The 225,045-nt window shown below is 41.0% G+C and overlaps 6 protein-coding genes, 1 long non-coding RNA gene and 2 pseudogenes across 12 annotated transcripts; 5 read left to right on the top strand and 4 right to left on the bottom strand.

Annotated features, from left to right (window-relative positions):
- The first annotated feature begins 14,605 nt into the window (after positions 1–14,605).
- On the top strand, positions 14,606–29,820 carry COL9A2 (collagen type IX alpha 2 chain). Its single transcript, XM_037500717.2, has 32 exons — positions 14,606–14,674; positions 16,249–16,323; positions 17,805–17,840; positions 17,925–17,987; positions 19,252–19,305; positions 19,428–19,463; positions 19,554–19,577; positions 19,909–19,962; positions 20,279–20,332; positions 20,440–20,487; positions 20,739–20,795; positions 20,877–20,930; positions 21,225–21,278; positions 21,625–21,678; positions 21,766–21,819; positions 21,941–21,994; positions 23,094–23,147; positions 23,504–23,557; positions 23,775–23,828; positions 24,722–24,766; positions 25,151–25,204; positions 25,738–25,791; positions 26,054–26,107; positions 26,189–26,260; positions 26,489–26,524; positions 26,613–26,657; positions 26,746–26,778; positions 26,961–27,107; positions 27,357–27,411; positions 27,728–27,916; positions 28,644–28,721; positions 29,108–29,820. Exons 1-32 carry the CDS (start codon positions 14,606–14,608, stop codon positions 29,305–29,307), a joined length of 2,064 nt encoding a protein of 687 aa, XP_037356614.2. The 3' UTR covers positions 29,308–29,820.
- A 4,776-nt stretch (positions 29,821–34,596) lies between these two features.
- ZMPSTE24 (zinc metallopeptidase STE24) lies at positions 34,597–59,624 on the bottom strand. The gene is made up of 10 exons (XM_037499737.1): positions 59,213–59,624; positions 57,324–57,470; positions 55,092–55,178; positions 52,159–52,275; positions 51,615–51,767; positions 49,003–49,144; positions 44,471–44,655; positions 40,871–40,975; positions 38,435–38,578; positions 34,597–35,108 (listed from the first exon to the last, which is right to left on the bottom strand). The coding sequence occupies exons 1-10, from the start codon at positions 59,333–59,335 to the stop codon at positions 34,884–34,886; spliced, it is 1,428 nt and encodes a 475-aa protein (XP_037355634.1). The 5' UTR covers positions 59,336–59,624; the 3' UTR covers positions 34,597–34,883.
- Positions 59,625–65,956: 6,332 nt separating this feature from the next.
- TMCO2 (transmembrane and coiled-coil domains 2) lies at positions 65,957–67,868 on the bottom strand. Its single transcript, XM_037499557.2, has 2 exons — positions 67,516–67,868; positions 65,957–66,363 (listed from the first exon to the last, which is right to left on the bottom strand). The coding sequence occupies exons 1-2, from the start codon at positions 67,756–67,758 to the stop codon at positions 66,046–66,048; spliced, it is 561 nt and encodes a 186-aa protein (XP_037355454.1). The 5' UTR covers positions 67,759–67,868; the 3' UTR covers positions 65,957–66,045.
- A 2,926-nt stretch (positions 67,869–70,794) lies between these two features.
- On the bottom strand, positions 70,795–137,414 carry RLF (RLF zinc finger). 2 transcript variants are annotated; one of them, XM_037501193.2, is made up of 8 exons: positions 137,159–137,414; positions 107,780–107,934; positions 106,238–106,319; positions 103,413–103,545; positions 97,625–97,827; positions 88,656–88,792; positions 82,384–82,525; positions 70,795–79,111 (listed from the first exon to the last, which is right to left on the bottom strand). In XM_037501193.2, the coding sequence occupies exons 1-8, from the start codon at positions 137,387–137,389 to the stop codon at positions 74,465–74,467; spliced, it is 5,730 nt and encodes a 1,909-aa protein (XP_037357090.1). In that variant the 5' UTR covers positions 137,390–137,414; the 3' UTR covers positions 70,795–74,464. The 2 variants fall into 2 exon arrangements, with proteins under 2 accessions (XP_037357090.1, XP_037357091.1); XM_037501194.2 differs by lacking the exons at positions 103,413–103,545; positions 106,238–106,319; positions 107,780–107,934; positions 137,159–137,414 and adding an exon at positions 98,502–98,632.
- LOC119235813 (U1 small nuclear ribonucleoprotein C-like) lies at positions 119,765–120,210 on the top strand (annotated as a pseudogene).
- Positions 137,415–147,587: 10,173 nt separating the features above from the next.
- LOC119236734 (ATP synthase F(0) complex subunit C2, mitochondrial-like) lies at positions 147,588–147,980 on the top strand (annotated as a pseudogene).
- A 13,704-nt stretch (positions 147,981–161,684) lies between these two features.
- PPT1 (palmitoyl-protein thioesterase 1) lies at positions 161,685–182,142 on the top strand. The gene is made up of 9 exons (XM_037501113.2): positions 161,685–161,813; positions 166,009–166,118; positions 167,082–167,209; positions 167,520–167,590; positions 169,121–169,223; positions 176,781–176,871; positions 177,585–177,683; positions 179,016–179,087; positions 180,653–182,142. Exons 1-9 carry the CDS (start codon positions 161,690–161,692, stop codon positions 180,773–180,775), a joined length of 921 nt encoding a protein of 306 aa, XP_037357010.1. The 5' UTR covers positions 161,685–161,689; the 3' UTR covers positions 180,776–182,142.
- Positions 182,143–182,189: 47 nt separating this feature from the next.
- CAP1 (cyclase associated actin cytoskeleton regulatory protein 1) lies at positions 182,190–206,091 on the bottom strand. Of its 5 annotated transcripts, none has more exons than XM_037501112.2 (13): positions 205,932–206,091; positions 192,699–192,823; positions 192,009–192,112; positions 190,423–190,500; positions 188,846–188,989; positions 188,661–188,746; positions 187,721–187,826; positions 186,373–186,550; positions 184,873–185,057; positions 184,567–184,690; positions 184,345–184,427; positions 183,869–184,012; positions 182,190–183,361 (listed from the first exon to the last, which is right to left on the bottom strand). In XM_037501112.2, exons 2-13 carry the CDS (start codon positions 192,808–192,810, stop codon positions 183,278–183,280), a joined length of 1,428 nt encoding a protein of 475 aa, XP_037357009.1. In that variant the 5' UTR covers positions 192,811–192,823; positions 205,932–206,091; the 3' UTR covers positions 182,190–183,277. The 5 variants fall into 5 exon arrangements, with proteins under 5 accessions (XP_037357009.1, XP_037357006.1, XP_037357008.1 ...); XM_037501109.2 differs by having other exon boundaries at positions 192,699–192,820; XM_037501111.2 differs by lacking the exon at positions 205,932–206,091 and adding an exon at positions 205,516–205,628 and having other exon boundaries at positions 192,699–192,820.
- Positions 205,725–220,604, top strand: LOC119237112 (uncharacterized). Its single transcript, XR_005123194.2, has 4 exons — positions 205,725–205,876; positions 214,561–214,631; positions 216,011–216,138; positions 220,168–220,604. It is a non-coding gene; the product is annotated as an uncharacterized LOC119237112 (long non-coding RNA).
- The last annotated feature ends 4,441 nt before the right edge of the window (positions 220,605–225,045 follow it).

Here is a 225,045-nt window from a genome sequence, read left to right as displayed (position 1 = left end):
TTTAAAGAAACAATAAAACAGAGGCTCAAGATTATATAATTAATTGTGACAATTGTGCCTTAATTTGAAGTCCTCTTCACCTCCATCTCTTCACTATGCAGATAGCCTTCCTGCCTTAGTCCAACCCTAGTTAAAGGGATTCTCCACATCACTTTTTAGAGAACTGCCTAAGTGGCAAATCTGAGTGAGTCACACCTCCTGCTTAAAAATCCTTTAGTGGCTCTCCATCAGCAATGCTTCTCATATTTTCCCATCTAGTGAGAGATTACAGTCTGGTGATTAAGCACACAGACTATGGGGCCAAAATGACTGGGTTTAAGCCCACAGTTTCACAATTTACTATCTGTGTAGTTTTGAGCAGGTTAGTTAACCTGTGCCTCAGTTATTTCATCTATAAAACAGAAATGATTATATTAATACTACCTATTTCATGGGATTGTGGTGAGGCTAAACAGACATAATACCTGTATATATTTACAGTAGGTCTTGGTGCATATTGAGTGATAGAAAACTAATGTTCTTCACTAAACATTTTTTTATATTCTGCCTCCTTGGCAAAATCTCTTGAGATTTTATTTCCTGATCCTCTTATTGTTGGGTGTGCCCAATGAGTTTGAGCAGAAAAGGTATTTCACTTCATAACTTAAACATTTATTTGCTGCTTTGAGTTTCTTCTGATTCTCTTTCCCTCTGACCATCAATGTTGAAGACACTAATTGCCTTAGTTCAGAATATCATGGAATGTATGACTCATAAACAACAGAAATTTATTTCTTGGGCCTCCCTGGTGGTGCAGCAGGTTGAGTGCAGTGCTGTGAAGCTGTCTGCAGCCTCTGCAGCATGGGTTTGGTTCCTGGCTGGCCAAGGAGATACCCACATGGCACGGCAGACCTCTCCTGGCTCACCTGCTGCTCCCCTCAGCTGTATTTCTGGTCCATCTGCCTGTTCCACTCCCCACTCTGTCTCTGGTGAATCCTCTCACCCTCCTGCGCTTCTGGCCTGTACCCCAGTTCTTGTATAAATAAATAAATCTTTAAAAAAAAGAAATTTATTTCTCACAGTTCTAGAGACTGAGAATTCCAAGGTCAAGGTGCTGAGAGATCCCATGCCTGTTGTGAGAACCATTCCTCATTCACAGATGGAGCCTTCATGCTACATCCTCACAAGGCAGAAGAGGTGAGAGAAAGTTCTCTGGAGTCCCTTTTCTTAGGACACTAACCCCATTCAAGAAGGCTCGACCCTCATGACCTAATCACCTCCCCAAAGGCCTACTTCCCAAAGGCCTGCAAATTGGGGAGCAGGCTCTATTTAATATATGAATTTTGAGAGCATGTAAACATTCAGTCCATAATAGTGGTTGCCCTATTAACCTGAGTTCCTGAGAACTTGATAAGCGAGAACCCTGTGTGTGATAATACATAAAAAATGCATAGCACACGCAAGAGAGAAACATTTTTCTTATTTACTCACTGAATTCTGTTTACTGTAGTATAACCTACTCTATCCCGATATTATTATCATATTAGTAGCATATTAAAGTGAATGCATATCCTAAGGTCTGAAAATATGCTCAAAGCTAACTTCTTCCCTTCCCAAGTACAATTTTTTTAAAATATTAAATTTTGTCTTGACAATTCTTTTTTTTTCCCTAGGTTTACTTTTTTTTTCTATTCACCACATGGTTTACTGAATATTTTAAGCCCACTGTTGAGACCTACTGCTCAGAAAAAGAGTTCCTTTCAAAGTACACTGCTTATTGACAAACTCTCACCTGAGAGTTCTTATGAAGACATACAAAGAGATGGATGATGCTTTTCTCCCTTCTGCAGCTCATGGATCATGCCTTGTTATTCAAGAAATACATTTCCTACAGCTATAACTGCCAGAGATAGTGATTCCTCCGATGGATCTGGGCAGAGTCATTGGAAACCTCCTGGAAACGATTCACCAATCTAGGTGCCACAGAGAACATACAGGATTCATGGGCTGAGGTTCCAATGTCAGCACTGAAGGGAGTTTGGCGGAAGTGGACACCACCCCTCATGATGAGTTTGACGGGCTCAAGATGTCAGAGGAAGAAGTCACTGCATATGTGGGAGAAACAGCAAGAAACCCAGGATTAGAGGTGGAGCCTGAAGATGTAAAGCTTGAACAGATGAAGAGATGCCCTTGTGGATGATCAAGGAAAGTTGTTTCTTGAGACAGAATCCACTCCTGATGAAAATGCTGTGAACACTTAGTTGCTTTCTAATTGGTATCTCTTGAATAATTTTCTTGCCCAATGTCTGCTACAAAGCATTGTATGATTTACTGCTGAGAAATGTTTTCTGAGATGCTGAGTAACATTGGTGGACTGAACTTGTAGGTTTTTATAAACAGTGTGATGCAGTTGCCCATTTTATGCTTCTTGGTGCTTTGACTATCTTGTCTCTGTCAGCTTCCAGCACCCTTCCAAATTTCAATCTCCTCACCGTACAGAGGATCTTCATCACATCCTCCTCCTCCCATACTCACTCCACGCAGAGGGTAAGGGACCAAGGAAGGCAGCCTTGATCTCAGCCTCTGCGCAAGGCTTCTCACCATGGTGATAGACCAGAGATGCCTGCCGGCCCTCAGCATGGGGTCAAGACTAAGGTTGTGTGATCCCGGCGGCATCCAGGAGGCACTGTTGTCCTGAAGGCAGTGCGCTCACAGGAGACACTGCACCTCAACGAGGTAAGCTCAAGCAAGATGCCACCCCCGACACAGTGAGGTCACGTGAGACGCTGCCAGCAAGGCCTGAGGTGGCCTAGAACAGTGGTGAGCTCAAGACAGAAGCCAGCCCTCAGGCAGTGAGCTCACAGGAGACCCTGCCACCCAGTGCTGGGAGCTCACAGGACACCCTGCCACCCAGTGCTGGGAGCTCATAAGCCTTCCCTTGCGCAGTCAGCTGATACAATATGCTGTGTTGACAGTTCTCACAGAAATGTTCCCTGTGTTCCTTAATATGACTGTGTTATCAAAAAACTGTTTCACACCAGAGAGAAGAGTTTCCTGTTTCAGTGGCTACTGGACAATTTGGTAGCATTTAATCTATGAATACAATTCTGAAATAGGAATGCATTGAAGAGACTTACACATCATGCTTGACCTCAATGATTTCTTTTCTTGGTTTTTATGTTAGTGTATTTTGAAACCCCAACTCACAGATATAAGAGAACAAAGTATAATAGAAACCGGTGTTTAAATTGTTAGAATAACTGATGTGATAGAATACTTATAATGCTACCTAAAAGGTAGTGTGGTGAATATCTTTGTATGATTGCTATTGGAAATGTTCATTTGTTGAACTAAAAACTTTCTAAACCACAAATCAGTCACTGTGCCTATTTAGGATAGCACTCATAAAATAAATTTCATTAACAAAGCTAGATAATAGGGGCCTTCCTGGTGATGCAAGGGGTTAAAACACAGCACTGTGAAGCTATCCACAGCCTCTGCAGCACGAGCTCGATCCCTGGCTAGGGAGGTGACCCACATGGGTCACAAACCTCTCCTGTCTCACCTGCTGCTCCCCTCAGCCATGTATTTCAGTCAATCTGCCTGTTCTGTTCCTCACTCTGTCTTTGGTGAATCCTCACACACACACACACACACACACACACACACACACACACACACCCCCTCTGGCCTGCACCCCAGTTCTTGTATGCAGAAATACATAAATATTTTTTTTAAAAGCTAGATAATATTGTTGCCATTTTATGGCTAGGTCTGTATGTGGACTCCTAGTCCATTTAATCAACTTTCTTCAGCTAACTTTCAAAATTTTTTTTTCATGTAGAAAACTTGACATGATTTAAAAGTCTTCACGGCCTCACAGAGTGAGAGTTCTGCCCTTGAAAACATAAATATATATGCTCTACAAGCCAGTTCTTTGAGCTCTGGGGTTGAACTACATGCCCCTCCTCTCCTCTTCTACTCCACTTCCCCTGTGTGCCGTTCCACAGCCTGACATGTTTAGAAGAGCCTCGGTTCCATTGCTGATAGAGCTCGCTGAGAAAACCCGTGTGTGATCATGGTGCTCGGGCTGTCACTGCAGAGATTCCAGGCTCTGCCAGCAGAGATAGAGCGCAGGAAATAAACAACTTCTCTCCACTCCTGCCTTCTGATTTCCTACTTGTTCTTCCCACTGGCTGACTCCAACCGGAAACCACTATTTCCTTTTTTTTTTTTTTTCTAATAAATTGAAGCAACACTGGTTTATCACATTATAAAGGTTTCAGGAATACAGCATTATAAATTGGTATCTGTATATACTACACTGTTTGCCATCAAAAGTCAAGTTTCCGCCTGTGTGACCATGCAATTGACCTTTTACCCATTCATCTCTTACCTGCTCGCCTTCTGATAATCACTATGCTATTCTTAAAATCTAAGAATTCATTATGTTTTGTTTGTTCATTTGTTTTATTTCTTTACCTTCTACATATAAGTGAAATTACATGGCTCACTGCCGGGTACCTGAGTGGCCTGATGGAGAAAGATTTCCTGCTACACCACCTACTGTTTTCACCACCCACTCTTTTCCTCTAAACAAACTGTGCCCCTCACATCTATCAAATAGCTCTCTCTTCCTTCTCTCCCCCAGATAATTTTACATAAAACATCCAGATTATAGATTCTGAGAGAGGAGGTAGATTGACTTTTCTATTAGCATCTGACTCCTAGCCCAGATCTTGCTACATTGTCCACAGATGCATCAGTGACCAGAGATCATACAGAAGCAGTTGCATCACAACTATGTAATGAGACTGGAGAGTAGGCATCTCTACCCATGTTGCCTGTACTTCATGGCCTAGGAGGGACTAAGCAAGCATAGCTGGTTTGGGCCTACCCAGGGAGCCCAATCAGATAATGATATAAAATCACTTCTCATCAAAAAGTAGACCACTAAGTTTCTAGAAGTGGAAACTTATTCACATAAAAAAAATTCAGCTATTCAGCTGGTGGCACAAGGGGCTAAGTCTTAGCACTATCAAGCTATCACCAGCTACTGCAGCACGAGTTCAATCCCTGGGCAGGGAGATACCCACATGGTGCAGCAGACCTCTCCTGACTCTCCCACTGCTCCCCTCAGCAGTGTATTTCAGTAGATCTACTGTTCTGCTCCCCACTCTGTCTCTGGTGAATCCTCTCACCCCCCCATACCTCTGGCCTACCCAGTTAGTGTATGCATAATTTTTAACATAAATTTTTTAATTTATTTTTTATTATTTTTTAAATTTTATATATTTTTACATCATTTTTCATTTTTGCACAATTGTGTGCATTTTCATCTTGGTTATAGTCCCCACACAATTCCCACTCCCCCTTGTTTTGATCCTGCTCCCTCCGAATAGTGTGTTACAATAGCTAAGCTATGGAAACAACCCAAATGACTGGATCAAGAAGATGTGGTACATATATACCATGGAATATTACTCAACAATCAAAAAAGATAAACTTATGCAATTTGCAGCAACATGGATGGAGCTGGAAGGGATCATGCTCAGCGAAATAAGCCAGAAAGAAAAAGAAAAATACCAGATGGTCTCACTCATAGCAGGAATTTAGAAAACCTAAATAAGGGGCCAGGAAAAAGACTAATTATAATAAAGTAAAAATCAAAACGTATGCATAAATTTAAAAGAAAAAGGAGGGGTTAGGAAAGAGAACGGCACAAATTTCTCAACAGCTATCTGGAAGCCAGGAATCAGTGGAACACTGCCTCCAAAATTCTGAAGAAAAGGAGTGGCCAGCTCAGAATTCTTTGTCTACTAAATTAGCATTCTAGAAGCAGCACTGACTGAAGATGATTTTAGATATACTCAATATCAAAATTTTACCTCTTCTAGAAGCTGTTCTCCGCGGCCCTCCACATCCATTCCCTCACCGTCCCCCTTCCTCTGTTCCGTGCCCCTCTCTGCACAGCCTTAACCCCACTCTCCTGCACACTGGGTCCCGCTGGATTCAGCCAATGGGAGGCACAAGTGGGAAGAGGACAGGTGTGGAGAGAAGGTGTTTGGTTTGTTTCCTCTGCACTGTCCCTGCTGCAGAGCCACCCTAGCCTTCCAGTGATGGACAGGGTGCCTCTAAGCAGGCCTCCCCTCTAGCTGTGGCTCCCACCACAGGGAGGAGCTCTTGCCCCTTCAGGCCTTGGGGGTAGTACCTTCCTGCTGTTATCTGGCAATATCACTCCCCTCGGGGTAGTTTTTTTAATCTGCCCACTTTGTAAACTCCCCTCAGCTGTTTCTCTCACAGTTCCTGCTGGAACACTACCCAGTTCCCTTCCTATGCATATTTTGTCTAAAAGACAGAGTAAATCAAGAAAAAGGAAAATATCAAATTCAGAAAACAGAGCATTCTGCACAGGAAAAAGAAAGGTTTTTCCCATGTGATGGCGGAAGGGAAATTCCAGGGTGACAGCTCTGCAACCCAGACTTCCTCCGCACTGGAGCAGCGACAGAAACTAGGGTGGACAGAGCCAAGAAAAATGCAATGCCTAGATTAACCGATGTGTTGGAATGAAGAGGAAATTCTCTTCTGTCTGAGGCTCACAGAGTGAATTAATCCTAGATTCATAGAAAATGAAGCAATTATTGACTGCAGGGACAAAAATATTTAACCAGAAAAAAACGGAAATCAAGAATGCAAGGCTCAGCTGTCAATTAACATCTAATCGTAATGTTGTAGACATTGAGTATTAATTGAACAAATGATTGTTATTTAATTATGTTGGGGGAAGTATGAGGGAGGAACAGAGTAGGGGAGGATATGTAAAAAGAAATCTAAATTCTTACCTTCCATTGTAGGAAGTGAATAATTAAAGCTGGAAAGGTAAATTACGGTAGTTTAAGATGCAAGTGAATTTGCAAATTCCAGAAGGAACAACTACAAGAGTTGAAAATGGTTGTTATTATAAACCTTGTATAATTACTTGACCTGTTAAACGATGTAACATAAAAATATTTTTTAAATTCCTAGTATCAACCCCCCGCCCCCCCCCCCATAATCTTACAATACAAACATCCTAGATGCTAAGAGATGGCTAAAAACATTTCCTGGTGAGGCAGTTTTACTCCTTGCGAAGTTAGCCTCAGATAAGCATCCCTCTGGAGACACTTTCTGCCCCTCCTGCAGAGTCCAGCTCTCTAAGTTCTGATTGCTTAAACTTACAAGTTTTAGGCATCAGATTCCTTTTGAATATGGGTCGAAAAAAGCCCAACTAACTGTAACTTAAACAAATAGTAGCTTATTTTCTCATAGAGCAAGGAGTCTAGAGGTTAGCAGTTATTTATATTGACTCAACTACCGGGCAAGACCATCAGCAACCAGACTCTCATTCAGCTTTACTATCACCAACCTATTGAATTTTCATCTTCATGTTCAGTGATTCTTAAAGTGTAGTCTCCAGACAAATAGCATCTGTTTTACTTGGAAATTTGTTAGAAATGTACATTCCCAGGCCAAACTAGCCCTGGGGCTCAGAATCTTAGGGGGTAGGGCACAGTAGTCTGTGTTTTAAGACATCTTTTGGGTGATCCTGATGCACATTCAAGTTTGAGAAACACTACTCGTGCTAATCACCTCATGGTCACAAAATGATCACCACAGCTCCGACCACCACATTCTCTTTGGAGGCAGGAAGAGGGAAAAAGGAATGTCCCCAATCTGGCTGTTTCTTTTAACAGGAAAGCAAAGGTTTTCCGAGAAGCTCCCAGCAGTCTTTCCCTTAAGACTCCTTGGCCAGAACCAGGTGACATGCCTCAAGCCTAACTACTAAAAAAGCCAGGAAAACGTGTATCTGGCTTTGCAGCCTTTAGAATGGGAGGCAGCAGTGGGGAAAGAGGCTGGGAATGGCTGTGAGCAGTCAAATGGTGTCTGCCACAGGGTCCATGGTGGGCAGGGCCACAGATCACATCATTTTTTACTCTATCCTAGGAAAGATTTTGACACTCATCAGCAAATGAGTGTCAATTTTAGAATTTCTGAATTCTTTAGATGGAAGAATCCATATGATGTAGAAACCACATTCTTATTATCTGCCTGCCATGGAATAGTGGTTCTGACCATCATTTACTAAGCTACAAGAATTCTCCCTTTCCACCAGAAATGGGCAGGGAACGGAACAAGGAGGGGGCAGGGGTAGGAGAAGACAGTGTCCTCTACACTGGCCTAAAGAAGTATCACTTTATATTTGGACATGGAGATTTGACATTATGGCTGCTTTTATACTGTTGCCCAAAGAGTCCCATTTTAGTACACATCACATGTACAATTAAAAAAATTTAAGTAAATGTATGAAAAAAATCTATTAGAAATAAAAATTCAGAGAATAAGAAAATCTGTTTCACTTACATGTTGGCAAAGATTTAAAAATTGTGACACTCTCTTGCCCTTATCTAACCTTATACGGCTGATATCCTTTTAAGAAGAGAAAAGACAGAAAGGGACAACCAAGTGGAGAGGAAGCAGCAATTGGATCTATGCTACCACCATCCACAGAAAAGCTGGTCGGCCATAAGCTGATGGAAAGGATCCTTCCCCAGAGATTTCAGAGGAAGTAAGGCCCTGCTCACACCTTGGTTTTGTATTCACCTCCCAACTGTGAGAGAATAAATTTCTGCCATCTAAGTTACCCAGTTTGTGGTACTTGGTTATGGAAGCTCTAGGAAACCACCGTGACCCAGGAATACTATGTGGAGTAAGAAGAGGACAGGACAGGGTCTTTAGGGTGTGCAGAGAAAACAAACCCACAAAGAAGCCAAAGAAAGCAGTGTTAGGAGGTGGGAGGAAAACCAAGAGATATAACTCCTGGAAGCCAGCACCGTGGCTTATTAGTGTTGACCAGGACTGGAAAAGAATCAGATGAAGCAATAAGGGGTCGATGGAACCAGGGATGGGATTGGGCAGCTCAAAGGAATTCGGAGGAGCTCTGCTCCAGCCAAGAAGGAAAGTAGTTGGCATATTCTGCCCATCTGAGGGCAGCCAAAGCCCAAGTGAGCAAATCTGCCTAGGCCTGGAGGTCAGCCTGGAGTGGGCAGCTGGTCCTAGAAGTGGTTCCAATGCCTCTCACTGTGTTGTGGTTAACAGACAGGTACAGTCCAGCAGGAGACCAACCCTTTTTCGAGCAAGGAAGAGGCAACTTGTTACCTACCCTGGTTCTGAATATTGCTTACAAAGTTCCTTTGACCTAAAATACATCTCCAAAGCTTGCTAAGTGCCAAAGTGCTAAGCACTTCATGGATATCAAGAGGTACTCAAGTTCCCCCTCTTTTACACATGGGGCCACTGAGACGCAAAGAGTGATGGTTCATAGTTACACAACTAGAATGTGGTAGAATCAGGATCCAATTCTAACTGAATACAAACTGTAAGTTCTAATTGTCCTAGAAGCCATGATATCTCCTTATTTAGAGTTGTATCTTCTCTCTTGGTATCAGCTCCCCAAGTTCAAGAAACTAGGAACAGGGCCTCCCTGGGTGGCGCAGGCAGTTGGGCACGGCGCGGTGAAGCTGTCCCAAGCCTCTGCAGTGCCGGTTTGATCCTCACTACCCGCGGTGCAGCCCACATGGCACAGCAGACCTCTCCTGTCTCACCTGCTGCTCCCCTCAGCAGTGTATTTCAGGCATCCTGCCTGTTCTGCTCCCCACTCTGTCTCTGGTGAATCCTCTCACCCTCCCGCTCATCTGGCCTTTACCCCGCTTCTTGTATAAATAATAATAATAATAATAATAATAATAATAATAATAATAATAAAAGAAACTAGGAATAAGAAAAAGACTTTTTTGTTCAACTTGTCAGCATGGTGTGCTTCAGCATAATACCACTAGGTGGCGCCAGAGCACCAGACCCTGGTTTCCTGTGGCTCAGAAGTTGGGACTTTACCAGAAAGTCAGTTATGTTATAATACCTATATGGATCTGACTGGATAAAACTGGTTCAGACCAGTTCCAAACTGGAAAAAAACGGTTCAAACATTTACTGGGTGGTCTGACAGGTTTAAACCGGTTCTGACCAGCTCTAACCAAAACTGGGTAGGTGGCATTTCAAACTGGTTAAAACCAGTTCTGACCACATAAAATCAGTTCAGCATGGTTCCAAACCAGTTCTGAATGGTTAAAACCAGTTCAAACCTTTTCTGACTGGTCTGAACATTTCTGGTTGGTTCAGAGTGGTCCAAACCAGATCTGATTGGATAAAACCAGTTTGAATATGCCCTGACCAGCTCAAACGAGTTGTAATAGGCTAAAACCCACTCGCAGCTGCTAAAAAGGTTCACACCAGTTCTGATTGGAGGAAACTGGTTCAGACCGGCTCTAGCTGGATAAAACCGGTTCTGACTGGCTAACGCTGGTTCTGACTGGATGAAACTGGTTCTGACCCGGGATTCTGACCCTGCTGAGGGGAGCAGCAGGTGAGACAGGAGAGGTCTGCTGTGCCCTGTGGGCTGCACCGCGGGTAGTGGGGATCGAACCGGCACTGCAGAGGCTTCGGACAGCTTCACCGCGCTGTGCCCAACTGCCTGCGCCACCAGGGAGGCCCTGTTCCTAGTTTCTTGAACTTGGGGAGCTGATACCGAGAGAGAAGATACAACTCTAAATAAGGAGATAAAGCTGGTTAAATCTGTTCTGACTGGAAAAAAAGGTTTCAGTTCAAGCCAGTTTTGGTCAGTTCTAACCCAAATTGAATCTAACCAGAAATGATTCACACTGGTGAATCGTTCTGACTGCATAAAAACCAGTTCAAGCCAGTTCCAGACCATTTCTGAATGGTTAAAACTGTTTCAAGCCTTTTCTGGCTGGTCTGACTGGTTCTGGTCAGTTTAAAGTGGCCCACTTTCAAAAAAGATCTGATAGGATAAAACCAGTTCTAATATGTCCTGACTGGCTCAAACCAGTTCTGATAAGCTCAACCCCATTCTCAGCAATTGTAAAGGTTCAGTTCTGACCAGAGAAATCTAGAGAAAAGTGCTTCAAATTGTCCTGTGGTTCAAACCGGTTCTGACCAGATTAAACCAAGTCAAACCAGTTCTGACCAGTTCAAACCAGTCCAGACCAAATTAAACCAACTCTGACCAGATCAAACCGGTTCTGACTGGCTTGAACTGGACAGGACCAGAACAGACCCGACCTGGACAGGACCAGAACAGACCCGACCATTCATTAAACTCGTTCAAACAGGTTCTGACTAGATGAAACCAGTTCTGACTGGATAAAACCAGTTCAAGTTCAAGGAAGTTTTGATCAGTTCTAACCAAAGAAGAAACTAACTGAAAATTATTCCAACTGGTTAAAACCAGTTATTTAGAGCTGTATCTTCTCTCTTGGTATCAGCTCCCCAAGTTCAAGAAACTAGGAACAGGGCCTCCATGGGTGGCGCAGGCAGTTGGGCACGATGTGGTGAAGCTGTCCCAAGCCTCTGCAGGGCCGGTTTGATCCCCACTACCCGCGGTGCAGCCCACATGGCACAGTAGACCTCTCCTGTCTGGGGAAGATATCCACAGGGCAGCTGATTCAGGAAGAACTTTGGTTTGTTTTAATGTCAAAGAGGCCTGATTGTTTGATTCTGACTGCATAAGGTCAATTCAAGCTGGTTCCAAACTAGTTCTGAATGGACGAAACTGGTTCAAACATTTTCTGGCTGGTCTGACTGGTTCTGGACAGATCAGAGTTCTCCAAAAATGTTCAAATGAGAGCTGGTTGGATAAAACCAGTCAAATATGTTCTGACCAGCTCAAGCCAGTTCTGATAGGCTCAAACCAGTTCTCAAAGGTTATCAAACCAGTTCTGGATAAAACAGGCTCAAACCAGTTCTGTGAAATTTAAACCAACTGACACTGGTTCTGACTGGCTGAAATTGGCTGAAACCAGTTCCAGCCTGTTCAAACCAACTGAAACTGAAACTAGCAAACTAGCTGAAACTGAAACCAACTGACACTGGCTCGGACTAGCTCAAACCTGCTGGTTGGTTCAAACTTTTGAAACCAGTTCCAACTAGCTGAAGCCAGTTCCAACCAGTTCAAACTGGCTGAAACTGATTCTGACCTGTTGAAGCTGGCAAAAACCAACTAACTTAAAACAGCTGACATTGACTGTGAAAACAACTGACATTGAAACTGGTTGCAACTGGCTCAAAATGGCTGAAATCGGGTCTGACTTGTTCAAAACAACTGAAACTGAAACCACCTGACACTGGCTCCAAATGGCTCCAACATGGTGAAACCAGTTCGGACAAATTCAAACCAGGTAATACTGGTTCTGACTGGCTCAAAATGGCTGAAACCAATTTTAACTTGTTCAAAACAACTGAACCTGAAACCAGTTCTGACCTGATAAAACTGGTTCTAGCTGGATCTGACTGGATAAAACCAGTTCTGACTTATGAAACTGGTGCAAACTGGTTCTGACCAGTTCTAATTGGATAGAACTAGTTCTGACCAAATAAAGCCAATTCTGACCTGTTATGACTGGATAAAAAATGGTTCCGCTGGGGAAAAACACTGATCAAACCAGTTCTGATGGGTTCTACCAGTGGAAATAAGGTTTCAAACTGACTCTGAACAGATAAACCTGGTTCTGAACAGATAAAACCTGTTCTAACTAGATCAATCTGGTTCTGATTCTGACAAGTGAAAAAAAAAGTTCAAACTGATACTGACCAGATTAGCCTGGATCTAACCAGATAAAACCAGTTCTGCCTGGATAAACCCGTTTCTGGATAAAGCAAGTTATGACTGGTTCTGACCAGATAATACCAGTTCTGAGTAGATAAAACTGGTTCAAACCAGTTCTCACTGGATGAAACTGGTTCTGACTGACCAGGTAGAATGAGTTCTTCCAGAAAAACTGATCAAACCAGTTGCTACCAGTTCTGACCAGATAAATTTGGTTAAAACCAGTTCTGACTGGATAAAACTGGTTCTGACTGGATAAAATCAGTTTTGACCGGTTAAAACCAGGTCTGACTGGCTCTTACCTATAAAGAATTAGTTCTGGAGGGCCTCCCTGGTGTCATAAGGGGTTAAGCACCGCACTATGAGGCAGTTCTCAGCCTCTGCAGCACGAGTTTGATCCCTGGCCAGCCAGGGAGCATCTCACATGGTGCAGCAGACCTCTCCTGTCTTGCCCACTGCTCCCCTCAGCAGTGTATTACAGTCAGTCTTCCTGTTCTGTTCCTCACTCTGTCTCTGGTGAATCCTCTCACCTCCCCCACCTATGGCCTGTACCCCAGCTCTTGTGTACATAAATAAATAAATCTTAAAAAAAAAAGCATTAGTTCTGGATGAAAGTGGTTCTAACTGGATAAGGTCAGTACTGATTGGATAAAACCAGTTCTGACCAGATAAATGGGTTCTGACCAATTCTGAATGTTTCTGCATGGTTCAAGCTGGTCAACCAATTTTCACTAGTTCTGACTGGTTCAAATTGGTTTTGCCCGTCCCTGAAAGATAGGGACTATTATTATCCGTCTTACAGGTGAGGAAACTGACACTTTGTATTGTTTTACGAGCCTGTCTGTAATAGTGATAGAGTCAGATTTCAAAGCACTTAAATGAATAAAAGGATAGGTAAGGGACTGGAGAGAAGCTATGTAGCACTGATAGGTCTGAGAAACTCTGGTTATATAGGTGACACTTGCTTCCATGAACATGGAGGCGATCATGGGAGTGAGAAGCCCATCCTAGAGACACCAGTGCTTAAAGGAGCTGCAGAGAAAAGGCAATAAAAGAAGGGGAGCTGGATGGTGGAAGCCTGGCAAGGAAGACTTCAAGAACAGAAACACCAAGGGCAGGTCCAGGTACCAAAAACCTTCAGTTCTGTGAGCTACAGAGGGTTTGGGCCTCAGTGGTGACTTCCAGGAGCCTGATATCCCTAATTGGGCAGAGAGAGATGACAGGAAGGTGAAGAAGTTTAAAGGCACTAAAGAGTTAGCAGTGACTAAAGAGTTAGCAGTGACACCAGAGTGAAGAGATCTACCCCATTCACTGTGGGGCTGGGGGAGATAACCACAGGGCAGCTGATTCAGGAAGAACTTTGGTTTGTTTTAACGTCAAAGAGGCCTGATTGTTTGCTTGTGAAAAGGAATGAGGTGGGTGAGGCTGGGCAGAGCCTGCTACAAGGTCTGCAGAACGTGAGGCGGGCTGGACCTGCTTCTGGAGGAAAGAAGGGCCCCAGCCTTGACTAGGTCGTCATGGTTGAGAACTTGGGCCAGGCGCTGGGGGCTGCGGGTCAGAAATAAGCTGCAGCACCCTAGAGGTGAGACAGAAGGGGCCCACAGACGGACCTTTGACTCCTTCCAGAAAAATGGGAGCAGGGTCCAGGTCCTCTGATTACAAGTCAGGCCTCCGGGAAGCTGTGAGGGAGCGTGGAGGATGGAGGGTGGGCGCTGGCGACTGGACGGAGGGGGGCGGAGCGGAGCGGAGGGCGCCTGCCTCCTTCCTCGGTCCTCTCAGGTGACAGACCCCGGGGACCCCGCCCCGCCCCGCCGCGTATTGAGAGAGTAGCCGGCCCCGCCCGTCCCTGGCTCCTGCCGTCGGTGCCGCGCGGACCCGCTGCAGTCCAGCTCCCGCCCGCCGCCCGCCATGGCCTCCGCGGCCGCCCGCAGCCTGCTCGTCCTCCTCCAGGTGCTGGGGCTCGCCCTGGCGCAGATCGTAAGTCCCGCGCTGGGGTCCGGGTGTGGGGTCTGGGGTCCAGGAGTGTCCAGGAGTTCTACCTGACGGTGGCCGCCCTCTTCGGACACTGCCTAGTGGAGGGGCAGCTTCCGACGGGCCACCGCTTCAGTCCCGCGGGCAGGTGAGAGGATGTGGATGAGCCGGGACTCAGGGGGACCTTGTCCCGCAGAGCTCGGCCTTGCCGGGACGGGCAGCGTGGACTGGATTTGCCGTCCAGTCCTGGCAGCCCCGCGAGCCCAGGTGGCGCGGGAGACAATGTGCCCATTCAGGGGGCTGGGGTGCCTCCGCCCCCCGCCGCCTCCCAGGGGGCGCAGGCTCCGGCCAGACGCCGTTCTCGCCCGGAGGCTCCTCTCGGGGCGGCTCGCGAGGCCGCGGCCCCTTCCCAGGGCCGCTGGGGACTGGGGACCGCCTGGGACTCGGGCGCGCGCGGGCCAGGGCCCGGGCGCCGATTTGCAAAGTGGGGCGCCAGACTAGTACATCTTGGTCTGGGGAAAGTGCAAGGCCCTGACGAGCACCGGACCCTTGCTTGGGGTTGGGGTTTGCCCCCAGAGGAGAACCCCCCCCCACCCCCGACAGAGGACGAAAAGAACAGGAGTCCCCACATACCACCACCGCCATGTCCTCCTCTCTATGCGCCCCTTCTCTTGGGTTTTAGCCACACCAGGAGTAGAGGGAGAGATTCCCACTCACGACCTTCCCCATTTGTTCGTATAACAACAACAACAACAATAATAATAACAACAATATCAGCAACCACCCACTGAGGACCTACCGACTGCCCGGCGCACCTTGCCACTACGGTCTGCGGGGTGTCTGAGCCATCAGCATCTCCATCTGCATCACGTACAGTGATATTAAATAAATACATTTATATAAGTGTTCTTTAAAAAAAGAAAAAGGTGCGCACGGCTTAAGGATAGATACAAAGAAGTAGAGCTAAACATGAAGATTAAGGGACTAATTATCTGGCAATTCAGAATAGTGGTTGTCTCCGGAGGCGTGAGAACAAGGTCTGATCAAAGTGGGTTCATTGTCAGGGGTTTCTACGGTGGAAGTGTTATAGGACACCCCACCCTCAGGTCCCAGCCACCTTCCCTTTGGTGGTGATGGGATTTGGAGTTCCCAGTGTCTTTGGCTTTGGCCTGGGGTGGGGGTGGAGTCCACAAAGCTGGTATGGAATTAGCTTTAGGACAGCCTTTCCCCCTAACAGAAGTTGTCGGGCAGACGTTAGTGCGGAGTCCTGGCGCCACCGCTTCTTCTCTGGGTCGTTCTTAATCTTTCTGAGCTTTTCCCCTCAACTGGGCCTCCTAGGAATATCCCCCTGAAAGCTCTGAGCTGTCAGTAAGGTGACGTTCTCTTTCTCTGCGCGTGGGTATAGCTGTAGGTGAACATTTTTAAAGATAATACATGTGATGGCACACAGTAGGTTTTCAATAAACTGGAGTTCGTGGCTCCCTGAAAAGCTCCCTTGGGGAGTGAGAGAAGAAATGCACCCCCGAGATGCCCCACTCCCTGCACTGAGGGCTGCCCCCTCCCCCTGCGTGTATTTGCAGAGAGGCCCCCCAGGAGAGCCGGGCCCCCCGGGGCCGCCGGGGCCGCCAGGAGTGCCTGGATCCGATGGCATCGACGTGAGTCTCTAACCTGGGCGGAAGGGGGAGGGCAGCTGCGGACAAAGGGAACTTTGTGAGCTTTTCGGGGTGGGAGGGATGGTGGGGGTGGTGCTGGAGCTGCAGTGCCCCCCTGTTATCCATAGGCGGCGCCTGCCAGCGCCACAGGAGCCCGTTTGTGGTGCCAAAACCTCAAACCAGCCCTGCGATGCAGAGCCTGTCACAGCCACTCTGTGACAAGGAGCCGCTGTTCGGCCGCCTGCCGCAGCTCACAGCGATTCCTTATCCCCTGCGTCTCTTCTCCCTGTTTCTGGGGTGGGAGATAGCTTAGCTCTTGGCCCTGCCCCCTGGCACGTCTGGATGCTTCTTTAGAGGACCTTGAGAGCCTTGGCATGAGGGCTGGAGCCAGGCTGTCTCTTCCCTTTGCCTGTTTCTCCCTGATTTAGAAACATCTGGGTTGGTTCCCTGCTTTCCCTAGCATGGTGAGGGTTAAATACCGCATTCAGGAGTCTCCCCCAGGAGCTCAGCTCCATGTTTACCCATCTGGACAGACTTCTATTCAACCTGGTGCCCCCATCCTCCAAACTCGAGGCTGGGCCCCTGCCAGACTCCCGCTGCTGCAGGCTCTGAAATGCCTGGAGGCCTCTGTGGAGCTCTGTGTGGCTCCACAGGCTCTGCCTGTCCTCCACCAAGGGTCCTTTGTCAAGGCGGAGAGAGGTTCTTCTCCGCTGGAGGACAGATGGTAGCTGGCCCTTCCACAGGCGCCTGCGTTCCTTGCCCCCCCTCCAATGTCTTGCTTCCTGACCCAGTCCAGAAGAGAGCCTCTGCCTGCCTGGTTTGCTTCCCCTTTGTGTTTTCCTAAAAGCCCCCAGTTTCTTCCTACACACTTGGCCAAATCCAGCTCTCTGAGCTAATTTGGAATCCACAATCCCATTTGTAGTTCTCATAACTAGCATCTTGCCAACATCTGCATGTCTAAAATCCCCTTGAATGTTGCTGTCACCCTGGGGTAGTCTCAATCTACTTAGGAGTTTTTGGAGGGAAAGAGATCTGTTAAAAATAAAATAAAATAGGGCCTCCCCGGTGGCCCAGCGGTTGAGCGCTGGGCTGCGAAGCTGCCCGCAGCCTCTGCAGCGCCGGTTCGATCCCCGGCCACCGGAGGAGGGTCCCACATGGCACGCAGACCTCTCCTGCTGCCCGCTGCTCCCCTCAGCAGTGTACTTCGTCACTCTGCCTGTTCTACTCTCCACTCTGGTGAATTCTCTCACCTTCCCGTGCCGCTGACCTCTGACCGTACCCAATGCTTGTATAAATAAATAAATCTTAAAAAAAAAAAAAAAAGAAGTTTAAAAAATAAATAAATAAATAAAATAAAATAAAATAAAGGGCAAGTTTGGGGGGACCCGGGGTAGAAGAGAAGAGCATGAGGAGAGGAGCACATGGGACCCACCAGCCACTCAGGGCCCTTGTGTACCGTGTTCTCACCAACTTGTGTCTTGCAGGGCGACAAGGGCCCCCCTGGGAAGGCTGGCTTTCCAGTGAGTACTTTTTCCTCTTCGATCTTTGACCCGGCTAGTTCTTGCCCTTCTCTGTCTAATATTCGCCCCACCTCTGTTTTCAAGGGACCTAAGGGAGAGCCTGGCAAAGCAGGGCCAGATGGGCCGGACGGGAAGCCAGGGATTGATGTGAGTATCTGAGCGTGGGGAAAGCGGCTACAGCCTGACTTCCAGAGCTGGTCCTGGCATCTTCCCTACCCACTTCCATTCAGGGAATGGAAGTTGTGAGTCCCTCACCTTCATACGACTTGAGACCTCACTGGACCCTCACACCCACCTTGGGAGCTTTGGATCAAGGGCAGATAGAGATCCAGAAAGGGGTTCTGTTTGTCTATAGCAGCCAGGATTTAGTCTCACATTTCTAGTCTCAAGTGTTGATGGAATACTCTGGAAGGAGTTTCCTTGTGGACCCTGCCTTCCCTCCCTCTGCCATTCTCCACTCCACCCGGGGCTCATCTCAAGAGAACATCATTTGGCTGATTGCACAGAGTTCCTAAAGGCCCCAAGGTCACAGGCTCCTGGACACAGCCAGGGCTAAGGGACAAGCCTCCGACTGTGGATATACTTGAGTCAGTCCCTGAAAGATGGGGAGAAGAAGCCCCCAAGAGTTGCCTTTGCCCTGCTGGCTCATGCAATGCTATGAGGGCTGTGCCTAGACACCAGGGTCCTTCCAAACTTGTTCACACCCTGCAAAGATTAGCAAGCACACAGCCTGTCACATCAGTGCCCACATCCATCCAGAGAGGTAACTGGTTATTAATCTGTTTTTCAGATAAGACCATTAAGACTCAGATAAAGTTGCTGAAAGCAGATATAAAGAAAATGGTCAGGGCCTCCCCTGTGGTGCAGTGGCTTGTCCACAGCCTCTGCAGCGCCGGTTCAATTTCCGGCCGGCCAGGGAGAGTCCCACATGGCGCGGCAGACCTCTCCTGTCTCGCCTGCTGCTCCCCTCAGCAGTGTATTTCGGTCATCTGCCTGTTCTGCTCCCCACTCTGTCTCTGGTGAATCCTCTCACCCTCCCGTGCCTCTGGCCTGTACCCCAGCTCTTGTATAAATAAAAAAATAAAATAAATAAATCTTTTTTAAAAAAATGGTCACTGCTAGCATACATCTTGGTCTCCTACACCTCTGCACTTGCAGGCGTGAACCCTGAGCTGACAAATAGTTGGGCCTTAGTTTCTCATCTCTTGAAAGAGAATAATCATTCTGCCTGGCTGAGCCCAGGATTATTGGAGGAGCTGAGGGGAGGGAAAGCTAGGTTCTGTGGTCCTGGCCTTCTTAGAATGTGGGAAAAGGCAGCCTGGGCCCACCCAGAAGAGATTTCTGGACCTGCCCTGCCGGGGGTCAGGGAGCAGGATGACCTTCACCGGTTTAACTTTTATCTTTCCTCCAGGGTCTGACTGGAGCCAAGGGCGAGCCTGGTCCCATGGGAACCCCTGGAGTCAAGGTAAGTGGCCTGCTGGGGACCAGCAAGGGCAATCTAGGACCAAGGTTTGGGAGGGGCTGCAGTAGAGAGGAGCAGGGACCCAGGAGACCCCAGCCTCTGAGCCTGTCCCACTGATTTTGCAGGGCCAGCCTGGGCTCCCAGGTCCCCCTGGTCTGCCGGTGAGTATAACCTGCAAGGGCTTTGAGCTCTTTGTGGGTTGGGGGGACTTGTGGAAGGAGCCATGAACCCCATCTTTCTTTCTGTTCCAGGGCCCTGGCTTCGCTGGACCTCCTGTAAGTCCTCAATGAGGGGCAGGGCCCTCAGAGCCTCCGGGGAAAGAGAAGAAAAGGAGGTTTCAGGGGACTGGCTATCTCAGGGAGGGGCCGGCATGTGGTGACAATGCCAGGAACCCGCAGACTTGCCGGAGAATTCCGGGTCAGGCCACTCCGGGCCTGTCCACTCATTCTGGGATTCTCCGGTCCTTAAAGCCCGAATCTGTCAATCTTTCTAGGGCTGGCTGTGAAGAAAAAGTGGGGAAGGGACTCTGGGTGCCTGTCCCTACCTTTGTGCCTGGGGTGGGCTGACCCTCTAAGGCATGCTGACCAGTGAAGTCTCTGTTCCTAGGGACCCCCTGGACCAGTTGGCCTCCCTGGTGAGATTGGAATCACAGGCCCCAAGGTGAGTCCTGTCATCCCTCCACTCTCTCTGCCTCTGAGTTGGCAAGCTGGGGTGTCCCCTGCAGTTCCTGGACCTGCTTCTGGCCACCAGTGAATTTCTCCAGATTTGGGGCAGAAATCCCTCATGCTGGGTCCACTCTGTGGCTGGTCATGCAGGGAGACCAAGGGCTGGGGCCATGCTCTACCTATTAGATCTCCATGTCCCCAAGATCCCTGGCAGGCAGGGGGACAGGACAGTATCAGGAAATGGAGGAGGGGGTAGGGATGACCCACGCAGGACTGGACAAGGGTACAATTTAGGCCTCTCTTCCTCCCAGGGAGATCCTGGACCAGAGGGACCAGAGGGGCCTCCAGGGCCCCCCGGAAAACCGGTAAGTGACCTACCACATGGCTGTGTGCAGCTGGAAAAGGGTCTTTGGTACCAGCCTGGGGAGCAAAAGATTAAGGTCAAGCTGCATCTTCATACATATCCTCTCAGGGCCGACCGGGAACCATTCAGGGCTTGGAAGGCAGCGCGGATTTCCTGGTGAGAGGGAACCCTGGGGTGGGGCTAAAACAGGGAAGGGGCAGGCAGCTGAAAAAGTGGTCACGAAGATAGGTTTGGTCATGAACCTGGGGTCAGTGGGAGGTGTGGAGGGGCTGGAACAGAGAGGCCAACGGGAGGTGGATGGGGTGGGGTGGGAGGCGGGTTCAGGAGTTGGTCAGATGGGGAAGCACCGCCCAGCTGGCCTGCGACAGGCCAGTAACCACAGAACCTGGTGGGATCTTTTTTTCTAGTGTCCAACCAACTGTCCAGCAGGTGTGAAAGGCCCCCCGGGACTGCAGGGTGTGAAGGTGAGCACTCCAGGCCCAGCCTTGGCAGCGGGAAGCAGGTGGCAGTGAGGACCTCACACCCAGCCCTTTCCTTCCCTGCAGGGCCATCCTGGCAAACGAGGGGTCCTGGGGGATTCTGGCCGCCAGGGGAAGCCGGTGAGTGTGAGGGCTGAGAATCAAGGTAGTGGTACGTGGAGAGGGCCCCTTAGGGCTCCCCTCTGTCACCCCTCCCCCTTCCCCTGGGGGTCTCTGAGTTTGAGCTGGGAGGCAGGGGGCCTGTTCTGGGTCAGCCAGGCTTGCAGAGCCTCCCTGTCCACCTGTCACCTGGGACTGGGTGGTCTCTCAGGGTCCTCTCTGTCTGCTTTGGCTGGGAAGGTGATGGTAACTTTGGTTGTCTGTATATTTGTCTCTCCATCTACCTGCTGTCTGACTGCTCTTTCCTGCCCTTAGGGCCCCAAGGGAGATGTGGGTGCCTCTGGAGAACAAGGCATCCCTGGACCACCGGTAAGCACACTCAGCCTGGGAGACTGAGAGAGTCATTCCCCGGCCAAGGCCTCTAGCTTGTTGGAGACATCCATGCCCAGCTGGCATGTCTCTGGGTGGGGAGAGGGAGACTTAGGAGCCTTGGCAGAAGTTGAGGGACAAGAACCAATGCTGTCAGCTGACTCAGCTGAGGCCCAGTTCTGCCCCTGTGACTTTGAGTGACTCTGGTGAGTCCCCCCTCATCTCAGGGCTTTGGTGATGCCTCAGTGAGACAAGGACTCTGTGGCCTGCCTCAGAGGAGTGTTGTGAAGGCTGGGATGATGAAGTGGGCCTTGCAGATGACGTTGTTATTTTCCTGTCTGGACAGGGTCCCCAGGGCATCAGGGGCTACCCAGGCATGGAGGGGCCCAAAGGAGAAACGGTGAGTGAGCCTGGGGGTGTCCTGCATGACCAGCCCTCTGGCCTTGGGTCCAGCCAGGACTGACCTGCAAACCTTTCTTCTCCCCAGGGTCCTCGTGGATACAAAGGCATGGTTGGCTCCGTTGGCGCTGCCGGGTCTCCAGTAAGGCTGCTCCTGCTCACTTCCCCCACAACCTCCTTCCCAGCTGGAGGTCCAGGGGCTACAAAGGGGGTGTGACTTCCTCTGAGCCTGTGTAACCTGGATCCCTGTTTGTCCTTGTTAGGGTGAAGAAGGTCCTCGGGGACCACCAGGCCGAGCTGGGGAGAAGGGTGACTTGGTGAGTCCTCAGGCACCCCTTTTCCAGTCAGGCCCTCTGGGGAGCACGGGGCAGGATTCAGCTCCACCCCAGGCTAATGTGGTGCATGACTGTGTGTTATGGGGTGTGTGTGTGTGTGTGTTACTCTATGTGCTGGTGGGTGGCTGGCAAGGGTGGGATGGCGTTGCACCCAGAGCCCAGAACACCAGCCAGACCCATTCCTCGAAGTTCAGCCTGCTGCTGAGCCAGTTCAGAGGCCACAGGATCCAGCTCCACTGCCACCAGGGCCAGGCCAGGAGATTCCAGCAAATCCGCCATGGGGCTAATGGGATTTGGGCTAGACCCAGCTCTCCAAGTCTCGCTCTCTCTCTTTAATTAACAGACTTTGTTTCTCTTGATTCATTTTGAGTTTACAGGAAAATTGAACAGAAAGTCATCATTTTAGGTTTTTAGTCTGCAAGTTTTAAGACATACACAAAAGTAGGGAGAACGATGCAGCCCCACAGAGCTGTCTCCCAAGAGGGACGTTTTGCTATATTCACGTTAGCCTTCCTCTTTCCCCGGCCTTCCTTCACTTGGCACTGATATTTGCGAGCAAACACTTAACATCATGTCATTTCCCTCTAAACACTTCCCTCTGACTCTTAAAATTAAGAACATTTTCTCACCTAATCACAGTATCATCATACGACACAATATTGTCAATTACTCCTTAACGTCATCGAATAACCAGCCATGTTCAGTTTCCCCCGTTATCTCGAAAATGTCTTCTCAAGACAAGACCCACACAAAGCTCACCCGCTGCCTTTGGCTGCTGTGCGTCTCCCTGTCCACCGAGCCCAGAGCCTTGGTCAGGTGCCTTGGTCGGGTGCTCCGAGTGCCCCTCGGAAATCCTGCCAGCCCAGTCCCGTGTGCTGGGCGCTGACCTCTGCTCCTTCTGCCAGGGCCCAAGGCACGCACGGCCCTCGGCCCCTCACCTACAGCCCATGCACAGCGTGGCCTGTGCCAGAGGGACGCCCGGACCCAGGGGTCGCGGCTCTCAGCCGCTCCCCTCTCTGAACAGCCAGCCTGGCATCCTGCTGCTGTGTCCCGGAGGTGACCTCTTCTACCTACTTTGCAGGGCAGCCAAGGTGTTCGAGGACCCCAGGGAGTAACAGGCCCGAAGGGAGTGACGGTAAGTGACGCAGGCCCACTGGACAGAGGGCAGGGCCTAGTCAGCTTTCCAAGCCCCCAGAGAATGAGGAGCCTGGGATTCTAGGCCGCAGTCTGTGGCAGCTGGCTCTGTAACCTCTGGTGATATGGGAGGTCATGGCAGCGTGTGGCAATCTGGGACACTCTCATCCACACAGGAAAAAGGCTGGGGTCCATCCCCAAAGCCCTCTTTCCGCTTCTGCTCCTCTCCCCCAGCTGGTTGGTGGAGCTTCTAGAGATGAGCAGATGTACCCCCAATTTGCACCCCACAGCTATGACAAGGACAGGATGGGTGGCTCCCAGGCACCTCCCCTTAGTCCCTCATTTCCTCCTGAGCAGGGTCCCCCAGGCATTGACGGCAAGGACGGAACCCCAGGCATACCTGGCATAAAGGTAGGCGTGGGACTGCTGTAGGATTGGGGCAAGGGTCGGGGCCCTCCCAGCTCTGCCCTGAGTCCCATCACACTGAGCTGGGAGGTCTAGGAGTCAGGCGTGCCACTGAAACATCCCTTCTTGACCCCTTGCCTCAGTTTCTCTGCCTGCACTCTGGCAGGAGCCATGACCCTCTGGCTGGAGCTCTAAATTGTGCCTCTGGTTCTCTCTCTCCCAGGGCAACGCGGGACAGGCTGGGCGACCAGGAAACCCAGGCCACCAGGGCCTAGCGGTGAGTATCGGGTGGAGCCACAGGGCTGCTCCCCAGAAGTTGCTTCTGCTCCTCTGCCTCAAAGAAACCAGACACCCCGCTGCCACTTCCCCGTGGTGCAGAGAGTGGCTGCAGTAAAAAAAGCACACCTGGTCTTGCTATAGTCCTTGTTCCCACCCAGTCCGGCCCTCATCACCACCTCTGTGGCCTCTGGCCTGGCGTAGTCGTCATCATTTGAACGACCATCCCATCCGCCCATGTTGACTAAGTGGAATCTGGCTGTTTCCCTGCTAAAGCACCTGCCATTGCCTCTGGGAAAGTAATTTTGCCAAGTCATTCGAAAGCTACTGAGAACCCAGCCAACTGGCAGGGAAACAGTTATGAACGGGACAGCTGCAGTCCTTGTCCTCCCAGCTCATCTTGTCAGTCAAGAACTGGCATCCTCTGGCCACCCTACCCCTCCTGCCTCTCCAGCCACTGCCCCCTCATCCTTCCTCCTTAGCTCTACCTGGGCATTTCTGCCCCTGCAGACCTCTGCTGGTCCCTCTGCTTGGAATGCACATCCCCACCTCTCTGTGCCTTCTCGCCCACCTCTCTTCCACACGTTCTGGAAGAGTCCATTCCAATGGACTGGGCTCCCTACCTCCCTCCCTGCATGGGATACCTTGGTCAAAGCCTGTGCAGACTGGTCCTGTGTGTGCTCCTCTTCTGCCCGTGGACCCCAAGTCCGTCTGTACATCTTTTCTGTCCCACCAGGGCTCAGGAACTGGGCATAGTCAGTCGTGATGCTACTGCCAGGCCTTCTGATCAGCTACCACAGAGGGCGAGAATGGATTGGGGATGGGAAGCAAAGCAGCAGGTGCCTGGGGCTCCCCCGTGCCAGGGAAGTAACTGATGTCGACTTCTTTCTATAGGGTGTGCCAGGCCAGCCTGGGACAAAAGGAGGCCCTGGGGACAAGGTGAGGTGTCTAAGATGAGTTGGCTTCATCCTAGAAAGGGATCTTGGGGGCGGTGCCCAGGGGCATGTTAACTACAAGGACCAGCCCTGACCCCAGGATCAGTGTCTTGGCCTGGACACAAGTCACTCAGCTAATCACCTCCCCTTCTGGTGCTACTCCCGGTGGTCTCCCTCCCTGTCTCATCCTGGCTCAGTGGAAACAGGATGGTATGAAACAAACACAGGAAAATTCATACATTGGAGCTGAGACAATCTGGCAAAGAACACCCTCTCCTTCTGTCTTCTCCCCAACTCACTTAGTTCCAGAACTGGGTTAGGGTTTACTGGGCTCCCCAAGACCTGAATGGGCCCCCCAGACTGACCTTAGCACTGGGTTTTCCTGCAGGGTGAGCCAGGCCACCAGGGCCTCCCTGGATTCTCTGGTCCTCCCGGGAAGGAGGTAAGTACCCCTTCCTTCCCTTTGCTTGGGCCCTCCCAGGCCTCCCTGCACTCGGCTCATGGGGACTGGGTGAAACGCTAGCACGGAGCCCTGCCCTGGGACCCGCGGACGCAGGCAAGCTCCCTCCTCTGGACGCTCTTTTCCTACGTCCAATGCAGCCAGGGTGGGCCTGGTTCTGTCCTGGGATCTGACCTCTGCAGACGGTTAAGCTGACCTGGGCTGAGAACCCAGCTGGCAGCAATTCATTCATTTATTCATTTCATAAACCCTCGCCCAGTACCTGCCATGTGCTAGATGCTGAGCTAGTTTCCTGGTCATATGGAACTTACAGTTTAGCGAAGAGACAAACATTAAATAAAGGCTCACATGAGGACTAATTACAACTGTCTGGGTCCTTCGAAGGAAAAGCACAGGGCCCAGGAGAAACAAGGGGGAGGGAGACTCCCCAGATAAAGCCAATCTCTGCGACCTAAGGGTGGGTAGGGAGGGATCCACCAAGGCTACTACTCACCTCCAGTTTCACTGACCCCCAGGGAGAACCGGGGCCTAGAGGAGAAATCGGTCCACGGGGCATCATGGGGGAGAAGGTAAGTGCTAGACCAGCGGCCCCTCGGGGAGCCTTTGCAGCACTGGGCACTGCTAAACCCCCCTCACAGGCCAGGGCCCCTGCCGCCACAGCCCCTGCTGCCCCCGCCAGCCCCTCAGCTTGCTGGTCTCCAGGGGAAGAAAGGCCTCGGTGCTGGTGACAGCAGGAATGGAGGGCGTCCTGACCCCCATGGGGCTGGGGTCTGGCCGGGGGAGGTGACCTCTGCTGGAGGGTCTGAGTGTGGCCCTCTCTTTCCATTTCAGGGAGACCAGGGTGAAAGGGGGCCAGTGGGGCAGCCGGGCCCGCTAGGCCGCCAGGTGAGTGTAGGCCAGCTGAGACGGGAGGTGGCGCACGTCCGGGCTCTTTACTTGATTTACTCTGGTTTCTTTGGTCCTCAGGGTCCCAAGGGGGAGCAGGGCCCCCCGGGAATTCCAGGGCCACAAGGCTTGCCAGGCGTCAAGGGAGACAAGGTACCAAATGGGACTGGAAAACACATAAGAGGCCGCAAGACCCCGGGCCGCGGGTGGAAGGGGAACTCGGACCCTCCTCAGCGCTCCAATTCCTCGCGGAAAATTCCCTTTCTGCGGGCCCCAGGGGATCCGAGGGGGCGAGGCAGGGCCACAGCGGGGTGCAGCGGGAAGGGAGCGGGGAACCGCGGCGCCCCCGGAGCGGGAGCTCATCAGCTCGGCTTCCTCCAGGGCTCCCCAGGGAAGACCGGGCCCCGCGGCGGAGTGGTGAGTACCCGCGGGTCCCGCGTGGGGCTGGAGTCGCCGCCTCGGCGCGCGCATCTGACTCGCGTCTGACTCGTGGTTCAACCCGCAGGGCGACCCGGGGGTGGCCGGCCTCCCTGGAGAGAAAGGCGAGAAGGTGAGCGGCCGGCGTGGGGGCTGGGGGCGGCCGGGCGGCGCGGGCGGCCCGAGCACCTCCGTGTGACCGCGCTTTCTGGGGCCCGCAGGGGGAGTCTGGCGAGCCAGGGCCCAAGGGACAGGTGAGTCCAGCCCGGCGACGCCGCCTTCCCCGGCTCCCGCGACCCCGCCCCCCCCACCTCGCCCCGGCCCCGGCCCCGGCCCCCCCCACCGCCGCCTTACCTGGTGCCCGACCCGCCGCCCCATTTCTCCTCCATGCATCCTCTTCCTCTCACTCCGGCTCTGCACCCACTCGCCCCCGCAGCAAGGAGTCCGCGGAGAGCCGGGTTACCCCGGCCCCAGCGGGGATGCGGGCGCCCCAGGGGTGCAGGGCTACCCTGGGCCACCAGGCCCACGAGGGCTGGCTGGAGACCGAGGCCTGCCGGGACAGCCTGGGAGACAGGGCGTGGCGGTGAGTTGGTCCCAGGGACGGAGGGTCTCCTAGGTTTCTTTTTTGGGGTGCTGCTTATTCCCTCCAGACTGGGCATTCCCAAGCCCACTGGCTCCCCTGATCAGAAGGATGGGGGTGAGCACAGCAGGATGGATTTCAGTCAGGGACTGAACATATTTATAGTGAGACGATACTAGCAGGAGGGGATGAGAGAGCAGGCGGGGGTCCTGGCAGCCAGGGCTTCCTCCAGAAAGGCCTTTTGGCTTTCAGGGCCGGGATGCCAGTGACCAGCACATCGAGGATGTAGTGCTGAAGATGATGCAAGGTGAGGGAGAGCCAGCAACCCCACCTCACAGTCTCTCTGGGCATCACCGCTCTTTCAGACCTCTCCTTATTGTCTTGGCGGGGGAGTCTGGGGTCCTGGGTGCTCATTCCAGCTCAGCCTCTGAGGCCAGGGGAGCATTAGATCATCCTAGTCAAAGCTGACCTTTGACTTCTGCAAAATGGCCTGAGGGAAGTGAAGGTTGAACTTTTCTATCTGCATTCCTTGAAGCCAGGGACCTTCAGGATGCCTCTGCCTCCCCCAGGTTTACTGTGAGCTGACGTTCATTCCATACACCTGTCTCCTTACCTCCCTCCAGAGCAACTGGCGGAGGTGGCTGTGAGTGCCAAGAGGGAAGCCCTGGGTGCCACTGGGATGATGGGCCTCCCAGGACCCCCTGGGCCGCCTGGGTACCCAGGCAAGCAAGGACCCCATGGGCACCCTGGCCCTCGGGGCATCCCTGGCATCGTGGGAGCTGTGGGTCAGATTGGCAACACAGGGCCCAAGGGTGAGTGCTGCTCTATCTTGGGTGGGGCTGGGCCACTGTGGGTTGAGCAAAGGCTGCCCGAGAGTCTCAGGTTGGCAATCTGGTTGCCCAGCTCCCTGTTTTATCTTTCATCATCCCCCTGCCCAGGACAAGGTGCCGACATTGCCCCCATTCCCTCAGTCAAATTTTCTGGAAGATACTACTGAGCTTGCTTTCTAGGTCGTGACTTGATGGAAATGACTGTTATATTTTGTTACTTGGATGGGGGGTGGGTATTTTTGCTTTAAATTTACTTAGTGGTACCCCATAAAAGTCTCTGTAGTGGGGAGACAGATTATCAGTCATAAAGCAGCAGGCACTCTGCCGCTTTCTCCTATGGATCTTGGACAAGTCATCTGTTAATGCCCTGGGTCTTGGTTTATCATCTATATAATGGGGGTATTAGTAGCAACAACCTCATAACATTGTACTGAAGACCGCTTGGTACCCAGTACTGCTGTAACAAGAGCTATTGTTAGTCAGCTGCTTCCTACAATGAGCTTAATTGGTTGGTTGTATAGTCTTCCACCCTTTTTCTTGACCTTCCTTTATTTAACCAGTTGTGCAAACATTTCCAGGTTTTCCCGGTTATAAACTAGCACAAAACAGAAATAAAATAAAAAATAAAATTTAAGTAGCAAAGTAGGAAAGAAACATTTTCCAAATTTTTGGAAATAATGTCTGAAAACCAAATGTTTCTTCTTTGCAGGAAAACGTGGAGAGAAGGGTGATCGGGGAGACATAGGACGTGGACATCCGGGGATGCCTGGACCCCCAGGGATCCCAGGTAAGACCTTGGCCCTGCCCAGCAGCCATTCTGACCCTCTGCTCTGGAGTTAATGACACACAGACAACTGGTCTCCTTCATGGAGGCTTCACACTCAGCCTACTCAGGCCCACACATCTGCCTTCCTCGGAGCATCAGGGTGGGGGTCTTGCTGGAAACCGGGATGTCAGCTGGGACTTTTGAGAACTTCCTGGCTTGGGCCAAAATCTGCTCCCAAGACTCTGCGATTGGGAATTGGGAGCAATGGACAATATACCTCTTAGAACTGTGTCTAAGGTAGACTCCCTCTTCCTTCACCTCTTTTTCCCCACCTGAAAATGGGACTTAGAAATTCCAGGACTGAGACCAGAAGAGGTGCTCATGACTACATGTTCTCCCTTTCACAGGACTCCCTGGTCGGCCTGGCCAGGCAATCAATGGCAAAGATGGAGATCGAGGGTCCCCAGGGGCCCCAGGAGAGGCAGGCCGACCTGGCCTGCCAGGCCCTGTGGGACTACCAGGCTTCTGTGAGCCTGCAGCCTGCCTTGGGGCCTCAGCCTATGCCTCTGCACGCCTCACAGAGCCTGGATCCATCAAGGGACCATGAGCATCAGGCTTGGACAGCGGCTAGCAGGCATCCTGGGAGGAAAGGATGAAGTCCCTCTGGGTGGACAAGTACCCCGTCCCTCAGGCCAGGACTTTCTGTCCAGGACCCAGGAGTACTGAGGAAAAGGAAATTCAAAACATGGGGGAAGGGCAGAGAGGGCAAGTGTTGGCAGAGTCCAAGCTCCTAATAGAATGGGGTGGCTTTCCTTCCCAGAGCACCCTAAGATGTCACCAAAACAAATATCTGCACCATCCTCCACTGGTCATTGTGTCCTTGGGCAAGTGAACGAGGCTTCTCCGCCAGCTCCTGATCCCATTTCACCCGCTGGGCTCACTGGGTGAATGCTGATGGGGCCTACCCTGAGGTGGTCAGCCTTAAGCCAGCCCCACTGCTTCCTGCCTGCCTCTCTCCCACCTGAGTATTTAAATGCCCCCTTCTTCTTTCTGACATTACCTTTTCTGTCCTGCCCTCTAGATCCATGCAGTCATTTCTGTAAATAAAAGCCCCCACCTTGGGTACAAATCAAGATGTGAGTTGTTGGGCTTAACCTGAGTGGGAGGTTGTTGCTGGACCTCCACTGCATGGGTAGTGGTCAGTGGTCAGCAGGCACAGAGAATCCCCTCACGAGCCCACCCATCCCCCTCCTGCCCCTCTCCCAACACATGCAGACACACGCTCCTCACGGTGCCATCTCAGACATTACCCCAGTCCAGGGACAGCTAGGAAGGACGAGATGGGCTAACCCAGCAGGCCACAAAGGTGGCTTTGCCTTCAGTGCTTTGGCAAATCCTGAATCACAGCATCCCAGTTCCCCCAGGAGGCCCCATCTGCTGTTGTGGCTGCTGGGAGCCCTGGAATATAGAGACTCTAAGCGGATGAGAGCTGCAGGAGGCAGGGAAGCCCGGGCCTGGGCAGCTCTCAGGCATTCACACCTGGCCGGCAGGTGCTTTACTTTCCCAGGTTAGGGAGTGTTACTTGCCTCGGTACCTGGGGCCTCAGGCGTGGAGAGCTTGTTTGCTCCTTGAGGTTTCTCATGCGCAGAACCTGGCCCCGACTCTGTGAGACTCTGTCCACTAGAAGATGATTCACAGACCTCATGCAGAGTTACCACTCATTCCTCTTGACTCAGATATTTGAAGGGGCCGAAAAAGGACTGATTCTTAGGGTACTGTGGCTAGCAGCCTTTCTAAAACTTCCTGGTGGGTGAATTTCACTCAGGAAAAATCCACATTCTTACTGTGAGCTGCAAGTGTCCCATCAGTTTGTCTGACCTGTATCTATGCCCAGACCCTAATAGATTCCACTCCAGCCTCTCTGGCCCATGCGCTGCCACTCACACATGTTGTCATACACATGCTTTGCCCTCTGCTTGGAATGCTCTTCCCCCAAACAGCGTCATGGCCAGTGACCTCATTGCAGGTGTTTACTCAAAAGTGACCTTCTTATCTCTACCCTGATGGTCCACATACCCCTCCGTAGCACTTACTGCTCTTCAACATACAGCATGTCACATGTAACACAAGCTCCACCAGCGCAGACATTTGGGCCTCATTTGCTGCTCTGGTCCTCGGCACATAATACCCAGCAAGGACCTAATGTGGAGCATGATGACTGTGGTTATTCACTCTATATCTGAAATTTGCTAAGAGGTAGGATTTAAATGTTCTCACTAAAATAAAAGTAATAATAAATCAGAAAAAAAAAATCACTTGAAAAGAAAAACAAAACCAAACCAAACCACAGTGCCTGGCATTAGCAGGTGATCAGTCAGCAGTTGTCAAGTGAGTATGTTCAGAGAAGACCCTGTGCTCACCAAGCTAGGAAGGGATTTTATTTTTAAAGATTTGTTTATGCTTACAAGAACTGGGGTACAGGCCAGAGGTGCGGGGGGTGAGAGGATTCACCAGAGACAGAGTGGGGAACAGAACAGGCAGACTGACTGAAATACACTGCTGAGGGGAGCAGCGGGCGAGTCAGGAAAGATCTGCTGTGCCATGTCGGTAGCTCCCTGGACGGGGATCGAATTCATGCTGCAGTGGCTGTGGATTGTGTCATAGTGCGGTGCTTAATCCCTTCTGCCACCAGGGAGAGCCAGGGATTTGATCTCAGTTTGTATGTGGCTGAGGTGTGTTCCAAGGCAGCCTGGAACATCTGGAGTATGTCCACCGTCAAGAATGGGGAGCAGCCCCTTGACAGCTGAACCTCAGGAGACAAAAAAAATCTAATACTACAAAATAAAATAGGAACTCTTCTGTTTACAGTGTGGAAAGGGGATTTGGGAAGCCTGGCAGAGCTCTGGCTGAAAGCCCCTTTCCCTGCTGGTTTTGAGTGCTCAGCCTCTTTTGGAGGTTCAGCAGCTTCTGCTCTAGGAAGCACCTATGAGGACTCAAAGTCCTAAACCTGCCCCCTGGTGGAGCTGCAGGCATCTGGATGGGATTGTGTTTCTAGCAACTTCCCAAACCACTAACCTTCCAGTCCAGATGGCCAGTGTCCAACCCATACCGCTCAAAAGCCAACAGCGAAACGGACTTTCAGCCAGTTCTAGTGTCGTACTAAAAAGGTAGTTGTTGGCTCTAGTTGGCTGGTGGCTATCTTGGCATTCTCTGAAGCGGCGCTGATATGGTGGCACTGGGTGGCTTAGAAGCTGGTAAAGTCTGACAAGGGAGCACTGCACAAGAGCAGTGGGGCAGCAGTCAAGAGGCTGCTCAAAGGATGCTTGTTGGAAAGAATAGTCCCAAGATAACTGGCAGGATACTTTCTGGCAGGACAAGGCTTCTACTGGCGAAAGGACCTGGAGCCAGGTGCTGGGTCACTTGCTGGGTCTCTGTCATGCTGTTCATGAGATCATAGTCAACTCAAGGGAATTTCACTGTAGGTGGATGAAGAGAAATGTGTCCTGTACCCACTTCACATTCCCCATCTGGTAAGCACCTCAAACCCAACCTGTCCAAAACAGGTCATTGCTGGGCCTCCCCTGGTGGCGCAGTGGTTGAGCGCCGGGCTGCGAAGCTGCCCGCAGCCTCCGCAGCGCCGGTTCGATCCCCGGCCACGGGGTGAGGGTCCCACATGGCGCGCAGACCTCTCCTGCCGCCCGCTGCTCCGCTCAGCAGTGTTTCATCGGTCTGCCTGTTCTGCTCCCCACTCTGGCTCTGGTGAATTCTCTCACCCTCCCGTGCTTCTAACTGTACCCAGTGCTTGTATAAATAAATAAATCAATCTTTAAAAAAACCCAAAAAACAGGTCATTGCCCCTGAACCCTGCTTCTTCAGGTTACGCTATCTCAGTAACTAGTTCTACCATCTACCCAGTGCCCAGGCCTGAACCCTACATCATCCTTAACTTCTGTCTTTGCCTCCTATACCTCATCTCCAATCTTGCTGACCTCTCTTCACTCATTTGTTAAGCAAATATACATTCATTCCATATCGTCATCTCCCCATCTAGAATGCACACTATAAAGATGAGAGTTTTGTCTGGTCTGTTCACTGCTGTATTCTCCTACCCTACGATCAAGTATTGTATTTAACAGGAACTTATTAGCTAAATGAATGACCATATTATTCAGGATAATAGCCATAAGCTTTGTAAAGGCACATAAAACCCTTAGACCCTGTCCACTTCCCCTCCAGCTTTATTTCTCACTCCTAACTCTTCCCAATTCCTAACATGTCCCATGTTCTCATGTTTCTGTTGGTGCTGTTCCCTGTTCCCATGTCCATCTTTGTCTCGCTAACACTCCTCTTTCACCTTAATCCTCTGTGACTGTGTCCTCCGGCAAACCTCTCCACCCCAAATGCCACTTGATCAGGCACTTTGGGTTTTGTATTTATTTATACAACAGTAATTATGGTGAATTGTTTAATATCATCATCATTAGCCATTATTATTATTGCTACTAATCGGTTACTGAGTTTATTATTATCAGGTACTATGCTAAGCATCCTGTAAACGTGCCATTCTACTCTTAACCAGCCCCGTGAAGCTGTTTCTTCACACTACTCTTCAAGTACTAGCACTCAGTTCCTCTAGGGTGATACACATACATCTAGGTAACAACGCACAAATTTTATTAAATTAAGACAAAGAACATCAATGTGCATTGGCAATTTTTAATGTTTCAATTGTGCAGAACCAAAATTTGTATTTAAAGGCACAGAAGGAAGGAAAGGCAGTTATCAGAGCATGAATTCACAGATAAAGGACGCTGGATAAAACCATAGGACTGCTCCTCTTTAGCCTTATGAAAATAAATAATGCATTACTAAACTAGATCTTTATTTTTAGTGTATTCCATGAAAAGACATCACATCACCCAAATATCAGCTGAGCAATATACTTACTGGTAGATATCAGGGATGTACAGTTGATCCCACTTTGGAATAAATGCCCAGTAGGTAAACATTACCAGTGGGTGGAAGCCCTAGGCACAAAGTAAGTTCTCATTCAGAAAGTGGTCAGAGATGTGAAGCAGTTGAACACACAGCTTCAAAACTGGAAAAGAAATCTTTAATGACACATGCTTGGAAAATAAAAATTATTTGCGTATCAAGAAATATAATTTTCAAAAATGGAATCAGGTCTGATTAAACAGTTGTTATGATTTACTAATGAAAATTACAAAAATAAAAACAAACTCTTCTGTCCTTGAAGTGATAGAAAACTATATTTTTCCTGTAATATCATTAAAGAGTCATCAGTATTTCACCCTTATGTCTCTTAAAATGCCATTTTTTCTTCTATCCACATTACACCACTTTTAAAATACCAAAATCTATTCAAGATGGCAATTTCTGCTAAGAGATGCACTATTTATTGGATAAAAGATGAATCATAAAAAGTTGAATGTTTTGAAAAATACTAGTTTACCCGTAGTGGGACCAATACCCAACAGGTGGAAAGATAAAGACTGAGATTGTCTTAAAAAGTAAAAACAAAACCGAAAGATTTAAAACATTCTATACATAATTTCTAATTTCAGAGGACTACTGAAAACCCTTGATCAGTGTAGCAAGATAGCATGGAGAAGCATCGGTGAGCATAGAGCATATGTGAACGATCGTTGAAATAATATCAGTCTTACCAATTATTACCTTTCTTCCTTATTTAGAACACTGATTGGCCAGGTAAAATCCTAACAGCATAAAAATAAAAACAAGTCACAACTTACGTGTGGGCACTATGATTCAAGACCACTGTTCCTGCCTTCCGGAGAGGACTATGAAGGTGGTGCTCCCTCTTTTAAACATATGCCCCCAAACACTTTATATGCACATTCTATATAAGCCATGTAATAAAACAGTTTCTATATTTCCTCAGACAACTTTACAAGTTGATGGTAAATTGCAGGTTAAAGATAAAACTATGCCTTTAAAAACATTAAGCCTCAAAATTTCATCTAGTGTTTACTTTAAGAAATGGAAAATTAAAATCATTTTTGAAATGAGATATTAAACATATTTAAATCTGGACCTTTTTGTACTTAATAATATTTCTTAAAAAAAAAAAATTAAAACCATCAAAAGAGATGGAACATGCTGCCAGGACAGAAATAATCAAAAATGTTTTTCTTGGGCAACTCAGTCTTGTTTTGAATTCTTCAAAGCTTGAAGTCTCTCTAGCAGCGGAGGATGAGAATAATGCCACATTGAAAACAGCCAGTCAGAAACAGGGAATCCCAAGTTGTCTTTGTTTAGTTTGATTAAAGCAGAATATAAGTCTTTAGCCTTCCCAAGTTTCTTGGCAAATGCATCAGCTTGAAACTCAAACCTGCGGCTTAGAACTGTTAGGCAAAAAGAAAGAACCTGAAAAAGTAAATAAAAAAGTTTTAATTATTGCCAATCTTTTTACTGTCACTGAAGGTTTCATCAGTTAAGACTGTAAAGGAAGTTCAGTACAAAATAAGAAAGTAGGTCAAAACAAAGATCCTCAGTATTAAGAGTATCAAAGGTGTAGGAATTATTATAAATTGATTATTTTCCCACAAACAGGTTAGAAATGGATATATATCCAAATGAATGTTAATGTTACTAAAAAATAGAAATTTTTGAGAATGTGTCAGGATGAATGAGGCATATATTCTCCAACACTCCTACAAGGTAATTCCTCTTACTCCTATTTTTTGATGAGGAAGGTGAAGTTCAGAAATGCTAGCTAACTTTAATTTGGAAGGTCATACAATTTGACTCTGGTGGCGCCGAAATTCTTAGTGACTCTAGGGCCTATGTACCACCTTCCTCAGAGCCTGAGTTAAGACATGGTAATTTATAGGCAGACTTTTTTTTTTTTCATATTCTTGATCACCTAGCCACTTTTTAAAGGACAGTCTTTACTAGAATATTCTAAAAAAAAATATGCAACAGTTGGGCTTCCCTGGTCACACAAGGGGTTAAGTCTCAGCACTATGATGCTATCGGCAGCTACTGCAGCTACAGCTTGAGTCTGATCCCCAGCCAGGGAGCTAACCCACATGGCATAGCAGACCTCTCCAGTCTCGCCCACTGCTCCCCTTGGCAGTGTATTTCAGTCAATCTGCCTGTTCTGCTCCCCACTCTGTCTCTGGTGAATCCTCTTACCCCCGGCCCACCCCTGCCCCCCGCCCCACACTTCTGGCCTACACCCCAGCTTTTGTATGCATAAATAAATAAAAATAAATCTTTTAAAAAATATATGCAACAGCTTCTAATGACAATCTCAAAATTGAATTTCCTAAAGTAGTTTGAGATATGGCAGCATCACCGCAATAAATACCCAGTCTTCAATGATAATCACTATGAAGGGGACAAATTTCATTTGAAAACAAATTTCTAAGGGAAAAGTAATTTCTTAGCATACCCAAGTGTTTGCAAGTTGACTGGCATGATGGCAACATTAAAACAGAATATTAAGTCTCTAGCAAACTCAGCTTCAAATTAAGTTTGGGAGTTCCTGATACCTACTTAGATAGGTTCAAAATTAATGTCTTGTTTTCTCCCATCCAAGTACTAACCAGGCCCGACCCTGCTTAGCTTCCGAGATCAGACGAGATCGGGCGCGTTCAGGGTGGTATGGCCGTAGACTAATGTCTTGTTTTCTACCTGAAATTTCTTTCCAAATGTTGAATATACTTTTTGGACTAGAATCATTAATTGAGATCTCTCTTATGATTTTAAGTACCCCAGGCGAGCAGTTCTTTGAATTTCACTGCAACCCATAAATAAACAGATACTAACCTGTACCTCTGAGTGCTGCAGATTTCCAAACTCTTCTTACTATAAGGGCAGAGTTCCCACTTTCCTTAAGAAAACATCTTTCCTGCCACGACCTCTTAAATACTGACATTACACAAGGTATTTCTATTTAAATATCTAGTCTTCTTGAAACATACCTCCTGGGCTCTCCAAGATTTTTAAAATAGTTGCTAATATCTCCAAGATTTTTAAAATAGTTGCTAATATCTCTATAAACTAGTATTTCAAACTTACATTTCAAACTACACTAATACCCTACACATTTATTTAGACATTTTTTAAAGTGAACTTGACCATTCAATATAAAGAAACAAACAAGCACACCAAAAAAACCCTCTGAACAGTCAACTTAGATACCCCAAAGTATAAATACTAACACTTTTCATGCCTTTACTTATAATATGACCTTTCCACTCAGGTCTAATAATTCTTACTTAATGAGTTACCTGATTTCCCAGTCTATGTTTACTTAGTAAATTAGAATGAGATAATGACTGTAATAGAAAAGTCACATTGATATAGCAAGGATGATCAGTATGACAGTGAAGGAAGACACAATTAAAGTAGTTAAATAAATAGCACCACCACTTCAAAAGCAGAGCAGTCTGGGCATAGCTCAGTGTCCTCAAGGTATTTTTGAATTGTGATAGAAGACAGAAATGACAACATCATTATAAGGTGTTCTGTAACCCCTTTAAGCATATCATAATAGCATATAGCTATAGTATATATAGCATAATAACAAAACTATATAAGAGACTTAATAAATATTTTCAATAAAAAATTAAAACAGCCTCCCTTGGAGTGCAAGGGGTTAAGCACCACACTATGAAGCAATCAGCAGCCACTGCAGTATGAGTTTGATCCCTGGCCAGCCAGGGAGCAACCCGAATGGCACAGCAGACCTCTCATGTCTCGCCCGCTGCTCCCCTCAGCAGTGTATTTCGTGAGTTTGCCTGTTCTGTTCTCCACTCTGTCTCTGGTGAATCCTCTCACCCCCTGCATCTCTGGCATGTACGCCGGTTCTTGTATAAAATAAATAAATCTTTTAAAAAAAAACATTCAGAGTTTAAATACAATAAAAATCAGTTTTCTGAAAAATCTGTGTAGTGTACGTGCACAATGATATACAAATATGATCTATTCCTCTCCATTTTTTTCCTGGTGACTAGATCCCCTTTTCCCTCTTTTTATGAAGAATTAGAATTGATTTAACGTATCATAAAATTTTAATTCTACAAACCTGTTCCAAGAAAGGTATCTGAATAGAGATATCTCAAGATACCCAATATTATTACTTGACTTAATTTGCAAGACTTACTAAATGTCATAGCTTGCCATTATCAAATTTGTTAATAGTTTCATTAATCCATGTCTTATCACTTGTACAAAGTACCCCCCTGAGCAACCACAGAGCAGAGGTTCAACTTCACTTACCAAAACATACCCAGTTCAGACTTAGTGTCTGTAGCAAGTGGTCAGAGAACATTAGAGGAACACGATCATACAACCTCCCTTATCTGGTCACACATACACTCAATTAGTATTTCCTTTGTCACCTCACACACAGAAGTACTGGTAAAAATGTGATCTAGAACATAGCATTCCACTAGCTAATCTCCATCTATCACATCTCTAAGGTATGTGTTCTTCACAGTTTTCAACAGTATAATCTAACCCTTCACTTTCCCTCTAATGGTATACAAACATTTGTTTATTTGGGATTGGGTTTTCTGCTGCTTTCTTATACTGGCAAGTTAACCAAAGGACTAAAAGATTTTGTTTCATCTACTTGTTAAAACTATACAGTTTTACTTCTTTTTTAATTACCCAATAGGCTCGAAATTTGAAGCAGGCGGGGTATATATGAGATTATTATTACACTAAAGACTATACATTACCTCATTGTAAGGTGAAAAAATAAACTGGAAGATGATCAATAGTCCAATTAAGGTGGGCTGGCTGTTATAAAAACCAAATGCAGCAAAGAGCTCCTTTCGGCCAATTAATACAGCAAACAGGAAAAAACACAGGAAAGAATTCATCTAGAAAAATAGGCAAAAAAAATTCTAAGTCATTACCAAGGTGATTTCACCATGGGATCAGAAGTACCAAGAAAGTAGAACAGGACACCATGGTGTAATTTAAGAATAGAGCTTGTGTGATCATGGAAGCGCTACTTAGGTGCTTTAATAGTTTACTTTTATTGGAAAAGAACATCAAATTTCCCAGAATATAGAAATTGTACAGTTTTCTATAAGGACAGGCTTAAATGGCGTGTCCTATGATTGAGGATTTAAAGTGGTCAATAGTGGGCCTCCCTGGTGGTGCAAGGGGTTAAAATGCAACCTATAAAGCTATCCACAGCTACTACAGCACGAGTTCAATCCCCGGCCAGGGAGCTACCCACATGGCGCAGCAGACCTCTCCTGTCTCGCCCACTGTTCCCCTCAACAGTGTATTTCAGTCAATCTGCCTGTTCTGTTCCCCATTCTGTCTCTAGTGAATCCTCTCACCCCCCACACCTCTGGCTGTGCCCCAGCTCTTGTATGCATAAATAAATAATTCTTTTTATAATTCTTTTAAAGACTTTTTTTTTTTAAGATTTATTTATTTATACAAGCACTGGGTACAGTCAGAAGCGTTGGAGGGTGAGAGAATTCCCCAGAGCCAGAGCAGGGATCAGAGCAGGCAGAAGGACCGAAGCACACTGCTGAGGGGAGTAGCGGGCGGCAGGAGAGGTCTGCGTGCCATGTGGGACCCGCCTCCGGTGGCCGGGGAACAGCCGGGGATCGAACTAGCGCTGCAGAGGCTGCGGGCAGCTTCACAACCCAGTGTTCAACCGCTGCGCCACCGAGGAGGCCCAATTCTTTTAAAAAATAAAGTGGTCAATAGAAATGAGATGATATTCTTTCTATAAGTAAGGGCCAAATGGATGCTGGTTTTGTTTGCACTAGACCATGAGCAAGCAAAAGGTCTTCTACCTAACCTTGATGTGGAAGTGCCAAAGAAATAAGCCTCCTTTGAATTCTTTTTAGGAATTACACTGAACTGTACTAAAGAGTTAAAAAGGTCCAAGGAAAATGCAGCTTTTTCTTTAACAATAAATGAGAAGGGGGTGAAGGGGAGAATCAAAATTCTGAACAAAATAAAACCCTGGAGTAAATTTGGAGAACAAATACCATTCTTTTTTCCTTTACCCTCTAGGGTCTTAGAGGCCACATACACCGTATTTAACAGTGCTGTTCCAAACTATTTATCAGATGACTCAAAAAGCTGCCAGTTTAGAATAGGGCTTAAAATGCATGAGTGCACTGAACCCCCTCCTTCATTAAAGGGGAGTGATTTTCCTTATTAGACTGAATATTTACACTGAACTTGGATTTGAATTTATTAATGTCTTACTGCTACATCATCAAACAACCTAGCTTCAAGCCAAGGAATTAATTTAAAACCCACTTAAGACTTAATTACAGGGCCTCCCCGGTGGCGCAGCGGTTGAGTGCTGGGTTGCGAAGCTGCCCGCAGCCTCTGCAGCGCCAGTTCAATCCCTGGCCGCAGGGCGAGGGTCCCAAATGGTGCACAGACCTCTCCTGCCGCCCGCTGCTCCCCTCAGCAGTGTACTTCAGTCCTTCTGCCTGTTCTGCTCCCTGCTCTGGCTCTGGTGAATTCTTTCACCCTCCCGCGCTTCTGACTGTACCCAGTGCTTGTATAAATAAATAAATAAATCTTAAAAAAAAAAAAAAGACTTAATTACAGTCACATATATGCAGAAACAGTCAAAAAGATACAGTACTATTTCACTTGAAGCCTGAAAACTGGTCACTGTTGGTTTAAAGGCATGATTACTGTTGTGGAAGAATGTTATAGAAACTGTCACTTGCCTCTTTGTTATTGATTATATTTCCCAATTGCTTTTCAAAGGATGTATAAAGATTTTCAAATCAGAAAAAGACTTTTTAAAAGATCATTTTAATGTCCAACTTATCGAGGGTTACTTCTTTTGATCTTCATGGTTGCTGTGAAGATTATGGATGATGATGATGATGATAACAATAAATATTTATGTAGTTATGTATGACATTGCAGGTACTACTCCAAACTCTTACAATGTATTAATTCATTTAATTTTTATATCAGTTCCATGATGAATTATCATTTAATAAGGGATTTCAATAAGGAGCAAACAGGTTCACGAACTTGGCTAAGGTCACACAGGTAGTAATTTCAGGAGCAATGTTGGGAAGGCAGGTAGCTTGGCTATAAACTGTGTCCTCTCTCTCATATCTGCCATTCTTCAAAAAAAAGAGAATTGACACTCCAAACTCCAAACTTACCTGGCTAATAATGATATTTTTGACTGTGTGTCCCAACTTCCAATGCCCCAGTTCATGACCTAATACAGCAAGCACCTCCTCATTCTTACATCCTTGTTTCTTATTCTGAATCAAAGAACAAATTGAAAACAAATTAATATAGCGATGTGAACCAATGTTGCCGCAATAAAATTTTTTTTAAATCTTCAAAAAGTTTACATATTTTACCCTAGTAAGAGCCCTTCTTAGAGTCTAACTTAAGAAGAAAATCAGATTTTTATGAAAACCTGTTCATTCACTTACCGAACATTCTCTGAAATCACTTCAGGGACAAAAGACAACAGAATAAGCAGACTAAAGAAAGATGAATCTTAAGCCAGTAGTGGATCAAAATCCAGCCTGATTTATACCCCAGAGTCTTCAAAGGGCTTGGGAACTAATAGCGCTAAATACTTTAGGAACTGAGGGAAATGAGGATGGTGGCTAAAACAAGAACTGGGCAGGCTTCCCTGGTGGTACAGGGGTTAAAATCTCAGCACTATCAAGTTATTGCCAGCCACTGCAGCATGAGTTCAATCCCAGGGAGCTGACCCACATGGCACAGCAGACCTCTCCTGTCTCACCTGCTGCTCCCCCCACTGTTTTGCCCCCACTGTCTGTGGTGAATCCTCTCACCTACTGCACCTCTAGCCTACACCCCAGTTCTTGTATGCATAAATAAATAAATCATTAAAGATTTATCCCAAGAGGGCCTCCCTGGTGGCGCAAGGGGTTAAGAACAGCATTGTGAAGCCATCCGCAGCCTCTGCAGCATGAGTTCAATCCCTGGACGGCCAGGGAGCTACCCACATGGTGCAGCAGACCTCTGTTGCCTCGCCTGCTGCTCCCCTCAATAGTGTATTTCAGTCAGTCTGCCTGTTCTATTCCCCACTCTGTCTCTGGTGATTCTTCTCACCAACTCTGCACCTCTGGCCTGTACCCCAGTTCTTGTATGCATAAATAAATCTTAAAAAAAATATATTTAGGGCCTCTCCTGGTGGCACAGCAGTTGAGCGCTGGGCTGCAAAGTTGCCCACAGCCTCTGCAGCGCCGGTTCGATTCCTGGCCACCGGCGAGGGCCCCACATGGCGCGCAGACATCTCCTGTTGAGCTCGCTGCTCCCCTCAGCAGTGTATTTCGTCAGTCTGCCTGTTCTGCTCTCCACTCTAGCTCTGGTGAATTCTCTCACCCGCCCGCGCTTCTGACTGTACCAAGTGCTTGTATAAATAAATAAAAAATGTTTTTAAAAATATATATATTTAAAAAAATACATAAAGATTTATCCCAACAGACAAAATGACAGAAAATACATAAGTGTTTAGCACTAAAGGGATACAGAATGAGAAGGTAAAGTATCTAACTGGAAATTCAGAAAGAGAGAGTAGAGAGAATTGAAAAGAAGCAATATCCAAAGACAAAATGGTCAAGAATTTTCAAAATTCCACAAGGGACACCATTAACCAAAAGAAAGTTGGTGTAACTATATTAATATCATACAAAATTGACTTACAGGCAAAAAAGCATAAATAAAAAAGGTCACAATAGAGTGAAAATGGGTTCGATTTACCAGGATATTTTAATTCTAAATTTGCATGTAACTAATACCACTCAGAATAATAATAATAACTAATACCTCAGAATATATTAATTCAAAACTGAGCTATTTAAATTAAAAAAATCTTTGAAATCTGTCATAGTAGAGGGTGTTAACTTTCAATAAATATATAAAGATTTGAACAAAATAGTAAGCTTGATCTACTGACACATAAAGTATCCTGCAACAAATAATTAGATATATCCTAGAAAGTAAAGGCTGCAAGTTTTGAAATAAACTCAATTACTTAAAAGGGTGAAGTACAAAAAAAGAGGTGAATTTGAAACTGACTTTTTTTTCACCACTTAAAGAGAGGCTGGATAGATGTATGAACAAGATATATTAAAACAATTTGCTAGATGCTATTTACATTTTTATTATCTCTTTTCCTTTTAAATATTGAAATTTAGGTCAGAGTACATTTGGTAGAGAAAGAAAAGAATGAGATAACTAACCTAGTTCCTTAAATGGCTAAGAGATACACAAGTACATTTACCTTCAGGACACGGCTATTAAAAAGGAGTAAAAAATTAAAGCACTAATTAATAGACATTTAATCCTAAGGAAAAATTAAGAAGTGCAAATAATGAATTACATACAAGGATATTCACTGTGAAAACAGCTTTAATGGCAAAAAAAAAAAAAAAAAAAAAAAAAGGAAATATAATCCCTATCCAATAAGAAGAGAATGATGAAGAAAATGATAATTTAGAAAGATTAGAAAAACAGACTGGTTAGCTGGATTACTGATTTGTTACTGATGTTTATTAACATTTCTATTACTTTAGAAATAAGCAAAAACATGGCTGTTGTGTTTAATAATAATTAGAATAGCCTCTACTACTTAATGGTCAACATACCAAACATTTTATATATATATATATATATATATATATATATATATATATATATACACACACACACTAGGTATTTTACATACAGTTCATTAATCTCCACTATTTTAAGGCAGGTATCATTAGCCTCATTCTATATAACATAACAGTCCTTTAGGCTATTATGTTTATTCTGCTTCCCAGTTTAAACCATGGATTCTCCTGTAAAACTTTAGTTTGCTTCTTTAAATTTGTTACAAATTTAAAAATTCAACTTCTTTACATCATCCAGACTTAAAACTACTTTTGCACCCACCACTGTGTTGTACAAAGGTGATTAACAGCAGCTGGATAAATCAGTTTCCTAAACTTCCACCACACGCATACACTATTTATTCTCATCTACTGCTTGATAATTAGCAGTTGCTAACCTCATTTAGGAAAGGACTCAGAAAAGTTTTCTCAGACTCTGTTAGATTTAAGAAATATCTTCTCTTGTGCCTCACTGTATCCAGTATATATAGATAGCTTCACTGTAGCAATTATATTGTACTCTGATTATATGATGTTCTCTTCTTCAGACTACAAGATTTGCTCCTGTATTTTTTTTATTCTTAATGCCAAAGAAAGTATCTCAGCAGAGTATAACATTTTATAAACATTTTTTAAACAAATTACATAATGTACCAAAGGCCACACAACCACTAAATGACAGAACTAGGACTCAAAGCCACGCCTCTCCATTGTCAGAGTCTATAATTACTACAATTCAATGAAGTTAAAAATTATATGTTTCTCTCTTCTTTATCCTGCTTCTGGGACTTTGATCAGAAACTTAACAAGGTGTGTGTGTGTGTGTGTGTGTGTGTGTGTGTTATATATAAGGTCCCTATTTTAAAGATCACTTATAACCCAAAATTTATGCTCCGAGTCTTATTGTGTACATTTTGGAAAATCTTACAAGGTTGTTAGGTAGTAGGTAATAACAGTGATAATCTACCAAATGCCAGAATCATAAAAGGGCCATGGTGTTTGAGTTTCCTTATGTTCAGTCTTCCTGATTTCAATACTCACTATGTAGAAATTGATACTGAGTTGCTGAAGGAACTATTCATAAAAACTAAGCCAGAATCTCTTAGGGAAAAAAGAACTCACTTTAACTTTAGCTTTTATTTCTTCACTGTCCCCTTCGCCATCATTGTGGGGTTCCATGCCAGAATCCTCCTGGGTATCTTTGTTTAGTAAAGAATACTCTTCCAGTAGAGTGTCAAACAAAACTATTCTCTTGTTCTTGAAGAAGCCATAAAAGTAAGCATTGCTGTGGGAAGAGCGTTTAGATCCTAAGAAAAAGACAGTTCAAAGCATGGAAAATAATTAAAAAGTTTGGGGTCCTTTGGAGAGACTCCTAGAAAGTGAATTACTGAAGAACATTTACATGTTCAAGTTGTTTAATACTTGACGAAAATTATATCAACAAAAATCACCACTAATAATGGAGTGTCTAGTATTCTGCAGTCTTGCCAACAAATATTCATGCTTATTGCAATTTTATAACAATAAATAAACAAGTAAAACCTACATATGCAACAGCAGTGGAAGGATTAAATTATAGTAACACTATAATAATTATACTTTCAAAAAATTTTAACAGGAAAATGTTGACAAATATATGAGGATATAACACTTCATATACTTAACATTCCATTACTGTCATGTAAATAGTAAAGCATAAACAAGCCTATTAAGAAATATGTCAGAATATTGAAGTGTTTATTACTGGGTTCTAGAACTACGTACTTTTGTTTCCTCTTTTATATTTTTCTTTTTCCCAAAGCTTTTAAAATAAGTTTATTTCTATATCAGAAAAAGAATTAAAGTTCTTTTTAAAAAGACTGGGAAAAATACTTAACTTTTAAATAGTAGTTAGCAGAAACTGAACTATGGTTGATTTTTATTTTCTTCCTTGTATTTTTCTGAATACTCCACAATTTATTGGTTAAGAGCAGACTTTGGGTTCAAATCTTAGCTCTGCCATGTATTAGTTGTGTAAATATATCAGTAAGAAACTTGATGTTCCTGTTTAGTAAAAGCCAATATCCAAATCAATGAATTGGATTAAAGGCTATATAAGAAATCTAATTTGTGGCCTTCCTGGTGGCTCAAGGGGTTAAGATGAGACCTATAAAGCAATACGCAGCCACTGCAGCACGAGTTTGATCCCGGGCCAGGGAAATACCCACATGGTGCAGCAGACCTCTCCTGTCTTACCAGCTGCTCCCCTCAGCAGTGTATTTCAGTCAATCTGCCTGTTCTGCTCCCCACTCTGTCTCTGGTGAATCCTCTCACCCCCTGTACCTCTGGCCTGTACCCCAAGTTCTTGTATGCATAAATAAAATCTTTGGGAAAAAAATATCTAATTTGTAATACTGCTTGATCTATCTAAACTATTATTACTAATATACTTTTTAAAAAAGACATTTATTTCTCTTGAGAATTTGAGCTCTCTCATGGAAAATAGGAGTTTTGTACCTACAGATATTTCTTTTTTTAAAAAATTAATTAATTAATTAATTAATTAATACAAGCACTGGGTACAGTCAGAAGTGCAGGAGGGTGAGAGAACTCACCAGAGCCAGAGGGGGGAACAGAACAGGCAGACTGATAAAATACACTGCTGAGGGGAGCAGTGGGCGAGGCAGGAAAGGTCTGCGCGCCATGAGGGACCCTTCTGGCAGCTGGTCCAACCAGTGCTGCAGAGGCTGAAGGCTCTGCAGGCAGTTTCGCAGCCCAGTGCTCCACAGCTGCGCCACCAGGGAGGCCCCCTACTGATATTTCTAATGAAAAACATATTTAGCAGTATGTTTAGAATCTAAAAGCCTTTAGAAAAGCCTAAAGGCCTTGATAAATAGCATTTACTTAATTACTTATCTAGTTACTTACCTTTTGGTTTTTTTGCCAGGAAGAGTCAAATAAGTGGTGCTATATATCATTCTGAGATCTTATACTTCTATCTCATTTCCATCTTTAATTCTAATTTTTAAACTAATTAAAAGATATCTCAAAAGTTGCCTGAAGTTATTCATGGAAGTATGCAGATTATATGCATATAAATAAAAAGGAATTAATATCTTAATATCTCCCACTGATTCAAGAGTACTCAAAGAGTAGCCCAAGGAACACCTATAATAAAATCACCTATGGGCATTTATTAGAAGTAAATACTAGAAGCATTTACTAAGTCAGAATCTTTGGGACTAGAGTCAAATTTTGATTTTTCATAAAGTTGCAGCTCATGTTATAATCTTCCATGTAGCTTTCCCCATTTCATCTAGACTCATATAGCATCAATGGTTTACATCATACATCTTATCAATTACCTCTCTTGTCATATCATTAGCTGTTGTTTATGTTATCTGATTATAACTTAAGTAATCAGCAACTTAGTTTGCCCCTTGGGCGAAAGTCCCTCAGAGATTGTTCTATTGTGCATAGTGTGCTTCTAGTTTAAAATTACCTAAGAGAGTAGTAATCTCAGAGGCTTAATGAAGTAAGTATGAATTGGCTTCTTTTTCTACCATTTCCCCACAATATGCTCAAACTGTACTTTCAGTCAGGCTGTACAGCCTTAGTTACTATATGTCTGAGATTTTCTATACTCTTCTAGTTGCAGTTAATTCATCCTCTCCAGCTGTGATCATCTCTGTTCTCCCCTGACCAAGCCATTACTCTCAGTTTCTACTCCTTCATCTTATACAGCTGGTTTTCTCTGGTAATTTTTTAGTTGAGAGGACAAATGGGCAAACTATGGCTGAAAAGTCAAATCCAACCTGTTGCTTATTTTTAGACTTTTATTAGAATGCAGCCATATTCATTTGTTTATATAGCTATGGCAGCTTTTCACTAAAACGATAACAGTTGAATAGTTTTGACGGAGACCATATGACCTGCAAAGCCTACAATGTTTACCATATAGTACTTTACAGAAAACACTTGCCAAACCATGGTTTAGAGGAGGCAAAAATAAAACTTAGAGGGGCCTCCCTGGTGGCGCAAGGGGTTAAGCACCGCACTATGAAGCAATCCACAGCCTCTGCAGCTTGAGTTAGATCCCTGGCTGATCCCAGCAGGCCAGAGAGCAACCCACATGGCGAAACAGACCTCTCCTATGTCGCCCACTGCTCCCTTCAGCAGTGTATTTCAGTCGGTCTGCCTGTTCTGTTCCCCACTCTCTCTCTGGTGAATCCTCTCACCTCCCACTATCTCTGGTCTGTACCCCAGCTCTTGTATGCATAAATAAATAAATCTTTAAAAAAAAAAAACCAAAAAACTAAAACTTAGAGGGGTAAAGGTGATCTGTCAAAGATCCCACAGCTGGTAGGCGGTCTCATTCATTTACATGGATTTTAATAGAGATCTCAAGTCATAGTGCCACACTACAGTTTTCCTCCACATCTTTATAGGCTTCCTTGATACTTTAGTAGTTTTATGAAAGCTAATAGAAAGCTTAACTTTTAAAAACAATCATTGAAAAAAAAAACAAAACCGAGTCTAATGAATGTGATGTACCCAGTGGTACAATAGTTTTTGGTAATCTGCTGGTAAAGTCAGTGCCCTTTAGAACACTGGAGTTTTTGTGGCAAAAGACAATTACAAGGGGCCTCCCCGGTGGCGCAGCGGTTGAGCGCTGGGTTGCGAAGCTGCCCGCAGCCTCTGCAGCGCCGGTTCGATCCCTGGCTGCTCTCTGGCCACTGGAGGAGGGTCCCACATGGCGTGCAGACCTCTCCTGCCACCCACTGCTCCCCTTAGCAGTGTACTTCGGTCCTTCTGCCTGCTCTGCTCCCCGCTCTGGCTCTGGTGAATTCTCTCGCCCTCCCACACTTCTGACTGTACCCAGTGCTTGTATAAATAAATAAAATAAATCTTTAAAAAAAAAAAAGACAATTACAATAACATTGGTTTTCTTTATTAGTCCCCAAAACGGTGCTAAACAGAATCTATACGAGTCCAACTCAATTACCTAAAGGAGCCAGATAGGTAACAGAAGTAAATAAACAAGTCCAATAGACATAACAGTAATAAAGGTCTAGGCCAAAAATTAAAAACAGTATGTAAAGCTGACCAAACCCAGCTGCAAGCAAGAGCAGGATTTGGCATCAGGCCACCAACTTCTGTCTCTGGCTTATGTCATCAATTCCTATAAATAATAAAAAGCCAAAATGTAAACCCCTAACCTTTAAATAATTAATTTTTAAAAACCTGATAATCGGGCCTCCCCGGTGGCGCAGCAGTTGAGCGCTGGGTTGCGAAGCTGCCCGCGGCCTCTGCGGCGCCGGTTCGATCCCCGGCTGCTCCCCGGCCACCGGAGGAGGGTCCCACATGGCGTGCAGACCTCTCCTGCCGCCCGCTGCTCCCCTCAGCAGTGTACCTCGGTCCTTCTGCCTGCTCTGCTCCCCGCTCTGGCTCTGGTGAATTCTCTCACCCTCCCGTGCTTCTGACTGTACCCAGTGCTTGTATAAACAAAACAAACAAACAAACCAGCAAACAAATAAATAAAGCATGCCTCTATAAAAAAAAAAAGCTATTTAAAAAAAAAAAAACCTGATAATCCTTCATTAAAATTTATGAATAAGATACTCAAATAAAACAAACCATTTGAATAAAAGCTTCTTATCCCTAGATAGCCTTACCTTCAACAACATACACCTTAGTCAAAGGAAAGTCAATACTCTTCGCCATTACTTCAATTTCTTGTTTAAGTTTTCCCTCAGGCAGAGGTGTATATTTGTCAAATAAAGGGGCAATATAATCAGCATAGATTGTGACAAGTACCTGAAAAATAAATGTCAGAATAACCTATAAATATGTTCTCAAAGAAAAACTACTCATTATACAGATTGAATTATATTAAAACAACTCTGTGATTCTGGTCCTGGGACTAGTCTAATTTACTATGGTTTTCCCAACCCCAAATAGTCCCAGATAGTAAATGCTCAATATCTAATAAATTAAATAAAAATGAGCAGTCTCTAGGTGATAAGAATTGAAAAGCCAAATGATCCATTCAGAACTATCTTGGAGATTTCTGACAGTTCATTATCCCATCATCATAACCTGGAATTCTACCTTTTAGCATAACCATGAAAGATCTGAAGTCTGCTAAAAATTAATTACTAGAGCATGACTCTGTGCCGTGTTTGTTTTTTTTTTTTTTTTTAAGATTTTGATTTATTTATTTTTGTGTAGAAATGGGGTATAGGCCAAAGGTGCAGGGATGAGAGGATTCACCAGAGACAGAATGGGAAGCAGACCAGACAGATCTACTGAAAGACTCCTGAGGGGAGCAGTGGGCAAGAGACAGGAGAGGTCTGCCATGCCATGTGGGTTAGCTCTGTGGCCAGGGATCTAACTCATGCTGCAGTGGCTGGCGATAGCTTGATAGTGCTGAGACTTTAACCCCTGCACCATCAGGGAGGCCCCTCTGTGCTTTTTTTTTTTTTTTTGGTTGGTCTGTTAAAATTAGTTACATGTAGTTCACAACAGCACATTTTAGTTGAACTAGCATTCCTTAAGCAATGTGGAGCATTTCTCTGCTCTCTTTCCTCTCACATCAACACTCTAGCTATAAATCCAACTTGAGTCCATTTTCTGGTCTTGATCCCACCACTGCCAAATGAAGCAATGAGCATCACCAGAATTCAGATTAAAATAAACCTCATCAGGGGCCTCCCTGGTGGCGCAGGGGTTAAGACCGTGCTATATCGCCAGCCACTGTAAGCACGTGTTTGATCTCCAGCCAGCCAGGGAGCAACCCACATGGCTCAGCAGACCTCTCCTGGCTGGCCCACTGCTCTCCTCAGCAGTGTGTTTCAGTGATTCTGCCTGTTCTGTTCCCTGCTCTCTCTGGTGGGTCCTCCCACAGCGCCCCCCTGCACTCACCCCCGCCGTACCTCTGGCTTACACCCCAGTTCTTGTATGCATAAATAAATGAATCTTTAAAAATAAATGAATAAATAAACCTCATCATCTATGGAGCTGAAGAACTTATAGATGTTATTTTCTGGGGGCTGTGAACAGACCATTTTCATTGTGCCATAGTGTGTATATATTAGAACATGGGAAAGAGAAGAGAAAAAGAAATGTGAGGAAGGAAAAAATGGATAAGAGGTGTGAGAGGAAAAGGGAAAGAGAAGGAGGGGAGGGGTCTCACTGGTGGCTCAAGGGGTTAGGCACAATACTGTGAAGCTATCGGCAGCCACTGCAGCACGAGTTCGATCCCAGGCCAGCCAGGGAGCGACCCACATGGCGCAGCACACCTCTCGTGTCGTGCCCGCTGCTCCTATCAGCAGTGTATTTCAGTAGATCTGCTGTTCTGCTCCCAGCTCTGTCTCTGAAGAATCCTCTCACCCTCCACAACTCTGGCCTGTAACAGTTCTTGTACGCATAAATAAATAAATCTTTTTTAATAAAAAAGAAGGAAGAGAGGGAAGGAGATGAGGCAGTGGGGGGAAAAAACTGAGAACAGGGAGAAAGGAAGAACAGAGAAAGGGAAAGGCAGGGGGAGGAGGGCAGAAAACCAGAAACATTTATGCTTTCCTCTTCCTGTCCCTCTTAAATCTAATCCTCTCATCAAAACAACTATGAGGGCCTCCCCGGTAGCGCAGCGGTTGAGCGCTGGGTTGCGAAGCTGCCCGCAGCCTCTGCAGCGCCGGTTCAATCCCTGGCTGCTCCCGGCCACCGGAGGAGGGTCCCACATGGCACGCAGACCTCTCCTGCCGCCCGCTGCTCCCCTCAGTAGTATACCTCGGTCCTTCTGCCTGCTCTGCTCCCCGCTCTGGCTCTGGTGAATTCTCTCGCCCTCCCGCAGTTCTGACTGTACCCAGTGCTTGTATAAATAAATAAATAAATAAATCCCTAAAAATCAATCAATCAATCAATCTTTAAAAAAACAAAACAAAACAAAACAACCATGACTGCCAGGCATTGGCGCTCAGACAAGTGTCATTCAATTATCAAATTGAATCATCCATTCTGGCAACTCACAAATGCACAGCTCCAAATTGCCTGACAACTGGTTCATTAACAACTAGCTTCTAGGAACTATGTCAGCATAAGGAGAAGAAAATCTATTGTCGACTCTCTGGCTTCTATACTCAAAAGCAGAAAACTAAGTGAGGAATTTGTATTGTACCAATTTATACTTCATCTGCATCTTAACTGTTTTTATGCTAATGAAGATTAAATCACAATTATCTTATCAAGGAACTTCTGTAAAAGAAAATGAAACTCAGATTTTACTCACCAGAGAAACAACTAATGTGAAGAGCCAGGCATAAATAAAAAAATAGTCACCTCCAATTTTAATAATGTAAAGTAGAAGTGAAGATACAGGCAATAAAATGCACTGAGTTACAACGAATTTCTTGATTGCATCTTTCAAAAAGAACCCCAAAGTCTGAAAAAAGAAGAAAACATCATTAAAAAAACTGAGAAACTGCTTTTTAAATAACTATTAGTTAATACAAAGGATATATTATTGGAGCAATTTTAAAAGTTAACAGGCAGTGAAACTATATTATATCATAGTAGGTAGCTTAAGTTAGTCTTTTTTTACATTTAAATGTTATTTAAACTCATTTAAATAGTATTAGCTGAAAAACACTATACAATACTAGAAAAGTTTATGGCAAGACTTAAAACTATCTTTACCATATCTGCAATTTCTTTATTCTCAGTTAATTCATACTCTAAAATAGCAAATTATGTTTCAATTATTACCAGAAGAGAACAAAAGCACCAAAGATGCACACATATAACAGAGAGAATATTTGCATTCTCCATTATACCTGTTGATTGAAACCGTGTTTTTCTTCTATGACAAAAGTATTATAAAGACTCCATGGCAAACCAGTTAATGCACTGAAAAGTGTAGCCAACAGCAGAAACACCAAGGACTGAGTAATCTAAATATAAGAAAAAAAATTGTAGCTTTGAAATTATAATGTAATTCATCTTCAAATGAATTATTAGTGAATACATCAACAAATATTTACTGAATACTTACTATATCACAAGCAATGTTCTTGGTTTGTGGGTATTACAAGTCTGAAAACATCACCTCTACCCTTAAGACTTACTTGTGAGAGGAGGCAACAGAAAAATTCTTCTTTTATTATACAGGTACTGTATGAAAGTTACTTGATGTCAGTGTGGATTTATATTTTCATGTGTTTAATAATGATATAAATTTCTGCCTTTGTATATTTTTTCCTATACCCATTTTTCTTTTTTTTTAAAGATTTATTTATTTATACATACATGCACTGGGTACAGTCAGAAGCACAAGGAGGGTGAGAGAATTCACCAGAGCCAGAGCGGGGAGCAGAGCAGGCAGAAGGACCGAAGTACACTGCTGAGGGGAGCAGCGGGCGACAGGAGAGGTCTGCGCGCCATGTGGGACCCTCCTCCAGTGGCTGGGGAGCAGCCGGGGATCGAACCAGCGCTGCAGAGGCTGCGGGCAGCTTCGGAACCCAGTGCTCAACCACTGCGCCACCGGGGAGGCCCTCTATACCCATTTTTCTATTGAATTTTATGTACTCAATTTTCTAAAGCAGACTTTCTTTAAAAAGCTCTTTTTATGTTGGGTGTATTAATTCTTGATTAGTGACATGGAGTAATTATCCCAATTTGTAGTTTGCCTTTTAAATTTGATAATGCCAGTTGTTTCTACAGAGGAACTTTAAATCTACTGAAATTTATCTCTGTGGTTTCTAATGTAATATAGGTTACACTGTAAAATTTATAGTATGCTTTTGTTTTAATAATTTAAAGGTTTGTTTATACTAAATACTCAAATCATGTATGTCTTTTCACTCAGTTGTCCTAAGAAAATGTATAGCAGTTTCTGCAGTTTCACTTTCCATGGTTTCAGTTACCCACATTCAACCAGTCTGAAAATACTGCATACAAGATATTTTTCCTTTTTTTTAACAGATCTATTTTATTTATTTATGCATATAAGAACTGAGGTGTAGGCCAGAGGTGGGGGGGAGGGGGGTGAGAGGATTCATCAGAGACAGAGTAGGGAGCAGAACAGGTGGTGAAGGGAAGGGAGTAAGTAAGGGAGTAAGAAATTAATAATTCATGATAAAATAGATCAGTAATAATAGTATGCTGATAAAAATGATGTGAATATGGGTTCTTCCTCAAGTTATTTTATATGCAGGGCCTCCCTGGTGGCTCAGGGGTGGAGGTCTCAGCTTGAGTTCCAGCCAAGCCAGGGAGTTAGCCAACAAGGCGCAGCAGACCTCTCCTGTCTCACCTGCTTGCTCTCCTCAGCAGTGTGTTTCAGTGGACCTGCCTGTTCTGCTCCCCACTCTGTCTTTGGTGAATCCTCTTACAACCAGCCCCCACCTCTGGCCTATACCCCAGTTCTTCTATACAAAATAAATAAAATAAAAATCTTACAATTAAGTAATAATTCTTTAAAAAAAAAAAGTTTGGGTCTCCCTGGTGGCGCCAGGGGTTAAGGCTTAGCACTATGACGCTATCTATCCACAGCCACTACAACTCCAGTTCAATCCCTGGCCAGGGAATTGACCCACATGGCACAGCAGAGCTCTCCTGTCTCACCTGCTACCTACACCCCAGCTCTTATATGCATAAATAAATAAATCTTTCACACACAAAAAGATTTATTTATTTATGTATAGAAGAACTGGGGTGCAGGCCAGAGGTGCTGGGTGTAAGAGGACTCATCAGAGACAGAGTGGGGAGCAGAACAGACAGATTCACTGAAATACACTGCTGAGGAGAGCAATGGGTAAGACAGAAGAGGTCTGCTGTGCCATATGTGGGTTAGCTGCCTGGCCAGGATAGAACTCATACTGTTCTAGCGATAGTGCAGAGACTTAACCCCTATACCACCAGGGAGGCCCTCACTCACTTATTTTATTTACTGAGACTACTACTTATGGTTATTTCCTTGTCTTTAATTTTTCAGATTAATGACAAAACATTTTATCCTATGCCCCTCACCAGCTGCTGTGGAACTATAACTGAGCTCTATCTTTTTTTTTTAAAGATTATTTATTTATACAAGCACTGGTACAGTCAGAAGCGCGGGAGGGTGAGAGAATTCACCAGAGCCAGAGCGGAGAGCAGAACAGGCAGAAGGACGAGATACACTGCTGAGGGGAGCAGAGGGCGGCAGGAGAGGTCTGCGCGCCATGTGGGACCCTCCCCCAGAAGGCTGGGGATAGAACCGGCACTGCAGAGGCTGCGGGCAGCTTTGCAACCCAGCGCTCAACCACTGCGCCACAGGGGGAGGCCCTGAGCTCTATCTTTTTAAAAGTTCATAAATCTCTTCTTTAATAATTCACTGTAGAATTTTGATAAGGTATTGATATCGAGTTTAGCATTCTACACAGAACCTATTACTTTCTCTTTCTGAAAATCTAGACATTTTGCTTAATTGCCGTCTTCTGAAATATCACTCATTATCCTTAGTTTATCAACTTTATCCCTTAAGTTAGAGGTCCTTCTGCAAGTTAATATGTTAAGTCACCTATGTTTGGAGTATTGGACTAATTTAAAATAACCTGATTCATTCTTTCTTAATATCTCATTTAACCTTATGCATAAACCACTCTTTAAAATTAGTTTACCTATTCCTTTACACATAACCGAAGATATCACAGGAGACAAAAAATGAACTTTAGTATAAAGTTGGCCAAGCAAAAAGAAAGACATTGACAAATATAGTTAATGAATTACATACCTCATATTCTGATCCAAAGCCAGCATAGCCACAGAATTGTCCAGAGAGTCTCCAGAGATAAGGGATTCCTCCAAAGACAAGAATAAGCTATAAAAGAAGTAGACTTTGATCACTTTGGGCAGTACTATCAACTAGCATATGAGATCACATTATAAAGAAAACAATAATTATCTCTAAAGAAAATACAGCTGTAGGGGCCTCCCTGGTAGCACAAGGGATTGTGATGCAACCTATGAAGCTATCTGCAGCCACTACAGCACAAGTTCTATCCCAGGCCAGGGAGCAACCCACATGGCGCAGCGGACCTCTCCTGTCTCGTCCGCTGCTCCCCTCAGCAGTGTATTTCAGTCGATCTGCCTGTTCTGTTCCCCAGTCTGTCTAGTGAATCCTCTCACCCCCCACATCTCTGGCCTATGCTCTAGTTCTTGTATGCATAAATAAATCTAAAAAAAAGAAAACACAGCTGTAGGGCCTTCCTGGTGGCACAAGGGGTTAAGATGCAACCTATGAAGCTATCCTCAGCCACTGTAGCATGAGTTTGATCCCCGGCCAGGGAGCTACCCACATGGCGCAGCAGACCTCTCCTGTCTCACCCGCTGCTCCCCTCAGCAGTGTATTTCATCAGTCTGCCTATTCTGTTCCCCACTCTGTCTCTGGTGAATCCTCTCACCCTCCCATGCCTCTGGCCTGTACCCCAGCTCTTGTATAAAAATAAATAAATCTTAAAAAAAAAAATTCAGGGGCCTCCCCAGTGATGGCGCAGCGGTTAAGCGCTGGGTTATGAAGCTGCCCGCAGCCTCCGCAGCACCGGTTCGATCCTTGGCCACCGGGTGAGGGTCCCACATGGCACGCAGACCTCTCCTGCCGCCCGCTGCTCCCCTCAGCAGTGTACTTCATCAGTCTGCCTGCTCTGCTCTCTGCTCTGACTCTGGTGAATTCTCTCACCCTCCTGTGCTTCTGACTATACCCAGTGCTTGTATAAATAAATAAATAAATCTTTAAAAAAAAAATCTGGCCAGTGAGTATAGTAACCCATCTTTAATTTCTATAGTAACCCATATTTAATAGAGGGGGCAAATGAAACTCAAGGAGGTTAAAGTAGCTTACCCTAAGAAACTCAATAACCAGGTAATAGCTAGGTGTTTAAGCATTGTACTAAGTTCTTCATTTACATTGTTACTCATTTAGTCTTTGCCACAAACTATATGATATGGTTTAATATCCATCTACTTCTCATCTTGAGAAAAATGAGGCTCACAAAAATTAAACTGCTCTTTCTGAAACATGCAGACACTGGAAAAGAACAACTTGAATTTTTTTATTTTGCCCTACTCTATTCTCCCACCATTCCATTTCTTGAGTTGTTCTTTATTGGCACCTACGAGATATCAGCAAGTTATGTCACTAAGGTTGGATATTTTCTCTCTAGGTACTCTGCCATCCACATTTGTGTGAACAATACACCTGTGATTGGTCACACAAGACCTCAGCTTATGTTGCCTCAGGAGAAAATTACCAAGACCTTTTAAAAAAATAATCTAATTAATCTTTTCACTTTTTTTTTTGTGATCAAAACATCTGAACCTATTCGTGTTAGTTAACATTAAACAGGGATTAATGAATTTGCTTTCAAACAGAACAGGTTTTCCAACTAATATTGATTCTTTCTAATGGTAAGCTTTAAGAAACCAAGCTAAGTATGAGATACCAACAGAAAAGGGGAAAGAATTTGAAGGCAAGAAAGATCAAGTTCAAGTAAGCAACAGTCGGTCAAAAAAGAACATCATAAACCATGTCAATTAAATTTGGACTTCAGAAGTCCAGGAAATTTGAAATTCACCTTGAAGGAGAAACATGCCAGGGAAAGGTTTCATATAGGACAATAATGATCAGAATTTTGTTTCAGGATTCCTTTGGCTTCAGTGTGGAGGACAGATTAGAGAGTTAAGATAAGAGGTAGGAAGATGAGTAGAGACTGCTACAAGAACAACTTACAACATAGGTTCTTTCTTGGCCTCAGAGTGACAATAACCATATTCTATAATTTTCATCTGACTAAACAATTATGTTCTGGCTTTTCTACTCCACATCCATTTCTATCAATTACAAAGGTTAAGAAAACATTCTGGGATTGTAGGTATGGTATCATTTTGTGTTACAAATATAAGAAAGGAAAACAAACATTACAAATCATTTAGATTTGATTATCTCTCCAAGACATAAATTACTCACTGTGCCTTCAATCTCTGAATAGAGTCCTGACCAGAAGCTGAAAGTACTTTTATCCAGCTGATACAGTCGAGATTTTGCAAATGTTTCTGAATCCATGATCTGTCCTAATTCCATTGGTACATGAGTTGTTGTTTTATATACTCTTCTCTGAAATATTTAGAAGAAAAAACTTTAATAAAACAGTCAAACCAATTCATTATTATAAATGTCATTTGCAATCAAACACTGAATGGTTTACAGCATTATCTTATCACTTAAGCCTCTTGAATTTGCTTTATAACAATGAAAGATATTGTATTTGATCAAGTGCCTCTAAAACAAATGATGCACGAAAGTAAAAACAAAACAAGAGAATCTGGCCAGGTAAAATTAAAATCACGGTTGTCACCACACATTGTTTGCATATATAAACCAAAATTACAGCATCACAATGGGCACCACTTATTCCAGATATAACTAACACACTTGCTACAATATAGAAAACAAAATCAAAGAAAGCACATTTGATGATTATACTCATGGTTATTAGCAGGTATTACAGCTGGTGGTTAAGTTTAGAAGTCAAATGAAAGGAATTGAAAACATTATTAGATCTTCAAGAAAGACAAACTTTATTCTTATACTAAGTTATAAAAGGTAATTTCAGCCCTTGGGACATAATACAGTGAACAGAGACACACAAAATAATGAACAGTATCTCCTACAATGGTTTCACAACAAATAGTTTCTCTATATAGCGCTGTGCACCTTACAAAACCCTCGATAAAAGGCACTGTATTAAAGCACAACTCAGTAACCAAAACACTGTGGAAAAGCAGTTACTGTAACTGGACTTATTATTAAAGATAGATTATTGTTCAATATCTCAAGCCCAATATCTCAACTACATACACATTTACTTTATGCAAAAGATCTTCTTTAGGTCTACAAGATTCTATACTAATGAAGCTATCCAAAAAGTTACATCAGATAACCTCATGCTACACAGCTTAAAGTTTCTTTGCGCATCACAGACTAAAGGAGATCAAGATATAACCAAACATCCAGAGATAGAGAAAATCCTCAAGTTCCAACTTAAAGATTCTCTTATGTAAAATAAGAGAAGAAATTTGCAGAGGAAAAAGGCTGTATTACTTGGGAAAAAGTCTATCAAATAAAAAGAGAAAAGTTTTCATAACCATTCTGGTTGACATAATTCAGTGACAACAATGGAAGAGGTGGGTAAAACAAACCAACAGCAAGAGACAGCAGTAAAGTGATCAACTAATCTTAAAAGCTATCTCATTTAAAAGTTCAGACTTCTAATTCATCAGTCTGTTAGTTAGAATTATGTCCAGGAAATTGCTAAGTAACGTTTACTTTCTATTGTACTGCTTTAACTTTATTAACAAAAATAATAGACACTTTTAATAAAAACAAGAAAATTTTGTTCTTTGGGCAAAAAAATACACCTTTTTAAGGAAAGAAGGAAAAAGTGCAGGTCCTTGGAAGGATTGCAAAATGATCTCCTAATCCTGTGGTTGGGCATAATTTCACAAATGTCTGTTTCCAAAAGTTGGCATCTTCCTTTTGAAGGAATGCCAGTGATAAAGAGTGTCTGTGTCCCCACACCCTAAGAAAGCTGTGGAGCAGACAGCAGAGCTCAATCCTGATAAGGCCCAGACTTCGTACTCTCAAGGCCCGCACCAGACTATGTCCCATGACCACGTTATGGAATTCGTCCCTGAGACACCAGGTCCCCTCAAGGCTAAGTCAGGGGACTCTGTAGGGATCCGCTGGGTCGAGGCTGGTGCTGGGCCCCAGCAATCCTCCAGGGACTTGGGATGGTGGCCGAGGCGGCCCTAGGGCTGGTCAGGTGTTGGGGTAAGATGGGCCCTGTCGAGGCTCACCTGTCGTTGCGCTAAGAAAGTCTCCCAAAGGTACACTGTCCAGGAGAAGAGCAGCACGGCCCCGAAGATAAGCTTCTCGGCCGACACCTCACACAACGCATCCAGAGACGTCCACATCCCCATGGCCACCCGGTCCGGCCGGCTCCTACAGCGTGCTCCGGTGCCACACAGACACCGGTCCCCTCAGGGCGTCGCCGCAGTGTCACAACAATATCTGTCCCTTCCGAGCACCGACAACCGCCCCTCTCCACCACCCTCTGCACAGTCAGTAGTGTCACACAAGCACTCCTGCCCATGCCCACGGCCCCCAGGGCCGCCTAATTTCTACGGGAAACGGGCCAGCCCAGCCCTGCTCACTGCAGGCCCAAGGGCCTGAGCCCAGCCAAGCCGGTTCCGGCATCCGCCAGCCCCACCTCCCGCGCCGGACGTGATCTCCCTGAGCCGCGTCACACCAACACTCTTCCCCTTCCCCACCACGCTAGGTTCCTGCCGAAGGTTCCTGCTTTCCTCATGTTCCCCGCAGAGCGGTGCGACTTTTTCCTTAGAAGGGAAAGGAGCAGCGTTCCTATCCCTTGGTTCAGGGGGTAGCTCTGACTGCACTGCAGCCTCTGCCCTACTCTCCCAGACTGGACGAGCCCCTTGGTAGGCCGAGCTAAGAAGGAACCCTTGAGAGTAGGTCGCCACTTGAGGTAACTGGGAAGAACGGGAAGCTGTACCGATTTCCCTGCTCTAAAAATCATTCCTTTAAACTAGTTCTTTTCGCATGGTGGCTTACTCATCCCTGGGATACTTTAATAATGAAAGAATTGTTAAGGAGCAGTGTAACAGGGTGGTCCCCAGGAAAGGGGGAGGTTCCCTGCCCCACCCAAGGGAGGGTGGAGCTGAGCAGGAAGAGGAGAAGCTGAAGAAGAGACTGAGGAAGGAGCAGGATGGAGCCAGAGGACCTGGAGGAGGCGCATGGAGCCTAGAGACACGTGAAGAAACTGTGCTTGTCTTTTGGTCGTGGACTGGGTGACACAGATGTGGGTGAGACCTGTGGGGAGGTGACAATGGCAGCTTTTATCTTGATGTTGATTTTGCTCTTTTCCTTCCGGGCTTGTCCGGTTGTTTGTGACCCTTTGCTGTGGGTCCCCACTGGAAGATGCTTTAGACTTGTGGCAGGCTTTGGGGCCTTGTTCTGGGCCGATCCCATATGGATGGACTTTTACCCACGAGGGGACGGGTAACTTTGGGTGCTTCATTTAGAAACTAGACTCTTTGCCTTACCTGTATTGTTTCCTAGTTTTATTAAAGATCCTTCCCATTAGTCTCATGTGTTTTGTGTTGATGCGGCGGATGGCAGAACCCATTTAGAATAGGCAGGTTTGCAGGGTTTGGGCTGCCCCTCTCCCTGTCCTATAACAGCAGTATAAGTGCAGTGTTTTTGGCCTGTATGTGAGTGTTCCGAATTTAGACATGTTAAGAGAGTGGGCGGTAGTGATGAGAATTTTCATTTAACGCTCTTCACTCCACCACCCAAAGTGAAGCCAGAGACAGCATTTTGACTAAGAAGCGGAGTAAAGCAAAGGTAATGTAGATTAGAAATAACTGAAGTGAAAGTGTTATAGGGCAGCCCCGATACAAAACGGGGTGCCTGACTGTGGGTCCTCACCCGCACGCTTAAAAGGACTTATCAATACTCTATTGCAGGCACACACGAAAGGTTAATAAAAGGTTTATTTACAAGGGAAGGGCAAATGAGGAAATGTACAACTCAGGGAGAAAAGTGGGAGACAAAGTTTTAGATGCGTCCTACCCGATCCGCCCATCTGGAATCCCAAATGGTACTCTGAAAGCTGGCAGGGAGCCAGGAGCCCTGAAGCCAGGAGACGAGCAGAGAGCCACCCCCAAGGCCCACGTGTTGGGATTTTTATATCAACCCTGGCTGCTTAACTCCACCCTCGGGTCCCAGCCACCTTCCCTTTGGTGGTGACAGGATTTGTCTTTCCCAATGTCCTGAAGGCTTTGGTCTGGAGTGGGGGTGGAGTCCACAAAGTCTGTATGGGATTAGCTCAGAACATCCTTTCCCCCTAACAAAAGGACCTTACTTTAGGAACAAATATATCAAAGCTCAGTGCCATGTCCCTCTTGGAATTTAGAAGTGAAATACAATCTCAAGTATGCTTAACACATTGATTTGACTTGAAAAGTGAAAATTTTTCTGGTCGAAGGTAAGTTCTGACTTGGTTAATTGGTTTGACAAACTTGAAGCATGGTGACCTGGCATAAGCAGCCTGGGGACCTTAGTAAAAACCTTTTGCGCAGTTCCTGGTATGCTACTTACTCTCTGATACGACATTTAGACCATATACAACCATGAAGCAGGACGGACCTTGGAGGGGGGGCGGGGAGGGGGGGCAGCTCCCATGACTACTGATGTTTTTACTCACCCTTAGTATGTAACTATACGACTCACCTCTTGGTATGTAGCCGCGTCATACCTGATCATGTACAGCTGCCAATGCAAACCCACCAGGGACCTTGTAGAAACTGAAGGTGTATATGAGCAGGGGCTTTCTACACAAGGGGCTCAGCCTTGGGATACGAATCCACTGAGTCAGCACAGGTACATTAAATCTGCTTCTTGTTAGCCCTGGTGTCCACGTTTCCTTTGTGCCATATAACAACTGGTGTTGGCAAGTTGCATAATCATTATTTACACTGTTAAATATAGAAAAAACGCCCAAATGGAGTGGTTCAAACCAACCCGCCTATCCAAACTTAATACCTTGTCTAACCTAGCTAATTACAGTTTCAATCTCGCCAAAACATGTAGTCTTAAACCAAGCAATCTAAAATTTCCTGTCTGCTCCAGTGAAGTAATTTACATGATAAAACGACCCATCACTCCCTTCCCTTTGCCTGAAATGTTTTTTTCTTGCTAATAACCCTGCCTTACCTGCTTTCTGTCTATAAACCCCCCCAATTTGTGGCAAGCCCTCAGAGAATCTTTCTGGTTGCTACATGAGATGCTTAATTCATGAGTGTTAAATAAAACCACCTACATCTCTAAATTTATGAATATTACATATTTTTTAAAGATTTATTTATGCATATAAGAACTGGGGTGTAGGCCAGAGGTGTGTAGGGGGTGGTGAGAGGATTCACCAGAGACAGAGTGGGGAGCAGAACAGGTGGATCTACTGAAACACACTGCTGAGTGGAGCAGCAAGCGACACAGGAGAGGTCTGCTGCGCCATGTGGATTAGCTCCCTGGTCAGGGATCAAACTGGTTACTTCAGTGGCTGCCAATTGCTTCATAGTGCTGACTTAACTAACCCTTGTGCCACCAGGGAGATCCCATGCACAAACTTTTAAGAACTTTAACTCAGTAAAAGAATAAACCATTGGAAGATTTGGAGGATTTCTTGGGGTGTTATGTAGAGAATACGTTGAATGGGACACATGTGGAAGCAGGGAGTACAATTAGAGGCTGTGCCAAGAATCCGGGTGAGGCTTTTCCTCCCTGGCTGCCTGCCTTCCTGAATGTTGAGGAAGTTCCATCATGAATGAACTATCCAACTGCAAAGGCCACTTTTGATGCTGGAGAAAAGTGAACTGGAGGTTGGACAGCAGAAGAAATAGAGATTCTGCAATGACTTTATCTGTGGTGATTGTACAGATTTTTCATGAGAGGGTTAATATATTAAAATCTTTTATATGGAAAAAGAAAAAGGAATCCAGGTGGGAAATGATGGTAGGTATGACTAGAGTGTGGTTATAGAGGAAGAGGTGTTTCTTCACAGAAAAGAGAGTGCATTGAAGGGCTGGTTTGTGTGGAGTGTCAAGTGGACCTCAAAACAGATTGTTTTTAAATAGCTAAGATTTGGAAACAACTCAAATGCCCAAATATAGACGACTGGATCAAGAAGATATGGTACATATACACCATGGAATATTACTCAGCAATCAAAAAAAATAAACACATGCAGTTTGCAGCAACATGGATGGAGCTAGAAGGGATCATGCTCAGTGAAATAAGTCAGAAAGAAAAAGAAAAATACTGGATGGTCTCACTCATAGCAGGAATTTAGAAAACCTGAATAAGAGACCAGGAAAAAGACTAATCAATACAAAGTAAAAATCAAAATCAACAAGCAACTATAAACCAGAGACACACTGGGGTGGGGGGAGAGGAAGGACTAGAGTCAAATAAAAGGGGGGGGGGTGCAATTGTATGGGGAATATAACCAAAATGAAAATGCATACATTGTGCAAAGATGAAAAATGATGTAAGAATTATATAAAATATTAAAAAAAATCTAATGTCATAAGACTTCCTGCTGATACAACAAGCCACTCTAAAAGAAGTATTGCATCATCTGAATTATCTGCTTTTGGCAAGAAGGACAAACCATCTAACTGATTTTAATGAACAATAGCTATGAATAGGTTTTCAATCTGCCATGGTTAGGTCATTATTCCTTTTATAATTTGACAGACAATGACATTCAAAAACCATAATTTCTGATTACTGTATATATCTATTGTCTCCCTACTGATTTGATAGAATTTTTCTATTCTCTATAATTATTCCATTTGTTAATATTACTGTAGGACAGTGGTTCAAGAACCTTTTGTTTAAAGTTTGTAATGCAGTGGATCTCAATAAACTTTGGAGCCAGAACCCAGACAAACTCAAAAAAAAAAAAAAAAAAAAACCAACATTGTTTTTAGGGTTTTGTGAAAGGAGAAGGAATGAATTTGGAGACTAAGCATTTTCCTCCCTAGAGTGGTGGACACTTTCAGGCTGGTTCATTTTCCCCACCTAACTTGAGTGACAAAAAAATCTTTTAAACTCTTTCCCTATCTTGCCTTGATTCTCTGCTTGCCAAGCATCCACATTCCCTTAATCGATGCCCCAAATATAAGAGCTCTGATCTCAAGGAAGGAATGACCCCCCCACACACACACACACCATGAAGGAATACATGGTATCAATCCTTTATGATTGTGGAGTATATCACACATCCTTTCTGGGAGCTGAGAGCCAGGAATGAGATCAGCTTCTACCATACTGTGCACCCCACCAGAAGCAAGCAGACTGTTTAGTCTTTTGCATATAGTTCTATTTTATTTCTCCCACACAGTCTACCAAATCCATGTAGCTCCTCCCTTTAAAAACCTACAATGGTCAATTTCCAACAATATAGTATGACTTTTAAAGTCTTCATTACCTTAGAGCAGTCTACTTTTCTAGGCCCTTCTTCTGACATTTTCCTTTGCTATAACCACAGTAACCCAGACAAGATGAGATGATGCAGGAAAACACTACACTGAAAGATATATTTTTAAACATATTTCATAACACTCCTTTAGCAACATAGTTAACAAATTTCTCATCTACACTGTCATAATGCACAGTGTTGATAATGCCCATCTGTTCTGTTCACCACATCATGAATTAAAGCTGATTTGAGGATGAGATTAGTGTGAATTGCCCTGAAGCTAAAATCCTTCACTGTAGTCTGGAAATAATCAGTGTTTCAGTCACCCTGGAACTTGTTCCCCAAGCAAGCCACTCTCTTTTTTATGTCTCCATGATGCATGATGCAGCCTACCTGCAGAGTTACCTTTCATTTCATTGTCTAATCCTTCATAGGACAGCTCGCTGTCTGCAAAGCCTTTCCTGGTCCCGCACATGTTCTGCATGGATTACACACACTACACAGTGAAGTTTCATTGTACAAAGGGGTTGCCTTTCAGTGCTAGTGTAACACATAAAGAATATGATCAAGGGCCTCCCTGGTGGCGCAAGGGGTTAAGCACAGCACTTATGAAGCTATCCGCAGTGGCTGCAGCATGAGTTCAATCCCCCGTCTGCCAGGGAGCAGCCAACATGGCACGGCAGACCTCTTCTGTGTTGCCTGCTGCTCCCCTCAGCAGTGTATTTCAGTCAGTCCACCTGTTCTGCTCCCCACTCTGTCTCTGGTGAATCCTCTCCCCCTCCCCATCTCACCCCCCACACCTCTGGCCTATACCCCTGTTCCTATATGCATCAATAAAAATAAATTTTTTAAAATGCACACACTATAAAGCTTGTGAAATCAGAGCGACTCTGACAGTCACCTCTCCAGGAGGTGTCTTTCTCATCAGGGTACTTTAGTAAGTGGAGAGGTAGGTGCCTCCTCCCCTCTCCACCAAGCTGGGATTCATGTAAGGAGAACTTACCTAAATTCAAGATGATGTGATCCTGCTGTATTACAATTTCTTGTTCTGAAATTCCCTGTCTAACCCCCAAATTGAGAGCTCCTGATGTACTCAGGAAAGACTCCAAGATCATAACAATGCTTAAAGCAGTATTAGTAAAAGTTGGATAAAATTAAAGTCTCCTTTATGACCACTACCACACCTGCCCACCTCTTAAGTATTCACAAGGAGACCCCTGGCCACATATTTATCTTTAGACCAAAAACCACCACAAGGGCCAGCCTACCTCTGCAGGATAGTGGGCAACATTCCCAGTAAATGGCACTTTCTTGCTTTTTTATTCTATCCAATTTTTAGCATGGTGCTCAAGGCTATATATCCCTTTATTCACTTCTGTGGGCTCCAGCTGTCTATCCTTTTCTAAATGCCTGCTTAGGGTCTTCAGGCTGCCAAGTGGACAACACAAACCTCAGACATTTTAAACTGCCACCATAGTCCACATTAGCCCACCACATTAATGAATAAAAGCAGAGCCCTACTGAATACAGAGCCACTCTTGTAATTTCAATATAGTTCTCTACCTTTATTGATACACTACCACACACATGAGGAAACAGTACTTTTCTGGAAAAGCTTGGCGTCCGTTACATTTCAGATGTGGATGTGAACCCGGATGTGTGCAAGGGACTCTGGCAGTCAGAGCAGCTGCAGTAGGGCTCAGCAGAACAGTCCTTCTTCATGGTGGGTTTTTGGGAAATAATCATTCCCTCCAGGTCCTTCACCTTGTTTTCCACTGTCTGAAGTTTTCTCAAAATTTTTTCTTGTAGCCCCAAGGACAGGAAGACATTATTTTTGTCTTGAACTGGGAGACCAGTACCTTCTGGGTTAAGCAGCAAAGCCTGAAAAAAATCTGTTCCCTTCTTGTAAAGTTTGTAGAGTGTGATTGCAAACAACAATATATTCTAAAATAAAACAACAGAAGTTGAATGTTAATTACTTATTTGTGTAAAATAGTTTACCATAGTTTACTATAGATACAGAATTGTGGTTTTTTTTTTTTCTGGCCTTATATTCCATTAGCTAACTGAAAAGCATATATGTAAATATGTATAAACACACTTCCTTGATGGGGGTTAAGTCAGTTAAATAATTAAAATGAGATTTTTGGAGAACTGAATTTAGAATCCTAAAAACTGTGTTCAAATCTCAGATGCCAGCTTTCACAATCTATGTCAACTTGGTAACCAAGTTCCTTCACCTGCAAAAGGGAGATAATCCCTGCCCTACTTACCCTGTAGGGTTTTGAGAGGCTGAGAAAGTAGATATGACCATGAATCCTCAACAGCAGTGATGTATGAAAATAAGTGACATATGTATGTCTAAAAATGACCTAGAAATAACTTAGCATTTACCAAGTAAACCAGTCACTCTAAAAAAATCTCCTTTAAATCCTACTTCCTTAAATTTCCAATGAACTTTAAGAACTTCAGTTTCCTTGTTTGTCATATGAAAATAACCTCTCTCCAGCTCATGAAATTTTCAGAATTCTCTAAGCATTTTAACTACATTTTAAATATAGCCACTATTATTGGTGATTAAAGATGTAAAATCCTAAATGTCTTTCACAATCCCAATTATATTCCTATTAACTCCTTACCCGGTCCCTATAGAGCCGTATCTTGTTAAAACAAAGAAAAATTAAAACATTGCAGTGACTAAATAAATGTATGTACCTCTTCATCAGCTATAGAACAATGGCCCAGTAAGAACAGAAAGACAAACCCAAGATCCCAGTAACAAAGATACCCCACATGGAATCTGGCACATTCAAATACAAGTATGTAACTAAATAAATTTAGGATTAAGACTGCCTTCTCAGGTTATGAACTCATTTGTTCCATTCTGAGATGCCAAAGAACATGGTGAAAAAGAGCATTTTTATTCTCAAAATCTAATTAATGGAAATATAAGGAAAACCTAGTTTCAGCAAGAGTGGTCTACCCACTCTTGCTCAACAGCATAGTCTTAAAACTTTGTGGGAGTGATTTGGGAGAGAACTAATCAAATTTCAATTTATAAACTATTTAAATTGTTCTGTAACAAAAGAGTATAACCTGAATTGAGCGAACACTTCGTTTCCATAAAGCATATATTCCTATTGTCAACAACATTATAAAGATAGCCCCCAGGACAACTTGCACAGTTGGAGCAAGCTTCTCTATTATCCCATAATTTGTCTGCTGCGGTTCACCACTCTCTCCCATTAATGTTGATTGCAGCCAATTCCATATTGTGCTCCGAGATAGAATTTCTAAGATTTGGTCCGAGAGAGAAGGCGATGGTGAAGATGTTGACATTTTAGTAAGGCAGCTACTCCAGGAACTACATGTGCGGAGGCTTCAGGAACCTAGGTATGAGTTAAGGAAAGTGGCCTGGGAGCCGGGTTGTTCTGGAGCATTGTGAGTTGTGCTTTGTGATGTCATTGTTCCAAAGGTCAGCTTGCTTCCCACTCATTCAGTGAAATTTCTCACTCAAAACCAGCCAGGCACTGGCCTAGGTTTTCAGTTCTTTCTCTGATTTCTGGCAAGTCCTAGTTTTAGCACAGCACTATCCAATAGAACCTTTTGTGATGATGGAAATATTCTCTATCTTAATATGTGCATAGTGTGGCTGAAGAGCTGAATTTTACATTTATTGAATTTTAATAAAATTTAAAAGCCACACTAGTGGCTAGTGGTTACTTTCATAGTGCTCTACCACTACATTTCCAACAATTCATGGAATGAAAAGGAATTATTTTTACAAGACAGATAAGAAAACTGAGGTTAAGTGGAATTTCAGGAGATGGGACTCAGAAGAGAGCTTTCCTAGAGTGAACAGTTTACCTGGTAAATGTGGAGGAAGGTTATAACTGGATCATTTTGTAGCATTCCTTTCTTTCCATTGATCACTATTGTTTAGAAATTGTGGTCTTTGTTTTTGTTTTGAATGTATTTGAGCCTCTTTTTGTTCATCTATTTACAGGTAGGGATTCATCTCCTTCACAAGGTTTGTATTAGTGTAAAAGGAATAGAAGGGAGCAACCTCTGAGCCAATGGGTGGCACCTATAGCCCGTTCGATGGTAAAATGTGGAGTTTTCCAGAATCCACCCCAAGTGAGGGCTGATGGGCAAAGGGAGTAGCTGGGGCTTTGGCAGTTAAGCTGCTGGAGGGGAAGGGTGATAGCTTACCACATGTGACTTCAGCTTGGACACCAGCCTCTGCTTGGTGGATGCTATATGGGGTAGGACAGATGGCATTTGGCCAAGCACCAGTATATACGATAAATTCTCTCTCTTAGCTCTCCCTTTCCTCATTCTCTATGTAAATAAATCCTTTTATTGGGGAGAGGGAGAGTAAGGGATCAAAACAGGAGGGAAGAGCATAAGGGACTATGGTGATGGTGCACAAGTGAACTGATGGGAATTTTATGGGGACTGCACCTGAAAGGAGAAAGCATACATTGTACAAAAATGAACAATGATGTAAAATATTAATGAGTTTGCTAATTAATTTAAAAAAGAATTGTGGCTACGAGATGGGGAAGGTAAGGAGCAAAGCAAGGGACTATGGTAGAGAATTATGGTGCCATTGAGTGGGTGTGTGTGGTGTGGTAACATACCCCTGAAGGCACGTGAATCTGTACCCATAAATCATGTACAATGTTTTACACAAACATTACTTCAATAAAATACCATTTAAAAACAAAAAAAATCTGGGCCACTCTGGTGGCACAAGGGGTTAAGATGCAACCTATGAAGCTATCCTTAGCCACTGTGGCAGGAGTTCGATCCCTCACTAGGGAGCTACCCACATGGCGCAGCAGACCTCTCTTGACTCACCCGCTGCTCCCCTCAGCAGTGTATTGCAGTTGATCTGCCTGTTCTGTTCCCCACTCTGTCTCTGGTGAATCATCTCACCCCCCCACACCTCTGGCCTGTACCCCAGTTCTTGTATGCATATATAAATTAAAAAAAATCCTATTACTGTTTCCTACCATGTGTCTGCCTTTGGGTCATACCCTGCGATCTTAGGCACATGGATGAGGACCCACAAACTGGGTCAACATCAGTTCCATAGGTTTGTCCTGTTTCATTAGGAATAAATGGTATGATTTTCTAAGCACATTGTAAATAGTAGCATGTTGTATAACCTGTACAACATATTATCAAATAAATTATTTACTGATTAGTACCTATCTACGCAGCAAGGTTATGAAAATATAAAATGTCTTTCCCAAAAATCTTAAATGAAAAAGGAAGTTCACACACTAGTGTATAATCTAAACTGTGAGATGAGTTACAAAGACATCAAGAATCCAAGAGGGTTTGCGCCAAGAAGAGGGGAGGAGCACAATTAGGAAAGAAAGGGTCAGTTAAGATAAAAAATTAGAAAAATGGGCCTCCCCGGTGGCGCAGCGGTTGAGCGCTGGGTTGCGAAGCTGCCTGCGGCCTCTGCAGCGCTGATTCGATCCCCGGCTGCTCCCTGACCACCGGAGGAGGGTCCCACATGGCGCGCAGACCTCTCCTGCCGCCTTCTGCTCCCCTCAGCAGTGTACTTCGTCACTCTGCCTATTCTACTCTCCGCTCTGACTCTGGTGAATTCTCTCACCCTCCTGTGCTTCTGACTGTACCCAGTGCTTGTATGTATAAATAAATAAATAAATCTTTAAAAAAATTAGAAAAATATTGTCTAGTGCTAGTCCAATTTGTTCATTCTGGATAGAAGTACAGGAATAGGATGCCTGGTGAAGGAATGTTCTTGCAAAAAGAAAAGGTATGGCAAATTGCCTGAGGTGTCAGAGACACATTCAGAAAATGGAATGTAAAACATAATGCTATGTCAGGGTAAAATGATCTATTGATTTAGGAGTGACATTATTAATGTGAAACTTCTAGTCTGCTAGTGACTGACAATAATCAGAATCCTATTGAGGAATAAAAGCCACTTAGTTAAAACCTGGAATAGGTTAAACATGGGTGAGAAGTTTAAAGAATGGTAACGAAACTTTTGGACACAGGTAGGGTTGTGACCACTGATTCATTACCCAAAACTCCTGACACTAGCTTAGATCTTCCTGTTACATGGCACCATCTGCTTCACTTTCAAAGCACTTAGCACATTGCTATTTGTGCAATTATTTTTTTTTGGGGGGGGGCAGCAGGGGGTTGTTAAAATTGATCTTCCATAAACTCAAGGAAGGCAGGAATCATATCCATCTATTGGCACACAGCCGGTGTCTATTTTTAAGAGAACACAGAATTCCTAATATCTTTATAGTCCAACCTGTTCATTCACCAAGTGCCTATTTTCATATTTGTGTACTTGGTTGTACAGAGGCTTTGCAGAGCAGCTGTTAAGAGGATAGGTCTTTGGGTTCAATTTTGACTCTACTATTCACTAACCTTGTTATCTTGGGCAAGTCACTTGAGGCAGTATCTTCATTTGTAAAGTAGCAGTAATTCCTACCCTGTAGAGTTGTAATGAGAATTTGATTAACTTGTGCAATAGAACTATGCCACACACTATTAGTAGTAACATTTATGATCCAACACATGTATTGTAAATCTCCTTAGCATAAGATGCCTCAGAGAGCATCTAGTCCCCAGAATCCATGTTTGACTCCCCACTTGGATTCCTGACCACCTACAATGATCAATCTGATCAATATACAGAAGGCATCTCAGACCAACTTTAGTAGCATTCATTCGTCCATCTAGTCAGCCATCACTCATTTCCACTCAGTAGTCATTCATGTCATATCCTATTGGATTTTTTATGCATTGCAGCTTAGACTGTTGCAATACCAACTTTCGGGTTCTTCCATACTTGGCTTTTGAAATGTAAAATCTAGAACATGGTTACAAGGCATGAAAATACCTGTTTCCTGTTTAGCTAACATTCTCTCCTTCCTTTCCTTTTTATCCTTCCAATTGGGCTACAAATTTGTCAATATCACTAACATGCTAAGTTGTTGCACCACAACCCCTTCACATGTACTGGATTATCCTTTGTCTAATTCCTATTGATTCTTCAGATTTCCAGTGTAAAAACTGTTTCCTCAAGGGCATTTACCTGTTCTTTTTCCTTTGGTAGCACTTTTATTTAACTAATAACTTCCGGTATTTTTTTTTTAATGTTTACCTTTGTCACTAGCCTCATGATGCAGGAAACTTACCATGTCATGGTCAACTCTTTACCTTGGGAGGAAGTAGATGGTACATGCTTAGTAAATATTTGGCTATAAATTTCCTGTCCCTCCTGCCTTTTTTTCTGGTAAAACCTGACTATCCTTGTTATGTTCCTCAAAGTGTTCCAAACCTCCAAATACAGTCTGTCGCGGAACCTACCCCTGCAGGTATAGACAGCACAACAGTAGAGTGGATCATTCTTTCTAGGCTGTTTAATCTGCTCCAGTGCTTAAAGATCCATGACAACAGATGTCTGGAAAAACTTATTGAGATAGGTTGGGGATAGAAGCCCTAGAAGGTTAATCAAAACCTGCATTATTCCCCACCCTCTCTTTCACATACATGTTCATAAACCTGGAGAAATAGTGAGATGACAATTTTGGATAGAACGCAAGAGTAAGTATCTGGCACTCTCAGATTCTACCCATTATTTTCAGGGGCATCCTTGACTTGAAAAAGGGTTTAAAAACAAAGTCAAAGCTTCTGAGTCTGTCTCAGGGTTTAGGGGCAAATCCTCAAGAGACTTTAAAAAAAATACTAGGCCTCCCTAGTGGAGCAAGGGGTTAAGCGTCAGCGCTGTGAAGCTATCTGCTACTACTGCAGTTGTTGTTCAATCCCAGCCAGGGAGATGACCCATATGGCACAACAGACCTCTCCTGTCTTGTCTGCTGCTCCCCTCAGTTTATTTCAACCAGCCTGTTCTGCTCCCCACTCTGTCTCTGGTGAATCCTCTTACCTCCCGTACCTCTGGCCTGTACCCCAGTTCTTGTCTGCATAAATAAATCTTCAAAAAAAAAAGTACTGAACTCCAATAATTAAAATGTTGTCTTCAATAAAGATCAAAAGAAGCAAGCTACTTTAACATGAATAGAAATGATCTTAGGACCAACCAGTGAAGGTTTGCATGTGAGGCAAACTTTCAACTGTGTTCTGAAAATTAGGGAGTGGTTTCATTGCATATTCACTTGGTCCTGCTAAGGGGTAGGAGTTAGGTGTGCCGAAAGACTATAGTTCAATTTTAAGCAAATTAGTAGTTTTCTCTTGTTTTGGACTAAACATTTCTAGTGTGAAGAACTTTTTACAATGAGATTAGCAGTTGTTCTTCATGCTCCTATCATTGAAAAGGACCTTTCAAGATCAACACCTGTATCTCCTGTACCTCTTACTATTGTGAGGAAACTCCATAGAAGAAATCAGACCTCTTACTATTGTGAGGAAACTCCATAGAAGAAATCAGCTCAAGATCTCAAGTCAGTAGTGGCCTCTAAATCTTTTAAGATATTCTGTTTCTGCCACTTTTTCTTTCATTGCATTCTTGTTTGAGAATCCTGTTACCTCCCTGAATCCAGAAATGACTTGGGTTGGAGGTAGGGAGGAGGTGCTTGTGCTTTAGACTCTTAAGGTTAAGAGGGAGCAGGATGAAATTGATCAAGAGCTGATAAAACAAGTTTAGGTCAAAGAAAAAGGTCTTAAAATCTTAGCCACAGGTTTGGCAAACACATTGGGAGTGTTTGAATCATTAGTCGTGGAAAATTTCACAAGAGAATAAAACTGTTTTATTTATAACATGTTGTTTTTGATGTTACTAGAGAACTCCACTAAACTCAACATATCCAAAGGCCAAATTCATCTTAGCTTTCCATTCTCTTCCCTAAAGCCTTTTATATTCCTAAATCAATTGCTTGCACTACTACCAAATCTGTAAGTTTTCCTCAAAACATTTTCTTCACCCTCCCATGCCCAACAAGCTTCTTTAAATTCCTCAATTTTATTTACTCTTACCTCTGCTACAATCATCACTATGCTCTCATCAAGTATGCTTCAATTTCAACAGTGTTGTTTCTATTCTCAACCCCAGAAACCACTCACTTCAATTTATCTATAAATTACTAATTTGAATATTGTTTTGTTTAAAATCCTTCAAAGGTTCTCAGCTGCCTATAGATTAATCCAAACTCTTTTAAACATCCATGGTTGGGTTCCATTATAGTATCTCATCTAGCCCAGTACTCCGCTTTTATTGCCAACTTACGTAATTTTTTGTAGTTCCCTGGGAACAGGATTTCATACCTCTGAATTTTCTGTGCCCTTCATGTTTTGCCTGGCATGCCCTCTCCTACCAGTACAACTTCTAGAATTCTCTTCTGAAAACTACTAGCTCAAACTCAATAAGCTAATTATGCACTCAGAATTTTCATAAAAATTTTACAAAAATAGATATTCAAAAAGAAGTGTGAATTGGTTTGGCAAAGAAACAAAACCAATGGGGTAAATATACATGCACGTTCTAGAATGTACAAGAGTCTAGTTTATACGTGGCATGAAAACTCACTATGAGTAAACAAGAAATGGGTGAAAAATTGTAATTTATTGAAACTCAACTCAAAAAATATAAGATGCTGTAGTGTACAATATATTACACAAAGCACCCTCAGGTGCACATTCAAGTCAAGTAAGAACTCCATATCCCTTTCCCTAGCCCTCCCACCCTGGGATCTTAGTATTTGTTCCATATACAATCATGCACACTTAATTTGAAAAAGGAAGCCCCAGTATATTTTGATGTATTAATTAGCACCAAACAAGAATACAGTTCCATCTTTTTTTTTAATAAACAAACAAACAAACAAACAAAAAAACCCAATCAATAAACCAACTGGAGAGCTAATGGACTCAGCCAATACTGCTGACATAGATATTATACATTCATGTAAATACACAGCCTAGTCTACCTTAAACAATGGTGTGGCTGGTTCTCAGCCTTTGTTCGAGTTGGCAATTGTTCCCATGTTGCGGTGTTGGAGCCAATCTGTTTCTAAAACAAAATTGCTACTTAGGAACTCCCTACACAAAGCTCATCTGTCTTTTTTGTTGGAAACAAGTCTAATATTGGTGTGGAAAACTTAGATCTTTCAAGGACAACCACTGGCCGAAGATAATGAAGCTGTTTTAAGGCAAGCTCTCCACAGTCTGTTAATGCTTTATCCAACACAACCCTTAGATTTTCCAAGGAAGGAACTGTTGTGGTCTCAGCTACTATTAAAGGTGGGATTGCAGTCAGGTTCTCATGAATTGCAGAGTCACTAGAAGAATGAGGTATGTCAACTTCAGGGTTGTTGTCATTTACCATATTATTTGCCAAAACACTCCCTGTTAAGTCATTACTGGGTTGTGAAGAATTACTTAATGTTAAGTGCTCTGAAGGCTCCCAATCATCAAAATCATCTTCTTTCTCTTCACTTTCTTGAATAAATTTCAGAAATGAAGATTCAAATCCCATAGGTTTATAAGTCTTCAAGTCAAATGACCTAGGCTGTGAATGTTTCCTAAAGTTCTCTTTTGGGACATGGGTTGAATTTTTAACAGTGTTTTCTTGCCCTGAACTTTGCTGCCCAGTTTCTGAGTTGATCCTTGGTAAAGGCAGCTGGAAACTTGTGAAGTAAGTCCCACTTTCAGTCCCATCAGAATTAGGTATGGAATTTTCTATTTTACAAGGAGGAGGCTGAACTATATTACATTGTTCCAAAGAAGTGGTTTCTGAACTATGGTTACATTTCAAAGTTCCTCTGTAAAGCAGAGTATCTGCGTCAAATACTGAGCTGCTTTCTGTACATACTTTCTGACCTCCATCCCTTTCACCTGGATGAGGACAGTCAGTGTTCTGGACAGGTCTGCTACTGTCACCAGGGGAATGGCTGTGTTTTGTGTGCTCTGATTCACTGCTTCTATCTTCTTCTTTCTTTATACAGGGCTCTGATTCAGATGGGGGTTCCTCCTTAATTTTGGTACCGTACTTAACACAGACGACAAGATTTTCCATCTGTTGCTCTAAATAGGCACTGCTCATCTGATGCGTGCGTTTGTAATGCCTCACTATGCTGCTCTCCAATTTCACCACAGATAAGCATCCTTGAACCATGCAGGGGTACTGTGTATGCTCAGACTGCTCCACACACATATGCAGGGCTTCCGCTCTTGTTTTAAAACTAATTGGAGCTTTCTTTTCTTTGAGTAAGCCACATTTCTTAGCCTTAGAGTTAAAGGGTCTCCTGGTAGCCTGATGCTCATGCCCCTGAGTATGAGTTGCTTGACATACCTTTTCACTTCTTAGCAGTCTTTCATTTGCTACTTTCTGGCTTCTAAAAAGATCATCATAATAGTCCCTATGTCGGTAATACACATGTTGAGAATAATTACTGCGATGGGTGAAAATCTGGCCACAGCCATTGAGATCGCAGTGGATTTCATAATCTGACTGTATTTCTCCTTCAATATTATGCTGTTCCATCAAATGGTGCTTCAACTTGCTGAATGTATAAAATACAGCAGGGCACTGAGGCTGGTTACAGGAAAACCTTGCTGCCGATTCAGCTTCAGAAAGCACTTTAGGCTCTTCAATATGATCTAGGTTATGAGAGTCACTACAGTGCTTAGCAAGAGCTTTGGAACACAGGAAGCGTTTGTTACATTCCTTATATTTGCAAGCAAATATCTTTTTACATTTGACAAGTTCCCTTTTGGTTCTTGCTTTGTCCTTCTCTAAACATAACTGTTCTTTGTTGTACTGATGTACAGTTCTGTAATGGCGAATCAAGCCTTTTAGATTGGTGAATGAGGAGTTGCAAGTTTTATGGATACAATGGAATGGTTTGTGGTATTTATTCAAAATGTAGCACAGGTTTCCTTTAGCAACAGTTCTCCTACTCCCTCTCCCCTCTCTTCCTTCTTGTTCTTCTCTATGGCTACCTAATGGTGATGAAATATCAGAGGTTTTACTTTCAGTTTCTTCGCAAGAGGACTCCAAATCTGTTTCTGAACTGCATTCATCCTTTTTAGAATGACAGTGTGGCTTTTCAGAGTTATTGCTGGGATCACCTCCAAGTTCTGCAGAACAATCATCTTTCAACCTGTCTACTGAGCATGGGCCTTCGTGATCACATTTTTCACTATCTAATAGTTTGTGAGTTACTCTGTCACTGCCAATTTGATGTTTATTTTTATAATGAATCCTAAGGTGTGTTTTTCTTGTAAATGACCTTTGGCAAATGTGACACTGGAATGGGGAATATCGATGCTGAAACATGGTTAATTGGAGGACTTTTTCTTTTGAATAATTATGTTTTTTAAGATAATGCATTAACAAAGCCTCTCTGGTCACAAATTCATATTTGCATCCTTGAAGCTCACAGAAAAAAGGCTTAGCTGCCAACTGTGCAAGGTACTGACTTGGCATATTTTCATCTTGATTCTGAAAATTAAGGTCTGAGATAGTAGGTGAAGATGACTGGAGAGACTTAGCACCACTGGATGGGTACCCCTGCAATGACCCTGAGAAAGATCCATGTGTTATTGAGTTTTTCAAGCTTAAATGTTTCAAGCGTAACAGAAGTTCCAACATTGTATCCTCTGTACATGGCCTTTTAGAAGCACAAATGGAGGCTTCTGAGGAATAACCTTGATGTTCTCGTTTACATTTAGTATGAATATTATGATCAAGACCTTCATCCGGGGAGTCACTGTTTGTATCTGAGCTGGGTTTAGGTTCTGTATCAAACTTTTCAGTTGTTTGGTTATGTTCATTTCCCAAACAGGGAAAGAGATCTTTAGTCTTTACCTTTTTGGGTTTGAAATGGTATGGATGAACTTTCCGTAGATGCTTCTGCATCCCTCTTGCGTTTTTGTACGTGGAACCACAGCCATCAAAACCACAGGTAAACTTAGTGCCATCAAAACAAACTGCTACACTGGAACACTTTTCTTTTAAACTAGAGGGTACAAAGACTTTCTCATGAGATAATAATATATCCTGCATGGTTTCAGAGTGATCGAGTGTGTCAATTAACTCTTCATTCATGGAAGCTGAAGAGCTATGACTTAACTGATCACTAGAATTACTGTCACTGTTTTCTTTCAGATTTTCTGCAGTTTCTATTTGAGAACTAGCGGATCCTGCACAGAAAAGAAGATCCTCGGGTAAATGTGATTTATCAGTCTGTTCAAGTAGATGGGACCGATCAATACAATCTTGCTTTTCACCTGCTGCAGGCTCCTCAACCTTCACTTTCTTCACATCTCCATTTGAGCTTTCAACATTATGCATTGAGAGGTGATTCTGGTATTCGATTTTGGAATAATAGAACTTTTTACAGCCAACAAAGTTGCACGTATAAGATGCATCCCGAAAGTGTTGTGCTTCATGGTGATAGAGCTGTCCCAAGTCACTGAAAACAATATTGCAGCCATTTAACTCACATTTATAACGCAGATCATCATGTTTTTGTTTATGGTTAAGTAGTTCATTCACTGATCCAAACCTAGCATAGCAATCTATAGATACACACATATAAGGCTGAGGACCGCAATGCACTTGTTCGTGCTCCCGCAGATGGAAAGCAGACATGAAATGTCGTCGACAGTAAGTACACTTTTCTCTTCTATTTTTCATATCCAAGTAGTGCTTGGCATTTTCATCATTATTTTGGTGTTCAGCTTTAAGATGCACACTTAAGTATTTAAATTGCTTAAACACACGGGAACAGTCTGTGCCAGGACATGGGTACAAATCTCTGTCTTGTAGGTGGCAATCTTCTAATTTGCTGAATGTGACATATTCATGAGACTCTCCTTTGGTTTGTTCATTCAATGACTGATTTTGCTCCAGAGTTGCAGAGGGGCTCTTGGGACAAATTCCCTTTTGAGAGCTTTTCAACAGTAATTTCTTTCTAGAACGGTCCCTTCTGCTTGGTGGCATTTTAACATGTTCCATCACATGAGGAACAAATATTTCTTTTCTCTTGAATTTTTTAATACAAACTGGACAAGTGTAAATTCCATCTTCCATATGCATCTTAGAATGATGAAGAATCCTGGCCTCAATACATTCCCGCTTACATAACAAACAGAAAAATTTATACTGAAGCCACCTCTGGTATCTTTCAGAAGAACCAATGGGTTTTTTGTCTCGTTTCTCCTTATGCTGATCTGTCAAATCTCTTCTTCTGTATTGCTTATCTTCTTTACCTTCCTCATAGTCACTGAGAAATGACTCTAAAACATCTGTGTCATTAATAGACATTTCATAGCCACTTAGGTCATCATCAGAATCTGAGGCTTCTTGTCCTAGGAGTTGGTGGCAATGTCGTTTTAAAGTTTTCCAGTCCCAAAATTCAGGATCAAAAGGCCAGTGGGCTTTTAAAGCTAGTAAGAGCTCACATCGGAGAGAATTTGGGACAGGTGCATTTTCTTCATCAAATTTTTGATCTGGTTGCAAATAGAGTTCTTCCAACATATTAAATCCATCCAAAGTGGGTTCAATCAAAAATTCTGTAAGTTGACAGGCTCGTCTAACTTCTAAATCTTCTGGTAAAAGACAAGCAATTGTTTTACAAACTGATGCTTTCATTTCTTCATCCTCACTTGATCTGAGTTGAAGAGCTCTGACACATAGTAAAATTGACACACCAAGACCAGCATCTTGTGCCTAAAATAAAGGGGGTGGGGGGAAGAAAGTTATTTTTTTTTTCATTACGTAATATTACATAATTTTCACTGACAAAAGTTACAATTATATATATGCATAGGGTATCCTAACAAACATTTATAAATATGTCAAGACTTTTATTGGATTTCTTAAATTTTATCTTAAATTTTTCTTCCTACAAGTTATATTTAGAGCTTTCTTGTCTGAACATGTAAAGGACTGGAATAGATCTACAACCATGAACAACACCACACAGTATTATAGAGTATCCAACTTTCTATTGCAAAGCATAGTAAAGCAGCCTCCTAATCCTTACGGAACTGCCTATCTACCAAATATATAAACAATAAAGGACATGAATTCAAAGGAATTCAGGATAAATAAGGTCACTGGAGGATTAAAAAAAAGCTCATCTTAAGGTGGGTAGAAAGTATGTATATATAGAGTTCAAATAATGGGTCCAAGAAGAAACATATATAAAAGTGAGTTGAATTCAATTTTAGAAATTCATGTATCATGACACTTGGGTGTCTACAAAATCGCAAACCTAAAATAAATGATCTCCATTCTCTAATATAATTAGTACTTTATAGTTATAGGTGTACTGAATCTCAGCTTCTCCCGAAAAACAACAGAAATTAGAAAATCTCTATACCAGAAGATAGTTGGAAACCAGTAACAAAATCAGGAAAAAAATTGGTCATATATGATAAAGAGTTAGTGCATATAAGATGTGAGAGGCTGAAGTAGAACATGAAAAATAAAATGAGTAAAGAACAGTGGGATCAGGGCCTCCCTGGTGGCACAGAGGTTTAAGTCTTAGCGCTATCAAGCTATCGTCAGCCACTGCAGCATGAGTTCAATTCCTGGCCAGGGAGGTAATCCACCTGTCTTGCCCACTGCTCCCCTCAGCAGTGAATTTCAGTCAATCCACCTGTTCTGTTTCCCACTCTGTCTCTGTTGAACCCTCTCACCGCCCCCATCCCCACCTCGGGCCTGTATCCCAGTTCTTATATGCATAAATAAATAAATCTTTTTTTTTTTAATAGAGGCATGTTTTTATTTATTTATTTATTATATTTGTTTGTTTGTTTTGTTTATACATGCACTGGGTACAGTCAGAAGCGCGGGAGGGTGAGAGAATTCACCAGAGCCAGAGTGGGGAGCAGAGCAGGCAGAAGGATCGAAGTACACTGCTGAGGGGAGCAGCGGGTGGCAGGAGAGGTCTGCGCACCATATGGGATCCTCCTCCGGTGGCCGGGGATCGAACCGGCGCCGCAGAGGCCGCGGGCAGCTTTGCAACCCAGCGCTCAACCGCTGCGCCACCAGGGAGGCCCCTTTTTTTTTTTTTTTTTTTTTATAGTCTTGAGAGAGGGCCTCCTCGGTGGCGCAGCGGTTGAGTGCTGGGTTGGGAAGCTGCCCGCAGCCTCTGCAGCACCGGTTTGATCCCCGGCCACCAGAGGAGGGTCCCACATGGCGTGCAGACCTCTCCTGCCGCCCACTGCTCCCCTCAGCAGTATGCTTCGGTCCTTCTGCCTGTTCTGCTCCCCGCTCTGGCTCTGGTGAATTCTCTCACCCTCCCACGCTACTCACTGTACCCAGTGCTTGTATAAATAAATAAATCTTTAAAAAAAAAAAAATAAAGTCTTGAGAGACCTGGAATCTTTAGTGATTCCTTCCATTATGACTTTTTCAACTCATAGAATCAAAGTTTCAAAGTTTAACAACTCGAAGCACCTTTAAGTTTGATCTGGTTTAAGCTCTTTATAGAAAACTGAAGTTCAGAAAAAAAGGTCCTTTCCATTTACAGGTTGCTTTCTGCAAGAAACCTAATGCCAACATAGTTTTTCAACATCATTAACTTTTTCCATACTTAATATTCTGTGACTAGTTGCCTCCTAATATTGTTTCCCCTTGTCTAAAGAAACAGAACACCTGACCTGTAACTGATCTCAAAGTCTCCTGAAATAATAAATGTATCTCCTAGCTTCCCTTGCAGCTAGATACCATCTAATATAAGTATGTGTGCATTGGAGGGAGTCGGAAAAGGTGTCATGGTATGCTTTGTTCCCTACCCCCTTCTTTCTATCTGGAAAAGAGATAGTATAGCTAGAATTGAGTTAGGTCTTAGAACGTGAAATGGAAGCTATACAATGGTTCCTACACAAGGAATCTGGGTTTCTGATATATGGAGCTACTAAAGCAACCCTGTTCTGTCTAACTAGATTACCTATATGAGAGTAGAACATCTATCTTCTTTAGATCACTACTGTTATGGGATATCCACTATTCATGGCAGAATTAGAACCTACTGATAGAGGTCAGATTATTCTCCTTTAAAAAAAAGTAAAGATTAAACTCTTTTTAAAAACAAGGATTGTAATAATTTGAACATGTTCTTTCTATAATAGGAGCCAGAACTTCATTCACAGTGATTAGAAATAATTACTACCTAACTTCTCTAGCTATGAATTTGCTTCTGGTAACTGTTTTTACCTTTCCCCTACTTTAACATGATTAGACTAAATCAACATACTTTAAATAAAATGCAGGAGATCCAAGGACACATTCAAGGAGCTAAAGAGTATACAAAGATACAACTGTCTTAACTTCAGAACAAATAATCCTTGGATGCTGTCCAGGAAGTATCCCATAAAACTTAACTGCAAGTCACTATAAATATGGATATATGGAAAGCTCAGTCATGAATACATATTGAAAACAAAACAATACATACATAGTACAGACACATTCTAGATTTCTAGGCTGAACTAAAAAAAAAAAATTTATATATGATACTTTCATTTTAGGAAATACTGTTTTCAAAAAAATATCCAATTTGTTTCCTGTTTACAGAGAAGTTTACAATTTGTGTAAAGTCTATTACTTCAAAACCAAGAAAAAACATCACTCCATCCCTAGTTGAAAAAGTTGTATTTTCTTCACTTATAATTATCATGTTAATTTGCAAACAAACATGACTGTATAAAATTTAGAACACTGTTCTAGGAAAGGTAGATTATAGGGTGGTTTAGTAGACAGCCAAGAAACATTATCTTCCTTTCCTCCAGAGATCTGTCACTTTGAATCATTATTTTCCATTAAGAAAAATTGTGGATTTCTAGGAATTCAGTTTTCACAAACAGCTAGTTAAATCCAATTCCATAATTTTATTACACCCATTTATCTAAAAGGATTTGTCTGAGAAATTATCTCCACACTCATTTCTTTCCTCAGGGACAATCACCATAAATAAAGCACAAATTACTTACTTCAGTTTGTATAACTCTAATTAGGCAAAATAAATGCTGCTGTGTTTTAGCAATGACACCAAACTGACGACAGCGCTCCAAAAAAGTGTCTAAAGAAGAGTCGATTCTTCTTTGCAGTTTACTCCAAAATAGAGTCAATTCCCTGATATTAAAAAAGAAAGAAAAGATTAAGGTGAAACATTTAAAGCAAAATGGGTATCTACTATCAACCTTCCCTCCCTCCTTTTTTTATGGTTTATGAAAATAAGTTGAGATTAAACAAAAACTACAAGAAAAAGCTGCCTTTATTCCCTGTCAATACCTCCCAAACTGGTAAAATTAGAATCCTCCCTGAAAATTCCCCTATTTCCTTCGTGATTGGGGAAAAATAAAAACAACAAAAGACTACTTGATTTATGCTAACATTCTGAAAGACTTACTTAGCTCCCTTTTGTGCCCAAAGACTTACTTGGACCCCATTTTGTGCCAATGATAATTATACTGACTGAATTAAATGCCATCCTGGTGGCCAGGAATCATAAGACAGCCAGCCCTATACTGCCAACAAAATGTATACAACTATCAATAGTAAAAATTCTAACGGTACAGTTCTTCACACCAATCTCATAGGCCCTTTCCAACTCCATGATGTCATGATGATACTTAGGTCTGTATTTTGGATTTTTAAAATATTAACCAATAAAATTAATAGAATAACACACTTGAAACAAAACTCTTGGCTGAAAAAATGAGAATCCCACCAACATGTCTTACAGAAGCAAAGAAAAGCTTGAAAAGAATGTTTGGGCCTCCCCTGGTGGCACAGTGGTTGAGCACTGGGTTGCGAGGCTGCCCGCAGCCTCTGCAGCGCCAGTTTGATCCCCGGCCACCGGCGAGGGTCCCACAAAAAAGAAAAAAAAAAAAAAAAAAAAAGAAAGAATTTTAAATTAAGAACATTTAATGGGTAAAGACTATGAAGGAAAAGTACTAGAAACTCAGGAATGCCCAAGATAGATGCTAAAGTGAGCATGAAATAAGAATATAAGGAAGGTTACTTAGCAAAATTGAAGAGAATGTTATTGCTTAAAAAGAAAAAAAGGCTGTTTTCTGTAACACAACTTCAGTGGATACTATTTGTTAAATAACTTTCATGAAAACCTTCTTTCATGTCAATTATGAAATATTTATAGCCTATATTGCTATTAATACTTTTTTCAGAAGGTGGGGACAGACCTAAAGGTTAAAAAGTGAATAAACCTCCTTTCAACAGACTGAAAATAAAGCTGATATTTAGTGATGGCAAATTTGAATTATAGCAAAAAATTAACTTAAAATGCCATTAAATATTTGTCTTCAGTGATTTGTGTTGCTTTCCTACCCAGTAAAGTGAAAACTGAGATAGGTCAGCATTGAAAATAGCTACCAGACAGACACATAATTGGTACGATGCTCCTTTTTAAACTCATAAGATTGCCTTATTCAGCTTACAAACATTTTAGTAGTAAAAAGTTGAGACTATTACAACATTTGAAGAAAAAAAAGGAAACAGGAAATATGCTCATAGATATATGCTCATAGATAAAAAGGAATCTCTCTCAAAAGTATGTATATGAAATCGATTCTATTTGAAAAGAACAAAATTATCAGTCAGTAAAACCTGATTATGAAGATAAAGGGTAAGGGATGTCCACTACTATCTAAAATTGATCAACTAGTTAGGAATTTTGAGTTAGGCAAATCTGATAAAATTGATAAAGGGCAGACTACAAATTAAGGTCTCTCAAATAAAAAAAAAACAAAACAAAACAGAATGTCCAGTGCTTGATTTATTTTAAATTAAACTTACCAACCTCTTGTTTTCTTAACTTCAAATAACCATGATCAAAAACAGATGCATATTTCATCTGTGCATGTATTTGCATAGTATAGTTCCAATTCAATGATTTAAGACCTACCCAGACATATAAAGATATCTAAAACCAGGACAACCAGGCATTACTCATGAGAATGCCCAGATGTCACCTGAATCAGTCACTCAAATATGCACATTGGAAGAATGAAACCATCCTATAGCCTGCTAGATCATATATGTAGTAGAGCAAATAGTTGTATTACTATAGTAATGTGATTTTTTTTAAGTGGACAACCACTGAAACTGATAACACTGTACGGATGCTTCTACTGTTGAGATGATTTACTGCTCCCTCAAATTAGTCCACTTCATACCTTGAGTCAACAATTACATACAAACTCATAAAAATTAGAACGGAAATTTGGTTCTATTATTAACAGAAGGAAACACATTTTGGCAGAGATCTAGCTGTCAAGCAAGAACTTTAAACTATGTGTTTCTGCATATCAGGAGGCCCATAAAGTTAGTTAATGTGTCACACTGAGATTCAGAATTTAGGCATTTTAGAAATGTGGCAAAGAAAACATTATGAAATTAAGGAGTAATGATCCCCTAAAGAAGGCTAATGCAAATAATATAGTTAATTGCCATGACCTTGTTTTTCCCCTATAAAATTCAGTTAAATAAAACATGGAATCTGGTCTTCACCAAGTGCTAGGGGAAACAACTGTGGATTACACAGCATACACAACCCTAGCATGTCACTGTCTAGTTGGGGGAAAACAGACATGAAATTACATTTAAAGAGACACGACTGTGTAAATACAAAATGCTCAGATGTTACAGAAAGCAAAGGTTAACCTATTTTAAATATATAAGTAATGTCTATGGTTCAAATGCATGATTTTATTTTTCAAAGTAATAGTGGTTAATTACACATCTGTATGTATACTGTCCCATTTGAAATTGTTGTCCTTCTCACTTGCATGACTAATCTATTCTACCATTGGCAGACAACTATAAGGGGCTCATCCCTCCAGCATCTCTTTGACTTTTGTAGATAGTCAAAAATCTTTGGGAGCCAATGTTATGAATAAATTAAGCAGTATACCTTTTGAGGTCAATGACATGGTGAATATTATAAAGTACTTTATTGTAGTTTATAAATCCACTGGGATTTGTCTGAACAAAAATTCCAAATGGATGGAAAAGTATTTTGTGTGATAGTTACATAGTTTACATTTCAAATACTGTAATCCATGCTGACAGATTCAAGAATATCACTTCCAGGGCCTCCCTGGGGGCACAGGGGTTAAAGACACAGAGCTATCAAGCTATTGCCAACCACTGCCGCAAGAGTTCAATCCCTGGCCGGCCAGGGAGCAACCCACATGGCCCAGCAGACCTCTCCTGCCTCACCTGCTGTTCCCCTCAGCAGTATATTTCAGTAGATCTGCCTGTTCTGCTCCCCACTCTCTCTGATGAACCTCTCACCCACCCCCCAAACCTCTGGTCTACACCCAGTTCTTGTATATATAAATAAATAAATCTTTAAAAATATAAAAGAATGTCACTTCAACTAAATGAATTCTATAGAGGTGCTTAAAATTAAGTGACAATTTTTATAATCATATTTCAACTTTGTGATGTTTTTATATATTTTGATGTCGCATTAAAAATACCATTTAATTTTGAGAGAGAAATTCTTTTCTAGACAAATACTCTATATATAGCCCACTATGTTCAACATAGGAAATCTCCAGCACAAGAATGTATTCTATTGAGCAGAATTCTGGGATTTATTTTCCTTACTAAAATTCACTATTTTATGTTAAAGTTATTCTATCTTCAATAGTCCATCAAAAGGAAAAAAAAAAACACAACACCTAAGAAACAAAAACTTGGAAACAATAGAAAGGTTAAAAAAAAAAAAAGCTTCTAAATTCTCAAATTTTATATTCTATTTCTTTGTGAATCACTTAGAAGAGGCTTACTTTTCACAAAATGTCAAGTTACTTAAGATTTTCTTTCCTTGACTCATTATAACTATTCAGGAGGCCAACAAAAGGGAAATTCCTATTAATCCCTTCCTGTGTCAGAGGAGCAGTATTAACCCTAGAGGCACTAACACCCTTTAAAGGGCTAATGGTGGCTGAGAGAAGGGAAGTAAAAAGGTATGGGATAATGTAAATGGGAGCTGCATCAGGAATATGAAAAGAATTATGTGACTATAGTTTTTTTTTTTTAAGATTTATTTATGCATACAAGAACTGGGGTACAGGCCAGAGGTGTGGGGGGTGAGAGGAGTCACCAGAGACAGAGTGGGGAACAGAACAGGCAGAGTGACTGAAATACACTGCTGAGGAAAGCAGCGGGCAAGTCAGGAGAGGTCTGCTGCGCCATGTGGGTAGCTCCCTGGCCAAGGATTGAACTCGTGCTGCAGTGGCTGCGGATAGCTTCATAGGTTGTGTCTCAATGCCTTGTGCCACCAGGGAGGCCCTATGTGACTACAGTTTTAAAACATTTCATAATGTGTTGACACATACCATATAAGATATATTCTTTACATTGAAAACCTAGCTATAACTAGCAGATATTTTTTTCATTAAAGGCAAGGAAATGATTTGTGGGGTTTCTCTCCCAATTTTGTTTTACCAAGGCTAAAAAATTTCTTATACAGTAACAAAAAAATAAAACAAAACACCCCTCTCTACTTGATCTGGCGATCTAAAACCTTACTGTGACTTAACAATTCTTTTAATTTCTATCATTCCTTTTTTGTTTCCTAACAAAATGCCCACAATAATTATTACAGAATATATTTAAGACCCTGGCCAACTACCCCCTTTGTCATAGGAGATGAAACTCCAGGATAGTGGATTTTGTGGTAGAAGACAGCAAATTGAATTCTCACCCAAGAAAACAATGGCACAGAAGATAAGCACTAGATTAGGAGTCAAAAACCATGGGTTTAAATCTCAGTTCTACCACTTTGGCCTTGACACCTTGGGCAATCACAAGACTTCTTGATTTCTCTCATCTTGCACTGACACATCCGCACAATGATTATTATGAAGACTGGGTGGTACATTTTATAGTACACAACTAATATTTTTAAATATATAAGTATTTTATACAATTGACTGTACATAGAATAAAAATCACTTTTATACAAAAAGTAAAATAAAAATATTTTCATATAATTACATACAAAACATTACTAATAATGAAACTATACAAATAAAAATGAATGCTCCAGAGGGAGATCAATGAGAACTGAAGTACATAAAAAGCTTTAAACAAAATGCTCTTTTTCAAATGCAAGGCATCCTTCCTTTATTTCCTTTATGAAATATTCAGGGGGTCCCCTAATCGAGATTATGCATCCAATCCATTCTTTGATTTAAATTTCAAATACTACCTCCTTTCTAATACCTTTCTTAAACATTGGTGGAGTGAGTACATTTCCCTAATTTCCTATAGCACTAATCTGATATTTATTGACAATCTTCCATTCTGTAGAGCTTTCCTATATATCAGGTTTGTTGCTCTGCCCTAAACAGATTCAATATAGTTAGAATGCAAGAATCATGGGTTACACTTACTTTTTACCAACTAAATAGTTTGTAGGCAAGTAAGATATAAAAGGATTTAAAACCAAAATTACATAATTCTACTACAAAGTACATACCAAAATTACAAAGGAAATTATTCTTGAAATAGATTTCCTTCTTTAGTACACATTTGACCTGGAAACCTAAATAATCAATCCTTTTCATTAGTTGGATTTTGATACAAAATGGGGAAAGTTACTATCAGAAGCCATAATAAATATAAAGGAAAGCAACAGAGCACTAATTTGTTTCAAACTGCCATAACTTTATCTTCAAACAAGATTTATATGGGTGTTAAGAGACGACTCTCTATGATTTAATTAAGAGTTTGCTCATGGGACCTCCCTGGTGGCGCAAAGGGTTAAGATGCAACCTATGAAGCTATCCGCAGCACTGCAGCAGGAGTTCGATCCCAGGCCAGGGAGCAACCCACATGGCGCAGCAGACCTCTCCTGTCTCGCCCACTGCTCCCCTCGGCAGTATATTTCACTCAGTCTGTCTGTTCTGTTCCCCACTCTGTCTCTGGTGACTCCTCTCACCCCCACACCTCTGGCCTGAACTGCAGTTCTTGTATGCCTAAATAAATCTTAAAAAAAAAAAAAAAAAAAAAGAGTTGCTCAAACTTTTTACCCTTTGTTTTTGGACTCTTTCTGAAAAGATTAAACAAAAAATATTTTTAATTAAAAGGTTTTATGGGAGTAGATTTTATTTACATGTAAACATTTAATTTGTTTATAGACTTTAAAATAAACTTATGTTTTACATAAATCCTAAGTGCTATGCTATGTTCTAACAAATAAAGGGGAACAAAAACTAAATATACTTACCAAGAACAATATACACTTGCAGTTTGGAGCTGCTGGGTAAGGTAAGTCGTACAAAGAACAAATGCTGTGTTATCCTGACCCTCGGATTCCAGATTACATATGATGTCTAGAACTTCCTTGCAGTCGACCTTTGCAATCTATCAAAAATGAGATGACTAAGTCAAAAAGAAAATGGTGACTTTTTTGTAAATTGCATTATATAGTGTGAAGCTTCCTTATAACATGTTCTGTCTTTGATAATTAATGAGACAAGAATTAGAGGAGTATTATTTTTTTCTATGTTAACCAACAGTTAAGTCTTCTAGAATAAACAATATGAAGAACAATTTATTTTATGACTTTATCGGCAATATAAACAACAATTTTACTGGGCATCAAATACATAAAACAATAATTTCAGGACAAATGAGGTGTGTATAAAGGCAAATGAGGTATACAGAGCTCAGCTCAGCTCCCCTAGCCCCAGAGTGCTATGCAGCTCCAATAGGTGGTTCTAAGTCTCTCAAAAGCCACACTCTCAGATAGGCACAGGCTTCTTTCAAAGCTTAGCTCACTTTCTCATAGATTCCTCTAACTTCTTAGACCATACTAGAATCCCCATCAAAAACTACTCTCAAATTCTTCCTCAAAAGCATTTTCAGAGCTGCAATTCAGTCATTATTGGGCAACTTATTAGCATCTGTCACTCTGCTAGAATATAAAATCCGTGAAGTCAGGGCTACATATATCATGTTAAAAACTCAGCACTTATCACAGTGTAACACAGGACATGTAAATACTTTCTGAAGGAAGTAAATGAATCAAGTTATATCAGAGAAAAGATTATGTTTACAAGGCAAACCTTATACAATTTGTTTTCTAATCTTTTCAAAGACAGCATGATAACATTATAAACAGCATAGGGTAAGTGTAGTGGTTTAAAAACAATTATTCAAGAGCCAGATTGTTTATATTTTCCTTCCAAATCTATAGCTACTAGCTGTAGATCCTGAATGAGTTACACATCTTTCTTAGAAACTTAGTCTCAGTTTCCTCATCTGTAAAATGGGGATAATAGAACTTTCCTCAGAGTTATTTTAGAATCAATGTTTTAAAGGGGATTGGCAAATGGAGCAATATAAAAGTGCTATTAAAATTGTTTTATTAAATATATATATATATTAAGAGGAAGATAACAAGAAAATGAACCTTAATACTAGAAAGAAATTCAAAAAATCAATCTCAGATGCAAATCTCAATTATGGGATTACTTAATAAAATTTCTTATTGAACAAATACTAGGAGACAAATTAAGTTGTTAAAGTCTAAAATAAACTGTTTTCAGAATACGGGGAAAACCTCCATTATACATTATGAAGATAAGATTTTACTGAAAACAAATAGATCCTCAACTATAGTTGAATGAATCAGAATAGGTATGCAGAGAGTAAAGGTCTACCACATGGATACTTAAAGATTGCAATGACTGAAGGAACAAAATGGGAGTTCCTTAGCAAGAGAAAACAGCACCACTTCCTACCACCAATGCCATGTTAAACCTCCTGTCAAAAACCAAGAATTCTAAAATTCAATTTGGGCAGCAATGTAACATCTTCAAGCTGAGAAGTAACATAAGGAACTCTCTAAGTCAGACATATAAATCATGGTGGAAATAACATACAACTTGTATTTCTTTAACTTTTTTTTTACTATTTTCACATAATTTTTTATTACATATCTCATTTTGTCAACATGATAAATGTTTAAGATTGTCAAGGCAGGCAATATTTCTACTTCACAAGTAAAAGTGAACTAGAAAGAACTTTCTTATCAAGATAACTGTGGCAAATAATCAAAAATAATAAACAAAATGAAAAACTAATCTCATGTAATTTTCTCTCTACAGGGAGGTACTACATAAAAAAAAAAAATCACTTCAGAAACATATATATAGGCTTTCATTTTTTGGAGCCAAAGAAAAGAGGAAACAAATGAAGTGAATTAAGACTACATAGTTCAAGTAAAAACCCACTAACCTGAAATTATGGGGAAGGAAGAAATGATGGAAAAAACCTGGATTGGTACCTTACAAGGCACATAATTGCACGATTTCTATTTATTAAATAGTCTATAGATGAAAACCGCCTACAAGTTAATATGTAATAGTCCTGTAAGATCCCTCCTTCTCTCACCTGCCTAATCTAGTCTTCTCATCCTTTGCTATCCAATTGAAATCCTTTTATTATGAAGTCTATCTTCATATACTACTCTAGCATCCTGTGATTTACTGCCCCACTCTGAACTCACAGAATCTTATCAATACTTTTATTTTTTTTTATAGATACTCTTTTTTTGTTTGTTTGTTTGTTTATTTATATATTTATACAAGCACTGGGTACAGTCAGAAGCGAGGGAGGGTGAGAGAATTCACCAGAGCCAGAGTGGTAGCAGAGCAGACAGAAGGACCGAAGTACACTGCTGAGGGGAGCAGCGGGCGGCAGGAGAGGTCTGCGCGCCATGTGGGACCCTCCTCCAGTGGCCGGGGAGCAGCCGGGGATCGAACTGGCGCTGCAGAGGCTGCTGGCAGCTTCGCAACCCAGCGCTCAACAGCTGCGCCACCGGGGAGGCCCTTATCAATACTTTTAATTGGGCTATTATTTATTCTAATTTTGGTCAACTTTTGAACTAGTACTGAATACTGGCCCCTTCCTTTTATTATTTTACTTTTCAATGTGCTTTTACTTTGCCTTCTTGAACTACACTACGAGGAAAAGAGCACAGTGCTATAAATGATATCCAAAATCCTCCTGCACAATATCATGTAAAGTGGCAAACAAGGCATGTTAAAATGTTTATTTTTGTCAAAGCAGTACTATTTAGTAAGTACCTGCACCATGGAAGTACTGGGGATAAAATCAATGTAACTTTAGCCCTCATGGGACTTAGAGTCTAGTCATGGATAATAAATGAGGGAGCAGGGGATTACAAAAAAATACAAAGCCATCTAAAAATTAGGTACTGTATCTTAAATGCATTTATGCCCCTTAATGTCTGCTTCAACATTTTTTCCATGACAAATAAGCAAGATGTTAACATTGCTGTTAGTTGCAGAGAATCCAGTATTTGCCCCAGATCTGTATTTTCTTGTATACAGTGGAAAAGGAAGCTTGATAAAGAAATAAAAGTAAATAAATAGACCCAGCCAACCCACTCAAAAATATGTCCCATTAGGGTAAAAGTTTGTTCCATTCACTACTGTAACTTCAGTGTCTACAAGTGTCAGGCACATGAGGGAACATTATAAATATTTGTTGGAATAACATAACTATAAGATAAATAATTTAGTGAACATGAAATGGTCAGGATAAGTAAGTGGGGCAGATTGAAGACAGGAACAATAACATGAACTGGAGTAAGCACAGAAAGTTTTAAGGAAAATGGTTCTGGGAGGATGGAAATCGGGGTCAAGATGTGTAAGGGTGGGGTGGGGCTAACCCCCCAAAAGATGCCAAAATGAGTAAAATAACAAATGTCAGAAGAATCATGATCTATGAAGAAGGGAAAGGTTATTGATATGACTGTAAAGAATACTATTTACCAAGTAGCTGCACTCAGTGAATGAAAGGCTGGGCAAATAATAGACTTTGAAGAAACCCTGGCTTCAGTTCCTTCATTTGTAGAATTTTTTTTATTACTTGGTTAAACAAAGTGTTTTATTAGTTCAAGTAAGTGCATGTCAGGCAAATGAGTTCTTGAATGACAAGGCTGTACAAAAACTGTAACCATAAACTAGTCCTACTTTTACAATAGAAACCCTGGAAGTAAAACAGTCAAGTTAGTGGATAATAAAAATGTATGTAAGAAAACATACATTTAGGGCTCTCAGTCAGAAATTTCATTATCAGGCCAACTTTAAGTGCTCATGTAGCATCATAGAGAGGTTCTTGGTAAATCTGATTTTAAATGAAATCACATATAACAAAAATAGCATATTATAGGCTAACTGGCTTATTATAGGCCAGTGGCATCTTTCTGCTCACAAAAACACCATCAAATTTATATATAAAGACCCAAAACACTTCTAACTTATTCCAGTTCAGGGTCAAGGGTGACTGAAGCTTGTTCTAGCAACTCAGAGCACAAAGTGGGAACCAACCCTGGACAGACCATTACACTGCAGAGCTAGTGCTCGCATGCACTCTCGCTGTCTCCGCCCCCCCCCACCACCCCCAAACACACACACACTGGGACAACTGAAATAGGACAGTGAACTTAACTAACATGCACTTCTTTGGGATATGGGAAGAAGCAGGGCTACCCAGAGAAAATCCATGCAAACACAGGGAAAATGTGCAGACTCTACAGAGTAGACAGTGACCTCAGAAGGGAACTGATTTTTTTTTCTTATCAACATTAGAATGTTATTTGAGGACCATAATACTATATTGACATATTTTAACAGTAAAGTTGACAACACATTATGACTGAATAAGGAAGGAAACTGTACACCTTGATTTTCCCCAATGGTGTGCTTTTTTTAAGATAAGGAATATGTTGATTTTTTCCCCTAAGGGTAATCACTAAACATTTACTGACTTGAAATGAATGAACTGTAAGCAGAACCTACCAAGAAATGAGAAGCATTTGAAAGACCATTCAGGATCATTCCTTCCACACAATGTTCACATGGTAAGCATCTTTCAAATACTAAAGTTTCTTCACATCTTCCCTTATCAAAATGTACTTTTTAACAAAAGTCTGATATGCTAAATAATATTGAAATATAAATCATACACAAACACTATCAATGGCATTTGGATTTACCAGTATTAAAACTTAGGATAAAGGTATGAAATAGCTAGTGCTGGAACTCAGTTGACAAAGATATACCACCTCACCTTATAAATTATTTATGTATTTATGTAATGGTTATGTATCTTTCTACCAGCCCTGATGTTAAATAAGGAATACAAATAAAGGAGTTAAACTTGACAAGAGTCATACCTGAAAATTCTCCTGAGGGAAAGCACTGAGAAATCCTTGGTAAAACATATAAAATATCTTTTATAAATGAATGTTAAACACTCAAGAACTAATAGAAATCACAATGAGTGGAAAATGTTTGGGACTGGACAACTGCCCTAACTTGCTGGATCACTGATAATTTCATCAACTAAGAGGGTTGGGTTTTATAATTGTGGATAGGAAATGATAAAGCTTGGATATGATCAGGGACAAGAAGTTAGCACACACTGCACATACAATTGGAATCCTTTAAGGACTAGAAAGTCAGAAAAGGTAAATTTTAAAAAGGGGTGGAGGGAGTTAAAGCCAGAGGTACAACAGGAAAATTTTGTCAATTTCAAGCTGTGTTTTGGTGGGATAAAGGTATTTTTGAGATTTTATAATCTGTGCTCATTCAAACTGGAGTTTAACATAACACCATTCTGATTCCTAAAAACCCCAAACTGAGAAAAATGAAATAAAAAGAAGATTTTGACTAGCAAAATTTCTAAATCACCTGGCAGAAGTAAAATGTAAAACTGATTTATAGAGACATATGCTAATGTCTACTAGAATTCAGACATAAAGCACTCTTTACTCTCCCCCACTTACTCTACCAAACCTACACTCAGAATTACGAAGTATAAAAAACACAAATAATCAAGTCACTCAAGAAAATGTAATAATAAATACAATAAGCAGCAGGATTAGACTATCAAGAACTTCAGACAACAGTACATATTAGACTTTAATGCACAGAAAGTACAACACAGAGTAAAATCTAATCATGAACTTTGCTAGGTTAAAAAAAGATTTTTTAATAGACAGCAATGGTAATAACAACAACAACAAAAAAATAGTAAAAGCAAGCAAGTAAGCAATCAGGTCATGGAAAGACATATAGGAACCTTAAACACATAATACAAAGTGAAAGAAGCCAGTCTTAAAATGCTACATACTGCAAGATTCCAACTACAGTAAACCCTCAATGTTGTCAACTGATTGTTGGAAACAGACTTTAATTTAAATGACATGTAACAAAACTAGGTCCTCAATGAACCAGGTCCTCTAATGAACATCATTTAACACTGGTCAGGACTATTATTTTCCTCATCAACATTATAACTAAATGATGTTGAATGAAACATCATGCCCGCACCTATTGTATATTCTAGAGCCTAGTCCTTTATCAGGTGTATGGTCTGCAATATTTTCTTCTGTGTGGATCAAATTTTAATTTCTGGATGTTGGCCTTTGAATGACAAAGTTGGACAAAGTTCTATTTATTTTTTCTTTTGTCACTTGTTAATGCTTGCATTAACTGAATGTATCTGAAAAAAGCCTAAAATATCCTACTAAATTCTTAAGCACAACACGTGTGGCTAACTTTTCATAACAACCTCAGCGGTATAATCATAACATTAACCAAAATGTCCACACATAACCCATAGTAAGCCCAGAGTGAGAACTAGATACATACTAAGTCTTGGGACGCTATTTCTTCAAAGCTATTTAATAGAACTGTATTAAGGAGGAAGAATAGTTAAGATGCAAACCCTCAATTTCTTCAGTCTTTATATCTTGAGCATTTTTTGAGTGTACATCACATTCCCCATATAGTGATAAGAATAAAGTAAAATTAAGACTTCAATTTTAAATTAATTTATATACTTTGTAATTATTCCTTGTTCAGGATCCTTAATTCTTGAGTCTTATTAAAGCAACACCTGGAATTTCTATGCTCTTGTTTACTTTTTCTTCTCTTCCAAACTGAAGTCCCACTGGGTCCTGTTTAAATGTACTTGCTCTGTTTATCATTTACACCTAGTGATTGTCAATTCCCAACAGTATTAGACTGTGAGTAAATTAGGTACTGTTTATCTTTTCCTTCCCTTATCAAAAGAAGAAACAAGACTTTTACCACGTCTATTAACAACATTGGACAATGAAGATGTAGTTCACTTAGGGATCAAAATTTAAAGAGCCCCTACCTTAACTGTGAACATTTCTTGATCCTTCAAAATAATATAAGTAATTTATGTTTGAACATTATTACTTTTCATATTATATGTGGAAAACCTGATCTTTGCAAAGATTTCCTTTTAACAATGAAAATAGGAAACATCTACTTGGGATACTACTTGGCCATGGCAATGTCTGTAACTGTCATTAAAATACTTCCATATGTAAAATTAATGACATTATCATCTCAATTCTAACTCAATTCTATCTAACTCAATTCTCTCTCATATTTAACACAGAACTCCAGCATTCTATGGGGTTCTGAGTTCCAGGTTCTGAATTTTGGCTAGAGTTGACCCTGTCAATTAATCTTAATTGTATGTGTCTGGCTAAATCTTCCCCAGTAGAGGTTTCCCATTACACAAACCCTTTATTTACTAGGATACCCACAGGTGTCAACATACAAGTACTTTAATTCCCAGCTGTTGCTCAAGCTAATTTGACTCTGCTCCTGAATCAGATGAAGCAAATGGCAAATAGTATGTGCATAATTCTGTTACTTTAGAACATATGCTGATTTTAAACTCCAATTAATGAACGCTAGTGATTCATTAGAACTTTCCCAAAGCAAATTTTAAAGATTCTGTTTAAAATTATGTTGTCACTTTCAAAAGAAAACATTACTGGATCAGAAACTAATGATGTACCAGTGTTCCTTTTAAAATAATTTTATGACGGGCCTCCCCTGGTGGCTCAGGCGGTTGAGCGCAGCGCTATGAAGCTGTTCACAGCCTCTGCAGCGTGGGTTCGACCCTGGACGGCCAGCAAGATACCCACATGGCACAACAGACCTCTCCTGTCTCGCCTGCTGCTCCCCTCAGCAGTGTATTTCAGTCAGTCTGCCTGTTCTGGTCTCCGCTCTGTCTCCCTGGGGAATCCTCTCACCCTCCCGCACATCTGGCCTATACCCCGGTTCTTGTATGCATGATAAATAAATCATTAAAAAATAATAATTTTATGATGTGTGCTAATTTTTGCATTGACATATTTAACTAATCAATAAAAATGTTTTAAATGACACATAATTGTATAATTATAAATGAGATGATATCCCATTAAGATACTTTCAGTTAAAACACAGCTCATCCATATTTACCAAGTGACAATAAGTGGTACAATATAGAGAGGCTGGCCAGTAATCTGCATTCTTGCCTCGACTCCATAATTAGCTTAATGCAGGTGGCCTTGGAAAACAATGCCATCTTGGTCTTGGTTTCATCACTCATAAAAACATGGAGGATTAGATTAAATTATATTTAATGGTTGTAATACACTAAAAAACTGATGCTTGTAAAACAAGGGTCAACAAACATTTTTTGTAAAGGGTCAGATGGTCTCAACTCTGCCATTGTGGAGCAAAAGCAATAAATAAATGGCTATGACTGTGTTCCGGTAAAAGTTTATTTGCAAAAACAGGTGGTTTGGTAGATCGGACACACAGGCCACAGTTTTAACCCCTATTATGGAGAATCAAACCACAATCTGACAAAAGTTTTTAAAATCACTCATTCACTTTATTATTTCCATGGTATCAAGTCTGAACACTTAATCACTGTTTGAAATGTATTCATGGATTCTAAAGTCCTATACTTCTCTGCCTACAGAACTAAATATAAAAGTAACTTAAGCTATATTAAGTGCCATTCTCTTTATTTAATCACTTGATGCCAGTATTAATAATTTCTGCATTTCACAAATAGAGAAATCAGGACTTTTGGAAAAATTAAAACACTTCACATTTAAAGATTTCAAAGCAAATTGTCACCCAGACACATAAATTATCTCCTTTCAAATCAACCTATAAGACATCACATTCAATTTGCTAAACAGTTAAATATACAATTAAGATAGCACTTTCAAGAAACTAAAAAGTCTTAATTTTAATTCTGCCATGCAACATTTATCAATATCTATTATATTCATAGTAAGTGTGAATGATAGTAGCAGTTACTTGCTTTACTTACCTCCTTAATAGCATCTTCATTAGGGAGAATGGAACATAAGCATGTAATATAGGCTTGCTGAAAAGATGACACATTTGAAATTTCTTTAGATTCTGCACATAGTTTTGATAAGGCAGTAGCCTGGGGAATGCAGTTAGATTTCAACAAATGTTTTATCCGCATTTGCAGAAAGGAAGGTCCTTCTTGTGCAATCAATTTATTGACTAGAAAATAAAAGGAAAAATAAATTTGACAACATATCATATAAAATGTCAAGATTATTAAAATGAAAATTTGATACTTTCTGTTGTTTTGGTGAATAACAAGACCTGAATATAACTAGGAAGCTTAAGCTGGTCTCAATATTCATCTACTAGAGCAGAGAGTAAAATAAATTTTGTTAATTATTCTTATACTTTTGCTTAATTTTGAACACAAAGCCTTTTAATAAAGTTACTAACATTTCATCAAAATTAATTATTTGAGGGGACTCTCTTGTGGCCTAGGGGTTAAGCCTCAGTGCTATCACCACTAAGGCCTGAGATCGATCCCCGGCTAGGGAACTAACCCACATATGGTGCAGCAGACCTCTCCTGTCTTGCCTGCAGCTCCCCTTAGCAGTGTACTTTAGTGGATCTGCCTGTTCTGCTCCCCACTCTGCCCCTGGTGAATCTTCTCACCCCCAGCACCTCTGGCCTACACCCTAGTTCTTCTATGCAAAAATAAATATTTCAAAATTAATTGACCTTCTCCCTCATTTCCTAATAAGGATATGAAGGAATAGAGAAATGAACTATAAGTGTAATTGCAAGAAAAAAGATGTAATATTAACAACTACCATTTGAATGGTACCACTTGATACTTCTGAGGTAGCAAGCTTTAAACTGTTTTTATATACCTCTCATTTATTCTTCACACCACCACCAAGGCAAGTATTATATTCCCAGTTTAAGGTTAAGAAAATCGATATTCAGAGAAATTCAGTAACTTGCCAAGGATTCCAAAGCCAGTGGTGCTCTTTCCTCTAAACCAGGCATTTCTCAAAGTGTGTTCCACCGACCAAAAGACCTGAGAGATAGTCCTAGAAAAAAAAAGGATTCCTTGGTCAAATCTCTGAACAGTCCTGCAATAAAGAAAACTGTTCATTTTTTTTTTAACCCAATGTTTCCCAAGCTGATTTGACCAGAGAACCCTTTTGCACATATTATTAGTACAATGAAAACCATTACGTTGTTGGTTCAGTACACACTTTGGAAAATGCTGAATATCAAGCACCTGAGCACTGATTTGATACTGCCCTGGATAAGTCCATGAGTTAAAAGTATATAGAGGGCCTCCCTGGTGGCACAGCGGGTTGAGCACAGTGCTGTGAAGCTGTCCGCAGCCTCTGCAGTGCGGGCTCGATTCCCGGCCTCTCCTGTCTCGCACCCACTGCTCCCCTCAGCAGTGCTTTCAGTCTGTCTGCCTGTTCTGCTCCCAGGCAGAACAGTGAATTCTGTCACCCTCCCGCACCTCTGGCCTGTACCCCAGCTCTTGCATAAATAAATCTTAAAAAAAAAAAAAAGTAGATAGTAACAACTGTGTGGCATCATTACAATTATTATTTAAAGACTAGAGGTGGGAATACAGCATGTCAAGACAAATGGTAATGAACAAACTATTTCAGATGATTCATCTAAAATAATTTTTCTCAAAAATGTCTCCTAAATCACTGGGGAATCTTATTAAAACAGACTCTAATTCAGTAGGTCTGGGATGGGACCTGAGATTCTGCTTTTTTAACAAGACTAACAGGTGATACTCATGCTGCAAATGGAGTAGAAATCATTAATATTAAAGATGAATTGTGGGGGGTAAGGGATGGAGAGAATAAATCACTGACCCAATCTTAACTACACATATCTTTTTAAAAATAGGTTAATATCATATATGCACATGTCATAAAATTAAAAAGGCACAAAAAATGTATATAATTAAAAGTTGTCTCCCTTTTACCCTAACTCCAGTCTCCTTCTCCAAGAAAACAGTAACTTTTTAAATTTCCTACTTACCCTTCTGTGTATCTATGGGCAATCTTTTTTTTGTTTGCTTTATCAGACAGGTCATTCTACCATCACTGTACAGTTTTTTTTTTTTTTTTTTAATTTTCTAGAGGCATGTCTTATTTATTTATTTATTATTTGTTTGTTTGGTTTATACATGCACTGGGTACAGTCAGAAGCACGGGAGGGTGAGAGAATTCACCAGAGCCAGAGCGGGGAGCAGAGCAGGCAGAAGGACCGAAGTACACTGCTGAGGGGAGCAGCGGGCGGCAGGAGAGGTCTGCGCACCATGTGGGACCCTCCTCCGGTGGCCGGGGAGCAGCTGGGGATCGAACCGGCGCCACAGAGGCCGCGGGCAGCTTCGCAACCCAGCGCTCAACCGCTGCGCCACCGGGGAGGCCCATCACTGTACAGTTTTAACAACCAAATATTTATTCCACTGCATAGATGCACTGTAACGCTGTAATTTACAACGCTGTACAAAGGACATTCAACACATGCATGACAATACCAACAGAAAAAATTCCCAGAAGTGGAACTGCTAATTAAAGGTTTTGTTTATCTGTAATAATGGTTCATACTGCCAAAACGATCTCTAGCAATTTATACTCCCACCATTAATAGGTAGAAGGTGCCCATTTCCTGTGGTACTTCTACAAGGTCAGGACTGTGGGGTGAAGGTTGGGGAGGTGTGACTGAGAAAGAAATTGAGATTGAGATTTAAATGCAGTCAAGACGAAAAAGTATGGATGGAAAAAAAGATCATTTTTACTTGACCCTTTCCATTTCAGTTTCACAGTTACTAAGATCCACCAAATGAACTAACATCTCCCACTCAAATAGTTCACCATTTCTTCTATTTTCAGTAATGTTATTCTCTCAATCATACCAAAATTAATTTCTTTTGGCCCCCTTCCTTGCCAGCTCCTTGGAAATCAACTTATTATGTCCTAGCAAACCTTTTTAAAATTTTCCCCAATCTAATTCTTCATATTAGTTCCCCCTGTGTCTCCCACCCTTACATCCCATTCTGCCTAATACCAAATTCTGTTTATCTCCCCGAAAGGCTGTAAATATTTTTACAAATCGCACAGGAGGCAATACACCTGAAAATTATCACGTTATCTATACAACCCACCACTGCCTCTAAATTCCCACAGCATTTTCTTTTGCCATACTTGGTTTTTCTCTTTAAGTACACTATACAAAGGTTAATTTCCTGTGTTTCAGAATCACCAATCTGAGGCTTAATCATACTAGCTATGAGGCTCTTGGACAAGTTAATTACCTCTCTGGAACTCAAGATTCTTCATCCATAAAAAAGGTTAGTAATAGTCCCACATGGAGATGGAAGAAGCATAAATGAAATACCACTGAGGCAGATAAGACACTTAGTACACAGAGTAAGTGCTCAATACTCGTTGCTATTGTCTTGTTTTCTTATTGTACTATCAGCAATTTGTGAATAAATACCATGTCTTGTTAAGTTTTGTATTCCCTACAGCCATTGAACATAATGCCTTATACAGTAGATATGTTTAATAAAACCACGTTTTCAGCAACAGAAAGGTTATTACTCCTCAATTAAGAATGTTTAGTCTCTGGGACTTCCCGGTGGCGCAGCAGTTGAGCTCTGGGTTGCGAAGCTGCCCGCAGCCTCTGCAGCACTGGTTCGATCCCTGGCTGCTCCCCGGCCACCGGGCGAGGGTCCCACATGGCGCGCAGACTTCTCCTGCCGCCTGCTGCTCCCCTCAGCAGTGTACTTTGGTCCTTCTGCCTGCTCTGCTCCCAGCTCTGGCTCGGTGAATTCTCTCACCCTCCCGTGCTTCTAACTGTACCCAGTGCTTGTATAAATAAATAAATAATCCCTTAAAAATAAATAAATAAATAAAAGAACACTAAATGTTATTAAAAAAAAAAAAGAATGTTTAGTCTCTTCTTACATAGGTTCAAATTCTGCCTCCCCAATTTTAACTATATGGCCTTGGGTATACGTAACTTCTCACTTGTTTTAACCTGGATTAACTGAGATATGGAAAGCATTAATTCCATGCCTACCACATAACAAGTACTATTAAATCTACAAATTGTAGCTATTATCTCTGAGGTAAACTATTTTACTCAGTATATTACAACCACAGTTAAACCACTGCTCTAGCACATTTTAACACAAATCAGCCATGCATTTAAAAAATCATTTTTTGGGGCCTCCCTGGTGGCACAAGGGGTTAAGCACCGCACTATAAAGCCACCCGCAGCCTCTGCAGCATGAGCTCGATCCCTAGCCAGGGAGCAATCCGCAGCCTCTGCAGCATGAGCTCGAGCCCCAGCCTGTTTGTTTTTACTGGTGGCTGAGGTGGCAAATGGCAATTGATAAATGGCTTCAGAGGTAGGGTGGCTAGGGGAAAACAAATAAACTGGGATGGCAAAGAAAAACAATCAGGAAGAGGTAAGAGTTAGATGGGTCCTTCTAAGCCTGATTTAGAAAGGGTACCTCTGAACAGTAAGGAAGAGGACCCTTTTCTTCAATCCTTAGTAGGCAACAGAGAAAAATGAAAGCAAAAGTTTTGGCCCTTCTGAGCATCAAGAAAAGGGTGGAAAAGTCAATGTTTAGATATTGTAAATTATGGAAAAGGGGACAAATGGATGCTAGGTAGGGTAGAACTCAGTTGGAAAAACTGGCAGACAACAGATAGCAACTCTGGATGTCTCTTGAGTTGGGAGTCACCCCATTATGATGGTGGTGTTGGGGTCTTCACTGATGCTGGGAGCTGAGGTCTCTGGGGCTGTGGGCTGCCTGGGTTCAGGGGGTTGTTGCTATCGCCACTAGAAGCAGCAGCAATTTCATGGGTGCTGGGCTTCAGGCTGGGAACCATCGATGGAGTCTTGGCTTGGTCTTGCCATGCCCACTTTCCATGGTAGGCTTCTAAGATGGCCTGGAGCAGAAAAGCCTTCTGTACCTGGCTGGAATCTGGGGAGAGATGATCCACTCATCTCTCTGCTGATCATGCCAAGCAGAAGTTCAACACTTTTTTTTTTCCAAAGATTTATTTTATTGGGCCTCCCTTTGTGGCGCAGTGGTTGAGCACTGGGCTGCGAAGCTGCCCACAGCCTCTGCAGTGCCGGTTCGATCCCCGGCCACCAGGCAAGGGTCCCACATGGCGCGCACACCTCTCCTGCTGCCCGCTGCTCCCCTCAGCAGTGTACCTCGTCAGTCTGCCTGCTCTGCTCTCCCCTCTGGCTCTGGTGAATTCTCTCACCCTCCCGCACTTCTGACTGTACCCAGTGCTTGTATAAATCAATCAATCAATCAATCAATCAATCAATCAATCTTTAAAAAAATTTTATTTTATTATTTTATGATACAAGAAGTTGGGACTAGGCCAGAGGTGCGGGGTGTGAGAGGATTCACCAGAGACAGAGTGGGGAGCAGAACAGGCAGACTGACTGAAATACACTGTTGAGGAGAGCATCAGGCAAGACAGGTGAGGTCTGCTGTGCCATGTGGGTCAGCTTCCTGGCTGGGGATGGAAGTCAGGCCAAAGCGGTAAAAGCAGAGACTTAACCCTTATGCCACCAGGGAGGCCCTCAAACCAATAATTTTGAAAACAAAAATTTGTATTCTTTGCATTTCTCTACAAAATGGTAACCTCCAAGAGTAACTATATATACACAGGTGAGATTCACACAACTTTAACCCATCAGTTTCAGTTCTCTCAGAACTCAATATTCCCCTTCAATATAGTCAGTAAAGTTTTATGACTTACCTTCTTCTGTTTCTACTGGCTGTTGAGACAGAATTTTAAGAAGAATTGGATTTTTCCACACTCCTTCCTTGGTAACATGAACCAATATTTGTAGGTTATTATTTCCAAATTCCAATAATGCATCATGTGACTCCTACAACAAAAAATAGCATGCTCATAAAACAAGCTAATAAACAACATAAAATGGAATTTTGCTCTTTCAATGTATTTAATGTTTATAAAGGACCTGTATCGTGGATTTCCTAAAAATAAATGAGGGAAAACTAAAACTATTCTCAAAGTTTTGTGAATTACTGCTTTTTGTGTGCTTATGAAATTAAGATATTTTCATTAAGTTAAAGGGTACTTTTAAAACATTCATCTAAATCACCCCTTAGGTGAAACTCAATTCATGTCCTTCCTTGCATTACTAAATTATTTTAAAACCATTGGTACAGTTTTCTCTTAAAGTATTCTGCAGCATTCATATACACAGGTATCCTGTTGCTTCTAAAAAAAAAATTAATGACACCAATTATAATATACTTTAGTTATTTAAATTCTTACATCAAATGACTTTTCAAATGGGAGACAGTTCTGTATAAAATATTATAGAAAGTCTAGATTATTAGCTGTCATTTCATCTCCTCAGGAAAAAATATGTAATTGCCGATCGTTTGTTCCTTTTTTTTTTTTTTTTTAAAGATTTATTTATTTATGCATAAAAGAAGCAGGGTACAGACCAGAGGTCTGGGCGGGTGAGAGGATTCACCAGAGACAGAGTGGGGAGGAGAACAGGCAGATTAACTGGAATACACTGCTGAGGGGAGCAGCAGGCAAGACAGGCGAGGTCTGCTGCACCTTGCTTCATAGTGCTGCATCTTAATCCTCTGCACCACCAGGGAGGCCCTTAAAATATTTTTAAAACTTAGATTTGTTTCTTTTTTAAAGTGAAACTATCATGCTCAGACATAACAATTTATGGTGTGACCACATAACACAATGTTAGGTAGCTATCAAATATGGTGATCTACACATGTAATCCCAGACATATGTCCATAGATAAAAGTTAAGCAAGTTGCAAAAAAAAGGACTTCATTTTTGTTTAAAAATCCATTTCAAATTGTATTTTTATAACCATAGCAGGAAAGTCTGGAAGGGTTACACAGTGTAGTAATTAAGATTGTTTTCTCTGTGATCTGCTCTGCTAAAACTGTTCTCTTAACATAAGTATCCTTAATAGAATTTGCTGCCTTGCCCATTTGCACTAAAATAAACTTCAGGGTTTACCTTAGATTTCAATAGGCTCATGTCTTGTATCTGTACCTCTACTACATTTATTTTACTGAACAGATATTCACATATATCTTAAATATCTGATAAATACCAGAAAATTTAAGCAGGTCGGGAAAAAGGTATACAATCTAAGAAAAGAACAGAGAAATTAGAGAGTATTCTCTAACACAGAATAATAACTATAGTAGCATCCCTAATTTGTCCTTCTCAAATGCCATACGCCAAAACTATTGGTAGTTCTCAAAACAGAGATGAACAAAATCAGTGTGCTATGTATGATGGATGATTTTAAAACCTGTAAGGAAAAGTGAAGAATTAGGACTTCAGGATAAGTATTAAAATAGGCCAAGAACATTACAAAGGATTTTCTTCTTCCCCAAAACAGAAACATGAACATGATTATCATTTCATTTGGGATTAGATATCCCAGAATAAGGAAATTTCCAAATAAAAACATGTCTATTAAATTCTAGATATTGAGGCATGATAAAGAAATTTTTAGATATTGAGATATATCTATTAATTTCCAGAAATTGAGGTATGCAAATCATTCCTTGAGCCTATGTGAAACAGGTCCAAGCTACCACAGGGTTTGTGTCCTCAAAAAGTATTAAACATAAAGAAGGTACTGTGTCTGTCTCATTTGTAAACAGAAATTAAATGATCCCTGTTGTATAAGGACTGTAATTTGATTAAAAGACACAAAACATATAAAAAGTAATATAGAGCAGTGTTTGGCACATAGTAATAATAAATGAATGATAGCTATTGTCTATTTTTCCAAAGTTTTTCCGTCTCTAGCAGTAATAGGCAAATTTGCCTTCTGTTGTTACCAATTCGAACTTCCTAACTTGCTGCTTTCTGATCTGCTCACCTACTAAGAAAGCTGATTAATAAAAACCAATGTGAAATCCAAAGTAGCTCTCAAGTAAAAGTGATGATTACTTTGGTTGTAAAAGAGACTTACAATGTTTATATAATGTTCTCAGGAACATAATCCCTAAGGCATTAGGGGAAAATTATTAGATACTAGTATACTATGACAAATACTACTTATAGGCATTTACATATTTAAAAAGTTTTTCTGTATAAAACTTTGTTTTTGTATACTGAAAATTTGTTGACTTAAGATATATAAAGGGGGCCTCCCCAGTAGCGCAGCGGTTGAGCGCTGGGTTGAGAAGCTGCCTGCAGCCTCTGCAGCACTGGTTCGATCCCCGGCTGCTCCCTGGCCACTGGAGGAGGGTCCCATATGGCGCGCAGACCTCTCCTGCCGCCCGCTGCTCCCCTCAGCAGTGTACTTCGGCCCTTCTGCCTGCTCTGCTCCCCACTCTGACTCTGGTGAATTCTCTCACCCTCCCGCGCTTCTGACTGTACCCAGTGCTTGTATAAATCAATCAATCAATCAATCAATCTTAAAAAAAAAAAAAGATATATAAAGGCTAACAAAACCAAATGAAGGAAAGAAATTTTCAACATGCCCCCTCCATCTTTTCAATCCATGAACTTAACACCAATATATGACCTTTTTTGAGCCAAAATCAACTTACCTGTAGGGACTGAAGGAAGAGTACCCAGACTTCACATGGCAGTTCATTTTCAGACACTGAAAGAAGTAATTCAAAACAACTCCTACAATACAAATAGCTAAGTTAATAAACAAAGATGGCTACAGTCATAATCAAGTATAGTATGAACACACATTTTACATTTGTTTGCTTAGAGCATTTACATTTGCTTTTTTACTCATCAATTTTTTCTTTAACTTTGTTATATTGGCTATTCAATGTTAAAAAAGAGAAAAAAGAAAAAGCATTAAGCTTTAAGTTGACATTGCTGCTTTAATACATATGGTGAGAATATATACCTTTTAGAAATCACATTCCAAGCATTTTATTTAGTTTATTAGGGTATGTGGCGGTACCCATATAGGAAACTTTCTGATTTAATAAGACAAAGATAGGAGCTCATGCTATTGTAAATTCGGCATGAAAAGTGATATGAAATGTTCATCTATACAGGTTCTTCTCACTCTACAGGTTCTTCTCAGTTGCAGAAGTAGCAGAAAGATTGGCAAGGACATTTATCTTTAGCAAATCAAGCAAGAAAAAAAAATTCTTCTTTAATCCTAACCACTAGTCAAAAGAAATAAGAAGTGAAAAAGAAAACAACCTGAATAAAGATCAACTCAAAATATCAATCAACCAACACCTCTCTAAAATTTTACAGAATATTACTTCACCCTTTAGGGACTGGCATAGGAAATAACAGAAAGTGGGACTTGGTAAGAATAATAATGGGATTATGAAGCCAGGAATATTTGTGTTTCATAAAGATAGGGTATTAAAGTTTTTGGGCTTTGGAAAATAGGAGAGGTCAGAGAAATATAAAGTGGGCTAACCATACTAAGTTATCCCTCCAAACAATCTGTTAGCTGAGCCAAATTAGTTTCTCAACTAAAAACTGAATAGCTGTGGTATTTTTTCAACTTGCAGTTAAAAGCTACATTAAAGGTATAATTTTATAGGCCACTAGGGCCTATAAAAGTAACACTGTATTACAACATTTGAAGGTTTCAGGTTTTCATCACTGAGAATCAACTTTTGTTTATATTACATCAAATATTAAAATAACTATGAAATCATCATGGACTCGTAGGGTGGTAATCTTATACTGTAGTCTGATATTTTCTGCTAGTAACATTATTTGTAGTTCAAGTAATATAATTAAATTGCAGAATTTCACAGTGTTTCCCTCCAAATATGATGTGTTCCTCAAAGACTATCCAAAGTTTCCAGATACTTGTCTTTTGAATTGACCTATATCTGAGGACAAAAGAAAATAAATCATTCTTGAATTCTAAGTGGCAAAAGAAATGCTAGAGGCAATTAAATATTATGTTGCTTGACTGGAGCTTCACTTGTACTTTATCTCCTGGGAACCTGAGTATAAAAGTCTCAGAACAAAGGAAATTTCAAAAGTCTGACTGAAATGGTGCTTTGAAAAACATGATACTATTGTAAAGAAAAGTCAGGCAAACATTACAACCAAAAGTATTCAATCTTGAGGGTGATTTAAGTTCTTAAACTTACAGTACTAATCTGCCAAGCACCAAGAGGACATCTTCACATTCAGTAGTTAAGTATGGACGTGCACTGGCAAAACTTTGGATGGCAAGTCGATATACCTCCAGAAGATACACAATATGTTCTGATGCGTTCTTATTGCTGGCATACTGCAGTAAGGTCTATAAAGTAAAAATAAAGTGCTCATTATTTAATAATTACTACTAATAACAAAAACAACGAAACTGGCTTTGTTCTCAATGAACCACCCCCCCTTTTTTTCCCTAAAAGATGTTTTATATCCCTTTTTAGATTCTAGTTTTGTTAACTGAAGTAACACTGTATTATAACATTTGAAGGTTTCAGGTTTTCATCACTGAGAATCAACTTCTGTTTATATTACATCAAGTTCACCACTTAAAATCCAAATCTATTCTTCACCTTGACTTTGTACCCTTTCACCTGATGATCTACCTTATGCTAGGCTCTAGTTTGTTTAGAGAACTGCATTTTCAACACTTAATGAACTATTTCTGTTGTGTTAAAGGTAGAATGCTCTTTTGACAGGTGCAAAAATCTAGGAGTAGGGCTACAAATGCCTATAGTTGTTCCTACCGAAAGTCTGGAGATACTATCTCTTACACTCAATAATGAGTTTCATTAATACAACATTAAACTAAGCCCCAACCAAGTACCAAACACTGGGTATACGAGAGTTAAGACTATGATCTCTGCCCTCTACAAAAAGAGAATTATTCTTGAGTGTGGCCCACAGCTCCATAAAATCCAGTTATTTTTCTGCACACAAAGAAGTGATGAAGTTTATACGAACCAAACTAGAAATGATGGATATATTTTTATTTTTAATAAGTGTATTTTAAAAAATAACATATAGGCCAAGTGTCAATATTTGTTTGCAATAGGAGATAGTCATGTTATCTATTATCCAGGGTGCCCCACCTCCACACCGGGGTATCTAAGAGGTTATCTGAATGAGCAGGAAATTTAAAACAAAGGAAAATGGAGCCAAAATAAAGCTGGACAAATAACATGTTCAATATTTAGAATCTATTTAAATTACAATAAAAAGCTGGATTGTATTCTCTCTGAACAGTGCTGAAAAACTATTGCTTATGGGACTCTAGATTCCAGAGTTGCACTCTTTACTATATTTCTTTCTTCTAACAATTAATTAGGCTTTGCTCATGCTTAACTGATCAATCTAACTGAGTTATGCATAGGCAGGATACACGCTTTCTTCCCCTAGGATACACTTTCTCACTGGATTAGGGAGTTCCTAGTGGGAAGGTTTATCATGAGTGAATTACATCTAATTTGAATTCATTGTCCCCAGAATAAACTCTTCAAAGATTCTTTTGTCTTTGATTTTTTCACCGAAAGAGTAACAAATAGCTGTTGGTACTTCAGGATTCTACTGGATTTTCTGCAACTTTGCATTCTATACTATCAGTACCTGTATAATAATTAAGAACGGTCTTAACTTAAAAATAAACTCACAAATAATAAATAAACTCACAAGGAAATATACAATAAGACATGTTATCACACACAGTAAGCACTCTTAACTAACACATTAGATTATCTGATCTTTGCATACATATCTGAAAGATCAAGACAGTTAAGCCATTGCAGTATATCCTTCAATTAAGTTATCTTGCTGCTCTATCACAGTCACCTTAGAGAAGTAAGGCGTATGTCCCCATTTAATTAAATTCCAAACTTTAATAAAATAGCAAAAACTGAATAACAGAGGATCATAAAACGGACCCTAACCTCTTCCCAGCTAAATAAGAAGGAATGCAGAAATGTGCTTTTCTGCTTATCTGTTTCATAAATGAGATTTCACATAATCACTTTTTTTAAAAAAAGATGTATTTATTTATTTATGCATACAAAGGCTGGGGGTACAGGCCAGAGATGCGCAGGGTGAGATGACTCACCAGAGACAGAATGGGGAACAGAACAGGCAGATTTGACGGATGTACACTGCTGAGCGGAGCAGCGGGTGAATCAGGAGAGGTCTGCTGCGCCATGTGGGTTGCTCCCCGGTGGGCCTGGGATGGAACTCTTGCTGCAGAGGCTGCGGATTGCTTCATAGTGCAGTGCTTAACCCCTTGCGCCACCAGGGAGGCCCCTCACATATCACTTTTAACAACTTTTCCCCACACTCCCCCCAGTATGGCTCGGAGCTCTGGGCTCCTGCTAAGACAGCACTGTCTTTGTCTCCCTCTGGCCACCATCATGATCCAGAAGATCTTGACCAGGTTGTACGCCTCAGGGGAAGAGGTCAGTACGACAGAAGGTAACACGAATGACTCGCTCATTGGTGGAAATGGACTCAAGGTCCTGAGTGCAAAAATTCCAAAAGTACAGTAATTGGTGTTGATACTGCCGAACTTGCAAGAAACAAGCTACACAAAGTTAAGTCTACAAGAAGTACATCAAAGGTTACATAAAATCAAGGGCCAACTTGAAGAACACAAACTAGAAAGAGTAAAACCTTTTATGACAGGAGCTGTAAAACAAATCAAACACATCCTTGCTAATTTGGACTACCATGTGGATGATATGACCCCCTCATATGTGCGTTTTCCTTAGGATGGAAAAATTTTAACAAATATGACAATTACTTTGGATCTATCTCCAGTCATCGTAACTGGCTGCTGCTTTTCATCCACACAACACCAGGACAAACAAGTGGGGCTAATGTTATTTGAGCTCTTCATTTATTTTGACCTTCATTTATTTGGAGTGGAGGCATTGTTTTTAAGGAAAACATGCCTTGTAGGTGAGTTTAAATACTCATTTAAACTTATACTTTGTAGTAGTGTCTTATACTTTGTAGTAGTGGTCTGTGGCTCTAGTAACACAATTACCAAACAGATTTAAATAGGTCTAAAACTAAGAAGTCTTCTCTCAAATGAGTATTTAATAAAATAGCACACAAATAGTAACACAATTACCAAACAGATTTAAATATGTCTAAAACTAAGAAGTCTTCTCTCAAATGAGTTTAAATACTGAGAGAAGACTTCTTAGTTTTAGACCTATTTAAATCTGTTTGGTAATTGTGTTACTAGAGCTACAGACCACTACAACAAAGTATAAGACTGTCTTCAGATAACTTAGAATACTACTTCTGGGACTGGAACATAAAAAAGACTCAAAAGTCTTAATTCTGAGTTGAAGGAAAGGGAAAGACTATGTTCTTAACATTGCCAGCATTTGAAGTGGATTTCTTATACATTTAATATCTACAAACAGAAGTAGTTAACTCTGGAAAAGATTACTGAAACAATAAAAAGTGGATAATACAGTTGGAAGCAAAGTATTGTTCTGAGTTTATTTATCATAAAACAAGTAGAAGCAAGTTCTAGAGAAATCTAGACATTAACTGGATTGCTTATGCTAGACTTCGAGCAAGGGGTTAGCAAACTGGCCTCTGCTACCACCTGTTTTTGTATGACATAAGGTGGTATTTTAAATGCTGGCAAAAAATCAGTTGTTTATGGGATAATGAAAAATTATGTGAAATTTAATTCTGTGTCCAGTTTTATTAAACACTGGCACGCTAATTTATGGATTAACTGGCTGTAGAAGCAGAGATGTGACAGACTTTAGGGGCTGCAACTCCTAAAATAACTGGTCCTTTGAGGAAGGGAGCTGCCCCCCCTGCATTAAAAGATGAAATTAAAATGAATGTGGGCTGGCTGGTGGCAGAGGAAAAAGCAACCGCTGTGTTACCATATCCGAAAAGGCTGTGTATCAGAATGAGAAAATGAAAATGCAGCTATATGTCAGATCTGGAACAGCTACTGCCTGGTATTATTTCAAATTTTGTTCATAAAACAAGAAATCTTATATTGATTTTAAGACATGTATTTCCCAGAATGAAAAAAATCTGTGATGTGACTGCACTAAGACAGATGTCTAGCAGACAGCAGCGTTTGAGCGGGATTTCTGGAGAGTGAAGTTTGAGAATGCAAAAATAGGGTGACAGGAGGACTCCAAACAGAGAGCAACTTAAAGTCAGAATCCGTGGCAAATGCTGATGAGACTTAAAAGTCAGTTGGTGAGTGTTCAACAACAAAGAAAATAATCCAGTCAAAAAATGGGCAGAAGAGCTAAAAAGAAACTTCTCTGAAGAAGAAATGTAAATGGCCAACAGGCATATGAAAAAATGTTCAACATCACTTGTAATCAGGGAAATGCAAATCAAAACTACCATGAGATACCATCTCACACCAGTGAGAATGGCACATATTAAAAAAACTAGCAACAACAAATGTTGGCGAGGGTGTGGAGAAAAAGGAACTCTTCTGCACTGTTGGTGGGAGTGCAAACTGGTCCAACCACTATGGAGAGCTGTGTGGAGATTTCTTGACCTACTAAACATAGAGCTTCCATATGATCCAGCAATTCCACTCCTAGGTATTTACCCAAAGGACACAGAAACATCCATTCCAAAGAACACCTGCACCCCTATGTTTATAGCAGCACTGTTTACAATAGCTAAGCTTTGGAAACAACCCAAATGCCCAAAAATAGATGATTGGATCAAGAAGATGTGGTACATATACACCATGGAATATTACTCAGCATTCAAAAAAGATAAACACATGCAATTTGCAGCAACATGGATGGCGCTGGAAGGGATCATGCTCAGCGAAATAAGCCAAAAAGAAAAAGAAAAATACCGGATGGTCTCACTCATAGCAGGAATCTAGAAAACTTAAATGAGGGACCAGGAAAATGAATAACTATAAGAAAGTGAAAATCAGAATCAACAAAAAACTATGAAACAGAGACACTTTTGGGGGGGTGGGGGGCAGGAGGGGAGGGATTGGGATCAGAATGGGGGGGTTGCAATTGTATGGGGAATATAAAAATAAAATTTATTATTAAAAAAAAAAAATCCATCATCAAAAAAAAAAAGTCAGTTGGTGAGTGTACCAGAGGTATACCGTGAAGATACTAAGTTGGGTGTGAGGGCAAATGCAATGAGGAAAAGCATATAATGTCTAGACAAAATTTAAAAAATTAAGTCTTTTTACATATGTTACTATTAGGCAATCCTAACCCTGCACTTACTTTATTGATTACAGTTGTCTTACTAAACCCAGAAATATACTTATTTATTACTTTTTCTACCTACCTATTCACCTATCCTGATTAAATTTCACTGGATTCGGTCCATCATTCAAGCCTATGATTATTTGTATTTTTATTTTTTAAAAGATTTATTCATTCATTCATTCATTCATTCATTCATTCAAGCACTGGGTACAGTCAGAAGCACGGGAGAGTGAGAGAATTCACCAGAGCCAGAGCAGGGAGCAGAGCAGGCAGAAGGACTGAAGTACACTGCTGAGGGGAGCAGCGGGTGGCAGGAGAGGTCTGCGCGCCATGTGGGACCCTCCTCTGGTGGCCGGGGAGCAGCCAGGGTTCGAACCGGCGCTGCAGAGGCTGTGGGCAGCTTAGTATCCGAGCGCTCAACCGCTGCGCCACCGGGGAGGGCCCCTATGATTATTTTTAGATACTGATTCTGTCATGGAATTTAGCTATGTTTTTATTTCATTTTCATATTTAAAAAACACCTTTTGTAGATTTGTCATAAAAGTATTATCATTTATTATGTAAAAGTCAGGGAGATAGAAAAGTAAAAAAAAATTTCAATAATCTACTACCACCCGGAAATGGACCACTGTTAATCGGAAACAGTAAATTTGAGAAGCTTATAAGCCTAAATTAGAATCAGTTTTATAGAATTATATTACACACTGTACTTCAAATTGTCTTCAAATTACTTCAAATTGTCTTCAATATCAGGGTTTTATAGTTGCGTATCTAGTGTGTGTATAATAATTCAGCCCCAACTCTCTATTTCTGGACATTATGATTAATAACTATTTATATATGTTAACAGTGTCCCCCAGCCTAACTTTTTCCAAGTATCCATGACAACTTTCCTAGAATAATGTCCTATAAATAGAATTGTTGAATGAAAGGATGCATAATTTTTAAGGTTTCATAGAGCCAAATTCTGTTCCACATTTGTTCCAATTTACATTCCTATTATTAATGTAAGATAATGAAGAACTAAAGAGCTGTCACAATTATTATGTATTACAACCTAACTACAATTTTTGATGCTCAGCTGGATAGAAGAAATACAATACCTTGTGTATATAATTTACAATCCTTTCTTTACTGTCATGTTTGAATAATTTTTTCATGCATTTCTTTTATGATATAAATGTAAAATTTAATTATTGTAACACTTGTATAGTATCATCATCTGAGTTATTAATAACAGTAAGGAAGAGAGCTCAGATGTGAATAGCATCAATAGTTAATTTCAATCTTCCAAAACCAAGAGAGCATTTCCCAACACATTCTGAGGTCAGCAATACCCTGATACCAATGTCAAAGACTACAGACCAATATCTCTTATGAACAAAAACTATTACAAAAACACCAGTAAAATACTCTCAAGTGGAATTCAACAGCATATTGAAACAGATTATACAACATGACCTGCTAGATTTATTCCTGGAATGCAAGGTTGGTTCAGCATATAGACAAATAAATGTAATATGCCCCATTAATACAGAAAAGGGGAGGGGAACCTCACACGAATACTATTTCAACTGATGTAGAAAAGGCACTTGGCGAAGTCAACACCCAAAAATGAAAAAAGAAAAATAACAAGAAACACTCAACAAACTAAGGAATAGAAGAAAACTACCTCAACACATTAAACACCATGAAAAACCCACACCTAACATTATACTCAATGGTGAAAGACTGAAAGCTTTTCCTTTTTTTTTTAAAGATTTTTTATTTATACAAGAATTGGGATACAGGCGAGAAGTACGGGAGGGTGAGAGAATTCACCAGAGACAGCGGGGAGCAGAACAGGCAGAGGGACTGAAAACACTGCTGAGGGGAGCAGTGGGAGAGACAGGAGAGGTTTGCTGTGCCATGTGGGTGTCTCCCTGGCCGGCCGGGAATTGAACCAGCGTTGCAGAGGCTGTGGACAACTTCACAGCTCTGTGGTCAACCCGCTGCGCCACCAGGGAGGCCCTGAAAGCTTTTCCTTTAAGATTAGAAACAAGGGGGCCTCCCGGGTGGTGCAGTGGGTTGAGCACAGCACTGTGAAGCTGTCCGCAGCCTCTGCAGCGCCAGTTCAATTTGCAGCAGGCCAGGGAGAAACCCACATGGCGTGGCAAACCTTTTCTGTCTCGCCCACTGCCACCCTCAGCAGTGTCTTCAGTACCTCTGCCTGTTCTGCTCCCCACGCTGTCTCTGGTGAATCTTCTCACCCTTCCGTACCTCTGGCTTGTATCCCAGCTCTTGTATAAATAAAAAATCTTTAAAAAAAAAAAAAAAGATTAGGAACAAGGATGCCCACTTTCATTACATCTACTCAACTTATACAGGAAATTCTTGTGAGAGCAATTGGTCTAGAAAAAGAAAATAAAAGGCGTCCAAACTGGATAGAAGTAAAAGTATCACTGTTTATATAGATGAAATTTCATATGCAGAAAACGCTAAAGATTTCACCAGGGAAAAAACCAAATTCGGCAAAGTTGCAGGTTACAAAAAATCAGTTGTGTTTTTATGCACGAACAATCTGAAAAGGAAGTTAACTATTTCTGATACAATAGCACCAAAAATATTGTCGGGAATAAACATCAAGGAAGTGAAAGACTTGCACAGTGAAAACTACAAAACCTTGCTGAGAGAAATCAAAAACTACCTAAATGAACAAAGACATACTGAGGACAAACATGATGCAAACATGTTAATGAAGAGGATGACTTAATAAGATGTCATATTATCCAAAGCAATCTGCAGATTAATAAAATCCCTATCTAAATACCAGTGACTTTTGGCAGAAATAGAAAAATCCATTCTAAAATTGACAGGGGAATTCTCAAGAGACCCTGACTTGCCAAAACAATCTTGAAAAAGAAGTAAATTGTGGCTCTCACACTTCGTAACTTTAAATTGTATGATAAAGCTTCAGTAATTCAAGCAATATGTACTGGCATAAAGAGAGAGACGTAGACATATGGAATGGAATACAGAGGCCAGAAATAAAACCCTCACATATATGGTCAGTGATTTTCCATTAGTGTGCCAAGACCATTTAGTGGGGGAAAGGACAGCCTTTTCAACAAAAGTTGTTTGGAAAATTGGATATCAGTATGTAAAAGGATGAATTAGATTCTTATCTTACATCATATACAAAATTTAACTCAAAATGCAAAGGCAATAAAAGTAAAAACAGATAAAAATTGGACTATATTAAAATTTAAAACTTTTGTATGACAAAGGTCTCTATCAGCATAGTAAAGGCAACCCACAGAAAGAACATATTGCAAATCATGTATGTTAAAGAATATCCATAATATATAAAGAAGCCTTAAAACTCAAAACAAAACAACCCAATTAAAAAGGGGGGTACTTCAGGGCCTCCCCGGTGGCACAGTGGTTGAGTGCTGGGTTATGAAGCTGCCAGCAGCTTCTGCAGTGCCGGTTCGATCTCCGGCTGCTCCCCGGCCACCGGAGGAGGATCCCACATGGTGCGCAGACCTCTCCTGCCACCCGCTGCTCCCCTCAGCAGTGTACTTTGGTCCTTCTGCCTGCTCTGCTCTCCACTCTGGCTCTGGTGAATTCTCTCACCCATCCGCGCTTCTGACTGTACCCAATGCTTGCATAAATAAATAAATAAATAAATCTTTAAAAAAAAAGGGGGGGTACTTCATGCCCAGTAGGACGACTACTATATTAATAAAAAAAAAAAAAAAGATCATAAGTGTTGGGGAGGATGTAGATAGAGAATCTGGAATCCCTTTGCATTGCTGGTTGGCATATAAATGATAATATTCCTATAGAAAATGGTATGGTGGTTCTTCCAAAAATTAAAGAGAATGGGTACCAGTAATTCCATTGCTGGATATATTCCCAAAATAACTGGAAACAGACACTTTGAGATATTTGTACATAATAGTCAAAATGTGGAAATAACCCAAGAATCCATCAACAGATGAATGTATAAACAACCTGTGGTATAAATACACAGCGGAATATTATTCAATCTTAAAAAAGGAAATCTGACACAAGCTACAACATGGATGAATCTTAAAGCTATTATGCTAACAGAAATAAGCAAATTACAGGGACAAATAATGTGTTGATTCTACTGACAAGGGATATCATACAAAGAGTTTATTATAGTCACATTCATAGAGACAGAAAGTAGAAATGTGGTTGCCAGAGGCTAAGAATAAGGAGGAATAGGGGATTAGTGTCAAATGGATTCAAATTTTAGCCTGGGAAAATGAAAAGGTTCTGAAAATGAATGGTGGTTGCACAACATTGGAATATACTTAATGCCACTGAACCATATACTTAAAACGGTAAATTTTATGGTATGCCTATTTTACTACCAAAAAAGGGCTGCTTTATGTCTCAACATTTGTAGATTAAAAAATTTCAACAGGTGGGTATATGTGCAATGGGAAGACTGCCAAGTGAGAAAAGGATAAATTCAAATATTCCCCCATCTCTGCTTTAGTTAAGTCACTATTTTAAAATCCAAGCTCTATTACACTGGGAAATGTATTATAATTCTAAGGCAGCTGTGTAAGGGAATGAAAATAACACAGCTTTTGTTTATGCATTCAAATGTCTACCCCCATCACTTGCCAATTAACCTATGAGTCTTGATTTTTCTGGCACTATTATGTAGCATAGTTTTTAAAAAATTGTGGTTAAAAACATTTTACTATCTTAATCCTTTTAAAAAAAGATATATTTATTTATGCATATAAGAACTGGTGTATAGGCTAGAGGTGCGGGGTGGGGGGGTGAGAGGGTTCACCAGAGACAGAGCATAACAGGAAGATCTACTGAAATACACTGCTGAGGGAGCAGCGGGTGAGACAAGAGAGGTCAGCTATGCCATGTGGGTCAGTTCCCCGGCTGGGGATTGAACTCATGTTGCAGTGGCTGATGACAGTTTGACAGCCCTGAGATTTTTAACCCCTGCACTCCCATGGAGGCCCCATCTTAACTTTTTTTTTCAGAATTTAAGTATATTTACATTGTCCTCTTATCACCAATCTCCATCCACAGAACTCTTCCTCTTGTAAAAACTGACACTGAATCCATTAAACAACCCCCCATTCTTCCCTCTCTCTAGTCCCTGGCAATCACCATTCTATTATACTACTTCCTATCTCTATATGCAATATAGCTTTCATAATATTACATTTTCCATTTGAAAAAGCAACACAAGAGTGTGGTAATGGCATCAGGGCAGACAAATAGATCAATGGAACAGAACAGTCCAGAAACTGACCCACATACATATGTCTAATTGAATTTCAATAAGGGTGCAAAGGCAATTTCTCAATTCAATGGAAAAGCAGTGTTTTCAACAAATGATGCTGGAATATTTAGATCTTCATATGTATGTCTACATATACATATATACAAACACATGCATATGAACTCCCATCCATCACTCCTTCACATAATACATAAAAGTTAACTCCAAATGGATCATAGATCTAAAGCTAAAACTTAAAACAATAAAATTTCTAGAAAGAAAACAGAAAATCTTTGTGGTCTTGGGATAAGCTGATTTCTTAAATGTAACATGAAAAACAATCATAAGAGAAAAAGTTGATAAATTGAACTTTATCAAAATTAAGAACTTGCATTTTTCAATAGACACTGTTAAGAGAATAAAAAGACAAAGCCACAGACTAAGAGAACAGCTTTACAATGAATCACCTATTTCCTCTGACGCCATCATTTTAAGGTTATAGAACCGATCAACAGAAATTAACCATGGATTGATTGTGCCTACAGATTTATGTAGGATCTTTTTTCCCCTGCTAATGTCTCATGCATTTTTTCCTGGAAATTCTTGATAGCAACTCACATGATGTCATCACAGAACACATAATATATATTAACATCTATCATCTGTTTTCCTTAGTTCATCCTTATAATTTGCTCTCTACAAGCTGGTAGTGGGCGTGCTCAGCCTTTCTGCATGCCCACATCACCACAATGGACTCTGTGTCATGGTCAATGGTGTTCCCTTCAGAGTCCCAAGTGAACCGGCAGCAGAATATGTATAACTCATAAGTGATACGAATCTTCATCCAGTCTGTCCACCCTTTTCCACACATGCTTTAACATTTTAAAAAGGGAACATATTATAAAGGGCTTGAAGAGTATGTCTCTGTGTCTAGAAACACACACAAATACACCTTTCAAAACTCAACAATAAGAAAACAATCCAACTGTTTAAAAATGGGGGAAAGATATGAAAAAAGACTTTACAAAAGATATAAAAATGGCAAATAAATACATGAAAAGATACTCAACACAGTAAGTCCCTAGGGAAATGCAGAGTAGCATCACAATGAGCTACCACTAATTTTAGAATGGTTAAAATCAAAATGACCAGTCATACCAAGTGTTCTCCAGGAGGTGGAAAACTAGAACTCTCTCATATATGGTCTTTTAGTGATGTAAAATGATATAGCTACTCCAAAAGTACTGTGGTGTGACCCAGTCATTCCATCTAGGCGTTTACCCAAGAGAAAGAGAAAGCATTTAGCCACACAATAACTTCTTACATACAAATATTCAAAGCAACTTAATTTGTAATATTCAAAAGCTAGAAACAAGCTAAATATCAATATCCATGAGATTAAACAAATCATGATAGTCATACAATGAATACTGAACAATAAAAGGAATTGACTTATACAATAACATGAATATCAAAATAATTATACTAGATGAAATAAAAGACTAATTTTATTTATATAAAAATCCAAATATGCAATCTAATCTAAAAAGAAAGAACTAGATGAACAGTTGAGTAAGGATGGAAACAGATGCTGAGGAGGTAAGAAAGAGGAAACAGGTAACAGGGTAACCAATGGCCTGTAGAGCAACATGCCTAAGTTTTATTGTGACTAGTGTGATACATACCTCACCATGACTCTCTGTGGGAAAGACACATTGCAGTGGTAAGAAATACAATGAGAATGTAAAAGACTATCAGAAATGGATGGAAGACAAGTTCATCTGACTGACAAAACTGCTGCATTTCAACAAGGAAAGCTTCCTCCTACTCCAATCTTTGCTCCTCCTCCTTTGGGGGCAATGTTCCCACCTCCTCCCAGTCTCCCAGGTTTGATCCTAGCACCACATATGGGAGGTCCTCCCATGATACCAATGATGGGCTTCCCTCCTCCTGGGATTATGCCAATAGGTCCTGCTCTTGAAACGAGGCCAACTATGGGAGGCCACATACCAACAATGCCTGGCCCCACCAATGAGACCTCCTGCCCATCATGATGGTGCCCACTTGGCAAAGAATGACTCAACCAGACACTTAAGGAGAGGAGAGCCTCTATTAGCTTTATATTACTTGTTCTACCAGGAGATCACGGTGCTATGACTCTGGCTGTTTTCTCACAGCAAGTAGATTCAGTCCTCCTTCCAGAATAGTTTTGGAAGGACCTAAGTAACACAAAAGGAAAAAAACTCAAAGTTCATTTATTTGTATTGTGAAATTTGAAAATAAAACTCTAAACCCTTTGACTTTATTTTAAAGAAGAAATACAAATGGGAGAAAGAAACTTACAGGGGGATAGATATATTTATCTTGATTATAACAATTTCATAGGTATACATATATGCTAAAGTTTATAAGATTATACATTTTTAAATATAAGCAGTTCATTGTATGTCAATTTTACCTCAAAAAAGCTTTTATTCTTAAAGACAATTGGGCCAAAAATGTACAAAATTATTAAAGAATATGATTAAAAAGTATAGTTCCCATTGTATCACTTTCTTGACAACAGTTAAAAGTAAGCGGTTTAATTTTAGCCATTCTGGTGGATGGCACTGTGTTATTGTACTTTAAAATTGTTTTCTTGCTTACTTGTGAGGAGCAGTTTTTAGCTTTCTATTTATTGTCATACAGTTTTTCTCACCTGTGAATTTTTTTTTAAATTTTTGTTCAATTTGGTTATTTGTCTTTCTAAAAATACTTTTTATGAAACTCTATTGTAGACATGAATCCTTTGTTGAAGATATACAGGGGGATGATTAAATACCAAAATCAGGATAGTGGTGGGAGATAATATCTGTGAAAGAATATATATGTAGCTTTAATCATTTTATTTTTTAGGTTGTATTCATTTTTATACATTCTTTACTACTTTGTATGTTAGTTTGTTTTTTAATTTTTTTTTAAGTTACATACCCTTCAAAGTTCTGAGCAAAACTGATTTTCAACTTAGATTCCTATACCCAAAGAAATTAACAGAGAGGAGAGACCTCCTTCAGAAAGCTACTGCAGAGTAAAATAAGAATAAAAAAATGAAAAAGGGCTAGGAAACAGAGGAAAGTAAAGACAAGTACTGAAACGGGTTAAAGTCTCAGCACTACCAAGCTCTCACCAGCCACTATGGCATAAGTTCAATCCCCGGCCAGGGAGATGACCCAACATGGTGCAGCAGACCCTCTCCTGTCTAGCCTGCTGCTCCCCTCAACAGCGTATTTCAGTAGCTCTGCCTGTTTTGCTCCCCATTCTGTCTCTGGTGAATCCTCTCACCTCCCCCCTCGCACTCTGGCCTATACTCAGTTCTTATGCATAAATAAATAAATCTTTAAAAATAAAGGGGTGACATGTAAATATAAATCATACCAAAAAACTAAAGTAAATATCCCATTTTTTTTACTGAAATGTAATAAATAATATTCAGTACTATAAATATCAAGTTATATTTATAGATATAGAAAAAATGTTTTCCATATACTGCTTTATAAACTAGGATGTGATTTTTTTTTAAAAAAAGATTTATGCATATAAGAACTGGGGTACACCCGAATAGCAAAAGCTCTCCTGAAAAAAAAAAAAAGAAGGGAATGGAGGCATCACACGCCTAGACTTCAAACTATACTACAAAGCCATAATCATCAAACTGCATGGTATTGCAACAAGAACAGACACACAGACCAATGGAATCGAATAGAAAATCCAGAAATAAACCCACAGATTTATGGTCCTAGTTAATCTTTGACAAAGGAGCAAAGATGATGCATTGAAAGTTTGTTCAATAAATGGTGCTGGGAAAACTGGGTCGCTACATGCAAAAGAATGAAGCTTGACCACTACCTCACACCATACACAAAAATCAACTCAAAATGGATTAAAGAACTAGACATAAGACCTGAAACCATAAAATACGTAGAAGGAAATAAAGGCAAAACACTACGTGATATGCACATCAAAGACATCTTTACAGACACATCACCCAAAGCAGTGATAGTGAAGGCAAAGATAAACAGCTGGGACTACATCAAATTAAAGAGCTTCTGCACAGCAAAAGAGACAGTAACAAAAACAAAGAGAAACCCCACCGACTGGGAGAACATTTTTGCACACAACACTAACGATAAAGGACTGATCACAAAAATCTGCAAAGAGCTGATGAGACTCAACAACAACAAAGAAAATAATCCAGTCAAAAAATGGGCAGAAGAGCTAAAAAGAAATTTCTCTGAAGAGGAAATGCAAATGGCCAACAGGCATATGAAAAAATGTTCAACATCACTTGTAATCAGGGAAATGCAAATCAAAACTACCACGAGATACCATCTTACACCAGTGAAAATGGCACATATTAAAAAAACTAGCAACAACAAATGTTGGCGAGGTTGTGGAGAAAAAGGAACTCTCCTGCACTGTTGGTGGGAGTGCAAACTGGTCCAACCACTATGGAGAGCTGTGTGGAGATTTCTTGACCTACTAAACATAGAGCTTCCATATGATCCAGTAATTCCACTCCTAGATATTTACCCAAAGGACACAGAAACATCAATTCCAAAGAACACCTGCACCCCTATGTTTATAGCAGCACTGTTTACAATAGCTAAGCTTTGGAAACAACCCAAATGCCCAAAAATAGATGACTGGATCAAGAAGATGTGGTACATATACACCATGGAATATTACTCAGCATTCAAAAAAGATAAACACATGCAATTTGCAGCAACATGGATGGCGCTGGAAGAGATCATGCTCAGCGAAATAAGCCAGAAAGAAAAAGAAAAATACCGGATGGTCTCACTCATAGCAGGAATCTAGAAAACTTAAATAAGGGACCAGGAAAATGAATAACTATAAGAAAGTGAAAATCAAAATCAACAAAAACCAATGAACCAGAGACACTCTATGGGGGCTGGGGAGCGGGGAGGGGAGGGATTGGGGTCAAAATAAGGGGGTTGCAATTGTATGGGGAATATAAAAATAAAATTTATTAAAAAAAAACAATGTGGAAATTCCTGAAAATATTAAAAATAGGTGTAGCTTATGATGTAGCAATTCAACTCTATGGTATTTATTCAAAGAATGTAAAACACCAACTTGAAAGGATATGTGCACTTATATTCATTGCAGCACTATTTAACATAGCCAAATTATGGAAACAACTTAGAAATATAGTTAGAAACAATCATAGAAATATGACTGTAGAACCGTGGCTATTAGTAGTGGGTTCTGATTGAGTTATGGGAATCACAACCGAATTATGAGTGGGAAACAAATTGGGAAGTGACCCAATGGTGTGTGATGGAGAATTATGGTGCATTGGTGGTGGCTGTAGTGTGGTAACATATATCTGAAGGTGTCTGAACCTATTCCTCTAGATCATATACAGTGTTAAAAATCAATATTTCTTCAATAAAAAGATAAATTTAAAAAAAAAAACTGGGGTACAGGCCAGAGGTGGGGCGGGGGGGGGGTGAGAGGATTCACCAGAGACAGAGTGGGGAGCAGAACAGGCAGACTGACTGAAATACACTGCTGAGTGGAGCAGCGGGCGAGATAGGAGAGGTCTGCTGCACCATGTGGGTCAGCTCCCTGGCCAGGGATCGAACTCTTGTTGCAGTGGCTGAGGACAGCTTCATAGTGCTGCAATTTAAAACCCCTTGAGCTACCAGGGAGACCCCAAGATGTGATTTTCTAACTTGTCTTAACAAGATTTTGGATATCCTTTCATATCAATATATAGCACTCTTTTCTGTCCAAATTTCATTTGAAAAATACTGAAATACACACAAAAAGTAAAATTTACACATAATCCCACCATTTGAAATTTTGTATGCTATAAACAAGTGAAAGATCACACCTGTGTTTCATTTTAGCTCTACTCCCACTCCCCCCTCCCACCAAAAACAAACAAAAAAAAACACTGTAAGCACCTGATGCAAATGTCTTATATATGCAGTCAAAAATTTTCTATTTCTTTTTAACAATCTCCTGGGCTCAAATATTTTCTGGCTCTGGGTTGTCCAAAGGAGACTTACTGTTTTGCATTTCCAGCCAAAAATATCTTACAAAAATCCTTATTCAGTCTAGGAGGGATTCTTGCCATTCCTTAAATGAGTAGGGTCTTCACTCTTAGTCACACCTTCACTTCAATACCAATGAAGTGGATTATAGAAACAAGGCATGTAAAATAATTTATTTATAATTTATGCCAACTGGGAAAAAAAAGTATCTTAATCAAAACCACTTTTATTAGGCTTTGAAATTATCATATAATGCAATATAATAATAAGCACTGGGGACTGTTTTACTTAGGTTCTTATCTAAAAACAAGTTAGCTGGGAGGAGCATAAATGAACAAGATCATCAAATACTGCTCTACGTATCGGAAGAAAATATAACATGAAAAGTTGTTCAATGTTCCACTAGATCATAAACTCACAGAAGGCAAGAACCTTATCTATTTTTTCATCACTACACGTAAGAAATCAGCACAATAGTAGCATACACCAGGTAGCAGTAATTATTTGCTTTGCATGCTTTATACTATTATAAAGGATTTGCTAACTTACTTTTAAAGTTTGATTAAGATAATTTTTCTTTTTTTTTTAAGATTTATTTATTTATACAAGAACTGGGGTACAGGTCAGAGGTGCGGAAGGGTGAGAGAATTCACCAGAGACAGAACAGGGAGCAGAACAGGCAGAAGGACCGAAATACACTGCTGAGGGGAGCAGCGGGTGAGACAGGAGAGGTCTGCCATGCCATGTGGGTTTCTCCCTGGCCGGCTGGGAATCGAACCTACGCTGCAGAGGCTGTGGACAGCTTCACAGTGCAGCACTCAACCCGCTGTTCCACCGGGGAGGCCTGAGATAATTTTTCAAAAACATATCTTTGATTAGGGTAAAAAATGCCTATATATTGAAACAAATTTAACTAACTAGATTTAATTCCAAACTTTCACTACTTAATCAAACCCTGTAAAGGAGAACAACATAATGATCAAACTGTACCTACGGAAATTTTAAAAAGGAAATGCTTAGACCATGTTACTTATTTTTTAAATTGAGGTAATGCTGATTTACAACAGTGTATATGGCTCAGAGGTACAGGTTCACAACTGTTCCAATGTATATTATGGCATCACACTCCCTACCAAGGCACCCACCCACAGTCCACCATAGTCCACTGGGTCCCCTCCCCTCTTTGATGAAATGACTATAGGAATGTATATATACCTTCAAATTAAATGTTTTGGCATTCCTGGATAGATACCGAAGAGTGGAATTGCTCTACTGCATGGCAGACCTATTTTTTTCTAATATATACTTTATGGAGGTTTCTATAGGGGCTAGACTAGTTTACATTCCCAACAGTGTGAGATTTTTCCACATCCTCACCAACACTTGTTTGTGTAGACCATGTTTTTTAGAAGGGCCCTCACCTCAGATGACAATGATACAACAGCAGTGAATTTTGCTTTGTGGCAATTATGTCAACGTTTGGAACTCTATGTAAAGTTCTTCCCCCAAGCATGAGTCTGTGATTTTATGAAAACACAGCCATCTTTTCCCCCAGTACAGGGTGTTGCAAATTCAAATCGCCTTTTAATATATGCAGTTTAATAAAATGAAATAATTAAAAAACCTAATAATAAACCAAGTTAAAGTCAATAGCCAAATGAGTCAGAAATATTTTATAAAGAATGATCTGTCAGTTGCAAGAGGTCAAATCCATTATATCCACTATAAACCACAAAGGCCATCCATATTCTTTTGATGTAACAAATTCACTGTACATTACACTTCCAATCTACAAAGTTCATCACAGGCTCTCTGAATCTAAAATGTTAGCAAAAGCTCTGTAAACATCTTTTTTCTTTCAATGGGCTATAAAGTGATAGGGCCATGAAGGAAATCTGTTCTACATTAAGTCTTTAAAATAATGCTCAGACTAGAAAGGAAATAAAGAAATGGACATAATGGGTACCTATCTGCTTCCAAAGCTATGTTAAGGACAGTGTTATACTATTTCATTTGATCCTCACACCACTTTCCTATTATCCCCAATTTTACAAGTGAATAGAAAGATACAAGGCAAGATTTAAAGTCAACGGTGGTGGTCTGAGGATTTAAAAGTGCAGTCTTTCAAATCTACTTTCATTATATATGTTTCCCTATTTCATAAGACAGTAAAACATGAGATTAACCAAACATGTTTTCTCCACAATTACTGTTAAGAGTTTTATGGAATCTATGGGCTCTAGATTTAACATTTTCATTTACGAAGGCCTTCAAATACTGAAATCCGTATTTCACTACAAAGAAAAAAGTCAAGAAAAAGCAGTGAACATAACAACTAATGTAAACACTATTAGTTCAAATCAGAATGGCTTCCATTGGGATGGGCATTTACCCTGGAGGGGTAAATGATAACCCATTGGGGGCATGACTATAACATTAATACTTTCAATAAATGAGTTTTCAAAAATCTCACTCCTCTTAAATTTTTCTGTTTCCTTATAATTTATATCAGAACTACAATAGATATTAAATATTCCTTCACTTATTAAAATACTCATTTATTTCAGTAAGAATGCAAAAGACAAATGTTAGGCCATGACTTGGAAAATAATACTTAGTAGATGTTTTTCAACAGAATCATACAATTTTGGAGGAGAACAAATCCTAAAGATCATCTCAGGCAGAACTCAAACTCCCAATAAACTGATTTGGCCCCAGGTTATACATCCATTTAGTGGCATTTTATTTGAAATTATGTAAGGAAAACATTTTAAAAAAATTAGCTAATGGAAAACACTAGGGTCTTTCCAGTTATTCAGCTATGATTTAGTCTTCCCAGAGTCTGGTAGCATATATAAAAGATCAATAAATGTTGGAAATGAGTACACTGACAAATCTCTCAGCCATAATCAATCACTAAATTATATCATACATCTCAATAGCTTCAGGTCAGGCTACAACCAACTCTCTACATGTTCTGCTTCCTGAGAACCTCAATGCAGCAGAGAATCTCAGGGTTACATACAAGTGCTCAATGATTAGAAACAGAATTTTAATGACTATAAACTAGTAACATTTTAAAATACAGGCAAGGTTTAAAAAGTAAAAACAAACCACAGGAAAAATTTAAATTTCTAAGACAAATGAAAAATTACTCAAACTGCTATTAAAATATAAATTAATGTAAGAGTGACTAACAATTTTTATTATCAGATTGGCAAACTAAAAATTTTAATAACATGAGAATAGCAGGGCCTCCCGGGTGGTGCAAGGGGTTAAGATGCAACCTATGAAGCTACCCCCAGCCACTGCAGCATGAGTCCAATCCCCGGCCAGGGAGGTGACCCACATGGCGCAGCAGACCTCTCTTGACTCACCTGCTGCTGCTCCCCTCAGCAGTGTATTTCAGTCAATCTGCCTGTTCTGTTCCCCACTCTGTCTCTGGTGAATCCTCTCACCCCCCCCATCTCTGGCCTGTACCCCAGTTCTTATATGCATAAATAAGTTAAAAAAAAAATGAGAATAGTAAGGACAAGATCTCCCAAACATATTGCTGAAAGTATACAACTTTTTATAAGCCAGTATTCATCAAAATTTAAAATAAACTTTCCTTTTAATGTAACAATTTCAATTAAAGGAATTTATGCTACAGCTATTAAGAACCAATGCAACATTATTTGTTATGACAAAAAAGAACAAATGGTTTAAGTATGGTTCATGCTCAACATGTATTGATAAACTTATCCTCAATATATTAAACTAAAAGCAAATTGTAGGAGAGTGTATTTTACTTTGTTTTTGCAAGTTTGTTTGTTTATTTATTTATTTATTTATACATACATACATACAAGCACTGGGTACAGTCAGAAGCGCGGGAGGGTGAGAGAATTCACCAGAGCCAGAGCGGGGAGCAGAGCAGGCAGAAGGACCGAAGTACACTGCTGAGGGGAGCAGCGGGCAGCAGGAGAGGTCTGCGCGCCATGTGGGACCCACCCTCCTCCTGTGGCTGGAGCAGCCAGGGATCGAACAGGTGCCACAGAGGCCACGGGCAGCTTTGCAACCCAGTGCTCAACCGCTGCGCCACCGGGGAGGTCCTATTTTACTTTTTAAGAATATACAAAAAATTGTTAACTCCTCTGGGGAGCGACAAGAGGGACTGAAGGCAAAGGGGAACTCATTTTTCCCTTAAACATTTCTGTAGGGCCTCCCCATTGGCGCAGCAGGTTGAGTGCAGCGCTGTGCAGCTGTCCGCAGCCTTTGCAGAGCCAGTTCGAATTCCGGCCAGCCAGGGAGATTCCCACATGGCATGGCAGACCTCTCCTGTCTCACCTGCTGCTCCCCTCAGCAGTGTATTTCGGTCCTTCTGCCTGTTCTGCTCCCTGCTCTGTCTCTGGTGAATTCTCTCACCCTCACGCGTCTCTGGCTTGTGTAAATAAATAAATCTTTAAAACACAAAAATTTCTGTAGCAATATATATATTCTGCTTTATGCACTGCTTTTATAGTTTAAAATCTTAAAAGTTATATTATACAGAGAATTTAAAATAAATGCAATTTTCAATGTAATGCTATGTGGGTGTTTTTTAATGCAATAAATATGGGTGTATTCCACAAGGAAACAAGTCTACAAAATATTAAGTGAAATGAGGAACTTTTAGCATATATTTGACACTATTTTTCTAAAAATAGTAGATATATACATACGTACCATATAGATAAGTATACATTACCAAACTGTTAACCACCTAGGAAAATGTACTACTGACATATAAAGGGTGTGTGTGACAGTTCTCATCTTTTTCTTTTTTTATTTATTTGTTTATTTATTTTTTAAGATTTATTTATTTATTTATGCAAGCATTGGGTACAGACAGAAGCACGGGAGGGTGAGAGAATTCACCAGAGCCAGAGCGGGGAGCAGAACAGGCAGAAGGACCAAAGTACACTGCTGAGGGGAGCAGTGGGTGAGGCAGGAGAGGTCTGCACATCATGTGGGACCCTCGCTGGCGGATGGGGATCAAACCAGCGCTGCAGAGGCTGCAGGCAGCTTCGCAGCCCAGCGCTCAACTGCTGTGCCACTGGGGAGGCCCTACTCTTTCTTTTACATTGTTTTAATCCTATAAAATAAAAATGTATTCATAAATGGGTAAAGAAAATGTGGTTAGGGCCTCCCCTGGTGGCACAATGGTTGAGCGCTGGGCTGCGAAGCTGCCTGCAGCCTCTGCAGCGCTGGTTCGATCCCCGGCCACCAGCAAGGGTCCCACATGGCGTGCAGACCTCTCCGGCCGTGCCCACTACGCCCCTCAGCAATGTATTTCGTCAGTCGCTGTTCTGTTCCCTGCTCTGGCTCTGGTGAATTCTCTCACCCTCCTGCACTTCTGACTGTACCCAGTGCTTGTATAAATAAATAAATAAATCTTAAAAAAAAAAAAAGAAAAGAAAATGTGGCTATATATTTAATGAATACTAGTTGGGTATAAAAGAGATGAAATCTTGCCATCTGTGACAACATGGATGGACCCTAAGGAGATTACGCTAAGTGAAATAAGTCAAACAGAGAAAGACAAATGTCACGAATTTCACTCATTTATGGGAAAGTGCATATAAAGGGAGAAAAAATGCAGCTGAACCAAAAAACAAAAACCTACAGACTCTGACAACAGAATGGTGGTTACTAGAGGGGGAGGGAAAGGAAGAGAACAGGGAGACCAGAGTCAAGAGGAGGGTGGTGAATGGACATCTGATGGTGGGTGTGATGTGATAAATACAGTTGCTGGGGTGAGAATCTGTATCTGGAACCTTCACAGTGTTACCTTAATTAAAAAATAAAAGGAGTGGGAGAAGAATATAGTCCCGAACTGCTTGGGCCAATTAAAATTTTTACACATTTTGTATATGTATTTTTCAAAAAATCAGATAACTACAACCAACCAACCAATCAAAAAAAACTTGGTCAGCTTAAAACAGCAACAACAACATGGGATTTACATGGTATTTTCACTTTCTGCTTTATGTATTTTTATATCTTCTCTTAAAATTTTAAAATGAGCATGTATTAGTTTAGAGTCACAAAAAACATATTTAGGTTTGTTACTTTAAGATGCCATATACATTTAAATATGCACACACATGAAATAAGAAAATTAAAGAAAATAAAATCACAAATAAAAATAGACCTATTTCATACAACCATGTATCTATCAAAAAAATATACTTTTCAAAGTAGGTCATTCACTCTATCATATCTGGTAATAATTTTTATGTGTGTACACACTAATAAGGTGTTACTGTGCTGGCTAAGGTGACACAACATGTGCAGGTTATTCCCTTGGGAGTGAAATTACTATGAATCAAATGTCAGCACAAATAACTACTAGACTCCCCCACTCCAGGAGAAAAAAAGGACAATAAAGGCATTCAAATAGACAAAATATATTAGCCCCAAATCCCTCTAAATTTTTCATATAATGGTTTGAATGTTGGCTTTACCTTAAGAGTGATAATTTTTGGAATCTATTTTTTTTTAAGATTTATTATTATTTATTTATGCATACAAGAACTGGGGTATAGGCCATAGGTGGGGGTGGTGAGAGGATTCACCAGAGACAAAGTGGGGAGCAGAACTAGTGGTTCTGCTGAAATACACTGCTGAGGGGAGCAGCAGGCTAGACAGGAGAGGTCTGCTGCGCCATGTGGGTCAGCTCCCTGGCCGGAGATCAAACTCATGCCACAGTGGTTGGCGATAGCTTGATAGTGTTGAGACTTGGACTCCTGTGCCACCAGGGAGGCTCTTAGGAATCTATTTTTTAAACCATCTTACTCAATTTCTTATTTATCCTCAGATTTTCCAGTATAGTGTCATAAATAAATCTGGCTAAGCAATTTTTTATGGAAAATTACTACTTTAAATATTTGTAAAATAAAAGCAACCTTGGGAAGTTATTAGAACACAAAATAAAAATGAAGTTCTACTGTTAGTAATCAAGATAAAAACATTAAGCTCCGATCCCTACTAGGAAGAAGCAAAAATTAGTTGACCCAAAATTGTCCTTGTTGCTTGATAAAGACAAATAAGACTCACTTGTTACCCTCAGAAGCCTACTATGGGATCTAAGAAGGGAGGAGTATTGAAAAAATATCCACTGAGTGTATACATTAAGTGCCTGGGGTTATCCTAGGTCACTGCTACATAAACAAGCAACAACCTCAAGATGCTTACATTTCAGGTGGGGAGAGACAAATAGATCTATCAGTGAGTGATTTGAAGAAAAAACAAAGAACAGATAAAGAGTTGGAAGACAGGCAAGTGCTGTTTTACAGAAGGAAGGCCTCTTAGAGGATGTCTATAGCCTAATGAAAACAAAGCACATTTAATTTTGAAATTTTTTTGGGCCTCCCTGGTGGCACAAGGGGTTAAGCACCACACTATGAAGCAATCCGCAGCCTCTGCAGCACAAGTTCAATCCCCGGCAGGCCAGGGAGCAACCCACATGGCACAGCAGACCTCTCCTGTCTCGCCTGCTGCTCCCTTCAGCAGTGTATTTCCGTCACTCTGCCTGTTCTGTTCCCCACTCTGTCTCTGGTGAATACTGTCACCCCCTGCATCTCTGGCCTGTACCCCAGCTCTTGTATGCACAAATAAATAAATCTTAAAAATTTTTTTTGAAGTTTTGAAATAAGTGGTGCACTCTATTTAGATTTTTTTTTTTATTAACAATGTTGAAAAGAGCATGATCCACAAGTAGACACAGAAATCAGGAAAGCCCGCAATATACGTAAGTGACATCATCTAAAGTTTCTGCAGTTTCATAGGTGACATTTAGTGTTATGCTTTGGTCGTATGCATCCACCTGTCATCTAATTTCTATTTAGACATCTCCCAAGAGAAAAACAGCACAAAAAGAAAAGTGAATGCATTAAAAACCCTTTAAAATAAAGTTCTAGAATCTTTATCACTACCAACCTCAAGGAGTTAGGAACAGTGATCGTTCCCATCTCAGTATCTCCAAACTGTTGTTCAGTTAGACTGTTATCTCTTCCTCAATACAATAATGCCTCCATTAATACGTACCCTCATTCCATACATGTAAGTGCACACATTATTTTGAATATAGGCTAAAGTGATAAACAATCTCTAAGAAATGACCAAAACCTACTATCCTGGTCCTTTATAGTAATTTCTTATGGTAAAATTGCTTTTCAACATACACTAGACCTTATATTAAGTATATCATGAAGTGTATCTCAAGTGTATCATGAAGTCCCTACAATACAACTGATTGAACAAATTAGTTTTGTAACCTCTGTGCCACCAGGGAGGCTCTTAGGAATCTATTTTTTAAACCATCTTACTCAATTTCTTATTTATCCTCAGATTTTCCAGTATAGTGTCATAAATAAATCTGGCTAAGCAATTTTTTATGGAAAATTACTACTTTAAAGGCATTGTATTAATTGTTAGATACAAAGCATCTCCTCTCCCTCCCCCGCCCCCCCCCCCCCCGAAAAGGAGTAAACAAGGTCGGTGCTCATGTTGGCTCACGAGTAAGTAAATACAAGAGACAAACATGGAAACAAATATTTAGGCACCACATGTAGGTATAAGGTGCTCCAAGAATATACAGCTATGTGAAAAAATCACCTTACTCTGTCTTCTGAAATGAGAAATGCTTCTCAAAGACTTAATATTCGAGGAGGATAAATAGGCAAATGGGGAGGAAATGCACACTGTGGTAAAGTGGACTTAAAAAAAAAGTCTGGAAAGATGATGGGTGACTGGCGGGGGGGCGGTCAAGATTCTAAAAAGGCTTTGTATGCCAGGCTATTGACTCTGAGTGTTTATCTTGTTTTGGGGGCAAGAAACTTGAAGAATTTGAGGGAATAAAATAACAAGATTATATTTACAAATTTAGAAATAACACCAAAATGGATTATAGATAAGGCCAACCAAAGCAAAAGAGATTAGTGAAGAGGTTACAACACTAGGACATTGCATTACCTGAACTAAAATGGTGACAGCAAGAAAACCAAGAGTTGAAATCATAAGTATGTACATAGTGTCAAAAGAACACAAACAACTAAGGGGAAATCTATCTAAAGAAATCAGAGAAAGCTTCACTGGAGGTAACACTGCTCTGTCCTAAAGAAAGAAAATTTGCCATGATGAAAAAAAGAGAAAAGGATAGAATAGCCAATGAAAAGAAAAGACATGAGAATACTTGATGACTTGAGAATTTGTTAAAGTAATTCTATCCTTTTGGAGATCAGTCAGTTGGTAAATATTTACTGAAAGTTTAATACATGCACTGGTTCTCAAAGAATCAAAGGAAAATTAAGATCACCTTCCCTAAAGTAATGCACTTGGAAATTCAAAGGCAAATTTTTAATTACAAGTGACTGAAATCACACTTTGAACACACATGAACTCCAAGTGAAGTACCCCTGTGAATAAGTAAGAGTAGAATTGGGGTAATGGGTTTGGCTAGGTAAGAGATGAAAAACTGGTACAAGGTTGTGAACATATTTTATCCAAGGCTAAGAAACCTGGATTACTTGGGCCACTGCTGTTGTTAACAGAGACTGTCTTATTTATACATACAACAAAGTATTTCTATAAAGAACAGTAAGTGTCATTATTATTCCATTTGCAAATGAGAAAACGATGTTTGAAGAAAATAACATGCCCAGGTCACAAAGCTAATTTACATGGTATAGTCAGTATCCCAATCTGACTTAGATCAATTGAACTACTCTAGGAAAATATAAAATAGATGCATTACTTAGTCATTTTAACCATTAAAAATCTACCATTAGTCTAGAACCTAAAAGTACTTCATTATGAGTAAAACAAGGTTTACTCATAAAACTACTTTGCCTGGTATTTTCAAAGTATAACCATTCACCCAATTATTTCAAGTCTAATTTAAAAGTGTTCAAAATCTGTGTTACATATAGAACTAGTAGTTGTAAAATTGAGGAATTTTGGTTCCCAAAACAGCAAACACTTGAGAGGATCTCACCCATTTTTCAGCAAAACAAAGAAAAACTGTTTTCTGGAGTTAATCTTATCCACACTGCCTGGCAGACAATGTTTTCAGAAAAGGAACTCGAGGGAAAGGAAAGAAAACAAAGCAAAACCACATCCCATAGTCAATGAATAAAATGTTCACTGAATACAACTTCATCTAAGTATCATTTTCTTAGTAACTACTACTTCTGAAGTTTCATTTTTATTATCTTCACAAACTTCTGAAAATTGAAAGCATGCCCAGAATAAGACAAGCTTCTCTATCCTTTTAGGTATTTTTTCTTTTGATGCAATTCCAAAGAAAGAACCATTTCTTTTAAGCGCTGCAGGAGACTAAGAGAAGAATACGGATGATCCCAATCCATAGCAGTAAGAATCTACTTGGCACAATCTAAATCTCTAGGAAAAAAATTCTAAACTAAGTATCTAATGAAAATATTTTTGTGGTGGTTAAGCATCCCAGAGAGCACAGGCCAGACCTGTCTAATGTAATACTAATGCCAATCTTTACACATTATATGCTCCTTGAGGGCAGGTTCCTATCTCTAGCACTTAGGACAATGCAAGAAACACAAGCATTCAGTGTTTAAGTGTATGAATAAATCTTATTCTGCTTTTCAAATGTGAAACCAAGAGCTTTCAAACTCGAATGCATTTTTTTTCCTGCTTCTTCATTAAATTAAAAAAAAAAAAATCTGCCTGGTGAGCAAGGACACACATTGATTTTGTCAAGGCTGCTGGAAAAAAAAAAAAGTGACAAAAATATTGGGACAAGTATTGTGAAGAGTTATATAAACCTTCTATTCTGTCTGTATAAGCATGACAAAGAAATACAGGTGAGAATAAAATTTCAGTCATAGTTTATCCAAGGTTTAATTTAGCTAATAAGTGGTAGAGTCACAATTAAGAACCAAGTAACTCCCAAACCACTGTGCTTTCTGTTACAATGCACCATGTCAGTCAGAGGAACATCTTTTATTTCATTTATTTGTCCAAAAATGTTTTGGGAAAAATTAAAAAATCTTCATAGAAAAGACAAATCACAAAAGCACTTCCTTTTAAAAATTCCTCTGTCCCTTCACATCACTAGGTGTCACCAAGACTCAAGAAATTAAAACATTCACTTAAAATAAAATCAAAACTGCAAGCACTAAACATAAGCAGGATATAAAAATGGTATCCCCTGACAAGCTTCAATGACTGGTTACATTTATTCTTATCTTTCTTGGACGATAACTTAAGCTCAGAAGTCTTTCCCAAAACCACAGTACTTTTTCTGACCTTTCTCTTCACTACTGCTTGTCCAATTAGCTCCCCTTCCTACCAAAGCACAGTGTCCCTTCTCCTCTCATCCACCTTTGGCAGTGGAATGCTCAGCACTCCTACCAACCCCTGGACACTAACATGTTATTTCCATCCTTTCAGCCATCACCTTCCTCCATCACCTATTAAAGTATCTTCTCTTCTTTCTAGTCAGTATTACAATCTATAGTAAACCTTTTAATTTACTTTTACTAGTTAACCGTGTGTCCCATTTGGGTGTCTCATGGGGGTTCACTCATTACTGTCTCTGCACCTTTTCCATTGTTACCAAAACTGCATTGGAAATACAGTTATTTCTACCACCTCCTCCCAAGCGTAAGCTCATCAAAGGTAAATGCGGTCTTATTCAGCACTTGGTAACATCCTATTGAATCAGTAAATTTGTAGTGTATGTGTAGTTAAGGAAAAATGATCATTACTAGTAAGGAAACAAAGAACAATTACACCTTAACACCACAGTGCAGGGAAAACACTACAGGTTGTATACATAAAAACCGGAGTGATACAATGTATGGAAAAGATTAGAAGGGACAAAATTCCACTGAAAGAGATGAGGTGCTTCTGCTTCAGCACAGGGAGAAAAGCAATTAAGCAAATTAATTTATTTGCTTAGGACCCACAAAGCAAATTGTCCACAAAAATTATAACTTTCGAGCACCACAACTTATTCAGCACACTCATTAAGAGCCCAAGTACCTACATACTAAGATTATTTTGCATCCTCAAAAGTATACCAGGTGAGGTGAATTGAAGTAGTAACAATAATGGCAAATCATTACATTTATAAAGGATTCGAAAACACTGAGCAAAACCTAGGAATGCTTATGGACATGAAACAAAATATACCAATAAATATGTAATCATAGGTTAGGCCTCACTACGGCACAGAAATGGTCAAACAACTGCCTAGAGACCACACTCCACATCTTTCCCTATCGTCTCGTACTCATAGACCCTAGCAGTCGATACAAGGTTCACCAGCCTCATTCCTGGTAGCACAATTCTCAAAGGAAAATAGAAGAGGCAGAGAACGGCTTAAACATCAAGGGGAAAAAGGGGGGAGGAGGGTAAAAACCAAACAACAAATCGACTCTGCAATCTCTTATCAGAAAGCTCTAGGCGCCTTTCAAAGCCAACTGTCATACCTTTCAGGGGCCTAGAAGATGTTCACTTCAAAAATAAACTCTCTGACCCCAATACATGTCTTTGGATTATTCTGAAAAACCCAGGTTTTCCAGTTCGGAGAGCTGCACGCTACTCAAAAAAAAAAAAAAAAGAAAGAAAAAAATCTCCTGGCAGGAACGAGCTATCAATCTCTCAGGGGGCAATGGCGCTCCAACCACCCAGGCAGGGTACAGGCAGCGACGACACGGTACGGCCCTTCCAAGGGGCAGCCGGCGCTCTCAGGGCTTGTAGTCTCGCCCAGCTCAACCCGCCCTGACGGTGACCAAAGTCGGGCAGTGGCGGAGGGGGGCCAGAGACTGGGCTTCCGAGCTGGGCCTTCCCGGCTCCGGGGCGCGGCGAGACACTGGGGTGGCGCCTTTCAGCATAGCTCAGCTTCGGCAACGGCCCCGGGCCTCTTCCCCTGGCCTCCCTGCCCCGCAGCACTCAGCCAGCCCGTCAGCCCCTCACCTGGCAGAAGCTTCGGCAGTAGTTCAAAGATGAGACCTCCGACACCTCCTGCTCCCTCAGCTCTGTCTCCAGCTGCCACAGACACGGTCGCAGTTCCGGAGCTCCCGGCGCCGGAGATGTGGGGCGATGACCCCGAGCTATGGACTCAGTCTCGGTTCCGTCTCCGGCTCCGGCCGGAGCCTCTGCCCCGGCCCCGGTGGCGGCGGCGGCGTCTCCCTTTCCGTCCGCCATCTTCCCACGGCCCAGCAGCGCGTAGGCAACCAAGCCACGTGACTTGGCCCGGCCCCGCCCCCGATCGCCCGCGCGTGATGACGCATTCCCTGGCGACGCCGGCGCCCACCGAATTCCGTCACTGGGACTCAGGGTGCCCCCGGCCTGTCTGCGGCCTCCGTACAGCCTCCGGGGCAACAGTCCGCAGCGACTGTCCAGAGACTCGTGCCCACCGCGGGCCTTCCAGACTCTCCGCAGTCGTCGGGTCACGGCTCCAGATACAACTATAGACGCAATCTAGATATGAGGGAGATGACATTTAAGCTGCGGCCTGAAGAACAGGAGAAAGGTGGCCCTGAGAAGAGCCTAGAGGCAAACATCCCAAGTAGAGGGAAAATATAAGCAAAGGTTGTGAGGACGAAATGAAGGCTAGTTCCACGGAAACTTGGTTTATAGCAGAGATAGCACTGCAAGTCAGTAGGGAGTGAACTTTTCATAAATGGCGCAGACAGTTTTTTCCAAAAGGGGAAAGTTATATTTCTACTTCAATCTATACCTAAAAATAAATCCCAGATAGATTATAAAGTCTCAAAATATTTTTCACAAAATATAAACTCTCTTTATGACATCAAAATAGGGAAGAGGGGGCGCCCCGTGGTGGCCCGGGGGTTAAAGACATAGCGCTGTCCAGCTACTCGCCAGCCACTGAGGGTGTTCGATCCCTGGCCAGGGAACTGACCTCGCCTGTCTCACCTGCTGCTCCCCACAGCAGTTTATTTCAGTAGATCTGCCTGTTCTGCTCCCCACTCTGTCTCTGAGAATCTTCTCACCCCCCACACCTCTGACCTGTTCCCCAGCTCTTGTATGCATAAATAAATAAACCTTAAAAAAAAAAAAAAGAATTTCTTAAGATCCAAAAGGCACAAGCCGTAAGGAAAAATATAGTTAGATTTGACTCCATTAAAATATGCTAATTCTGAAAAAATTCTGTAATAACAAAAGTTTAAAAATATGGCAAAGACAAGATGATATTCATCTATAACCATCAACGTGTTAATAGACAAAAAAGTTACTAAAATCAAAGCAAAATAGTAATTCCCGTAGGACAGTAAAGGATACAGAGTTAAAAAAAAAAAAAAAAGGAAAAAGGAACCTGAGTGACTAATAAACCCATGAACAAGCTATTTAATACATAACTATCAAAATGCCAATTAAAGCAACAGTGAGATATAATTTCATATTCATCAGATTGGCAGAAACTTCAAATTAGTACCATGTGTTAGGATTTAGGAAAATGGAACTTAAATACTGGTGAAAATACAAATTGGTGTGCCACATAGGAAAAGAATGTAATATTTAGTGAAAATGAAGATGTACATGTCCTGTGACTCAGTAATTCATAATAATAATAGTAATAATAGTTACAGTCATTGAGATTTAATATATGACAGGTACTTTTCTAAGTTTTTAATGTATATTTACTCATTTAATCCTACTGACAATACCATGAAAATTTACTATTGCTACCCTTATTTTACAAGTCAGGAAATAGAGACACACAGAATTTAAGTAACTTGTCAAAGTGACAACTACTAAGTGATAGTGCCCAGAATTCAATCCCCACTAATCAGCTCCAGAATCTGACCTCTTAACCACTAGTTGCTGATATTCATTGCATACTATTTACAATGACAAAATGTTCAACAGAAGAGAGGTGGACAAACAAATTATTGCATATTGCATACTATACAGCCAGTGAGTGAATAAATTAAAAATATAACAGAATGTGGGAAATATAGAGCATGGCAAAAAGGAAATTGCAAAGGGTACATAATATACCACACTGTAAACTTTAAAAACACATGCTAAAATATTAAAATAAATATTAAACAAGGAGCCTCATAGGGCATATATCACCTTTAGAATGGAAGTTCCCGTGGAAAGACAGAAGGAGAAAGGTGTAAGAAGCATTCACTGTATTTACAGTTTTTTATAATCTGAGTAAATATTCATTCAATTAGTCACACCAGGTGCAGTGAACATCTAATACATGCTCAGCTATTTTCCCAGGCAGTAGAGTGTCAGAGGAGAGCATGTAGTTTACATTTTAATGTAACACTTAGTCATATTTGTCCATTAAAATGTAAATGTAATGTGTTAGATCTGGGGAGTGGGCACACTGTTGTATGTAATATTATTCTGTGTCCTTTTTTAAAAAATATTTGCAACAAAAATAGGTTTTTAAAAAGGAAAAGAAGGCTAGTATGTCTGAAGTATGGTAAAAAAGAGTAGTGGAGATGATGTTGGAGAAGGAAAAAAACACAAAATCATATAAGACCTTGTAGGTCAAAGTATGTGGTATGGATTGAAAGTGTTAACAGGTAACTGATGGGAAGCATTAAGTGGTCTGGTATCTAATTTATACTCTTGCTTCCATTTGTAGAGTAAGTGCTGGGGGACAGGAATGAAAATTGAGAATCTATTACAGTAATCCAAATAATCAAGGTTAAAGATATATTTTGGAAGTAGAACAAACAAGCTGATGAGGTGGTTGTGAGGAGTTAGGAGAAGGGAGCAATCTGGAATGGCTACATGATTTTTGGTTTAAATGGTTGGCAATGATGCTTACCAAGAAAAACAAAAACTTAGGAAAGAACAGATTGGGGAAAGAGGGAGGGGGAACCAAGATTTCTGTTTGGGATAGTTTACATTTTCTTTTCCTGTGAAACATCCAAATGTCTTGGGTAGGCACTTGGATATATAAGAGGGGAGGGCTAGAGACCTAGTACCATTAGTGATTTCATCCCTTATTATTAAACTAAAAAAAAAACTCCCTTGACTTCACAATATCCTCCTCTAAATCAGAACCACTTCCTTATTCTCTTTTATACTGTAGGAAGAGCTACACCTGTAAAGAGCTTGACAAATTGGCTGTCTCCATTTACTTTCTTCTTTCTCAAACTCATTTCAGTTAGGTTTTCATTCCCATCGCTCCTTTTAACATCACCAGTTACCTCTTTTGCTGTGTCAAATGGTGAGTTCTCTGTCCTAGTTTATCCATTCTCTTAGTAGTATTTGGCACTGTTGATCATTCCCCAACATTGATTTCACTTGGTCTCCAAATAGCCACATTCTTCTGGTATTTCTTCTTGGTTTCTCTTCTTGTTCTCCCTTTACTTTCTGGTTTCTAAATGCCCTTGATACAACCCTTCAACCTCTATTCTAGGTATACTCATAGCTATGCTAACTCAGTCTAATACCATTTATATACAAGTTGTATACTTATGATATTAATGCCACCCTCAGTCCAGCCAGAGGGTCCTACCCTGGCACAAATCTCAGTCTCTCTCTCTCTCTCTCTCTCTCTCTCTCTCTCTTTCACACACACACACAAACACACACACATAATATAACTATATTAAAGAACACAAGTGCCTCTGTCATTCAAGATTCAATACTAACCACAAAGTACAACACTAAATGTTTGCTTTCTTAATTATCACTATTCAGGCTCCAGAGTGCTTCTCCTCATCTCTATCTCTGTGTCTCCAAAACTGAATGGCACCAAAAGAATCAAAAGCAGTGAATCGAACATATAGAAATAAATACATGAAAGTATATAGTACTCATTCACAGTAATATTACTATGTAATGCTAAAGTATACAGAATAATATTACAGACAACCATGTGCCTGTTATTATTCATAATAGTCAAAAGGTAGACATTCACACAATGTATCTACACATGAACAGATAAACAAAATGTTATATATACATACATTGTATGTATATATTCTGACACATGCTACACCATCAATGAACCTCTAAAGACATTATGCAAAGTGAAATAGGTAAATCATAAAGAGACAAATACATGATTCTCCCTATACGAAGTATGGAAAGTAGTCAAATCAGAGACAGAAAGTAGAATGGTGGTTGCAAGGCGCTTGGGGGAAGTGGGGAGTTAGTATTTATGTTACCAAACTATACACTTAAAAATGGTTACAATGGTAAATTTTACATTATGCATATTTACCATAATATGAAAACAATTAAAAGCAACTGTATAAGTAATGCCTTTAAATTTGGGGGTTCTTTGCCACTTAAATGAAACAGGCACTGTTCAAAACATTCTAGTGGCTTTCCATGACCTTCACCAGAGCGTAACAAGTCCTACTTATATTGGCTCCTGCTATTTCCTCAGATGCGCTGCTCCATTTCATCTCACTCATTGGGCTACAGTCACATAGAGGCCTATTCAACAAGACAAACAAGCTCCACGATTTTTGCACCTACTGTTCCCTCTCTCTGGGGAACCCTTCCTTTTTAATTTCATTCAGGTTCAAGTATCACCTCAGAGAGACCTTCCCCGACGACCCTATTCAAAATAGTCTTCTCTATCCCCTTGTTCTCTTTTCATTTTTTTTCATATTAATTGGTTTTACATTTTTACTCTTTGTGTGTCTCACCTTCCTAGAGGATAAGTTCTTTGAAAGTAGGGTGACTTTTTTAAAATTCAATGCTGTTTCCTTAGTGTCTGGTACAGTAGTTCCAGATTTGGGCACTCAGTATTTGTTAAACAAGAGAAGAAATTTAAAATCTTGCGGTATTTCAGACCTCCCCGGTGGTGCAGCAGGTTGAGCACAGTGCTGTGAAGCTGTCCGCAGTCTCTGTGGTGCCGATTTGATTCCCGCCAGGTCAGGGAGATATCCACATGGTGCGACAGACCTCTCCTGTCTTGACTGCTGCTCCCCTCAGCAGTATATTTCGGTCCTTCTGCCTGGTCTGCTCCCTGCTCTGTCTCTGGTGGATTCTCTCACCCTCCCACACCTCTGGCCTGTACCCCAGTGCTTGTATAAATAAATAAATCTTTAAAAATAATAAAAAATAAATAAATTGCTCTTTCCTTCCTCTGTGTCACACTTATTTTCAAAAAAAAATTTATGGTATTTCAATAGGATTGGCTGGTGTTATCTGAAGAAAGTGTAAGTCAGGGGTCACAAATTCATATTCCTGTACAACTTGGCAGGTAACAAATGAGTAAAGCACGTTGGATGTCACATGCTTAGGGACAGTAAACTAAGAAATGATCCAGGCAGCAGGCACTCAGCTCTGGCAAAGTATTGCTATCTGAGAATGCAGATCCCATTTTGTGAGATCTTCTAAGTCTCCAGGAGGAATTGGAAATCTGAGTGGTTTTTTTTTTTTATAAACTTTTTTTTTTTAAAGATTTATTTATTTATTTATTTATTTGTTTGTTTGTTTGTTTATTTATACAAGCACTGGGTACAGTCAGAAGCACGGGAGGGTGAGAGAATTCACCAGAGCCAGAGCTGGGAGCAGAGCAGGCAGAAGGACCGAAGTACACTGCTGAGGGGAGCAGCGGGCGGCAGGAGAGGTCTGCGCGCCATGTTGGGGAGCAGCCGGGGATCGAACCAGCGCTGCAGAGGCTGTGGGCAGCTTCGCAATCCAGCGCTCAACCGCTGCGCCACTGGGGAGGCCCAGGAAATCTGAGTGTTTTTAAAAGCACAATTCCCCATTTTAAAAAAGGCAGGAAAAAATTTTTAAAAAAATTAAAAGACATGACAAATGATACCTACCTGTGTGTTCTGCTTGGATGATAAAGCGACAGTTTGTGACCTCAAACAGAATAAAGGAGGAGAGTCCAGGACCACACCAACATGACCTGTCAGTGTCAGAAGACTGGGATCCAGTCAGCAAAGAATGTTGAGGAGCCACCAAAGAAGTGAAAGGAAAATCGAAAGCAAAAGAGAGTGATGTTCCTGAAGACAAAGGGAGAAAGTTGCAAGAACAGCACAGTCAGCTGTGTAGACTGCTACCAAGAGTTTGGGTAAGAGGAGGGCAGGAAAATGATCATTTGCTATGATATCAGGGGTATGGATGATCTCAACTAGAGAAGTTTCTATAGATGTCTCATTGGAAAGAGGGGAATAACCAATCTGAGGTGAGGAAGAAAAAATGGGGGAGGGAGTTAGACCCTTTGAGAAGTTTTTCTATGAAAAATAGAGCATAAAAATGAGGTTGTGCTATGATGGGAATGATACAGGAAAACAAGAAAAAAAGTGATACAGAAAAGAAGGGGAAACCGCAAGAGAGCCTTGAGAAAGCAGGAGGAGATGCATCCTAAATACATGAAAAGGCTTGGTCTAGGCTACAAATTAGACACAATTTTATTTTAATAAGTACATGGATACAGATGTGGTTTGGTGCTTAGATTTTATAGTGGGGGATTTGGGAGTCACTGTCTTTTTCTCTGTGAAGTGGGGAGGCAATATTAGATATTTTAGAAGAGACAAAATCTTTGTTTCAAAGTAAGATAGGAAAGAATGCATACTAGATATTGAAAGAAAGATTGTAGGGCCGTGTCAAGTGGCATTCCAGTGGCGTTCATTCACTTACTCATTGTCACTCTCCTGTCTTAGGCAGAAAAATGTCATGAATAAGAGAAATCCCTGGGTTTTATATTTTTCCCCCAAAGTTACAATGCAATTGATTTATTTGTAACTTTCTCTAGTTATATTCTAGTTCTACAGTTATTTCCAGAGCCTTTTGATTGAAACTGGGTATTTATGAATATACCATCAGTAACACAATTGCAAGTGATGATTTAAAGAAGTTTCACTTTCCACATTCATCTATTCAGATCCAAAAAGTATTGTGAATGCTTACTATAGTCCACAGTGGTAATTTCAACTCAATATAGGTAAAAAGCTAAGGGGCCTGGGGTCAAGTTTGCTGGGTTGGAAATCCCAGTTCCACTGCTTATTAGTTGTGTGCCTTTAGACTATTTAATTTCTTTGAACCTCAGGTTCCTCATCTTAAGATGAGTGTAAAAATAGCAAGTATCTCACGGGAATATTGTGAGGTTTGATGAGCTGAATCTGAAAGTTCTAGAACAGGGCCAAACACAACTCTCAATAAATATTATTACTATTGTTTCTATGTGGTTCAGTCTCAGGGGATAATTTGAGCTTCCCTTACTGAATACCCCCCCCCACACACACACACACAACACACTGACTATGGAAATGATCTATTTTCCTGAGGGTCCCATGATTGACAAAATGATTAGCAGATAGACCCACAGTGTGGATCAATGAAGGAGTTGATTATGCTAAAATTTCTGATTTGCAAGTTCAAGGTCTGGATCCTATCATTTAACCGATGTGGTGATTAAGTCACAAGGGCCCAATTTACTAATTTACCCTATGAAATATAATGGCATCCCTATAGAAAAGTCAACTTGGGAAACAAAATTAGCATCAGAAGTTTGCTTAGGGAGGGCAGAATAGGTGTAAAAGGAGCTAGGTTTTAAGTCACCCTGTTCTAACACCCAGGCTTCCCTCATAATTATTTTCTATTCTCTTTCTTTCCCTCAAAATTGAATCAGGTTAGTTTCCAAATCCTATCAATTTGTTCTCAGGAAATTTTCTTCCATCTATCTTTTTCACTTATCCATGTCCAGGAATGAGGGCATGTGGATAACAGAGCTTATTGTCCTCTGTAAGTCTGGGATGAACATGCAGAGTGAGAGGTAACTGCCAGGTAAGGGAGCAAAGCTTATATTCTAGGACCTGCCTTTGAATGATGACCCACCATGACCCCCCACCAACTCCTTTCATACTTTCTACCTGGACTTACTGTCATCAGCTCATGAGACCCCAGGAACTTAGTGCTCCTTTCTGGGAGCCTTCGCTGCTTTGTTCTGATGAAGGGTCAGGTGCCTCAAAGGCAGAGAAACCCCAAAGGAGGTGGTACTCGAATACCTCACAGATGCTGTTTTAGCCTTTTCCCTCTTGCCAGAGATACCCCAGGGAACTTCTTCTTTACCCTTCCTTCATTTTATCACCACCCTTAGACAGGCCCTACTTTTCTCATACCTGGACTATTGCAAGAGCATCCCAACAGGTATCCCTGCCTCTGGGTCATCCACTCACTCCTTGTTTCATCTTCCTAAATTTACCTCCATTGCTTAAAAATGTTAAGCCCCTTTTTGCTTCAAATAAGATAAAAATCTTTAGTTTGACTTATAAGTCTAATCATTTAACATTTGCTGTTCCTAAGAACATGGAGTTGCTTGCTAACTCCTTCAAAATTATCACCCCACCTCTATTATACACAGTTTGCCCATCTTTGCTCAATCTGTCACCTCTTCTTAGAACTGCTTCCCATTTGTACTAAATGGAGTTAAGAGACAGCGTCACTCACTCTTGGTAGTGTGGTTCCCAGCTACATTGGCCTCCCTTTAGCTCTTCAAATCCTGATCTTTTTTCTGGTCTTGCAGCCTTTGGACATACTGTCATCTCTGTCTGGAACATCCTTCCCCTGTTTAGCTCCTTCTCAATCTTCATATTCTTCTCTTAAAGTAGGTTCCTTGCTTTTCTCTCTTCTGGCATCCAGGTCCCCCCACCCCCGCCCTCTGTAGCACTTAACACAATCTGTAATTGTACATTTAAGTATAAATTTATTTGCCTTGTTTCCTACTAGATTGCAAACTTGCAGACAGTGTTCATGTCTGTTTGTTCCCCACTCCATTTCAGTGCTTAACAAACATTGCCAGGCCAGCATGGCATGAATATTTGCCAAAAGAATGAGTGATCAAATGGATTATGATGTATGAAACTTGTGGTCCACCATCAGAAAAATCTACTGTATCGTCTATCTCTTCTCTGCTTTAACTTAGACAACAGTATCCCAAAAGAACATTTCTTCTCCCAAGTGCAATCTTTTCGCTTTCATTCATAGATTGGGGACTGGCAGAGAGCAGTTGCATCCTACCTATTTAATTACTTTTTACTTGCTATGTACTTTTCCCTTTAGTTTAACAAATGAATAGTCAGGAAGTTAGTCCAACAGAATGAAAAGCAGTCATTCGCAGTCAGACAGGCTGAGATAGAATTCTAAGACTTCAGCTAGTTGGTGATGTTAATCAAGTTTTTTAACTTCTCTGGGCTTCAAGATCCATCCTTTAGGTTAACAGAATTTTAATTTGGGCAGAGACCACCTTAGGTGGGCTCAAGGAATTAATCTCTACTGCCACCTAGAGGACTTTTTTTTCTCAGCTGGTGGACTCAGCACCCTAGGAAAGCTTGAGGATCTTCCAGAGGAGGGCTCTACCCTGCCAGGAAGAACTTAGTCTCAGCATTGACAGTGGTCACGGATGAAAAGTTCATGGCCTAGGAGAGAACAACATAAACTTTGACGAGGTCAGCAATCCTCAAGTAGCAGGATTGGTAGCTCCAGTTACTTTTGAGAACTGGGGAGAGGATGTGGTTGAAAGACTGGAAATACTGCTACTCAAGCATGTGACAGGTTATTTAGAGGTTGGAGATATGGGAGATTGTCTTAACCATATTTACATGAGATCTGCCCCACATCTAAAATGAAGATAATATCAATAGTCACCCAGCTTTCAGGTAGCTAGGAGGGTCGAGTGAGAAAATGAATTCACAAAAAGTATAAATATGGTGCTTGATGCAGAGTACAAGCTCAATAAACGGCAACTGCGAGGGCCTCCCTGGTAGTGCAAGGGGTTGAGACCTAGCCTATGAGGCTGTCTGCAGCCACTGCAGCGCGGGTTCAATCCCTGGCAAGGGAGCTGCCCACATGGCACAGTAGACCTCTCCTGGCTTGCCCGCTGCTCCCCTCAGCAGTGTATTTCAGTCTGCCTGTTCTGTTCCCCACTCTGTCTCTAGTGGGTCCTCTCACCCCCTGAGCCTCTGGCCTGTACCCCAGTTCTTTTATGCATAAATAAAGAAATCTTTAAAAACAAAATAAAAATGAATGGCAACTGCTACTATCGCTTTATTTATTTATTTATTTATTTACAAGATTTATTTTATTTACTTATGCATACAAGACTTGGGGTGTAGGCCAGAGGCACAGGGAGGGGTGATGATGATGAGAGGATTCACCAGAGACAGAGTGGGGAGCAGAACAAGCAAATCTACTGAAATAAACTGCTGAGGGGAGCAGCAGGCGAGACAGGAGAGGTCTGCTGCACCATATGGGCCAGCTCCCTGGCTGGGGATCCAACTTGTGCTGCAGTGGCTCCCGATAGCTTCATATTGCTGAGACTTAACCCTTTGCACCACCAGGGAAGCCCTACCATCACTTTTTAAAGTAGGCACTTTTGCCCCTGCACCCCTATCCTCTCTGCACTGGGAGCAGTTCTGTTACATCCCCTCTGACCCGGAAAATGTATGCCTGCTCCAAGTTCATCTCTACCTACTCCTTGATCAGGAGCACCTCTCAGCTGCTGAGAAACCACCAGAGACATTGACAGATAACAGCCTTGGCAGCTAGACTGCTCCACGTCTGCTGGAAGCTACAGCTTCCAAACCAGCATCATATCAAGAGATATGGACAAAACAGCCAAGTTCATTGCATCTGGGGCTGCCACAGTGGGGGTGGCTGGCTCAGAGCTGGGAGCCTCAGCATTGGTTATGCCAGGAACCCTGTTCTGAGGCAACAACTCTTCTTCCATGCCACGCTGGACTTGGCCTTCTCAGAGGCCAGGGTACTCTTTTGCCTTATGGTCACCTTTCTCACCCTCCTGGCCATGTGCAGGCACTGTCTCCACCTTTCATAGTTCTTTCTCCCATGTCTCCTCTGCCCTGTACCATTTCCTGTACCTCCCCAGGAAGCTTGGGGAAAGTGGTTGGCTCAAGTTTTGACAGGGAAGACAAATAAATACTGTATTAATATGGGAAAAAAAGGCTCTTTTTCATGTGACAAATTTTAATGACCGCTAATAAAGAATCAGAAAAAAAGACTGAAACAAAATTATTTGCATTTTTTATAGGTCATCCTTTGCTTTTTGGTTTAATAAAATATGGGTATTCTTTTAATAAATTAAATGTATGTACATTAAGTATATTTAAAATCCACTAATAGATGGTAATAAGGTTGCTAATTAAGTGGGTGTTGAGGAGGGTGTAAAAATTGATTGAAAAGGGACACAGAACCTTTTAGGGTAACAAATGTTGTATTGATATATGCAATCATGGTTACATGTACTATCTACTTAAGTAGATATGTAAGTCATACCTCAATAGAACTAATTTTTAAAAATCCAATGCTAAAAAATAAATCCAATGCTTTTATAGGTTGAATCCAATTGGTCCATTCAGCTGGAACCTGATCAGTCTATTCAGCTCAAAATGATTGTTCATTTACCATCTGGCTCCAGATATGAAAGGGAAAAGCCCCCTCACTGCCCAGACTGACCTGCACTGAAGTTAGGGCAGCTCTTGGGCTAGATGGCTCTGGTCTCAAAGTCAACATATTTTTTTTTTCTTTCATATTATCCTAGATTCAAGCAATTTGTATAGATACAAATTGTTCCAGTTGATTACTATCATTGATTTCAATATTCACACTAGGTATGAAAACTTTCCTCTCAGACTGATCTGTTTGCTTCTTCCAACAGGATGCATAAAACGCCCAAAGAATTTCTACTTCCTATCAGTAACAAAATGTACCAGGCATTTCTCTGCCTGGAGATTTGGCACTGGCTGTCCTTCAAGAAATCCTGGTTCCTCTTAGTGAAGGATCATGTGAAGGAATTAGGCACTAGGGCCCATTTGTATCACCCTCAGTGACTGAAGTGTGTCCGCTGGTTACCAGCACAGCTCCCTTCAGCAGTGTATTTCAGTCAATCTGCCTGTTCTGCTCCCCACTCTGTCTCTGGTGAATCCTTTCCCCACCCCCCCCCACTGGCCTGTATCCAAGTTCTTATTGCATAAATAAATAAATAAATAAATAAATAAATCTTTTTAAAAAAATTCCAAAGTTCCTCAGGAAGATTTCTCTTAATCTGGGCCAAATGACTTCTTTCTGTCTCTCCTGGTCAAAAATCTCCTCCACAACTGTTTATATGCTACAGGTAGGAGGACGGAGGATACAATGGAGGGAGTGATTTAGAATGTCATTTAGACCATAGAGAATTTTTTGTTTTGATTCATCAGAATTGTGACTTTGGGATACCATTGTGCTTTGTGAGGTATAAGTCTCATAAGAACTTGCAATTCATAGGTAGTGGTACATTTAATTACTTGGGCTCTAGAGTCAGAATTGCTGGCTTTAGTTGCTGTGTACATTAAGTCTCACCTGTCTCACCTTGGCCTTAGCTTCATGTCTCAGTTTCATTGTCCAAAAATTGAGGATGATTGAGTTTACTTCATTGGGCTGTTGTTGCTTAAATTAGATCATTTCCATAAACCTCTGTGAAATAATAGGAAAAAAAATATATATATATGCATATTGGTCTCTGCCTCCAGTTCTTGATATAGAGCTCCTAAAAACCATGAATTTCTCAAATGATAAAAGCACTAGGAGCAACTTTTCCTCTAATATTTGGTCATTAACCCTGGTTCCCGACACGGAACTCCTAAATCTCTTGGACTTTTCTGGGTGATCACAGTGTCTTTTGTTCTAATGAAGCAACTCTTGGTGGGCTCCAGGATGGGGCTGGTCACCAGAAAAGCCCAAGTCATAAATAGAATCTTGGAACTTTCAGCTCTAGCGCTACTCCTTCATCCTCTGGGAAGATGAAAAGGGTTGGGGACTAAGTTGATGATCAATCCTACTTACAGGATGAAGCCTCCATAAAATTCCCACATTATGGGATCTGGGGAGCGTCTGGGTTAGAGAACACATTTACAGGCTGGGAGGGTGGTGCATCCCAACTCTTGAACATTCCCCTATGTGTCATTGTCTGGATGTTCATTCATATCCTTTATTATAACCTTTATAACAAACAAGTAAACATAAAAGTTTCTGTGAGTTCTATGACTTCCACAAGAAAACTTTCACTGACATTCCAGTTGAGATAGGTCAAATCTCCTTTCTATTCCTATTCTGTACAGAACTGACCAGAAGTACAATTTTAGAAATTTTTACACTGTTGATCCATTTACCTGTGTATCTGTTTTCCCCAATCTCTATAACCATATTTTCTTTTTTTTTAAATCAGCCTTAACTATTTGTAAAGTTTATTTATTTATTTATTTATTTATTTTTAAAAGATTTATTTATTTATTTATTTATTTATTTATTTTTTAAAAAATTTTATTGTTATATTCCCCATACAATTGCAGACCCCCCATTCTGACCCCAATCCCTCCCCTCCCGCCCCCGCCCCCCAAAAAAGTGTCTCTGGTTCATAGTTTTTTGTTGATTTTGATTTTCACTTTCTTATAGTTATTCATTTTCCTGGTCCCTTATTTAAGTTTTCTAGATTCCTGCTATGAGTGAGACCATCCGGTATTTTTCTTTTTCTTTTTGGCTTATTTCGCTGAGCATGATCCCTTCCAGCGCCATCCATGTTGCTGCAAATTGCATGTGTTTATCTTTTTTGAATGCTGAGTAATATTCCATGGTATATATGTACCACATCTTCTTGATCCAGTCATCTATTTTTGGGCATTTGGGTTGTTTCCAAAGCTTAGCTATTGTAAACAGTGCTGCTATAAACATAGGGGTGCAGGTGTTCTTTGGAATTGATGTTTCTGTGTCCTTTGGGTAAATACCTAGGAGTGGAATTGCTGGATCATATGGAAGCTCGATTTATTTATTTATTAATGCAAGCACTGGGTACAGTCAGAAGCGCGGAAGGGTGAGGGAATTCACCAGAGGCAGAGCGGGGAACAAAACAGGTGGAGGGACCAAAGTACACTGCTGAGGGGAGCAGCGGGCGGCAGGAGAGGTCTGCGCGCCATGTGGGACCCTCGTCCGGCGGCCGGGGATTGAACCGGTGCCTGTGCTGCAGAGGCTGCGGGCAGCTTCGCAACCCAGCGCTCAACCTCTGCGCCACAGGGGAGGCCCTCTATAACCATATTTTCCATTAAGGGCCACTGTCATTGTATTTCAGTTTATCTATTATGAAGTACCATTCAATCATTACTAATATTTGTGTCATCAAATACTAGTAGCTGACCTCAAAATAACTCTGAGCGCAACCAGCAATCAGGGATTGCTGATCTCTATATAATTCAATTACCTGGTGTTGTCTGCAAGTTTTAGTCACAGCTCTTAGGGTGAAATAATTTGTGTTCATTTTCTATTGCACTTGAGAATTAGAGTTTTTATCTGTACTAAGTAGTTGACTATGTCCACTGAATAGACTCCATTGAATGACCTAATGTTTCTGGTTAATAGCCAATAGAGCTGAGTTTCAAGCATCCCAGTACTTATCAGGACTAAACTGTAAGCCTTTAAGAGCACCTCATCAAAGAGATTGTTTATTAATAAACTGGCATCTGTTTTGTTCTGAATGGCTCCCAAGAGAGCCAGGAGAATTAAGCATAGAAGAAATTCCAGTTCTTCCTAACCCACCCTCAAGAGACAATTGAATGGATCCCTCTTAACTCCTAACATAAGGCTATTAACAAGAGGGAGACAGGGTGCTAATTTATTGGGTACAAGTAGACAAAGAAATGCCCTAGGCAATTTGCAGCAGGTACTTTAGGATGAAAAGACTATGCTGGGAGAAGCTCTAATTAATGGAAGATTCTTGGCTCGTGAGGAAAATGGTCTAGTGGAACATTGGAGCGTCCTTTGAGGGTTGTTTGAGAAACAATTGGCCTCTTTGAAACTCTCCCTGCTACAGAGCAGCTTACTATTGTGAATGAATTAGATATATCAAGAAATAGATTGTTAAAGGAGGACTTCAACTTCAGTGATTAAGTGGGCAAAGAATTTGAAGAAAAGGAACAAGAAGTAAACAAAACATACAACATTCCTCCTGACTGGTAATTAGAAAAAAAATGTCAAAAGAAAGCACATTTAGGATTCCATTTGACCCTTTTCAAATAAAGAAAACTATGTTTAAAATAATAGCCCCATGATCAGAGGGAGGGAGGGAGGAGCACAGGGGACTGAGGTGATGGTGCACGGGTGCATTGGTGAAGGAAACTCTATGGGGACTACACCTGAGGGGGTGGGGGGAAGCAAATATTGTTTAAAAATGGAAAATGATATAAAAAATAAAAAGGATAAAAAAATAGCCCCATTGATGATATGATTGTGATAAAATTGAGGTAAGAATACAAATGAAAATAGGAGTACCATTTGAAAAGCAAAATAGCCATAGCTAGTAATAGTCTTTAACTTAGTACTCAATGACTGCTAGTATAATTACATAGTTGTACAACCATCACTAGAATCTAGAAGTAGTCTTGAAGATATTCATATTCTTGAAATTACTCTTGGGTCAATAATCATAATAGAACCTTCCTGGTGATGCAAGGGGTTAAGCACTGCATTATGAAGCAATCCACAGCCTCTGCAGCACGAGTTTGATCCCCGGCCGGCGAGGGAACAGCCCACATGGTGCAGCAGACCTCTTCTGTCTCGCCCGCTGCTCCCCTCAGCAGGGTATTTCAGTAGATCCTTCTGTTCTGCTCCCCACTTTGTCTCTGGCGAATCCTCTCACCCCCCGCATCTCTGGCCTGTCCCCCAGCTCTTGTATGCATAAATAAAAAAGTCTTTAAAAATAATTAATCATAATAATAGTTATCCCTTATTGAGAACTAACGAGGACCAAACATTTACATGTAATTTATTTCTTTCAATTCTCTCAACGAGAGGTTGGGGACTAACCACCATTATAGGCAAAGAACAGGAGGGAGAACCAGCTAAGGGGACTGAGAAACAGCAGCAAGTTAGATAGAAGGAAAAATATGGAGAATGTGGAAACTTGGAAATCAAGTGAAAAATGGATTTGAAGATAATGGGAATCAAATTATGTCCAATGCTACTGAGAAGCTGAGAAAGATAAGGACTGAATAATGACCTTTATATCTGGCCAAGTGGTGATAACTAATGACCTTGATGAGAACAGATTATGGAGTTACAAGCATAAGGGCTTGATTAAATGGGTTGAAGAGAAAATGAGACAAGAGAAAATAGAGACTTCAAATACATACAACTTTACAAGGGATCTTTTTTTCTGTAAAGAGGAGCTGGGAAATAAGGTAATAAGCAGGGGAAGGTGTGAAGTTCTAGGGAGATATTTTCAAGATAGTAGAAATTACAGCATGTCTAAATTCATGAAAACAATCAAACACAGAGGGAAATTCTGATGACACAGCATGATGATGTGACAATTCCATTGTTACATGGAATTAACATCTTTATCCTGAGAATGGTTGAAGTACATCATTGTGATAGATGGGATCCTCTCTCACTAAGTGGAGTCTTTTGGATGAGTCTTATCCATATTTGGATGTGTCTTATCCACTGGGTACATCTACCCAATGTCTCCATTTCAAGTAGTTCCTGGGTCCAGCCCTAGCTATACAGAGATGTGCCACACCTCCAAGAACTGGCAGTTAAGTTGACTAGATGATAAGAATAGAAGAGATTTTTTTGTCTCCCCTCATAGCACTGATTTTGTCCAGGGAAGCTAATAATTCAGGAGGAGAATATTAGCACATACTTGGCCACTGATCGGTCCATGGGCATATGGTCTAATCCCATCTCAATCATATCTTTTTAAAAGGAATGTAGGCTAATGATCCCATTTCCTATAAGATGTGAAAAAGAAATTATATAATCCTGGCGTTATGGTCATTAATCTTGGGACAACAAAAGAAGTTAGTCTTATGATGAAGCCAACATTTTAGAAGGCAGAGCTAAAGGATGAAATTAGATCCTGTTAAGCTGGTGGATCTAGCCTTGCCTAAAGTTCAGCACAGTCCTGAAAAAAATTTCAGTTATATGGAATAATAAATTTCGTTTATTGCTTAAGCCAGTTTGGATTAGATTTTTTAAAAAAAGATTTATTTATTTATTTTTACAAGCACCGGGTACAGTCAGAAGCGCGGGAGGGTGAGAGACTTCACCAGAGCCAGAGCGGGGAACAGAACAGGCAGACTGACGAAGTACACTGCTGAGGGGAGCAGCGGGCGCAGCAGGAGAGGTTTGCGTGCCATGTGGGACCCTTGCTGGTGGCCAGGGATACAACTGGCGCTGCAGAGGCTGCGGACAGCTTCACAGCCCAGCACTCAACCGCTACGCCACCCGGGGAGACCTGAATTAGATTTTTTTTTTTTTTATTACTTGCAACCAAAGCACCCTTATTGAAGAACAAAGAAAGACAAAGTTCTCTATTGGGTTGTGTGTTTATTAACCAAGTTTATCACACATGGATTCTGTGCTAAGCATTTGCTAAGGACTAGGATACAAAGAACAAAGGGATACAAAGAAGCAAAGAAGATTGTGTCTTCATAGACTAAAAACAACCTGGAGGCACCTTCCCCTTCCCAGGCTGCAGGGCCCTTTGTTCTCTGCAGTGATTCCATCCTCTCTTCTCAGAGTAACCTCCTGCCTTCACCATATGGGCCCTCCTCTAGTCAATTTCCTCTCAAAGCAAATTTATCTTACCAGTTCTCCTTATCTTTGTCAGCTAGAGATCAGTTGTGGAAACTCACACTACTCTTGATATTTCAGGCAACAAAGAATTCATTTCAGGGAAAGTTGTTTTGACAAACTACTAGAAGAGTTGAAAGACTGAAGGGCAGGGGAAAGTCATCATTTGCTATTAGTCTTGCCACTAGCTTTCAAAGAGTCAGAAATTTTAGGAATTACAATGATTTTTGCTGATTCAGGCGAGTGATTGCTGGGGAAATACTTGGACGCCCCTGATAAATCTCTTGTCTTCCTTCCGCTGCTCAAGGAGCAACGATGTACGGCTTTTATTGCCCAAATATCATATGAACACTTTCATTAGCTGGAACTTCACTGGTAAGGGATTTTGGAAAATGTATATACTATATTTTCAGTTCCTATGATTTGAGGGAACAGCGAAGTGGGTAAGTGGTGTGAATTTCCAACAATCTAACACACTCGTCCACCAAAGGAAGAACCTAATTGCTTTCTTTGCAAGTCACAGCATAGATGCACTCTGAAGACAGTGGGGATTTTTCCTGGAGCAGATTTCTAGAGAGAATATTTAGCCTAGAATATTGAATAGCCTAGAATATTCTCTCTAGAATATTTCTAGAGAGAATATTTAGCAGCAGATTGGACTTGCATAAATGAGATGGGGAGCAGCAACTTCACTCAGGAGTGATTCATGCAGTGCACTCCACCTTCACGGAGTCAGTTATGGGATTCTCCAGACTGTAGCCTCTCCTCATGCACCATGCAAACAAGCTGGCCTGATGATGTGATATGTACCTCCTGCTCACATACAGCCCCAGGTTCAGGGCTAGGCTTATTGGAAAGACACATATACAGAGGAAACTTAAACTAGCTCTCTCTATAGGTAGATGAGTGGGTAAGCAAGCATCAAAAGAAAAAAAGAAAACAAGCAAACAAAACAGGTTCTCTATAAAGGTATGAAACTAACATCTGTTAGTTTGAAATTAAAAGGTATGAAATTAACATCTGTTTTCAAGCTTTGAAGGAAGAAGTATTTGAACTTATAATTGATTAAAAGAAACAAAACTAGAGCCAGACTCTAGTTAAAGGCAGGAAAGACAGCTTTTATTTAGTACTATTACAATACGGGAGAGATGTTTTAGTAAATGTGAGTTCAACTCCAAATACAGCAAAAACTGCAGGGAATTTGGAGGTAAAATGCTGAGTGAAGGGGTCAGTGGAAGAAAAATTACTAAGGAAACATTAAGGGTAGGGGGATTCTTGACAAATATATCTAACCATATTCTTGCTAAAAGCAGACCAAAGACTTAGCCATCAAGGATGGAGAATGAGAAGTTGATCAGATATCCATGGTAATCAGATATCAAGGATTGGGGATGCTTGCTAAACTGACTTAGCAGGATTATTGCTGAAATTGGAGTAGGCAGACTGGGGACAGAGCCCAAAGATGAGGCATAGTCAAAAAGAGGCCTCCGAGGAGTCTGTTTAAAGTTTGGTCAAGGAGAGTCTTTGTCAGAACTCTGTACATTGCCAAACTGCCAACTGGATGTGAGGGCAAAGTAAGAAATCTGTAAGAACTTAAAATGCTTAATGTCACATACTCTAGGAGGAGAAACTGCTCATAGATATACTTTGGCAAAATGAAAATGGAGTCTAACACAGAGGACCAGATGGGACATTAAGTCATAGAGGTTAAAGACGTGACATGAAAAAAGCTTGGGAAAGGATAAAAGAGGCATGAAGTCCCAGCACATGGAAGACTACCTTTTGTAATGACGTAGGAAAATAATTTCAATACTAAGGGTCTAGTCACATTATTTGGTTCTACAACTAATATTTATAGAATTTTAACATGGCAAATGTTGGGTTCTGGTTTTTAATTTTAGTCAATCTATATATAAATTAATTTTGTATTTAATGTAGTCATAAAAATAATATAAACATTTATAATAATTAACAATATTTAAAGATACTGAGAAATGGAAAGAAAGGAAAATTGGTTAATTTATTTTTTTACTGTGGTGAAATACAATTTAAAATTTATAATTGGCAAACCAATAATTATACTAATTGAAGAAATCATGATAAACATCAAGTAAACTAAATAGTAGGAACTGTTAACAGAAATGCCTGTAGGAAGTGAGACTTACTAAGAAATGAACAGAAAGAGAGGCAATAGATGCTTCTTTTATGCCCTTCTTACAAATTAAATATTGTGTGCATATGTGTTTGTAGATGGTAAAAAAAAATTCAAAAGCCTTAAAAGATGTGTCAGTGTTACAAAAAAAGAGATGTTCTTTTCCATTGGGCAAAAAGATAAAAGTATTTTCTCAAAAAATTTTAGTGTAGATGGCATGTCTAATAAAACATTCTTTTTATATTATTTTTGTAGCTCCCAATAGTTAACAAACCAAAAATATTGGAATTACTTTTATTCATTATTGCCACCAGTATCATGGCATTTTTCCATGGCCCAGATGACAGGAGTAGATTGTTTCTCAGTCCAAGAGTATTTACTGTGTGTCGCCACTTGTGAAACCTCTAATTATCATATTGAAAAGTCATTAGGAATCTAGATCTCGATTGTTAATAAGCATGTTTTTTAATGGCAAACGACAATATTTTTTTAATCTACAAAAGGCATTTTTATTTTGTGTACGTAAAAACAAAACTGAAACCTTTGCGCATCCAGATACTTCTATGTTCCCACTGTTCCTTTTCTGTTCAGGGAATGGATATACATCTTACATACTAACATTCAGTATTTTTTAAAGTTACGTTGAAATTCAGGTTTTGCAAGTTCTCTTTTCCTACTACAATATTAATAAGCTTCAGAGGTTACTTATTAAAATAGCAACCTAGAATTGACTACAGTGAGAGAACTTGACTTGTTTCTCGCTAATGGTTCCTTTTAAAATTAAGTCCAGAGGAAGTAAGAAACTCTGTTGGTACTTTTGTACATGAATACTTTTTTTTTAAAAGATTTATTTATTTATTTATTTATTTATTTATTTATTTATTTATTTATTTATTTATACAAGCACTTGGTACAGTCAGAAGTGAGGGAGGGTGAGAGAATTCACCAGAGCCAGAGCAGGGAGCAGAACAGGCAGACTGACGAAGTACACTGCTGAGGGGAGCAGTGGGCACAGCAGGAGAGGTCTGCACATCATGTGGGACCCTTGCCGGTGGACAGAGATCGAACTGGCGCTGCAGAGGCTGGCAGCCTTGCAGCCCAGCGCCCAACCACTGTGCCACCAGGGAGGCCCTGTACATGAATACTTTTTAACTACTTGATTTCAAAATGCTGGGGTGGGAGAAGGTGAGCTGTTAAGAAGTCAATGGAGGAGACAGACCAGAGGTTAAGTTTTGTGGGATGAACTGTACTTGTCCAGGTAGAGTAAGGAGAGCAAGCCTATTCAAGATGGTAAAAATGATTTGGGAGAAGGAGAAATAGGAGTTTTCAGGTTTAAAGTCCAGCCTTGCTAATGTGGGATTAAAGGGAGGTGGATTTGGGAAGATAGCTTGGGTTTTTATTTTGGTCACAAAAGCTTTGACCACATCCAGAAAACTAGGGAGAAGTGTTGAAAGCTTGCTTTTACTTTTGTTTCAAGAAAAATAAGCTTCTCATCCTGATAAAAGCAAAACATTTTTATTGTAAAGAATTTAAGTGATACAAAAGGAAAAGCACAAAGAAAAAACATTTCAAAAACCCTAGACCTCATCATCTAATAATAACTGTTATTAGCATTTAATTAACATCATTATGAATATCTTTCCATGCTTTTATATAGATAGGATAGCAAATAAGTATATAAATAGGTACATCTACTTGTCATTATACTCACCAGCAGGAGAAATACCTTGATCACAAAGATGGTTTTCCTACAGAGAGGCTCATCCATTGCACTCGGGTGTGCTAACCCAAAAGTGGGAAATGACTGCATAATTTAAGGAATGGAGAAATGCATTTGCATTCTCCCCTGAAAAAAATAAAATAAAATTTTAGCATAATATATGTGTTATTAAAAATTTCAAAATATTAAATTCAAGGTTACTTGAACTTAATAGAATAGAAAGAAGCTTTTTAAAAAGCTGGACACCAAAAAGGGTTTATTTACTACAAGAGCTATTTTTCTTAAAATATCAAAGTAAGGTTAGGAAAAGAAATTTTGATATTATGTTTTTTTCTTTCAAAAAAACCTAATTCATCTATTTCTTTATTTTAAAGATTTATTTCTTTATGTCTACAAGAACTGGGGTACAGGCCAGAGCAGGGAGAAGAACAGGCAGACGGACCAAAGACACTGCTGAGGGGAGCAGAGGGCAAGACAGGAGAGGTCTGCCGTGCCATGTGGGTTTCTCTCTGACCGTCCAGGAATCGAACCCGCGCTGCAGAGGCTGTGGACAGCTTCACAGCACAGCGCTCAGCCGGCTGTGCCACCGGGGAGGCCTGGCCCCTCAATTTTTAAAGTCTAATTTTGTCTTATTTCTTAATTGACTGAATTTCATTTTCAAGTATTTCTCTTTTCTATGAGTTCTTTTATATTTGCAGGACTCTGCCTAATGCCTTTATTTTCAAAGGACATCTTGGGTGGGTATAACATTCCTACATCACACTTTTGTTCTTTTAGAACTCTGTAGTCAGTGATCCATTGTCTTCTGTTTCTGGGTGTTAAGAAATCTGAGGACAGCCTATGTTTTCTTATAGGTGATTTGCCTTTTCTGTCTGGATATCTGAATATCGATAAATTAATATATGGCTCAAGATTGAGTTTTTATCAAAATGTCTTGTTTGGACATCACAAGTTACAGATTAATTCATCACTTTAAAGGAAACTTTTGTTTTTATATACTTGAATACTTTTGTGGTGTTTTCATAGTGTCATGGCTAATACTCTGGACTCTAAATACTTCTTTTATTTCATTTCATGTGCATAATCTAATGATTTTGAGTAAAAATAGTGTTGCAGCCATGAACATTATATACACACTTTTCAAAAATACATAGTTCCTTTTTAAATTCCTATTTATTCTACACTTCCAGTTCTAAAATGTACTTAGCCATGTCCATAGCATGCTAAACATGGCTAGGAAGCAGCTTTTGCGAGACTTTGAGTAATTGTGTTCCTGCCAGTTGAGCTACCTAACTACCAAATGTCAGTTTAATCTCACTAACGTATATCAGTGATATTTACTATTATAATTAATTCTTTTTGAAAATTTATGAAATTATAAAGATAAAAGATGTTTTCCATGAAAACTTAACTGAGTGCTTTGGAATGGCTTGTTGGAGGCAAGTTGTTAAAGGTTGTTTTATTAGGTATGGATGAGAACTCTGTAGTTGGAAAAAAATATATACATCTAGAAGAATTCTGCATTTAGATTGTTTCACATGCCTCCAGTTATTGTTCCACTTTAAATATTTAAAGAAATTATAGATGAATTTTTATAGGCAAGAAGCACAAATCACTCCAAGAAACACTTCAGCGGCCCCATAATCACAGAAGTCTGAGTCTATCTCAAAAGGTGGGTGAAGGAACTTACACTTTTAATCTTTAGTTAAAAGAAAATGCTTACCGTATACAATAAACTGATTTTTTTCTTAAAACAAAACTGTATATTGTATAATGCTTATGATTATGCATTTTCAATTAACAACTAACCACAAATCCCAAAAGCATCATATAAAAGGGCTTCTGGTGGGTGTGTAGCCAGTTTTTCCTTTACAATATGTTGAGGACTTTTTTTTGTGTCACTATATACAAATCTATCTTACCTTTTATAAACCTGTCTCATAATATTCCATTGTATAGTGGGTACACCCTAATTACTTACTAACCTCCCTATTAAAACTATTTCTATGTGTTTCTGGGGGAAAAAAATTGAGTGGGGAACTAAGATGAAAGTGAACTAAGATAATGAATTTGGCAATAGAACATAAAATAGTTTGGCAGGGGGTGGGGACGGGACTGTGTGGAGAAGAACCAGGAAGTGAGGCTTTTTCCATCACTCTTGCACATCCAACAGTTAACACATCTAACAGTTGTTAGTCTGGAAGCCCTGCCATTTCTAGAAAACACACTGTGCTTTTCTTCCTTTCTACCTTAGCTCATTCTAGTCTTTCCCTGCATTTTATCTTTGCCTGTTGAAAGCCCATTTTTCCTTCAGGATGCCGAACAAATACCACACACTGCCACAATTGCTCCTGGCTAGAAATCATGCCTCCCCCTGCATTTCTTTTTTTTCTTTTTAAAGATTTATTTATTTATGCATACAAGAGCTGGGGTACAGGCCAGAGATGGAGGGGAGGGGAGGTTAGAGGATTCACCAGAGACAGAGCGGGGAACAGAACAGGCAGGCTGACTGAAATACACTGCTGAGGGGAGCAGCAGGTGAGACAGGAGAGGTCTGCTGTGCCTTGTGGGCTGCTCCCTGGCCGCAGGGGATGGAACTCCTCACAGTGAGGTGCTTAACCCCTTAAGCCACCAGTGAGGCGTCCCCCTGCATTTCTAATAGAAAGATGAAACATTCCTTCCTCTCTTCCTTCCACAAAGTACTCCTCACCCAAAGGCAGACAGTGCTGTGGTTACAAACAACGACTTTGGACCCATCAAGATGCTGTACCTGTGATCTTGGCACCTGATCCAAATTCTCAGGGTCTCAATGCCCTGATCTTTACAATGTGGAGAAGAGCATATACAGACTTCTTAATGGTAATGCACTTAGAATGTATAGTAATTGCTGAATGAACATTGACATTCATTTTGATTCATCGTGGTTGGGGGTCTACTTGAGCAAAATACCTGTACCGAAGACCACCACCTAGCCGACTGAGGCTTGGAGGGGTTCCGCCCCGCTCGCGCCGGCGCTGGACGCGGCTGCAGAGCGCGGTCATGTGATTCAGTCAAGATGGCGTCGCCCAGCTGCTTGTGGCTCCTGGCTGCTGTCCTCCTACCCGGGTCCTGCGCTGCCGCGGCGCTGGGGCATCTCAGCTCTCCAGCTCCGCTGCCGCTGGTGATCTGGCATGGGATGGGTGAGTAACTGAGTGAGTGAGAAGAGGGTCCAAGGGTTTGGCATCTCTTCCTCTCCGGTCGTGGGCTCGCGTCTGCAAAGTGCGAGTGTAGACAGCGAAGGTGGTCAAACAGCACCCGGCTGTCGCGATGTTTTAGCATTTGGGGACCACTCTGCCTTGGAAAGTCGCGTTGTTGGTGTGCGCTCGCAGAACATTTTTACGTGGGTGCGCTGCACTAGCGTTTAATCCGCACAGCGTTTGCCTCAGTGCAGAATCTGGCATTCGCTCAGGACGGCTGGTCTGGGGGCTACATAACTGCTTGGCCCGTCCATTTGTTCATTCAATTCACAATGAACAGGCACCTATAGTTCATTTATACATTTAGCACATAGTTATTGATCACCCTTTGGATGCTGAAGATACAAAAGTGAATGAAATAGACTAAATTCTGTGCTCTTTTGGAACTTACTTTGCAAGGAGAGACGGATTGTAAAGAAGTAAGTAAAGAATATACTGCAAAGGTGGAAAATAAAACAAGGAGGGAGTAGAGACTGGAGGTGGGGGCTTGCAGTTTCATGATGGATTCACTGAGAAAGTGATAACTGAGGAAACACTTGAAATAGATGAGGGGAGATGTCATATGGATATCTGGTAGAAAAAAACAGCAAACCCGGTAAGAAAAAAACAGCAAATCAAAGACCCTGAGACAGAAGTGTGTCCGGTATGTTCAAAGACCAACATTCAGGTCATTGTGGCTGGAACAGAGTGAACAAGAAAAGTCATTTAATTAGAGATGTCACTGGGCCTACTAAGTCTACTGTAGAGACTAGCTAGAATGAGATGGAAAGGGTTTTGAACAGATGAGTGGCAAGATCTACTGAATTTTAAAGGACCACTTTAGTTGTAGGGGGGTTATGGCATTTGCAATGAGACACATTAGGAAGCTATTGAAATAATTTAAATAGCTTGGGGTGGCTTGAAACAGTACACTGATGGTGAAGAGCTCAAGAAGTTGTCAAAATTTGGAATATTTTGAAGGTGAAACTAGTGGATTTTGCTAACAGATTAGATGTGGGATGAGAGAGAGAAAGGAGTCAAGGATGATCCCACAGGTTTTGGTCTGGACAATTTAGCAATATGAAGAATACTAAAGACTGACATAAGTAGTTTGTGGGGAGTGGTAAGAGAGTGCCTTACTGGTTAGAGAAAAATGCTTGTGAGAAATTAGTCGGCAAGTATAGATAATTCTTTTTAAGACTCTGCGCCAGGTCCTGTGGCTACTACAGTGCAGTTAAAGAGAACACCAGATGACTTGTGTTCTCTCAGAGCACAGTCAGTCCCTATGGGCAAGCAGTTAAATAACCAGCAGTTCAGTGCAGTGAAAGTTATGAGAGAAATGGAAGATGCTCTAGGCCTTAGCTTTTTTTCTTTAAAAACCAATTCTGAGCTTCCTCTCAGATTGAAATGGGATGATTAAGTTTGAAATGGAAAATGATGTCAGTTCTTCTCCCACTCAATGACACTTGACTTTGCTTCCTATTCTTACTTCTGCTTCCTTGGACAGGAAAAGAAAAAGAACTGGGTCTAAGGTAAGGCAGGGAGGCCCTCACTTTCTAGTTTGTACAAGTTCAGGGTCAGCACTGAGAGTGAATGCTTTTGTAAATTTTGTGTCCCAGGCACTTCACTTGTCTTACTCTAGTCTTAAAGAGAAATCAGACTTCAAAGTGGTTTTGAATTTCTTAACCCCAACTGTACCAAAATGATAAGAGGAAAATATGTGCCTCTATTTTTCAGTTTTATATTTCATGTTCCAGTTATATTGTATGAGCTATTAAAGTTTGTTATTACTTGATAAATATGAGCTAAAGGAAAAAAGTGTTCTTTTTAAAAATAGTTGAGGTGCAATTTATATAACATGCAATTAGCCATATAAAATTAAGTGTACAATTCATTGACTTTTTTAAATATTTATTTATTTATGCATACAAGATCTGGGGTACAGGCCAGAGGTGTGGGGGGTGAGAGGATTCACCATAAACAGAGTGGGGAGCTGAACAGGCAGATTGACTTAAATATATTGCTGAGGGGAGCTGCGGGCAAGTCAGGAGAGGTCTGCTGCGCCATATGGGTAGCTCCCTGGCTGGGGATCGAACTCATGCTGCAGTGGCTGCGGATAGCTTCCTACTTTGTGTCTTAACCCCTTGTGCCACCAGGGAGGCCCCAATTCATTGACATTTAGTGTAATCACAGCATTGTTCAACTACCACTGCTCTCTAGTTTTAAAACTTTCATCACCCCAGCTAAAGCTGATGTCCATTAAGTAATAATTCCTCATTCCCCTTTCCTACCACCCTGTGGAAGTGTTCAGTCTGCTCTCTCTATAGATTAGCCTATTCTGGATATAGCATATAAAAGGAATCATACAATACGTGACCTTTTGTGTGTGGCTTATTTCACTTAGAGTAATATTTTCAAGGTTCATTCACATTGTACCCTGTATCAGTATTTCATTCCCTTTTATGGCTGAATAATATTCCATTGTATGTATATACCACAATTTGTTCATCCATTCATCAATTGAGGAACATTTGTGTCATTTCCACCTTTTGGCTATTATAAATAATACTGTTATAAATACTCAGTCATAAGTTTCTGCATGGATGGATATTTTCATCTCTCATGGTAGAAAACTAGAAGGGAAATTGCTGGATATGGTAATTTTGTATGTTTAATTTTATGAGGACTCAACAGACTATCCTTGCTAACACTTGTTATTTTCCAGTTTTTAATATTTTTCCCCTCAAATTAAAACCCACTTAGTAGTTGTGAAATGTTGTTATTTTTGTATTTCCTTGGAGATCAGTGAAGTTGAACATCTTTTCATGTGCTTGTTGGCCGTTTATATATCTTCTTTGGAAAAATGTCTATTTTAATCCTTTTCCCATTTAAAAAATTAGGTTGTCTTCTTGTTAAGTTATAGGAGTTCCTTGTATATTGGAGATGTTAAACCCTTAACAGATATATGTTTTGCAGACATTTACTCCCGTTCTGTCTGTTGTCTTTTCACATTATTGATAATACCCTTAGAAGCACAAACGTTTTTTATTTTTTATTTTTTTAATTTAAATTTTATTTTTATATTCCCTGTACAATTACAACCCCCTTATTTTAACCCTTATCCCTCCTTTCCCCGTCCCCCACCCCCCCATAGAGTGTCTCTGGTTCATAGTTGTTTGTTGATTTTGATAATTTCTTTCTTATAGTTATTCATTTTCCTGGTCCCTTATTTAAGTTTTCTAGATTCCTGCTATGAGTGAGACCAATCCGGTATTTTTCTTTTTCTTTCTGGCTTATTTCACAGAGCGTGATCCCTTCCAGCTCCGTCCATGTTGCTGCAAATGGCATGTGTTTATCTTTTTTGAATGCTGAGTAATATTCCATGGTGTATATGTACCACATCTTCTTGATCCAGTCATCTATTTTTGGGCATTTGGGTTGTTTCCAAAGCTTAGCTATTGTAAATAGTGCTGCGATAAACATAGGGGTGCAGGTGCTCTTTGGAATTAATGTTCTGTGCCCTTTGGGTAAATACCTAGGAGTGGAATTGCTGGATCATATGGAAGCTCTATGTTTAGTAGGTCTAGAAATCTCCACACAGCTCTCTGTAGTGGTTGGACCAGTTTGCACTCCCACCAACAGTGCAGGAAAGTTCCTTTTTCTCCACAACCTCGCCAACATTTGTTGTTGCTAGTTTTTTCAATATGTGCCATTCTCACTGGTGTAAGATGGTATCTTATGGTATTTTTGATTTGCATTTCCCTGATTACAAGTGATGTTGAACATTTTTTCATATGCCTGTTGGCCATTTGCATTTCCTCTTCAGAGAAGTTTCTTTTTAGCTCTTCTGCCCATTTTTTGACTGGATTATTTTCTTTGTTTTTGTTGAGTCTCATCAGCTCTTTGTAGATTTTTGTGATCAGTCCTTTATCATTAGTGTTGTGTGCAAAAATGTTCTCCCAGTCGGTGGGGTTTCTCTTTGTTTTTGTTATTGTCTCTTTTGCTGTGCAGAAGCTCTTTAATTTGATGTAGTCCCAGCTGTTTATCTTTGCCTTCACTATCACTGCTTTGGGTGATGTGTCTGTAAAGAGCACAAAAGTTTTTTAAAAAGTAATATTGTTTTGATTCACAAGTTCCCATCATTCTCTGTGTTGTCTAGGAGACAGCTGTTGTAATCCCTTAAGCATGGGTGCAATTAAAAAAATGGTTGAGAAGAAAATACCTGGAATTTATGTCTTATCTTTAGAGATTGGGAAGACCCTGATGGAGGTAAGGTCCTTCACAGCTGTTTCTTGGAAAGTTTGCTGGCTGATTTCATTGAATGTATTGTTAAAATGCTTTATATTGTATTTTTTTTCTTTTTTAATATATATGTATTTTACATCATTGTTCATCTTTGTACAATGTATGCTTGTATGCTTTCTCCTTTCAGGTGTGTTCCCTGTAAAATTCCCACCACCAATTCACCGGTGATCCATCATCATAGTCCCTTGTGCTTTCTCCCCTATTTTTTTTAAAAAATAAATTTTATTTTTATATTCCCCATACAATTGCAACCCCCTTATTTTGACCCCAATCCCTCCCCTCCCCGCCCCTCACCCCCATAGAGTGTCTCTGGTTCATAGTTTTTTGTTGATTTTGATTTTCACTTTCTTATAGTTATTCATTTTCCTGGTCCCTTATTTAAGTTTTCTAGATTCCTGCTATGAGTGATACCGTTCTCCCCTATTTTGATTCCTTTACCTCCCCCTCCCTTGCAGAATATCTCTGATTTATAGTTGCATGCTAATTTTTTTTTACATTTTTTCTTTTATATATTTTTATATCATTTTTCATTTTTGTACAATGTATGCATTTTCATCTTGGTTATAGTCCCCATAAAATTCCCACCACCCTTGTTTTGATCCTACTCCCTTCTCCTCACTGTAATGTGTCTCTGGTTTATAGCTGCCTGTTGATTTTGATTTTTACTTTATTATAATTAGCCTTTTTCCTGATCCTTATTTGGGTTTTCTAAATTCCTGCTATGACTGAGACCATCCACTATTTTTCTTTTTCTTTCTGGTTTATTTCACTGAGCATTTACATTGTATTTTTAACAGCAAACCATACAGGGCTATTTTAAGTCTTGGCTCATGTGAGAATACCAACCTAACAAGTTCACCTCTTAGAAAAAATGCTAAAGGTTGTTTTCAGTCCCAATCTTTCATTCCTCTGTGACTCCTCTTTTAGGATGTGGAGAATAGTTTCTTCTTGAATGTCAATTCCCAAGTCACGAAAGTGTGTCAGATGCTTGCTGAGGACCCTAAATTGCAGAAAGGCTACAATGCTATGGGATTCTCCCAGGGAGGCCAATTTCTGTAAGTCTCATACCACTTATATGGAATTGACTTTTTTTTCTTTTTATGCACGTAATCCATTCTAATTATTTTGGGCTCTCCACCTAACTTGCGAGGGAAACTATTCTAAAATGTTGCTTCATATAAGAAACTTCTTGGAACTTAATTTATTTTCTATGAAATAATAAAGAGTTGTGTTTTGCCACATCAGAGGAAAAATCCTGAAACTCTGTGCTTTGGGGAACCACAGGTTTAAGTAGTTTTGTCTGGGAAGTCGATAGTTGATGACACATTTCCATCTAACAGAACTGATGATTCTTTTTTTCTCCAGGAGGGCAGTGGCTCAAAGATGCCCATCACCTCCCATGATCAATCTGATCACATTTGGGGGACAACATCAAGGTAATTGTGGTCTCATTGCCTCCTTTTTTCTCTGTTCTATTCCATATAACCACTTGATTTTAAAAATTCGAACAATTCTATTTCTATAAGAAGTCAGCCATCCTTGCAAAACCCTGATGTTTTTAGTTTATAACAAACTTACCATCACTGATTAAGAAGTAGGGAGAGACTTAGGAGTCTAGAGGCTGGGAACACAGGTGAATCATTAGGTTGATATTTACTTCTCTCCAGTGTTATTAGCATGAATTTCTGGAGATGGAATGGGTATAGCCACAGAGGATTCCTGATGAATCCCCTCTTCCCCTGCACCTCTGGCCTGCACCCCAGGTCTTGTATGCATAAATAAAATAAATATTTTTTAAATTTTTTTTATTTTTTAAGATTATTTATGCATACAAGACCTGGGGTACAGGCCAGAGATGTTGGGGGGTGGGTGAGAGGATTCACCAGAGACAGAGTGGGGAACAGAACAGGCGGAACGACTGAAGTACACTGCTGAGGGGAGCAGCAGGCAAGACAGAAGAGGTCTGCTTCGCCATGTGGGTTGCTCCATGGCCAACCGGGGATCGAACTCATGCCTCAGAGGCTGCGGACTGCTTCATAGTGCGGTGCTTAACCCCTTGAGCCACCAGGGAGGCCCTAAAATAAATACTTTTAAAAAAAGGTAGACAGATAGGACTTTTCTGATTGAGGCCTAAGAGAAGAGAATGTAGCCAGCCATTGAGGTAGGAAGAGAGGGAGGAGGAGGTTCAAAGGTCCTAAATTAGGGCCTCCCCTGGTGGCGCGGGTGGTTGAGTGCAGCACTGTGAAGCTGTTCACAGCCTCTGCAGCACTGGTTCGATCCCGGCTGGCTGGCGAAGGTCCCACATGGTGTGGCAGACCTCTCCTGTCTGGTTCACTATTCCCCTCAGCAGTGTATTTCATCAATCTGCCTGTTCTGTTCCCTGCTCTGTCTCTGGTGAATCCTTTCACCCTCCCTTGCATCTGGCCTGCACCCCGGTTCTTGTATAAATAAATAAATAAATCTTTAAAAAAAAAAAAAAAGGTCCTAAATTAGGTAGAAAAGAGTGTGGATACACTAGGAAGAAGCTGGTTATAGAATTTTTTAAAAAGATTTATTTATTCATGCATACAAGAACCAGGGTACAGGCCAGGTGTGCAGGAGGGTGAGAGGATTCACCAGAGACAGAGCGGGGAGCAGACAAATAGACTGACTGAAATACACTGCTGAGGGAAGCAGTGGGCGAGACAGGAGAGGTCTGCTGCGCCGTGTGGGTATCTCCTCCGCCTGCCAGGATTGAACCCGTGCTGCAGAGGCTGCAGCGAGCTTCACAGGGCTGTGTTTAACCGCCTGTGCCACCAGGGGAGGCACTGGTTATAGTATTAATCCTCAATACATTCTTCTCTTCAGGATTGAATTAATGAGACCAGGGTCTACTCTGGTTTGTTACTGATTTGCCCAGTGCCTTGCACATAGCAGGTATTCCATCCATGATTATTGAAGGAGTGACTCTGTCTTTACTGCTGTAGGTGTGTTTGGACTTCCTCGATGCCCAGGAGAGAGCTCTCACATCTGTGACTTGATCAGAAAAACACTGAATGCAGGGGCTTACACTAAAGCTGTTCAAGAACGGTATGTATGCTTAGCTGAAAAGAACTTTCTCTGATTGAAAATATCATACTGACTTTCACGCTAACAGTCCAGGAGTAGTTGCAGGTGATAATTCAAACAGATACTCTTTATAAGTATCTATGTACTGTTTGCTTAATTTTATTGTAAACCTAAAACAGTTCTTTTAACCTTAAAAAGAAAGGGAGGACATTTTTCTATATAGTAAGAATGTAATTACAGCAGAATAAATCTCCGTATCTAAAAAACAAACAAAAAAGCCTTTAGAAAGTACCAAGCCCAAGGAATATATTAATATTTGAAGGGCAGATTCTTTATGTGGTCAAGAGTGAGGAGTTAGCCTCCTACTCAGTGACCCCAACAACTCAAGTGTGTTTGTGTATTTAAAAATATACAGAATGACTTTAGGAGTGTGTTCTTATTTAGTCATTTCCAAATTTATTTATTTATAAATTATTTTACTTTTAAAATTTTTTGTTGTTGTTTCCAAGTTTCAGTTATACATCAGAACCCCTGGGAAATTTATTAAAAATGGATTTCATTAGAAATTCTACTAGACATTCTGATTCAGGTCTGCAGGATTCTAGATGATAAATAAAAGTGGGGATCAACTTGAATGCTTATAGCATCTATCCTGTGGGTCTTCAAGTACATCATTCTTGATAATAACTCTTCAACACAACACTTCCTTGAAGCCGTTTTTTTTTTTAAGGTCAAGTCTTGTGAATGATTTGCAGATAGAAACAAACTTCAGTCAGCTCTTTTCCCTGCCTACCTATTAACAGCCACCAAGCTGTCTTGGATCAACAGTGTCCCGTGATGCTCAGTGAAGGAAAAGAAGATGCTTTATCTCTCCTCCTCCTTCCCCTCAGGCCACTCACATCACTGCTAAACTTTACCTCTTTTTTGTTTTGTCTAGTCACAACTAGGTTTGTTTTTTTTTTAAAGATTTATTTATTGATTTGTTTGTTTGTTTATTTATTTATTTATGGGACCCTCGCCAGCGGCCGTGGAACCAACTGGCGCTGCAGAGGCTGCAGGCAGCCTTGCAGCCCAGTGCTCAACTGCTGCACCACCATGGGAGGCCCAAGATTTATTTATTTTTATACAAGAACTGGGGTACAGGTCAGAGGCACAGGAGAGTGAGAGGATTCACCAGAGACAGAGCGGGGAGCAGAACAGGCAAAGCGGGGAGCAGAACAGGTAGACAGACTGAAATACACTGCTGAGAGGAGCAGTGGGCGAGACAGGAGAGGTCTGCTACGCCATTTGGGCATCTCCCTGGCCAGCCAGGAATCGAACCCACGCTGCAGAGGAAACAGACAGCTTCACAGTGCTGTGCTCAACCTGCTGCGCCACCAGGGAGACCCCACAACTAGGTTTTTGATGTCCTTCATATTCTCTCTTCTCATGGATATATAAGGTCTCTTTCAGTGTCATTATTCTTTATTCTTTACTCTTTAATCTCACTCTTTGCCCAGATGCCCCAGGAAAATTCATTTGTTTCTTTCTTTATTTATTTTTTCTTTTGTGAACCAAATGCAACCCTTAGTCAGAATATTAATGACAATAAAAGAGCAGTGGGGAAGGATAGTGACACCTTAGTACTGATTAAAAGTAGTAGATTGATGTGTTTATTTCCTCCTTACACTTTAATGAACTGGTAACAAGAGAATAAAAAGTGCTAAACCCACAAGGGCAAGGAGCACAGGAGATAAAAGATAATAGATGTCATTTTTTGAAAGACAAAAGATAGATGAATAAGGGTAATTGTAGCAGAGCAGAAAAAGCTGAAATCTTTATGTTTAGAGGGCTACTCTGATGAGAAGGGAGAAGATTCACTTTACAGCTCCACAAAGCTTCAGGATTAGCAGTATAAAGTGCTTTAAAGCTCTGTGCTTTAGAGGTTTGTACACAGGGCTAAAAACAGAACTTTTTGTTGGAAATTTATATGAGGAATGATCAAATGCCCAATTCCTTTAAGAGCACATGCTACTCATTGCTCTTCCCCCATCCTGACAAAAGAGTTCATTTATTCTTTGGAGCAATTTAACTTGAGAAGTACCAGGCTTTGAAATAACAAGCACGGGATGGTGATAAGACTATATTAAAAACCCATTCCTTCCCACTCCACTCCCCTCCCACCTGATTTCCAAAGTGATGGCAGCCAGGCTTGTTACCTGCTAGGCAGAAATTTGGCAAACTCTTCTCTAGAAACTGATTGGCCCCAGAGAAAAGATCTACAGGATGTTTTGGAATCCAACAAGTCAGGAATCCAGCAAGTCCTGACTACCATGTAGATAAGCTCAGCAGATAAGCTCGCTTCTTGTGTGAAGAGCTTCTGGTAAGCTTTGGGGTGCCTCACTAAGTATGAACAGTAAACCAAGGACCCCAAATCATACATTTGAGGGAAGCTTCCAGCATGAAAGACAGACCAAAACAAATCAAAGTTAAAAGGAATGTGGAAGAAGAAACAGATAATTCAAGGAGCTGAGAAAAACCTAAAAAAAAAAACAACAAACAAAAAACAAACAACCAAAAAAGCCAAGCCTATAATTAATTATTGCAGCTACTAGAACACAGTTGTTGCATGGCATAGAACAGAATGTGACTAGAACCAACAGAGAGTAAGAGAGAGCTCCTGAAAATTAAAAGTGAGATAATCAAAATAAATCAAAATAAAAAGTTTATTAGAAGTATGACATATAAAGGTGAGGAAATCTAGAAATTAGAACAAGACCCCAAAGAGGAAGAAAGGGGGTGTGAGGAGTGTGGGAGGATAGAGGAGAAATAAATTTCCTAAACAGAGAGACAGTTTTGCAAGTCCAATATCTGACTATTTGGAGCTTCAAAAAAGACAACAGAAGAAAGGGTAGGTGAGAATTTTTACGGAAACAATACAAAGCTCAGAACTCCAGGACATGAGTTTCTAGATTGAAAGGGCAAGCATCCAGGGCAAGGAGTGGAAAAAGACACACATCCAGGTATATTCCTGTTACATCTCAGAGCACTGGGAAAAAAGGGTAGGCCTCAGTGAGGCCACATACAGAGTCAGAGCCCTAGTGACAGACCCCTACTCCCTTGCAGGCATGCACGGTACCTTTGTATTCTGAGGGAGAGTGATTTCCAAGCTCGAAGCTGTACAGAACCTCCAAGTAGCAATGAAAATGTGACTAGGAAGTAAAGACATCTTCTGACAATCAAAAAGAAAAAAAAAGTCCTGCCCAGAGAAGTGGGACCACATGGTACTCATACAAGCCCCTGGAACCTGTGGGTGGGGTCAGGAAGGGTGCAGTTCCCAGACAAGGGAGAGTGATTTTGATTTAGGCAGAGACCCCAAAAGATGTCTTCTGCTCTGTTCAGATAATTTAACCTTAGCAAAGCAAATTTGATCTGATGCCCTGAGGAACCAGCCAGTGAGGAGATGTTTGGCCAGCTCCAGCCCCAGCCAGGCTGGGTGGGAGCAATAGGAATGGTGAGTGTAACAGTCCTCTCTCACCTGTGGCTGTGAAACCTTCCCTCTGGCTCCCCCTTGAGATGTTGGCAGCCCTTCCTGGGTTTCTCCTTCCTCCAGTCTTCTCCCTGCCTGCCTACCCTTTTCTTCCTTCCCTGCCACCACCAATACCCTGGTGTTGCCCTGGCCTTGCTGTGGCCTCTTGTTTTCCCCTGTGCCAGCTCTGCTCTCCCAGCTTGCCCTCCCCCTGGCCCAGCTCCCAGCCCTGCCTGCCCCCGTGCCTGGCAGGGCCTGGGCCGTCCCCTCTCATCCCGCACCCCAGCCGTGGCCCTCATGCTCACACAGTGTGTGGTTGTTCCACTTTCCCCACACCTGTGCCCTCAGCTTGCCCTTTTCTGGAACTAGTAAAGCATCCACTCAGGCTCCCTCCCTTAGACACTTACTCAAGTATACAGAGTAATGTAACAATCTACTGTGTACTTTACAACCTAAAATTAATATTTTATCCTTTTTGCCTCAGAGGTCTTATTCTCTACCCTTCCTCCCCAGTGACCACCACTGTCACGAAATCAGGGTATATTCTTACTGCCCACAAAAAAAATTGCTTTCTGTAAGTCCATATCCTTATATCAATATATAGTGCTGTTTTGTGTATTTAAAATTTTACATACTGGATTGCCGAATGTGCATTTTATTTTGCAAATGATTTTTTCACTTGATATTTATGTTTCTGAGATGAAAACCTGTTGTTACATATACGTTTAGTTATTCATCTTAACTGCTACATGGCATTCTTATGTGACTACACCCCACTCTATAGATTCCCATATTGCAAACATTTCAGCAGTTTTTCTTCATAACAGTGTGCAGAGGCATCCTTGTGTTGAAAAGTGCTCCTCTACTTTGCCACTACCATCACACTCATGCACGACATTTCACTTCTGGTCACCAAATGTGTGGCAAACAATTCTCTGGGATACCACCTGGGTGTCCAACAATTTAACTCATTTCTAACACTGTCTACCTGGAGATGGTGTCAGATCCCATAGGTGAAGGACTCAGCCACACACACAAGATTGCGCCCGCCTCACTTCAGGTGCCAGTTCCATCTGGTTACCCACGACTTCTGTCCAACTCAGCTCCAAATCTGACGTTTTCACAACACTTTCCTCAGGTATGATGAATTTGCTAGAGCAGCTCACAAGACTTGGAGAAACACTTACTTTACATTTACTAGTTCATAAAAGAATACGATAAAGGATATAGATGAAGAGCCAGGTGAAGAGATACACAGGATGAGGTCAGAGAGGATCCTGAGCACAGGAATTTCTGTCCCCATGGAGTCAGGGTACATACCGTTCCAGCATGGATGCGGTCACCAACCTGGAAGCTCTCTGAACCCCCCTGTTATTGGGATTTTATGGAGGCTTCCTCATGTGGGCATAATCAGTCATTAAATCCATTCCCAGTTCTCAGGAAGGTAGCGGGTGGGACTAACATTCCAAGCTTCTAATCATGGCTTCATCTTTCTGGTGCCCAGCCCCCATCCAAGATCACCTGCCTAGTGCTCTTATCACTTGGGAAATTACAAGGGTTTTAGGAGCTCTGTTCCAATAACTGGGGGCAGAGACCAACATATATGTTTTCAATTATTGCATAATTCTTCAACAAGAATTAATCTAGTGGAATTCATAGATAGACTCTTACTGATTATGATTTGGGTAATTTAGGGAAAGATACTTAGCCTCTCTGCCTCAGTTGCATCATCTGTGAAATGGGGCAATGATTATGCATCATGGGATGTAGAGAAATAAATGAGTTAATAATATAGACAGTACTTTGAAAACACTGAATGCATGTTAGCTGCTGTTATTACCATATATGATTACTGATGTGTGCATTTTAAATTTTGCTTGATGTGGCTAAACTTGTACTGATGTCTATTCCCACCATTCCTGTTTTCTCTGTTCTCCCTAATTTTTGATCCCAGGTCTATTCATCTTTCCCAGTCAGATGTATTTGGAATGGCTTCTCCTTGTATTTGGAATGGCTTCTCCTTGATAATTAATTATTGCCAATTTGTAGCCTTTATTTGTTGTTCTGTTGGGTGCTTTGCCTTTCCTGATTTATAAATACATGCACCTATACCACATATATATTTTGAAGCTTAAGCCTTTTGTCATTAGGTATGTCACACTTCTTCCAGTCTGTGGCTTATCTTTTAATTTTGTTTATGGTGTCTTTTTTGGTACAACAGGTTTTTTTGAGTTTTTAAAATAGCTTTATTGCAAGATAATTCACATACCAATTTAAAGTATATAATTCATTGGGCTTTGGCATATTACATTATTCACTTTTTATAACTGTGATAGTCCTATGCCGCTTCTTCAGTCCTCTCTGGCCCTGTGTCTGAGGAGCTGCCATCGTTTCTCATGTAGGTGGTTCCATCTGCTTCAGTGCCAGCCTGCTCTACTGAGTGGACCTCCAGGCAGTTCCTCCACTCTGCGGGGGGAGGGGGGTGTGGCTCTTGTAGAAATTTGGATTTCTCGCCCTGCCAAATTGAGACAGTCTCACCCTGAGCACTTCTCCCATTAAGCCTATGCTCAGCTTTCCCCCCCACTCCCCTGTGGCAATACTGCTGTGTAGATGCAGGAGCTGAGTGGAGACTAGCTGCCCAAAGGACATGTAGTAAAGGCATGAGTTCTGGTGGGAAGGGCTGGGATGGAGGAAAAAGAGAAGTGGAGAGAGACTAGAGAGAAAGTAAAAAAAAAGTATAAATAGAAGTCTGAAATAATACTATTATTACCACCAAATACCTGCCTTCTGTCCTTAAAAATTGCACGACAGTCTGAGGAATGCTTTGTGATGAAATGGTTAAACCTCCATTCTAGTCTAAGTGTGGCAAGATGGATGAAGACATGGATGGTTGGGTGAAGAGACAGCAGGGAGTTGTTGTTTTTTTTTTAAGGATTCATTTATTTATTTATACAAGAACCAGGGTACAGGCCAGATGTGTGGGAGGGTGAGAGGATTCACCAGAGATAGCGGGGAACAGAACAGGCAGACTAACGAAATACACTGCTGAAGGGAGCAGCGGGAGCAGCAGGAGAGGTCTGCCTCACCTTGTGGGACCCTCGCCGGCTGGCTGGCATCAAACCGGCGCTGCAGAGGCTGCAGACAGCTTCACAGCGTGGCAATCAACTGCTTGCTCCACCAGGGGAGGCCCAGAGAGTTGTTTTTGAGCTGAGCCTTGCAGGATGAGTAGCAAGCCAAGGAAGATGAGGGAGGTGGGGTTGTGGGAGGGGACAGCATGTGCCACCAGCACCGATCACGTAAGTGCCATTCAGTTCTGTGCCCTGGGGAACCAGTACCTGAGGAGGCCTTTTCCTAAATCTTGATTTTCTCTCCTGTGCTATAAGTAGTATATTCCTGCTTTACGTACCTTTGGTTTTTCTAGTTTTGTTGTGTTTTTTTTTTTTTGTTCCCAAATTTTATTCAAGAACTCCTACAAATTGTTCCAGATAAATGAGTTTTAATCCTATCCTTTCTCCCCTTCTGAAGTAATGCAGTTCATAATTCTCTTTGCTATTAGCAACTGCGTGCTGTTGCTAACAGCAACCAATCACATAGATTCTTCTTCACATATTTTTTGATGAGCTATTTCTAAAACCTTTTGGAAAAAAGCACCTCACAAGTTACAGTATGGTCTTGCTCTTACTCTATTGAGTGATTATAACCACTTTACCAAAATTCCCAGCTTTCCCATTTACTTTGATTCTCGCCCCAAAAAAGCTGCTCCAAACTGGTAGCATCTGTGAGTCTGTCTTCTCCAGGGTGGGTTTAGTCAAGGTGGAAACTTTAGAACCTGCTTCTCTCTTTCACCCTCCTTGGCCACATTTTCTTTATGGACACTGTGTTGATGCCGGAGGCAGAGAAGCTCAGGGGTCTTATTGATAACCTGTTTTGTAGGTGGAAGCCTTTTCTTCCTTACAGAAGGGTGAAGCCTGGAACCTTTTGGAGTCTCCTGATGGCCTGTGCCTAAGGACACGCCCCAGGCATGCCACTGACATGCAGCTTGGTCACCTTCATTCCTTTTCTTTCTGCAGCCTGGTGCAAGCGGAATACTGGCACGACCCCATAAATGAGGATATGTACCGCAACCACAGCGTCTTCTTGGCAGATATTAATCAGGAAAGAGTAAGCACCCTTCCAGTCTACTGTAGCTGTGCACTCCTTTCTCTGTTTGGGGCATTATACATATACACAGGTCGTGGCGGCTTATCTAAGACATCCCAGGCAGAACTCAGGGAACAAAAGTTCTGGGTTTTTTTGGAGGCAGTGGTTATGAGATGCGGTTCCTTTGAGGAAGGCTGAAGTTCATTTCTCGTTCTTCCCTTCGGTCCTTTCCGTTTCCTAGTGTTGAAGGAGCAGGGTGGGTCGCTGCCTGGCTTAAGTGGAAATTCACAGCTGCTGTCCAATGAGGGAAGCCTTCCTGGTGGGTCCCTTTTTTTGCTCAACTTTTCTCAGAAGAGATATTGCAGAAGGGACTGAGTGTGCCCCAAACCAAGCATGACTCAATTTATATTGGGCTTATTTGGAGGTTAAAAAATATTTTCAGTGGGATGTTGGGGAGGGAATGGAGCAGAATATGTAAAGAGCACTTCGAACTTGCAGTTTCCTATATTTTGCCTTGGCTTCCTCTGGCTAGACCCCTTTAGCCTTTGTGACGGGTACCTGTGGAGTAGCACCTGTGTGCCCTAGTTGGTGGGTGTGTCGATCAGATAAGATGGTAAGAAAAGGCTGCACAAGGTATATTCTGGGCAGGAAATGCAGGGGCAGACCAGAGCGTGTAATCCCCCTGTGGGAACCTGATGATGGCCTCTCTGAGGTACTGTTGGCCTTTTCTCCAGTGTGTCAATGAGTCCTACAAGAAAAATCTGATGGCCTTGAAGAAGTTTGTGATGGTGAAATTCCTGAATGATTCCATTGTGGACCCTGTGGATTCTGAGGTGAGTTGCGGCTTAGGTAGGCCACAATATGCCAGACCACACAGTAAATGGTATTAAAACCCAGCTGCTGCAGGGAAAAAAATCCTTCAGTCCCATCGGTCTGTGTAGAACAAGGGTTCATTACCTGAGGTCTATAAATGGGACACTGAGGATCGTAGGCCCCCATCATCAAAACTGTATGTGAAATTATGTAGTTGCATTCTGAGGGGCCTATTATTTTTGTCAGACTTTCAGAGACCTATGACCCAAAGAAAGGTTCAGAGCCATCAGCCCAGTCTATAAATCCCTAAAGTTGGCATTCAAGATTGGCCTTTGACCTCTCTTTCCAACCACGCTTTACTCAGTTCATAGGTCCTGATAAAGCCTTATTGTGCTACTTGAAATGCCCCAAACTTGGCAAGTGTTTTCTCTCATGTGCTTTTTGTTTATGCTTTTTCGCAGCAGTGGATAGTTGCAACCATGGCTCTAAAAAGTCTGAAATATTTTATATCTGGCCTTTACAAGAAAGTATGCTGTGCTAAACAATAAGTTGTCTCTGTGTCTTGTTTAGAGACTAAAGTTCCTTGAAAACAGGGACCACACACATATTCTTTTTTGAACATTTTAGGGTCCAGCACAAGGGTTTTCACAGGGAAGGTGCTCAGAAATTATAGAAGGTAGAAATTCTGGGGAATTGCATCTTCCTTCTTACCTAGTTCTTTCTCTTTATTTCTGAAATGCCAGTAATTCAACTATTGGTATTTTAGGAAGTGTAGTATCAGTTGACCCAAAATGTATATATTATAAAAGTGTGTCTGAGAGATCACCAAAAAAACCCTGAAAAGTTCTTCACCTGACTGAAAACCCACATTGGAGCTGAGAGAAGACTCAGACAAGTTGCATTTGCTTTTTATGTATGTGTATCTCTGATCACATTTCTCACTCCTCGTTCAGTACCTGAAATCCATCTAGATACTAAAACTCCAAGACTGATTACTAAAGTGAGGAAGGAATGCAATAGAGCTGGCAGCTGTTTAAAATGTAAAACTTCCAATCTGCTTTCTGGGACAATGTAAATAGTTTAAGATATTTATAAAGTGGGAACATAAAGTAAAAGCAAAACTAAACTAAAAAAAAAAAATTTCTAGGGAATTTACAAACTCTTCGGAAAATTTTATTTCTCCCCAGGATCCAACCTTAAAAGAGATGATTCAAGACATCCTGTTTTTCCACCTTGCTACAGCTTTATGTTGTTTACTTTGTTGGTATTTTTTTTAAACTCCTAGCCCATCTTAGTTTGGCATTATGTGCTGTGTGTCCAATCTGACCTTATTTCTCCCTCCTCTCCTGCAGTGGTTTGGATTTTACAGAAGTGGTCAAGCCAAGGAGACCATTCCCTTACAGGAGACCCCTCTATACACACAGGTAACTGGGAAGGCGAGCAGCTGTCATGTGTAGTTCTTCATTCCTAAAGCTGCTTAGTTCTTCGGTGGTACACACTGTATGCCCCAGATGCTCTTGAGGCATCTAACCCTTATGGGCAAGGCTTGTGAGGCTGGTGATTGTTGCACTAGCATAGAAGCTGGTTGACATAAATCCACATCCTGAATGTTGAAGGACCTGTTATCTCATGGTTTTCAAGCATGTACAAGAGATACGCCATCTCTAACTCCTTCCCTCTGATAAAAAGGCTTAGAATTGGCTTCCTTTGCTAATGTGCAGCCTGCTGCAAATCCAAGAAGCCCTTGTGTATAATGAAAATGATGACAATGTTGAGTGTTAACTTTATTAAAACATTGATAGATGTGGAAGTCCTGTTTCAGGCACTATAGGGGGAGCTCCTGCAGGAGACCAATAGGAGTAGCGTTGTGGATTTTTTTTAGCAACAGGTCCTGTTTCTTAAGCGGAGACTGCAGCAGTGTTTCACCACGTTCAGTTCTAGGGCCTTTCATTTGGAGATAGACTCTCAACAATACACAAATACTACAACTAAATCACTTGCTTTTATTAGAATTTCTCCAAGTAATGTCAGAGGTCTCTTCTGGCCTTTCTCCTGCATTTGGTGCCTCAGCTTGGGTGAGGTAAAACCAAAGGGAATCCAGGGTATGTCTTAAGTTTTGAAAATGACAAAGAACTTCCTTATCATGAAACTCAAAGTTAGCTACTGCAGAAGCAAAATTCTGGCATGATTGAAATTGCTCATCTGCCCAACCATACTTGTTCTGCAGCGCCTCATTGGTGGGTGACATTTTCAGTTGCAGATGAAAATGTCTGAGGTTACTTACTTAAGGCTTGGCTATGTCTTAAGTTATCTAGCTGATGTTCTGTGTTCATTTGCCTCAGCCCCACTTGATTGACTTTTTGAGGCCTTTTTGTCTGTAGCTTGCCTGCCAACCATAATTGGTTCTCCAGAAACTTTGGGAAACTTCAGAAGCAGGACATAAAACACTTTACTATAGTCTCAATTGCATATACATTTTTAATGCCTGGGAAAAAAAACTGGAAGGTTACCTTTTTTGGTATTTTTGACAATACCTAATTTTTTTTTTTTTTTATAGAGGCATGTTTATTTATTTATTTGTTTGTTTGTTTGTTTTTTGTTTATACATGCACTGGGTACAGTCAGAAGCGCGGGAGGGTGAGAGAATTCACCAGAGCCAGAGCGGGGAGCAGAGCAGGCAGAAGGACCGAAGTACACTGCTGAGGGGAGCAGCGGGCGGCAGGAGAGGTCTGCGCGCCATGTGGGACCCTCCTCCTGTGGCCGGGGAGCAGCCGGGGATTGAACCGGCGTCGCAGAGGCTGCGGGCAGGTTCGCAACCCAGCGCTCAACCGCTGCGCCACCAGGGAGGCCCAATACCTAATTTTTAATACTTGGAAAAGATTAATTACTCCAAATGGTTTCTAATATTTTAAGTTAACATTCTGTTTCTTTAGTATTTTATGCTAAAACTTTTTATCAAGCCTCTAAATTATGGCTTCTCTCTCTTCAGGACCGCCTGGGGCTAAAGGAAATGGACAAGGCAGGACAGCTAGTGTTCCTGGGTGTAGAAGGTGACCATCTTCAACTGTCTGAAGACTGGTTTTATGCCCACATCATACCTTTCCTTCAATGAAGCCCTGCTAGTTTGCACCAGAGCTCAGGGAGCTTAGTGCTTCCAAACCATTTGGAGACAGTTCCCTTCATACCTAAGCCTGAACTTAGATCCTGCTTGCAACTAATCCTCTCTAGTTATTATCTAACATGCCCTGCTTGGAAAGATCTAAGACACGAATCTTATCTTTTGCCTCATCCTATTAGCATATGGTTGAACCCAAGTTTAATTAGCTAATAACCATGGAGGTTGTTTTACAACCCTTTGGTGTGATCAAGATGTCATAGGTAATGGAGTCTGCTCCGTATCAGTGCCAGAATTGTGCCCAGGCCCAGAAGAGACTGAACGAATTCTAGCCATGAGGCAGATTCTGAGGCAAACACCTTTCTTGGGAAAGCCCAGCATGCTTCAAAGCAAGAGGCTGGTCCCCAGGCCTGATGCAATTTACATAAATGCTGTTTTGCTGTTTTAACTAATGCTTGGAAAAGTACTGTTAGGTCACATTTCTTGAGGCTGCCCTCTTGAGTGGGTTACCTTCTGTGTTGTCTTAGCAATTAGACTTACCCTGCTAGCCCACCATCTTACCTCAGTGGCACAGCACTTATATTGTAAATATAAATTTACATAAAACTTTTTATCTCCTTAGGTAGTGGCTTAGTTCTTTTGTCACAAAAGGTGTAAGTAGTACTGAATTGGATTGTGTGTGGGTGGGAATGGGCATCTTGCTTAATTGGGGGTGGGGGTGGAGAGTGTGAGGGAAATTGTACAAGTGGAAATGAAAAATGAGGCAGCTGGTTCCTTCCCTTCCATCCTTGATTAACCTGGCCTTTCATAATGACTAGTAGTCTGGATTCTAGAATTCCTCTATTGCTGGGAATACGAGATAAGTGGGAAGGAAAAATGTGAAGAGATCTCTGGCTTTCTAACTTCACCCTCCAAAATCATATTTACCAGCATACTCCAAATGGTTTCTAGTATGATCAGTGGAGAAAAGGATTGTTTGCTCAAAAAGCTTGAGGACGACTGTAACCTGCTTTCTCATCTTAGAGATCAACCACATTAGATTAAGGACTTTGAGGATTCCTATACTAACCTAATCTGCCATTTCTATCCTATGTGAGCATGAGCACCTCAGCCCGTGAAAACCCAACACTTTCTGGAAGACTGTTCTGCAGAATGCCAGAAATGACTAGTTTCTTTGGGGAAATGACTAGTTATGCTTTATGGAAGCACCTTATTAATTTTGCAGTGTTTACCCTTCAGTTATCCTTCTCCTCCCTCATGCTTTATTTTTCAACTAAAAGATGAAGAATATGAGCTAGAAGTAGGGGATGTGGAAATAATGAATTGTCTGAAATAAAGAGTAGTTTCTTATCTTTGGTGTCATTTTTCATTATCTTTACCTCTCTGTATAGCAAAATCATAGATAAATACACAAGTTTGGTATTAATTTTATTCTATTTTCTGTATAACTTTAAGTACATAAAGGTTTATTTCCACAGGCCTCAGGAAATGGGTAGAAGTCACAGGACAATTGCTCTTCCCACCAAAAGAACTTGCATATTTTGGTGTTTGTCCTAGAGGGAAAAACTGAAATTTACATTAGCAATGCTGTGCAAGATTCTTCCATAAGACCTACAATCAGGAGTGGAGGTTTTAGTTCTCTGTTCAGATGCCCAGACAGAAGCCAAAAGCTATTGAGCATGACAGGCAAAGGAGGCAGTGAAGATGGATGACAGGCACCTAGCATGGAAGGAAGAAGGAATGCCAGATTACTTGGAATGATGTCTTGTTTTTCCTTTTTTTTTTTTTTTTTTGCTTTTGTTTTTAAATCTCTGTAGGAAGGTGCTGGGCAGGGATACTAGAGAAAGAGTAAAAGACTCCTTTAACTGGCCTGGGTGCAGGGCACTGCCATAGCAGCTGGTATAGAAGAACCTGCTATCTCAGTTTCAGGCAGACCTAGGAATGAATGCAGAATAAAGGAATGCTTATAGGAAATAATTTTACTTGGAATGCTAGATAGCCAAGCTTCAGCCTCTGGTCCAATATAACCCCTTCCTCACTTGTCAACAGTGAAATATTAGTTTGATTAGAACAACTGGAATCACACCAGCCTCTGCTACCTTCATGCTGATTGTTAGGAAAAGGTTTGTGTGAATATTCTGATCTGTTAATTCCTGGGGTCTACTTAATTCTTCCCAAAAGACTGTCTGTTGGTCAAATAACTCCCCAAAACTGAAAGCTAAAACACCAGTCCTGGTCTGCACTTCCTTATGAATGGACTGGTGGTGTGGTTGAGCAGATATGGAAAAGCTGCACCTTCCTGCAGAAGATCAACTGACCTGCTATCCCACCCCAATCTCAGCCTGAGGTATATTTCAGTGAAGGCAGGTAGCTGTGCTTCTCAAAGCAGAGAAACAGTTTAAGAGCAGAAAGGTAGAGGAAATCTAGAAAAGAACCGTCTTAATACATATTTATCCCATGGTGTGAAGGGAGAGGGCAAAGAACCCAGTGGCACTTCGCTTATCCAGCAATTTCTGTCACTGTGGTGACCAACTTCTGCCCATTCCATAGGGTCTTGAACTGCTCAGGGACTGGGAACTCATTCTGCAAATAAAGAAACAACAGATTTAAATCTGAGCTAAAAAATAAGCTGGGATTAAATCTTATACTTTACTCCCAATTCTTTTTTCACTAAACTCTGAGACTGGTAAGGTTAGTGACAAACTGAAGCCACCTGAAAAAGCTAGCTATGTAAATGACAATACCATAACTTATACTACCACTTCCCCTGCCACTGTTACGACAAAAAAGCACTGCAATGTAGGAAGGAGGACAAAGGCTCCAAAGCTAGACATGTAGGTTTCACTGTTTCTACTGCTTGGTGATCTTGGACAAACTGTCAAATCTATGAGGCGTACTACCCTGAGCAAGTGCTCAACCAGAAAGTCGGAATCTACCCTCCTACAGAGCTCTGCTTTGTGAGACTACTTAATGCTTGTGTGCATTGCTGAGTTTGACCTACTCAGTGCAGAATGTCATCAACTTCTCCAGTGCAAGAGATCTTTAGTTCCTCTGCTTTTAGATCATACTAAAAAAGATAAAGAAACTTACAAAGTCACCGCCTTCTGTAGGAATGAGGACATTCATCTCAGAAGATTTGGCACTGACTATCTCACAATCCAGGGAATTCTTGCTCAGGTAAGCGTGGCAGCCATCTGTTTTGTTGATGGAAATGGTTGGCACTTTACCCATTACCTGCAGAGAAGACCAAGAACACTTGAATTCCAGCAGCTGGGGAGAGTAACAGTTGTGGGAACAGCTTTCACTGTTAACACGTGATTCAGCAGCTACATGAAAAGCTCACAGGTGCACAACAGATATTGGATACTAGGGGCAGATTGGAATGGGTGATGGGTGCGGGAAAGAGCTCATTATAAGAGCCAGCTCCTCTTCTGCCACATCCAAAGCAGCTCAGCTTACAGACTTTGTAGAATCAGATTCCCACCACAGCAACATCTGTGAGTCGGCTGTGTCTTTTTCAATTAATTCCCCAGGGACCAAAAGGAGGAGCCAAGATCTTAAGTTACCTGAACTTTGACATCTCTACTATTGATTATCTCCACGATGCCCACCACGTCATCAAACACCAGACCAAGTTTCTTACAGTTATCTAGGAGAAGGAAGGGAGGAGGTCAACACTATAACTTCAAAGAAGAGTAACATATTTAAGAATCTTTAGCATTAGAGGAGGTAAAATGGTTCCAGGCCTCTCAGGCTCTAGGACAGAGCCTGCCTGGGACAGAACTCACCTACTGTAATGGAGTTGATTTTGCCCTTGATTTGCAATGTTGTGTTGACACATTTGTATATGTAAGCCACCTGTTTCAGCTCAGTGTCATCAATCACCAGGTTAGAAACATTCTCCTGATTTTCCTGTGAAAGATATATCCCTTTTAGGAATATCATCATTAAGCACATACCACCCCACCAAAACAGGTTATCCTAAACTTTTATTCTTATAATCTAAGCCAGAAGCCTGAACACATTTGGCTGTGCTCCACTTAAGCCCCCTGTCCAAGCTGCTTGTTCCCTCAGTCCTGGCATCTTAAACTTACCACTCTCCATTTCTTGCCTTCCAGTTCAAGTAAAGCTGGCTCCTTCTTCGTGACTGGCTTGGGAGAGGAGCTGACTCCTGGTTTAGGTGCAGAGAATGGTTTAGGGCCACTGCGCACTGGGCCACTCTGAGCCTTAAGTGCAGGGTTCTTGTGGGTCTTCATATCATCAGACACATGTTTCAGGGCTGTAGGAGTAACGTTTGTTCTTGTGAACTGTTTTCATATGAAGGCGTTGAGGTGAGGCAATAACCAACTTCTGCCATCAGAATTTAAACTGATCCTTAACACATTAGTCAAAAGTCCCAAATCAGACTTTGAGATGTTTTCTTACAAGCTGTTTTGGAGAAGTGCTTTTATAATTTATCTTCTCCACTGAGGTTAAATTACATAGTTCCATTTGAAAGAATAAAACATGGAATTGTGGGGTAGGAGGATAAGTATGTCTATAAATGCATAGAAAAATATCTAGAAAGACATATACCAAATACATACTTGCAAAATATATATATGTATTTTTTTTAAAGTGACAGAGGAAGTAGTTATGTGATGGTAGAGAAAATTCAGTCAAGCAAAAAGACTACATCTGTGGCTAACCTACTGCCCACTCCCCCCATCAGTCAGCATTTGAAACTTCCCTTCTAATATTTTTTCTATTTATAGTTTATTTTGTTATAACTAACACATTTGATTTAACCAATTAACAATAAAATTATGAGATGTTCTCACATTAACTTACAGCTTCTATAATATGTTTTTGGTGAAATGACCCTATATCTCTCTCAGCAGCCTAACACACTGCTTGATTATGATCATGGCCCAATCTCTACAACTAAAACTAAGTGCCTGATTTTGCTCCACCATGCCCTGTGGCTTTAGATACTAGATCTTTTTCTTAAACACTGCATAGTTCACACAGTAGAAAAATTTTAGTGTCTGTAGAATATTCCATCAAGAGAACACAACACAACTTACCGTTTCTCTTTTGGCATATTTTGGTCATTACACCATTTTATCTAATATAAATAACACTATAAAACTTGTCCTTTCTTTTAGATTTTTTTATAAGTATAATCCTAGAAGAGGAATTTAGACTTCCACCTGCTGTAAGGGTGTCTATTTTCTTTATGCCAACATTAGGTAATTCTTATGCAAAATTTCCATGTAACTAGTATGCATCCTCTGTAACACAATGACTTCCTGGAGACACCATGTGGTAATATGGAAAAAGATCTGGAAAACTACGGTACCATGCCTTGGCACCCTATAGGCCACTTGATATTAAATCACTTTCCTATGGAGCAGAAGGCTTCCCTCTAACTATAATCACCCATTTTTAATTTCCATTTAAGCTAGCACTGCTGTCTGGGCAACCTGAGGGAACATGACACCCCAAATGAATTCTCCCATATACAAGCCAGGGTTCTGTTTTACAGACTGTTACATCTCTAGTTGGTAAGGTCTGGTCCAAACAACTTACTGTTCCAACTCTTTGCCACTTACCATGTGTGATGCTCTCCCCCTGATTAATCTGCGCAAACAGTGCTGAGCGTGAAGCAGAGTCATCTGAGCCTGAACTGGTGGGGAGTGTGGGGGGAGGTGGGCCTGGTGGAGGGGGAGGAGGGCCAGATCCAGCAGAGGGTCCAGATGGCAATCCACTCAATTCTTTTGCCACAGGCCCCTGGAAAATAAGTGCAGGTAAGTTATCCTCCCTTTTCCCTTCTGCACCATACCATTCCCAATAGCGTCCTACATATGTGAAGGGTACACAGGGTACACACTGTAACTCCTGATACAGTGATTAGTGTTCCTATGCACACCCAACTTGGCCTTATTCCTTTTCACCCTTTCCCAAGGATCCAACTAAACTCCATGTTCCAATCTTCACATATTTTCTTTGGCTTCTACCAAATTTCAGCTCAAAACCTGAAGTTCTAAGAATCTACTTAATATGTCTCACCAGTACCTCAGACTCAACAAATTCAAGACAGATTTCATCATTGTCCACTTGTTCTCCTTCCTGTGTAAACATCCCCTTGTCCTTATTTCAGTGAAAGACCTTACCATCCACGCTTGAGTGGTCAATCTTTGAGTCTACTGACTCCTTCAATCTCATTAAATTTACTGGATTTATCTCCCACAAATTCTTTCCTATTGGCCCCTAGAGTATTTCCCTAGTGTGAGCATGAGCTCTTATCTGTATCCATAAATTGAGACTCTTTTAAGGACAAAGGTGCATTATCACTCTTGCTCAAATATCTACAGTAGTTATTACCTATTATAAAGCCTAAAAAAGTCTTACCTACATTCTTTTCCACTCTTTTTTCTAAAAATTCATCTCTATTTACTGAAGGAAGAAATGACCAATCTCTACATTTACCTTAAGCGATGCTGTCTGCTAGTATTCCCATTTCTCCCACTTCTCACTTTCTTGAGTGATGTCTCAGATCACAGTATACCTCTTCAAAATTGTCTCCACTAGTAATAATCACTCTTCTCTTCCTCATACTCTACAGTTTGTGCCTTTGTTATAGCAATGAGCTTAATTTGTATTGGGATTTTTCTATATTTATAAGCTTCTTAAGAGCTAGGATAATGTAACTTATTCATCAGGCTCCCTTCTAGCACCAGTCACAGTCCCTGATCCATGTTTACTGAAACTGAATAGAATTCAATATTCCTTCTCGGACCCTTTCTTGTTCTTATTTTCATCCCCTCCTTTCTTTCTCCCCTTTTTCTTTCTACTCTCCACTGAAAAGAATAGCATTCTTCTTGGACCTTGGTAGTGGCAAAGTCTATGAAACCTGTGGACCCTGCCCTAGAGGGATAATGGGAGACAGAACTCACTAACCGTTTTGCTCCAGGCCAGTCCGGTGGTATGGAACTCCTTAATGTAAGCCTGCAGCTCCGTCCATATACTCAAGTAAGCTTTTACCCAGTCCACATGCTTCTTATCTCTGGGAGAATTAAAGAAGAACTCTTTACAGGCAGTGAAAATAAGTGGAAATAATGAGCATTAAATTATAGAACTGCACTGCAGTATGGCTCAAGTCTCCTCTTTTAGATTTTAGTTGGAAGAGTTCATGGTTTTTCCTCAATTATAAAGTGATAGGTATAATCAAAACATTGTGATGCTTAACTCCAGTTTGCCGGAAGGAATTGATTTACACCTAAGGCTTATGCATTCACAAAGTAGTTACTCAACAAATGTTTCATGCACATAAAAAGGGGAAGGGTCTGAGTAGCTAAGCAACTAAGCAATAGCTGCTTACAGCCACTCTAGCTCAAAACCAGCAATGGGGAAGTCAGAACTGGTGGATGTATAGAATTAAACACGCAATGACTCCCCTTAATACCTGTGTTGGCCAGGTAGTCTTCCTCTCACTTTACCTGACCCATGAATAGCCAGGGCAATTTCTTAGTAAGTTATACTAGACCTTTTGCCCCTGTACTAGTTGAAATTCAACAAAGGAACAAAAATCTTATCTGAACAGGCAAATGAAAGCGCATTCTTCCATTGTGCCACAGTAAAACCTAAACATGAAAGGGTAAGGATTAGAAGACTAAAAGGGCTTCTACAAACCCTAGAGAAAAAGCAGAAGTGGTAGCAGAAAAACTTCCTCCTTGCAAGTGCAGCTTCTATGAGCCAATATCTTTCAAACTTTCCAGAGATCGGCCCTGAGATAGGAGAATGGACACAGCAGCCAAAGGCAGTCTTAAACCTCAAGCCCTACTCCAGCAAGTAACCAACTGGGTTTACCCTCTACCCCTTGAGGTAAGAGTGGACTTACACATCTTTGTACTCCTTGAGGACTCGGTTTGTATAAAACATGGCAGCATCATTCAATTCTTTCACATAGGGACCAGGCTTGGGAGCCTAGAGAAAGAGAGGCTGTCAGTGACTCAGTCTCTCTAGCCTTATCTCCTTATCTCTTTCATTCTATCCCTTCCCTCCCACAGACTCTGTGCTGCTTACCATAGCCACCCAACCCAGGGCCTGGATACTTTCGCTGACAGCTGACAGGTGATTGAACAACTTGCTACCTCGGTTCTTCTCCCGAAAGGTTAACACTTCTTGGATCTGCTCTGAGATGGGTGCCAACAAATCAGAAAGCTTATTCTAGGAAAAAAATGTAGGAAAACAATCAGGTTAGAGTCTACAAAAATTTTATATATTGGCCAACTCTGATCTTAAAGAATTCTTATGGACCACAATTTTGAGCACCCAAATAAACTTTGTATCCACCCTGCATAGATTTATATGACTAATATGCTGCTCATTGTCTCTCTCTCTTCAGAGTCCCAGAATCTCATTTTATGGTTCCTCATGATCAGAACCCATACTCCAGCTAAACCACAAAATTCTACCATTTCATTGACTTGTCTTTTCTGGCCCATTAATAGGTGATATTAATTTATCAGTGGGCCTTTACTCACAATGACCTTTTTTTCACAGCTATCCAAATGTTCCTTGTGTCAAACGAGGAGCAGGCCTCCAACTCGAGCCATACTGGCTTCCTATTGCATTTGTCAGCATAACCAATTTTGGTACCTTATCATACACCAGCACAAATTATTAGTGGACCCATGTAAATGTTTTTCTCTCTCACTAATTCTTCAAAAACAAGGGCTTTGTCTTATTACTCTTTTATATTTTATATTTGAAGAAAGCCATTAGCCCTCCACGCACTGCTAGCCACATAGCAGCTGCTGAGTACAGATCTGTTGAATCAAATGTGATTAGGGGCTTGGCATTTGAGCAGTTCAGCAAAACAGATGAATCTTGTATTTTCATTCTTCCTTCAAAGCTCAGTTTCCTGAACATCTTAATTCTCAGATCTTAGCATAAATCCAATCTAAAGCAGCAGTTGACAAACTTTCTGTGAAGAGCCTGACAGTAAATATTTCAGACTTTGCAGGCCACATGGTTTGTATTGCAGTTTCTCAACTATGCCACTCTAGTGCAGCATAAAGCAAAAATAAATAATATTTAAAAGAATGGGCATGGATGTGTACCCCAAAACTTCATTTACAAATAGCAGGCTGTGTCTGCCAACCCCTAGTCTAAAGTGAGGATCTGGAGAAAAAGTTTAGCAAAATGCATTCAAGACAGAATTGGTCTAATATATTTAACATTAACTTACATTATTTTTACATTATCTAGGGATGCTGAAGTGCCAGGGGTTTTAATATAGGGTTTTAGCAAGATAACTTGTTTTATCACCCCTCTGACCCAAAGGGCTAAGGGAACAATATGATAAATTTGGGCTCAGCCAAGAGGCTAAAAAAAAGGTTATCTGTTGAGAAAATTGGCAAAGTCCCAGGGGAAACTGCAGTCTTAAGTAAAACAACAGAAAAAAGGCCAGTGGAGTCTAATAAATGCTAAATGGCATATTCCCAGAGTGGTGCTTTAAGTCTGACTCTACCTCTGGGACTTGATGTGGACATATACGAGCCTGTTAGCATTTAGCATTCTGTCCTAGCTTAGCAGAAAATTTCTCAACTTTTCCTGGGCATCAAACCAAAAAAGAAACCAACTAGTAGTGAACTTACACCTGCTGGCTGCTGACACTGAGAAGCTGTAACCAAGAGAGCTCGCTCCAACTTCAGACCTGTGTGGACCATCTCCGCCTGTTGGAAAGGAGAAGAGTCAAGTATCGATGACACATTACAACTGGAGAGGTCCAGATAAGAATAACCTGAAACCTCCACTTCCACGTATTTCAGTAGCAAACCCAGGCATTTCATGTTGCCTTCCACAAGTATTCCAGATCCCTGGGGCTGATAGCAAAATTACATATACCCCTGTTCCTCTCAGAAATAATCAGGAATACATATCCAGAATTGGAAACGAAGATAATCAGGATTAGTTTCAGGTGAAATCAAGTTGGCAACTATATTTGTAATGAGTGCACTGAAAAGTCCCTCTTACACAGAAAAATTTTCAGGAGTAACAGCAAAGACCTAATTTTTGCCTAAAAATCTAAATAAATAAACAAATAAATGGTTATTTACTCTCTTAGGTTAAATGCTATATTTCTCAAATGTTGGGCGATGACCCATTTATAGTTAAATAGTTATATCAGCATTGTGAGCTGTAATCAGCACTTAAGTAAAATAGAATAAAATAAAATACTGAATATAGTACATCATTTGAAATTATTTTCAAGCTAAAAAAGGTGGAGGGGGGAGTGCAGTACAAGCAACATAAACACTTTTGTGAAACACATTCCAATTAAATGTGTATTTCTTACTGAGGGTCATGGACAAAAAAAGTTTAAGAAACATGAGGCTATAAGCACTATCAAAATATAAAAATTCAAATGAGTCTATTTTTTTCTGTATTTTCATTCAAAAAGTATGAAAGTGACACATTTTAAAATCTTTTCAAATGTTACAGAATGCATAAAGTAAAAATGCAAGCACCTACACCCTTAACTAAGTACCAGTCCTAATGCTCAGAGCTAACACCAAAGGATGGTGTATAAAAGGTTCAAAACAGATATTCTAAAGACGAAACATCCAGTTTTGCTGACAGGTAAAGGAAGATTCAATATATGGTTATTGCTTACAAAGGATCAGTCAGCAGACCAGCTGGAAGATTTTGAGTCCTAAAGAGACAGACAGAATATATATGAGAGTGTGGAATGGTGGCAACAAATGTAGATGGCAGCACATGAAGGGACGTGGGTGGAGAGGCACATGTCATTGCCTGCTTCATATTCCTGATATGGGCTAAGTGAGAAAATAACTCATATTAGCATAAGTAATAACTATGAAGCAGTTTTATAAATTCTAAGTTATGACAATGACTCCTTTGAATAAATCACCCTAAACTTGCTTATATAACATATTGGGATCAAGTTGGTAGCATGTTCTCACTAGAAAGATGAACAGAGCTATATTTTATGCACCACGCAAGCTATCTATAGAATAGAAGCCCACACAGAATATGTGATAAAAACAGAGGGCTGGGAAAAATCAGGAACCATTCCAGTGTTTGGCCTGAGCTTAGTGCAAGTAGAAGAGGAGGAGTCAGGAGCCTCTCAAGAAATTCTTAAACCAAGGATGAAGGAGAAGTAGGATCTGAAGAAAGCCATCAGTCCTTCAATGATGGAAAAGGGGCAAAACATCCTTACATGTTTTTGCACATCTCCCCCAATCGCTTTACTGATCTTCAGGTACTCTGCCACAGGACCAGCAAGCAGTGAGTCAAATGCTTGCACATACGGAACTGCTCCTGCTGAAGAGACACACCACAAAGAATCTGTCATGCATGAGAAAGATGGTTCTTTAAAATGCACTTTTATAAAAAAAATGGAGAAGCAAACTAATACAGCAAATGGAGCACTGGAACATGAGTCAGGAAACCTGGGTTCTAGTTCCAATACGACTACTAAAACTGGTTGTGTGACCCTAAGTCCCTTTTCTTTATCTATAAAATTAAAAAAAAAAAAGCACCAAAATGATCCCCTCAATGTTTTTTTTTTTAGCTCGAACGTTCTGATTTAAATTGGTGCATGTGCAAAATAGCCAATTTGCCAATTATTTGGAGAGAAGAAATTTTAGTATCACTTGTCATTTGCAGAACAGGAAATAGCACACAAACAGGAAGTTCTTGTGTTAAAATAACTTAACCACAGGCCTCCGTGCACAAGTCACTTCCCTCCTTTTTTGTTCACAGCATAAGAACTACAGGACATAAATGTTCTGGATTAACCATTCTGGGAAGTTAGCTCTGAGACAATACCCTATGATTAAAAAAAAAAATTCAAGCCAAGACATTGCGTTTTTATTCAAAGTAATTTGCTGGGCTATAAACTGCTTACCTTTTGGAGCACTGTCTCCATACCCGCAGTGCAAGTCAGAAGCATGGGATACTGCCTCCAGGCGGCCCACTGCTCTCTCCAATCTTTCTACCAGATTTTGCATGTCAGCCATAATGTACTACCTGCTGAAACAGATCAAATGCCATTTGTTGTTTTAATATTACATAGCACCTAAGGAGAAAAGACAGACTACTCTGGGTGAAGGGGTTGCCAATTTTCAGCAAGAGAATCATTTAATAATAAAATAAGATGGAAAATATTCTATTACATTTGCAAAACCATAAGGACCTCAGTGAATAAGAGACCTTGCCAGGAAAAGGTGTTCACTGGAAGCAAATGCTAACACATTCAAATACTTACTGAATATTTATTATGATACCACCAAATATTTGTGTAAGAATTTAGAATTTAGAGAAACACAGTGAAATACTGTTTCAGTTTGAGCCTCCTAACAACTATTCAAGAAAAGAAGGATAGGGGCCTCCCCCATGGCGCAGCGGGTTGAGCACAGTGCTGTGAAGCTGTCCACAGTCCCTGCACTGCGGGTTTGATTCCTGGCCGGCCAGGGAGATTCCCACATGGCGTGGCAGACCTCTCCCGACTCGCCCACTGCTCCCCTCAGTGGTGCTTCAGGTCTATCTGCCTGTTCTGCTCCCCACTCTATCTCTGGTGAATCCTCTCACCCTCTAACATCTCTGGCTTGTACCCCAGCCATTGCATAAATTAAAAAAAAAAAAAAAAACTTTAAAAAAAAGAAAAGAAAAGAAGGATAATTACTATGCTCTGAGAGTTAGGGAGCAATTTCAGTGAAGTTAGACTGACTTGTCTATTTCTAAGGTCAGTGTCTTTTCCTACCACAGCCTTCTGCCTGCATGTATAATACCCAAAACTAAGAAGACTTGGACAGTAATCCTGCCTTCAATTACTTACTGCATAATAGAAGACTTGAAATGCATACTGATGACTATAAACCAAAACAAATCTTAAGGTGACATAAGAAAATTTGCAGATAGAATATTTTAGACTATTTCAGGGAGGGGAAGAAAATATCATGGAGAAGCTGCCAACTGAGTCAGGCTTCACATGAGTATGGATAGGATCAGGATATGCAGTCAGGAAGAGATTAGACACATCAACACATCCAGAAGAGCTTGTTACAGATCCTTCAAGTACTAATTTATCTGAACTAGCCTCATTCAATGTCTAATAGTCTAAAGAAAGAAAGTTCAAGAGAGTAGGCACCTTCTCTGGCTTGTTCACTATTATCCTCTATCAGCTAGACCACCACCTAGCTGGTAGAAGTTGTTCAGAAAATATTTATGAAGTTAATAAACCTGAAGTATATCATCCCAAAACTCCAGAGGGCAAGGGTTCCAAAAGTTGCCCACATTGTACACATTAATGTGTTAAATGTTATCAATACATAAAGTGTGCTTGAGACCATTAATGATCACAGAAAAATTAGTCAGTGACATTTCAGTCAAAGTCTTGACTTGGAGAGATTCCATCTCAAAGCATTAAATAGTTCAAGTAACTGAAGTCAGGTGAACTCAAATCCCTTGAAGATACCTAAAATGACCATCGCAATTATGATTTCCCCAAAGACGACGACATGACAGAATATCTCAACTTAATATACTGTCTTCCATGTGGAAGAGATAAGCAGCTTCACAAGATAAAGGAAGGAAGACAATATAAATCTTGCTCATTCTTTTCTGTAGGTTCTAGTCTCTCTGGGCCAGGTGACTTGCCAGAGAATGCTGTTTATGAGATTTAAAGGGGGGGGGGACAGAGAATAAGCAAAATAAACCTCTCCAACCCCTGGTCTGGAGAAGCAGCAGAAGTCCCCTAAACTGCAAAGCCCCCTACCTAACCTGCAAAGCCAATATATTCTAGCTCATGTTATGCCACCATCAAGAGAATGCAAATAGATGCCCTGTTCCATTCTGGGTACTGTCCAGGGACACTCACATAGAAACCACCGCACTCTATAAAGCCCATGAGAAAAGGCAGCAAATGCAATAAACTCCAGTTACCTTCTATTAATAGATACACCACCCATTCTGTTATAAAACATGTTCTTTTATACACAATGGATACTACAGGCTGAAGCCAGTGCTAACATGGCAACATCATGCAGGTGTCTCTAGATAGTGTCAGATTTGGTGGACACTTACAATCTTAAAATATTAATAATAAAGCTTTGTGGGGTTTTGGTTTCTTCTTTTTCCATATTTCCCTTGTACTTGTAAATTGTTAATGCTAAACAAGCTACAGTTTGCTATGTAACCTAAACTGAAAAGGGACAATGCAGGTATCACTTACAGTTAACCTTATTCTACAACTAAATATAGGAAAGTTTTTTGGTTTGGGTGGGGGTGAAGTGAAAAGAGATGTTATGGGATATAGAATTCAGACTGAAGGGACCAAAAGAGACCTTACCTTACTCTCTACACAAACATATTTTTTGGGTGGTCATGTCTACTCCCAAGCCTTCAACCACCAATACTGCAGAACCATCCAGCCTACTTGCTGAGTGGTACCACCACAACCACCTATTAACTAATGATTCCCATAGCACGTATTCAATTCTTCTGTGACTCAGAATTTTAGATCCAGCTTCCTTCTAGACATCTCAATGAGGATGTCTCAAAGGCAGCTCAAACTGAAATATCCAACATCTTCCCTAACATTGCTCCCCCAGATCTTACCTTCACTCTCTGTAATCCAGCACACCAGCAATCACCTGATTGACCATGCTAGAACATGGAAATTGCTAGTCAAGCCAATATAGTATAGTAGTTAAGAGAGTGGTCTTCAGAGAACTCAGACAGCACTCACTGGATCTGTGACTATGAGCATTACAACCAAACTTTCTGAACCTCAGCTTCTTTATTTGTGTAAGGGTGATAACACAAAATCCAAAGGGTGCATGACAATGAGGAAATACGTTTAGAAGTTCTTGGCTCAGTCCTGAAATTAGTAAGAATTCCATAAACATTAACTAAATTATTTTCTCCCTTACTTCCCCCAAATCTAATCAGTCATCTGATATTCTACCTTGCCTCTCTCGTGAAAAATGCCCTCTGCCTTGATTCTTATTTCTAAGTATTAGGTCATCGTGAATTTGCCTGTATTACAGCAACAACCTCCTTGCTATCAAAAATGTGGTTCTTCTCAAATGCAAGTATAATTATCATAGATTTTTATTTAATACCATTCAGTGCTCTCCAGGGCATTCAGAGTAAAGTCCAAACCAAGGTTCCCATAATCCAGTGACACTTTATCTACCACACCTCCAGTTCAATCTCCTGTCACAGCTCTCCTCAGAACTCTACAGCAATCCAGGACTACATACACTTTTCAGTCAGGCTTTCTCTCATTACTGTGCCTTTATAATGCTATCTGCTCTGATGGTTGCCTTCCCTTTCCAATCTGTTCCCTGTCTGTCAATTCCTACTGCTTTACAGATTCAGTTAAGGTGTCACTTCCTTCAGGAAGCCTTTCCAGTTTTGCATGCTTTTCCTTCTCAATTTGCCTCCTCTCCAGAACTCCAATTGTTGATGAAGTCTTAGATGGGGTATCACTTCCCAAGAAGCATTTCAAGTATGCATGTCCACAACACTGTGCACTATTCTCTACCACACATCTACAGAGTGGTTTAAAATCATTTATTTAATAGTCAGCAGGCAATTAGCCATCCTAGGGCAGGGACCATGTCTTGTCTTTAATCCCAGTACTAAACATAGCAGGCACTATAAATTCAGTAAGTTAATAAAGGTTCTTGGAAAAAAAAAAATAATAGAGTCTTTACCCTCTCACCCATCAAGATCAGTCCAGTTATCTCCATCCTCTGTCGTATCTGGGGAGAAGTATTTTTTTCCTTCTTAATTTTTTCTGCCTGTCTGTAGGATCTTACAAGCATTCCCAGCGTTCAAATAAATGCTGCATTCTTGGGCACAAATCGCACTGATAAAGAGATATTCAAACCAAGTACTACAAATAACCTTGTTTATTCAGCTATATAAGTTAAAAATAATACTTCTGTATGGTTATAAGTGCTTTACGTCATTAATCTGTTGCTTCTTTTGAGAATTATGTGAGGTATATTATAAAGATACTGATTTTAATCTTTAGAATAAAAAAAAACCTGACAAGTTAAAAAGCTTGCCAAATATCAAGCTGCCAGTTGGTAGAGAAACTAGATCTTAAGCACAAGTTTTCTGAATCCTTGTCTGAGGCTCTTTCTAACACTCAACATGGCTTTTAAGCAGTTAAATGACCATGTGGTTCATTACATCATCTAGCCCTCACTGCTTGTTCAGCACAACACTGGGTTCAAGGCCTCTTTATGTCTTTAGTTATTCTCAGCTTTCAATTTCTCTGACTCCAATTTTTTAAAACATATTCAGGATAGGGGCTCCCTGGTCATGCAAGGGGTTAAGATGCTACCTATGAAGCTGTCCGTAGCCTCTGCAGCATGAGTTTGATCCCCGGGCCCGCCAGGGAGCAACCCACATGGTGCAGCAGACCTCTCCTGGCTTGCCCGCTGCTCCCCTCAGCAGTGTACTTCAGTCTATCTGCCTGTTCTGTTCCCCGCTTTGTCTCTGCTGAATCCTCTCACCCTCACACCTCTGGCCTGTAGCCCAGCTATTATATGCAAAAATAAATCTTAAAAGAAAACATTCAGGATAGAGGATACATATTTGAAAGGCAAATATTCAAAATAAGTCTTTTCCTAAAGAGTACAGAACTATGAGAGCAGGAAACTATAGCTTTGCCGAATCTTGTTCCTCGCCATTCATCACTGACAATAGCCAAGAACTATAAAAAGCTTCCATAAATAAGTGTACTGATTCCCAACTACTTAAGCATTCATTATAAAAGCTTCAGAAAGAGAGGTAGTTGTAATTACATGAGTCTAAATAAAACTAGGATTCAAGAGATGAATGTTTGAGTCTCAAGTGTGTCTTGTATTAAATATGTAATTTTAGGAAAGTCATTTAATGGCGCCTTTCCTAGCAGACAGAATCTAAGGAGTTGATTTTACCGGTGAATAGCCAGTTTGGTAGTCTTAAAATACAATTCAAATGTAAAGTATTATCGCTGCATATGGTGTGTTAGAAAAATAAGAGTCCAGGGGCCTCCCTGGTGGCGCAAGGGGTTAAGCACCACACTATGAAGCAATCCACAGCCTCCGCAGCATGAGTTCGATCCCCGGCCGGCCAGGAAGCAACCCACATGGTGCAGCAGACCTTTCCTATCTCGCCCGCTGTTCCCCTCAGCAGTGTATTTCAGTCTGCCTATTCTGCTCCCCACTCTGTCTCTGGTGAATCCTCTCACACCCCACACCTCTGGCCTGTACCCCAGCTCTTGTATGCATAAAATAAAAAAAAGAAAAGAAAATAGAATCCAAGAGGATGGAAATTTATCCATTCTCTTTTCACTCTCTGTCTCCCCCACCCCCCACCAATGTGCAACACTCAGAACAACCTGGCACACAGAATATGGTAATAAAATGAAAGTGCTTAGCATTGTGGTAGCTGTTGTAGAAATAGAAGACTCATGGTCCTTGCCTTCTAGGAGCATTCATTCTGAGAAAGCCAACACAAATAGAATACATACTGAAGACTGTAATCTTAATAAGGTCTGTTAGAGATTAAATAACTGCACTTGGATTAGGGAAAGTTAGAGTACCAGCCTATATACTAGAATACTTTACAGAATACTGTACGGTTCTGAGTTATGCTTATGCTCTGAGGGTTCAGAAGAAATCAGTGAGAACTGCAAGTCTAGTTTCAGAAGAGAAATGGGGCATCTTGATGGAAAGGTAAGAGAAAAACAGAAGGCACTCCAGAGAACAAAAGCAAAGGGGAAAGACAAGGAGGCCACAAACTTAAGTGTAGGTTAGCCTGCAAAGAGCATTGGGTATTATGGGAAATAAGGCTGGATAAACAAGGACAGCTAGTTCATGGTGAGAAAGGTTAGTTTTTGAATCTGATGTTGGGCTAAATGTGAAGTCATTCTAAGTAAAGAAGTAATACGATGAATGCAAAATTCCTATAACAAAATGGAGTCTGGGGGAAAAGGAAGCTACTAGGGTCTAAGGCTGAAAGCTGTTATTCATCGATATGTAAAATAAGAGAGCTATCCAAAAAATATTTTTGATATTGCAAAGGAAAAAAAAAAACCTTCAACATTTAGTGTCTAGCCAGACATAGAAGCCAAGTGAAAAGAACCAACTTGTAAGTAAAAAAGTAATGACTTGTAGGCAAAAGTGATCAGTATCTGAATTAAGTGCTGTTGGGAAAATAAAGGAATGATAAAATAGTTCTTGTGCCCTAAGGAAATCTAGCAGGTGAGAAAAGCTACCTTCCGCTGAAGGATTAGGAAGTATTCTAGAAATCATCTTGTAAAAACATCATCTGATGCCAAACAGTCCCTTCAATTCTCAGTAATCAGTCAGGGAGCCTCTGTTCAAATACCTTTAATTCGGAGAACCCAAGACTTCTGGAGGAGACCATTCCACATTTAGACAGATCAAAGTATTTAAAACTTCTTCCTTATTTGGAAGCAAAAATCGGCCTCCCTGCAACTTCCACCCACTGTCTTAGTTCGGGCTTTGGAGGTCACACAAAAACAAGTGTGCATTAACACACAGAACAAGTACTAACTGTGTGGTACTGACTAATGAGTAGTAGGGAAGTCATTCAGAGAAGGGAGTCAAAGATAATTCCAGGACTGTTAATCCAATACCCTAAGAGAATGATGACATTATAAACAGAAGCAGGTTTCTGGCATGTTCTAGTTAGTGCAAGAAGATGACATCAGTTTTGAATAGGCAGAGTTTAAAGAGAAGATGAAGTTTCTAAGTGGCACTGTCTAGTAAGTAACTAGAAATAAAATCTGGGAAAAGATCAAAGCTGAAGATAATTGTTTTCAAGTGATCGGCAAAGAAATGTAATGCAGAACGGATAGGTTCTGGAAAGTATATCATGCAGAGTGAAAATAAACTATGAGCTTGAATCTGGCAATTTCTTTTGTGGTTTGAAAAATCAGAAATGGCTAATGATTCTGCCAAAGCAGAGTCACACTTTCATCTTTCTAATAACTCAAACAACCTGATTCCTTTTGCCTTTTCAAGGAAATCATTCAGAAGTAAATGAAAGCAGTTTACTCCTACAATCATCTCACCAGGCAATTAAACCAGTGGTATGAATTTCTACCTGAGTAAGAAGTTGCTATACTTAAAATGTTTTCTACTTTGTCTGATAATTGTTCCTCTAAGTCACATCCTAAAGTAAAATGAAAAGAAAGCAAGTATAAAGTCAGTCTGTGTCATATGGTAGTCTAACTGATCTGTCTCAAATGCTTCCCTTGGCCTTGAATTTGTAATTCTGCTCCTGCGATATAATCCTATGAAAGTAGTCCTCACATAGGAAAAATGATAGGCATAAAGATGTTCACTCCACTATTAGTTTAGACTTCTAATTATAGGGGAATAGCTAAATGCACTGTGGAAAAGGCTTAAGGAGAACCCAAAATTTATAATATTTGTCACATCGGAGAGATAGGGTTTTGGACAATTTCCCTATTTTCCAAACTTTCTTCAACACGGTTGTATAATCTCTTTAGAGTGGAAACCAAACCAAACCAAAGCAAACCCAGCTCCACTTGGTATTTCTCCTAAGTTACCATGAAGCTGCAAGGCATTATTAGGTTCCACTGCAGCAATATAGAAATACTCATCACTAGCTTCTAACATGTTACAAAGCAAAACCTACACATGCTAATAGACTTACAAGTTGGCTGGTTTAACCCAGTAACCAAAGAACAGACACCACGTTGCCAATCTAAATCTAACCCAAATCAAGAGCTACTGTTCTTCCCTAGCATCTGGTTTCGCTGGTGAAACCAATGACATTTACTGCTTGAGTCATTGCCACCTGAGGTTTAGATTAAAAGAGAGAAAAAAAGGCCGATCTACTGGAGGGAAAGAATCCAACCCTGTATCAGTACTTGTCTCCTGTTCCCTTCTTAAATACAGTCCTCTATCTGAAGCTCCAGGAATGAGTCAAGTTAGAAATAGCATACGAGCTGAAATCAGACATGGGAACTAGCTATTTCAATGGTCTGGGGCAAAAAGATAACTTTGTGTGGCCTGGGTTCCCCTGTCTCATATTTAAGGAATATAATGAAGACTAAATGCATGAGAGAATTCAGCAGGCATCTTTTACACTGTATAAAGAAAAACTGCTAATTTCAGCTGGGTAGCTGCTTTAAACAGAACAGCATCTCCCATTCTCATGTGTAAAGATAGATTCAAGGATGCCATTTGTCCCTAGCCATGATTCAGCTACAACTAGAAATATGAAAAGAGCTGTGACTGTAAGGCTATAATTAACTTAAATATAGGAATTTTAATCACCTCTGGAGGAAAAAAACAAAGCAAGCTCATTCCTTCCATTAAACATTTCAACTATAACTATTTTCCAGTAGAACGGAAAAGTTTGACACTATAGGTCTGGCAATTCGAGGCAAACAAAGCTGCCTTAATTGAGGGATATTTTTAGAACCTTCATTCTTATTATGTTTACATGATGGTATATCAAGTAGTAGTAGTTACATGCTGTAGCTGTGTTAATTAAAAGATGACACTACAGGGCCTAGGGGTTAAGTCTCCAGGGCTATTACGACTAAGGCCTGAGTTCAATCCCCAAACAAGGAGCTCACCCATATACGGTGCAGCAGACCTCTCCTGTCTTGCCCACTGCTCCCCTTAGCAGTGTATTTCAATAAATCTGCCTGTTCTGCTCCCCACTTTGTCTCTGGTGAATCCTCTCACCCCCTGCACCTCTCTTGCCCAAAACGTCAGTCAACTGTGCCACAGCTGAGAAACCCTGTTCTAAAGTAATAAGGAACAAAATGGAAGCACAGAAGGTTGCCCCCAAAATGCTAATATAGTAGTTTAGGACAATATCAATCTGTACCATCCAATGAAAACTAAGGTAAGGGTCTGACTGTGGAGAATTTTGCAAACTGGGGCCTCCCTGGTGGTGCAAGGGGGTTAAGACACAGCCTATGGAGCTGTCTGCAGCCTCTGCAGCACGAGTTCAATCCCTGGCCGGCCAGGGAGCAACCCACATCGTGCAGCAGATCTCTTCTGACTCACCCGCTGCTCCCCTCAGCAGTGTACTTCAGTCAATCTGCCTGTTCTGTTCCCCACTCTGTCTCTGGTGAGTCCTTTCACCCCCCGCATCACTGGCCTGTATCCCAGCTCTTGTATGCATAAATAAATAAATCTTTTTAAAAAAAAAAAGGAAAAAAAAAAGAAATTTGTAAACTGTACAATGGAGTTTAGACTTAATTCTCTGGGAACAGGAAATCAATGAAGAGCTACAAGATGAAATGGTTCTTTTTTAGAAATTCATCTGGGTTGTGGTGAAGAAGTTGAAGAATAGGTATGAAAGCCAGGGTAGTAGAAAGCAAAAAAAGATGATGATGATGACAATTCAAAAGGAAATAATCACTAGCACAGAGTAAAATATGACTTGAGGATCTTGGATTTTAAATCTCAGGATTAAATTTCAAACCAGAGAGTTGAATTTCCAATGACACTGCATTTGCTGGCTTAAGTAAAATGAATCTTTGACTCAATACTTCACAAAAAAACTTGAAGAAGTTACGTTTTAAAGGATCAGTACTAGTTTAAAAAAATGTTTAATTAAACAAATTTGTGTAAAACCAAGAAAAGGGGTGAGGAAAAAAAGATCATCCCTCAGGCTGAAAATAAAACATTTTACAAACTAAACAGTTAACATCTTCAAAGCAAAAATACACTCACTGAATCTCAATTTTCAGTTTGCATGACAGGGTGTACCTGACAAAGTACTTCCACTGCCACCATTTTAAATTCTTCTGAGACATAAAATATATCTACCTGATTGATGACGTACTTCTGGAAAAGAGAAAGGTGGGACATTCCTACAGATATTTCATGAACATAGCTACTTACACAATGAACAAACTGCTAGCTGGAGAGCAAAATCCAAATGCATTCAAACAAGGCTCAAAAGCCCTTTACAACCTAGCAGACATCTACCTCTTATCATCTGCCACAAACTCCAGGCTCCAGTACTTCACTGAACAATATAAGCCCTCTCCTGCCTCTGCATCTTTGCTCTTGCTATTTCCTCTGGATGGGATACCATGCTTAGTCAACGCTGCCTGGTTATGCTGCAAACTACTCAAATGCAACTGATATACCCAAAATTCATTTTCTTTCCATGCAACCTACCAACTTACCCTTCTTTCACATTACCCATCCCGTGAATGGTACTACTCAGGTCCCCAAGCCAGAAAACCAGGCAATTTCTTCATTCCTAAAAACAGCCTCTAATTCTATGAATTAAAATAGTGCTTTTAAAATAGTGCTTAAATCTGATCCCTCTTCTTAGCGCAAGTCACTGTCTTAGCGCAAGTCATGGCTATGGCAACAGCTTCCAAACACTGGTCTACTTTCCCATAATGTCCTTTCCCATTCCACACACTAAACTTTCTTTTTTTTTTTTTAAAGATTTATTTTTATTTATTTATACAAGCACTGGGTACAGTCAGAAGCGCGGGAGGGTGAGAGAATTCAGCAGAGCCAGAGTGGGGAGCAGAGCAGGCAGAAGGACCGAAGTTCACTGCTGAGGGGAGCAGCGGGCGGCAGGAGAGGTCTGCATGCCATGTGGGACCCTCCTCTGGTGGCCGGGGAGCAGCCGGGGATTGAACCGGCACAGCAGAGGCTGCGGGCAGCCTCGCAACACAGCGCTCAACCACTGCGCCACCGGGGAGGCCCTCCACACACTAAACTTTCTAAAACACAAATCTGATCACATCATTTTCTACATATGACCCATCAAAGCCTCCCCATTGTCTTCTAGGTAAAACACAAATTCCTCAGTATGGTTTACAAGGTCCTTCATATCTGACTCCCCACTTCCTACTTCCTCCACTTCTTCAAGCATTACCCAACTTCCAGCCACAATGAACTAGCCATGGCCTTTCACAAGACCAGATCTCCATGTCCTGGCATTTGTATTGTCTGGAAATCCCTTTCCCAGATTCTTTGTAAGACTAAATAAATCCTGCACGACTTAACCTCCCATTTCCTCCTCAAAGTCTGGCTCAGGTACTCCTCCCCTATTCTCTCACAGCCCTGTGCTCACAAAGTGCACTGACACTGTGAGCCACCCCTGATTTACTTTTCAGTCTCTTCTCTCCTCCACTCCATGAGCACAACGGTATTCTTAGCCATCAGCACAGTGTTTCACTTATTAAGTGCCTCACACATACCAATGGTTTAATCAGTATTAGGTGAACAATGAATTGCTGGGTTGTCCCCCCTTTTTTCACTTGAACAGGGATCCCCACAAAGAATTTCAACTGATAGAAACTCTGTGTAATATGTTCCCATTACCACTCTAGCTTTTTTCCTACTCATCCTCAACATTCCTCTTAAACTGCTTCTACAGTAGGGATGTTTTCCTGAGCCCCTTATCCCTTATTTCCATAGCACACTATTCTATCTTCCTAACACTGATTTATAAGTACTTCTTAAAGGGGGGCCTCCCTGGTGGCACAAGGGGTTAAGAGGCAACCGCAACCTATGAAGCTATAAGCAGTCACTGCAGCACGAGTTTGACACCCCCCCTCCCCCAGGAGCAACCCACATGGTGCAGCAGACCTCTCCTGACTCACGGGCTGCTCCCCTCAGCAGTGTATTTCAGTCAATCTGCCTGTTCTGTTCCACACTGTCTCTGGTGAATCCTCTCACCCCCCACACTTCTGGCCTGTACCCCAGCTCTTGTATGCATAAATAAATAAATCTTTAAAAAAAAAAAAAAGTACTTCTTAAAGGTCCATGCAAACACTGTTGGCTCATGAGGACGGTTCTAGTTTCTTGTTTCAAGACTGCATTCCAGGGAATGGCAGAGTACCTGACACAGAATAAACACAAGTTGTTACACTGAATTTAATTCTGTGACTGAGTAGAGATCACTTAAAAGATGAGAAAAACGAGGCTCGGAGAAGTTATATAAGGCATCTACGGCTAAGGTATATGGCAGTATCTGACCAGTCCAAACCTGAGCCATCTGATTTCTGATCCGGGCGTATGCAACACCTTCAATAAAGTTAACTCCCTCCTAGCGGGGAGGAGAGGCGATCTGAGGCAAGTACAACACGCTGCCCCTCTCTCTTTTTAAAAACTTCCCAAGCAAAGTAAACAGGCTACATTAAAAAAAAAAAAGTTCCTGCAGCGGCGGGCCCGTAACCCGCAGCTGCCGGACTCGACACCGACCGGAAGACCACTCAAGGGAAGAAAGGGGAACCAGGAGAACAACATGAGAAAGATCTGAGCTGAGGTCTTGATGCCGGTCCTCCTACCCCCCATATGCTCTCACACCAGCCTCCTCTCTCCGAGCATCAATTTACCCATCCGTAAGATGGGGGAGACATGGGGGCAGAGAAGACTCTAGGGTCTCGCGGGTTCCTTTCGGTGAGGACAACACAGGAGTCCGGCCTCCGCAGGGGCTGAGGGTCACGACAGCGAAATCCAGCGAGGGGCCTCCCCAGGAGAGCCAGGCTCCGCTGGTCACCCCGGCCCCACCTCAAGAGACCGCGCCCAGGATCCCGGGTCGGCCTGAGAGTCTCCACCCCGACCCCCGCAGCACCGCTCACCACACGAGCGTAGGCCAGAGGGACACTAGCAACTCCAGGTGCCAGCAGGCCGCGGGAGGGACCCCGGCCCCTACTGGCCGCGCACCCTCACCTCAGAGTTCTGCCTCACCTCAGGACTGCGATCAGCCGCTCTCCACTTCCGGCAAGAACCGCCCAGCAATCTTCGCGCGACCCACTTCCGGGCCCTCACTGGGCGCGGCACCCCCACCGGAAATGCCCGGCCGGCAGCCACGCCCCGCCGGAGCCGCGGCGAGGAGGACGTCTGGGCGCCCCGCGCGTGACTCCGCCCCCTAGCTGCCTTCCGGGCCAGAGAGCGAATCCTCAGGGCCCGCAGGCACGCTCAGAAGAGCTCCTCCCCGAGGCGGAAGCGGCCCGGGGGCGTGTCCGAGGATAGGCCACGCCCCTCTGTCAACTCCAGAAGCCGGAACCGCCCGGGCCAGGGAAGAGCCGAAGTGAGTGGCTAAGCTCGACCTCCAGAACAAGAGAACAGATGAGTGGTTAATTCACCTGTCAGTTTGGCCTCACGGTCCCTTTACACCCCGGTTTGGAAGGGGTCCTGGATTGTGTGGAAGGTAGAAATCCCCCGCGGCTGTGTCCGTGGTCGGGGAGGCTGGGCTCCGCCTCTCTGGGCCTGCCTCCCCCGGTTTCCCCGTCTGTGACGTGGGTGGGCGATTGTTCTGGACTGGGTTCTGGGGGCACCTGTGTGCGGGAGGGGCAGCCCCCCGCTTCTTGGCGGGCCTGCCGCGCCCCGCTCTCTCCGCCCGGGGCTGGGAGGTGGAAGGTCGCCCCGCTTCCTGTTTGCTCCGCGCGCTCTGTGACCATAGATGGTCAGGTCTGGGCCTCGCGGAAGCATCCGCCCCGCGGTTCTGGAGTCCTTCCTGCCAGCGTTCGGGGTGTGGTCCCCGAGAATAAGATGAGCGGGGGCCCCTGCTGTACGCCATTAAAACCTGGTTTCTGAGGTAGCTCGCCCCGGCCTGGACAGCATCAGTGCCCCGGGCTGCGGCCCACAGGGGAGACTTCCGTGCTGCTAGGGCGTGGGGATCAAGCTTTGTTCCCTCAAGGCTCACTCTTTGCAACCGGCGATTATCCTCCCACAAAGATTTATTTCCAGAAATAATTGGCGAGTGCCACAGTTCCCACCCCTTCAGCTGAATGACTGTGACAGCTCCAAGCTTCCAGTTGAATGCACACGTTATATGCTAGAGTCACTCACTCAACCAATACAGTTCTTATAATAACAGCATTTACTGCAGGCTGAGTACATGCCAGGCCTGTGCTGAATGCTTCAAGTGTATTTTCAGAAGCATAATAGGAACTCTGTGGCAGGTACCATTATGGCCACCAGTTTTCAAATGAGGAAGCTGAATAAAAATTAAGTGCTGGAACTTGGAAGGTAACACCACTAACGACTCCAAATCCCGTGAGTTGAACTCCTATGATAGACCGTATTGGATTCAGGTGTTTAAGGCAGTGATGCCCCTGGTTGAGATGTTCTGGTCCCTGTCCTGGCTTAGGCAATTTACTAGAAGTCAGACTTTGGTCACCTTACTTCATTTCTCTGAACCTAGGTCACTTCTCAATTTTATGACTCCCAGTATGTGTAAAAGAAAAACCACCTGGTAAAATATGGCACAAAATTTTGTAGTATATTTTAAATCCATTAAAAACAAGCATACACATTCGGACATAGTATTAAAAGGTTTGAGTCCTTCTTGTGTGTGAGGCCCAGGGCAAATAGCCTCCCTGGTGCTCATAATCAGCTCTGCATTTAGCCTTTTTTCTGGATTAGAGAAACTTTATGCATCCCGGAAGAAAGGGAGAGAGAGGAGGGAACAGGAAGGAAGAAAGTTTCCTCAACTATAAAATGGGGGTAATAATTTATGGGGTTATAATAAGAAACAAAAGCAGTAACCTGTGTGAAGCCCCTTTATAAAGTGATTTCTTTGTAAAGAGAATGTGCATGAGTAAATCACAACCTCTGCCCCTAGGAATTCTTTTAAAAACTAAACAGGTACACACTTGTCACTCCAGGGGAGGCAGTTTCAGAGCAGTGTGTATCACTTTCTTTTCTTCACTTATGTATACACTGAAGAAATTATAGAGTGCTTCCTCTGTGCAAAGCACCATGCTGCTTTGTACCAGGCACACCCAGAAGTCAAGTAGTGCACAAGATACACCCTGTCACTGCCCTTTTAGACTTTACTCTCTAGTGTGGAAGCAGGTGTTGCTCTCTGGGCTGGTCATCAAAAGACGTGCTGACTGCTGAGTTCTAACATTCCTTCTCATTGATCTTGCCCAATGCCCGGAATCCAGTGAGTCATGCACGGGGAGATATCATCAGGCACTGGTTCAGTGAGTGCCCTGAATTCAGAATATTCATTTCCTGGGCTTAGATGGATGAATAGAACATTTCAGAGCACACATGAGTAAAACAGCAATGGAGATGGGCATCTGTAACTTCCAGAAGTGAGAGGTTCCTGTAGGAGAGGAAGAGAAGATAAGGCTGGGTTGAACAAGCACGCCAGTCAAGAAGCAAAACCTTAATGTGAAAGTAAGGAGGAGCTGATCAGATCACATTTTAGAAATACAGTTCTAGCTGTGGGTGGGGCATGGGCTTGAGTGGAGAAAAAAATAAAAGAGGTGGGATGACCTATTAAGAAGACAGGTCTGAATCAAGACTATGGTATGGGGATGCAGCAGAGGAGGCAATGCTGAAGACACCATTATTATAAAGGGAATAGTGAGAATGACGACAAGGAGGAAGATAAATGGAAAGAGGAGGATTTAAATATGAACCTTCAGACTGGATCTAGTTCTCCAGATACACACTCCCATTGAATATTACTTTCTTCCAGCAGTCATCACAATCCTAATTAAATTGTGATTTGTACAATTATCTTTTAACTTCTTCCTTGAGATTAGAGTTATTTAATAGAAATCTGTATTTGGGGACTATGAGTCTTAGACTTCAAAATCCAGCTTGGGAAGAGAAAGAAAAGAGTGCAGTTAATATTTTGTAAGCAAGAATTGCCAACAGAGTTGATTGATTCTCACATGATTGATTTTCTCACTCTTCATGTATTTTGCTACTTTCTTTTCTTTGCCTGAATTTTCGCTTTGTCTCTGGGGGTGCCACCCCAAATTCTCCTTATCTCTCAGAGATTCAGACACCAAAGTCTGGCGGTTCATTTGGAGCCATTCCCAGCCTGGCTCAGAGGCTTGCCTACATCTGTGCAGCCTGGCTTCAAGCCTGTCTGCATTTGGGCAGATCCTGTATCACCCTGCCAGAAGGGGCAGATGACAGACAACAGGCAACAATCTATGTGAAGCCATCTTTCTCCCTGCTCCTAGGATAGGGCCCCAGGCTCCAGCCTGAATTAGGGTCTCAGGTCTAAAAATTGTAAGTTGGCAAAAGAGATATTGGCAATATTAGGTAGTGGTTAAGATCTGGCTTTGACATGACTCTGATCTAAACCTGCCTCTGCCACTAGTAACCATGAGATCTTTGTCAAGTCAATTAACCTCATAGAAAGATATTAATATCCATCTTGAATGACTGATAGGATAATTAGTAAAGAAAATTTGTAAAATACTTGACTCAGCAAAAACTCAATGGGTATTAATTATTATTCAATACAGAGTCTATTGCCTGTGTACCTGGTGAAGGCCATCAGGAAGCAGCATAATGTCTGAAATGTCATTGTGCCCCCAGAACCACCACCATGACTGCCCTACCACAAAGTTTTCCCATAGCATCTGCTTCTTTATAACGCTACCCTTTTCATTCAGAGTACAGACCTGTGCCGGTGGCTGCAGGTAAGACTAGATAAATATGAATGCCTTTGGCTGTGGTGACATTGGGTGGACAAAGGATATTTTTGTCACAAGAAAAATGAAGGTAGGCAGTTTTACTGGTCCAGTAATCTTAGAGTCAAAATCTTTGAGATTCACTTCAACTTACCCTTATAGCTGTAAGTGTGGGTTGTTGAAACCCAAGCCAACACATCATGTTTAAAGAAAGAGGAAAGGGAAATTTTAGCATCTAAAACTGGAAAGCTAGGGGTCTCCCCAGTGGTGCAGACGGTTGAGCCCAGCGCTGTGAAGCTGTCCGCAGCCTCTGCAGCAGGGGTCCGATCCCGGCCTGCCAGGGAGATTCCCACATGGCGGGGCAGACCTCTCCTGTCTTGCCCACTGCCCACCCTCAGCAGTGTTCTCGGTCATCTGCCTGTTCTGCTCCTCGCTCTGTCTCTGGTGAATCCTCTCACACTCCCGAGCCTCTGGCCTGTACCCCAGTTCTTGTATAAAAAAGAATTAATAAATCAGAAAAATGGAAAGCTAAAGGTCACCAAGAAACCACACAAAACTTCCCGTGCTTTCTGTCTCATAGAATCAAAGGAATGGTCAACAAATTTTTCAGCTTCCTCATCTCTCAAAGGGATACTTCCAAGGTGCACATTTCATAGTGTATAGAGGGTCCCAGAGGGACCGAGCTCCAGTTGCCCATAGCAGTGACCTGCTTACTAATGCACTCTTTAGCCATTGTTTTTCCTTCTCTAACTCAGATGTCTCAGGGAACCCAAACTAAAGAGAATGGGATGCCTGGGTCTCAGTTTGGATGGTGTTAGGTGCATTCTCTGTTCATTTGGGGCATTGCCCAAATAGATGAAAGGGGTGCAGGTGCTGAGAGCCCAATAAGAATGCTAGATATCCACTGTAATAAGCCCTTGGGCCTGCCCCATAGCAACATATGCCCTTCTTTATATATTTCAAAAAATGAAACACAACAAAAATCCTCACTAAAACAATCCCTTTTTTATAACCTAAATTGCTGTCACTGCACTTACCCAGCACCCCCACTGCAAAGAGGAATCAATCAACTCTCATCAGTTACTTCATCTAGATCCATGTCCAGGATTTCTGAATAAATTCAGCCCTCCTCCAGTTAAATGATGAGCCTACCTCAGTGTTCTGTAGCCAATGGACTGAAGCTTAAAGTAAACCACCAAGGGCCTCCCCTGGTGGCACAGTTGGTTGAGCTAAGCACTGTGAAGCTGTCCGCAGCCTGTGCAGCGCTGGTTCAATCCTGGCCGACCGGCAAGAATCCCACATGGCACGGCAGACCTCTCCTGTCTCGCCCGCTGCTCCCCTCAGCAGTGTATTTCGTCAGTCTGCCTGTTCTGTTCCCCGCTCTGTCTCTGGTGAATCCTCTCACCCTCCCACGCATCTGGCCTGTACCCCTGTTCTTGTATAAATAAATAAATCTTTAAAAAAATAAATTAACTGAACCACTAAAACTTACTACTTGTGTATATATGGATATGGGGTGAGGGGGGAAAGGAGAAGACAATTAGATACAATCTGAAAATATTTAATTGACATAGTAAGAAATCTTTGTTACTGATCACTAGACTTTTAATTGGTAATTTTGACCTCATATGTCTCCTATCCATTCCATATTCTCTGTCTTCAACCAACACCTCAGTTCATCGGGGTCATAGTGATAGGAAGAGAAAGGGCAGGAAGGTGGGATGCCATCTTCTTCAAGTCCCTGATCCAGAAGTGGTATATATCACTTCCACCTAAGTACTTGATTACATTGCTTCTAGTTGGGGTTGTAATTGAATTTTCTATGGATGACCCAAATCTTATTTCCTGAGGGATTGGAGACCTTGATGGCACTGCCTAAATAATATTCCCATTATTTTCTGCACCAAACAGGGCAGGAATAGGAGGTCCCCTTGGAATCATCTGGCTATGTCAACAATCCTCCTTCCTTTATTCATGTCAACAATTCTCTTATCACTTTTTAATAGGCTTATTCATCCTAGTCAATCACTACAATCAAAGATATGCAGGTAAAGTTTAACAAAAGGCTCTCCAGGAGCAAAAACCCTGATATATAGCATTTGCCAAATTCTGTAGTATAACTACTCCCAACATGGCCAATTTTAATCTATTGACGTTGTGTCTCTGAATGTGGAGTTGAGAAAAGTGTGCCTATGAATGTACTACCTAACCTATGTACTACCTAACCTATGAATGTACTACCTTACCTGACAAAAGGGAATTGCAGGTTTAATTAAATTAAGAATCTTGAAATGGGATGATTATCCAGGTAGGGCCAATATAAGCACATGGATCTTCATAAGAGGAAGAGGAAAGCAGGAGCATCAGAGTCAGAAAAGTTAAGTGGCAATGAAAGCAAAGGTCTTAGTAATGCTGGCAAGGAATGTGGGCTGTCCCTAGAATCTGAAAAAGATAAGGAACAGATTTTCTCCTAGTCTCCAGAAGAAACATAGCTGTGTTGACACCTTTATTTTAGCCCTATACAACCCATTTTAGATTTCTGGCTTCCAAAACTGTAAGATAATAAATTTATATTGTGTTGAGTCACTATATTTGTGGTAGTAGCAATAGAAAACTTAATACATGCATTCAGTTGACTCCTGTGAGCCTATACAAACTGGTCCAAGCACAGTACTGAGTTAACTTTTTGTTTATTTAATCACGTGCCAGTATGACAAGCCCAAATTGGCTAATGGTAGCCTTAATTTCCAATCTAGTGGATCTTTTCCTATCTTTTGATGGAAGCATTCCTTCTTTGGGTAATAAAATGAACTAGAAATCCTCTGGCTATATCAACAATCCTCCTTCCTTTATTGCATGCCAACAATTCTCTTATCCCTTTTTAATAGGCTTTTTAGAATCACAGAGATATAAAGATAAATATTTAATTAGATATAATAGAATAATAGTGTATTCAGTATAATAGAACTGCCATTCCACATTTACTCTTTTCTTCTGAGATTCATCTAATTTGGCTGTGGGTAAAACACTACCACACACTGGTTAATTTTGTGCTCATTGGCCTTCGCTCACCTTTCTGCTCAAGCCATTACTGTGGCTACCAGGTGCAGTCCAAAGCTGCTATTGCTCCTCCAAATGGCTCTTGTTTTCTGCCCAGGGCTTCTTACCTGGAATTCACTTCTTGGGATGTCTGTGGAAACCTGCACAGCCATGTTGTCTTGTGTGTCAACCTGAAAGTACAAACTTAAGAGTGCAAGGGAGTTATCCAGCAATGGGGAAATTCTTGGCCAATGAAGGACAGGAGCTCTTCCTCCCCTTGACTGGACAATGAAGAGGCACATAATGCACCGACTCAGAGTTTCTCCCAGGGACTCAGGCCCCACATGCGAAGGCAGTCACCTTCTGGGTCACTTATCCTCAGATCTGCTTTCCTGGTTTACCAGTTTTGTCCTTCCTAATCTCCCATTCCTGTTTCTTGGATCACTTCTGAAAATAAACTACCTATTTGCAAGCCTTTTCTCAGGCTCTACTTTGGGGGAAAATTAAGTCTAAAAAATTTGGTAGTAGAAGTGACCCTTTAAAGCAGATTCTCAGAATGGGATTCTGAATTGGATTGGACAGAAATGGGGACTCCAGTCTTGGTGTTAAGTGGAGTGATAATAACCCTTGATGTGCAGTGGCCTCGTCATTAATACAGTTGCTAGCAGTAGTATATTATAATAAGGTATAGGAGAAGATGAAACATTGACTTAAGAAACAGGAGTGGCGTTTGAATTGCCTGGGACAATGGTATTATAAGGATTATGGTATCCGGTGTTTGTTAATGATTTTCGAAGTTTGTTGAAGGGGGAGGTAGTATCAATTTAGATGTCAAGGCAAATGCATGTCAACCCTGGCCTGAACGATATATTTAACAACTTGTTCACTTCCTCCTTCCTTGTCACTTCTTTCTGTTCCTTCCCCTGGCCTTTCTGCTACATGTGACAGTTTCGAAAAGTTCTGTCTCATGTTCTTTTCAATGATGAAGTGCCCTTGCTTCTTGTCTTTAGCTATTATTTTCATTCCAGTCTCTCTCTGGTGTGTCTGCCATCATTTTATCTTGTTTTAGGTTATTGAACATCTTGCTTCAACTGTGCTAAAAGACAGTAGACACTGTGTCAGTGTATTGCCACAAGATGGCAGCCTTGCTCATTTTGGCTGCACTGAATTCAACAATCCACTTCAATTAGGAGGGGGTAGGAGAGTCTTCTAATAAGACTTTATCTTATTAACATTTGTTAAGAACATGCTCAATATAGATTCTTTTGATTGTTGGAGTTCTTACTGATTTTTAAAAATTCACAAAAGAAAAATGAGGTTGAAAATGGTTAACTTTCTTGAAGTCAGAACCTAGATCTGAAACCTGTTTTCTGACTCCAAAGCCAATTCTCTTTCCATTACGTAAGTGATTCTCAAACTGCAAGAGTAGTATTTAAGGTTTTTGTTTTTGTTTTTAATTGCGAGAAATAGAAAACCAACTTGAGTCAGTTTAACAACAACAATACAACAAAGGCAACATTTGGGAGTGCCTCGTGGAAACTAAACAGAAACTGTGCCCTGTCTTTAAAAGAGAGACTAGAGCTGAAAACTGGAAAGCCTTCCTGACTTGGGGAGGAAGGCCAGAAAAATCAGGGAGGGAAAATGAAAAATTGTGGACGTCCAAGAGATCAAAATCTGCCCCAACCCCCATTCAACTATTGTAGAATAGCCCCCCTTTAAATGCATTTTGCATGTTGGACCCTATGCAAGGCTCTATATGAGGATTAGATATATTAGACAATACTTGTATGAAGCCATTTCCACATTATTGCACAATTAGGGGCTGTTCAGGTTTCTCCTAATTTTCCACTCCAATAAGTAAAACTATGACGCATCTATGGTCACATTGTCCTAGACAGTGCATGAAGTCATTGAGTACTTCCACATCCCCTGACACAACTTCCCTTAAGGAAGAATGTAGGTGGGGGTGTAGCCTCAGGCAATTCTAACCTATGCCAAAAGGTCAGTGCTACTGTGACCTTCCCTGACTGTTAGTCATTCAGGAAATACTTTTTGAGCATCTAACTACATGCCAGGCACTACTGGGCACTGTAGAATAAATAGGAGAATAAATGGACATATTGTTATTATGGATCTAATAGACTAGTAGGGAAGACAAACATGATAAAATAATTACAGCAGCAAAATGCTGCCAAACATAAGTTCAGAAGATTATGGAAACATAGAAGAGAATGAGCTGACTTAAGCTGGGGAGATTAGGTTACTCTGAAGACATGTCATTTCATTTCAGGCCTGAAGAATGAGTATGAGTTTGCCAGAGAATGGGGAAGAGGAGTGTGAGCAGAGAGAAAAAGAGTGAAGGTAACCTGCCCACCTGTCACTATACAGGTGCTCTACAGGTGCATCTGTCTCTTTTTCTTTCTCTTTTTCTTAATAAGTCTGTCCTTTCAAAATGTTAAAAAAAAAAAAAAGTATGAAGGTCCAAAGGTGTAAGAGTTCAATCAAAGGACTGAGAAAATACCACAATGGCCACAGATTTATATTCTGTGATATGAGACTGATGTAAAAGAGATGCAGGGTCCATATCATGCAAAATCTTAAAAAAACATATTAGAGGTTCTGTAATATATGCCAAGGGTATTAGGATCTCTACCTTCATCTGAGATTCTGTATGTAATAGAAAGCACCCTTAAGATTTTTAAACACTTAAGATTCTTGTCTAGAAAGAAAAAGAGTTTAAGAGGCATTCTAGTGTTCTTAGAAGTCACTTCATTTATTTGAAGGGATCCATGAAACATGCACTTAAAACTTTCTAAAGTATTAGCAAAGAGTTTTGCAGCTGCACGCTTGACTTGATTTTTATCTTGAGTATTCTCCCTTTGAGAAATTTTTGATCACTAGAAAGACTGACTTAAGCCTGTTATATGTCTTCTAACTTCTTTTAGAAAACTGAACAGTTCCCTTTTTAGCATCTCTCTCTCCCCATCTTTCTCTCTCTCCCTGTACCTTATCATTGACAGCTAAAAGAAACCACTTGGCATTTTGAACATTCTGCCTAGAAATCTTCTTAGACAAATTCACCCATTCATTAAGTATATTTTCTATTTTGTGTTTTACCACAGGTGACATTTTTCTGAACTTTTTTTCTACATATAACCACCAGAGTTGCCTTTTCTCCAGCCACAAATAACAGCTTCCTTTCTTTCCTTCACATCTTCACTGATAGTCATCTTGGCCCTTCCAGCTTCCAGTCACTACCTGGTACCAAACCATCGCCACATGTTTTAGTTTTTTTTATCACAGCGTGACACCACTTCTGTCATCATTTTCTGTCCCAGTGATCTATTACTGAGTAAAACCACCAAAACTTGGTGAATTTAAACAATAATTTTTATCTCCCATGCTGCAATGGGTAGACTAGGTTCAATCGGGCAGTCATGGGGTGTCTCCGATGATTGCTGACAGATGGTGACTGGGCTGGAGTCATGTGAAGACTTGACTGGGCCAGATATTCAAGATGGTTCATTTACATAACTGGAAGGTGATGTTAGTGCTCAGCTGGGAACTTAGTTGTGGTTGTTAGTCAGAGTGCGTACAAGGTGGTCTGTGCGTGTGCTAGCACCCAGAACTGGCTGTCTGAGAGGGAGTGTCTTAAGAAAAAAACATTCTAAGAGATGCAGATGCAACTTACAATGTTTCTTATGAAACAACAATATTTTCTTTGCATTCTGTTGATCAAGTGAGTCATTAAGTCTGGTCCGGGTTGAAGAGGAGGGATAACTCCACGTCAGGAAGGGAAGGAACAAATCATGTACATCTCTGAAGACTACAAAATCTACTTAAGTATTATTTTGTGCATTTCAAAAAAGTGAGTAAGCTCATAATTAGACTTATACTAAATGTCTTAATTTTGATAGATTGAACATTTGCTCCCTTCCAAGAATAGGAGATGTTTTTACTATTTGTTTAGATTTTATTTTTATTTAAGTTAAAAAACTAAACATAAAAGATAAACTCAGTTATGTTTATTTATTTTGCATACAACAGCTGGGGTACAGGCCAGAGAAATGGGGGGTAAGAGGATTCTCCAGAGACAGAGTAGGGAACAGAACAGGCAGACCAACTGAAATACACTGCTGAGGGGAACAGTGGGTGAGACAGGAGAGGTCTGCCGTGCCATGTGGGTTGCTCCCTGGCCTGCTGGGGATTGAACTCGTACTACAGAGGCTGCGGATTGCTTCATAGTGTGGTGCTTAACTCCTTGCGCCACCAGCAAGGCCCCTCAGTTATATTTATTTATTTTTTAAAGGTCTAATTATTTTTATACAAGAATTGGGGTACAGGCCAGAGATGCACGGGACGGTGAGAGGATTCATCAGAGACAGAGTGGGGAACAGAACAGGCAGACAGACCAAAACACACTGCTGAGGGGAGCAGCGGGCGATACAGGAGAGGTCTGTCCCACCATGTGGGTTTCTCCCTGGCTGGCCAGGAATCGAACTTGTGCTGCAGTGGCTGCGGATTGTTTCATAGGTTGCGTCTTAACCCCTGCGCCACCAGGGAGGACCCCCTCTGTTATATTTAAATAGCGAAAGAAACTCCCCTTTTGGAACAAGAATGTAAAAGAAACAAAGATGTATGAATAGTTGGAATATTCACTGGAGTTACTATATAAAGCTGCATTGTACAAGTTTATGGTTAATATGATTAATAACATTTAAATCTTATAGAATAGATCTCTCAGAATCATTGCAGGAATGAATCCATGAATGTAAATATGGATGGTGGCTCAGGCAGTGACTTAATCCAGCACTTTCTGGACTTTCATTCATTCATACATTGATTGAATTGAGAAACGGTCTCCACTCCTTTACTGGGGCTGCCTTCCTTCTTCCAGCCCATAACATTAAACCAAAGATGGATAGTCTACCATGATCAGTATGGCTACCTTTTAATGAATACCTACTAAATGCTATGTAATAGCTAGATACTTTGCATCTGTTATCTCAATTAAAATTAAATTAGACCAATAAAACAAAATAGAAATCTAGGAGATATACCTATGTAAAAGTATGGAAATTTAATATGTGATTAAAGTGCACTGTAAAATCAATGAAAATATGACTGTCAATCCAACCAAGAAAGAGAAACTACATAGTAATTTCAACAGAGAATGCTTAATATAAAGAACTATTATCTATAACAGGAGATTGAGGCATAAGAAATAGAGAACTCTAAATATAGGAACCCCAGATGTAAGAAACAGCCACTACCTCCAGGGCAAGATCAAATGCCCAAGGAAGAGCCTCCCTCCCTCGTCCTCTGGTCTGAGATCCAGAAAGGATGGAAGAGGGCATATCTCATCACTGAATGGTAGCAGAGCCCCTAAGGTGCTGCACAACTGGACTTTGCTGGAAATCTATCCAAGTGGGTGCCAGGGGAGGCGGCTGGGTACTGGGTACTGCAGATCATTACACACTGTGGAAACCAGATGCTGGAAAGGCCATGTACTGCAAGTGCAGTTCCACAGAAAGTGCACACTGCGAGAGCCAGGCAAGGGGAGGAACAGAAAGAAAAAGTCCTCCTTTTTCTCCACTATTTCTCTAGCATTCTCCATTGATAAAGTTTAACATCATGCCAGACGGCAAGGGAAATATTTATAAGGGTTCACCTTAATTTTTGCTGAGCTGTCAATAAATAGTAGAATTGGATCTGTGAGATAATAATTTAAAACTCGAACAAAGGCTAATCAGGTTGTGTAGTGGCTGGAGTTTGATAAATTGGTTCATTATATGAGAAAAAATAATATTCAATCCCTAATGCTACCTGTAAAGGTGGACTCCAAATGCATTAAAGACCTAAACAAAAAAGATGAACTTATGGTTTTAATGAAAAAAAGGTAGGAAGATATTTTTGTAACCTACAGGCAGGAAAGTTTTTTTTAACTTTAAAAATGTATGATGAGGGCCTCCCTGGTGGCGCAGCGGTTGAGTGCTGGGTTGTGAAGCTGCCTGCAGCCTCTGCTCCGCTGGTTCAATCCCTGGCTGCTGGGTGAGGGTCCCACATGGTGCGGAGACCTCTCCTGCCGCCTGCTGCTCCCTTCAGCAGTGTACTTCATCAGTCTGCCTGCTCTGCTCTCCGCTCTGGCTCTGGTGAATTTTCTCACCCTCCCCCGCTTCTGACTGTACCCAGTGCTTATATAAATAAATAAATAAATCTTCAAAAAAAAAAAAATGTATGATGAGGTTAAAAATTGACGGGTTTGATTATATTAAAAATCTAATTTTTGGTATAGATGAAGTTAAAAGACAAATGACAAAAAGGACGAGCTATTTGCCATGTATAAATATCAAAAGGAGATTACTTTGTAGAGTAGGATTTGGAAGCTCTTTCTGTAAAGAATAAAACTAAACATTTTCAGCTAGCTTTATAATTCAAATTCTTGAGTGCTACTGTTGTAGCAGGAAAGCAGCCATAAGTACTAAGTTATTATGACTGTGTCCTAATAAAATTTCATTTACAAAAATTGGAGGTGAGCCAGATTTGGTCTGTGGACTATAGTTTGCGGATTCCTGACCTAAAAAAGTTAAGGAACTCCTGCCCATCAACAAGAAAAATACACAGCTCCAATTTTAAAAATAGGTACACAAGTAGGTAATATACTCAAAAGAGTAGTAAGCATATGAAGAGATGTTTAAACTTAATAATAACCAGAAAAATATCAATTAACAATGATACATTGCTTTATAGTTATTCAGACAGCAAAAATTAGATGATGGTGAACTTTGCTGGGCAAATAGGAACCTTTCACAGGGATAAAAAAGACTGGTATAACTATTCTGGAGTGTAGTATCATGGCACACAATCCAAGATTCTATCTGTATACCTACACCTATCAAATGGGATCCTGAGTCTATAGCTCAATGAAATTCACACATGCACCTATAAGGGGCCAGAATTGGAATGTTTATTGCAGCATTATTTATAGGGCAGAGTTGTAGAGAGAAATCTGGATTTCTTTCATATGAATAGCAAATACATAAAAGGTAGTGAGTGTACACTGAGACGATGTATAGCAGTTGAGAGCAATGGATTAGCTGTACATTTAACAATATGGTTGGATCTTGAACTTAAAAACGGCCCTGTTTTTAAAGAGTCAAAATAAGCTATAAACACAGACCACTTGTGCAAATTTAAAATATATGTACACAAAACAATACACTTTGCAGGAACACAAATACAAAAATGCTTATTGAACACATCACAGTGATTGTCTCAGAGTGGAAAGGAACTAGGTAATGAAATTGTGTATATGTGTGTATGTTTGTAGGCAGGAGAGAAATGACTATCTGCATATGAAGTTGTTTATAACAATATAAAAATAAGGAATATGAATTTTCTTTTGAAAGAGTAAAGAAGGCATGAAGAAGGTAACTCAACAGGAAGCTAAACCTCAACTGAGCTGTAAACAACTCCCCATATAACTGTTCTTACTTGGGATAAACCACCCACACAGATTAGCATGTGAAACAGCGTTCTGGGTGACTACTGAGTAGGCATGAAAAATATCTGAATAACAGTGTGTAATGTCTGCTTGAGGTTACCGTGGTTTGAATCAGTGTATTCTCAATTCTGAATGTATGTGAATGACAAATAAGTACAGGTTATATCTGAATCTGCCTACCTATGCATAGTAAGTAGTATGCATAGTATGACTCCATTTTGGTTCAAGATGTGCTATCTTATATAAATATATGCATATCAAAGGAGTTGGAGGACTTTGCTCTAAACTGTTGACAGAGCAATCCATGGGGTAGGTGTGACAGACATCTGTCAACAGTTCAGCAAATCTCTTTCTTTGTACTCATTAGTTTACATTTCTCAACTTCCCTTGCAGGTAGATGTGGCCATGTGCCGGAAATCTGGCCAGTGGAATTATGGACAATTCTCCATGCTCTTTTTTCCTTCTATTGCAACTTTGGAAGCATTGTGTTCAGTCAAAATAGAGACACAAGGTGGAAGGAGGTTGGTTCCTTGAATCATCACTTAGGGGAGAATAATTTATTGATCAGTGATGAATCCTGTTTTGGATTTCATAAGTAAAAAATAAACTTATTAGGCATTTGAGATGTTAGCATAAACTATGCTGGCATAATTCACTCATACAATGGGATTGTAGGAGACTTTTACTTTCTATAGTAGGAAGTGCTTGCATTTTGTGGAACTTTGTATTGCATCAATATTTAACCTTGTACGTGACATATATTTTTTTAAAAATTAATGTTTCATAATTTATAATTAGCTCTATCTCCTTGTTCTCTGAGTAATCCTTTCTTAATATTTTGATAGAAAATACAAAATTGGATGGTGTTACCAAATGACTAGAGAGCCGGGTCAGTTTTAATTATAGAAGTCAGTTTGCTGGGCCTCCCTGGTGGTGCAGGTGGTTGAGCACTGCTCTGTGAAGCCATCTGCAGCCTCTGCAGCACTAGATCCATCCCGGCGAGAATCCCACATGGCTGGCGAGGGTCCCACATGGCGCGGCAGACCTCTCCTGTCTCTCCCGCTGCTCCCTTCAGCAGTGTATCTCGTCAGTCTGCCTGTTCTGTTCCCTGCTGTTTCTGGTGAATCCTCTCACCCTCCCACGCATCTGGCCTGTACCCTGGTTCTTGTATAAAAATAAATCTTTTTTAAAAAAAGTCAGTTTGCTGAACTTCCTGGTGTTATCAAGATATAGCTCACAGATCATAAAACTTACCCTAAGTCTACAATTCAGTAGTTGTTTAAGTATATTTATGAGGTTGTGAACCATTACCACTATCTAATTGCAGAACATTTTCATCATCCAAAAAAAGAAGCCTCATACCCACTAGCAGTCATTCCCCATCTCCCCAACCCCCACCTGACAACCACTAATCTACTTTGTCTCCAAGAATTTGCCTGTCCTGCACATTTCTTATAAATGGAATCATACAATATGATTCCTTTGTTGCCTTTGTGTCTGGCTTCTTTCACTAAGCAGAATGTTTTCAAGACTGACCCATGTTGCAGCCTATCTCAGTACTTCATTCTCTTCATTGGCTGAATACTATGTCATTATGGATATGCCACATTGTGTTTATTCATTCACCAGTTGATGGGAATTCAGGTCGTTTCTACTTTTTGCCTATTATGAATAGTGCTGCTATGAAACTTAAGTTTTTATAGGAACCTGTTTTTCAATTTTGGGGGGGTATATACTTAGGAGTAGACTTGTAGGTCATATAAAATCTATATTTAACTTTTTGAGGAACTGACAAACTATTTTCTGCAAAGGCTGCAGTAGTTTTTACATTCCCAGTAGTAATGTATCAGGGTTCAAATTTCTCTGAATTCTCTTTAACACTTGTTATTGTCTTCTTGATTATAGTGATGCTGGTGGGTATATGAAGTGTATTTCATTGTAGTTTTGATTGGAATTTTCGTATTAGTCACTTCTGTGTGTGTGTGTGCGTGTGCGTGTGCGTGTGCGTGTTAGTACTAGTTGCTTTGCTGTCGTGACAAGATATTTATGGATTATATGCTGAAGAAAACACAAGACTTAGAGTTGGTTGTCTTCTCTTCCACATTTTTCATTCACTGTCTTTCTCCCCAACAAACAAAAAGACAATTCATTTTAATTTCTTTATGTCACTAGGTGGCTACATTGGATACATTTTGGGGTGGTGCTTTTGATGGGTGAAATTCATTAATCCCTTCACTCCACCTCCACATATCTATTTAAATCTTTTTTAGTCAGTTCAGGCTGCCCTAACAAATTGTCATAGACTGGGTGGCTTGAAAAATAGATACTGATTTTCTCACAGTTCTAGAAGCTAGAAAGTCTAAAATCAAGGTATGGGCCCATTCAGTTTCTGGTGAAACCTAAATTCCTTCCTTTGAGTCTTCATCTTCCATACAAATACACTGGGAGTTAGGCTTCAGCATATAAACTGGGGAGGGGGAGATTATAAATTTTCAGTGATTTATGAGGAAGCTCCTAAGAAAAAGGTCTTGATCTCTGCCCACTGTTTGAAGCAAACACATACAAATCCATCTATCTGATGGACTGGTATGGCTTTGACTGATTGCATGGAAGTTGAAGTATGCACTCAAAGAAACATCTGAGGAGGCTATCTGAGTCTGACCACAAAAGTCAGATCAGTAACAGGGACTATGTGAGCAAGTAGTTGTTGCCCTGCACAAGAAGGGCACCTTTGACATCCCAATCTATGTGAATGGTACTGCAGATATTTTGTAGCACAAAGCTACAAAGCCATATACAAAGTATCATCAAATACTGGTATCTTTCCAGAAACCTTTTCCAATCCAGACACTATGAAGGTGTGTCTGGAGGAGGAGGAAATTGCTATCCACATATATGAAAAAGCTGGATCACTATATATCATCTTATTTTGGGGTCCTCTTTATTAAAAGCCCTTCTGAGTTTGGCATCCCTCTTAAGAGCTCAATCAGCTACTAATTAAACTTTTGGTGACAAGCAATAGAAATCAGCTGTAACTAACTTAAGGGGGAATATAAAGGAAATTATTGAAAGAAAAATGTAAAAATTTACAAAAATCAAAAGATAATCTGAACAGCCAAGTATCAAAATAACCAGGAATCAGGGCTATTTTGGATATGTAGATAACAGAAACTCTCATTAATTGAAAGGTTACTGGGCCTCCCCGGTGGCGCAGCGGTTGAGCGCTGGGTTGCGAAACTGCCCGCAGCCTCTGCAGCGCCGGTTCGATCCCCGGCTGCTCCCCGGCCACCGGAGGAGGATTCCACATGGTGCGCAGGCCTCTCCTGCTGCCCGCTGCTCCCCTCAGCAGTGTACTTCGGTCCTTCTGCCTGCTCTGCTCCCCGCTCTGGCTCTGGTGGATTCTCTCACCCTCCCGCGCTTCTGACTGTACCCAGTGCATGTATAAACAAAACAAACAAACAAATAAAATAAATAAATAAATAAATAAAACATGCCTCTATTAAAAAAACAAAAAAACCCACTTTCTTAAAAAAAAATAAAATTGAAAGGACACTACCCAGGAATGATGAATTAGCTTCAAGTTGCCTGTCCTGACTCCCACTAAAGAGTAAATGTTTCCATTTGGTGTAGGTGGAATTGAATCCCCTCCTCTGACTAGGGAAGTGTAGAGAACTGTGATTGACAGTACCACCAAGTCAATGTGCAGTGTGTGAGGGTGGGGGTGGGGAGTCATTCTCCAAAGGAAGGAGATAGAATGCTGATAGAGAAAAACAACAGATGTACTCTGCATTTCAACTGTGGGTTGCCAAGCAACATCTTCCCACTTTTTTTCATACTATGTACAGTTTTTTAAATGCCTCTGCCTAGCATAACTATCTCATATGCAACAAAAAAATACACTGAATTCCTTCCAAACCCATGTCCTATTATGACATCCATTCTTACCCTGATTTCATCATAATTCTCCATATTTTGTAACTTGTGGACAAAGTGACAAATTTAACTGTCATCCACCTATATATCCATAATTCTAGAGTGAGACAAAAGGAAAGAAAAGGATAATTTTAAAATATGTCTGACTTTATGCATGTTATTGTATGTAAATTTGAGAAGGAAAAACCCAGTCTTCCTATTTGTCTTTAATTCTTACACCACTACCATTCATATTTGTGAAACCAGATATGAGGAATTTTTCCCCCACAACAAGCAGTTCTCTATGACGTCAACTGATGTCCTACAATTTAACTCAACTTTTACACACAGATGAAGGGCTTAGTCCTACAAGACCATCCCACCCACCCTGCTTCAGATGAAAAATTAGAACTATTTGTATTGGGCCCAGCATTAGCCATGGACAAGATTCTGGGATCTGTAAGCTTAAGGATGAAATTCTTACCTGTGCTTCTAACCAATCAGTTATAAACCAGAGGTTCCCACAGATCTCTTTGGGTTCAGTTAATTTGCTAGAGTGACTCACAGGACTCGGGAAAGCAGTTTACTTACTGTTTACCAGTTTATTATAAAAGCTGTGATAAAGGATGCAGGAAAACATCTAGAAGGAGCATAGAACTTCCATGTCCATTCTGGGTCCACCACTCTCCCAGCACCTCTACATGTCCGCCAACCTGAAAGTTGTCCTAACTCCATACTATTGCAATCTTTATAAAGGTTTCATATGCCTCCATATAGGCATGATCAATTATTAATTCCATTTCCAGCCTTTCTTTCCATTATGGAGATTGGAGGATGGGACTGAAAATTCCAAGCTTCTAATTATATCTTGATATTTCTGGTGACTAGTTTCCACCAAGAAATCCACCAAAAGTGACATTATTACACTTGATCTTAGCCAGAAGGTCAAGAAGCAGTAAGAGTGATGTCATTAGAACAAAAATAAAACACTGGTATCACCCAGGGAAAGTCCAAGGGATTTGGAAACTCTGTATTAGGAACTGTGATCAAGACCAAATATTAGAACAAAAGATACTCCTAGTTACTTGTAACTTAGGAAATTACAAGGGATTTTAGGAGTCCTGTACCAGAAACTGAAGGCAGATATCTATACCTCAGTAAAAGAGGAAAAAATTTCCATGACACAGCAAGGAAGGAAATGCAGGTTGGGGCAACAAGTTCTTATTTATGGAACTGATTCTGGTATTACTTCTTTTCTCCCCTACCAATCCACATTCTCTTGTCATTGGTCATGGTTTAGTACTTGGCCAGATGGCTTGTGGTAACCAGCCTTTAAGGTTCACCCAAGTGATTCTCACT

The sequence above is a fragment of the Talpa occidentalis genome, unplaced genomic scaffold (assembly GCF_014898055.3).
Source record: "Talpa occidentalis isolate TD23 unplaced genomic scaffold, MPIMG_talOcc4v2.1 talOcc4.9, whole genome shotgun sequence".
NCBI classification, from domain to species: domain Eukaryota; kingdom Metazoa; phylum Chordata; class Mammalia; order Eulipotyphla; family Talpidae; genus Talpa; species Talpa occidentalis.
The sequence above is the reverse complement of the archived record's forward strand: the minus strand, read 5'-3'. Positions and strand labels throughout refer to the sequence as shown.

Coding starts and splice junctions, on each gene's coding strand:
- COL9A2 (XM_037500717.2), top strand. CDS start 14,606: ATGGCCTCCGCGGCCGCCCGCAGCCTGCTCGTCCTCCTCCAGGTGCTG. Junction 17,988..19,251: donor ACGGGAAGCCAGGGATTGAT/GTGAGTATCTGA, acceptor TCTTTCCTCCAG/GGTCTGACTGGAGCCAAGGG. Junction 26,658..26,745: donor CTGGAGAGAAAGGCGAGAAG/GTGAGCGGCCGG, acceptor TGGGGCCCGCAG/GGGGAGTCTGGCGAGCCAGG.
- ZMPSTE24 (XM_037499737.1), bottom strand. CDS start 59,335: ATGGGGATGTGGACGTCTCTGGATGCGTTGTGTGAGGTGTCGGCCGAG. Junction 52,276..55,091: donor GCTTTGGATCAGAATATGAG/GTATGTAATTCA, acceptor TCTTATATTTAG/ATTACTCAGTCCTTGGTGTT. Junction 44,656..49,002: donor TAAGGTGTATGTTGTTGAAG/GTAAGGCTATCT, acceptor TCTTTTTCTTAG/GATCTAAACGCTCTTCCCAC.
- TMCO2 (XM_037499557.2), bottom strand. CDS start 67,758: ATGTCAACATCTTCACCATCGCCTTCTCTCTCGGACCAAATCTTAGAA. Junction 66,364..67,515: donor GAAGTGTTCGCTCAATTCAG/GTTATACTCTTT, acceptor GTTTTATTTTAG/AATATATTGTTGTTTGCAAT.
- RLF (XM_037501193.2), bottom strand. CDS start 137,389: ATGGCGGACGGAAAGGGAGACGCCGCCGCCGCCACCGGGGCCGGGGCA. Junction 97,828..103,412: donor GCCAGTAGAAACAGAAGAAG/GTAAGTCATAAA, acceptor TTTATTTTCTAG/TCAATAAATTGATTGCACAA. Junction 82,526..88,655: donor GCAAGTGTATATTGTTCTTG/GTAAGTATATTT, acceptor TTTTAATATCAG/GGAATTGACTCTATTTTGGA.
- PPT1 (XM_037501113.2), top strand. CDS start 161,690: ATGGCGTCGCCCAGCTGCTTGTGGCTCCTGGCTGCTGTCCTCCTACCC. Junction 166,119..167,081: donor TTGGGAAGACCCTGATGGAG/GTAAGGTCCTTC, acceptor CTCCTCTTTTAG/GATGTGGAGAATAGTTTCTT. Junction 167,210..167,519: donor TCCCAGGGAGGCCAATTTCT/GTAAGTCTCATA, acceptor TTTTTTCTCCAG/GAGGGCAGTGGCTCAAAGAT.
- CAP1 (XM_037501112.2), bottom strand. CDS start 192,810: ATGGCTGACATGCAAAATCTGGTAGAAAGATTGGAGAGAGCAGTGGGC. Junction 184,013..184,344: donor GTAGAGATGTCAAAGTTCAG/GTAACTTAAGAT, acceptor TCTTCTCTGCAG/GTAATGGGTAAAGTGCCAAC. Junction 183,362..183,868: donor CTACAGAAGGCGGTGACTTT/GTAAGTTTCTTT, acceptor CTTTATTTGCAG/AATGAGTTCCCAGTCCCTGA.